The following is a 241,292-nucleotide window of genomic DNA, read 5'->3' on the forward strand; positions in this document are numbered from 1 at the left end:
TTTTGTTAGGCGACTCTGAAATCAGTTCAGCTGGTAGACAGTTTGATCTGATTTGACTCGGAGAGCTGGGTGGAACATAACATTACTGATTAATGACTTGTATAATAGTCATATCATGATAATAAAATGCTGCACCTGATATCATATGAGTATTACCCATTTGTGATTTAAAAAAAGAAAATGCAAATATACAGGTCGAATATCAACAGATCTAATGACTGTCAAATATACTTTGTATCCCCTGGATTTGCACTCCCCAGTCAATTATATATAGAATAACCACTCCCCAGTGTAATATATAGGGCCTACTCCCCCAGTCTATATTGCATATATAATATGCACTACCTCTGAATAATATGCGCTCCACTAGGGTATATTTTATACGTAGGCTATAATAATGTTTTACGCACTCATGTTATTGTATTTTTGGAGTGTTTTTGATGTTTGTATGACCAGTGCACTTTCTAAAAGTTGGTACATATACATCTCGGTGACGAATCTAGACGAGTGTATATCAATCAAGGGCGGGCCCAAGCGGTGCTAAACTTGCCTGGGCCCACCATTGTAAATTTGAAGAATAAAAATAATAACTCTTCATGTGTGGTGATTGGAATCTCTCCACCCACCCCTCGCTTCCTTTACTTCCGATTAATATAACAGGAAATAAAAAGATAATAATACGTAATAAAACGAGTTGTTTTAAACTGTATCTAACGAGGGAAAGTGAGTTTGATACGTTTCTAAACAACTAGTTGTGAGATAAATTGAATGTATTATTCTATTTCTTACATATCCTCAAAAAAAACTGGTTTTAAGCAAATGTTAACATCTTTATCGACTAAAATATATTTACAACCCTTTGCACTTGTAGCTGACTTACGCGTCACAGACACATGATTGTCAGGTTAACTATAGGCCTACGTCACAGTGTAATTGATTTCCACTGAGCTGGAGGGGGGGGGGGGGGGGGGTATTTTTGTTTTTTGTTGGACGTATGGCATTGGTGACCTGTTCATCATCTAGGAGCAGCCAGTCGTATGTCTTGAAATTGTTAACACACGTGCGTGTGTAAACAACTATGTGTTATAAAAAATATCGCATGGCGTTCTTACCAACGGGTGTGTAAAAATACAAATGTATACTAGTATTTACATATCCAACAGGTTTTAGGTTCAAGCCTAATGGGTGGATAACGGATGTATGTTTTCTGCATATTTCTTTTTCAGACAACAAACTGGCCTGATAGATAGCACTTGAATTATTATTAGGCCTAATCCAAAGGTCTTTTTGAAAACAATATTTTCAATATTCAACTATAGTAGTGGGGAGTGCATATTATATGTATAATAATAATTGGGGGAGTACAATTAATTCAAGGTGAGTGTGTATTTATATATATACTAGTAACTGGGGAGTGCAAATTATACGTATAATAACGACTAGGGAGTGTACTTTATAATTTTTCTCACTGTGATTACACTTGTTAGTCAAATGCAACCTGCCGGTAGCCTGTCAGATTATGTTTTGATTTATTTTCACTAGAATGTCTCTGATAGTACCAATTACTTAAAGATGAAGGGGTTTTGTTGTTGTTGCTGTTGTTTTGTTGGGGGTGTTAGGTGTTGTGTTGGGTTGGGTTGTGGGGGGTGTTATTGTTGTTGTTTTAAGTGCTGTTCATTGAATGTGATAAAGCTACCATTGAAGTTTGCTTTACAGAAAAAGGATGGGCAGCAAAACGTTTATTGAAGGAATTTTCTATAAAACAATGGAAAATTAGTTCTGTAAACTATCTTATAACGAGTATTGTCCGTATTTTCTTTTTTCATTTGATTGTTTCGCCTTTACGAAATCAAATATACATAGATTACATTTTACCCAATGTAGGCCTACAAAAGAAAAATCTATCAGGAAATATGATAAAGTTAGAGCTTCTAACAGCACAGGACGACCAGAAATACATATATTTACAGACATTGATGTTCTAAATAAAATAGTACATCATTTGTGGGATTGGGAGTCCAACATCTCTAATTATCCAAGCAAATTTTATTTTTTAATGTGTTTCCAGGGGATCATAACCCGACCCCCTAAATACTTATTTCGTCATAGTCTAGACACGTACCCACCCCCACCCGCAAATTTTCCTGTACATTTTATTAAACACGTGCCTGTGAATTATTATTAATATGTAATTATTATCATTAAACAAGTTGTTAGTGGTTAGTGAGAGAGAAGAGGATGTATATTAAACGCAACTGTCTTGTTTTTGCTCTAACGCTATTGTCGAGGTGTGTGCCAAGCTTAAGGTGAGGGGTGGGGCACGCTCTGCTGGTCACACATCTACGTATACAGTATGTACTTGTCGGTTAATTCATGCGTTATCAAGCCGTTACTACTGCTATGTGACGTGTGTAGTTTAAAACGAGTTTACATTAAGTAACTTAATTCATAATGAGATATATATTAGTAAGCGGTGTAGTAGTTATATCCATTATATATGGCTTTGTAACACTGCTAATACGTTAGGTGTATAGAGTTATACTAGAAATGATCCAATGGTGGTATGAAGGGTAGGCATGAATGAATGGATTTTTAACGACACCCCAGTACACAAAAACCCCACATCGGCTATTGGGTGTCAAACTACGTTATATGATAATCAACTTCAATGTAAAATTCTAAAATGATTAATAAAAACAGTTTAGACGTCAATGACAGCGTCACATGTGTCTAAGATACAATAAAACACACTAACATTAAATTAAAAACAACAACCAAGATCTTCAAAACGACAAAAATACACAGTGTATGGAAATGTGGTAAACAAACCAATATTGAACCGAATTATCAAGACAAAAAAAAAACAGAAGAAGAAAAAAAGCCAAACAAACAGATTTGAAAGTAAACAGCTGTTAAACATCAACGCAATTATATAGCAAAATTAAAATCTTCTAAAAGACAAAAACTAACCTTATGGTCAGACTATGGTAACAGTTTATGGAGCTGTGGTAAACAAACCAATATTGCATAAAACGAAAATCATAATTAATATATTCAGGGCCGTAGCTAGGATTTTAGTTTTTTGGGGGTGGGGGAGCAGAAGAATTCATTCAACGAACGAGCACGGTATAGGTGCAAGACACTAAGGGGTCTGTGCAGGCACGACGGAAGCAAGTAGATAATGGGGGTATGTACTTACAAAAAATTTGACTGACCCTTTTGCCTCCAACCCCTCGCTAGCTACGGTCCTGATATTTAAATACCGATGCTTATAGAACTTGTTTTACAAATTTCTAAAAAGGAACCGAATAGTTGCCGTGTTCGCCATTCTTAATGAAGTGTGTGTGTGTGTGTGTGTGTGTGTGTGTGTGTGTGTGTGTGTGTGTGTGTGTGTGTGTGATAATATCAAATCACTATTCTTATTTTATTTTATGATATATGGGTATACATGTATCAGATAATTAGCACACACCCCTCCTCCCCTGCTCAATGGAGTAAATAAACACACATTTTATTTTTGCCATTTTGTAGGCATACATACATATTTATATATATAATAATATAATGTGCTCACTGCGGGGAATGGTATGTAGCATCGGGTTACAATCGATAAAATTCTATAGTAAATGGGTAATGCATGCATAGCAAAAATATACAATATTATAACATATGTCATGTATCAATGTTGTCTGTTCTATGCGTGGTAGCAGTTTTCAAATACTTACACAATTTAATTAGCTGTTTTGAATTGTCGCTGGATAGTAGTTGCGTTAATTTAAATGTTGATGGTTTACTGTAATAAAAAGGTTTAATATATTTATCTCTTATGTTACTGAAGAAAGGACACACTAGAACAAAGTGATATTCGTCTTCTGCTACATTCATATTGCACAGACGACAAATTCTATTATTCCTGTCAATATTGTGGTATCTGCCCGTTTCTATAAAGAGATTATGGGAAGATAATCTATATTTACTCAAAATATGTTTGTATTTCAAGGCAATAGGTTTCAGAAAATAAGGTTGTAAGCAATAATTATTAACAACGAATTTGTACAACAGAGTATTGTTGAATACAGCATACATAGATTGGATAAATTGATCAGTCATTCTCTATTTGAATAGTGATATAAATGTATTGCGATTTTCTACATTTTGATTATACCATATGTGACCAAAACCATTAGTGAGAAACAGGTCTCTTATTTGACTAACCCAGTTAACAGAGCGTGGTTTTCTTATGCACTCGTCATATAGGGTATTATAATACTCTTTCAAAATACAGTTATCTGTATTCAACAAATTTATCCAATTTTTAACCATACGGATGTTCCTACTTATGTACAAAGGTGATCTACCTAATTCAAAATAGACCATCATATTAGTAGTGCTCCTTTTCACGCCTAAAATACGTTAACAGAATTGTAAATGTAGGATCTCGTGACTACCCCAAACTTCACAGCCATAATTTAAAATACTGGTAACATAATATGTATCAAACAGTGATAGTAATGTTTCTACATTTAAGAAATAGTTACTAGTTTTACCAAATAGAGCAGCCATAGCTTTTCTACCTTGGTTGCATATTACCTTTTGACCGGTATTAAATTTTCCATTATAATGAAGACAGACCCCAAGATAGTTAAAACTGTCAACAATTTCTAAATCGGTTTCGTGGTATGTCCACCTTTCTTCAAGTTTCACATTTCCACGTTTTCTGAATACTGAAATTTTACTTTTATTCATATTTACTTTTAAATTCCATTTGTTTGAGTATATATACAAAGTGTCTAACATACTCTGCAATTCAGGCGCACTTTCGGAAAACAATACTGTATCATCGGCATACATCAGTAGACAGAGATGAAGCATATTTAACTGGTATAGTTGGTCGGTGGAATTTAACAGTTTCATTTCTAGATCGTTAACAAATAAAGAAAACAAGAATGGTGAAAGAGCTTCTCCTTGAATTAGACCGGATTTGTACCAGAAGGATTCAGATAGTTTTTCCCTGATATTTCACACATGATTTTATCTGTTGATTTTACAACATTTACAAGCTTACTATTTAATCCTAATTTATAAATTTTTAGCCACAATGCCTTATGCTCAACTGTATCAAATGCTTTACTAAAGTCAATGAAAGCACAATATAGTCTTTTCTTACTGCCAAGCGTAATAGTTATAAGACTCTGCAGAGCAAAAATAGCGTCAACTGTGCTAAAACCGGGCTTAAACCCAAACTGTGCATCAGATATAATATTGTGTGCTTATTTCCGAAGTAGACAGGATTCACAAACATATATAAGCTGTTCGTGTATTTGCTGATTTGTTGTTTGTTGTATTTGAAAAAAATATATATATTCTGCGTTTGTTTTATTTAATCTTTAGGTATTTTCTTTTTTATTTTGGCCAACTTGGTGTGTGGCTGAATCCAATCCATCGTAGCGCCCTGCCAGTCGTTGTCTATTTCACTAACACTTACTGCGAATGTGACCTATTATAACAGTGTTATGTAAAAAAAAAAAAAAAAAAAAAAAAAAAAAAAAGATATGCAGGAAATTGAATAAAGCGCATCACGGAAAGGAAATACATGGTCAAATTTTAAACATATCCAATAGACTGCAGCATTCATAACTGAGGCTCCGCAAGGCTCAATGGGTAGGTGTAAACCACTTGCACCGACCAGTGATCCATAACTGGTTCAACAAAGGCCATGGTTTGTGCTATCCTGCCTGTGGGAAGCGCAAATAAAAGATCCCTTGCTGCCAATCGGAAGAGTAGCCCATGTAGTGGCGACAGCGGGTTTCCTCTCAAAATCTGTGTGGTCCTTAACCATATGTCTGACGCCATATAACTGTAAATAAAATGTGTTGAGTGCGTCGTTAAATAAAACACTTCTTTCTTTCTTTCATAACAGGTTATTTTCTTCAATATTTTGGCTAACATAGCTTGTGGTTGACCCCCCCCCCCCCACACACACACACACACACCACCACCACCACCACACCCATATTGCAGCACACCACATCCTTTTTATTACACTCACACGCGCTATAGAATCTTAAATAGCTCCTTCATCTTCCTTTTCTTCTGTGTTTGTTTGTTTATACTTATTTTCGTGCTTATATCCACTTAAGGTTCAAGCACACTGTCCTGAGCACACTCCTCAGCTATTTGGGCTGTCTAGGACGGTGGGTTACCCGGGGTCAAACCGCTGGCCTTGCCAAGGGTAGGACCCATGGGAGACATGCCTGGACATTAGTGGATATAGGCATGTAAAACAAGTTTCTGAATTCTGAAAGTCGGGTTTCTGGTTACTTTGTTAGTGATTAGTTAGAGAGAAGTCTGTGTAGTGGTCTTACATCTATCCACTGAGTCGTTAAACTCGCTCTGGGATGGAGCCGGTGTAACGAGTCAAAATACCAGAAAGAAATGTTTTATTTAACGACGCACTCAACACATTTTATTTCAAAATACCACGTTACACCGATATCCTGATGCGAACCCAGTATTTACCAGCCTGAAGTCCGGTCACTTAACCACTACACCATCGAGACCGGTTTTTCTTCTTTTTCTTCCTTCTCTTTTTCAACTCCTCTTCCTTTCATACTTTTTTTCTTTCTTCTTCTTTTGTCCTTTTCTTCTCTTCTTCGTTCTGCAGCTGCTATTCCTAATCTCTTCTACCTTTTTTCTTCTCTTTCTTTTTTTCTTTCTTTCTTCTTCTTACAGCCAGTGCACCACGACTGGTATATCAAAAGCCGTGGTATGTAGCTGCTATCCTGTCTGTGGGATGGTGCATATAAAATATCCTTATCTACAAATGGAAACAAATGTAGCGGGTTTCCTCTGTAAGACTATAAGTCAAAATTACCAAATGTTTGACATCCAATAGCCGATGATTAATAAACCAATGTGCTCTTCTTCTTCTTCTCTTATTTGTATTACTATATAATTATTTTTCAATCCACCATTCTCAGCATCTAACTCACTCCTGACTTTAACCCCGAAACCACAGTGGTCCATTAAGGCAGGCATATCACAGCTTGACAGACAATGGTATCAATTGTACTATCGTGTCTGTGGGCTATTGTTTAACGTGGGTATTAACGCTCTAGCAAGTTGTCATTTTATTACTGCTCATACCCGTGCACCTGCATGTCACAGTACATGAAAAGAACACCGATTGCAATCACAGAATACAGGTAAATAATACACCTCTTCACATTCTGCCCACCATACATATGATACTGTATTCTTTGTAACTAACATTACGTGGGACAGTGGGTAACGGTAAAGGTAATTTCGTACTAACGCAGATTAGTGTACATTCTGTCTTGTTCTGGAAGCGATACAGTGAAATATGGATTAACGCCAATGTCCCCTGTTGAACCGAATCCGGATTAAGATGTGTTGTATTGTATGCTGCTAATTGAATTGTGCAGTCGTCATCGATTCACGCTCAGCAGGGTCCACAAATCTAGACAATCCATCTGCAAGGGTGCTGCTATTGGTTACCAAAACTTCTACAGTGCCACTGGAAAGTCCACGATGTCCAGTTATGTGCTGCGCTAGCGTCTGTTGAGACTAAATTAAATTGTTTAATTTTACAAATAAATGTCAGCAAGATATTAGAATTTCATTAACATTTCTGGATCATTAAAACGAATTAAAACAAAGGTGGAAGATGGCCGAAGTGGACGTGAACGTGCCAGGAAACTGGATGGCACGACAGCTACGTCTCATCAACGACGACAGCAGAGAGCTGTTCCCCAAGACGGCGGGGTCGGTGAGGTCTCGCAGCAAGTTCAACTCCCTCTACATGGTCGACTACCCAGATCCGCCCTACGGTGCCATTTACCAAAGAATCGAGGATAAGAAACAGGTGAAAAAATAAATATATATATATATATATATATATATATGTTTGTCCAAGAACTGTAGAATGACTAGTTTCACTGACATAGCCAGAGGGGTCAATGGGGCAATGCCCAACCACATATCCCTCCTCCACCACCACAACATTATATATTTTCCTGTCGCCACATAACATGTCCCATAGATAATGTGGTTGCGCCCCCCCCCCCCCCCCCCCATCCCCAATGGCTAGTTTAAATACATTTTGTAAGCAAAACAACACGTCATTCTATTATTTCATGCTACAATTATACCTGAAGGATACCAGTGATATTGTTAATTAAAGGTGCAGGCTAAAATTAGTAATGTTTCGAAAGTAATACTTTATAAATACATAAAAATTATCTTCAAAGTTGTTTGTTTTACAACAGTTTAGTTTTATTGATGGATGGATAGATGGAACAATAAAACAATCTGTAAACATATGAATATGTACAGATGAAAATAATTTACATGTGACATAACCACATCATATGTCTTGGAACAGTATTTTAAGTGTAACTCTCTTAACGCACGCGTGTAATATATGTAACATTTTATTTTCTAGCACCACGTACAGTTGATCATATTGAATGGGTTTTTTTTAAACAAGAATATACTAGTAGAAAATATTTGTGTTTAACTCTTTCAGTACGTGGTCACCAACATTAACATTTTAGTCTTGCACATTACATATTATAGAAAGAGTTCTTCAGTTTCAGTAAAATCTTACGGTTGACCTTTTCCCATAGAAATATACGTCTAGGAAGCAGCCTTGTCTGACTCCTTGTGTGCATAATATGTACACAAGCATCAACATTTTAGTCCATAACTACCAACACCAGAAGACGTTTTTTTAAAAGAAATAAAAACACTAGTATACGATTACCCGTTAAAAAAAATATTCAGCAAATATATTACTGAAACAATATATATACACGTATATAAGAATATTTTTTCCTACTCACCTTTTATAGCCTACTTACAAATTTATGGAACATTTCACTTTTGTTTTTGAAAAAGGTAATAACTAAAATTGTTTATAACTGTATAAGACTTTAGGTTTTCAAATAAACGCTGTAAATTCTGTGGAGAAATCTGAATTGCCGTGTAACTTTTTATTTCATTATCATTACTTAAAAACGATGAATATGCGCTATAATTTTTAAACCGTTTTTTGGCGATTTGTTTTGTCCTCAATTATCCTAAATGTTACATCATCTCAATCTATTTGTTTTTCGACTAATTACTTGTAACTAACCAACCGACCACCTAACGAACGAACTAACTAAATTAATGTATTAGTAAAGTTTTCGTTTAACGATACAACTAGAGCGCATGATTTATTGCAATGTAAAACATTTGGTAATTTGACATATAGTCTTAGAGGAAATATGCTAATTTTTTTCCATTAACAATGGATATTTTATATGCACCATCCCACAGACAGGATAACACATACCACGGCATTTGATAAACCAGTTGTGATGCACTGGCTGAAACGAAAATTAACTCAAATAGATTCACCGACGGAGATTGATCCCAGACCGACCGCGCATCAGGCGAGCACTATACCACTGAGCTATGTCCCGCCCTCTGTATTAATAAATAAACTAATTAAAGAGAGAGAGAGAGAGAGAGAGAGAGAGAGAGAGAGAGAGAGAGAGAGAGAGAGAGAGAGAGAGAGAGAGAGAGAGAGAGAGACTCATACACACACAACAACAACAATCAAAAATACACAGAAACGCAATAAAGAAACATACAAACTCGGTGAATAAAAATAAATGTTATTATGGCTGACATGACAAAACGTTAAGTGTGAGAAGATTCCAACTGATTAACGGAGTAACTCCACTACCAATTATTTGCCTTGTACGAATCAACAATCACGCCACTGAGTTGAAACTTTATACAGGATTGTTCCAAACATTAATATAATAATTGAACAAGCAGGCGATTTGTAAGATAAACGGCGGCCGTAGAATAAAAGTAATCAAACCACAAATAATATTTTAATGTAAAGTTTATTAGACACCATTAATTAAAAAATATATATACACCATCAATCTCGCACCCACCTCACCCCAAATAAAACATACAGGGAAAGAATACGTGCCATATGTCAACCCACCACCCCATGTGATCAGATTTTGGAATACCCCATTGTTATTGGGGATATAACATATTTTGTCGTGTACAAAGATCAAAGAGATACAATATCATTGTTGATCTGATCTCGTATTAAGCCCTGTATACCTGTCTACAGGCAGGCTTTCTGCCAGAAACCAATTTGAGGGTACGTGATAAAAACAAAACAGGCCATACGTGCCCTGTAGATGGTTGTCTTTGAATGTTTTGAAATTGGACACTGCTTTGACAAATTTTAAACAGCGGTTCTCTTACTATCATCTATCTAGAAATTATAAAAATATATCCGTAAATTTCCCAGATTTTAGGGTACGTTACCCTTCTTTGGCAAAAACCCTGCTAATAGGGGTTCGGGACGTAGCCAGTGGTAAAGCGCATGTCTGATGCGTGGTTATTCTGGGGTCGATCCCCGTCGGTGGGCTCACTGGGGTATTCCTCAAAGACCATGGTATATGCTGTCATGTCCGTGGGATGGTGTATATAAATGATCTCTTGCTTCTAATGGACAACTGTTGCGAGTTTCCTCTCTAAGACTATATGTCAAAATTACTAAATGTTTGACATCCAATAGCTAATGATTAATAAAGCAACGTGCTCTAGTGATGTCGTTAAAACAAAACAGACTTTAACATAATATTATACATGTATATACAAAACGTACATGTGTTGATAAAAGACAACTGTTTGTATGATTTTTTAACGATACCACTAGAGTACATTAATTTATTAATCATCGTCTATTGGATGTCAAACATATAGTCTTAGAGATCTTTCATATGCATCATCCCATATACAGGTCTATGATATGCCAGTTGTGGTGTACTGGCTGGAACGAGATATAGCCCAAAGGGTCCACCAGTGTGGATCGATCCTGAACAGACTGCGCATCAGGCGAGCACTTTACCACCGTGCTATGTCTCGCCCCTGTGTGTATGAAGACAAAAATAACAATTATAATGAAACCCGTTAATTAAATCACTTGTAGCATATCAAATATTCATTTTCAAGAAAGATAATAAAAATAGAAGTTTTATTTAAAAAATAAGTGTTATTTTAATAATAACTTACAGCGCTATTAGGAAAGAAATACTTGTATTTGTTTACTGACATAAACCGCTTTTTCAAAATACTAGTGCTTGGCCTAGATAGCGAGATTGGAAACTTTCTGTTGCAGCGAAGTTACATTTGTGTGCACTTACAGACCAAACAGTTCATACCACGCTTCTTGGTATACCATATTTACAGGTTACTGATTGTATTAAGAAGAGTGAACGACCACCACGTACCCATCACACCTCAGGTTCCACCCCGCCTATTAAACGGTGGTGTCGTGGTTAAGCCATTGGACATAAGGCTGGTAGGTACAGGTTTCGCAGTCCGGTACCGGCTCCCACCCAGAGCGAGTTTTAACGACTCAATGGGCAGTTGTAACACCACAACACCCTCTTTTCTCTTACTAACATCTAACAACTAACAAGTAACCCACTGTCTTATACAGACCGCTCAGATAGCTGAGTTGTGTGTCCAGGACAGCGTGCTTGAACCTTAATTGGATATAAGCACGAAAATAAGTTGAAATGAAATGAATATTATAGCAATGACGTATGACTACAATCTGACTGAAATCATCTCCACTGGTCCATAACTATTACCTGTGGTAGAGCCGGTTTCAGTCGGTGGTGTCGTGTTTAGCCATTGGACATACGGCTGGTAGGTACAGGGTTCGCAGCCCGGTATCGGCTCCCACCCAGAGCGAGTTTTAACGACTCAATGTGTAGGTGTAAGACCACTACACCCTCTTCTCTCTCTCATTAACAACTAACCCACTGTCCTAGACATATAGCCCAGATATCCGAGGTGTGTGTGTGTGAGCTCAGGACAGCGTGCTAGAACCTTAATTGGATATAAGCACGAAAATAAGTTTTAATGAAATGTTCTAATTTTGATTTAGTAAATGGCAGTCGTCTGTGGATATGCAAGTATAAATCATCCAGTTAATGATCTCCTCGGGAGTGGCTGTCCTCCTATAGACGATGCACTAGATAGAGATACACGGAATCAACCATTAGTTTGCCAAATGCCATAATACCCATTTAACTCTGCATTGTGCAGAGATACGGCCCTGGTCACGTATTACGGTTTTATCGTTCAGATTCAATCGGATTCAAAACGATGGTGCAAAAGGGAATATATGGCACGATCGCTAAGCACTTGCGTACCCGTGGGGAGGGGGAGGGTTATTGTTTTTTTCCAGCTACCTTTTATATATGCGTATCGCCCCATAACACGACTCATAGTGTGCGTCCCTCCTCCCTTAATATGGTAGAGTGTAAGCATCTAAAAGAAACTAGAAAACAAATATATTTGGACGAAGAAATGTGATGCAATCATTTCGACTTCACCCAGAACTTGTATTGCAATTTCTTTGTGATACTGAATTTTATTCTAAAGTCTACAGGCTGGTAGGTACTGGGTTCGGATCCCAGTCGAGGCATGGGGATTTTTGATCCAGATACCGACTCCAAACCCTGAATGAGTGCTCCGCTAGGCTCAGTGGGTAGGTGTAAACCACTTGCACCGACCAGTGATCCATTACTGGTTCAACAAAGGCCATGGTTTGTGCTATCCTGCCTGTGGGAAGCGCAAATAAAAGATCCCTTGCTGCCTGTCGTAAAAAGAGTAGCCTATGTGGCGACAGCGGGTTTCCCCTTAAAATAGTGTCAGAATGACCATATGTTTGATGTCCAATAGCCGATGATAAGATAAAAAAATCAATGTGCTCTAGTGACGTCGTTAAATAAAACAAACTTTACTTTTTTTTCTAAATTTGTCTGTGATATTTGTATTTTTTGCACAGTTCTTTACACTGTTTTTTAATTTAACTGTTGAATTTTTATATTGATGTTGATCATCGCTTTATTTTTGCATATACCTGGGGCGTAGCCAGAAAGGGAAAAACGCCGATAAAAACCCAGACCTGTAAAATAAATATCAGTGTCATGGGGAAAATAAAATAAATCTGGGGAAATTTGAGACGAGGCAAGCGTCTCGTCTGCCTCGTGCTGGCTACGCCATTGTGTACCATAGTTTGACACCCAATAGCCGATGTATTTTTCGTGCTGGGGTGTTGTTAAACATTCATTCATTCATACATTCATTCATTCAATCATTCCTCCTCCAATAGGAAATCCTGACTACGCCGGTGCATCTAGGTAGAGAGCGGCATAAGACATACGGTGTGAATTAGCATTATCTCCAAATCTTTCTTATTATTTTATTTTGCTTACACGAAACTTAATGTTACCATATAAATTATTTGTCAATACCAAGTTGTTATTAGGAAAAGTAAACTGTTAGTCCAACCCCCCATCCCCATCAGCGATCAATGTGAGTATCCCCTCTTCCCTCACCTCCTCGTAAGTTTCTTTTTCTGAATAGAAATTGTGTTGGAGATACATTTACAGAATTAAGACGGTGGAAGATAATAGTAATAATTAAAGTCTTCTATTTCAATGCAAATGTTTACAATTATTATGTTTGACATCCAATAGCTGATAATATGCTCTAGTGGTGTCGTTAAAGAAAACAAACTGATTTTTTTACGTTATAAAAAGATATACAATATTATGTTCAGTGGTGGTCATATCCAACCAAGATTCAAGCACGCTTTCCTGCTATGTAGTTCGATAGTGAATTGGTGTGAGAAAGTGGCCTCGCCAACTACATTTTCGTACTCAGTGGTATTGCAGAAATGTGGATACATACAACCGCCCTCGATGGCGTCGTGGTTAAGTCATCGGATATAAGGCTGGTAGGTACAGGGCTCGCAGCCCGGTACCGGCTCCCACCCAGAGCGAGTTTTAACGACTCAGTGGGTAGGTCTAAGGCCACTACACCCTCTTTTCTCTCACTAACCAGTAACAGTTAACAACTAACCCACTGTCCTGGACAGACAGCCCAGATAGCTGAGGTGTGTGCCCATGACAGCGTGCTTGAAAAATACATGGAATGAATGAATGGATACAAAATAGCACACCCGTTCTGGCAGGATAGTGGTATAGACGGTACAAACGGGGCGGGACGTGGCCTAGTGGTAAAGCGCTCGTCTGATGCGTGGTTGGTCTAGAATCGATCCCCATCGCTATTTTTCGTTCCAGCCAGTGCACCAAGACTGGTATATCAAAGGCTCTGGTATGTGATATCTTGTCTGTGGGATGACGCATACTAACGGGAAAATGTAACGAAATTCCTCTGTAAGACTATATGTCAGAATTACCGAATGTTTCACATCCAATAGCCGATTAATAAATCAATGTGCTCTTGTGGTATTGTATGGTATTATATATATGTATGTATGTATATATGTATGTATGTATGTATATATATATATATATATATATATATATATATATATACATACACACACATATATATATATATATACATATATATATATATATATACATATATATATATAATATATAAGAAATAAATGGATTAAACAAAGAAAAAAACAAACCCAAGAAATAAATGGATTCACTCTGAGGAATCGATCCCATGACCTGTTACACTTTTGACTGAGGTCTTGCTCTTTTTGCTCCAGAACAGACTGATTTCTTCTTAATAATCCCATGCATTCAAGTACCAACGCGAACACTAAATCAAAACTGAATACCCACTCCTTTGAGGTCAACAATCGATTTATTCGCCAGTGTTATTTCTCCACTGACTCGGGTGGATACCCTCGAATACTTGCTTGATGAACTGTTAAAGTTGTTGTTGTTGTGTGTTTGTGTGTTTGTTATTCTTTATTGTTAATCACAAAGTGCCGAAATTACGGTATTAATACTGTCTTTTTAAAAATATAATTTCAGCTAGATTTCATTCAGAAGAACAGGGAGACCATAGCGGACGTGCTGTTTGGAGGCACTACCAGGGAATTTGGCCAGGTAATGTAATTAATGGATTACAAAAACCAACACACACATATCTACTGTTTTCTTGCATTGTATTGTCTCAATGTCAACTAGTTTAAAAGTATCTACAGGCAGACCATAGCGGACGTGTTGTTTGGAGGCTGTAACGGAGAATTTGGCCAGGTAATGCAAGTAATGGATTAAAAACAACATATATATGTAGTGTTTTCTTGCATTGTTATTCTCAGTGTCAAATATTGTTTAAAACTATCTGCAGACGTGTTGTTTGGAGGCTGTAACGGAGAATTTGGTCAGGTAATGCAAGTAATGGATTAAAAACAACATATATATGTAGTGTTTTCTTGCACTGTTATTCTCAGTGTCAAATATTGTTTAAAACTATCTGCAGACGTGTTGTTTGGAGGTTGTAACAGAGAATTTGGCCAGGTAATGCAATTATTGGATTAAAAACAACATATATATATGTGGGGGTTTTTTTTGCATTGTTATTCTCAATGTCAAGTAGTGTTTAAAAGTATCTTGCTTAACGTTGATTTAATAATAATAATATATATACTGACACACAATGAAAACGCAAAAACAACTTTTCATTGCAAATAACGACAAACTATTAATGAATTGATGGATAATGTAATATGACATTAATGACTGGTATTCATGAGACATGGCCAGTTATCATCAGTAATCGAGTTGCATTCGTAATCGAAAAGGTCAACCATCAAGGTCAGTATCTGGTATGTCCACCATTGGCCCGTGAGCATGCGAGAAGACGACGGGGAAAGGATTGGCACAAACATCTCAAATAAGCCACAGAAATGTTCCTCCACTCCTACTGCAACGCCTGTGCAAGCTCAGCGACGTTACGCGGTGGTGGCTAGCGGTGACGTACACGACGTCCTAACTCATCCCACGTGTTCAATTGGGTTTAAATCCGGTGAAACGGCGGGCCAGTTCATAAAGGTGATACCGGCTTGTTGCAGGAATGCCTGGGTAATTCTTGCAGTATGTGAACGGGCATTGTCTTGTTGAAACAGAAGGGGACCTCCTGGTCTTCGGTGACGGCACAAAAGTGGCTGGAGAACTGGTCTTAGAATAACGTCAACATAACGCTGGACTGTAAGAGCATCGTGGACAATGATGAGATCACTCTTGAAATCACAGTTGATTGCCCCCCCCCCCCCCCCCCATACCATCAGACAACCGCCGCCAAACCGATCGCGTTCCCTCACACATCCGTCAGCTTACCGTTCATGGAGTCTCCTGTACACACGTGCTCTTCCATCGGCAAAGGAGACAGACAAACGGGACTCATCTGAGAAAACAATGCTCCGGTAAAAGGCTGGTGGATGATTACCATTCTGGAGAGCAAACTGTAGTCTCGCAGCATGATGTCGCGGTGTCATGATGTTACCGTTGTACGGGCGTCTGCATCCGAGTCCAGCCGTTCTGAGTCGACGGATGACCGTCATCGGATGGATAGGCCTTCCATGACGTCCTGTCGTGTTGCTTGCTGTCATCGTCGCAGTTCTGAACCGGTCACGGAGGTGGTGTCGTCGAATCTGCCGATCTTGGCGTGGGGTCCTAACGGGACGTTGACCAGGTCGAGGACGATCACGGACACTCCCGGTCTGTTGATGATTTTCAACAAGTCGTCCAATAGTTGATGGATGGACTCTAGAGGTCCTAGCAACTTGGCTTTGCGAAGTCCCCACTTGAATCATGCCCAACGCTCGCTCCCTTTGTTCTTCTCTGAGTCGTGGCATTTTTAATGTGACGAGGAATATGACACCGTTACGTGACTTTATGTGTCCACATACTGGCATTTCACGTGCATTGCATGCAGCATGATTGAGCATGTAGTGAACGCATTTCACACCATTTTGTGCGTTTCTGCTATTGTATGTGTAACGAGAACAAAACCAGGATTAAAACCCAGACAAAAGTACCAATCAATGGCTTCCTCTCATAAATTGTTATTTTAAGTCCAATAAATATATTTTTCATTACTCACAACAAAAGTTTGAAAAATATCTGTTTTGCGTTTTCATTGTGTGTCAGTATATATATATATCACTTCTAGCGATGGTTTCTTTTGAGGTGATACAGTCGTAACTAAAGGAGGCAGGAGGAAGGGGTAGTTGCCCCCCCCCCTCCCCCCCCCCCCTTCGAAATATACAAAAAGTGCCCTTTTAGTTGGAAATGCCCTTGTTTAATTTAATAATCCCTTATATTACTGTGTGCTGGTTGTATTAACTGTTCTGGTATTTTGCAGTCTACGTGCGACTCTACTTGGTGGTATACCAATTTTATGTTAGTCTTCATCATCAGATCGCAGATCTAGTTAAGCGCATGTACCAGAGAAAGATACCGATTTTTCTTCTTAGGAGGGGATGCAAGGTTTAAAAAGGGTATCTATAATCATTTACATGTATATTGTAATACTCCATAGAAATATCGAGATACCCAAGATATAAATGCTTGTCAGGGCACTTCGAATTTGTTTTTTAATGGGGTTGGGCAAAGGTGCGCATTTCCAGCACACACACACACACACACACACACACACGCACAGAAACACACACGCACACACAGACACACACACACACAGACACACACATACAGACACACACATACAGACACACACACAGAGACACACACACGCACAGACACACACACACACAGACACATACACACACAGAGACACACACACGTACACACAGACACACACACACACACATACACACACGCACATACACAGACACACACACACACACACGCACACACACGCGCGCACGCACACACACACATAGGAACACACACAGAGACACACAAACACACACACACACACACACACGCACGCACGCACACAGACACATACACGCACGCACGCACGCACGCACACACATATACACACCCTTGGACCCGCACCTCCTGTACACTATTTATACTGTTAAAGAACTGTAGAATAAAAAACAACAAAAACAAAAACCAAACAAAAAAACCAACAGTATACAAGTGAAGAAGGCTAAAAAAAACACAAAAAAAAACCTTGATCATACGATATACTATATAGTACTTTATTTTGGTGTTGATGTCTCCGGTGCAATCATGCTTGTCTAAGAGGGCAGTTTAGCAGAAAGTAATTGCTTTGTGTGAGGGAATCTGTGTGTCGCTATTGGTGCTATTGTTACGAATTAGCAGCAATGGGGGCGACCAAGCTTTTAATAATAATTTTTCATATCAGACTGGTAATGGCTATATAATAGCACCCTGTATTTACAGGTGGTTACACATCTAATTCAGGTACTAACCCTTTCCATATCTGCTTAACCATTGAACCTACGTTAGCTCCAGTCACCTCCAACCCTACCCCTTATTGATACTGATATGTGGGGTAAGACTACAGGAAAATCTATGTAATGTTTTGGCAATTGTCGACAACCAAATGGTTGCAACCTACTGTGTGTAAAATACACATTTGTTCCTAAATCCGATGCCACAGAGCTTTAGTTTGATTATTCTCGAGTCCAGTCATGACATTAAACTTACATGGTGTTAACCAGTACCAACGCTACATGAAAAAACCCGACGCCCCTATGCAAAACGAACCAGCGCTGTATTTTCTTGACAGTATCAATAATGTGTAGAGGGAAATGTTTTATTTAACGACGCACTCAACACATTTTATTTACGGTTATATGGCGTCGGACATATGGTTAAGGACCACACAGATATTGAGGGAGGAAACCCGCTGCCGCCACTTCATTGGGCTACTCTTTTCGATTAGCAGCAAGGGATCTTTTATATGCACCATCCTATAGACAGGATAGCACATACCACAGCGTTTGACATACCAGTCGTGGTGTACTGGCTGGAGCGAGAAATAGCCCAATGGGTCCACCGACGGGGAGTATCAATAATGGGTAGGGCTGGAGGTGTGTCGAGCTACTCCCACGGATTATTACCGACATGAAAGGCATGGCCTTCGGTAGGCTCTGGAAACGTTGCTAAAATAGTTAATAGTTTTATATACGCGGAACTTTGTGTCATACCTTTAAAAAACAATCTTTATTGCATCATACTAACGCGTTTTACAAAGTTCGTTTCAGACATATTAAATAAAGATATCCATAGCCAATGTTTACTCATAGATTTTTATATTTAGTCAGAATGCAAGCGATTAACAAGTGCGCGTCTTTCTGATACGAATCGACATTGTTTTATTTTCTTCCCTTGTTCTTTTGACTAAAATCAACAATGAAATCTCCTCTTTTTGCTCAATTTTGTTAGCATACTTAATGTGTCCACTTTTCAAGAATATAGCTTCTACGATCTTAAAATTAATAAAATGCATTGCCAATATTGTTATTATGTTATACACAATTACGCTTTAGAAAAAAAACCCTCTCCTTACAAATCTGTTTAGCTAACTATTATATATAGATAATGACTCTGAGGGCGGATCTAGGGGCGGTCCAGGGGGTCCGGACCCACCCTCCAATTTGAGAAGTGCCCTTTTCTCGATTTATTTGAATTTATCACCAGATCAGTCAACATTAGAGCTCAGCTGTAGCAATCTGTGATATTGCGAAACACGTCTAATGTCATTTTAGTCGACCTTTGGAAAGACAGAGCTTGAACCTTAATTGGATATAAGCCGGACAATAAGTTGAAATGGAAAGACAATAGAGGTTGTTAAAATGGTGCCCTTTTTAAAATTCCAGACATTGTTTTTCATTCTGGACCACAAACCCCCTCACCCTCACCCCCTCCAAAAAGGCTAGAACCGCCCCAGTGACTCTTCTATTGCATAACACACTTTTCTGGGTATTGATTTTGGGACTGTTTACATTTTTGGCAGTTAATAAAATAAAATAAAAAATAATGTTTTGCATGGCGTCTCGTTATGCCCACGTCACGCAATATCCTATCAATTGACGAACGTGTTTTTTTTTAACAACAGACTGGCTTACAGAAGCGCATATCGATATGGTACAATAATAGCCTGTGTTTGTCTGCCTGTAATAAAGCTCTATTGAAGCCCACGATTTAAAAGACTTCGTCAGATATATTGCTTATCGTTCCGACCAACGTAACACGGGTCAGGGGCTTGCGCATAAAACCCTTAGTAACTAGTCATGGCCGCCGCTAGATATTAATCATTTTTTCTAGATAGTTTTGTGCTTTGTTTTTGTTGATGACGTACAAGTTGGATTTAATTGATAGTAGTATCTTACAAAAAAAGATATCCAACAGATAAGGTATAGTATGATTTAGCAGTTAATGATTCTAAGTTTTAATAATCGTTTATGGCAAAAAGGTAATATTATTACATAAGAAAACGCTCGGTTACTCGGTAGACATAATGGTTTGTTTTCTGTTATATCCAGTGATCCGTGATTCGTATATCAAAGAAAGCTATATGTGAGGTACTGACCCCTTCTCTCTAACCCCAACCCACCGCCCCCTAGTTGCTAATCAAAACGTGTTGTGCTAGAAGTAGGTTTATTCACCATCACACACACACCCCACACACACACCCGCCCCAACCAACTGTTTGAAATGTAATATGCTAGACATTTCCTTATGGTAATGAGAGGCTGTTTGTTAGCTTATTGCCTGTAAAATATATGTGCTGAACTTATTAAATGAAACACAACGACGTTTTACAACAAACAAATATTTAAAAAACTAGAAAGAAATGTTTTATTTAACAATTCACTCAACACATTTTATTTACGGTTATATGGCGTCAGACATATGGTTAAGGACCACACAGATATTGAGAGAGGAAACCCGCTGTCGCCACTTCATGGGCTACTCTTTTCTATTAGCAGCAAGGGATATTTTATATGCACCATCCCACAGACAGGGTAGTACATACCACGGCCTTTGATATACTAGTCGTGGTGCACTGGCTGGAACGAGAAATAGCCCAATGGGCCCACCGACGGGGATCGATCCCAGACCGACCGCGCATCAAGCGAGCGCTTTACCACTGGGCTTCGTCCAGCCCACGTTTTACCAAGGTCAAATTAAAATATCCAGAAGTCTCTAACGAGCATTAACCATGGTTATTACTGTTAGTCTATGTGAGAGTAAAATAGGTTACCTATAACGGCTTTTCTTATCGTTATATTACACGTTGCTGACAATATATTTGCTAAACTATCAGTTTTGTTAAATTTAATGTGTTTGAAATAGATGCAAATGTACGTACCTCGGAAACAACGGTCAGCGATGTTAAATGACCAAACCATTAACTAACTAATCATAGTGGGTCTGCTATGCTTGTTTTGGACAGAATGGATGTGGGGGAACGTGTTTCATACCTAATAAACCTAAACAGGTCATCTACAGTGTGAACAGCACTCGTCTAGGTAAATTGTTTGCATTGTAATCGAATAATACTGTTTACCTAAGGATTTTCATGTCCTATTCTGCTAAGATAACAGAACTCAATAAAACATTATCTGTTGCTTGACTGGTCATGGTATATCGGTGTGCTATTTTGTTTGTTGGGATATGTTATTAAAGGGACAGACCCTAGTTTCAACCCGTGAAAATTAACACTAAGTTTAGTTAATCTACAAACCTGTAACACATTTGGATAAAGTTATAATTGAGTGAAACACGAGTCTGTGACTTTGAAATGGAGAAATACCCTCTAAAATAAACTAAAATTCGACTCCATAACTGTTACTTCTCAGGCGCATGAGCGTTTTTAAAAATATGAGAAATGCATTTTGTGATATTAAAAACACCAGGATGACCAAAAACACTTCGAATATACAGAAATTGATATGATTTAAGTTATTAAAAACAGTTACAATAGTAAACACAAATATGTGTTAGTGTTTAAAAACTAGGGTATGTCCCTTTAAAAGAGCCCTTGCGGTTTATTGGAAAGAGTAGCCTAACTTGTGTAGTTTCAGCTAACTTCTTGTATCAAAATAGTCCAGCTGTAACAATGACTAAATTAGAGTTTAACATCTAAAATCCGCTGTAAAGCCGTGTATACAGTCTAAACATAAAGATCCGGGCCACATTAATATAGGTTCTTCTCTAGATAGACAAAACAGGCACGTGTAATAAACTGAAAAGGACACTTTTGGCGTCGCATCTCCGCTACGCACGGTTCTGCGTTGTGTGGACAATGTGTTGAGATATTTTTGGCAATATAATATGATTAAGAAACTAAAAGTGTTTAATATGTAATCTGTCATATATAGAAAGGAAGAAAGAAATCGTTTAGTTAAAGGGACAGACCCTAGTTTCAACCTGTGAAAATTAACACTAAGTTTAGTTAATCTACAAACCTGTAACAGATTTGGATAAAGTTACAATTGAGTGAAACATGAGTCTGTGACTTTGAAATGGTGAAATACCCTCTAAAATTAGACTAAAACTCGACTCCATAACCGTTACTTCTCAAACGCACGTGCGTTTTTAAAAATATGAGAAATGCATTTTGTGATATTAAAAACGCCAGGATGACCAAAAACACTTCGAATGTACGGAAATTGATAATCTAAACAATAAAATCTAAATAAGGTATGATTTAAGTTATCAAAAACAGTTATAATATTTTAAAAAAAATATGCGTTAGTGTTTAAAAACTAGGATACGTCCCTGTTTACAGCTGTTATGAGATGTTCCCAACTAACAGTCTTTTTAGCGATTTCAATCTGAACGACAAAAGCGTTATCCATGATCAAAACCGTATCTCTGCACAATGCAGAGTCGAATGGGTATTTGACAAAATAGTGGTTGATACCATGGATCTCTATCTAATGCCTCGTCAAATTTGAGCAGGTTGGAGTGTGTAGACTGTGGTGAGCGACGTTTATGGGAGTGTTGGGGTTCGAGATATGCACATGGGGAACATATACTGACAAAACGAGAGAAAAATATATTGAGTAGGGGGGGGGGGGGGGGGAGCCCAGAAAACCCCTTCCCCTGAACACGCGACACTCTGTCACAGATGGTCGTGACAAACAGGATTTCCTGACATAATTCATTAGTAGTGTGTGCATTCGACCAAACACAGTATCACGTATTGATATAGGTACTTTCTGAAATTTCACAACACGTCTGTCAGAAACCTATAGCAGGACAGTGGGTCTATATTGACTATGATGCTGTAGGCTACGCAAAGACGACAGACAATCAAGCGTAACGCACACGACTGGTACTAACTGAACATCCGGAATCTCTACCCATGACCCGAACGCCCGTGCCTGGGAAGATCGATGTCATTTCTAACCAATCAAATGTGCTATAGATTCTGTGAAGGCATGACATATTGTTATTACACGCACGTGTTAACTCAGTTATGTTGAACCATGTGAATAATAGGTAGCTTAATGTCGTTTCAGATGTTTGAAAAGTGGAGAGTTCCAGAAGAGTTCTTAGACACCGACGTTGCTGCGCCGGCGTCTCCACGGTCTAAAACTCCAAGAGTCCTCGGGAAGACAGCTTGTAAGTGTTAAACTTTGTTTCGTTCAACGACAGTTGTACCGGCCTCGGTGGTGTCGTGGTTAAGCCATCGGACATAAGACTGGTAGGTACTGGGTTCGCAGCCAGAGCGAGTTTTAGCGACTCAGTGAGTAGGTGTAAGACCACTGCACCCTCTTTCTCACTAACCACTAACCCACTGTATTGGACAGACAGCTCAGATAGTTGAGGTGTGTGCCCAGAACAGTGTGTTTGAACCTTAAATGGACATAAGAACAAAAATAAGTTGAAATAAATAAATAAATAAACTACATTTGTCCTTTGTTGTTATAATTATCTTAAAAGTTATATCAGCCCAGTCTATTTATTTTTCGACTAATTAACAAATACATCAACCAACTAACGGACGGACTAATTAAATTAATGTATTAATAAAGTTAAAGTTTGTTTTGTTTAACGCCACCACTAGAGCACATTGATTTATTAATCATCGGCTACTGGTTGTAGAACATTTGGTAATTTTGACATATAGGGTGCTTCTGTTGAGGAAGGGGCTGCTGCAGCAATCATGATACTGGAATCGGAATAAGACGACAATGATGATGATAGTCCATCACTGACTATGTTGACTATGCTACAATGTTTGAAATAATAAATGTTATATATTTTGTATAAACCGCAATTAGCCAACATTTGCTATTCGGCGCCGCACCGGTCACGGGTTTAGTACGAAAGGGAAGGAAAGGAAATGATTTATTTAACGACGCACTCAACACATTTAATTATGGTTATATGGGTTCGGACATATGGTTAAGGACCACACATACTGAGATAGAAAACCCGCTGTCGCCACTTCATGGGTTACTCTTTCCGATTAGCAGCAAGGGAACTTTTATATGCGCCATCCCACAGACAGGATAGCACATACCACGGCCTTTGATATACCAGTCGTGGTGCACTGGCTGGAAAGAGAAATAGCCCAATGGGCCCACCTAAGGGGATCGATCCCAAACCGACAGCGCATCCAGTGAGCACTTTACCACTGGGCTACGCCCCTCCCCGGTTTAGTACGAGTGCCAAAACCTATTGTTATTAGCAATTAGGAAGGAAGGAAATTATTTAACGACACACAACACAGTTTATTTACGGTTGAGCAGCAAGGGATCTATTATATGCACCACCACATAGACAGGATAGCACATACCACGGTCTTTGATGTACCAGTCGTGGTTCACTGGTTACCGGCCTCGGTGGCGTCGTGGTTAGGCCATCGGACTACAGGCTGGTAGGTACTGGGTTCGGATCCCAGTCGAGGCATGGGATTTTTAAACCACCAGGTGTAAACCACTTGCACCGACCAGTGATCCATAACTGGTTCAACAAAGGCCATGGTTTGTGCTATCCTGCCTGTGGGAAGCGTAAATAAATGATCCCGTGCTGCCTGTCGTAAAAGAGTAACCTATGTGGCGACAGCGGGTTTCCTCTAAAAAGCAGTGTCAGAATGACCATATGTTTGACGTCCAACAGCCGATGATAAGATAAAAAATCAATGTGCTCTAGTGGCCTCGTTAAATAAAACAAACTTTGGTGCACTAGCTGGACCAATGAGTCGCCCCTGATAATTTAACACTAATATTTTTGATTCAGACATTCCCATCCCCTCTCCATTCACTGTCTCCTGAGTAGTAGTAGTAGTAGTAGTAGTAGTAGTAGTAGTAGTAGTAGTAGTAGTAGTAGTAGTAGTAGTAGTAGTAGTAGTAGTAGTAGTAGTAGTAGTAGCAGCAGCAGCAGCAGCAGCAGCAGTAGTAGTTGTTGTTGTTTAGTCGCACCATTTGGATTTTCTATAAGCAAACTACAAGAATTTGTTTAAGTTCACAGCACAGAAGTGCAGTCGTGATATCGTTACTTTGTTAACCATACATGTTTTACTATGTAATGTACATATATGTAATTGTTATTGTTTTTGTACCTGCTCCTTGTGAGTGTTTATGTACAATAAATTGAACTGAATTGAAAAAATAAACTTAGGTCCCTGCGTTTCTTCGTTCAATGAGCGGAGGTAGACCAACTGTAATCATGTATGCACATTTGATGGCATTAATTACAGGGCCGTACCCCCCGGGGGGGAGGGACAGGAGGGCAATTTCACTTTTTTTTCTGTCTTTTTAATCCAGAAAATAGCATACTAATCTCAGGGTTTAATTTGTAGGCCTATAGGGTTTCATTTGTTTATAAAAAAAAGTAGTGCCCCCCCCCCCCCCCCCCCCCACCCCCCCAATGATTTTGATCAAGGTGCGCTCCTGAATTATGCATTGTTGGTCCAAGTAGCAATGGAAACGTTTGTTCAACTAATAATTATATAATTATATATATAATACATTTGCAAAGCAATTTTTAAATATAGGCCTACTAATGAAATTACAAAGTAACGCGAATCTTCAGCACCCCCCCCCCCACCCCCCGCCACCACAAATGCAAGGGGTTTTGTGTTGTCCCTCTATTTAAATAAAGGTAACAATATAGCTTGTAAACTAACATGCACACACACACACACACACACACACACACACACACAAAAGTTGTATCCCCTTTCCAGATATCGTTACTGTGCAAAACGATTGGTTTAAAAGTTTGTAACGTTTTGTATTGAGATACTTACTTGTCTGAACTTTATTGTCAATAAAAATGTTCACAAATTGTGAAGAAAAACCTCACAATTGAACATGCAGACAACAAATCGGATGTTTATTGCGCGAAGTGCACGAGAAAACAAACCGAACAGAGTTGGAAGCAGTTAGATTCGTTGACGATATTGTTATTTCCAAAACACTTTTACTTTTCTTCTTACTTCAAACCAAACTGAAATTATTTACAAAAACAATTTTGTAGGAGGATGGGACCTCACAACGCAGACAACAACAAATTTGAACCATGCACGACACAAAATATCTAAATTTGAAGCACAACAGGTTTTACGGCGAAACGTCACTGTGTCGTCACGCATTCGTTTCAAGTATTCAACATAAAATAAACGCTTTAAATTGCAGACTGCAGTCAATCAGAACAACGATGTCGGCTGTTGGACTGGTGGTTATATTGTTTAACTAGTCCTTGTGAATTTGTTACTCGCATTTGGCTAGCTAATTAGTAATTTATGCTTCCCTGAAAAACAAAACTTGAATTGTCCGCCATCGTATCTTCTCGCTGCACCAAGTCCTCGACTGGCAAAGGTGGAGTAAGTCCTGGACAGTGTTCCCGTTCACTCCATTGCTGTGCGGAGTAACCTGGCTCTCCGGGAGAGTGAATGGAGCGCACCCATAGGAAACCCGCTGCATTTTTTTTTTCATTAGTAGCAAGGGATTTTTTTTTATGTATCATCCCAGAAACAGAATAACACATACCACGGCCTTTGTCGTGTCTTGTAAGTGCTGTTCTCCTGTAGGCTGACGTTTGTACAAGCCGTGGCTATAAAATCAATTAGATGACCGGCCATAACAAACTTTGGGGGCATATTTTGTTAATGCTAATGAGGTCTATATAGCTAGATTACGGTTTATGATTAAAGTAGGTACCACGCAATATTAACCTTTAAAGGTAATTTTGACGTCATTTATGAAAAAATATGCTACTTAAGGTTCACCGTCCATAAATGTGACTATAATGGATTATTATATCATAACGGGCTTCGCTCTAATTGCATGGTGCCAATTAGCCCGGGAAGTAGATAAACTGTATAAGTGGTCCTAAAATAAATTTTACGCCGCGGGACTTGTTGATTTTTACTAATTAGGATCTATCTACGTCCCGGTACTCGTTAATTGCCATTTTACCTGGTTGACGGTGTGTGACGTCAAAAGGTAACAACGAACTAATTCTGTACCACATATACAATAATATCGGCTCCAACCTAAATTTTAACGGCTCTGGTGTAAATCTGTCTGTCCGTTCGTCGTCTGTCTGTGTGTCTGTCTCTCTGTATATATGTCTGTCTGTCTGTTAATTTTTATATGTTAATACAGCAAACTATCCAATTTAAAAGTAGCATAACATTTTTATTCAAACTTCAGTACCACATTAATTGCCCCGGGTCGACACCGATAGCATGAGGTACCTTTCGCCCCGTCATTAAAAATAGTAGGAACCGTGTCCGAGCCAGAAACGTTCACTTCAGGGTCTGGGAACGGTTATTAAGGTTCGCCTGTAAGCTTCCAACTAGTATAGCTATCCCATAAAATTAATAACGCCAGAAAAATACAACAAACCAGCTGAATTAATCAGAACAACTCTATGTGGGAAAACAGATTGTTCAGATTACTGACCCAGTAGCAATGTCACTTTCAGAACCGAAATGTTTCTTTGACAAAACGAAATGTCACTTTTACAATCTTCAGCACCAATCTAATTAAAATTAGCTCCACTATTACCTGTGGATCTAACAGCAGCCCGTTGGAGCTCATGTCCAGTTGACCTTTCATTCGACAAATCAAAACCTTACTTGCAAAATCAGCCCCCCTGGGGTTTTTTTCAATTTTGAAATAGACCAACAAATTCGCCCATTGCATAAATAGTCTCGCCCGATCTTTTTAGAATTTGTTTGCTCCCGAATAACGCTATAAAAGGCGAAGTGTAATTGGTCGATATTTAAATTGTTATTTATAGATGAAATGTCACCTGGACATGGGTGTCCACGCAATGCTGTTAGATATACTGGTAGACCCCAGTAGAGCTAATTTTAATCAGATTGTTTCAACACCACTGTCCTGGTACTCTCTGCATTTCCACATGCACTCCAGATACCGACTCCAAACCCTGAGTGAGTGCTCCGCAAGGCTCAATGGGTAGGTGTAAACCACCTGCACCGACCAGTGATCCATAACTGGTTCAACAAAGGCCATGGTTTGTGCTATCCTGCCTGTAGGAAGCGCAAATAAAAGATCCCTTGCCGCTAATCGGAAGAGTAGCCCATGTAGTGGCGACAGCGGGTTTCCTCTCAAAAATCTGTGTGGTCCTTAACCATATGTCTGACGCCATATAACCGTAAATAAAATGTGTTGGGTGCGTCGTTAAATAAAACATTTCTTTCTTTTCTCTCTTTCCGCATGCACGTAAACTCTGTACACTGGATTATGCAGCAAAAACACATGAAACTCGAACTGGAAAAACTATACTGGTAACGTGTACACAACAAAACTGAAACTTGGGTCTTGAAGAAACACTGGTCGCGTGTGTACTAGTATTAAACTGTGCAGTTGGGTCAAGGTTGTGAAGCTACGTTTTCATATGGGAAAGACGTCCGAATATTCCAGCATGCATGCTAATACTATCACTAACCCGAACCCTAAACCTAAGCCTGACTGAACTGAATGCTGGAACATTCGGAATTCTTGCCTTCATATGTACGTTTTCCGTGTTCGTACTACGTGAAAACGCGAATCCGAGTCCGTGTTAATCGTTTCCTTATCCGTGCGCGTACACCTATCCGTGAAGGAAGGACATGGTTTATTTAACGACGTATTCAACACATTTTATTTACGGTTATATGGCGTCAGACCCATCCGTGAAGACAGAATGACAGAAATTAATTTCGAAAGGTGACTATAAAAAAATCGGTCAATTTAGACTTGTTGCCCATGTTGATGATGGCGTTTTTCTTCCGTATGACGTCATTTCCTGAAGGATTCTGCCCCTTCCGCGATTCGTGCATAATAATTTGAAACATCGTTCGAAAAGCGATTCTAAGTTCACGTACACGTATCACGGACGGTTCGCGGGTAGCATGGCAACACACGACATGGCAGACATATTATTTCAATAATTCACGGAACACGTACCTATGGAAACGCAGCTTTATTCTGTAGGTAGGATACAGAAATACTGTCGGTCCAAGCGAGGTTCAGCAGAGCTGAAGCGATAGTTTGGCAAGGCCTTGTAGGCGCCCAGTGGTGAAGTCCTTGTCTTTTGGGTCTCATAAAGTGAGTATCTAGTTCAGTGCCGGATTTATAAGGGGCAAACGGGGCAATTGCCCCGGGCCCGCCTGCCAGAAGGCCCCCCCCCAGACTAAGGACGTCTTTTATAAATAAAAAACTAATAATTATAAAATTAGTTTATTTTTTTATTTGTCATGTAATTTAATTTCTATGTTGAGGGCCCCCCGAACCTGAAATACCCCGGGCCCCCAAGGTCTTAATCCGGCCCTGATCTAGTTGGTCCCTTGCGGTGGTACCGCACCTCAAGACCTCACATATCATGAGAATAGTATAATGAAGACGGCCTTCTGATCTGGGAGTGCAAGAGGAATGAAATCTTCACTAGAGGGAGTGGCTGTCCTATAGATGACGCTCTAGATAGAGATTCATGGAATCACCCACTGTTGTGCCAAATGCCCATTCGACTCTGCATTGAACAGAGATACGGCCCAGATCACGTATTACGGTTTTTTCTTTTCAAATCAACTAGGCTATACCTTAGGTGGTCGACAGCGACTTCCCGAAGAACCGCAAGAGATTGTTCAGCCCCTTCTGATAATTTTGGCACTGGCAATGAAAATACTTTGACAAGCTGGGCCCCATCTTATTCTAGCTATTGATCACTCATGTGATAAAGATTTAAAAAATGTTTCACACAAAAATTTGAATCCAAAATCTGCTCATAGTGTCTGCTTGTAATAGGAAGAAGGAAATGTTTTATTTAACGATGCACTCGACACTTTTTATTTACTGTTATATGGCGTCGGATTTATGGTTAAGGATCACACATATATTTAGAGAGGAAACCCGCTGTTGCCACTTTATGGGCTACTCTTTTCGATTAGCAGCAAGGTATCTTTTATATGCACCATACCACAGACAGGATAGTACATACCACGGTTTTTGTTACACCAGTTGTGGAATACTGGCTGGAACGATAAATAGCCCAATGGGCCCACTGGTCACGGGGATCGATCCCAGACCGACCGCGCATCAAGCGAGCGCTTTACCACTGGGCTACGTCCCGCCCCTGCTTGTAATAAGACATTCAACTCGCCAGGTAGCAGCATCCACAAACTTCCTCTGTTTGCAATAGCTATGTTGTTGTCACACTCAATTTCCCTGTACAAGGAATAACCCCGTTAATAACCAAGATATAGAGAGAGCAGGCATCAAACGTTTCTCAGCAAACCGATTTGGAGGGATCGCTGAACTTGCCAAACAATTGGTTTAAATATGAGAACGTCTATCTTCAAATTGTTTTGATGCAGTAGAAGACACAAATTCAAACTAGTGTCAACATACATTCAGAAACGAAACTGGAACGGAGTTCGTAAAAACGGAAAAAGAAGATTACTTGCGGCCATAATCGGTGACGTATTAGAATCTCCAAGAAGACAGTTATCAGAGATGAGCTTTTTCAACGAGACTTTTGGATATTCAGCTGCTAGTGATGTTCTACCAAGCAGAGTATGCTCATTTCACTAGTCTGTCAAGTTGAGTTCACAAAATTGGACAATCCACTGAAAGTCACTGGTGGATCTACATCTTTCGATTCTTTATCTATAAAAAAACCCAATGAACATAGTAGCTACCAATAGCTATTTATCGGATTCATCATTCAAACCGACCAAGTATACTGAAGAATTTTGTTTAAAGAGGAATCAGAAATTTACCAGAGCTTAAATTAAGAAGTTGAAAAAAGAAGGTTATACTATAATAAAGACAAAAGCTTTAAGTTAGGATAGAAAACATAATAATTGTTGATCGATGATAACTTTAGTCACATGTAGCTACTGTTCGTTCGTGGAACGGGATCATATTTTTTTTTTTTTTTTTTTTTTTTAATTATTATTATTATTATTATTATATTGCAGTGCCTCGGATTCAGCCGAACGACTGTGCGAGACCGAGTGGTTCGGTCAGCGCTCGCCTGCCTAAGAAATCCTCTTTTTCCAAGAGCAGGACACCACGACTTCCGGTGAGCTCGGCGCCTCAAGTAAGTGCAAGCAGGGTACGGCCGCGGTCAGACTTATCCGATCGTTTTCATCCGCATCCCCCCCCTGCGCGTGCTGTAACCTCACCGTGGTGCAGGGGTGTAACATTCTCTTTGAGAATGGCCAATACAGCACAAATTGAAGTTTAGAGTAAAATTCGGTGTCCGTAAAATTCTGTGATATTTGTATTTGTATTTTTGGCACAGTTCTTTACACTGTTTTTGTTTAAACCTTGAATTTTTATATTGATGTTGATCATCACTTTATTTATTTGCATTACCATAGTTTGACACCCAATAGCCGATGTATTTTTCGTGCTGGGGTGTCGTTAAACATTCATTCATTCATTCATTCATTCATCCGCATCCGCATCCGCATCCGCATAAGTTATCAGTTGTTCGCCAAATTCGATTGCATTGCGGAAGGATGTAACTGTGTGGAAGCGGGGACGTACAGATACATTCACCCGGCTACTGATTTCAATACAGTCGAATTTGATGAACAGACAACGTGTGCAGAAGCGGGTGCGAATGCAAAACAAAAGAAAACAAACACGGATAAATCTGATCGCGACCTTAGCGTTTCTGTTATACAATACTACGTCATAGACATACATACCAAATAATTGATGTGTATATGAATGTGTACATTTTCGCAAGCCAAGGTACCATTATGTATGGTAGGCCTATGTGGCGTTTCATACGAAATACAGTATGCTATACAGAATGGTACATTGGCATGTGAAGATGGCATGTGGATGGATAGCGGGAGTGATTCTTAATTGGATAAAAGCATAAAGATAAGTAACGAAATACATTAGGCGTATATATAACTTTACTAAAGTAACTCAGAATATAGCATGTTAAATTATATAACTAGGAGTTGGTGACAACACAGTGACAGTCTCCTTTCTGGCAAATTAGAAAAGGCTTTTTTTAACTAAACTAAAATAAATTATTTAATTATTTTTATTTTCGAGTGCGGTCAGAGCAACTGACCCCTGCTCTTTTACTAGATACTAGTATATGGTCCTGATATTTGATCAGTATTGTGTATCATAATAATAATAATAATAATAATAGTGTGAATAACAATAATATTAATAATATAGAGAATAATACATGAGTGGACGTTAGATACCATTTATCTCACAACGAGTTGTTTTAAAATGTTTTTATAAAAGAAGAGTTGTGAGATAAATGGTATCTTACGGATACGAATGTATTATTCTATTTCTTACATATCCTAAAACAAAACAGGTTTAAACCAAATTTTAACGTCTTTTCCGACTAAAAGTTATTTACAGCCTTTGCACTTGTAGCTAACTTAAGCGTCACAGACCCATGATTATCTGGTTAACTATACGTCACAATGTAATCGATTTCCATCGTGTAGTTTTTCATTGGATGTATGGTAGTGGTGACCTGGTCATCACCTAGAAGTAGCCAGTCGTATGTCTTGAAATTGTTAAAGGGACATTCCTGAGTTTGCTGCAATGTTTAAGATTGCACTAGTCGATTGCACTCGACTAAGAGATACTTTTTAACAATTGCAATTACATATCAAATATACTTTTCTGCATAAAATATTAGTGGCTGTATATTAAATGTATTTCTGGTCGTTCTAATATTTGTAATAGGTTAAATTTCATTTTATTTCCTAAAAAAATATTGAGAAGACCAGAAACACATTGAATATATAGACACTGATATTCTAAACAAGAAAATATATTTAATATGTAAGTTTAATCGTAGAAATATTTTATTAGTCGGAAATATCTTACAATGCAGCAAACTCGGGAATGTCCCTTTAACACACGTACATGTTATTGTTAACACACGCAGCCAGTCGTATGTCTTGAAATTGTTAATACACGTACATGTTATTGTTAACACACGCAGCCAGTCGTATTTCTTAAAATTGTTAACACACGTACATATAAAAAATACCATATGGTGTTCTTACCAACGGGTGTGTAAGAAAATAATATAATAATAATAATAATTATTATTATTATAATTATAATAATTATAATAATAATAATAATAATAACAACAACAATTATTATTATTAATATGTTGTTTTTGTTGTTGTTGTTGTTGTTGTTGCTGTTGCTGCGGGGTTTTTTTTAATGTATGACTATTATTATAATAAAATACTGATATGAATAGGATCGACAAGTATTCAACGATACACAGCCGGCAGGAAACTGGTTTCAGAAATCGCCACACGTTGACCGCGCAGTTATAGAAGAGATCATGCGACTACAACAGAGGAAAAACCTGACCGAGCACACTTGGAAAAGGTCGTTTAAACCGGATGCTAAACTTTCTGTCGAGAAGTGGCTACAAACAGCAAGTGAACAAGGTTAGATATTTTCATGTGTTGTCTGTCCACCGTGACCACCGATTCGAAAATATTCTTACTTCTACAAATATCAGTAATGATATGATACACCTGTCCTGTGCTAGTTTTAAGTTAGTAAATTAAGACTTGGAGTGGCAGTCCTCTATGTGGCGGTGCAAGAACGACGTCTTGTCCAGTAAAGGATCTCCTCGGGAGTGGCTGTCCTCCTATGGACGAGGCACTAGATAGAGATTCATGGAATCAACCACCCAAATACCCATTCGACTCAACATTGTGCAGATATACGGTCCTGATCACGGTCTTGACTAGATGTGAAAACAATAATTTACAATTTCAAATAATAAATTACATAACAAGTTGTCTGAGGCACAGGCGTTTGGGTCCTGGTTGGAGTTTGTCAGGTACTTTTTTGAACATGCTCATATACCACTAAGGCTTCCAGCATGTCTGTCTCGGGGCGATCTCTGGATAGCCAGAAATCTGTCCCGGGACAGAATTGGAGTTTGTGGGTGTTTAGTTCATGCTTTAGTTTGTACCACTCCGATGGAACAAGTCATTAGCGTACGGTACCCAGTATATTGTTGTATAATATATTAATTATACGACTCTATACAGAGGACCAAGTATATGGATGGATGTTTTGTTTCAGAACGGAAAGTTGCCCTGAATTTCTTCACATCTCTGGCTGCCAGTTCGCAGTTGGGGCCCACTATAGACGCACCAGGATCTCGACTCCAGCAAGCCATAAATACACTCAGAAGGTACGTCACTGAAGTGTGGGTAATCGGCCGTTTCCTTTTGAGCTTCCTTCTTTCATTCTTTCTTTCTTCCTTCCGTCATTGTTTCTTTCTTGTATTTTTTCCCCATTTCGTTTCATTCTTTGTTTTCATTATTTCTTTTCATTTAATTTCATTATTTTTATCACTTCCTTTATGCATTTACCTTAGTTTGACACGCAATCGCTGATGTATTTTTCGTGCTGGGGTGTTGATAAACATTCATTCATTCATTCTTTCATTCATTCATTCTTTCTTTCTTTCTTTCTTTTCATTTCATTCTTTTCATTCCATTCTTTAAAATTAATATAAATGTTAATTTAAATTTCACAGGTGTACATGCGCACTAAATAGTTTTAACTTTTGTTAGAACCGAATCCTCATTGTTAGAACCGAATCCTCATTGCTAGAGGCGGTGTCTTTTTAGTAGTAGAAAACAGCGAGGGAAGGGGGACTACCCCTCCTCTATCCCATGAACTTGGATAGCAGGTGCGTGTGCAGTGATTTTAGCAGGGGGTGGGGAGCCTAGACCGTGGCGAGCTAAGTTTATACGGGGTCGAGTCATGCTCCCCCGGAAAATATATTGATTTTTTTGTTGCTGAAAATTTGTTCCACAGTATTATGTTTTACATTAGCTATTTTACTTTCATTTCATTTCAACTTATTTTCGTGCTTATATCCAATTAAGGTTCAAGCACGTTGTCCTGGGCACACACCTCAGCTATCTGGGCTGTTTGTCCAGAACAGTGGGTTAGTGTTAGTGAGAGAGAAGAGGGTGTAGTGGCCATACACCTACCCATTGAGCCCTTAATAGAACTCGCTCTGGATCGGAGCCGGTACCGGGCTGCGAACCCTGTACCTACCAGCCTGTAGTCCGATGGCTTAATCATGACGCCACCGAGACCGGTTATTTTACTTTGGTCGTTTGCTTTTTTTTTTTTAGATCCAAGACTTCCCTCTCGCCTACTGGCCCTCAAGACCGAGATGACATCTCGCCGTCTCGCCTGCAGTACATTCACCTTCTGGAACCCCAGGAGCGCGCCAACCGCTGGCAGTACACCACGTGGCACCACCAGCCCGAGTACAGACAGCTTGATCGCGTCAACAATTGGAGCTCCCACTACACACGTCCTCACGCCCCGCCCCCTCGCCACTTCGTCATTCACCCGGACTGGGGTTGAACCTTTTGGCGCGTTCAGAATCTTCAAGATAACATCTAGATATCATCTGATAGATTCTAAAGCTGGAAACCTAATAAATAACATTTATTTACATATTTGATTATGAATATAATTATGTATTTTTAACTGGACAAAATCAGTATTAGACATTTGTAAATATAATTTATATTTGTAAGTTTTATTTATTGGGTTTTATTTGTTTTGTTCCTTTACACGTGTAGATGCTTAATTACTCTATACTGACGTACTTTGAATTTTCTATATATTTTTTCGACACACTGTATAAAAAGAGGAAACCCGTTTAAGTGAAATAAACCACCATTTTAAAAACTAATACAATGTATTGTAGGTTCCTGGACGCTTTTTGTGTTTGTTATAGGTTTGTATTCACTGCACGTCTAAAATTAATTTATGTTGGTGAAGATGGTTTACTGTCAGAGCAGAGCTATTTATTGTAGAAAACAAACCAGTAAGTAAAGAAGAATGCGTTTTACTTCCAATGGTGTAGGCCTTGTATAAATAATCGTGAATTGTGAAACTCAAAATTGATCATCCTCAATAGCTGTGCTCACATTTATACAAGTTAAACTGGTTTAACAATACTTAACTGGTTTATAGCTCAAACACTTTTGGTTGCAAATGACGAGCGTTCACACGTGCAATAGATATACCAGTATAGGGCGAAAGGTTAGTTATCCGCACTTGCACCAGACATCAAAACGACAATGGATTGTCACTTCCGCCTTATACTAGTTTAACTAAAGCAGTTTGCGTTCACACTTCCATTTTAAAATACTGAAGTGTTTTATCTATACTGGTATAGTGAAAAGTTCGCGTTCACACTTACATTTTAAACTGGTTTAGTTAAACTAGTTTAAAGTACATACATAAACACAGTCTTAGACGAAACCCCCTGAAAACAAATTCCATTAGTTGCAAGGCATCTTTTATATGCACTCTCCCACAGATAGGACAACACACAGAGAGAAACAGAGACAGAGAAGACAGACAGTATTACACACGGGGAAACTTCTCCCCAACACTGACATTTCTCGGATGCGTTTCACGCAGTTTACTTCATAGATTTAGTCCCTCTCATATGCCAGTATATGCATAAAGTGCTTTTATTGTTCACTGTTTATGTACAAAGTTTTAAACTTGAAGGCAAACATGACACCAACATTTTGGAAATGTTTCATTGCATGGAGTTAACATGGGCATAATAATTAATGAACTTGATATCTGCTTTAAGAATCGCATGACGAAAACTTTAAAGAGCTTTCATCTGTTCGACAAATTCAAATAAGTCATCAACTCATTCACTCTAGGCATCCAGATTCCTAATTCCTCCAATGAACAAAACGTTTATTTTATTTAACGACACCACTAGAGCACATTGATTTATTAACATCGGCTACTGGATGTCAAACATTTGGTAATTTTTACATATAGTATTAGAGGGGAAAAAAGTAAAGTTTGTTTTATTTAACGACGCCACTAGAGCACATTGATTTTTTATCTTATTATCAGCTATTGGACGTCAAACATATGGTCATTCTGACAGTTTTTTAGAGGAAACCCGCTGTCGCCATATAGGCTACTCTTTTACAACAGGCAGCAAGGGATTTTTTAGTTGCACTTCCCACAGGCAGGATAGCACAAACCATGACCTTTGTTGAACCAGATGTAATTCACTGGTCGGTGCAAGTGGTTTACACCTACCCACTAAGCCTTGCGAAGCACTCAGGGTTTAGAGTCTGTATCTGGATTTAAAAATCCCATGCCTCGACTGGGATCCGAACCCAGTACCTACCAGCCTGTAGACCGATGGCCTAACCACGACGCCACCGAGGCTGGTATATTAGAGAGGAAACCACCTACATTTTTTCGTTAGTAGCAAGAGATCTTTTATATGCAGCATCCCACAGACAAGATAGCACATACCACGGCCTTTGATGACATATCAGTCGAAGTGTACTTGCTGGGACGAAAAAATAGCCCAACCGGCCCACCGACGGGGATCGATCCTAGACCGATCACGCTCAGTCTAGTACGTTATCACTGGGCTACGTCCTAAACCCCCCACCACCACCCCACCCCCCACCCCCCCAATACACACACACACACCTCAGCGAGTCATGTCTTCTATAAATACTTTTTACAAAACCTAAATAATTTTCTTATTAATTTTTAGTTTAAGACTGAAAACACGGCAGATACATTGCGTGCAGTTTTCGGCGTCAAATATGACTACATTTAAATAATGCATGTTTATTAATGAACACAAAATAAAACATGATTATCCAACAACGTGTTATTGACTCGGGTGGATACACAATTTACATTATTTATAACCACAGAAAACCACTTCACAGTAGATAACTAGCATAGCAACGCACTTCAAATAGAGTAGACAGTCTACACATCAGTCCTCTTCATGTAGACAATTTGCACAGCAAATCATTTCAAATAAGAGTAGACTGTTTGCACTGAATGTGATTTTAAAACTAGTCGTCACATTGCATAATGAAACTGTATATTTATATACTATATACAAAACTCGTAAAGTGTTCACTAAACTGCCGAGTTTTATACCAAATCCTTGACTGTGTACGTTATAAGCCTGTAAATGAATAGTCTAAATCAGTTACTTTGCAGTTCATGAAACTGAAATTACACATTTAACCATTTTACACAGCACACGCAGTTCATGAAACTGTAAAATTACACATTTAATCATTTTACACAGCACACGCAGTTCATGAAACTGTAAAATTACATATTTAATCGCTTTACATAGTATATGCAGTTCATGAAACTGTAAATGTACACCCTGAATCTTTCTCTTGTACCTCGTGACTTTGTAACACATCGGACCTCCTTAAGCACGTTTTAACTGTAAATGCGTGGACTGGATCCGTAATACTGAGTAATTCCTGAATTTATATAACATGAGCCTCAGTCTGAGTCTGCGTCTTCCGCCAGCTCGGCCCACGTCATAATTCTCTCCGTGTCGATTCGACTTCTGAGCGGATCTAGCTCAGCGTTCTGATCATTTCCGTCCATGAACGACCGCCACAGGAGGAACCTTCTGTAGTGGAAATACTGCTTCAGCGCCACCTTGCCTTTGGAAAAATAAAATAAACTTCTTTAATGGTAAATTAAATTCAAGTTTTGGAAACGCATTCTGATTAAAATCAGGTCCACTGGCCTGTACTGGTAGTTAATAAAGACCCAGCGGAGATGGTTTTAATCAGATTACAGTAAAATACTCTTTCAACGAACCGCAAGGGACCATGATAGGTAGTTCGTTATAGCAGTATTTCGTTGTACACATTTGTTTGCATAAGTTGGTTATTAATGTACAAGGAGATAAAACGGGACTTTACAATCAGTTCTTTCTATGCAGTAGTTCGTTCTAAGCATGTTCGTTATAAGTGTACTTTACTGTATTTTAAAATGAACAGATATATTTATAGCGGTGTGGTAACAAGAACTTTGTTTTGTTTAACGACACCACTAGAGCACATTGATTATTAATCATCGGCTATTAGATGTCAAACATTTGGTAATTTTGACATAGTCTTAGAGAGGAAATCCGCTACATTTTCCATTAGTAGCAAGGAATCTTTTGTATGCACTATCCCAGACAGGATGGTACATACTACGTCTTTGATATACCAGTCGTAGTGCACTGGTTGGAGCGAGAAATAGCCCAATAGGCCCACCGACAGGGCTCCGACCGACCGTGCATCAAGCGAGCGCTTTACCACTCGGCTACGTCCCGCACTTCGGTGTGCTAACAATGCGTTAGTCTAAGAAATTATTTTATAAAGTGTCAACACGGGGTTAAACTTTACATCAGGGACATCTGATACTATTCCGTTTTGCTCGAAATGCTCCAAATGCTGGAATGTGTGGATTTTTGGACAAATATTGTATTATTTGAAGGTGGGTAATAAATAAAATATTACACTCGTTTTTGTTAGATATTTATACGAAACACGTGAACTTTCGTTATCTCATTTCAGCTCGTCTTTTTTTGTTGGTGAGAGGCAATAAAAAGCAGAAAAATAACCTATACTTATACAGCGTTCAGCTGTTTAAAGATCATTTTAGTTTTTATGTTTATACGGGCATTACAAAAAAGGGAAACAACAATTGTAATGGATATTATTTTCATATTTTATATATATATATAAATTGTAGGGTGGAAATTGGGTGGGAATTTTATGTATTTGTTTTCAGGATTTATCAACGTTTAACATTGGGTTTGTCTTCTAGCATATCAACTATGTAAACGCCCGTAAAACTAGTATACATGTATACCACATTAGTTTAATATATTTTAATATTACATACATGTTCAGTTATTAAGACTTAATCATTTGTAATGTGAAACAAACCTTGTTCCGTGCCTTCTTGAGGTGACTCTATTTGTACCCTGAGAGGATAGATCAGTTTTCGTAGAGCATTCAGCAACTTGGTAAATAAGAAACAGAGAAACAGTTAGTTTAGTTTCTTCTCAAACTATAATACATTTTACTAAAGGCAAATATTCAATTCCTACAAGTATTAAAAAAAAATAGTATGAGCGTTTTTAAACTGACTGTAATATGTATACTCATTGTGTGTGAATATGCTGCTGTTTTGAAATTATATGCTTTTTTACTCACGAATTCACAAAAATTGGGATGGATTTACAGAGAGGATTTTTTCTTCTTACACGTGTGTAACTACATAGATTTAAAATGCCTTTAAGAAAAACAAACTTCGCAAAATCGACTCATTGTGAACACAATAATTATACAATATTTATCTAGCTATGTGGGAATATTCCTTAAACACAATCTTCAATTCAAAAACGGGTTTTGTTTTTAATATGCAATAAAATACTCTTATAACGAACCGGAAGGGACCATGATAGTTCGTTATAACAGTAGTTCGTTGTACACATTTGCATAAGTTAGTTATTAAAGGGACATTCCTGAGTTTTCTTCAGTGTAAGATGTTTCCGACTAATAAAATATTTCTACGATTAAACTTACATATTAAATATATTAACTTGTTTACAATATCAGTGTCTGTATATTCAATGTGTTTCTGGTCGTCTTAATATTTGTAAGCAGCCCAAACTGGAGTTTGTCTTCAAATAATTTCCTACGTACGAAAAAAACCCCATATTTTAGGAAATAAAATGAAATTTAACCTAGTACAAATATTAGAACGATAAGAAACACGTTTAATATGCAGCCACTAATATGTTATGCAAAAAAATATATATGATATGTAATTACAATCGTTAAAAAGTCTGTTAAAAATCTTAAAAATTGCAGAAAACTCGGATATGTCCCTTTAATGTATATGGAGATAAAACGGGACTTTACGATCAGTTCGTTCTATACAGTAGTTCGTTCTAAGTATGTTCGTTGTAAGTGTATTTTACTGTAACTATAAATATCAAAAATACCGGTATGTAAGAATATATTTTAAATATTCACATTCAATATCAGAAGTAATTAAAGATGCAGTATTATGTATAGCAATGCTTGCCTTGTTGTGTCACTATAACACAGTGTTAAAGATTCGCTATCAAACAAACTGCCAATAAATGTAGATTGTACAAAATGTTAACGAGTTAACATTTCACAGAATGTTAAGGAGTTAGCATTTTAGAAATGGTGGAGTCAACATTCAAGAGGTTGTTACTATGGAAATATTAAACATATTGTTGAGGAATATGTTCTTATACAGTAAAATACACTCACATCTCTCCCTTGTTTGTCGACGTCCGAAACACAACCGACAATATAAATAAGCGCCTCCTCAGGTTTTATTTTGCTTATTAGTGCGCCAAGGTCAAACCAAAATCTGAAATGAAATTTACAAAAGTAAAGTATAGCCATAATAAATAAATATATGTGGATATATTATTAGATATAATGCAGTTCTTCAAAGCAAGTTAACGTATTACTTTTTTTTTAAAAGCACTATTCCTCTAAAAAAAATTCCATCGATATTCCTTTAAAAAAAAAATTCTATGATATATTAGGTCGTTAAAATTAAAAGTTTAAAACAGGAAATTGTGTGGTTTGTTTTGCCAACTATTATATTAAAATAACTGTTAATATGTTTGTTTAAAAATAATTTAAAGAACAAGCAAACTAAGAACAAACTCCACCAATGTTTGTTTGTACTCACTCTCGCAAAGGTTTGTAGTCCACACGTTTCACTTTTTGTGGAGTTAAAACGAAATTTTTCAATAAATACGCGTAACCATTTCCTCCCTGAAAAAAAAAATAAATATATACTCATGAATAGTATGTAACATTAATTAACGTGTGCTTCGTCTCCTTGAAATGAAAATACCATTAATTATCTTTAAACACCGATACACCCAATATAATTAGATCGTTTTCATGAATGAATAAATGTTTAACCAGGCCTGTAGGAACAATAACTGGAGTGGGGAGCACAATCTCTAGCGGACAGTATTTAGTTGGGAACCAAGCCAGTTTTTTCAAATCTTTATTTATACAGAGTAGGACCCAAAAAACCATACATTTTCGCCCTCAACGGGGGGTGGGGTGGGGGGTGGCGGTGGGGGGTGGGGGTGGAACAGACCCCCCGCTCCCCCACCCGGTTCCTACGGGTTTGCTAACGATACCCCAGCACAAGGAACTCATCGACTACTAGATGTCAAACAAAGATAAACTCACAGGAAAAACGTGAAAATAAAATTTAAAATAAAATTGAAAGTTGTATTAAAAGATAGTGTTAGAGCCGTGCAAACATATAAAATATATCACGTTAGTAAAATAAAATTTGGAGTAAATAATTAGATGAATAATAAAGACATAAAACAAGAACTATTTTGCCACGGAAGAACCATTTGACCTTGGCCTCACATTTCAAGAAAACCTAAGTTTTAGACACTTCTTTCTTTTGCATCTGTTAAATTTTGAAATATGGTGTTACTAAGACCAATGGCTTTAAAAACTGACAATTACCTAGGTCTCATTATCATATGAGACGGCCTTGCAAAATACTGATCCACAGAAATAGGCCTAATTTAAGATTTTGTTTACCTACGTAAAACCAGGCAGCACGTACCTGACACAACAGCAGCACAGAATGAGCCTTGCATCCTCTATGGTATGAGTTTAATCTGTCGCTCACAGCATCTGGTAAATACATAAAAGTGTGTCATTTAGAAATAACTGGTTAATCCTTACTACCTTCTAAATACGCTACCAGTGTTTTCGTCCAAGGTGTTTCTTTGTAAGGGGTGTAATTGAAAACGAGTGCTAAAAAAACACTGCTTGTTTGGCCGTCAGTTTTCGGTAAAATGTATTTCAACAATTTTTATAAATTCACTATACTCTAAGGGTCACCCTCACCCTTAACCCACAGAAGCAGCTGTTATACACGTGTTTTGACAATAGTTTTATTAATTTAAAACTTAACGTAGAAAGAAATAATTATTATTTTAAATCAGTCAACTCTATATACTTTAAAATCGTTTACTCACATTTTGTAACGTTCAGTCCTGATAAACAGGACAGAATGAATGAATGAATGAATGAATGAATGGATGTTTAACGACACCCCAACACGACAAATACGTGGGCTATTGGGTGTTAAACTGAATGGCCACCAAAGACTATTTAAAGTAATCTGGTGACTTTTATTTCAGCATTAAATAGCTTAAAGTCATCTAATATGAATCTAAGAAATACTTCAAAATGTCCATCTTATTTAGATAGATCTGTTAACCAGAATGTCGGTCATATTGTGAATGTTAAAATATGTATACATTTTTTTTTTTTTTTTTTGGCTAACATGAATTCAATGAATGAATTAATTAATGAATTAATAAATAATTAATTAATTAATTAATGCATGAATGAATGTTTAACGATACCCCAGCACAAAAATACATCAATTATTACGTGTCAAACAATGGTAAAATATTAATGAATTGATGACCAACATCAATATAAAATAAAACACAGTGTACAGAGCTGTGCAAAGTATAAAGATCACAAGTATATTAAAATTCGAGAATATGAATATCACAGGTAAATATATTAAAATTTGGAATAAAAGTCAATATGTAAACTTTTATTAATATGATTAATTTGAGGGTTGAATCGAAATTAATCCACGACATTTTCTCTTCCAAATAATCTTTCGTTATCTATGACACTTAACCAACATATGGTGAACCGTCAGTGTACACCAACAGTGGTCAGAATGAAGTGGTGGATCCTTCTTCAGAATAAATGAATGTGTCAAGTAGTGTATATCACCGATGCGAGCACGACACAAAACTTTCTGCACCCCCAATAGGAGGACCGCCACTCTCCCAGGACTGACATGAAAGAATAAAGTTCGTTCGCGACCGCACCGTTCCAATCATCTTTCTTTTAATTTCAAGAGTAAACACCACCTTGTACATCAATGAGAGCCCAAACAAGTAAATGCTAAATTAGGTATCATTAAATAGATATTTACAAAACATTTACTTGTCAGTTTAGTATGAAAGAAATAATCGACGAAAATCAGTTTTATTCTATTTCCGACACTACTTTTTTGTTTTTTGTTTTTAGTAACAGTTTGATTTCGTAATAAAAGGAAATTTTAAGTTTGAGGTTTTTTCCTTAATGAACTTATTAAACAGAAATCATAAATGTTGATACAAAACACTCACCTAGAATGTCATTGAAAGACCACTTGTCGAAATCCTGAAAAAAAATACATAACTTGATTGAGTGATTGATTCATTGATTAATTAATTGATTGATATATGCATTACTTCACCTACATTATGGTAGTTATTTACAAATCATCTCTTAAAAACGTTTTTTTCTCATATTTATTTGTTATATAATCGTTACTTATCACAGTTCCATTTCACCCGCCTGCTACCGATTTGATCGGGCTGCTGGTGCTCCCTTGCACCTGCCAGTGCAGGCGGTCCCTCCTCTCCCCTCCCCCCACCTTTCCTGTCATGGACGGAGGAGCCGGCCAAGGCCAGCTCTTGTGCCCACGACAGGCGTGCGCTACAACAGCTTGTTCTGAATGTGCACGTAAAACCCTATGACATGACATAAGTTCCATTTTTATTAATAAAGAGAAACAGAACAAAATAGCATTGTTTTAACTGTACTATACTGGTTTTGTTTTTAAATACTTTTAGCGTATTGTGTCTCATTTACTCAGAATAGAGTGACTCATAACAGTTTTATTATTTATATCGAGTGTATCCATATGCTGTATTTTATCCTATTGTAATGAGGTGAGACTTTAATAAACTGTCTGTCTGTCTGTCTATCTATTTGTCTGTCTGTGTGTATGTTTGTCTACTTACATAAACTATAAACTGGACGTTGTTCTCTTTTCTTATTGCTCTTTTCATGGAGTTACATCTTGGCACTTTGGAAGAAACCAACTAAAACGAATATAACGGATAAATTATTATAACAAATTGGTCTAATAGTGTTATTGTAATCGAAGTTACAATGCATATCAACATTTTTTAAACACTTGAACGATAAATTCTTTTAATAATCAAATCCAAGGAACATTTCAATCGAACACTGATATTATTGTGTAATTTATTTTATTAATTATTCGTAAAAGGAACAGCATATTATTGCCCCCAGTAACACCAGTGTTAAACACAGCCTATACATGTAGGTATTAAGTATGTTGATTAAAGAGATGGCAGAGACTTTCCTCTAAAAACAACAACATCCAAACTCCACTATGGTGCAAGAAGGATGAAATCTCTAGTAAAGACATCCTTGTGAGTGGAGGTTCTCCAATACACGAGGCACTAGATATATATTCAAGGAATCAAGGACTATTTTGCCAAATGCCCACTCGATTTTACATTGTGCACAGATACGGCTTTGAACACGTAAATACGGTTTTGTCGTTCAGATGTACAAATAACTACAACAACATAATTTTAGACGATATCATCAAACATTATAAGCAATGATATGGCACAATGTAAATGTTACGCACCACAATTCTGGGCAGAACGGAACCTCGATGGTCGTTTTTGATAACGTCACCCATTATAAGCAATGATATGACACAATGTAAATGTTACGCACCACGATTCTAGGCAGAACGAAACCTTGATGGTCGTTTTTGATAACGTCACCCATTATAAGCAATGATATGACACAATGTAAATGTTACGCACCACAATTCTAGGCTGAACGAAACCTTGATGGTCGTTTTTGATAACATCACACATTATAAGCAATGGTATGACACAATGTAAATGTTACGTACCACGATTCTAGGCTGAATGAAACCTTTATGGTCGTAGGTGGCCAGCCTCTCTTGATATTGCTCTGACCGGAAGTTCATTTCCTCAATGTTTGTTGCCACCTTGCTGATATCTTCACGGGCTTGGGCCGCTGCAAGAAATTAAAAAACCAAAATGTTTTTATTACTTTATAATTTGATTAGTCACCAATTACGAAACGTTTTTGTAAGGAAGTTTTCCCCAAAGCAACTTAACATATAGCGCTGAAAGCAGTCAATGATATACACCATTATTGTAAATGCAACAGTTGTCGCTATCGTACGTACATGTGTGACAATCCATTGCTAAACATATATGAAACATATTTGTTTGATATATACCTTGGTGTAAAGAGCTGTACCTCTTTGAATCGCTATGCAAAGATGATGCATTTTTCATTGTTTAATTTCTTAATGTGTCAGTGGAAGGTGGTCTGTAACCATCACCTTTGTATTTGCCTGTCGCCTCATAACACAACTGATAGACAGTGTAGGTGCCACCTCGGCCCCCATGTGATTTGCCCCTCCCATAAAACGCACATGTCTGTTATTCTGATTTTAATTGATAATACAAACTCATTGATAGAATGGGAAATAAAATTTTAAATATTGGATCATATTCCTCTATTTTACAAACTCACCAAGACCAGAAGTCATTGCGGCATCAGCGTGTGCCTGCAAACTGGGTAACCGGAAGCGCTGAGATTTGACCTTCGCCCATTGTCGAGATTGTGCTGGGTGTTCCTCGGTCTTTGGCTCGTGTGTTGTGGCGTGCTCTTCTACATCTGAGGAGGTCTGCTTAGCTTTGATTGATGGAAACGTTGTCCGGGGTGTAGGTTTAACGTGAGGCTGAGGCTTTGGGTGTCTCCTGTAATGTATAGCACAGTCATTAAGAACTAGTTTTCAAAACCTCATTAGGCTACTCCACCATAACGTAAACTTTCTGTAAGAATATTAGTCCAGTTATAAAACGAACACACACACGCACGCACGCACACACGCAATAAGTATGCTCTTTTTTATTAATGACTAAATTATCGTATCTTAAACAATTTATAAATTTCTTTTGATAATTGAATTATTCCTCGGTGTTTAAAACAATTCGCAAACCCGTTTCAAAATTAGTATATAATTATATAACGGAGAATGCCTACTAATGTTTGTTTTTTTAATTAACATAAACAAAATACATTTTAAATAATTAACTCTTAACCTTTCAATTTCTCCAAGCGTGACTTCTCTACTGATATATTTAGCTCGTTTATGCAGCTTCTCTCTGTCTCTTAAAACTGAATCCAAAGACACTTTCGCTAAACCTTCTTTTGCCAAAACCTGGCGAACCTGTTCGGGTAACATGTAATCTAGGTCTTCAAACGCACCGTCTTCCGTTTGAAAATCACCACTGTACGACGCCGTCCTCACTGCACTTTGTGTAACTCCCTTCTGGCTGAAGTCGTCAGTGTGTGAAGTGGCCACTATGGCTTGCCACGGGTGGGCAGACACCTGGGTGGGGTTCAGGTACGATATCTGCTCGGCTACAGTCCTTGGTTTTCTTCCTGCTTTCTTTCTAGCCATCATGTCTCTGCCTAAATTGTTAAGATTCCACCAAAACTCGAAATTCCTAGTTTAGGTCAAGAATTATGAGTATAGCTGGTGAATACATTTCTGACGCTGATTTTGTAGAATTCAGTTCGTGTTGCAGTGCCAATAACTTGATAGTAATTATTCCAGTATATCGGTGTTTGATTTTTCAGGGTAGATAAGTTTAAAATATAACTTTCAAAACAAAATGTCCTATCTCTTCAGCCTGCCTCTCTAACCCTTGTATTTCGCCCACTTCATTTCTCTATATCGTTACTGTAATTTTCACATTTAAAAAAAATATATATTTACATACGTATTTATAATATGGCCTACTTCTAGAATTTATTTAAGAAACCTTGTAATTTGTGTATGAAATGTATCCATCTGAATAAGACTTCTTGAGATAAAATTATCTTCTGTCCGAGTTATTCAGGAATCCCAATAATCAAAACCCTTCTTTAGTTGGCAATGTAGCAAATACAAATCGTATTTATTACCGACATCACATATTAATACGGCATATGCTGTCCGCATTTAACAGTAAGAGAAAATCACAAAGAAAAACAAAAATACCGCAGAAACAATTCACGAAAAACAGTCCATTATTCCAAAAGAACACGTAATTCTTTCCATGTTAAATATAATTTTCTTAATATCGAGATAATCACTTTTAGTCCATTGAAAGCGTAACTTAGTCTATTGAAAGCGTAACAAAACAGGGTCTCAATTATTGTTTATGAATGATTTGAACCCATTACGATATACAAACAAATGCCACTGTCGTTAAGACAACTCTCCCATCCAGGCATTAACAATTGATTATCTAATTGTTTATGTTTCCGGATTGGCTGGAAGTGGGAAGATCTCCAGGTATCGACCCGGTGTAGTTATTATCAGAATGCCAGATATATCGCACGGGATGGCAGCCCCACGAAACACAGCAGGTAGAAATGTAATCAAAACTATCGTCATTAATTAGTAATTATATACATTCTTAGTCATTCTCTCAATATCCTATGCACTTCTGTGGAATTATATTCGTACAGGTTACACAGTTACCAAGACACCAGACACGCAAACGAAAGAGTTTGTAAAGAAATGCACGGGCTGGGTTATAACAACATTTGTTCATATTTTGCATTACAACCAAACAGCTATCTAAGGTTCCAAACGAACCACTACATATTTACGAATTACAAATAATATTGAGTAAAATGATGGAAATACATGGTGAAATGTTTTCAGGCCCGCTTATTCTACTCGAACACTTTGCAATGCTTTGGTTTGGTTTCCTTTTCTTTTTTTTTTGCTTTGCTTTGGTTTTGTTTAGTTTTGTTTTTGTCTTTGCTTTTTTGCTTTTTTGCTTTTTGTTTGTTTGGAGGTGGGTTTTTGTTGTTGTTGTTGTTTTGTTTGTTTTTGGGGGGGGGGGGGGGTTGCGTGTGTTGTTCTTTTGTTTTTTTTGTTGTCAGGTTAAATAAAACATTTCCGTCCTCCATTCTTAATACATTATTGGATACCTTTTATTACATTGTTATCAATTGAAATTAATATATTGGATCCCTTTTATTACATCATTGTCAGGTGACGTTAATACATTGTTGGATCCCTTTAATTACATCATTGTCAGGTGACGTTAATACACTGTGGGATCCCTTTTATTACATCATTGTTAGGTGACGTTAATACACTGTTGGATCCCTTTTATTACATCATTGTCAGGTGACGTTAATACATTGTTGGATCCCTTTTATTACATCATTGTCAGCTGACGTTAATACATTGTTGGATCCCTTTAATTACATCATTGTCAGGTGACGTTAATACACTGTGGGATCCCTTTTATTACATCATTGTTAGGTGACGTTAATACACTGTTGGATCCCTTTTATTACATCATTGTCAGGTGACGTTAATACATTGTTGGATCCCTTTTATTACATCATTGTCAGGTGACGTTAATACATTGTTGGATCCCTTTAATTACATCATTGTCAGGTGACGTTAATACACTGTGGGATCCCTTTTATTACATCATTGTTAGGTGACGTTAATACACTGTTGGATCCCTTTTATTACATCATTGTCAGGTGACGTTAATACATTGTTGGATCCCTTTTATTACATCGTTGTCAGGTGACGATAACACACTGTTGGATCCCTTTTATTACACCATTGTCAGGTGACGTTAACACATTGTTGGATCCCTTTTATTACATTATTGTCAGGTGACGTTAATACACTGTTGGATCCCTTTTATTACACCATTGTCAGGTGACGTTAACACACCGTTGGATCCCTTTTATTACATCATTTTCAGGTGACGTTAACACACCGTTGGATCTCTTTTATTACATTATTGTTAGGTGACGTTAATACACTGTTGGATCCCTTTTATTACATGATTGTCAGGTGACGTTAATACATTGTTGGATTCCTTTTATTACATTATGGAGTGGAGTTAATAAAAGATACCTTGCTGCCAGTAGCTTATGCCTTGACTGAGGGTTTATTAATTCAAAGTGTTACAAATACAATAATTATGTCTGAATATGGACACTAAAGTTTGTTTTGTTTTACGATCATATCAATTTATTAATTATCAGACTGATAGTGTCAAACCACTGATAATTCTGACAAATAATCTTAAAGGAAACCCGCTACATTTCTTTCATTAGCAACAAAGGATCTTTTATATGCAATTTCCCACAGATAACACAGCACATACCACGGTCGGACAGGGGAAACAAATCCCAGAATGGGTCCACCTAGGGGATTCGATGCACCGATCCTTCCACCTCTGGCGCTCTACCAACTAAGCTAGATCTCAAACCCATATGGACTCTAAATAGGAACATTTCTGTGATATGGTTAAACAAACATTCCCTTCGTTTTGGCTTTTTGTGGGTTCGTTTGTTTGCTTCTTTTTTTTTTTTTTTTTTTTTAAATTTAACGTACGTTTTTTCTTTAACGTACGTTTTTCTTTCGAAATAGAAGAAATAAAGTTAGGGTCCGGGTTTGTCCTAGAAGTGAGAAACAGTTTTATTTAATGATGTGTGTGTGTGTGTGCATGCGCGTGCGCGTTAGTCGCGCGTATGTGCGTGTGAACTTAAGTTATTGCATTGACAGCCACCCTGGGGCGCGACATAGCTCAGTGGTATGCCGTTAGCCTGATGCGCGGTCGGTCTAGGATCGATCCCCGTTGGTGGGCCCATTGGGCTATTTCTCTTTCTAGCCAATGCACCACGACTGGTATATCCTATCTGTGGGATTATGCCTATAAAAGATCCCTTGCTACTAACGGAAAAATATAGCGGGTTTCCTTCCTAAGACTGTATGTTAAAATTACCAAACGTTTGACATGCAGTAGCCGATGATTAATAAATCAATGTGGTCTAGTGATGTCGTTAAATAAATAAAAAAAATTAACAATCAACCCGGGTCTCGGAGAAATTGATCTGGTTATCTCGCCCTTTTCAGCACTACACTAGATATATAAAATATTTAAACTGGAAAAAGAAATCTATGACTGTGTGAGGTTTGTAGATTACTCTCTGCTTTTATCGATTGATTTAATCTTCGGATTCCTGGATTTATTTACCCGTGACGGGTAGTTGCAGGAGATCGCGTCATGTTGCGCCTTAATGGAAACATCAAACTTTAATGTGTTCATCTCACACGAAGTTTGTAGCTAAATCTCCTTGGAGACACTCTCTGGATTTCCGTGAGAACTTAAGCGTCAACACAGGCCAACAATAATGTTTGGGTGATGTCACAATTGCGCCGTCAATGCGAACTGTTCTAATACGTTAAACCGGCCTTACAGTAGTCTGAGTTTAGTCTTCTAATCGTTGTTTTAGGGGATAACAAAGAATATATTTTTAAAATTATATAAATAAATTAATTAATTAAATTAATATATAAAAAATAAACAATAAATAAATAAATAATAATATCAATAATAAATAAATAAATAAATAAAGGTATACTTTTTAGCAATGCGGTTAACTTTTTTTTAATGCATTTCGGTAACCAAAACCTCCCAAGGCTATCGTTACGGTAAGTCTTAAACGTGAAGTACAGTCAGGAGCTTAAGAAATAGCTGTGTTTTTCATTTACAGTCGATTAATCTGTACGATTCATTCATTCATTCATTTCAGCTCATTTTTGTGCTTACATCCAATTGAGGTTCAAACACGCTGTCCTGAGCACACACGTCAGCTATCTGGGCTGTCTGTCCAGGAAAGTGGGTTAGTGGTTAGTTGGTTAGTAAGAAAGAAGTCGGTGTAGTGGTTTTACACCCACTGAGTGGTTAAAACTCGCCGTGTGGTTGAGAGCCGGTACCGGGTTGCGAACCCAGCACCTACCAGCCTTATGTCCGATGGCTTAACCCCTACAACACCGAGGCTGTTATCAGTAAGATCAGGGTGTTTTTTGTTTGTTTCTTTCTTTCTTTCTTTCTTTCGTTTTGTTTTGATTTATTTTTATTTGTTTTTGTTATTTGTTGTTGTTTGTTTGTTTGTTTTTGTTTAAATTGTTTGTTTTTGTTTGTTTTGTTTTGAAAACTGAATTATTATGGCTGTATTTTACTACATTAACACCAGAGATAAAACCAGATATAATATTTCACAGCCCAGATTTTAGCTTTATTCAGTTTGCACTGGATCTTTTATTGCTTACACCCTTGCACGTGCTGTAACCTCACCGTGGTGCAGGGGTGTAACATTCTCATTGAGAATGGCTAATACAGCACAAATTGAAGTTTAGAGTAAAAGTCAGTATCTTATCTGTGATATTTGTATTTGTATTTTTGCACAGTTCTTTACACTGTTTTTATTTATATCTTGAATTTTTCTGTTGATGTTGAATATCACCTTGTTTGTTTCCATTACCATAGTTTGACACCCAATAGCCGATGTATTTTTCGTGCTGGGGTGTCGTTAAACATTCATTCATTCATTCATTTTTTTATTGCTTACAATATTCTTAAATACAGGCGAACCATGAACGTTTTGTAATAACAATTTGTTTGATAAAGGGCAAGATAAAGATAAACATTTCTATACACAAATATACCTATATATTTATAAGTGCATGCTTTTGGGTAAATTTGGATCATCTTTAGAACAGTTTTAACAGTATGTCATCAATAAAATTAATAAACGGAAGCGGTTTAAGAATTGAGTCCTGACGCAGTCCAGTGGTTACAGATGAAGTTTATTAATTCAAAGCCGCGAAGTGGGCGGGGTTAGGGTGGGGTGGGGGTGTATTAAGACAAGTTGCAGAATTAAAAAGAAAAAATTCTTACTTGCGTATGTGAACGATGTGGCTTTTTACAGGTGGGACTGCACTTGGCTTGGGCTTTGAAATCTTCACTTCCGGTTTGCTGAAAACATATTCACCATTATGACAATAACCATTGCGTAATAAGGCAGGCATTACAATAAGAGTGTCACAGTTTGCACGCATGTATGTATGCTACAAGACAAGAAGGTTGTCAGAGAATTTATAACATTCTTTCAAAAAACAACTGCATACCATTATCACAAAAGTAAAGGATTAATGAACTTTTTCTTACAAATTCGTTTAATTGGAAAAAAACACATATAGTTTTTACTATAAAATAACTCAGGACACGAATTTGAAGTTGTTACAGTATAGACTAGAACACCGAATACTATCTACAAACACATTACTCTGTAAAATAAAATTCAACAAGGTGACAAATGTTCATTCTGTAAATCTGTTCCAGAAACTCGTATTCATTTATTTTGGTTCTATCCATTAATACAAACATTTTGGCAAAACCTTAGGGATTTCTAAAAAAAAGAAGAATGTACTCATATTAGACATCTTCATTTTACAGTTACAGATATAATATTTTAAATACAAGATAATCATAGGGCAGATGATATATTAAATTTCATTATGTTACTTGCAAAGCAGTATATATACAGGATGAAGTATACTGAGGTAGTACCAAATGTACAATCGGTTAAAAACAATAATTACAATACTGAAAAGTTTCTTGCATTTCGCAATTGTGACTGGATCAAATTTGATCAACGGTGGTGGATCTACAAACATTTCATTAAATAGTTGATGTTTTGGGTTAAGAAGACGAGACTGGGTTTATGTTTTTTAATATATCAAACAAGAATCAACTTGCATTAATACAGAGAAAAGGCTTTCATTATTTATTTTATCTTTCTCTTACACACACACACTTTTGCTATAATATTGCTTTCAAATTGTGTTTTCAACATGCCTTTCTTAGTTAAATATATTAGTATAGCTTTTAATCTCTTATTTTCTAAGGTGATGAATTATGAGCCCCCAATTCTAACATTACCAATGCATTTTGGGGCAATAAAAATTTAACCCCCAAAAAAAATTGATTGTGTCCACCAAACTCCCCCCCCCCCCCCCCCCACCCCCTACCCCCATGGAGGCTGTAACCCCACTAGAGCTTTTGCTCACCACTCCAGATATCGTTCCTATGGACCTGTTCTATGTTTCAACTACAATGTTTATCATTTTACCTTTGGAATATCATGTGTTGTAAGGTACACCATCTACTAGGGGCGGGACGTAGCCCAGTGGTAAAGCACTCGCTTGATGCGCGGTCGGTCTGGGATCGATTCCCGTCGGTGGGCCCATTGGGCTATTTCTCGTTCCAGCCAGTGCACCACGACTGGTATATCAAAGGTCGTGGTATGTACTACCCTGTGGGATAGTGCATATAAAAGATCCCCTGCTGCTAATCGAAAAGAGTAGCCCATGAAGTGGCGACAGCGGGTTACCTCTCTCAATATCTGTGTGGTCCTTAACCATATGTCTGACGCCATATAACCGTAAATAAAATGTGTTGAATGCGTCGTTAAATAAAACATTTCTTTCTTTCTTTCTACAATATTTAATGATTTGGAAAAGAAAAAAACTTAACAACATATAGTATTGTGTTTTGTGATACCATTTTTGTGGACACCAGATAACAGCGTCACGTACCAAACCGACACGTGTATCATATCGCTGAAGGTCACGTGGATGTCGTCGTCGTCCTCCAGTAACGAGCACGGCAGACTGGCACTAGACGTGTTATCTCGGGTGAGTGATGCCTCTGTATATGGCACGTAGTTGGCAGCCAGTGCACTGGAGTCCATGTAATCCTCGTCGTTATCTGCGTTGTGTTCCATCTGAGGCGGGCTACTCCTCTCCCCCAGAACACCACCAGGCGTCGTATCTCTCGCTGGCGCACAGTCAGTTTCCCTTTCCGTTGTCGTCTGGTCTCGCATCTCAGCATCTATAGATTCCAAAGTTGTGGCATCATTTTCAACGGAGTCTTCTTCTTTGTTCAAAGAAGTAGATGGTGATGCGTTATTCAAACCATATTCAGCAACAGTGTTTTGGATGATTTGTATTGTTTCTGATGACAAGTGGTTTGTGCTGTTCAGAGATAACTGTAACTCGTTTAAATCTAAGTTGGCAGTTGTAGCCGAATTCAGCTGTGTATCATTAAAATGATTTTCCAAACGATGGTGGTCTTTTACTTTTTTATTTGATGCTGATTTTAACTCTGTGGCATTGGAATGATTTTGCTTATGAATGTTGTCTGTTTTCTGTTCTGTGTTTGTCGTTAATATTATCTCGGCGTCATTGATATCCATTAGAGTGCCATTGACGTCTGACTCATGACTTTGATTAAAGCTTTTGTCTGTTTTGTATGTAGCAGACGAACTTACTGCCACTTTAGAACGTCTGTTACCTATTGCTACATTAGTACTGTGGTTATTGTTAATGGCAGTATAGCTGTTGTTACCAGTGTTTAATGATGAATCTGTTTCCATGTCTTCATGATCTGAACACCTGATATCTACATCAGCATTATAATCATGCTGTTGCAGACTGTCGGTCGTGTTGGTTGGTGTCTGAGCCTTATTTGCCTCTTCAGACATACGATTCGTTCTCGTGCGTGATACCACTTTCGTATTATCATGTTCACAAACACGACCTGCAGTGCTGTGTGATGATGAACCCTGTGCACTGTTGCAGAAATCCACTGAACTACAATTTTCTTCTACATCCAAAATCTCTTTCGATTTCAAATCATCAGTCATTCTAGTTTGTGTCTGGTCAGTTTGTGAAGCAAACCCAGGAAGACATTCTGTCAGTGGTTTCTCGTCTGCAATGCCAGACAGAACGTCTCTGAGAGTAACCATGTCTTCGTCAGACGTGTCAGCAACAAGCAACGAGTCTGCAGTCGGTTCTGAACACGACTCAGGGCTGTTCAATCCTCTGTTCACAAATGTGTCTTTGTGATTAATGTTAGAAAGTTCAAACAAAAGGCTTTCTTCTTGTTTTGGAATTCCCTGAAAGTCGTCTTCGTCCGGTTGTTTGTTACCGTATTGCACGACTAAAGTATTTTCCGAAAACGACCCATTTGGACTGATGTATTCAGGAAAACACCGTTTAGCCTTTCTAGATTTGCTTGTTGCATTCTTACTAATGTTTCCGGATTCAATCAGATAAAACGAATGTTGTCTTCTATTTTTCATTTTAGACGAGAGTGTCTTTCTGTGTTGTTTTTTCATTTGAAACGATTTGTCCTTTTCTGTGTTACTGATTCTTCTTTCAGTCGAATGACTCGGTTTTATTTCTGTAGATGTTATAATTAGTGATTCTATATGTTTTGTTTCAGACGCATTTGTTTGTCTTGATTGGGAAGCACTTAGTGAAGGTAGTTTTGTGGATTGAAAACTTTTCTCGCGACTTGTCAAGATGGCGTTTTGACGTTTTCGAGGAGTATCGTTGAGATCAAGGATTTCGGTGTACCAGTCTTTAATATAACTATTTTGCTTAGGTGGCGCTTTCTTTGAAGCAGTCTCGTCGTTGCCAATGGTTGGAAACACGTAGTCTGTTCTCTTTGTCGGAACTGCAGAAACCCTAGTGTAGCTCATAGGTCGCTTATTCGCAGAATCATTGCTACCCGTTTCTCGTGGACTGTCATGTTCGGTCTCCTTGTCTTTCCCTCTGCTACTCCTGTCTTTTAGGACCAGGTATGTTTTCTGTTTTGATATAATAAAAGTGGAATCCGATCTTAAGGTTGGTTGTGTTTCGTTAACTGATTTTATTATATTTCTGTCGTGGCTTCGTTTAATTTTACTTTCGTTTGGTGTTAGTGGTGGTAAGAGTTCCACAGAATGACTTCCCTCTATGGAAGGAAGACGGAGCTCAGTACTTACCTTTCTCTCTGGACCAGATGAAAAGCTTTCATAAGATAATTCTTTAATGTTATCCTTTGAAACTGCTCTACGGAAAGGTGGCAAAGCATTAAATAACAGTAACCTGGCTCTTGATTTTGCTCTGATGGCTTCAAACTGTTTATGCAATTTCGGTTTGACTGCATTTGTTGTACGACTGATATCAGCAGATTGCTGTCTGTCGAACTGTCCATCTTTGTTTTCGTCAGTATCCACATCCATTTTGCTTTTGCTGTCTTGCTGTTCTTTATTCTCAAATGGAAGTAGTTCTATAACAGACACTGCTATACCGTCTTGACTTGATACATCCGTCTGTCCAGCTTCTTCCGTAAACAAAGTATCATTGTGTTTCAGGCTTTTGTTATTGGATCTCTTTTTAGTTTGTACATTGGAATTAAAATCACCCTTTTCTGTACCCCCTTTTGTTTTTCGTGGCATTTCGAGTGGTAAATAAATATGTCTGCTTTTGGAACTGGAAGGATGTCTTGTCTGATTGTTCTGTAGCCTATTTAAACCTACCTTTAGCTCAGTAGCAGCACGTTCTTCTGCAATTTTGGGCAGTGGCATGAAATGAAATTTAATATCCACATTAGTTGGTGATGTCGATTTCTTTTGTTGAATGAGTGGGATCTCCAAGAGATGTCTTTCATTAACAACTCTGCCAGAATAAGACACATCCGCGGGCGATCTTTCGGAAAGTTTAACAATATTTTGAAGTTGTTTGTTAGCTCGCGGAGACTTTATTCGAAGTGGAATACTAGGGACATCAATGTTTTTAGACTCTTTGGAGTGATCATCCAAATTTATCGTAGACATATTCGCCTCAGAATCAGTTAAGTCCATAGCCTCTGTGCTTGGTGGAAAAGTTGTTAGGTAGCTCGATCCTGTGTTTAAGACAGGTAAAACAGATGGCAAGTCCTCTCCAAGACCACGAGTCACTCTTCTTTGTCGTTTCAGCTGATTACGTTTGTTGGATGTTGTGGATTCATCAACAGAAGGTCGTGTTTCTGGTGGCCTTTGTGTTGTCCCAGAAGACAAGACAGGTGATGGTGCCACGGGAAGCTTCTGAAAACCTGTTAGATCCTTCCATCCAGACGGCCAGTATGTAATGTTGTTCTCCATGTTGCGGTTCAGTATAACAGTATTCAGTTTCAAACAGTGTATTAAATAAATGTCACCTTGGGATGATTATTATTCTGATCTAGTATTTGGCATTTTAAAATGTGTTTTAATGTTAGTATAGTCAAATTGTCGATAGAATAATTATTTCACCGTTGTTGAATTGCCCATGACTGTTATAGTTGATCGCGTATGATATTCTTCGAAGTTGAATCATTAATCAACTGTTGACTTATTAATGTTTATATACTCATATTTTCTCAAGGTGTTAACTTCAACTCTTGGTGCATTGTTAATCATCGATATAAATTCAACATTACAATTTCACAAAAGTATATTTCTTTTTGGTAATCACAATACTACACCTATTTTATTGAACGCACAACATGCACGCCACTTTTTATTGTTCTCCTGAACTAGAACCTTTTAACTACCGTAATCAGACGGCGATTTGAATTTTAGATGGAATACTGTACCTGGAACAGTTAAATGATCAGACTGGAACATTTAGATGCAAATACTCCAGACGGAATATTTAGATAAACTGACTAACTGCGACATGCTAGATGAAGTGACAGCAAATTTAGCATTTAAATGCACCAACTGCAAACGGAACATTTTGATGAACTGGTTGCAAAAGGCATATTTAGGTGAAGCGACTGGCTGGAATATTTACATGAACACGAATGGTAAAAGGTTCATTTAACTCAAATGCATCAAACTAAACTTTGTGGTTACATCCCATCCTTGTGCACGAAGGAAAGTTCTTGTCCCATTTCAAGACTGTTATGACGTCCATTACGTTTTAAAGAACAGACGAATGTACGTTTCAAGTAAAGGAACACTCATAACAAATGTAATAAAACACGCTTTTGTTGTCACTGCATCGAATAACCACCGATAAGAAAGTACAAGATGCCAAGAGTCAGATCACCCTTTCAAAGATTTGGTTGACATCCACACCATAACAGCATCGCTATACAGTTTACACATCTATATCCAGTAACTAAAACAAATTAACGTTTCCATTGGCTTCTTGTTACAGGCGCACCGACTTGGACCACACGAACGGGTTCGTCGACGCCTCTGTGCATGCTACCGTCTAATTAAACAGCCGGAATGATCCAGACTTACCATATCGTACCATTTCCCTTGGGGAATCATACCTCATACGGTTTGGCGTTTTAATGGCCGATTAAATAGTTAAAACAGCTGGATATTTTGCTTTAAATGTGTTGTACGAATGATCGAGTTGAGCTAAATTTGTAGTCTTTTGCTTATGCTACTGACATAAAATATATGTATTTTGTAATAAGCATAAATAAATTAATTTAATTGGTTACACTTCCCAGCTCTCTCTCTCTCTCTCTCTCTCTCTCTCTCTCGCTCTCGCTCTCGCTCACGCTCACGCTCACGCTCACTCACTGGGCATATTTCCGAAGTGGTCAACACCAGGCCTAAAAATTCAAAATTAGCAGCTCAAACTGGATTTTGCCTTCAATAAGTTTGTACATGTAAAAACAAATCCTGTTTAAGCTACTATAAACATTAAGCATTCCAGAATCACATGATGTACAAACATTAATATTCTAAGAAAGAAAATGTAATTAATATCCAGTTTTATTCATTAAAAGCCGTGTTAGTAGGGGGTATGTTTAAAGGGACATTCCTGAGTTTCTGCAATTTTTAAGATGTGATCGACTAACAGTAAAAAAGTAAAGTTTGTTTTATTTAACGACGCCACTAGATCACATTGATTTTTTTTATCTTATCATCGGCTATTGGACGTCAAACATATGGTCATTCTGACACTGTTTTAGAGGAAACTCCCTGTCGCCATATAGGCTACTCTTTTACGACAGGCAGCAAGGGATCTTTTATTTGTGCTTCCCACAGACAGGATAGCACAAACCATGGCCTTTGTTGAACCAGTTATGGATCACTGGTCGGTGCATGTGGTTTACACCTACCCATTGAGCCTTGCGGAGCACTCACTCAGGGTTTGGAGTCGGTATCTGGATTGGAAATCCCATGCCTCGACTGGGATCCGAACCCAGTACCTATAAGCCTGTAGACCAATGGCCTAACCACGATGCCACCGAGGCCGATCTTCGTCTAACAGAGACTTTTTATCGACTGTAATTACATATCAAATATATTTTTCTGTATAACATATTAGTGGCTGTATATTGAACGTGTTTCTGATCGTTCTAATATTTGTACTAGGTTAAATTTCATTTTATTTCCTAAAATATATTTTTAGGAAAGACAAAATCAGTTTGGGCTTCTTACAAATATTAAGACGACCAGAAACACACTGAATATACAGACACTGATATTCTAAACAAGAAAATATATTTATCATGTAAGTTTAATCGTAGAAATATTTTATTAGTCGGAAACATCTTACAATGCAGTAAACTCAGGGATGTGCCTTTAAATGTCTGTAAAGTCGGGAATGACCCATTTTTAATGAAGTATAATGATGAAGAAAGCACTTTAAAATATATATCTCGATTTGGTATAACGTGTTCATTAACAATTATACTGATGAAAAGTATGAAATTTTATTTCCATCCGATACCAAAATATAATTTCCTTTCCGAAACCAAAACTAAAGTGCCTATAAAAACAAAGGGTTAACCAGAGAAGTAAGTTTGTTAATCTATTTTTCAAACATGTTTCTTGGTTATGTAAAAAAAAAACATTAGTTAATCAAAGTTCCCTCATATACTTTTGAGTTGCATAGTTGCATTGATTCTGTTACGTTGGCGTCTTTGATTTCTATCAATGTCCGACACCAAAACTATCTAAACTTCATTAAATTTTGTTGGGTTAATTAAGGAATGTGTTATGCATGGTATTAATGCGGCTCCTCCTGCCTCCTACAAAACTCTTAATACTTTACCTCCTAATGTGGACGACTTAAAAGGAATATAAGGGCAACGATTCAAATTCCATCCAAAAACGGGGCGGGACGTAGCTCAGTGGTACAGCGCTCGCCTAATGCGCGATCGATTCTAGGATCGATTCCCGTCGGTGGGCCCATTGATCTATTTCTCGTTCCAGCCAGTGCTCTACAACTGGTGTAACAAAGGCCGTGGTATGTACTATCCTGTCTGTGGGATAGTGCATATAAAAGATCCCTTGCTGCTAATCGAAAAGAGCAGCCCATGGAGTGGCGACAGCGGGTTTCTTCCCTCAAATTTTCTGTGGTTCTTAACCATATGTCTGACGCCATATAACCATAAATAAAATGTGTTGAGTGCGTCGTTAACTAAAATAGTTCCTTCCTTCCATCCGAAAACCAAACCTAGAACTATGCCCGCTCTTTTACCCCTTACGTAGCTTTATATCCAAAACGTGTGTTAACTGGTTGGATGTGGTCCATATGTAGCCGGATGAATATTAAAGTTCTTTTCGGGACAACTCAGTTTATATTTTTACGGTTATTTTGTAGGCCAGCTGATCGTGCAGGGCATTCACGTACCGAATGGTTGAATCCAACCACAACTGAATTTACATTTAAAATCTACGTAAATACCAATTTATTTATTGACACTATATGGTACTGGCTAGGTTGAGAATCGATCGCATCGACTTTAGGATAAAGCGCCATTTTTGGCATGCTGTACTCGACCACTAGCAAAAAAAAAAAAAATCCAAAAAAAAAGAAAAAAAAAAAAGAAGATAATAATACCCCCCCCCCCCCCCCCCCCCCCCGAAGAAACCAATAAGAAATACAGCTGAATCCCTTTGGGTCTAACCTCCACCGTGTAGCATCGTACACAGGATATTGCGAGCTCTGAAGCGAGAGAAACGTAAACATCAACTCACCAAGGTAAGGTATTTCACGTTTTCTTTGACTTAGTGACAATTTATGTTGCACAAAATCATACTATTACTTGCTGGATAATCTGCGAATATATTTCCTTCGTCGGAAGCCATTTGAAACGACATACCTTTTATTGATGCATAAATAACACGTGAGCTCATCGTCAATTCGACGATATCCTGTCAAAAGTGTCCTTTTAATAAATAATCACAGGGGTTTGGATAAAAAAACAAGACATGTAAATTATCCTTTGACTGTCTCAAACATGTCGTGCAAGCTACAATATCTACAAATACGTATTCTTTGTTATAATCGTCTAAAACTAAAAACTACGGTGTACTGCAAATTGAGAATGAGTGTACTGCTTATTGCAATGTATCAAATGTTATGTGTACTGCAAATTGTTGTTTTTTCGTTATCACCCTGTATAGTCTATTTTCATTAATAGTTAAAAGTGAACATTAAAAAAGTTAGGTTTTCAAAAATACGTTACTTCTTGGAAACCATAGATAATTGTAAAATGTCTATTCATTTCATTTTAGGGAACGTGCAATACTTTATAAGTGCGAGTCACATTATCAGTCGTTTGCAGAAACAATACACCATTCGACCACCAAGCACAGTCAGCATATTTTAAAGATATTTAAATTATCAAAACAAAATGGACCCAGTTTAAAAATTATCACTTTCAATGTTATGCCCGATACTTGTGAACAAGGACGCATCATTTCAGTCAAAGATAATGACAAAATACACATATCTCGATGGTTTTCCGGAAAGAAATGTAAAACAAACAAGCATAAATTGATGCTGCACGTGAGAACAGCACAAGATTTAAAGTTTCACACGTTGAGGACCTTGTCGATAAGCAAAGCGATTCGATTGCGCGAGAAACATTTTCAATGGATGTTGAACTGGCTATGCAGAGATTAGGCTACAAAAATGAGGCGTATTTCTATAAAATTATCCATTAATTTTATGAAGCAGAGGAAGAATCAGGAATTGATGCAGTAGAGCGATGTCGGCGACGATTGTCATTGCAAAAATGGCTTCTGACCGGCGTTAACTTTTGTACATTTCCCCCATACGTTAAAGGCATAGCACATATACTGTTTCAAGGCTTTCTTACTAGTATCGAAAGAAGACTGAAAATATTTCCATACACAAAGTCTGGAGCGTCAGATCACTTGGCAGTTTAAAAATAGAAAATCTGTTTGGACAATTACAAGATCTTGATCCCAAAGGTAGTGAGGTCATTAAAGCTGTAATTCCTGTTAAAGACAATGTTGATGTTAGATAGCAAGTTTCATGTCACTGTCAAGAATCAACGACTACCCCATTAATGATTTGATGGAAGATGATTGTGAGCCATCAGAAGAACCATACTTCGACTATTCACTGTATACTACTACTATTTGTGTCCAGTAAGTAAAATATCAAACATTAATGTAATCTCAAATACTTAAAAACCACACCTTATAATATTTGGGCGGGACATAGTCCAGTGGTAAAGCGTTCACCTGATGCGCGATCGGTCTGGAATCGATCTCCGTCGGTGGGCCCATTAGACTAGTTTTCGTTCCAGCCATTGCACCATTGCAGGTCATGACGTGCTATCCTGTCTGTGGGATGTTGCATATAAAATACCCTTGCAACTAATGGAAAACGTGTAGTAGGTTTCCTTTCAAAGACAATGTCAGAATTACCAAATGTTTGACACCCAATAGCCAATGATTAATAAATCAATGTGTTCTAGTGTTGTCGTTAAATAAAACAAACTTTAACTGATAATATTGAGAATGTCTATGCATGGATTTGGATATTTGAGCTTTTAAATATCAGAGACTAATTTTTTTATCATTAAAACTGTTTTCTTCTCAATATCACATAATTTGCTGCTATTTAATACATCAATTTATCTATCAATAGGCCATCCTTGTCTCAGAGTTAAACGAAATACCAATATATTTAAAATCAGATTTGGTATTTAGAATAAATGTTGCAACCACCGACTTAGATTATTTTGACATTAATGTTAAAGGAGAGTGTGTGTGTGTGTGTGCGTGCGTGCGTGTGTGTGCGTGTGTGTGTGCGTGCGTGCATGCGTGTGTGTGTGTGTGTTTGTGTACATACCTACAATCAAAATAAGTAATTAGTATTTAATTTCAATCGCGGGAAAAAGCCTTTTAACACAAAACAATATTAACAGTGAACAATAATCTTTTCATCACAGGAATCATGTTTTTGATGCACCATCGAGAGCCAAAAGTAGATCAAAACGTAAAGTTGTGGAAATAGCGCCAGCAGATCTTGCAGCTAGGGGAGTTGCGCCAGTCAGACAGTACCACAAATGTGATGAAAGTAAAATATTGCCTCATAAAAAAGAAGGAATCGATCTGGACTGAAGGACGTCAGTGCTTTATTAAATTAAATAATGTTATCATGAGACATTCTTGTACAGGTGAAAAGCAATGCGAATACCTAAAATATCATTGGAAATAAAGACAGTGTAAATCATAACTTCGTAAACATACATTTTCTCATGGAAGATAAGAATCAAATAGCATTTGTGGAAATGAAAATATAAGAGTATCCACTGATATGGCGTTTATTACTTTGTAGTAATAAAAATGTTAGGATGTCACTAGAAATAACAATATACGTTAAACGTTCATCAATAACGAAAAGATGTAATAAACTGTCCAGTGATATAGTATACACCTGTCTTTGTACTAATGGAAACACATGACGAATAAATTACAAACGTTTATTAGTACTCTTAAATCAAAGGCAGTCCAAATAAAAATCTTTATGAATGTGCACTTCTTTTGTGAACCTTAAGGCTCGATCTCCCATTTAAATAGCTTGCCGCATTCATTACACTTGTAGCTTGGGGGTTGATGCGTGCCTTTTTTTGTAGTAATACAGGTTTTGCCTACTTTTCATCAACTTGCCACACAGTTCACAAACGAACTGGCCTTCTGGAACTCCATCTGGTTGTTGTTCACATATTTGATTGATGCCTTTTTAGAGATCCAGGTGCTGTAAATTCTTTCTTGTAAAATAAACATTTTTCTAATGACATGCTGACAATTTTCGCAGAGGAACCTGTATTGCACCCGTTGATTAAACCCCTCGCCACACAAATTACAGGTGTGCTTATAAGTAAAGGTGTGGTTGTTCTTTGCATGTAATGTCAGTCCAAACTTTGATCTACACGATTTTCCACACTGGTCGCACATTTTAGATACCAATGTTAATTCTTTGACAGGAGTACTTGTATCTTTTGCTAAGTGAGTTTTAAAATGTCTCTGTAGGTTAGGCATTTGATTTGTTGAGTACATGCAACTGTCACACTTGTGTTCCATATTCTGTCTAGTTTTCACCTCTTCAAGTCCATCTGTAAGACAACTTTACGTCAGTCAATTAGTAAACATTGCATAGCATCAACTTGGAGTATAATGCAATTTATAGAATAAATAAATATATATAGACTAAATCATTGGTAAATAAATGCATTATTCGAGATTTAACTTCACGGGGAAAACCCAAACAAACATAGGTACCCATTCTAGAAAAGCAAGACGCAGTACAGTGTTATCAATTAACAGTACACTACAACACCCTGTAGCCTCAATTTGCAGTGCACCGTAGTTTTTAGTTTTATACGATTATAAGAAAGAATACGTATTTGTGGATATTGCAACTTGCACATGTTTGAGACAGTCAAAGGATAATTTACATGTCTTGTTTTGTATCAAAGTCCCTGTGATTATTTATTAAATGGACACCTTTGACAGATTCTCAAATTGACGATGAGCTCACGTGTTATTTATGCAACAATAGAATGTGTCGTTTCAAATGGCGTTTCAACGACGGAAATATATTCGCAGATTATCCAGCAACATAAATCGCCACCAAGTCATAGCACGCGTGATATAACTTACCTTGGTGAGTTGATGTTTACGTTCCCCTCGCTTCAAAGCTTGCAATATCATGTGTACGATGCTACAGGTTGCATAGTACCAAAGAAGAGAGTACCGTGTCAAGGTTCGACGTGCACTGGAGTAAAAGCAGCTGTGGGTGTGATTGGTAGTAATATGTGACATTGATTATTTGTGCAAATACTGTTATCCATTGACAATAAATAAATACACTTTTATTTGTTATACAGTTGTTATGCAGTATATACCAGAGGTTGAAACTAATGCGGGGTACCCCCAAATATGGAACTGCAATTTCCAGCAAAAATGACGGTTGCTATTAAAAACATAAATTAAATCTCTTAAATGATACGTGACCCCCCATTTTCTTGCAGCTAGATTAGATGTGAGGTGCCACACTTTCTATTGCTGTACTTCCTGGGTGTGTTAAAACGCTGATTATATCAGTTTTATTAGTAAACGTTAACATTATCGGCAATAGGAATTGATTTGGTCTAATGAAACCTATACGGTGACCTTGTCGGTGCTCGAGATAGTGTTCGACCCATATATACATTTTAAAATATATATATATACTCTTCAAAAAAAGTATGGAAATTCTAATAAGAATTTACAATTGCCAAAAGTGTACGGTATATTAATGGTTATATGATAATAGTGAATTAATTGGGCAAGCATTACAACCGGTAGTTCAGTATTACAGTAGGTTTTATGACCACCAAAGATCTTGAAGGACGATTGGGGTCAAAAGTAAAATTTGAAACTTGACGGTGGTTTTTATCAATAAATCGCAAATTCAAACAATAAAAATGACTAAAAACAACACAATAACAGCTGTATGATCAACAGAATGAAAAAGATTGACAGAAATAGTGTTCCACAGTGATTAAGGGACCTTCCTGGCAATCGTCAAAATCGAGAATGACACCCCACGCACGTGTACGGGGCAACTGCGTGATGCACGTGCAAACTATGGAATGTGTTTCGGTGTGTTGATAAACAGACCTGAACGTTCTTTACTAGGATGTCTGTGGTCAAAACGTATGTTCTGTCTAATAGTTGATATTATCATTAATATTTCAGGTTCCCCTACTTTTTTTTGAAGAGTAAAGATTACTTAAAATGGCACGCTGTTAACATCTATGATTGTGACCGTCACAGCAGACTTGTAATCCCTAACTTTTTCCAAAAGGAGGGTCACGGGACACATGTGTTTCCCACCCGCCCCGTTTCTAATTTGCTGTCAATGTTAAAGTTGTGAATTCCAGTGTAATGAACAGAATAACAAGTTTTGTTCCGGACAATATTTGGTCGCATTCATTACAGTCGTAACGATGTCCGACTGCACACTGATTTTCAAAACAAAATTACATTGCTCGAGGGCACAAAGCAAAGTTTGTACGGGGATCGAAGGTATGCTCCCCCGTAAAAATTTGAAAACCAGATGTCCTGAAATGCAATTCCCTACATTCCGTAAGTAAAATTCATCTCTGCCTTAAGATTTACTGCCAATCAGAATTATTGGGTGGGGGTGGGGGCTGCATAAGAGATAAAGATTACAATTATGCTGTTACAGGGTCTGTGAAATGTATTTGAAAGTGCGTTTTGAGGGTGGAAGGGCAGATGTGATGTCCCAGGAAACCGATAAAGTTTTTAGTTTCTTGTTTTCAAATATAATTGCTTTTCCAGCCTTCTGACCACAATAACAGATACATGTATGTAAGATATGTTTATTTTATTTTGTTATTAGATTTAAAAAAAATAAACTCATAATTTAATTTACAAATTTGAAGAAAGAACACAATATAGCTTCAGAAATATTTTTATTTGTTGCTTGTCACACAAGGATGACATTAAAAAAAAAAATCTTTAGCATGTGACCATGTTTGGTTGACACATAACAAAATATTCAACAATCAGCATACAAGAAGATAGCAATTAGACACTACACCTTTAGCAATTGTTCAACAAAATAAATATACAACAAAAGTATCTACATAATTCTTTAATAAAAGACAACACCTGTTCAAATTGCTCTTTTCATAACTGTATTCACTGGTACTTTCTCAAAAATCAAAACAACATGACAACCAGTTGTAATCAAGATCATATCTTTGTTAGAAGATATACGCAAAAGTTTGGGGTTTTTTGTTTTGGGGTTTTAAATTGATAACTTGAGTACCTCATCAGTTTCATACCATATATTGTGTTTGCAAATATTCAAAGAAATGTCTGTCTTTGGTATATTTTAAATTTGCAAAAGACCATAAAATGTGTTACTGTGTAATCTCCTAACACTGTATATATATATGTCATTACATTATTCAAATACACGTACTGATCAATGTTTGGGCAATATGTCTTTTCAATTTTATCTTCAAAAATGATATGATTTTTTAAATACCAAACATGTAATTAAAGTTTTATTGTTAGATTGGCCTCAGGTGTTGTTTTTATTTTGTTACGGTTCGTTGTTCTTGTTGCTTTTTCTTGTAGATGGTTTATTTATTTTATTATTTATTCATATTTTGGTTTTGTTTCATCTGGCTCTATCTTTTAGCTAAACAGAAGTTAATTGTAAAATTTGTGGAGAAACTGTACTTCAAATTCATAGATGAATAGTACATAGTGCGTCAAACATAACCAATATGTTTTCTAAATGTATACGGTTTGAAAGATTTAAAACTAATTATCAAATTACACTGGGTTTTTTTAAAAATGGTATCAAATTCCATCATCGAGAAGAGAAGTAATGAATATTTTAAACCTTAAGGCCCTGACATATGGTCTAAGACAGTTTCATTATTCATCGGACATTCTCAACAATTACATAGTATAACAATTATCACAATTATCAGCATGAAACTACATCATACAAGTATTTACAACATGATCAACAATTGTGTTAAGTACAAACTCAGTGGCAATACTAAATTAAAACCAGCTGCATCATAGAAACTAGTTTTGGTGGGCTAATAGCATCACAGTGTATCAGTGAAAACTAAAATAGTTAATAACTGATATTTAAAAACAAAATGCATCAAGCAGGATTACCAATGTTATAACATGGTTCAAGTAACAAAATTGCATACCATAAGTTCAAATATTATTAAAGAGGAAAAACACCGGTGATATAAGCTCTTAGACTAAACAAGAATCAAGTATAAAATGTTAACATGTTTTTGAATAAAGATCAAGATTTAATACTAAGACTATTTAAAAAAAAAAAAAAATTTTTTTTATAAAGAGTATTTATTGTAAGAGAGAAGAAATAAACAATGATTTTAAAAATGCCTCAACCAAAATATTCACGACTGAGTGTTTGTGAAAAGGTAACATCTGCCTCAACAACTTTAATATTATTAGCATAATAACACTAGAACGTGATTTAGGGTTTATTCATTTCGATCATATATTCTTCATGAAATCAACACAGATATGTGCCATCTTTATTTTGATATGCTCAATGACAATATATCACCAAACCATTATAATAGTGCAAAAAGATAGTAACATTTTAAAAATAATTCACAAAGTTAATATAATACAAGAAAGAAAAAAACAAATAGAGAATACCTAGTTAATGTGTAGGATATCGGCTTTATCATGTGAAGGAGGTAAGAATGGGAAATTCAGATTTCTCATTCGGCCTGAACAGGATAAAGCCGATTTTCTAGTTACAACTAGTTATTATCTTTATCCTAGACCATAAAAATTAAGGGAAAAAGCTATTATGTATGTTATTTCAGCTACAATGTATGATGACCTAGAGGTCAAATGTGCGATTTTGTACTGTTCATGAGTGGCGTCATAATCTGCCAGTATACGTTTATGACTTTCTTTAATCGGTCATCATACTCGGCGGATAGAAACAGTGGTTGCAGGATAAATTAATCTTAATTCGGCTTCAACTTCACATTGTAGAGTGATCATGTTCATATCTCACAATTAACATTATATCAACACAACTGTGTATTATCATTTTATCATCAGTAATAAGAGAAAAGTCATGACACACATTTGAATTTTTTGGTGATAAGTCTACCAAGTAGCTGGACCAATTTCTTGGTACCTAAATGATCTCCCTGGTTTCTTGTAACGTCAGTACATTAATGATAAACAATTAATCTCAGTTACAAACATGTTACAAATTTATCACGAACACACTTAAGTACCCTGTATGCTATTACGGGTCATCTGAAAAGCTGAAATTTAAATTTGAAGACAAAATCCTGCACCAAAATACTCTGTACATATTGCACATCAATCTCTATTAAGAGTGTCTGAAAATAAATTAATATCCATTCTAAATAAATAAATAAATATGTCTCAGGTTAATATACATGTAAGTGGTCATTTCACAAGAAAGATATATAGTACCGGTAATTATTATATATATAAACAAACTTTATTGGAATAATGTTTAAGAGTATCTGACCCCGTTAATCCACAGGAGTGTGAGCAGTACTTCTATTTCTTTCTGTTAAAAAACAAATAATTAAAAAATAAAAAATAAAAAATAAAAATAAAACCAGTTTTCGTGGGATAATTGGGGGACAATATTTCAAAATCTTAGGTGACCAGAAGTCAATTCACCTAATATATTCCTAGGTAACTAACTGTTCAGTTGTGTTATATTTACATAACCAGTACAGTGAGTTACAAGTTGTTTACAAACAAATGTGTAAAAATCAGTCTTGAAAAAACATATAGAATGCCTGCATTTTTGGAATACATGAATAAAGCCTGTAGTTAATAACTTTTAATATTTGAATGTAATTGATTCACAACATAATTGAATGGCGATTCGTGTAAAAAATTGTGCCCTGGATAATTCAGCAGCCATATGGTTATAACTTTTAATTTTTGAACATAAATGATTCATCAAATACCTGAATCGCGATTTATGTGAAAAACTGTTCCCTGAATAATTCAGCAGCTTCAAAACAAAACAACTAGATCTTAGTTTGAAATCCAGAGGTCAATGATGGTGAAATACTATAAATCCAGATATAATCTCTCTTTTTTGAATATTAATTACAATAGTCATAATCTGTGTTGGGTACTGCTTTAAAAAGAACATTTCTACTCACTGTCACAAAAGTGTTATACGTCAAAGGTCAGATGCCATGGTCTCAACAATAATTCAGTTAGAGCTGATACATCAAAGGTCAGATGCCATGGTCTCGACAATAATTCATAGTTAGAGCTGATACATCAAAGGTCAGATGCCATGGTCTCGACAATAATTCATAGTTAGAGCTGATACATCAAAGATCAGATGCCATGGTCTCGACAATAATTCATAGTTAGAGCTGATACATCAAAGGTCAGATGCCATGGTCTCGACAATAATTCATAGTTAGAGCTGACAACCACAAATGGTTATGTCCACTGGTCATGGAAATGTTTTTTATGCTTTGTGGATTGGCTCATTTATCGTCTTGATTAGAAGTGACATTTTCAGTGCAGAGAGAAAGAAAGTCATTTAACTTCCACCCCTATGATATCTGTATCACTACTTACAGAAATAGATTGTAGTACAGAGTTTAGAAACCCTGGAAAAAGAAGCCAGGCTACCGATTTTCAAAGGTATCTTAGCACAACAATATCATAAAACTGTCATAAGCTGTGATGTTACTATGTCAAATTCTATACCATACAACAGTTTTACAATATCATAACGTTAAGTTTAGCTTGGAAAATATGGGTCCCATTTTTATGTTAGTTTTTCAATGTAATGTCATAAGGCTTAAAATAGATGGGATGTCTTTACAATAATGAAATAATAATCAAAATAATATTCTTTAAGATTCAGAATATATTATAATTACATTCAAGCCTTCAGTGAATACATTTTTAACATTTTAACTGAGAACAAAAGAATTTAACAAATTAACACTGGCATGACTTAAACAGTACAAAGTGACAACAAATATTAAAACATTGTTATACATTATCTATAACAATTAAAATACTGGTTTAACCTGATTGGAATTTTTTTTAAAGGATACAAGATTGCATCTTTTTTTCTGACAGGTGGTAACTGCATGACACATATGTATTAATTAATATGTTTGTGTCAATGTAACAACTTCTTCAAAACATAATTACAAAATATAAAAACTATTAATACCCGGTAGTTTTCAATAAAATGATACATTTTTAAGGTGCATCTTAAAAATGTTAACTGGAATTAATTACATGATCACAATTTGAAGATAGGCAGACTTTCTCAAACAGCAATGTCTGTAAGCAGTTCGTGTGACAAAATCACCGTATTATACTCGTAAATGAAGTAATGAGTGTTCTAAAATAAGCACCCTCTCAAAAGGCCACATTTTGATAGCTACATACAGATGACCTAACAATCATTTTAACAACTGACTACATACTTGTAGAACAGGTTCCACTATACTGAGTCTACTGTAATATTTTATACTGAAACGACAGTACCATTTTAACTCACCAGTAAACTCATACTAAGAATAGAAGGATCTATTAAAGATAGCTTACAATGTGGACCTCACTGGACCATGATGATGACCTATATTGTCAGAGCTCTAATAATCGAGAAACCTTGTATCATGCAATCTGGGTTTATGTGCAACAATTGAAATAATATACAATAATATTACTCTGGGGGGAATGGGTTTGTTGTTTTTAATTTGTTTTCATTGTTTTGGCTCTTTTTTTTTTATAATTTGGTTTCATCAATATTGTTAAGTGAAAAAATTAGGGAAGGATAATCATTTTGGAAATAACAAAATTAATATATTGTACAATTTTTTTCAGTGATTTCAAAAAACCCAACAAACTATTATATCAACAATTAATTTTGTTTTAAATGTTTTAAATACTTCTTTGAAATATCATTGTTTGTGAACCTATTCATACAGACACTAAAATCTCCGTAACAAGCTGAAGTTTCAGAAATTTATTTAAATCCAGATATGTACAGCTATTACAGTAACCAGTCTGATGTTTGGTTTTACACCAAACATTTCATTTCTTAAATATAAACAGTACTAGAGTATGAAAAAAATATTTAAATAGTTCAATTACTTTTAATGACATGAACCACTTAACAATAATATAATAACCAGAAAAACATTCCTCGTTTTGGTTAACTCCATATATTTCTTACAAGCATTTACAAAACTATGAGTAAAAACAAACAACAATAATAATGTGCATACCCAATAATCTGATACAATCGTGTGAACTTGTGAGTATTACCAACAAAATATAATAATTAATAATATGTACTAGTATGTTTTCTCACAAACAACAACTTTGGCACTTATTTTGCGTGTTTCACAGGAGAGCTTCGTTAATGACAATGGAACATGCAGTAAGCACCCTCTCCCTCACCCCTGTCCCTGCCCACCCACACCGTAGAAGCCGACCTCTTGGTGCTGTCCATGCAGTCAAATATAAGATAGTACAAGACCACGAAGCATGCATTTCAACCATCTGAAAGTAGAAAGACAAACATTAACTAACACAGAAGCTATAAACTACAGCAGCATGCATGCACTACAAAAGTTAGAAATAAACTCAATTGAAGATTAATTTTTTCAGCTGCTTCTATTTTTTTTTCAGAAGTGAAGATTGTTGTATTTAGTTATTTTTCATTTAAACTTATTTTCGTGCTTATATCCATTTAAGGTTCGAGCACACTGTCCGGGGCACACACCTCAGCTATCTGGATTGTCTGTTCAGGACAGTGGGATAGTTGTCAGTGAGAGAAAAAGAGGGTATAGTGGTCTTACACCTACCCATTGAGTTGTTAAAACTTGCTATGGGTGGGAGCTGGTACCGGGCTGCAAACCCTGTACCTATCAGCCTTGTGTCCGATGGCTTAACCACAACACTGCCGAGGCTGGTATTTAGTCGTGAGGCGTTTCCCACTACCAGTCCCAAAGGGCAGACAAATCAGAACTTCTCACAGCCAGTTAGTCATTGGGGTTTCTTTTATTATTACCCACTGTTTTATTATTAACTGATTCTTAAAATAATAATTACATTACATTATGATATATTGATATCTCATGAAGCATTGTGACCAGTATACATGTAACAGTCACAGTACTCATAGCAGGGTAGTCCAAAAATATACTTAGTACCAAATGTTGCAACATAATTATACTGATAATCTTCTTTTTCTCATTAAAATTATGGTGGTGGTGGTGGTGTGGGGGGGGGGGGGGGGGGAAGTAGCCCAGTAGTTAAGTATTCGCCTGGTATGCAGTAGGTCTAGGTTAAAAGAAATGTTTTATTTAACGACGCACTCAATACATTGTATTTACAGTTAAATGGCATCAGACATATGGTTAAGGACCACAGATATTGAGAGAGGAAACCCGCTGTCGCCACTTCACTTACTAATGGAAAAATATAGAGGGTTTCCACTCTAAGGCTGTATGTCAAAATTACAAATATTTTTTACATCCAATAGCCAATGATTAATAAATCAATGTGCTCTAGTGGTGTCAGGAAACAAAACAAACTTTATGCCTCACAATTGTCCCTTTAAATCTAACATCACAAAACATGATATAATCCACCTGACGTTTTGTCAATAGAACTGGAGGGGTTTTTTTCATGAAATTTTGTAATAGGTTTATGAACTTGAGGTAAGTGTACAATAAGAAAATAAAATATATTTTTCATTACCTTTAAAAGAGTGTATCAGCTACTGAATGAACATATTAAAATGGATGAATGGCTACTAAAAGGGTTTTCAAATGCAACCACAGTGAGAAATGATACATGAAGACGAGCAACAACAATCAAAATAACATCCAAAGATGTACAGGAGAGAGCTCGGAGGACATTTAGAAGCATGAATATGACAGATTACATATTGACAAACACAGAGGCCAATAACAGAAAGACATTGACACAAATGAGATCAAAAAGTCCAGTTATCAATGAAATACAATTGACTATAGTGTAGAATAATGACTTGCTGGGACTATACTCAACAACAAAAGTTTAGCAAATATCTTTTATGACGTCTAAATTTGCCATGGTTGAATAAACTTAAAAGAAAACCAGGTCCTCCTGTTGTATTAAGGCAAAGGTTGATGAGTGTTTATGTTGTTTGTAAATAGTAAAGATTTCAGATGTGAATACTAATTAATAAAAATAGGTTAATTTATAAATGTTATGCCATTTCTTTTAACATTAGCTAAACTTTCATTGTTGAGTATATTTTCAATCCAGTACAACTAAAGACACAGCTTATATTAGTTATTTCTCAATATGAATTCAGTCCAATGCAAACTAATGCATCTAATATTACGGTAGTTATTGTAACTTAATTGCATTCTGTTGTTTTTAATTTGTCAAAGATTCAACTAAAACTAGTTATTTATTTTATTTTTTATTTTTTTACAGTCAGTACAATAAAAGCACAGATTGAACTAGTGTTAGTTATTTCTAGATTTAACTACTGTTTGTTATTTAACTCATCACATTCATGCATGGTCTCAGTTATGAATCCATGCAAATTAAATTTTGTAGAAAACACTTTAATTCAAGTTTGAGTGAACAATAGCCTATAGTAACCCTTTTTGGTGGGTGCAATCCATTTCCATATCAAATTTCGTAACTATGTGCACGACTGAAAACTAAAATCAAAACAAGATTTTAAATGTACAAAAACACCAAAAAGATATATCATGAATTAAAATATACAATGGTTCCAGTTACATTCTATAATATTTGTGTACCAAGGGAAAATATTTACACACAACAATACTTTGATATTAGACAGTAACAAACACATGGAAATTATAGTTGGAAAAAATTCTTAATAAACTATTGCTTCCTACAGTAATTATGCTTACCTATTGTCAGAACTGTTTTAAAATGCTTTTTTTTTTGGTCCTAAAGTCAACCTTCTGAACAAACATATTAGCAATGGCAACCGTACTAAATACTTCTAAAATATATTTTACACCATCTCTTATTTATAAGAATTGAAGATGCCAATGAAAAAATATATTTCACACCCTCTCTTATTTATAAGACAATTAAAGATGCCAATGACAATTTTAAAAAGAAAAAAAATAGGTTTTTCTTCTTTAACTATGATCACTTGCACAAATGACTATGGTCACCTGCACAACTGACTATGATCACCTGTACAACTGACTATGATCACCTGCACAATGATGGATATCAATATTTATAATGATTATATATGAAACGATGAATCCCTTTGATGATTTAAAGCCTATTAACCCTTCCTCCTAGACTGTGCTCTCTTTTAACCAAATAACATCACCTGGTAGATCGTTATCCACCGGGACATCCTCGGATGACTTCTCCACCAACGGTTTCCTGGGATGTTCTTCAGAATGCTCCGTGGAATGTTCCTCAGCACAATCTCCCGACCCATCCGTGGAGCGCCCTGCTGGAATGGAATCGTGTGAAGGAACGTCAGCATCACACACGTGGACCTCATCGCCGCCCACATCTCCATTAGGGAGCAGCGAGTCCTCCCCGTTCTCGAACACAGAGCAGAGCGTCGGGCCCGAGTTTCGCTCGACAATCTCCGACAAAGTCTTGTTGAGTTCGGACGAGTCTTCGAGGGCCTCGCTCACCTCATCGTCGGAATCTTCGTGGCCAGCGTACTCTCCCGTGAGATCCTCGCCTGTCTTAGGAGATACGTTTAATTTGAGCTGTAAAACCTGAAAGATAAAACAATAATCTGTCATCTGGAGTGGACATGTTTAATTTGAGCTGTAAAACCTGAAAGATAAAACAATAATCTGTCATCTGGAGTGGATATGTTTAATTTGAGCTGTAAAACCTGAAAAATAAACAATAATCTGTCACCTAGAGTGGACACGTTTAATTTGAGCTGTAAAACCTGAAAGATAAAACAACAATCTGTCATCTGGAGTGGATTCGAGAAAACCAAAAAACTCAAAATTGCAAGTGAAACCCCTCAAAACCGAACCCTTTGTAAACCAGAAATCCCTCAAAACTGGACCTTTGTAAAATGGAATTCTCTCAAAAACAGACTTTTGTAAACCGGAATTCCCTCAAAACCAAACTGGATACCCCTAAAAAAAAAACATTTTACTAGAGTTAAAACCCCTCAAAACCAGACCCTCTGTCAACCAGAAATCTCTCAAAACTGGACCTTTGTAAACCGGAATTCTCTCAAAACCAAACTGGATACCCGTAAAAACCAGACTTTGTACTTGATCCCATAGGTGTCTGGTTTAGAGGGGTTACACTCTATTTACAAAGCTCTACAAATACATGTGGAATTAAATGTTTGACCTACCTCAAACTTACATGTGTAAACATATGTTTGCTTTTGATTTTAAATTCAGAATGTAAAAAAATTTATTTCGAAAAGATATGAATTTAAAAAAAACCTAGTAATATAGTAAATTATTACAATTTCATCTTTCATTGAGATGAATATCCACGGGTGCAGCTATGAGCTACAAATATAATTTGGGACAAATGGAACTAAACACAAATGTTGATGCTATAACTTCAAACAATGAAGCTACCATCAAGAGAAAAGTAACACCTAATATCTTGTCTTCAGACTTCAGTCGAGGTGAGCCAATAAAGGGTCATCAACGTCAGTGAAAACCCCAAGACTGTGATCACAGTTCAGTGGATTGAACAAATTTGTAGATTTATTGGACAAATGGTGCTTTTCCAATTACATTTAGATGATTTTAATACAAATTTAGGATTTTAGGAGACAAAACTTGAAATGTTAACCTTTTGTAACAAAGAAAAATAGGACAATATTTATGCATTCAGTGAGGAATAAAGACTTAACAAAATATGTCGATCAGGTGAATTCAATCAAAACAAAACTGATCAGTGATCGGTCTTTGTTACAGAGAATTAACAAAAATGTATTCACTAGAATACACTGAAATAGTACCAGTAAAATATATGAAAACTGAAATAGTAGAATAATTATATATTTATTTTGTATCATTATTAAAGGGACTGTTCTGAGGTTGCAACCATTATAAGATGTTTCCAAATGACAAGATTATTTTTTAAAGATTAAAATTACATATTAAATAAAATGTTCTTAATTAGAATACCAGTGTCTGTATATTCATTGTGTCTTGTGCTAATGTTTGCAGAAGTCATTTTTCATTTTACATCATAATATATATTTTTTCATACAAATGAAGACTGATATTCTAAATAGGAAAATAGGACTTAATGTGTAACTTTAGTCAGCAAAAAAGTTCTGTGTTAGTCTAAAACATCTTACAATGAAAGCACACAAGGTCAAGGTCAAGGTGTTCAATGTCCACATTCAGTGTTTGTAGCGCACACCTGGCATGGGCCCAAATGCTGACTTTTACCAGTTCTTCTGTCCAGGACAGGAAACGGTTGGGGTAGGGAGAAAGCGGGATCATCCACACTGGAAAGTGCATGGGAGCACACACAACCCAACCGAGGTCGGAAGTGAACGAGGTAGGTGTTTGGTGGTATGTAATTTACAATGTGTACCCATGAGTTTTACGGTCAAAATTAAAGGTTGCAAATGAATTTTGTTAAGATGACTGGACACATCATTTTGAACGGTCTGGCCTAAGTGAATATTCGAACTCAGTTTTGATGTATCCAAGTGGGAGTAGCCCGATGGTTAGGAACCTTGCTGATTTAGCCCCCAGAGGGCTGCAGTGAATGACACTGATAAACAACATATTTTGAAATTGCTTCAGGATAGTCCCTTTAATAAATCTGAAACAAAAACTCAGACATGGAATAAAGACTATGGAAGACAAGTGTCCAAGTCACAGTGATGGCACCACACTTAGGCGTGCAATTGTGTGGAAAACTAAATTATCTGGTATCTATCAAAACTGTACATTAAGTATTTCCCAACAAATATTACCCACAGCCATAAGATTATATATCATTTGTATTATGCAGTCATTAATACTATATATTGAAATAAATAATAGAAGCCTAATATTGTACAATGTATATCTGCCACCTGAGAAAAATACTATATATTACTGAAACTGTATACATGTGTACATGCAAGTATGTAAACTACAACAGTTGTGATGGAAATGACGTTACTTTTAGTTACAACTATACGTATGTAAATATCCACAACAATCACATCAAACAAAGTTCTATAACTCTAGGAAATACAAAAGTTAAAGTTTGTTTTGTTTAACAACACCATCTAGGAAATGCAAGTGGAAGAATAAAGAAATTATTTTAAAAAGTTAACAATTCACTCTTAAATGAATGACAATGAAAGCAAGCACAGAAAAGCAATTATTGTTAAAAACAATATGTGTAAGTTTCTATCAGCCTACATTTTATACTATTCTGTGTAAAATAAGGACACTTAAGAAATGATTGTAAAGAGGGAGATCTGTTGTGTTGTTGAGTAATGGTTGTTAAGAACATTTCTACCAAGTTTTATTTATCATTTTATTCTTATTTTATAAAGGTAATGAGAAAAGAAAAAGAAAAAAAGTTTTACTTGTTCATTTTATTCTCATTTTATAAAGGCAAAATTATCCTTAACATATGTCAAGATTTTAGGGTGAATATTTTATTCCTTGTAGAAAAATTCCATCATTCCATATTGTCTTTACACATGGTCATTTTAACTTTAAATAACATGGTCATTTTACACAGATGTGCACTAATTTGAACTTGTTTTTGTACAAATTTGAAAATTTCCTTTTCACGTCATATAATGTAGACACAACCAAAGACCATAAAATAATCTATTATTGGTGCAACTAACATGTAGAACAATGAATATGAACTGCAGAGTATGTAAATAGACCCGACTGTAAAACATATTGTAAACGGATACTTTCAGAATGAGAACATAGCTGTGCACTTTGTAAACAATTAATTGTTCGCATGCCAACTGGTTAATTACTTAACGTGTGAAATTTTGTGTCCGGCTGATGAATGAATTACAAAATCTGGAATCATTGCTAAAATTATTTCATCACTAAGAAACTATATAGAGGGAGACTACCTATTCACTGCTACATGTATACATGTGATTCAGCTCTCATAGCTGCTACAAAGCAAAAACCAAACAATGTGCCAGCACACTTACATGCATATCATGCTGAAAGGAACAAAAGAAGTAACAACAAAACATAGTGTGATCTACTCATAATGAGTTATCAAATAGATCCATTTCATAAATATTTAATGGCAAATTTAGCAGATTAGCTTTTCATTATACTGAGAATTTGGACACAATTTTACTTTTTTAACTGTACACAATGATTGGGCCATAAGGCAAGCAACTATTGCAGGTAATTTTTAAATGTCTTTGCTTAAGCAAAAGACAAATCATCAATAAGTGAAACAGAAACTGCAATTTGGATATAATTAATGTTTAATTCAATTTAATGCAGTCCACAATCATTTAACAGGGATCTTAGTTACCCCAACAGGGGTATTATGTCTACAAGGATTTTCACCACCACTCCATCTTACCTTTTATACGAGTGAGAGAGAAATGCAGATATTGTTTAATTTTGCTAATTCCTCTATGGAAGATTCTATAGTGTCAGATGATCAATACCATTAACTGTTTTTGGTCCCAGTCAAACATAACACTAACAGGAGGGATACACCAAAAACATGATAAAACTAAAATGTCTGACTATGCTCACCTCATCTTTCAGGTCGTAGATCTGGTTTTCGAGATCCTGTGTTCCCGTTTTCCCATGCAGCTGGCCAGCAGCTAGCAGTTCCTCTTTCTACAAACACAAGCCTTTCAATAAAATCTCCATCACAAGCCTTTGAATAAAATCTCTATCACAAGCCTTTCAATAAAATCTCTATCACAAGCCTTTCAATAAAATCTCTAACACAAGCTTTGAATAAAATCTCTATCACAAGCCTTTCAATAAAATCTCTATCACAAGCCTTTCAATAAAATCTCTATCACAAGCTCTGAATAAAATCTCTATCACAAGCCTTTGAATAAAATCTCTAACACAAGCCTTTGAATAAAATCTCTAACACAAGCCTTTGAATAAAATCTCTATCACAAGCTTTGAATAAAATCTCTATCACAAGCCCTATAATGACACCTCTAACAAGTCTTTGAATAAAACCTCTATCAGAAGCTTTTACAATATCTCTAACACGAGACTTAGAATAAAAGCTCTATCACAAGCCTTATACAATGATACCTCTATCAGAAACCTTACAAGGATACCTCTATCACAAGCCTTATACAATGATACCTCTATCAGAAACCTTACAAGGATACCTCTATCACAAGACTTATAATGATACCTCTATCAGAAACCTTACAAGGATACCTCTATCACAAGACTTATAATGATACCTCTATCAGAAACCTTACAAGGATACCTCTATCACAAGACTTATAATGATACCTCTACAGAAACCTTACAAGGATACCTCTATCACAAGACTTATACAATGATACCTCTATCAGAAACCTTACAAGGATACCTCTATCACAAGACTTATAATGATACCTCTATCAGAAACCTTACAAGGATACCTCTATCACAAGACTTATACAATGATACCTCTATCAGAAACCTTACAAGGATACCTCTATCACAAGACTTATAATGATACCTCTATCAGAAACCTTACAAGGATACCTCTATCACAAGACTTATACAATGATACCTCTATCAGAAACCTTACAAGGATACCTCTATCACAAGACTTATAATGATACCTCTATCAGAAACCTTACAAGGATACCTCTATCACAAGACTTATACAATGATACCTCTATCAGAAACCTTACAAGGATACCTCTATCACAAGACTTATACAATGATCTCTATCAGAAACCTTACAAGGATACCTCTATCACAAGACTTATACAATGATACCTCTATCAGAAACCTTACAAGGATACCTCTATCACAAGACTTATACAATGATACCTCTATCAGAAACCTTACAAGGATACCTCTATCACAAGACTTATAATGATACTTCCAACATAACAATTCAAATAAAATCTCTATCACAAGACTTTCAATAAAATATAATAATCTTGCACACTATGCACTCAACCAATAAAAGACATGGGAAAACAACTTGTACGTGGTTCTGTATATACACTGAAATCTTTAACACAAGCCTCACAATGTAATATCTAGCACTCGTTTTAATGGAAATATTTAACACAACCTCAAAATAAAATATCTAGCACTCGTTTTAATGGAAACATTTAACACAAGCCTCACAATGAAATATCTAGCACTTGTTTTAATGGCAATATTTAACACAAGCCTCACAATGAATATCTAGCACTTGTTTTAATGGCAATATTTAACACAAGCCTTACAATGAATCTCCTACACAAAACGTATGGTAAAATCTGTACCACAAGTCTTACCGTAATATACGCCGTACAATGAAATCTTTAGCAAGCCTTACATTGATATTTCTAATCCAAGCATTTTTAACCATGGAACCCTTAATTATTAATACAAGTTTTGCAGACAGAAAACAAGCTTTCAGATGTAGGATTATGGCCGTCTTCTTTTACTGCACAGCCTTCCATTTTCAAAGATAACACACCCTACCTGAATTTCAAGATTTGCAATCTTTTGTTTATATTCAGCGATTATTTGAGCATGCTCGGCTTCCATTATTCGAGTCAACATGGTTTCCTCCTTTTTCTGAAATAATAATCCGTTAGAATTAGTTTTAAACTTAAAATCTCTATCACAAATCTTACAATGAAACTTCGAACACAAGACTTTGAATAAAATCTTTATCAGGAACATGTTACTAAAAGATTATTGATTACAGCTTGATTAACAAAAACTGTTAAGACAATAACTCATATTTGACCCTTGTATTGAAGGAATTCACCAGACAATCTGCTACGAGATAAAGGGATCTTGTTTAAGTAGACTGGATCCACTATGGCTGAAGTCAAATCATTCTAGCTTAGAGTATGCGAAAGAGCGTCTCCTGGGATTCACCATTACAAAGAATTCTTTTCCTTTCATTTTTAACATATCTTTGTGCTTATATCCAATTAAAGTTCAATAACTCTGTCCTGGGCACACATTTCAGCTACCTGGGCTGTCTGTCCATGACGGTTGTTAATTGTTAGTGAGAGGGTAGTCCGGTGTACTGTGTAGTGGCCTTACACCTATCCACTGAGTTGTTAATACTTGCTCTGGGTGGGAGCTGATCCCGGGGTGTGAACCTAGTAGCCACCAGTCTAAAGTCCAGTGGCTAATGGCTTAACACCACCACCACAGAAGCTGGAGTATTCTTTTCCTGACTAAAGCTATGAAATTTTGAGTGGCACAACTCACTTGAAATTATTAAAACTACTTAGAATATTAATACCTTTCAAATGATTAAAAGAATATTACCAACATTATTTTATTGTCTTAAAATCTTTTTCTCACCTTTGTCTCCATGTCATCAATCTTTCTCCTAAGTTCCTTGATATGGTTTTTAAGTTCCTTTTCTGTATCTAAGGATTCTTCTATTCGTGACTTCAGACTCTTGTTACTTTCATCCATACGGCGTATTTGGTTTGAACAGATGTGATTCTAAAGAAAATAGGTTTATTAAAGTAAATAATGTGCTTGTGACTTAAATAAACCAATCATTCTGAGATTACTGCTAAAGCAATACATGTCCCCCGCCAGGCTCCCAAGTTCAAGGGATACAACTCATTAAACATGGATAAATTCCATGTTTGACAGTTGGAGGACATTGAATAAATTCCCATGAAAGTCAAACTTGATCTGTAACTCTACATGATAAACCTATACACAAAATTCAATCTCAATATCAGTGTTTCTGCCAGAACATTTTTGGGGGATATGATGCTATGGAAATGAATGCAACCACAGTCAACAGAGGGTATGGGGGGCCTACCCCAGAAAGAAAATGGGTTACGTTTACGGTTACGGTTAAGAAAATCATTCAGTAATGATAAGAGTAATTAATTTTGTCTAAAGGTTAAATTAAAAAATAAAATCAGCAAACAAATTTGAGTATGGCGTCATACCCATTTTACCCTCTGGCAGAAACCCTGAATATCTTGAGGCATTGCAAAAAAACATCTGGAAAACTATATGTGGGATAACCAGACAGGCAGACAGGCAGACAGACAGACAGAAGGACAAAGACAAAACCTATAGGCCCCTTCGGCTAGGACTAATAACGCTTGAACTGAGCCAAAAAGCTATTATTACAGTCAGAGAAGGGGATGCCTAAAAACATTATTAGGCGTAGAAATTTTACAATGGCAATTGGTGGTATTGCATAATTGAGAATTTATACCGTTATTATCTGTATTATTTTTTTGGCCATCACATGATGATCTGAATTTCAAGGGCTGTTTTGTTATTTGTAATCAAGCAAAACCATATTTTATGGTGTTCAGTTGTCAATACCAAAATGCAATTGTATGCAATAAATATATAGTTGTCAACCTTTGAAAAAAGGAAAAACAAATTCAATTAAATAACAATTATTATAAGTTATTCATTAACACATAATGGACCACATAATTATCAGGGACGATACTATGTAGTGTACTCATTCATAGAATTTTGTGTTTGATAAATCTGTCAAATAAATCAAGCAAACATTTCAAAAGTTTAAAGGGACTGTACTGAGTTTGCAACCATTGTAAGATGTTTCTAACAAAGCCTTTTTGACGACTAAAATTACATATTAAATACATTTTCTTGTTTAGAATACCAGTGTCTGTATATCCAATGTGTTTACAGTCGTGTGCTAATGTTTGTTAGCAGTCACTATTAATTTTTATTTGTAATATGTTTTTTTTTATAAAAACTAAATAATTGGAAGGTAAAATCTGCTTTGGGCGACTACAAACATTGGATGACAACAAACAGCTTGTTTATATATATATATATATATATATATACCAAAATCGTAGAAAGGAAAATATGTTTAATATGTAATTTTAGTCATAAAAAAGGATCTGTTAGACATAAACATGTTTGGTAGCAAACTCAGGATAGTCTCTTTAAAAATGACAATATATCTTCTCCCCACACAGGAAGTGGCCTCTCACCTGGGTCTCCAGCTCCATGACCTTCTGTTTAGTGTCCTTGACCTCAACAAGTGCCTTCGTCTCTTTGATCTTCACCGTCATCAACTCTTCCTGCAGGTGTTTGATTTCTTGTTTGCTGTTCTTTTCCTTGGGCGATGTCACACTGTATTGCCTCTCCATGTGTTTCTGGAGATAAATAGTATCACATTGATATAGCACACCATCTATAAGTATATCTTTTAAGTATCCGATCCTGACAAAAATATGTTTGTTTTTTTGTCGTGTGAACCCCCCCCCCCACTATTGCTGTGCATCTTTCTGAGTGTGTTTGTGTGTATAAGTGTATGAGAGAGAGAGAGAGAGAGAGAGAGAGAGAGAGAGAGAGAGAGAGAGAGAGAGAGAGAGAGAGAGTAAAAGAGAGAGGAAGAGAGGGAGGAGTGCTTTAAATACGTTTAACAAATTTGCTAGAGCCAGAGTTGGGGCTCTAATATTCAATGTGTGTGTGTGTGTCCATGCATGTGTGTGCATGTGTGTGTGTGTGCATGCATGTGTGTGTGTGTGTGCATGCATGTGTGTGCATGTGTGTTTGCACTCACTTAATAATGATCATGCATACAAGAAAACAGTTTTCGATATTTAGTTTTGTTTTAGCATATATTTAACACCATTAATATATATATATTTTTTAATTCTGTATTTTCGTACTGTAAATATAATGTTTGATGTTAATAGTTAACCAATTTACAGAGCTGCTAAGTGTACTTAAAAAATAGGCTTTGGCTGTATTGAATAATTAGTATTTATGATAAAATAATTAACAAAGACCAAACTTGGTTTATTAATAATAGATATATACCATAGGTGAAATTATAAGATTAATATACAATTTCATGTTTTGCACTGAAATGAATAACTTCCCAAGTCTACTATTAATTGATTTTGAAAAAGCTTTTGATTCAATATCCTGGTCTTTTATTAAAAAAAAAACCTAAAAAACAAAACAAAAACTCTGCCCCACAAAAAAACAAAAACAAACAACAACAACAAACCAACAAACACACTCCCCTCCCCCCCAAACAAAACAAAACAAAAACAAACAACAACAAACCAACAAACACACTCCCCTCCCCCCCCCCCCAAACAAAACAAAACAAAACAAAAACAAACAACAACAAACCAACAAACACACTCCCCTCCCCCCCAAACAAAACAAAACAAAAACAAACAACAACAAACCAACAAACACACTCCCCTCCCCCCCAAACAAAACAAAACAAAAAAAACAACAACAACAACAAACCAACAAACACACTCCCCTCCCCCCCAAACAAACAAAACAAACAAAAAAACAAACAACAACAAACCAACAAACACACTCCCTCCCCCCCCCCAAACAAAACAAAACAAAAACAAACAACAACAACAAACCAACAAACACACTCCCCCCCCCCCCCCCCCAAACAAAACAAAACAAAAACACACAGGATATTTTTAACTTGTAGACATCTATTAGAACATTATATATTAATTCCTGATCGACTGTATGTGAGAATTACCAAATGTTTAACATCCAATAGACGATGATTAATAAATTAATGTGCTCTAGTGGTGTCATTTTTTTTTTTTTATTTTTTTGTGTATGTTATAATTATCATGGTCATTAGGCCTATTTTGACAAGTCTATTTACCAAATTAATAAGTATTATGAAAATATAATTATGTATTAAAATATCTGCGTTTCACCTTATCTCGTCTTCTACCTCTTTCTCCTCTTTCTTATCCTCTCTCTTCTCTTTATAATATCCCAGATTAAACCAATTACATGTATATATATTTATTACTCTTGTACCCACTTACATTGATGCCTTTTTGCATATATGTATGTATATGTATGTGTATGTATGTGTATGTATGTGTGAATCTATGTATGTACATACATGTATGTGTATGTATCGGAGGACATCCGGGTATGTGTGTACATATTTGTTTGTGTATGGATATATGTGTTGTATATTTATTATATGTACAGCAGTGATTTGGGGCTCCCATCCCTGACACTGCTATGTTTGTGATCTGGGACAATAACAAAAAATAATAATAATAAAAATAAAAAAATAAAAAAATCTGCATTTCTTTTATTGTTCATATGATCTGAGCATGCTGTTCAACAGTAAATAGCTTCAGAGTCTGCACAACTGTGATGCAAATTCTAAAATACCACAGATTACTAAATATGATGTTACAACTTCACGAAGCCCAGACGGTGGACTGGAACGTACCTCCCAATACTGTTCAATGTCCTTTACTTTCTGCTGGACTTCTTTCAAGGAAAGGTTCGCCTCGGCTTCGCGCAGTTTGACAGCTATCAGCTCTTCCTGCAGGTGCTGTATATCATTGCTTGGAGCTCGCTGCAGATCGAGGTTTGTCTGGCAAAAACACATAACACCATTATTTGATACTAATAATACAGTATTCAGAATACAAAGCATTCAAGGAAACCTATGTTTTTAAACACAGGACTCGCATTTGGTCAAGACCGATTGAGATTAGGAGGCATTATGGACAGAAGGCAAACTTCAACAAGTGTCATAATATATAGAGGATTCGTCACTCGTATTTTTTAATATGGGAAATATCAACCGAGGCTTCGTTAATCTGTATTTGTCGAGGCTCTGCCAAGACAAATACAGATTAACAGGCTGAGGTTGATATTTCCCATATTAAAAAATACGAGTGACGAATTCTATTTATCATATCACTGTCAATTTTGTTTATTTTCCACTTAAATGATTAATAAACAAAACTCCAACGCTCGGACATAACAATCTGTTATGACATATGAATACATGTACATGTCAATAACTCAGCTGATAATCGGTTTGTCAATACACCTTGAAGGTTATCTATGCTTTCTGAAACTAGGTTAAAAGCGGAAACAAAGATTGTAGATATTTAAACAATTTAATACTAATTTAACAGTTTTATATATAAACAATGAAATTATAATAAAATAATTGACAATAGCCAAATTTTTCAAAACAACTTTTCGGCGGCATTTTTCTGAGTACTATGTCATTGTCAGACATAGCCTACCTATGTCACTGACCTATTTAAGGGCTTCATCAAGTTCAGTCTGAGTCTGAATCACTGTCGAAAATGATTCTTCGTCATTTTAGGGGGACAACAGGACTTTTAGGCTGAGCCACATTTATTACGACGTTGCCCCCACTGACATTGCCTCCAAACATGGTGTTCACACCGCCGTAAATATTGAGGATCTTTGATTGTTTAGAATTTAAGTGTTGTCTGATTTCCTTCGAAGATGAACACGCAGGAACCAAACTTGAGTATTCACCAGATGTAGATGGCGCTGACAGAATGTGCGACAGTTCTTTGTGTTGGTCGTGATTTATATGGCAGTATGCATTAACTGAATGGATATTTTTGTGTCCTGTTATCTGCATGATTTGATGAGCAGGAACGTGATTGTCATTCAGTTTTTGGACCTGGTTCGTCAGGCGTTTAGTGGTACAAATATTACCACTCGAACACATGTTTTTCATCAGTCCAGCAAGTTTATTTCTACCAATGCATTGCCTGAGGAACCAATGTTCTCCTGCTTTCGGCATACCGAGTGTGTGTGTGTAGCAATGTAGAATGGGTTGTCAGCTTCACAGAAGTTTCGCGGTCGTTTTGAAGAATAAAACTTGAAAACTTCAATGGGACATCGAAGGGGATTTTGTGTGTTTGCCCACACTTTTGGAATAACGTCTCTGCAATCGCGGGGATTTTCGCCAGGGCGGTTTTTTTCCTGCCTCATGGACAGCTGTAAATATTCGTGACCATCATCGTCATGCAAAATTGAAACGTCACCCCAACGCATGTTATAGTGATCGTTCACTCCCCGGAGGCCAAAATGGATGGCATTGAAAAGCCAGAGACAGTTTATTACACTCATAGGCTTGTTAATACCAATGACACCATTTTCCCACAACTGTTCAATCTCGTTGTCATTAAGTGGGTCGGCACGCAGAGACAGACTGCCCAGTCCGGATTTCTTCAATTCAATTTTTCAGGATTTTAGGACCTCTCTGGACTGTGAAAATTCAATAGATGATGTTATTGAAAATCCATATCGCCTACGTTTCAGTGTTCTTTCGATACTGCTTTGGAAAGAGGTAAGACTGTTCGGTTCGTAATGTCCCCCGGTTTCTTTTCGTACACTGATGTAAAACTTGCACAGAATTACATCGAATTCTTTGGGGGGCATTTCATGTATTGGTCTGGACTCATTGATTGATTGTAGATAGTTTTCGAAAATGCGCATGTCGTATAGAGTTTTTTTGGCAGTATTCTTATTTTCATTTTCTGTAATGACATTACCAATCATCGTATCATCTACTTCTACAAATCTACGAGTTTTGTTTTTGGGCCTGCCAGATTGTGGCGTCTGCTTCGATGTCCGTGGATCTACCCTATCCCCTGTTTGCACTAACTGTAAACGTTCTGGTGACAATTCAGCTTGATAAGTGGACCCGTCAATCATAACTATATAATTACCGGAAGGTAGAGTTGCTTTGATTGTAGCACTTCCTTTTTTATTGATAGTAACGCTATCTCCGACTTCAAAAGACGCCATGTTTGTTTGTCAACAATTTGACAGGTGAAAATAGTTCTATGTTTTCGGTATATAATTTGCATAATAATGTAATTTGCATACTTATGTTCTAAATATTTGCATACTTATGTCTCAAAATATGTGATTTATGTAATGGGTGTGCCCAATGCTATTCCTTAGTAGTGATATGATAAAACACAATAATACCCATTTGAAATCAATAAATGTGGACAGCTTTTGTAATAAAACAACGTTCAAGTAGGATGATCAATTACTAACATCTATAATAAGGACTCGGTTTAATTGTCAGGGCATTGGAACATATGACTAGGACATTGTAGCAATTTGCCACTATTACATTTAAACTGTGAGAACACGTATAAAGGATTGCCTGAACAGAAATGTCCGCTACCTGTAATTTATATACATGTACTACCATATCTTGATCAGATGTATAACATTCACCAATTACTACATGTATGTAAGTATTGTTTTTTAATATTTTTGTCACTGGTTGGTAGGCATTTTTTTTTTTTAAAGAAATAGAAAAATATTATTAAATAAATAAATCAAGTAAGCCAGAAAAACAGACAATATTTTTCAAAGTTTTAACAAAAATAACAAGCATTCTTACAGTAGTGCTAAAACACAACATGTCCCCTACCAGATCCAACAAATGTTCACATCTCCTAAGTTCAAGGACCATAACTCTGTCAAAAAATAGGTATATTGTCATGAATGTTAAACTTGATCTGTAACAGTAAGAGATGCAGCTACAAGTATATACAAAACATCATGTCATTATCTTCAGGCACTGCGAACAAAAGTGCACAAAACTTTACATGGGACAGACGAATAAAGCTATACACAAAATGTCTGCTCATTATCTTGAGGCAATGCGGAAACAAAGTAAAAAAAAAACTGTACATGGGACAGTCGGATGGGCTTATGAATGGACAGACGGACAGACAGACAGACAGACAGACAGATGAACAGAAGGTCAGTGACGGAACCTATAGTCTCCTCCAGTTGAACAGGTAAGGGACTAATAATAAAAGTCAAAATAAAAAGAATTACATCTTCAAGATCCTTGATTTTTGACCGGAGCTCTTTGACGAGAATGGCGGTTTCACTCTCTTTGAGACGGAGACCAATCATCTCGGCCTGCAGACTGCGGATCATGTTACGCGTCTCCTCCTCGTCCAGACAGTCTGCATCATCCATACATTTTGTCTGAAATCACAAACAGTCGCACACATTTAAATACACAGTAGGGCCAAACCACATTTCATCATCGTTAACACACAAGCATGGGTTTTTTAAATTCTAAAAATAAATAATTTATTCTGCAGTAACTGCTTGTTTTAATGGAGCACCTTATATTATTGTCTCAAACAAATTTTCAAGGATGGATGTGAATGGCATGAACAAAGGTATATTTCACTGAAAACTATTGATTCAGAAATATCTATCGTTACAGTAATATGCAGCTCATTGAGAAAATTTAATGGCCATGTTTGTTTCTTCATATTTTTATCATTGTAATTAAAAGTGTTAATTTTTCCTCTAGTTTATTACAGTGTGTACTATAATGATACAATGAGTTATTTTGTTTTTTTAATTCACTTTTTTTTTAAATGTGACTTTTTTTTTCAATCTTTTGTTTTTTAAACAGTACATGTATCTTATGGATATCTTGCAACAGAATTATTTATGTATTGTTCAAACATTTGGACTGTCTAGATGCATGACAAAAAAAGAAAGTAAAACGTTTTAAGATGTGCTGCTACAAATTAGTCAAAATAAAAGTATTTTAAAATGAAAATGTGATCAACAAATAAAAGCAAGTGAAACAGCCACTAAGAATTAAAAAATGTGAGGAAATTTAATGTCTGTTATGGTCAAATATACATTGCACTGTATATTTGTCAAATGTGTGGGGTTTTTATAGATCCAATTTGTTTACTAGGTTGATATTAATGAATGTCAGGCTGAATAATAATTTTGTTATGAATACTAGTTACTAATAAACAAGGTTCCTTTACTTAATGGTATAAACAGGGAGTCACCTACTGAACACAGTACAGCGTTTCTGTTAAATATGTGTATTAACATTTGTGGATCTTTAAAGAATGATACCAACTGTTCCTTCTTAGAATATAAATACTGGAACATTTCATGTGTTTTGTCAGTATAATAATTGTAGTACATGTATAAGTTCAAACAGATTTTAAGTTGTTTTTTGTAGTAGTTTTGTACGTTTTGTTTTTTGCTTTGTTTTGTTTTGTTTTTTTGTTATTTTTGTTTTAAAATGTGTGTTTGACTATACCAACATGCTATGTTATAACTATCAGTATGTTACCTACACGTTTCATATCAGGGTAGTGTCAGATGTTTCATACTAAATATATAATTCTTAGATGTCTATGTAACTTATACACTTACAGAACCTTAAGAAATCACATTTTTAATCTGAGTATTATTTAATATTAAACATTTATTTTAAAATAGATAAACTTCAGTGAAGCAAGTTCTACAATAAATTACATAAAAAGCAGAATCAGGCATAGCAACAACAAAAATTAGTGCTTCAAACAAAACACTTAAGTAATATTGTTCTTTATTATTAGCTTTATTCATTATTGTTCAATTGTCTAATTTATCAATATGATAGCAACAGCTTGAAGTTGAAACACCCAATCACCTGCTCCTACATGCATTGCATATATCCCAAGACCAGTCATATTAATGACAAACAATAATTTGTGCTATAAGCTACCTGACAGTATATATATATATTGATTCTACAGAATAGGAACATGACACTAATACAGTGAAACTCCTTTAAATCGGACACCCTTGGGACCAAGTAAAAAGTCTGGTTTTAAGAGGTATCCGGTTTAGAGAGGTTCTCTTCTGTACAGATATTTAAAAAGGGACCATGAAAAAACGTCCAGTTTTGAGGGAATTCCGGTTTACAAAGGGTCCGGTTTTGAGAGGTTTCACTGTAGATAGATGAGAAGCCCAGGTACATTATTTAAATTACTTTACTTCAAATTTGTTTTGATCAAAGTTCAATAAAAACAGTATTCAAAAAGGTTAAGTGATTAAAAAATAATAATAATAAATAAATATATTATTTATAAAATGTTTTATATTCAGAATAGGCTCTCTGTCTCCTTGTGAAAACATTTTTTTCTGCTGTAGTTTTTAATTCCATTTTGAAAACTGTTCACTTTTGTCCTACTACTTGAATGACTTAATGTATGCTGTGATGAAGTATATATACCACCAAAAGAATGTTTTCTGTAGATGCTAATTAACTAATACATTTCAAATGGAAACCTTTACACATCTTTATAATTTGTATAAAATGGCCGATGAAAATAAATATGACTTGAAGAAAAAGATGAATATATTCTGTTATGCCAGACACCCATAATAATTATAAAATGAAAAAAGAAGAAGAAATGAACAAAACATGTTAGTATGTTTTAACAAGTATTTTAAAATGTGTGTCTATAACAATTTAAATTATAAAATTATAAACTGCATGGGCACCTAAAATAAAATTTAAAAACCTATACTATGATCAAATGAAAAGATCATAGTCAGTGTCAAATAAAATGGCATGTGTCTCGTGTTTCAAAGGTATGAAAAGCTTTGTCATTAAATTAGAATGTTGATGCATTATAATAACAAATATATTTACTGCCTATTGTAAGCTAAAAACCCTGATATCAGCCCCAAGTTCAGTCAGCAAACGTTTCACTAACAGTTTAACATTCGCAAACTATTTGATTGGTTCCCTACGTAGCCATTTGGTTTAACATGAGGTGCCTAAACCAGTCTAGTGGACGGTTTTCTGCTCAGTCTGGTTGAACGCAGCCCAGTGATGTGTGTGTTGCTATGACTAATACATTAACAACAGTTTCTTTTAACCGTTGAACACTCCCAGGTGGTCAGACTAAACCCACAGCTAAAGCTGATGGGGAAAATGCAGGTGTGTGGCATGGGTGGCCACAAGAGACAAGTTAGTACCTGTCATGTTTAGAGAGACAAGGACCAGGGTGTGGAGATAGACAGCAAAAGAAGTTGAAAGACAGGAGGAGCTGCCAGATCAGCAAGAAATAAGATGGAATCAAAGGAGAGAAAAGAAAGGGAGCACTGGGATAAATAATAATAATAATAATAATAATAATAATAATAATAATAAAACTTTAAAAAAATAATTAACCCCCAACCCCTCCCCAAAAAAGAAAAAAGAAAGAAAAGAAAACATAACATAACATAACAAAAAAAAAAAAAAAAAAAAAAAAAAAAAAAAAAACCTTTCTTTAATATGGACATCAGACTTGCAGTGGCTAGCACCTGCAAATCATAGGTTCCCAAACTTGTGTGAATATATATGCATCATTTATGCATTACTGAGAACCATTAAAACCCAGTTAAATAATGCAGTGCAAATGAGTATTATAGCCATATATGTACACAGAACTGCTTATTCCATTACTAAACCCCAGATCACCAACTTCTTTCAGACGTGTATTTTTCAACATTACCTTCATCTGATTGTATAATACTAAATGTAACATACAATAATGTCCACATGGATGTATGGATTAATAAAATATTATCCGACTCATTTGTGCAAAAGTTATCTTCACATGATTAATGATTAAAGATTCCAAGAAAAAAAATGTATGTACATAATTAATATATCCCAAAATGTACAGAGTACATGATGTACATCCCAAGACTGTGGTTACAAATCTTGGACAGAATTAAACATGGAATGACAGGTGTTTACTTCCACACTCAGATACAATACGTCTTCCAAACGATGGTTGCTCATCCACCACAGCTACATGGATAAAAACATTATTATACATGGAAATATTGGTTAAAAAACAAAAAACAATTACCACCATGCACTTTCATGTAACCATGCATGCAAGTCCATTAACAACCACGTTACAGTGCATGCATGCTTGTGTGGTCAAACAAAGGTTTTAATGATATTTATATTTTAACTTTACAAAGTTAGTGTCAAAATCAAGAACAATTTTGAAAAAAGAATAGTTTTCAACTTTTGTAGAGAATATTCTTTTCTGTGAAAAACATGACAGTTATGGCTGTTCCAAAATATTGATAGCAGGGTTAAAGCGAATCTTGTTTTAATATAGGTATCTACCACCCACAAAATAAAATTCCATTTAGACAATGTACCCAACTAGATATAAAACAATTCTGCAAAACGTAATGCCTCGCCTACCATAAAATGTTTTCAATGCAATGTGATGAACATTCTTAAGTTCAAACATAAACCAAGTTTCATTGCCCTAGGACTTATAGTTTGTGAAAAAAATGATCTCAATGCGAAACTTAACTTTAACCTTTAAAACAAAAGTTGACGACATTGTCACTGCGACCACTGGAAAAGTACAGTTATATCTATATTCTGACTTTTTACTTTATAAGGGCAAGACGATAATTATTATGCCTCCAGGGCCCCGTTCCACGAAGCGATCTTAGCCCTAAGATCAACTTAAGTGCATAGGGTAAACAACAGCAAAAGAAAACACCAATTATAACTTTGAACACAAAGATACATTATTCATTCTGCTAGCATCACATTAGTTCTCTTGTATTTCAAGTTACAGCAGTTCTCTGTACCTTTGTGATGACTTTCTTCTTTTATCAGAGTGATCTCCACTATCATCGGCTTTACTTTTCAACATAGTATTATTTTTAACGGTAGGGTATACAGCAAAGTTGAAAGAAACTGCAATATAAACTTTCGAGACAGATCTTGTTACAAATGAGTCCTTTTTTTTTCAAATGCAAATGCTCATTGGTCAATAATGAAGACTACATCATAGTAACCGCAAAAGAGTGGGTCATGCTATTTTTAGCATAGATAACACTTGTCGTCGGTTAAAGGATACGGACATACACAAAATGTAACGAATATTGTCAAATAAGTCGGGCGATTTGAACAGGATTATGAATGACCAGACATTTTTTTTAAAACAGCAACGAAATGCAATAAACCCAGAATTAACTGTTAAATTGTGCGATGATGTGATCAATACTAAATTTGAATGCTTATATTCTTATTTCAAGTTAAAATTAAAATTACTATATTCTTAACTGGCATACGTTCACATGCAATTTTCTATATTCACGGCATGCAAGCGTAACCTAACTAAAGAACAGTTCTTTGAAGGTTTTATAGTACGTGACACTGGGGTCGGCCTACAGTAAAACTACATGTCTGTTATTGAATACATCTTACTATAACTGTTTTACAATGGTTCTTAATCCGCAAATTATACTTTTATATGAAAAAGCCACTGAAATGAGGAATTTGGTTTTTAGTTACTGTATTCTAAGATTACGTCCAATTTTTAGTATAATTGCCAGAAATCGCCCGCTTTTCAACTGTACTCTGTAGACCTATAATTTGTGATAAAGATGAAACATATACGCTTGGCAAATAAAACATAATTCGTTAGTAGAAACGTTGGCCAATTACACTAATCATCCAGTTATGTTTATATGTTGCAAAAGTTATTACTGGTTTTCATTAGCGTATCATACTGGATTTTTTTCAACTGAGCATAGCAAATTGGGCATGAGCGTAGCAAACGTCGACTAAGCATAGCAAACTACACCCAAAGCATAGCAGTTGGCAGCTCTGTAAATACAATCTATTGCAGTAGCCACACACACACACACTCACAAAACCAACCTAGTAAAGAAAGGTAACCCAATACACTTTAAACATTTGGTTAGTAAAACAGGTGCAAGGTTAGTATTGTTAAAACTACAAAATGTCTAAAAGATTCCCAAAGAAAACCCTGAAACAGGTGGGATCCGTATTACCAGGCTATCAATAAGGCCTGTCCCAGAAAAGGGCTGAAAAGGGATTATACAGAACTAACTGAAGCAGTAATACAAACTTGTGCCAAAAATATGTTAAAGCTTGAAAGTAAATAACTGTCTTAAGTGTCCTCAAGACATACCCAGTGTCCACAACTGACGTCTTTGAAACCATTTGTACCCACACCCTACAACAGGGCAGAAATAAATCTCATGGTTATTCTTACATACATAAACATAGCATCCATTTGCAAAGATTACAATAGGTATTACATTAGCTGTCACTACACATACATATTATTTAAATATTAGCTGTCAAATATATATTATTTATCATGCCATAATTGTGAGTTGTAAGTGTTAAAATGCAAGTTTCAGTAGTCAAACATTGGAATGTGCTAGGCATTTTTATCAAGTACATACGACATGCTAGACTTGTATGATTTTAATTAGCAAGTATTGAAATGAGTGTTTCAGTCTCCAACCCTACATAACAAGCCACACTAACATGCTGGTCTTGTGTATTGTGTTTGGTAAAGGTTTCTACATTCTGGAAATGTTTCACCCAAAACCATTTTTGTCATTAAATGTGTTATGTACATTAACTAACCAGCAGGAATCAATCTTCATTTAATAATGATTCAGCAAAAATAGTTCAATCATCGATCTTATGGAAATGTTTTATATTTTAATGACGTACTCAACACATTTTATTTACGGCTATATGGCACTGGACATAGGGTTAAGGACCACACATATATTGAGACGAAACCTGCTGTTCCAACTTCATGGGCTACTCTTTTCAATTAGCAGCAAGGGATCTTTTATATCCCAAAGACAGGATAGTACATACCACGGCCTGTTACACCAGTTGTGAAGCACTGGCTGGAACAAGAAATAGCCCAATGGGCCCACTGACGGGGATTGATCCCAAACCGATTGCACATGAGGCAAATGCTTTACCACTGGGCTATGTCTCGTCCCCAATCTTATGGAGACGAAGAGTACATGTATCTTGTTCAGGCATTGGTTAAATACTTGTATGTGGATAATCGTAAGGCCAATCATACTAGCGTGGTGTATACTATTTAATGAACATTACTGGTTTGTGACTAATGCAAGTTATCACACTGAACTGGTCTAGCAGATATCGTAAATGTATTGTTTCACTTAAAACACAGATCAATCTAGCTCAGAAAAGTTAGCAATATTAAAAATGGAAATTGTAAGATTTCCATTATCATAGTTGAAGACTGAAATCTCACTTTTAGCTGGAGGTTTTAATTTTATTAAACATATATTACAGACATTACATAAAATATGATACAATTTTAATGGTGTAGTATTTACTCTTTGAGGATAAGGCAACAAAAGATATAACAATTCATGCAAGCAAGAGAAGATATCATTGCAGTGTGTCACATATCATTATTCAACATAAAACAAATCATAAAATAATAATGCAAGCAAATAAAATTGCAACTACTGTGAAACTGAAAATCCAGACTATAAACAACAATAAAGTGCCAAGAAATGTCATAGTATCAATGTAAAAAGAAATGTAATGAATTTTGAAATATTACAGCACATTTATGAATTATACAAATATATTTAGTATTTAAATAATTTATAGTATATTAACAAAGAACTCATTTATACTAAGTAAACCGATACTGAGTATCCAAACAGTACAATATTCATGTATTTGTGAATTATCATAAAATGTTGAGTATTCTAATGGTATTGCTGAATTATGTGATACAATGTCACATGTGACATAATATTCCTGTGGTGTTGGTAGGCAGCTGGCAACAGCTGGAAATATTCTATTGGGACATTCAGTTAAATGGATAGAAGACATTTGTAAACTCACACATATACCTATACACGAGACAAAAACTCCAAATACATGTGGCTATCTATTGTTACACACATGACACTGAGACATTGCAACAATCTATATATATATATATATATATATATCAGGCCTCCACAAATTGCATGAACAATTGTTTCTTTCATGCATCGATTATACAATTTTACTTGGTATATAACCAAGTTACAGTCTGTGTAAAAATTTACTGAATGATCAGATCTAGCTGCATGGTTTTTTTCTTCTGCATTACAAACAAGGGTTACACAAATAAAAGTAGGTTATGTAATTCTTTCTGGCATAACCTCTTTTCAGGTCAAAAATATAAAATTTGAATTTGTTGAGGCCTGGAGCCAATTTGACAAAACATTGTAAGTTTACGTCTGCGACTAGCAGTTATACCGGTCATACATTACATGTGTTTGACATCTATTTTACTTAGAAAAATTACATCATTACGGAAGAACAAGCATTTTAAGGACAAAATGAAATGACTCTGTACTTTAAATTATTTCTGTTGTACTGTTAATAGTATAAAGTATTGTGATTTAGTCGTAGATTTATGTTTATATGCAAAACTAGGCTTACGATGATTTGTGAAATTGGGCCCTATATATATATCTACATATATATATATACATAAGTTGACTAAAGTTTGTTTTGTTTTGTTTAACACCACCACACTGATTTATTAATCATCGGCTATTGGGTGTCAAACATTTGGTAATTTTTTACATATAGTCTTAGAAAGGAAACCCACTATATTTTTCCATGAGCAGCAAGGGATCTTTTATATGCACCATCCCACTGACAGGACTGCAATTTTACTTGGTTTATAATTCAAGCTGGGTTGGGGGTTTTCAGTATTACAAAATAGGTTAATATATGGTTATGCAACTTCTTAATTTGTTGAGACCTGTATATTTATGTTTTGAAACTAACACAAGGCACAAACAAACATGATGCATATTGTCAAGTATCAATCCAAACATGTTTGTTGTACTGTTAATAGTACAATGAATTGTGCTTTAGTCATAGATTTACATGTACATGTATGTGCATACCTAGTTTACAATGTTTTCTGAAATTGGTCCCTGTATATTGAAACTAATTAACACAAGGAACAAAACAAACATGATGCATATTATCAAGTATCAATCCAAACATGTTTGTTGTACTGTTAATAGTATAAAGAACTGTCATAAATTTATGTTTACGTGCAAAACTAGGCTTACAATGTTTTCTGAAATTGGTCCCTGTATAGTAAAGATTTGACACTAACACAAGGCACAAACAAGCATGATGCATCATATATTATCCAGTATTAATCTCCATGTAACAAGTCTTAATGATACATTATTCAGTATTAATCTCCCCATAACAAGTCTCACCCGTCGTTTAATCTCTGCGATGAGCACGTCGGCCTCCTCAAGTTTCCTCTGAGCGTCATGGTGCTGCTGGCGGAGCACGGACAGCTCATTCTTCAGCGCATAACTCTCCTCCGCCTCCTGCGCCCGGATCACCTGGTCCTGGATCAGACGGTCAGCCAACGCAGCAGACTCCTACACAACAAAATATCACACTCAGTTACAAATATATTATATATATAATTATAATAACAACGCAGAAGACTCCTACAGAACAAAATATCACAAACAGTTACAAAAATATATATATAATTATAATAACAACACAGGGTCAGCAGACTCCTAAACAAAAAATATCACACCCAGTTACAAAAAATATATATATATAATTATAACGCAGAAGACTCCTACACAACAAAATATCACACTGAGTTACAAATATATATATATATATATATATATAATAAAATGGTCTGCTAACGCAGTGGAATCTTAAACAAAACATATCACACTGATTTAAAAATATGTATATATAATTATAATAAAATTATCTACTAACGCAGTGGATTCTTAAAAAAAATATATCACACCGATTTAAAAAAATAAATATATATAGGCCCTATATAATTATAGTAAAATGGTCTACTAACACAGTGGAATCTTAAACAAAAAATATCACACTGATTTAAAAATATGTATATATAACTATAATAAAATTATCTGCTGACACAGTGGATTCTTAAAAAAAAAATATCACACTGAGTTACAAAAAAATATATATAACTGTAATAAAATGGTTCGCCAACGCAACAGATTCCTATACAAAAACATAACAGTGATTTACAAAATAATAATAAATACAATTATGATATTTTATGTTTATGTCCATTTCCAAAAACAGTGATTAAAAATTTAATAATAAAAATTAAATAAAATTATGAAAGTTTTATGTCGGTCAAGACTATTTCCAAAAACAATGTGACAGTCGGATACATGTACATCGCTACTGTTTTCAGAAGAAAAAAAATGTTTTAATTTTATTTAGTATCAAATCTAATTGGGAAGAATAACTGTCTAGAGCCCCGTATACTGCCATGCCAGCCATTTGTGACAGAACTTAATGTTATTAAGAGTTATTTTGTTTAACCAGTACATTCATGTCAATAGATTTAAACTAGAAACATGCAAGGTACATGCTAGTCAAAGTGCTTCATGATAAATCTGAAATAAACAACATTTATCTCCCATTTAAAAAAAATATTAAACATTAATTTTAATGTTGTTGAGGTGTTGCAGTGTTCAAATTTGGCAGCTTGATATTAAACATTATTATATACTATTACCACTCATATTATAACACTAATTATTTATGAGAAGGACCGGAAAAGACTACCAAGGCCCCATTCCACAAAGCGATCTTAGCGCTAAGATCAACTTAAGTGCACAGGGTAGCTATATGCTAAAGGTATGTTAGGGCTAAGATCGTTTCATGGAACGGGGCCCAGGACCACACAGTATGCAAGTCATCTTAATTATTCAGGACTTTACTTTCAAAATATAAATACATGGACACGTACATTTGTACTGTGATGAAGAAACTGTACATACCATAGGTCATTAAAGGTTAGAGTGGTATAATATTCTTTGTATGTACAGAATAGAATTATGTTAAAAAGAATGGAAATCTGCATTGGCATGCCAAAGAATAAAGCACCAGTTACCAATATGTTGATTCATTACACTGTCATCTAGTGGTTTGAGGTTAATGAATACTTAAAGATTCTGTGCGTGTCCACAATTTGAATACATTTAAAGATGAAACAACATACGGGCAACATGGTAGAATGAAACGCATGCCAATTAGAATACAGGCACGTGCCAAATTACATAAATTATCATGTCATTAGGGAGGTGAAGCATAATAAAGTGGGACTACAACATTAAACTAAAAAACTAAATACTGGTATATAAAAAAATTAAAATCTATTTCAGCAATTGTAATTCTGTGAATTATAACACGACTATGTTTAAAAGACACTTGTATTAAGATTATCTTTAGTGGAAGTTATAGAATGCAGAAATTGCAAGTACATTAATTTACTAAAAAATTAAAGGATACATAATTAGTGGCTTTGTGCAAAGCATTGCTCTACCAAAGGAAAAATGCAGAAGCATTGTGCTGATAGGAAAGGTAATGGAAAGAAAGAAAGAATTTTTTTATTTAACGACACACTCAACACATTTTATTTACGGTTATATGGCATCAGACATATGGTTAAGGACCACACAGATTTTGAGAGGAAACCCACTGTCGCCACTTCATGGGCTACTCTTTCCGATTAGCAGCAAGGGATCTTTTATTTGCACTTCCCACTTGCAGGATAGCACAAACCATGGCCTTTGTTGAACCAGTTATGGATCACTGGTCGGTGCAAGTGGTTTACACCTACCCATTGAGCCTTGTGGAGCACTCACTCAGGGTTTCGGTATCTGGATTAAAAACCCCATGGCTCAACTGGGATCCGAACACAGTACCTGCCAGCCCGTAGACCGATGGCCTAACCACGACGCCACCGAGGCCGGTAGGAAAGGTAATGAAATCCATTGGTTTCACAAATTTCTTGTTAAACAGAATGATAGCCTATAGTCCGTCCCATCCTTTTACAAAAAATGTTTTTTGTAAATAATTAACTGAAGTCAATGAAAACTGCGCAAAGTGGACAGTACACGGCCAAAGACCGTGAGGGGTGAGGTCTAAAGCGTGAAGTAACCCAACACAGCACGAAAGCAGATTAGAAATATTGAGAAAAATGTATTTAGACCATCTGAGTGACAAAATAAAGGTACCTACATGTACACCCCCAAAAAAAACTCCACGGAAGATTGTCATGCCTGTGTGCTTCTAGACATAGCTACTGTAAACCACTATAAATTCACACAACTGGGTTAATGGGAAACATAAATGTTGCTCTACAAACGGTCACGATGCAAATGTTCTGTGTCAAAACATTCTACTGAAAATTACTGATTCACATTCAAGTATCTAGCTATTGGGTGGTGGTACTATATACAGAGCGACTCTGAATAAAAAAAAAAAGCTTTGTGGAAATCACTACGGGATTCACAAGGCAGACAACTAGCTCCACTAGTGACCATCAATAGATGTACAAACAGAGTGCTTCACCTAGCACCATCACTCACCAAATTCACCTAGTGCAAATATTGAAAACAGAATTTACCGAGAAAACAGTGTGAGTGATGAAATGATTCTTTGCAAACATTCTTATTAATAACAACTTTTAAAAATTGGGGAAAAAAATTAATTACTAGATATTTATGTTTGAAAGGCTTTTATTTTTAATGAACACTGTGTAATATATATATTACTAATACAAAACAAAAACAAACAATCACAATTAGGGCTGTAACTAGCAGGTGAGAGGCAGGTACCCTTCTTACGGTAGTTTAAAGATTAACTTAATAATAAGACTGTCAACTAGATGTATGACCTATAGAGTTTAAATCTATTTTACTGTATTCTTTGTATAAATTTTCAATAATGAGTAAAAGTGTTTTTCCTACTTTTGCTTTTATATAAGCACCACAAAGTGTCGTACAAAATACAAATGCCAAATGTTCCCTACATGTACTTTATTCAAAATCAAAGATGCCATTGTTATTCATACATTCTTGATCACTACACTGCTGCAGTCTGGGGAAATTAAACAAATAGGGCCAAATTTACGAAGCCTGTTTTTCTTAAATGCAGGTGTTTAAGCATTGCAAATGTACGTAGTTACACACGTGTAAGTCTAAAAGAGGCTTTGTAAATTCGACTCATAATGTTACTGTTCAAGGGAGTTAACTCAATGATACTTTTCCCTCTTAGCCAAAATGCAATTTCATTCAGGATTTTAAATATTTTAAATAATAAATTTGAAATAGCCTTTATTGAAAATGAAAACATAGATTTGACTACATTTTGGCCCAAAAATGTTTTTATCTTGTTTAAACATAACTTTATCATAAAATAAACCTTTAAATGTGCCTTTTTGGTCTACACAGTACTTAGATACAAACCCTGTTTTACTGCACCTGACTTTTTTCTTTACTACTTAACCCCATTACGTACGGCTAGATACGCCCATGACAATAATGGACCAGTATTTATAGAGTAAAGAATATCATACAGACAGATATTAGTGCATGTAAGTGAGCAATATAATGTTTTGTGGTCAAGAAATTCAAAAGTTACAACAAAAGCGTTTGTTTAACAACACCACTAGAGCACATTGATTTGTTAATCATTGTCTATTGTATACAACATTTTTTGTAATTTTTACATTAGTAGCAAGAGATCTTTTATATGCACCATCCCTAAGACAGGATAGCACATACTGCAGCCTTTGATATAGCAGTTGTGGTGCACTGACTGATATGAGAAACAGCCCACCGACGGGGATCGATTCTAGATTCCAGACCGACCGCACATCAGGTATGTCCCGCCCACAAATAAAAACAAATACATATAACACCAATGATACCTTTTCTAAATTGTCTATTCGTTGTCTCAGTAATCGGTTTTCAGTTCTCAGCCTCTGAAAAATAAAGTTAATCATTTAATGATAATAATACTCTAAAAATAGACAGATGATCAAGCTGTACTAGCTGGCTGCAGGCTGATATCATACTTTGTAAGTAGAACTTGTCTGTGTGACATTACATGTATATTCAGATGTGTAAACTGTTAAAGATTATTTACTAATTAGTTAAGCATAAAAACTATACTACATGTATATCAACTAAAAGGTTCTAATCAAACACTTCATTTAAACGTTTTGTAAAATTGATCACTTGTGAAGTTATATCACCACATAAATGCATATGATAAGATCACATATGAATATGCACCTTTAAATTTCCCATACATGTGTAACATTAGACAGCGTACATGTGTAAAATATGGTAAATACAAACAGATGCATTTGCTTATATATAATATGTTCACAACATTTTGGTAGAATATTCCTTTGGCTCTGTATACTTTTTTCTGGGTTCTATATAAGGAATTATTATTATTTCATAACTATACAATCAGTACAAACTAAACAAGGCATAACAAATACTGCAATATAATTTGGCAATGAAAATGACTAAGAAATGAAGTCAAGGAAAGAGTTCGACTCATACCCCTCTATGTCAAAGGCTCTAAAGATTAACCCTAACCCTATATCTAAAAAATACCCCTAACCATTGAAAGGGGGGTATAGGTCAAACTCATGCCGAAATCGATAGATGTCGTAATTTATATTTTCGGCAACAGTGACCTTGACTTTTCACACAGAGGCTAAGCGCAAACTTGTCCAAGATATTATGATCCTATTCCTGTATGTGAAGTTTCATGAAAATCGGATAAGAAATGAAATCGTCAGATGTCACAATTTTTATTTTCAGTAACAGTGACCTTGATCTTTGACACAAAAAAGTGAAATGCAAACTTGGTCAAAATATCATGATCCTATTCCTATGTGTCATAATGTGAAGTTTTATGAAAACTGGATGAGAAATAAACTTGCTAGAGTAGTGATATCATGCACCACATATTTGACATATGTACACGGTGCTACAACTCACCGTGAGGGGATAACAAGAAGTGAAAATATATGCACTAAAGTTTTACATACCCTTAATTCTATTTGTTCTTCATTTTCTTTGCTTTTTAAAGCTGTATATTCTTTTTCTAGTCTGAAACAAAAAGCTAAATTAGTATAACCAAACCTATACAAATAAATTTAATATTACGCAGCAACTACTGATTTCACAACATTAACACTGAAACACAAACATATACATATACATGTAATATGTAATAGATTATGCAGATATTTCACAGCATATGTACATAAGAATAAGAAACAAGCATTCTGAGAGTACTGCTAAAGCAATACAGCTCAATATCTCAAGTAATAGTGAAAAAACCCACTTGGAAAACTATAGAAAGAAAGGAAATGTTTTATTTAACGTTGCACACAACACATTTTATTGACAGATATAAGGCGTCAGAACTATGGTTAAGGACCACACAGATATTGAGAGAGGAAACCCACTGTCGCCACTTCATGGGCTACTCTTTTCGATTAGCAGCAAGGGATCTTTTATATGCACCATCCCACAGACAGGATAGTACATACCACAGCCTTTGTTACACCAGTTGTAGTGCACTGGCTGGAACAAGAAATAGCCCAATGGGGGCCACCGACGGGGATCAATCCTAAACTGACCGTGCGTCAAATGAGCGCTTTACCACCTCCCGCCCCCAGGAAACTATAGGGACAGACAGACAGAAAACAGACATGCAGACAGAGAGACAAACAGACAGACAGAAGAAGGTTGGACCCTTAGGGGACTATAATAAAATTCAATCAAGTTAAAAGTAGATTAGTTTCTAGGACTGTTTGTACAAGGTTCAACAAATCCATTTGCCCTCGGTCCTGGCTTGTGAATTTTTGGTGCTGGCCCGTTGAAATAAATAATCAATTGTATTACTATAATACATAGTGCAATAACCAAAAATGCTTTTGTGAGGGCTTAGCTAGTGACTTTCTCAAATACTGAACACTGGCATATTACTCCTCTAGTGGCAATAGCCGAAATACATGCACGTGTATTGAAGGAAGGACATGTTTTATTTAACGATGCACTCAACACATTTTATTTACGGTTATATGGCATGTGTACTGAATCAAATGTATCAGACTTTTAAAAACAAACACTTGAGTCACTATCACCTTTATTTATACACACCAATATAGTGTGCACATGTATGTTACCTGTAGAACAGGTGCTTTTATTAGTGACTCTTCAGTAAGTGAAATGCTGACAAAACTACAGGTAGCAGTACAGGTATTCATATTTACATTGTGAGCGTTACAAAGGCAACCCCCCTTATCAACGGTACTTACTCATCAAATTCTACAAAATCCATTTGTCATGACAGGAGTGTTACACATCTTGTATATAGTCTCCCACCCTCTGTGCAAAGGCTAGGCCAGGCGAATTTCAACTCGGCTCAGCACATGTGTAAAATCCACACAAAAATGTTTGTGACGCAGTCACTCGTAACACTATTCCCAACAGTTCAGGCTAGGAACGTCCCATGCATGATGAGGCTGTCTGTCCCCAGGTGTCCAGCTACCTGGTACTGACCAGCCATGGTAAACTGTTTATACTGTTCAGCAGATGGCCTGGGACCGACAGAAAGGTGACACTATACCGGGGCTGCTGTGGCCATGTGTCAAAGCAAATAACTACTGTAGTCTAATTATTCTGGTTGGGTATATATTGTGTCTTTTGTAACTATTCAGCAGAGTTGACAGTTTGAGAAAATTCCATTCAGCTCGTAGTCCAGCAGTGGGGGAAAAAAAGAAAGGTGACACTATACCCAGGCTACTCTGGTCTGGTGTCAGAGTAAATAACCAGTTTTGTTGTCCAGGTAGACAGTATCTTGCTTCCCAGGTAACAGTTTGTGGAAATCAACACTTAGCCGGTAGTTCAGAAAACAAAATTAAAGATGACGCTATCTAGGCTACTGTGTGCCAGGTGTCCAAGTAAATAACCAGTCTCGTTATCCAGGTATATTGCATCGTCTGTAGTCACTCAGCCAAGGTAAGAGTTTGAGGAAAACAACATTTAGCCAGTAGTCCAGAAATCAGCAGTGAAAGAAAGGTAACACTATGCAGGCTACTGTAGCCAGGTGTCCAAGAAGTAAATAACCAGTGTACCAATAGTTATTGTATCTTCAGTAACTATTTGGTCCAGGTAACGACTTTTTAAGAAAACACCATCTATCCAGTTGTCCAGGAACAGAGAAAGGTGACACTATGCAAGCCAGGTGTCCAAGAAGTAAATAACCAGTGTACAATAACTGTATCTTCAGTAACTATTTAATCCAGGTAACAAGTTTTTAAAACACATTTATCCGGCTGTCCAAGAAGAGAGAAAGGTGACACTGTACCTGGGCTACTGTGGTCGGGTGTCGGAGCAAGTAATGAATCTGGTCGGATTTCATCTGATAATAATATCCACGCCAGCTGACACCGAGTTGTGACAGGTTGGCAGGCTGTGGGTAGTTTAATCCCACTGTAAGCAAATGTTTATGAGCCTGTAGTACGTCTGACTGGGGTAAATAATTAATTAATAAAAGGGTCAAACTTTGGGTTGCATTAACTGTTGAGAGAGCCTTTAATCCTCTACTGTTACAGAAGCGTGTCGGTGCGCAACCCTTTCAGTTTGCTGTGTCAGTGGGCAGCGATTACAAAGGGACACAACACCACCAACCGTACACAGACATTCCTGTGTTCTGCCCAGGTTACAGGGTGGGATTCAAGTCATCGATACTCAAACCTATACGTCTACGTTTACATTTCTTTCTCTTGAGATCATGATGGTATCAAGTCCCTACACCTAGTTTTATACAGACGCTGATCCCGATTACAGATATCAGCTATCAGTTGATATGTCAACAAACTGGACAAAAGACAAGTTGAAATACAGTCAAAATGGCATTACAATGAAACCTCTTAAAACCAGACCCTCTGTAAAACAGAATTCCCTGAAATCCACGTTTTTCAGTCCCTTTTTAATAATAATTAGTACAGAACTTAACCTCTCTAAACTGAATACCTCTTAAAAGCAGACATTTTATTTGGTTGCGAAGGTGTCCGGTTTAGAGGGATTTCACTGTATATATACTCAACAAAATTAATTTTGGGTCAGTGAATATTTTTGGCATTTTTCTGAATATATATAACGTTAAAATGAAATATAGATTCTTTATTTCTAAGTTGCCAATATTATGACATGTTCTTAAACTTAATGATTTAAAAAATAAATTTGAGCGAACAATGACAAGTATGATTACAAATCCCAGTCAAATGCACAGTTTGGTAGTATTCATAATGAATGAATGTATGTTTAAACGACACCCCAGCACAAAAATAGACATCGGTGTGCAAGATCTTTGTCTGTCTCAGATTTTACTGAAACAATACTTAGAAGTGATCTGTGATCAAAACATGCTAAAATAATATAAAACTATCAAAGAATTACCAACAAGTCTAATGTATATGGGCAATTCCATGACGAAGTGGACAAAGACTCAAAATTTAAATATAAATTATTTTAATGAATGAATGTGTTTTGTGATAAACAATATGTTGAAGTTCATGGATAAAAAAACAAATTGTTATTAAGGTTGTTGCCAAAACGCAAGTAACCGAAATAGCTATTTTTTCCTCTCTATCATTTATTTCTTGTTTTTAATATACGACACTTGATATTTTCCTACACTAATACATACTACAGGTAATGAAACCATAATTTTTTCACAATAGTGACATGAAACATGACACGGATACATCAAAAATTGTAACGCGAGTAACCGAAAAATATGTGACACGAGTTACCAACATTTTATTTTAATAAAACAATACCAGTGTATGAATAATTATGCCAACATACTTCTCACTAATACCAAGTTAGTTTTTGCTGCCACTTACTGTCTAATAAGCCTAAATATATATGTGCAATTCCAGGGTTACTCGCTTTACATTTTTACCATACTAATTCTTTTGATTTGCTCAGCTACCGTAATAATTATATGTTCAACACTTATTTTTTTTATCACATTTTATTAGTTAAATAATAATGCATATTATAAAATAAAAAACAGAAGGAAATGTGATGATTAGTTTTCACTGTGAATGTGTAAACATCAGTTACTCGCGTTACAAAAAAAGGACATGACAAAAAATGAACACGCTTAAAGTCCAAATTATCCTCATACTGTAACAGCCATGATAAGAGTGAATATATTGGTGTATAGCTATGGTGTTTAGGTATCTTTATATGATAAGAGTTTAGAAATTGTACAATTAATAAAAAAATTGTTATCATGGACATTTCAAATTTTCTACTTTTTAGAGTGTTGTTTTAATTCAAATTTCAATTTTCTAAAAATTGACGTTAATTCCTGAAAATGGTTAATTTATTCATTGTTTAACTTGTTGTAAGTTTAATTTGTTGGTAATATTTACTCAGTTGACTTGTGTGGCTTTCTGATGTTTCTTTCAATAAAAGCTTGACATTTAAAAACTGTTATTTTTCTTTAAAATATTTTTTTTTAGCCATTACCAAATAGCGGACAAATTGTAATGCGAGTAACCGTAACACGAGTAACCAACTATTTTGATAACCAAAAATGTATTAATTGTACAATTTCAAAACTCTTATCATATAAAAGATACCTAAACACCATAGCTATATACCAATATATCCACTTTTATCATAACTGTTACAGTATGAGGAGACTTTGGATTTTAAATGTGTTAATTTTTTGTCATGTCCTTTTTTTGTAACGCGAGTAACCAATGTTTACACATTCACAGTAGGAAAACTAATCATCATATTTCCTTTTTCTTTTTTTAATAATATACATTGATTATTTAACTAATAAAATGTAAGAAAGAAAATAAGTGTTGAATGTATAATTATTAATCCTGAGCAAATCAAAAGAATTAGTATGGTAAAAATGTAACGCGAGTAACCGTGGAATTGCCCATATAGACTTTTGCATATCACAAACATATACCTACATGTAGATGAACCTGCTACAGCAACCACCTGTGTATAATGGGTACGCCATAATTTATTTTTAATCTCGAAAAAATATCTACTTGCTAATAAAATGTCACATTTTATAAGATGCTTTTACACATAGAAATGACTGTATCAAGATATCATGTAGGTCGCTAATGTTTGTTACTGGAAAAATTTAAAGGTATATATGTATAAAGTTATTCAATGATTTAATTCAACTGATTTTTAAAAACATATTTAACAGGTTCCTTTCTGTTTCACAGGTCATGATGGCATTAATATATATGTCAAAAATAAATAAAATGTAAAAAATACATGAAAGTAGATTGAACATAACATTTTTTTTTTCTTTCTTTATTGTTGCTTGTTTTAATTTGTTTCCACGTTATCTTTATGGGTATGCTGTAGACATTTCAAAAATAGATATAATCTTATTTGTAAAGTATTAAATTTAGGGTCACATGCATCCCTGACATTTAACACAATTTTGTTTTAACTTTTGAAGAAAAAAAAAGTGCTGAAGACGCATCTCTTCAAATCGACTACATAAAGTTGAGACAAGCCATAAAACTGTCTCTGTCTACACACAATTAATAAATATATACATGTGTGTGTGTGTACACAAATCCTTCATGCTCCAGTTGTTCTATTCAATCTGTACAGTTTCTTGAAGTGACAAAAGTCACAAATTATTCGGTGCTTAGAGTAACACAGGTCACTGAACACCTGACTTGTTTATCTACACACTTTGTAAAAAAAAATGAAGAATAAAAAAACTCTGGCCTCAACAGTGCAAATGTTAAGTCACTGCACTTAAGGCTGAAAAGAGCCAAGGGCCATATTTTTAAAGCTAAAAAATGTATGTATTTTAGCACTACAAAATTGTAAAACAATCACAAGCTATAGGATTAGCTCCAATTAGTGATGTTTTAATGATCGATTTAGATCATTAAAATTGAAAATTGATAGGTAGGTCTCAGCCGATGTGATGATTGTTTATAAATATCCATAATCGATTGTCACAGAAAATGTTAACTGTAATTTCCTCCTGTTTAGATGATGGCAACCCCTGCAATTGCCCGTGGCAATTGCCCGTGCCAATCAGCAATGCTGTGGAATTTTTTCATTCTCTGCAGCATTTATTTTGCCGTAATCTATATTGGATTTTCTTTTACAAGATGGATTTTTTTCTTTATTGTTAAAAATAAAATATACTTTGTGAACCGAAAACAGATTAAAAGTAAATATTAAAACAGTAACAGCACCATTATTATTAAGTATCTAAATATCGGCACATAAGCATGATCGAAAACACATGTAAATTATCAGGAACGAGTTCCAACTAGGTCATTGAACTCTGTTGACTGTTCATAACATGTGCATTGTAGGGACCACTGGATGGCATGGGGGTGACAGCTTATATATTGTTGAACCGTGGCTATGGTGCAGTATGGATGTCTTATTTTCAGTCAAATGTTAAAATATACACTCCTACTAGTCACTTGAAGTGTTATGGTTGACCTGATGATGAGATATTTGTAGAGATACATAAATAAAGAGAGATCGTTCCGACAGTTGAATCAAATTTTGTCTGATCTTTTATATTGACAAAATGTACTACCCTTTTCTGGTGCGGAGTGACCTACCCTCCCCCCTCAAAAAACCCCAAACCAATACTGATTTACTTGGGTTTGAAAGGAGGGCATTCGGTCTTGGTAACTGATTTCCCAATACAAATTATGCCATTATTAAATAAAATTATTTTAATTGTATATCACATTAAATATATTCTGACACTTTGATGTAATATAATTAAATAATAAATATTGAACTGGCACATCACTGCTGACTGACTACACTGTATATATAAAGTATCATCCACTTACAACCCCATTGTTCTTGACTGTACTCGTGTCATTCGTGTGTTAACTGTTATGTCACTTTCAGTCAATGAATAATGCCACTGGTATAAATGAATCCTACAGCATATTGGCAAATGAAACAAACAAATAACAAACTCATCATTCATATTTACTTACAATGCAGAGTTGAAAACATGTTAACAGTAAAAATGCTGTGGAAAATGCTGTAGACATTATTTTCCTCGCATTTTTTTTGCATTTTCTTAATTTTAGGAGTTGGATGGTATTGGAGTAAATATTATTGGGGTTGATGTTTGTTCTGAAGAAAATATATTAGATAGTTATTAAAGTTAAATCAGCAATTTGTAGTGTCTATTCCAGTGAACATGGCAATATGTGAATGATCCTTATAATTCAAATCCTTCTTATGTTCTTATAATTTTTACCGATTGTGTAATTAAAAGTTGATCAGTATATTGTTGCAAACCGATTATAACCAATGATCGATGTTGAAATTCCAGCCAATTCCCAACACTACCCTTTAGCTCCAACCCAAACTAAGTGCATAATATCTACATGTATAAAGGAGAGGTTACTGACTTCTCTTACTAGAGCTGATACGGCGTTCACTCAATGCGCGGTCGGTCGGAGATCGATCCCCGTCACTGAGCTATTTTTCGTTCCAGCCAGTGCACCACGACTGGTATATCAACGGCCGTGGTATGTACTACCCTGTCTGTGGGATGGTGCAGATAAAAGATCCTTTGCTGCTAATCGGAAAGAGTAGCCCATGAAGTGGCGACAGCGGGTTTCCTCTCTCAACATCTGTGTGGTCTTTAACCATATGTCCGACACCATATAACCGTAAATAAAATGTGTTGAGTGTGTCGTTAAATAAACATGTCTTTCTTTCTTTCTTACTAACCACTAACTATTAACCTCTTTCCCTGATAGAACAGGATCTAGTTCTGTCAGTAAAGCACTCATCCAAGACACTTGAATCAAATCCCTTTGGCAATCCTATTGTGTGCTCCCCCCTCCCCCTCCCCCCCCCACACACACACACATACAAAAATCATGCTGCCCTGTATGTCGGAAAGTGCATATATGCATATAAATAAAAAAAGATCCATTGCTGCTAATGGAAAAATTGTAGCAATTTTCCTCTCAAGACTACCAAATGTTTAACATCCATGAGCTGATGATTAATTATTTAATGTGCTCTAGTGGTTTCGTTAAACAAAACAAACTCTAATTCTACAGAAAAGCAAATTATTTCTAAGGCTGGCCTTAGACACCGGTAACCCTCCCTCCACTTGATTATCATTCACATGAAGTAACAGACAAATGCAGTGTTCCAGACAGGGCTGACCAGTATTTCAGGCTGTCAGAGAGCGTGACCCCAGGCCATGACTGCTCATTTGAGTTACCTGGCTTCAGGTTACACGCTGTCTCGCACTCCACTGTAAAGTGACCATGTGCAATAAACACAGGCCAGGGAGTCCTTGAGGACAGATAACGAAAGTTAATAAAACTTACTAAGAAGATTAGCAAGTGTTAAAGGGACTGACCCACGTTTGCTGCCATTGTAAGATGCCTCCAACTAGTAAGGCCTCTTTAAAGTTAAAGGGTGTTTTGTTTACCGACACCACTAGAGCACACTGATTTATTAATCATCAGCTACTGGATGCATCATTCAAAATGACACTAAAACACAGCTTATAAAAATGCAGAATATATGGCAGAACAGAGTCATGGACAAACAAATGGACATATTTATGGATGGATGGACGTACCCTGTATGAATGGATGAATAGATGTACAAACAGAATGGAAGAAAAATACATGCTTATATTTTAATAACACAAATCTGTTACAAAAATCTTCCACATTAACTTTTTACAAGTTTAGCAAGGTGCCAGTACAAAAATAATAATAAAAAATAATTTAAAAAATTAAAATGTGGCTGTATACATGTACATGTACAATGTAACATGCTGGTGTTTTAAAATTTCTCATGCTAGATACACATCTCAAAGGTCTTATAATAATATACTTGTATGATCTGCCCTGTCTGCAGGCAGTGTCATGAGTTGAAATTAGCATAATGTCCGATACCCACCAGCCACCGATTAAACAACGAGCTGGTGTGTCATTAAACATTCATTTCCTGTGTAATAAACTATCTCGTCCCTCCCACAGCTTGAGCTATAAAATAGGTCATATATCCCAGGTGTGCTGACCTCCCAGTCCACCAGGTAAACACTTGGCATTTCACATTTCTCACAAATTTAAGTAAACACATATGTCAGCAAATTAACACTACAGGTACAAATCTACAATTCAGATTGTTGTATTCTAAAAGGCAGATGAACATATGATATGTAGCATTGATTACCATTGTGCACATAATGAAAAACAGCTTTAAAAAATAGGTTTTGATAACTGAGAATTACCATTTTAATTAATATTAATCGTACAGCAAATGTTTTATCAATGTAGCCATGTGCAATGATGAAAATTAGAAAATTGCAACATGTCCACAAGCTACTTATAATGCTCTGGTATTTTATGCTCGGATGTAAATGCAGATGAATATTCAGGCCATTATTCATTTATTTTGAATAATTTAATTTACATGTATGTGTCAGAATGCACTATTCCTACAAAGTTCAAACAGAAAGACCAAGTGACCGAGAGTGATACGAACGAGAGTGATACGCAATGCCAGGCACAGAAAGCCAATTAGTGGTGAACACACAAAGCCTCAAATAACATAGCCTAACAGTGAAAAGTACCTGACTAGCAGTCAAACAAGAAGTCACCAAGCTATTTACCAAGGTACGTATATGTGGACAAGAGAAAGCACTAACAGTGACACAAACCACGCAATCATTGCCATTTCACTTTCCTGACCTACCCAACTGTTTATTCTGTTTTATGTTTTCACATTTTTACATTTTTGACCAGTTCAATATTTTTTCAATCAAACGTCTTGATTCAGCAGTCACTCATAATAAGGAAACATTTGAAATATTTTCTCAATGAAAAGAAATATTACCCCTTAGCCTAACATATATACTAGGATTTTGTTATTTGGATGATTTGGTACTTATTACCCAATAACCAATAATCTTGTGGCAAACTGAAAAATTACATCGTATCATTGTGCCTTTACTTTAAAGAGATTTTGCACTATTTCCAAAGTTAAATGTGCTGTGTTATTTTTATTTTTTATTTTTTATTTTTTTAAAGAAATTACCGAACTTTGGTTTTTAAGAATTATGTTAAACTTTTAACTTCTATAATAACATTTATATGAAAACAAGTTTTAAAAAGGGCTTGTAAAAAGAACAGCATAATAAAACTCAGTACCATTATTACCAAGTTCATGCCTTTGTTAAAATTAGTTTCATTTCTCATAACAAAGTTCATGATAGATTAAACATTACTTTAATTAGGACATAAACCTTATAACAAGCATTTTGAGCGTACTGCTAAAGCAATGTATGTACATGTATGTTCCCTAAAGAGCCCAACAAATGTCTATATCTCCTAAGTTCACAGGCCATAACTGCAATAAAATATGGGATGTTGCTTTGAAAGTCAAACTTGATCTGTAACAGTACTGATAAAGCTATACACAAAATTTCAGATCAATATCTGGATGCACTGTGGATAAAAACATCTGAAAAACTACATGTGGGACAGATACATGGACAGGCAGACAGACAGATGTACAGATGGACAGGCAGATGGACAGACAGTAGGGGACTAATAAAACGTACTGCCATCTGTGTGGACTACTCAGCAACAGGTCATGGAAAGGACATTAATTCACACAAAAAAGTACAAACAATTCTCACATATTTGTTTTTTAAAAAAGAAAAAAAAAGAAAAGAAAAACCTAAGTGGAGGCAAATTGTTAAACTGTGTTAAGTGGAACAATTACTGTCTATAAAATGTAACAAAATGCTATAACATCAGGATGCAACAAACTGGACAGAACAACTAATTGTAATAATGTGTCTGTGCATGTGGTGAAACCCCAGCCTATCAGGATGTAAAAACCAGCAGACCATATATAATTATATCTAATTAATGAATTAAACTCACAATAGTGGGATGCAACCAGACTTCGAATAGTGTGTAATTTACCAACCTTTTAATTTGTATGAGTTAAATGTCTAAACTTTATGTTGGATTTAGTTCCTTCTCTGAAAGACCAGAGTACCTTCTCTAAAAGACCAGAGTTCCTTCTCTAAAAAAATAGAGTTCCTTTCTAAAAGACCAGAGTTCCTTCTCTAAAAAAATAGAGTTCCTTCTCTAAAAAATAGAGTTCCTTCTCTAAAAGACCAGAGTTCCTTCTCTAAAAGACCAGTTCATTGAAGGAGAGTCATCTTCAACTCATCTTGATTTAGCTCATAATGAGACATATCAAAGAGTAATAACAAGAGTTAAAAGGTCAAGTTTGTTTTGTTTAACGACACCATTAGAGCAAGCATATGGTAATTATGACGTCTTGAGAAAAAACCATTGGCAGGATCTTTTATATGCACTTTCCCACGGACAGGAAAGCACATACCATGGCTTTTGATATGCCAGTCATGTGAACTGGTTGGAACAGAAATAAAACCAATGGGTCCACCAAAGAGATTCGATCTTATGACCCAAGCAGTTTAGGTTAATAACAAAGATCTAGCAAGAATATGCAGTGTACATTGTACCTCAGAAAACCAGAATTAAGACAGTTATCTAGTATCATGGTGCCACTAATTGCTCCAAATATATGTCTGGCAATTCATAATTAAGCAATTAAAGATCAGCTGGCAGCTTTGATATTTTAGTAACTATTGTACACATATGCCTTGGGAGTTATTTGGAGCTCTACTGTTGTGAATTTAGTTCAGACATGCTGAGTTAGGGTTTGCATTTGATGTTTAATTAAATTATGAATGTGGATAAAGGCCCTTCACAAATATGTTCCTTCACAAACATGTCTCATATGTTGCTTCAAAGATTGACAACAAAACAATGAATTTAATTGACTGTCTTTCTATTTTTGGAATTTTTGTTTTTGTTTAAACTTTTAATTATTTAACAAATTAAAGTGTTAGCAAAGTAATATTGGCTTTGCATGGTATATATATATATATATATATATTAACAGCCATGAAAAAAGTTTGTTTTGTTTAACGACACCACTAGAGCACATTGATTTGTTAATCATTGGCTACTGGATGTCAAACATTTGGTAATTTTGACATATAGTTTTTGAGGAAGGTAGGAAATGTTTTATTTAACGACACACTCAACATATTTTATTTGTGGTTATATGGCATCAGACATATGGTTATGGACCACACCGATACTGAGATAGGAAACCTGATGTCACCACTTCATGGGCTACTCTTTTCGATTAGCAGCAAGGGATGTTTTGTATGCACCATCCCACAGACAGTATAGCACATAACACAGCCTTTGATATACCAGTCATGGTGCACTGGCTAGAAAGAGAAATAGCCCAATGGGCCCACCAACAGGGATCGATCCTAGTCTGACCTCGCATCAAGCGAGTACTTTACCACTGGGCTACATCCCAACCTATATATAGTCTTAGAGATACCATATTTGACCGGAAATAAGCCCAGGGGGCCAAGACAACTCATTGTAAGCTTAGCATGGGGTGGGCTTATTCCCAGACAAGGGGCCAGTTTTGTTAAAAAAAAAACCCAGAAAAACCTAATTAAAATAAATAATAATTAAATGAACTAGGAAGAAAACGAAAAACGTCCAGTAGCACATCTATTAATTAGTGTTCCATTTGTTATTATTAAATAATAATTGTTTATTAATTAAATTGTTTTTTTTTACTAGTATCTAATTATCAGAAACACACCTTCTATGTTACAATTACTTACCAGTGCTGTTTATTTACATTCAAAATTTAATGCTGAGAAGACTTAAAACAACAAACTCAATAGTGTATATACACGTTTCTGACAGGCAGCCAGCTTACACTACAAAGAATTGTCAATCTAGGCCATTGTTCTTAGCCAATCAGAATAAGGTATTTGCCTAATTAGCATTAACTGCAGACCCAGTGTGGTAGTAAAAATAGACATTGGTTTTAGTTCAGACTTGGGTTTGGGTACTTCAAAGAAATACTGCAGGCATGAAATTGAAAACAATGTTATACACTGTTACTGTTAGACTACTAAATCTCACTGGTGGTAAAATATTGTGTTACATTTGTGTTTAATTATCTGCAGGAGGTATGACCTTTTAAATGAACTTTGAGCAAACTTGCAGTTTTGTGTTATTTATAAGGTGACGAAGTTGGGGGTGGGCTTATTTACGAATGAGGGCCTAATTTCTTAAATGCTATCAAAACGGAGGGGGGCTTATTCAAAGACATGGGCTAATTTCCGGTCAAATACGGTAACCCGCTATATTTTTCCATTAGTAGCAAGGGATCTGTTATATGCACCACCCCACAGACAGGATACCACATACCACAACCTTTGATATACCAGTCGTGGTGCACTGGCTGGAATGAAAAAATAGCCCAATAGGCCCACGAACGGGAATCGATCCTAGACTAACCGTGCATCAAGCAAGCGTTTAGTCAGCCATTAGAAAGTTGCATTCATATGTTAAAAACGAGATGCTCAGAGAATGAAAGAGATGAAATTGAAGTCTGATGAAGTCTTCAATTTCATATCACAATCGCCATGTAAGTCAGAAAACCCGAAAAGTCCTCTTTATTATATGCATACATGTAGTTGCATTGTATTAATCTTCCTTAAGCCTAACTTTATAATAAAGTAATGTTAAAAGCAAACCAAAAAAAGGTTTTGCCAAGTTGCACATGTAGTTAAACATTAGATGACGTTACATGTTTTCATTTCCAATAAAGACTGTTTCAATTTTATAAAAAATTATTGAAAATCCTGTATTAAAATTAATTTTTTGATCAAAAGGAGAAACGACCCAAGAATAGTGACATAATTCATGAGAATTTCCCCTGACTGCAGCTGTGTAATGATGCACTAAGAAACGATGACAAAAGATGTTACATAATCAATAATGATGTCACCCTTGTTTCTGTATAAAGGTTGGAACGTTTAGAGTTGGTATTTTCTAAAGATAAGATGCGATGCCGATGTGAAAGCAAAAGTAGGAATAACACTTTTCACTTGTTATTGGGAATACAAAGTATACAATAAAACAGATTTAAACCACATATCTTATGGTTAATAATATAATAAAGTTAACCTTTAATACAGCCCAATTCGTCCTATATGACATTTGTCACGGTCTAACCAATGACTGTGGGACGTAGCCCAGTGGTAAAGTGCTTGCCTGATACTCTGTCAGTCTAGGATCGATCCCCATTGCTGGGCCCGTTGGGCTATTTCTCGTTCCAGCCAGTGCAGTATATCAAAGGCCGTGGTATGTGCTATCCTGTCTGTGGGATGGTGCATATAAAATATCTCTTGCTACTAATGACAAAATGTAGCAGGTTCCCTTTCTAAGACTATATGTTAGAATTACCAAAGGTTTGACATCCAACAGACGATGATTTATACATCTGTGCTCTAGTGGTGTCGTTAAACAAAACAAACTTTAACTTAACCCACAACTGTAAGATACCCCAGATGTAAGAGCCACTTACTTTTTCATCTTCTTGGAGCTGTACCGAACTTGGTAGGCGGTTTGCAACAGACCATCAACATCACTTTCATACTTAGAACGTAAATCTTTTTGAAAGAACTGAAAACAAGATTTTATTCTCAAGTATTTCAAAGAATTAAATTGCCAATTATAACAAAAGAAATTACCACTGGTTAATATCTGGTTTGCACCCAACAAAAACAAACAACATTTAAAGCAAATAAAACTAAAAGACGAATTCTGTTTTATTCCCAGTGAAAAAACTTTATTTAAAGTACATTTCATAGCATTTACTAATCAACTAATGTAATAACTAAGGTCGACGACCGACTTTTAGCATATATTTAACTACCAACATTGAAATGAAGGGGAAATAACTGCTAATAACATCTGCTGAAATCCATAAAAGCTAGTTACCAAAATATTCTTCTTCACTTGACATAAATGATTTTAATCTTTACACAAATTCCATTTCATTCATGTTAATTTAATTTTGTATAATTAAGGTTCAAGTATGCTGTCCTGCATTTACGTCTTAACTATTTGGGTTGTCTGTTCTGAACAAAGGTAATTTATATAACTAGTTATTAGCGGTAAGGAAATCAGTGTACCATCTTACATCTTCTTAATGACCTGTGTTTTCTATATTAGGCGGTACTAGGATGTAACCCAAGCACCTACAAGCCTCAACTGTGGTTAGAGCAATTAAAAGGATATCTAATAAGGTTTGGCTGCTCTAGTAACAATTATACAGGTCATAAAACATAAAATGTCCGTTTCTTACATAGGTTTCAGTGTTCATCTTTACAGATATTGGTTAATTAGTATTAATTTTTGTTGACATCTTTGTGACTAATTAAAAATGACTAGATTAAGACCATATACTGTCCAGTGCCATGTTACAAAATGTTCAAATGATACCATTCTTGCGGTCATACCAGACAAAAATTTAATACAATCCAAGGGAGGTAATAAAACAATCTGAGGGAAAGGAACAATTACCTTCAGCATTCCTTCCATATCTTGAGATAAAAGATATTCTTGACTAGACTGTAAAATTGCTATTCCAACTCGAAATATCATCTCCATTCCCTGCAAAATATACAAATATTTTTTAATAAAAATTGAACATCATTACACACCCAAGACTGGCACAGAACTGTAAAACATTATGACTTTGTCTAAATCAGAAAAGGAGTTCTGGCTGGAAAGAAATGGAAAAAGATTTTTGTTTAACACCATCTCCACACACTATGGCTATCGAGTGTTTAAAATCCTATCTATTACCATATAGGCTAGGGGGCAGGACATAGTCCAGTGGTAAAGTGGTCTAGGATCGATCTCCGTTGGTGAGCCCATTGGGTTATTTCTCGTTCCAGCCAGTGCACCATGACTGGTATATAAAAGGCATGGTGGCATGGTGCATATAAAAGACCCCTTGCTACTAATGCAAAAAATACAGTGGGTTTCTTCTCACAGACTACATGCCAAAATTACTAAATAATTGACATCCAATAACCGATGTTTATAAAATCAATGTGCTCCAGGGTGTAGTTAAACAAAACAAAGTTTAACTTTCCATATAGACTATCCCAGTGAATAGGAGAAATGGTTTTATACACAAGGCAGCAAATACAACAGCCAATGATATATTTGTTATGAGGTACTGGCTGAGACTGGGCTAAACCCAACAGGTCCACTAAGGGGATCAAGGATCAGTTGTACGACCACCCATCACACCTCAGAATTACTAGAATAACTAAGATTCTGCAGATATATCTCAAAAACAAATTATTCATCATTTAAAAAAAAAAAAAGTTCCAGCAATATATAACTTAGATTCTGCAGATATATCTCAAAAACAAATTATTCATCATTTTCAATACATGGTTCCAGTAATATAATTAAATGGACATGTGTTGTAGATCTCCAGTATTTTAAGCACCCATTAACATATTATTATGAATATGTAACCATGCCTGGTGATTATAAAAATTGTAGAGTCTAGACTCGAGACTCAAATAGAGTCTGAGACACTAATGTCATGACAATGCCATACAAACTGCATACATGTGACATCCTTTGAGATTGAGTCTGGACTCTAAAATTTTATAAGCATGGGCCCTGACCTCTAACTAATTGGCATTCCCCCCTCCCTATTCAAATAAACTGGTTCAAACATAAAAATATAAAAAAAAAAAAAAAAATGGACCAGTGTATTGGAATAGGGGGAAAATGTTATTTGTTAGATGTCAGGTTAAGCTAAAAAGAAATTTCTACCTTTAACAAACTCACCTCTGATATAAATAAATCCATGATTCTGCATGCGAGAGACAGGTTAAATGAAGTCACGTAGAGGGTGAGGAACCACGAAGATGCGTACATCGAGGTGTGGAAGTACTGGGTCTGGAAATGTTGATGAAGATCTGGCAGTAGTTCCTAAAACAATACTTCACCGTGTTAACATCACATATTAATGTACAGAATGGTAATCAGTTTTGATATGCTAATAGATCTTTAGATCTGAAAATATGGCAGTTAATTTGGTAACATTACTGGATCACTGGATTTGAAATACCAGAAATAACAGGACAGGAAAAGTTTAAAGGGACTGTATCTTCTGTTTACAGCCATTGTGAGATATTTCCTACTAACACAGCCTGTTTGATGACTAAAATTACATATTAAATTAAGGATTGACCGCAATTATTTTTTGGTTCATGCAAGTATGAACCGAAAAAACGATGTGCACACTGTATGACTCCTGTAGTATTGTTTGTGTAAACTTCATTGATACTTATGTCGCGTAAGAATGCAAATGTTCATTCACTATTATTTGAATCAGGTGATTTTTGTAAATGACGTAATTTTGATAAGCGATGCCATTTCATCTAGCTTCTGTGCATTTTTACGGACCATTTCGTTATATTGGAAGGAATTGTCCTATTTGTGTTTAGTTTATATTTTATGAAAGTGAATGAAGGGAACATGTATGACATTTATGCTGTCTGTGGAACCGTTTAATTTTTGCCAACAGCTGTAAAACATCGCTTACATGTAAGTTACAGGCGTGAAGTTTCCTACATGATTTCTTTGGCCACCGAAAGTCTCATTTCATGATTAGCGAAGGGTTTTTTGTTTTGTTTTAAATCAATGCGTATAGATTTACATGTCTACTCTGTTATAGCATTTTCCATTAATTTATCGTTTACATTTTTTTATTGATTTTGTAGCTTTCACGTGTGTTTTTTTCAAAATATCTAAATATGCTTGCCTGAATAATCCAGCTTTGTTGCACAAAAGTAGTGCGAGTCGGGGGTAGTAGGCGTGGCTTAAATGTTTTCAGTTCATCGAGATATGAACGAAAAAAATGTAAGCGCCTCTGGACCAATCAGATTGCCATAGAGTGTATAGACACAAAGAAAATTTAATTATTACATTTTACATTTGTACACCAGTGTCTGTATATCCAGTGTGTTGTGTGGTCGTGTGGTAATGTTTGTGGCAGTCATTGTTCATTTTCTTTGTAGTATATAATTTTTGGTATGTACAATATTACTGGAAGGTAGAATCAAGTTAGGATCATTACAAACATTAGGAAGAAGAAGAAAATGTTTTACTTAACAACGCACTCAACACATTTTATTTACGATTATATGGCGTCAGACATATAGTTAACAACCACACAGATATTGCGAGAGGAAACCCGCTGTCGCCACTTCATGAACTACTCTTTTCGATTAGCAGCAAGGGATCTTTTATATGCATCATCACACAGACAGGATAGTACATACCACGGCCTTTGTTAAACCAGTCGTGGAGCACTGGCTGGAACGAGATGTAGCCCAATAGGGCCACTGATGGGGATCAATCCTAAACTGACCACGCATCAAGCAAGCGCTCTACCACTGGACTACATCCCGCCCCCTACAAACATTAGGAAGACCACAGATACCTTGTTTATATTAATACAGACACTGATATTCCAAACATTAGGAAGACCACAGATACCTTGTTTATATTAATACAGACACTGATATTCCAAACATTAGGAAGACCACAGATACCTTGTTTATATTAATACAGACACTGATATTCCAAACATTAGGAAGACCACAGATACCTTGTTTATATTAATACAGACACTGATATTCCAAACATTAGGAAGACCACAGATACCTTGTTTATATTAATACAGACACTGATATTCCAAACATTAGGAAGACCACAGATACCTTGTTTATATTAATACAGACACTGATATTCCAAACATTAGGAAGACCACAGATACCTTGTTTATATTAATACAGACACTGATATTCCAAACATTAGGAAGACCACAGATACCTTGTTTATATTAATACAGACACTGATATTCCAAACATTAGGAAGACCACAGATACCTTGTTTATATTAATACAGACACTGATATTCCAAACATTAGGAAGACCACAGATACCTTGTTTATATTAATACAGACACTGATATTCCAAACATTAGGAAGACCACAGATACCTTGTTTATATTAATACAGACACTGATATTCCAAACATTAGGAAGACCACAGATACCTTGTTTATATTAATACAGACACTGATATTCCAAACATTAGGAAGACCACAGATACCTTGTTTATATTAATACAGACACTGATATTCCAAACATTAGGAAGACCACAGATACCTTGTTTATATTAATACAGACACTGATATTCCAAACATTAGGAAGACCACAGATACCTTGTTTATATTAATACAGACACTGATATTCCAAACATTAGGAAGACCACAGATACCTTGTTTATATTAATACAGACACTGATATTCCAAACATTAGGAAGACCACAGATACCTTGTTTATATTAATACAGACACTGATATTCCAAACATTAGGAAGACCACAGATACCTTGTTTATATTAATACAGACACTGATATTCCAAACATTAGGAAGACCACAGATACCTTGTTTATATTAATACAGACACTGATATTCCAAACATTAGGAAGACCACAGATACCTTGTTTATATTAATACAGACACTGATATTCCAAACATTAGGAAGACCACAGATACCTTGTTTATATTAATACAGACACTGATATTCCAAACATTAGGAAGACCACAGATACCTTGTTTATATTAATACAGACACTGATATTCCAAACATTAGGAAGACCACAGATACCTTGTTTATATTAATACAGACACTGATATTCCAAACATTAGGAAGACCACAGATACCTTGTTTATATTAATACAGACACTGATATTCCAAACATTAGGAAGACCACAGATACCTTGTTTATATTAATACAGACACTGATATTCCAAACATTAGGAAGACCACAGATACCTTGTTTATATTAATACAGACACTGATATTCCAAACATTAGGAAGACCACAGATACCTTGTTTATATTAATACAGACACTGATATTCCAAACATTAGGAAGACCACAGATACCTTGTTTATATTAATACAGACACTGATATTCCAAACATTAGGAAGACCACAGATACCTTGTTTATATTAATACAGACACTGATATTCCAAACATTAGGAAGACCACAGATACCTTGTTTATATTAATACAGACACTGATATTCCAAACATTAGGAAGACCACAGATACCTTGTTTATATTAATACAGACACTGATATTCCAAACAAGAACATATCTTTAATATGTAAATTTAGTCATAAAATAGGATCGTTTAGTCGGAAACATGTTACAATGGCAGTGTTTTTAATCTGAAGCAAGTCCAGTTTTAAAACTTGTGGATTGGCATGACCAAGTAAAAATTACAGTATCAGTATTAGCAAATATGATAAACTCAGATCTACTACACTTTTATCAAAATATAGATGATAATTTTTAAAAAATTATGTGAGATTGATAAACCTATCAATCTCACATATTTTTAAAAAGTGACCAAGTATCAGATGTTTGGCACATTTGTGAGATATTTGATTTAATAATTGGACTTCAAAACAGTATTAAATACTGACCTGTATCAAGCATTCAAGTTTGTACATGCAAAGCCCCAGCTCTGCCATGCTTGGTTTGAACAGTTCTCGTAAACGATAGTCCTGCATGAGGCGAACCAACACTGCAAACGCTTCCTCTTCTGGCATCTGAAAAACAAATTCATATTAAAATATATAAACTACGTTTCCACCCCTCTTACAGATAATTCCATAAAAAAGCAAAATGGCAGCCGGGAAAAACGTGTGTGAGTTTTGTCCTAGGAGATCTCAATGAATTTAATATAGGCAACATGATTACAACCTATAGTCTGTCCCATCATTCTATAAAAATGCTTTTTTAAATAATTTCAGTTTGGTTTGATGTAAGAAGAAAAGTAAAAGTGTTTTGGAAATAACATATAAATACTATTTGTGTGTGCAATTTAAAAATCAATTGGCTTAGAAATAAATAACTTGTAGTAAATTCCATAGTATGAAAAAAGGCATTCCCCGTGGGACGGACTATAGTATGTGAAATCTGTGTTATTGTACTGGGATTTTTTATGATTTGTGTCTGGACAAAATGGTAATTAAAGGCAAAAGAGTAATTTATCATAGTTGTTATATATGTGGTTCAGACTTTTTTTTATCAACCATGAGTATAAACCTTTTAATTCTATCTTCTAACAGTATAACTACCAAATCCATGCTAAATGTCTTCCATCGTTCAGGTTTAAACATATTTTAATTCAGTCCTACCTGCACACAGTCAGATTAAGAGCCGTTGTTATTATGCGATTAGTCGTATGCGATTGAATCATACTGTGAAAATACCTAAATTGGAATGACTTTAGTCTTATATGTTCCAATTTTTTTTAGGGCCAACAAATTTCATGTGACAAGTCAGTGCGACTAAACGCATAATGAGAATGCCACTTTAGCCAGGTAGAAGTATGTTACCTCCATGAGAAGCAGACCGACGATGAATCCACTTCCCTGACAGTAGCCGACCTCGCGGTCGTGAAGAGAATACGCCTGCAATAAAACAATCAGCATCACAATCAGGAGAAAACAATCACAAGACAGCACAGCGTAGCTATACCAGACCTCCATGAAAAAATATGAGGGGAGTGATTAATTGTTGCTCTAACTTACATTATGGGAAGCCATTTAAAATAAATTCATAAGCTAAGTGGAGCTAAAAATGACTCTCCTTGAATAAATGAATGGCTGTTTAACAACACCCTTTTTAGATGAGGTATTTGCCCAACACAGTCTGTTTCAGTCTTAATTAGATATAGAACAAAAATTAAGTCAAAATAAATAAATAAATAAATACAGTGAACCCTGTCTAAACCGGATCATGTCGAGGACCTAATATTTATCCGATTTAGACAGGATCCGGTGTTTAGAGGGTCGCTTTTTAGAATTTTGAAAATTTGAGATCATGAAACATGGCCGGTTTTCACAGGATTCCGGTTCGTTCAGGGTCCGGTTTCACTGTAAATAAATAAATAAATAAAAGCTCTAAAACATCAAGACATACCTTCATTACATTGAAGAGACTCTCCTGACCAAGTCCATCCTTCTTCTTGAAGAAATCGTGGTCAGGAAACGTCCTTGCAATGTCGCGCCTTATCAGTTTTTCCGATGGTGAGTTTTTCTTGAGGTAATCGGCATACAATTGTTTATAGTGAGACTCGTGTACTCCCAGCAACAGCTGCCATGCCAAACCCCTAAAGTGATGTGGAATGCCTTTCCGTATTAGATCCTGCAAACAACGTCCATTCAGTTACTGCTACTTAGTAGTTTTGCTAGACTTCGATAATCAGTATTAATTACTAAGGCACAAATAGCATCACATATGCATCCTAATTACATAATTATGAAGTGAAAACCTTTTTTTCTAATTTCCACTAAAAAAGAAATTAAGTGAAATAAAAATGTTCAGTATTATATATATGTGATCTATGTAATGAGACTGAACGGCCCATCAGTTTGATGAAAATCAAGTCAAATTTAAAACATAAAAGTATTAACAAAGGTGCAATCAGAAAATGAATAATATTACAATGTATGTATGTATGTGTGTGTGTGTGTGTGTGTGTGTGTGTGTGTGTTTGTGGTGAGAAATTAATTCATTTAAATTTGAGATTATTTTCACTGAAAATACTACACAGAACTTAATTCAACCTACCCTCAAATAAGATGACTTTTTCTTATAAGATTCCCAATCATTGACCAAGCGGCCCCAAGTTTCCCATGATGTTTCTGACTTTTCGGCAGCTAAAATAAATATTAAAAAAAGCATTCACAATATTATAAATGTAACTTGTGCACTTTTGATAAAAATATTAAAAACCCAAAGAGAAATAATATATATGTATGTTTTACGTGTGTGCATTGGTTTAAATTGTATGGCATATGGTTATCGATGAATGTTAATAAAGTTAAGATGCAATCTGATGACTCGCTGACACATCCATACTTGCATGTAGTGTTAACAGGTGCTCTTGGTTTGAAACACATACATGTATAACATGGAGCAGCAACATGCATGATTCTTATAAAGATTAATAATGAAACATGATAAAGCTAAGTAATTAAATACAGAATTGCATGTATTTTGTGTCAGACAAACAGGCAACAGTGTTCGCGATTAAAAATTTTGGCCAGTATCCCAGTTGGATACTAACATTTCAAAATCTGGTATCCCACCTGAGAATTTAGTATTATACGATATCCCAGTGGGATACTGAGTTCTTGAAGTCTGGTATCCGAATTTTAAATTCTGGTATCCCCGGGATATCGGGATACCGTTAATCTCAAACACTGGGCAAGACTAGACCAGTATGTCTGATGACATTCCAGAGGTATAAGGGAAGTGTTTGGGACTAACAATTAATATTCAGGGCTCAAAATTATGACTTGCTGTTATTTTTTTTAAATAGCAGCCCAAAAGAAATATGTCTGAAAAAATATGGCCTGTTGGAAATACATGTAAGACAGCATAGGGTGACCGTGAGAGAAGGTTTTAGGATAGTGTGTGGGAATATGAGGACCTCTGAGATTTATTTAAGAGCATTATGGAATTAAAATGTAACAGACTCACAAGCTAAATAACAGATGAGATAATCACACATATATCGGTCTCTTGGAAAATGACATACACATTTTAAAAAAAATTTTTTTAGCAGGGCTTCACCTACTAGGTCTAAAAAAATGGACTGTTTTTCGCTTTTCATGGGCCACTATTCTGAGCTCTAATATGAAGTCTTCTAGCCAGTGCACCATGACTGGTATATCAAAGGTGGTGCATACAGAAGATCCCTTGCTGTTAATAGAAAAGAGTAGCCCATGAAATGGCTACAATGGGTTCCTCTCTCAATATCTGTGCGGTCCTTAACCATAATATTATGTCCGACACCATATAACCGTAAATAAAATGTGTTGAGTGTGTTGTTAAATAAAACATTTCCATCCTTCCTTCCTTCCTTCCTTCTAATAGTCTACTTCAATTTCAATACACTTTTCAAGCAAGAATGTAAACATACAGTGTACACCGATGCTGGTTATTGTGGGTACAAGTGGTAATAAAGAAACGAAACCTATGTCTTCGTCGTAGGAAACCTGGCAGCTGAAGTGGCTGTTTGAGGAAGTACTGGACACCACGCTAGATCCTGATCCTTTCCGCGAGTGACTCGGGGTGGGCGACACCCCGGCCAGAGACTTGCACAGCTTATCATCGGCCTCCAGTTGTCTAGAAACAAAACAGCATGGTTAGGACAGAAACAATATCTGTGTAATGACTCCCCAGCCAGAGACTTGCACAGCTTTTCAAAAGAAGAAAAAAAGTATCTCTGTGTGTGTGTTTGTTTTTTGTGTGCATGTGTGTACCAGTGTGTGTGTGTGCATGTGTGTGCGTGTGTGTGTGTGTGTGTGCATGCGTGTGTGTGTGTGTGTGTGTGCATGTGTGTACCAGTGTGTGTGTGTGTGTGTGTGCATGTGTGTGCGTGTGTGTGTGTGTGTGTGTGTGTGTGTGTGTGTGCATGTGCATGTGCATGTGCATGTGCATGTGTATGTATGTATGTGTGTTTGTGTGAATATGTGCATGTGTGTTTGTGTGAATAGAAATGTATATATGTGTGTGTGTGCGTGTATGTGTGTAGGTGTGTGTGTGTGCATACATGTGTGTGTGTGTGTGTGTGTGTGTGTGTGTATGTATGTGTGTGTGCATGGAAACCTGCTACCTTTTTTCCACTAGTAGCAAGGGATCTTTTATATGCACCATCTCACAGACAGGATAGCACATACCACATCCTTTGGTGCACTGGCTGGAACAAGAAACAACCCAATGGGTCCACCAACAGGGATTGATCCCAGACTGACCGCACATCGGGGGAACACTTTACCACTGGGTTACATCCCACCCCTCTAATCATGGTAAGGCATCGAGCTGCTGGCAGATTTGTGACAGATGTGTTTTGATTGGTTGACTTTGGTCACACCAACATGTACTAACAGTGCTGACAATAAAATCCACTCTGAATACGATCTGGGAACAACTGATTAATATTAATAATCTATTTAAGGAGTTGTCAGCAATGCATAACTTAACAGTGAAAAAGCAGTAGACCATGAAAGTGGTTTCACTCTCTAATACCTCCATCTCATCATCCTACAAAAATGTTTTTTGTAAATAATTCATGTTTTATTTGATGTAAGAAGAATTTCTTACAAAAGTAAAAGTGTTTTGGAAATAACAAAACAAAATACTATTTTTGTGTCCAATTTAGAAAACAATTGGCACAGAAATAAACAACTTGTAGTAAATTTTATATCATGGAAAAAAGCATTCCCCGTGGGATGGATTATAGAGTCAAAGTGTTTTTAAATTTATTTTTGGTTACCTGTTAGCCTCCTCCAGTTTGGCTAACAACTCGAGTTCCGGGTCATCTATGGGCGTGTCTGGCAGGGAGCACGCGGATGTGGAGACGACTGGCACGATCTGTTCCGGTGCTGAAACGGTGCTGTCGCTACATGACTGTACGCATGTGTCCGGGGTCCCAGCTTCAGGTAATGCGGTGGAGCTGTCATTATTTGTATCCATGGAAACCACTAGATAGTCTTCTCAACTGGCCTGTCTCGGCCATCGACTACATGTATGGTGTGCAATTCTGAAATTAAAATTTAAAAAATAAGAGTAATTTGAAGTGAATTTGTTACCAGTTAAAAAATAAGCTGTCTTCAATAATAGAAAGAGGTATTAGTTTAGATTTAAAAATAAAAGAGAACAAATCAATAGTTTGAAAAACAAAATGGTTACTAGTGCGGTTAAACCTCTAAAAACCAGACCCTCTGTAAACTGGAATTCCCCTAAAACTAGACATTTTACTTGGTCCTGTGGGTATCTGGTTAAAAGGGTTTCACTGTAGTTTGTAACCACCATTTTTTAAATATTTACTGTATATTACATGTAAGTACCAGTTATAAAATAATCTGTCACTAATTGTGTGAAAATACCAATCATTAGTTTAGTTTCAATAAATAAAAAGAAATCTGATTCAACAGTTTGACGACAAAATAAATGTAAACTGTCCACTACCAAAATATAATAATGCAACCCACAAAAGATAAAAGGTTGTAAAAACACATAATATATACATCGATAATATATTATTAAGTACTTGTCTGACGGCAAGCGTTTTTTCGGTCATCTAGATTTACTTTCAGTGTATATTACTAAATGTTTCACATATTTTAAACTAGTATCAAAGGTTGGAATTCCAATTATTAGGCATCAATATTGTGTTGCATAGTGATGGAATTAGTCTTTTAGAATTCTGGGAGACGTGTATGTGTGTGTCTTTGTGTGTGTGCGTGTGTCTGTTGATAAAAATACTGATCAACTAAATGAGGTTGATATGTTACATAACAAACAAGCTAAAGCAATACATGTCCCCTACCGGGCCCAATATATTTTTTTTCCTTATTATATGGTTACACACAAAATGTCAGCTTAATATCTTGACGCACTGAGAAAAAAAAAATCCACAAAACAATATATGGGACAGACAGATGGACAGACAGACAGACAGATTGACACGAAACCAATCTAGTCCCTTTCGGTTAGACATTAGGGGACTAAAAACACGAGTATCAAATTCTATTTATTATATAAAACTTCTAAAATTGCAATTTAATTTGATATAACTTCTAAAATTACAATTTAATTTGATATAACTTCTATAATTACAATTTAATTTGATATAACTTCTAAAATTACAATTTAATTTGATAAAACTTCCAAAATTACAATTTAATTTGATATTTAGTCAATCTCGGTTCTAAAGTTGCCTTCACCAGTAATATGTCAACATCATCATGATTATCTCACACTTGATGTTTGATGTCACACACTTTTAACTAAATCTTATCAAAACATTGTGCTCAGGTATACAGGTCTTGCTGGCTTATAAACAAATGACCCATTGACAGCAAAAAAGATATGAACTGGGTTAATAATGGTAAATATTAAATGGGTTTATAACATGGATATTATGGGTAAGTTATGGATAAAAATAAATGGTATGAATAAATCTTTATAGACCTGATCATGATCAAAAGGTTCTAACAATTTTGTGAAGAAGCTATAAAGTTTAAGGACCCCACACTCTACAACAATTTGTCAGAAAGCAGGGTTTTATCACCTATGTTTTTATAGACTCCGATGATCGGCACCATTCCCCTAAGGCTGTCGGGTTTTTTTATTTCCAATTTGGGACTGATAAATTCCCAATCTGCATGTAGACAATTCCTTTTCTATTATTATCCTATATAAAGATATATTTTAAAAACGATATGTACATGTAACACTTGACAAACACAAAGTACATTGTATATATATAATATTACTTCTTTTAAATTCTACTTAACTTAATAAGATACTTTTTTAATGAAACTAAAAATTCCCCTTATTTATACTTGTAACATTAAAATTCCCAAAGTCAAAGCCATGGATTTCATGTCAAATTTTATTTTAAAAAAAAAAGCCTGGAATGAGAAAACTATAACTGAACAAGAATTGATGGAATGCATTGGGCTCATCGCCTCACCACCATCACCCGCCACCTGTTGGTGATATTGTTTTTTTAACGGGTTTATTAAGTAGGCTGCATGATGGGGATGGAGCGATATAGGTTTCCTAGATCATTAAAGTTTGATGTCTTTACAAACTATATAGAAAATGTCCTTTGAAGCAGCAGAAATCTGACCCCTGTCAAAGTCACCAAGTGCTGCATCTTGTGTAAATTTCATCGACAAGGTCAATTCTGTTGTTTGGAGTCAATGGGATAAGAACTGTAGAATTAGTCTTTTGAAGCCACTGTTGACACACCGACTGGCACAGTCATGTACCGACACGCTGACATACATACTGTCACACTTTAAGGGTTAACCAACCTTCAGCCTAGTAAGTTGGCAAACCTGTGTCCAATCCTTTTGTTGTTAATTAAATAAACTATGTTTTCAATCAATCAACCTTTTTAATAACTTGACTTTCTTGCATATAAACTACATATAATTTCTGTTCATATCTTCTTCTTTTTTAGTATAGTAAACAAACATAGGCATCAGAAGATACTGACATCCGGATGGGGGGGGGGGGGGGGGGGGGGGGGGGGGGGGGGGGGAGACACAAACTGGAGGGGCCTGTTATTAAATGTGAAGTCATATACAGTGAAACCTCTCAAAACCAGACCCTCTGTAAACCGGAATTCTCCCCAAACTGGACATTTTCACGGTCCTTTTTTAAAAATCAGTACAAAACTTAACCTCTCTAAACTGGATACCTCTTAACACCAGACATTTTACTTTGTCCCGAGGGTGTTTCACTGTATATATAACTTCTTTTTTTTTTTCTTTTTTTTTAAATATATTTTATTGTTATAAAACAATTTCTAAAGAATGTTTATAATCAACTCGTCATAAAAAAACCCATTCTACAAACATGGGTGAATTATTAGCTATGTTCTTGTGAACTGTCAGAGTAACAAAAGCAATATTAATTCAAATCCATATTTAAATCACTTTCAACTGGGGTGTGGTGGTGGAGGGGGGGGGGGGGTCGGGTTACATCAACCCATGTTATTTTTAATGATCATCCACACATACCATTAACCCAACAGAAGCAAAAAGCTAACGACACTTTGGACCGACTTGAAAATGTACAAAGATCATTACAAAGAAAAACAGGACAAGACAAGTATCAAAAGGGAGCCGACACTGCCATTATTCACCACCACAATAATAATATTATGTGTTAGAGAAGCGCCACAGTGACTGATGAACAAGTAAAGACTTTTGACGAGTCAATTAATCGATTGACTTTCTTTTAAAAGCTCTAGTGCTGCTGTAATGACATCTTGGAGGGCATTAGACTTGTGTCTTAAAAAAGAAAGAAAAATAAAGTTTGTTTTGTATAAACCATCACTAGAGCACATAGATTTATTAATCATCGCCTATTGGATGTCAAAAATTTGGTAATTTTGACGTATAGTCTCAGAAAGGAAACCCGCTACATTTTTCCATTAGTAGCAAAGGATCTTTCAACTGTACCACCCCAGTCTGAGTCAGGACAGCACATACGACAGCTTTTGATATATCAGTTGTGGAGCACTGGCCCCACTGACAGGAATCGATCCTACACTGCTCGCGCATCAAGCGAGCACTTTACCACTGGGCTACGTGCCCCAACTTGTGTCTTAAAATGTCCTAAAGAAAAACCCAGATAAGACTTAGTATATACATATGTGTTTAACTACAAATCAGAAGATTGGTTAATCCCTAGTTATGGTATTGTAATGGAAACTTTCACCTACATCTCAGTCGATGTCAGTGCTACTGTGCAAAATTAAATGGAATATCATTTCGATTCTACCCTCAAATTATTTTTAAAAAATTACAAATTGTTGACTTTTATTTTAAAATTTTATATGCCTACCTGTCGTATTCATATACTCGCAATTTTAATATGCTTGTAATATTCACACTTTGCTCAGCTCTTTACACTGTGTCTTAATTTTATAATGATGTTGATCATCAGTTCATTCAAATGTTTACCATTGTTTGACACCAAGTAGCCAATGTATTTTGGTGCTGGGGTGTTGTTGAACATTCATACATTCATTCATTGATTCAATCACTCACTCACTCACTCATTCATTCATTCATTCATTATGTGCATGTAGGTGGAAAACATCTGATATTGTATAGTTATTACATACATTAAGTTAAAGTTTGTTTTGTTTAACGACACCACTGGAGCACATCGGCTATTGGGATGTCACATTTGGTCATTCTGACATGTAGTCAACAGAGGAAACCTGCTAATGCAGCAAGGGATCTTTTATATGCACTTTCTCACAGACAGGAAAGCACATACCACAGTCTTTGACCAGTTGTGGTATCGAAAGGACCCTACACTGCCATTATTCACTACCATAATAATAATAGTATGTGTTAAAGAAGTGCCACAGTGACTGATGAACAAGTAAAGACTTTTGACGAAAAATCAGTTGAATGGATCCACCGAGGTGATTCGATCATGCGATACAAGCACCTCAACCGAGCACTCGACCGACTGAGCTAAACCGACATACATACATGTAAAAAAAAAAAGAAGTTTGTTTTGTTTAATCACACCACTGGAGCACGTAGATTAATTAATCATCAGCTATTGGATGTCAAACATTTTGTAATTCTGACACTACATACATGTAAGATGCATACATGAAGTCAACCTACCACTTGATAGACAATGTGAATGTACCGTATAGCTAACAGCAAGGGGTATTTTGCCACAGGCAGCTAGAACAGCATACTGATAAACTACATGTATGTGGAACACACACATGTACACGTATCTGAATAAAGCGAATCAACAGGTCATAAAGAGATGGATCCATCATGCGACAAAACCACAACACTGCAGGAAACAACTATCAAACTGAGACAAACTCAGTCAGTTTACAGGTGAAGAGGAAGATGACATATGGGTTTTAAAAATGGATTTTAAATAACCACAACAGAACTTTTTTCTAAAATTATTGTATGTTAAAATTTTTAAAAAGAATAAAATACTTTTTGTCAAAGAATTGTGAAATGTCATAATATAACATGACACACTGTATGTGATAGTATACTACAATCTATGTGCCTCTGTAACATGATCCATATATTTACATGTACTGAACATGAATGTATGTATATACATGTAGGTGTACGTATACAAAATGGGCAGGATTTTGCTCAGTCAATTGAGTGCTCGCTCGAGGTGCTTGCATCGCAGATCAAACCACCTCGGTGGATCCATTCAGCTGATTGGTTTTTTTCTCGTTCCAACCAGTGCACCACAACTGGACAAAGGCTGTGGTATGTGTTTTCCTGTCTGTGGGAAAGTGCATACAAAAGATCCCTTGCTGCATAGAAAAAATGTAGCGGGTTTCCTCTGATAACTACAAGTCAGAATTACCAAAAGTTTGACATCCAATAGCTGATGATTAATTAATCGATGTGCTCCAGTGGTGTCGTAAAACAAAACAAAACAAAAGAAAAAGTACACAAACTAGTAGGGGATGGGATGTAGCCCAGTGGTAAAGAGCCTGTGTGATGCGAGGTCAGTCTGGGATCGATCCCAATCGGTGGGCCCATTGGACAATTTCTTGTTCCAGCCAGTGTACCACAACTGGTATATAAAAGGCTGTGGCATATGTGCTATCCTGTCTATGGGATGGTGCATATAAAAATCTCTTGCTACTAAAGGAAACATACAGCAGGGTTTTTCTCTAAGACTACATAGTGTCACAATAATCATATTATTAGACATCACATAGCTATCCTAAAACATGCTTCTTAAGCACATGTTCCTTTCCTTTAAACAAGGTGGACCTAGCTCAGTCGGTAGAGTGCTCGCTTGACGTGCCTACAATACATTGTATGATCATATCACCTCAGTGGACCCACCCCAACCAGTGTACTATGACTAAGGTCAATAGCAGTCACTTTTCGCACCCTTGTTTTGGCTTCGTACACAATAAATATAACATATCTCACCATAATTTCACATCATATCCAAATTTCGTAAATGGTACAATTTTTTTATTACAAGATTTTCTTCAAACACATCCAGGTGCATTAATAATGTTCAAACCAAACACATTCAATAACAATTTTGCATTGGAATTTTTCAAGTGTTCTGAAAACAGAAACGTCATACACCAAGTTTAGTGTTATTGTAAGGAGATGTAAAGTGACATAATTGGAATACTGATGTCATTTAAATTCAAAATTAGCTATATTATTACAATGCTCCACCACATTAAAATAAAAACTGGTTTACTAACCTTGACCCCTGTCAAAATTCTATAATCAGCAGACGACGCTGTTTACAAGTCGGTATGTTTTTATTTTTCATAATTCTGGACAAAATATTAAGTTTAAATTTTAAAACATGAACAAAATAAAAAGTACCTTTCGTTAAATATATCATATAAAAAAATTACTGTGAGATATGTTTTATTTATTGAATACAAAGCTAAAAACAAGTGTGCAAAAAGTGATTGTCGTCGACCGCAGTATATCAAAGGCCATGATATGTGCTGTCCTATCTGTGAGAAAGTGCATATAAAAGATCCCTTGCTGTTAATAGTAAAATATTGTGGGTTTCCTTTAAGACTATGAGTAAAAAATTACTTAATGTTTGACATCCAACAGCCCATGATTAATAAATCAAGGTGCTCTAGTGGTTTCGTTAACGAAAACAAACTTTAACTTTCCTGTAAATAGGTTTGGGTTTTTCTCTCCACTGGCTGAACACTCTAGACAGATATAGGTTTGTGTGTACCTGTATACATGTAAACATATACATTGTATACAGTACTCTACAGTTCTGTGACTGGGAACACACACAGTATATTACATACCTACAGCATTGTGAATCGCCCTTTGAACCTAGTGTGAAAACACTCAAAATAAACATCGTGCAACAGGACAAAAGAAAGAATGAATTTTAGCAGGAACCGGGATTTAACTGTCACAAAAAGAACTGTAAGGGTCTATTTTTAGATACAGCTTATTATGAAGTGTATAGAAGACATCACGTACTGGCACATGTTGATCTTGTCAAATCACAGACAGACAAAAACATACGTAGCTATAGAACAGTGACCATTTGTAAACTTTTCCAGTTTTTTATACCTGGTATATTATTACAAGGGAATATTTTATTTAAAGGGACATTCCTGAGTTTGCTGCAATGTTTGAGATGTTATCAACTAACAGACTTTTTAACGATTGTAATTACATATTAAATATATTTTTCTGCATAAAATATTAGTGGCTGTATATTAAACATGTTTCTGATCGTTCTAATATTTGTACAAGGTTAAATTTCATTTTATTTCCCCAATTTTTTTTGGGCTTCTTACACATATTTAGACGACCAGAAACAAATTGAATATACAGACACTGGTATTCTAAACAAGAAAATATATTTAATATGTAAGTTTAATCGTAGAAATATTTTATTAGTCGGAAACATCTTATAATGCAGCAAACTCGGGAATGTCCCTTTAACACCTCAGCTTGTTGTTTAAGGTTGCCTTAGACTAAATTAAACTGATATAAAGTGTATTAACTGGTCTATTATTGCAAGGGAATATTTTATTTAACAACTCAGCTTGTTTAGGTTGCCGTAAGACTAAATTAAATTGATATAAGAGGTATATTATTATAAGGGAATATTTTATTTAACAACCCAACTTGTTGTTTCAGGATCCCTCAGACTAGGTTAAACTGATATAAGAAGTGTATTAACTGGTCTATTATTACAAGGGAATATTTTATTGAACACCCCAGCTTGTTGTTTCAGGTTCCCTTAGACTACATGTAAATTCAACTTCTTTCTTTAACTTTATTAAAGTGCCTATATCCAAAAATGGTTCAGGCTCTAATTAAACTGATTTACCCATAAAGAATGTCTTAACACACACACACACACACACACACACACACACACACATATACACACACACAGGCAATACACATAAAACAATAAATGTGGCACCTTTAATTCAATGTACCTGTAACAAAGTGGAGAACCATATGGCATTTTAGAAATTATTTATTATTGCAACCCTAATTTTTGCAGAAAACTAAAGTTGCAATATTTACTGTACCCAATCTTGATTTTATTAAGCATGATTTATGTGCTTAATGTATTAACTGCACTGGCGTAGGAAGCGGGGGCAAGAGGGGAACGTACCCCCCCCCCCAACTTTGTAGCAGCAGCAATGGTTTTTATATTTTTATTCACATATTTATAATACATATATGTGTCTGTGCCCCCTCACCCCCCCCCCCCCCCCCCCCCCCCACACACACACACATACTTTTTAGCACCTTCCTACACCCGTAATACTGTGATTTCAATTTAGTAATTGACAATCTTTGTTGTATTCTCTGAGAATACATGATTACCATTAATTATTTATAAGGACTAAATTACATCCTCATTCCATGATGCAGATGTGGGGCCCTGTGAGCTACAGTGCTATATTTGTTTACCATGTACCAGTACATCAGTCAGTTGTTGGCTTGAATATCTGACCTGAATACACAAAACAAAAAGTTCAAAATGCATTGTTCACACAGGTCTATAAGATTCTTTAAACAAGAGTACCGGTGAGGTACATGACACGCCCATCAGGAGTTTGATGGAAAACCATATCTATATTAATGAATATGTTACAGGTATGATTCAATTCTAATTACATGTATGTAAATTTTTTGCAATGGGATGGATGAACAGTTTGTTTTGCACCAACCACCACCCCAAGTTGTTCCTACATGTGGTTTGATGGTCCTGTATGCATCTGTATGCAAGATATGATCTGGATATGGATTTACTGTTATGTGCAGTAGACCGTAAAAAGTAGGTCACAGTGACCTAGTAATAGTATGGAACATACCGCCATCCCAAGTTGTTCCTACATGTAAAGTTTGATGCATCTGTATGCAAGATATGGTTTGGACAAAGATTTACTGTTACATGCAGTAGACCGTGAAAAGTAGGTCACAGTGACCAATTAATAGTATGCGATACACCACCATTCAAGTTGTTCATACATGTGAGGTTTGATGGTCCTGTATGCATCTGTATGCAAGATATGGGTTTACTGTTATGTGCAGTAGACCATGAAAAGTAGGTCACAATGACCTAGTAATAGAATGCGACACACCGCCATCTCAAGTTGTTCCTACATGTGAGGTTTGATGGTCCTGTATGCATCTGTATGCATGATATGGTCCGGATGTACGGACGGATGGACGGACAACAACATACCACAATACAATCCATCATAGATGGGTGTATAAAAATAGTCTACAGCTAGAACAACAGTGTGACATCACAGGAATGAATTAAACAGACATAACAGTCCAATATTGTTTACTTTTGGTATTGGTACATATGAATTAGTGTTAATTCAATAAGAACTGGTGTTAATTCAATAATGATAAACTTCAGTCAGAACTGGTGTTTAATACTGCTAGAGCGAGGACGTAGCCCAGTGGTAAAGTGCTTGTCTAATGCACGGTGGGTCCAGGATCAATCCCGGTTGGTCGAATCATATTAGGCTATATATATCTTGTTCCAGTGTACCAAGACTGTGCTATGTGCTATCCTGTTTGTGGGATGGTGCATAGAGTGCTAAACTTTGGCATCAGTTTGGAAGTAGTGTACTGCAAAACACATCGGCATCAATTTGAACTGGTGTTTTAATAAGTTGCTAAACTCTGACAAGCACCTGTCACAGATAGCGAGACAAGAACAGGGACGTGGAGGTTGACAGCGAAAAAAGTTGAAAGATAGGAGCTAGTTGCCAGATTGGGAAGAAATATGATGAAATTCTAAGGAGAGAAAGGAAAGGGGGCATTGAGATAAAATAAAAAAAAACCCACCTTGGCATCAATTTGAACTGGTGTTTTAATAAGTTGCTAAATAATGCTGAACTTCTATTATCAGTGATAATTGGTGCTTTAATATTGCTGAACTTCCACTGAACACTGATGTTTCAAAGTGATATAGACACAACTCGGTCCAATATTGTTTAAGTTTGGTGTGAGAAGTGTCAAACTGGGGCCTCATTCACAAAGCTCTCTTAAGGTAATACTAAACCGAATAACTTCTTGCTGGGTAAATGTTCGAGGTGCACCCAACTTTTGATAGAGCATTTAATACCACAAGTCCTGTGATTGGTGATAAATCTGAGTGTTGGTTGCAAAAAAAAATTAGTTTCATCTGGGCAAACACATGTATGCAATTTTATTTTATCTAGTACTACTGTGTAAAGTACCCTTGTGTTTGAAACATGTATGGAGTACCTGTAAAAAAAAAGTACTCCAATTTTGTATGAAACTAGGGTAGTCATAGAGGCTAGCCATTATCTCTGAAATGAGCAGCTCAACCCCAAATATTTTCAGATTCACTTTAAGTGTGAGGTGTGGTAGTATTTATATCTGTGGAGTGTATGTCAATTGATGCTGCAGGTAATTTTAACCACATATGTTACTAATGTCATCTATGGGATTTATTTTGGTGGTATACACCCTTAAGCAATATTGAATCATCCTTGCAAGGTGGTTTTTTGGGGGGGGTTTTAGTATTTGCACTGCACGATTACAAACTGGCAATAGTTTAGTGAATTGGGCCCCTGGTTTTTCAATATTGCTCAACTTCAGATACATGAACATAATTCCTGCAATTGCCCACGGCAATCAGCAATGCCAAATAGTTTTTAATTCTCCACAGTACTTTTTTTTTTACTATAGACTATTTGATTTCTTTTTTTCCTCGGCATATTTTTTGCCGTGGACACTTTCTTCACTTTCTTAATTGTAGGGGTATGTACCTGTGTACATGTATCTGAAACTCTCCATTAGTCTATTTCTCCATAATAATATGTTGTCAACCATTTTATACATGATGACATTGTAATCTATCAAGTGCGGTGACAACTGGTCTGTACAGTGCTCTGTCTTCGAGACAGGTCACATTACTATAATTAATGTACAGCCAACCAACATGTACATGAAAAAAAGGTCAGAGTAGTTTTGTAATATTTACTTGGCTATAGTCATGAACAAATAATGTAAGTGAAACAGCATGACCTCAAACTGTAGATATATGTGTACATAGCTGTGGATAACCAGAAAACATGTACATGTACATGTATAGTTTCATACTATACGTGAAATTAAAGTCTTAAATTATTCACCTTTCACAGAGCTTCTTGATTATGGTAGCCCCACTCCCATGGCTAGTGATATTCAATGTTGGGCTAATAAATAACTACTATTACCATGCCCAATGGCAAGTAAAAAAAAGAGAAAGAAAACAGAGTCAAATGTTGCAGTTACGTCCATTTTGTAAATATGAATATCCTGACCACACCCCAACATTACCAGTAGTGATTTTAATCTCCATCTCCATCTTTAGGTAATATACGGTATCTGATTATAAATATTATTTAGTAAAATTATATTAACTTCATGTAAAGTAGGGTTAGTTAATTTTTTATCCTGGCTGATAAATTTTAAAAATCACTGATCCCATGGCTCGTGATTTAACAAAAATCCTAGAAGCCCTGCCTTTCAGAGTTTTGGCTCAACCCATAAAATATGAGCAATTTGGTGAATTTGCTAAGAAAATCTGTCACTGAATTCAAGTTTTATTGTGCCAAACATCATAAATGGAGGTACATCTATGAATTAGCTTTTTTGGCCAATTATTAATACACTATATTAGTCAAATTCAACTTCAATTCACATACAAATGGCGATTTGGCAAGTGACAGCTTAAACCCTGCCTTTAATCACATGGTAAAATCTACCACTTAGCATGACATCAGAAACGGAGTGAACACAGTCAAAGGTTGGTATTGTTTACTTTGATGTTGAAAAAGTGACCTCATTGATGCTATATTTTTTACAAGATATAATTAAGATACATACAGAGACAGAGTGCTAATACTTGAGATTTTATTTTTAAAGATTAACACCGGTTATTTGCACACAAAAAATATGTACATACATGTATAAATGGCTTAGATATATTTTTTATACCTGGACATGTACAATGTACTGTGTGCAGTGTGCGATTTTAAGGAGAGTACAGGAGACCGAGGCTTGCAAAAATCATATAGGAGTCTCTAACTTGGCTAGCATACGAGCCTGCATGGCTCGTAAAAGTTATTTGTACACATTACATTGATTCTTCGAAATGACACAGTAAAATATACTGGTATATCAAAATCCGGGAAAACCATAGTCTTGAACGATCTTTTCCATGGTTTCATGCAAAACATTTAGAGTGTCTTCTGTTCTACTGGAAAATCATGGTGTGTGTGTGTGTGTGTGTGTGTGTGTGTGTGTGTGTGTGTGTGTGTGTGTGTGTGTGTGTGTGTGTGTGTGTGTGTGTGTGTGTGTGTGTGTGCATGTGCATGTGCATGTCATTGTGTGTGCATGTGTGTACATCTGTCCATGCATGCATATAAGCATGTGTGAGTGGTGTATACTCGCTGACAATGACACACATACTGAATACAACTATAAACACAAATATGTAGCATGCATTTAAGTACATGTACATGGACGTTTAGCTTGATAAACAAACACTTCATTCATTTAAACTTATTTTCGTGCTTATATCCATTAAAGGTTTAAGCACGTTGTCCTGGGCATGCGTCATCTATTTGGGTTGTCTATCCAGGACAGTGGATTAGTTGTTAGTGAGAGATAAGAGGGTGTAGTGATCTTTCACCTACCCACTGAGTCATTAAAACTCACTTTGGATGGGAGACGGCATCGGGCTGCGAACCCTGTACCTACCAGCCTTATGTCCAATCTTATGTAACAAACACACCGGCCTCGGTGGCATCGTGGCAGGCCATCGGTCTACAGGCTGGTAGGTACTGGGTTCGGATCCCAGTCGAGGTATGGGATTTTTAATCCAGATACCGACTCCAAACCCTGAGTGAGTGCTCCGCAAGGCTCAATGGGTAGGTGTAATCCACTTGCACCGACCAGTGATCCATAACTGGTTCAACAAAGGCCATGGTTTGTGCTATCCTGCCTGTGGGAAGCGCAAATAAAAGATCCCTTGCTGCCTGTCGTAAAAAGAGTAGCCTATGTGGCGACAGCGGGTTTCCTCTAAAAACAGTGTCAGAATGACCATATGTTTGACGTCCAATAGCCGATGATAAGATAAAAAATCAATGTGCTCTAGTGGCGTCGTTAAATAAAACACACTTTACTTTGTATTAAACACTTCTCACACAATATGCTTTTATTTCTGAATAATCCTGGTCAAACCTGTTTGTACTGCATGCCTTGTGATTTCATTCATATCAGTTGTCCATTAACACCATAAAATGTAAGCATCACACTGATTTACACAGACTAATCAATGAGAGTGGGTTTTTATACTGTGGTCATCCATCCCTGTCCATCAAGGTATTTATTTCATTGTCAGTGGTTGGTGACGCTGAATCCTTTTATTGTTTTCCATGCCTGCTGCAGGATATTAAAATATTTATGGTTTTAAAACAGATTTTTCAAAAGGTATACATTCAAAATACTCTGCATCTGGTAGTTGTGTACGAAACTAGGCAAAATTAACATCCTAAATAGCATCTTTTGAGTTTAGACTCAAATCTCTGATGACATCACATGGCGTTAAAATTTTAGACTCTTTAAAGTCTTGAGTCTAGAAACTATTTTTTTTTTTTAAGCATGGGGCCGTAACTAAGTTTTCAAAATTTAAATCATTAACCTATTTTTTAGAAAAAGTTTGTTTTATTTAACGACACCAATGGAGAACATTGATTAATTAATCATCAGCTAATGGATGTCACACATTTGGTAATTCTGACTCGTAGTCATCAATGGAAACCCGCTACATTTGTTTTTCTAATGCAGAAAGGGATCATTTATAAACACTTTCCCACAGACAGGAAAGCACATACCACAGCCTTTGTTCAGTTGTGGTGCACTGGTTGGAACAAGAAAAAACACAATCAGCTGAATGGATCCACCAAGGTGGTTCGATCCTGTGACACAAGCATCTCAAGCGAGCACTCGACCGACTGAGCTAAATCCTGATCCCTTGTTTTTGAGGACTGAAATCTGTCCAGTAAATATGATGGTAATATTACTTTTGTCCCTGCACCTCCTGTAATATTCCCAATGTAAACTGCATGTAAGCATCCATCCATAAACAGTCTTTAAAGGTCACTTACACTTTAAATATCTGAAAATGGGCAAAAACCTAATTTGTTCCAGTATAAGCCCTGAACATGTATGTGTGTAGACAGGCAATTTTCATATTTCGAAATTACTTGTACATTAACTACTGTATTGACTTTTTATGAAGGTGACTTAACATTGTTCAACCTGATGACCACATCACATGAAATGTCTTCCAATCTCTACACTGCTTCATTTCACAACGATTATTAATATGATGACTGTCATGACTGGATGTTTCACCACTGGCGTGAACCTGTGTGTGATATATCTTAATTCCAAGTTGCTGGTAGCCAAACTACTTATATATGCAGATTAAGTAGATACTGATCAAGGATGTCTGGGGGACTTGCATTTATATATATACTAGTGTACCGGTATCATTCAGTGTATATGTTGTGTTTGACATCCCAGTTAAGTATATTGCACTGGTGAGATACATAAGTTTGATGGAGAAGCACACAAATTATTGAATGTGTTACGAATTAACAAGGAAGATATGAACTGGACTGATAATTTTAGATAAAATTTTGAATATATAATATTACTGACAAAGGTGTTTGTTTTAGTTGTTACTTTGGTGTTGTTGGGTTGGGGTGGGTGTTTTTTTTGGGGGGGAGGGTTTTTTTGTTTTGTTAAGCCTATCAATTTCAATTCCTGTTTCCTTCAAAAGTAAACAAATTAAGCACACCACTATTTCTAATTATTTGTTTCTTTACTGAGTAATCAACAGCTGGCCTGCCATGTATACAGACTATTTTGGGGGTGGGGTTATGTGTTTTTCAATAAATATACACATACTCCGTTGCACTAGAAACTAAATTTGATGAAGATAGGGTTCTGACCATGATTTAATTTTTTTTTAATTTACACATCAGATTATTAAATATTGCTAAAATAAAACAAAACAATTACATACATGTACACGTAGTTACAAAATATACTTTGAAAAGTAAACACAGACATATTGAACATGCACGATGTGTACAACTAACGTTAAAAACAAAAGGAGGGGATTGATTAAATCCTCCACAGAACTTAGATTATGGGCATCATTTAAAGGGACATTCCTGAGTTTTCTGCATTGTAAGATGTTTCTGACTAATAAAATATTTCTATGATTAAACTTACATATTAAATATATTTTCTGGTTTAGAATTCCAGTGTCTGTATATTTAATGTGTTTCTGGTCGTCTTGATATTTGTAAGAAGCCCAAACTAGTTTTTGTCTTCAAATAATTTTGTAGGTACAAAAACTTTTTTTTAGGAAATATAATTAAATTTAACCTAGTACAAATATTAGAGCAATCAGAAACATGTTTAATATACAGCCACTAATATTTTATGCAAAAAATATATTTGATATGTAAATACAGGTACAATAGTTAAAAAGTCTGTTAGGCGATAACATCTTAAAATTGCAGCAAACTCAGGAATGTCCCTTTAAGATATTACCATATTGATACCATATATATTTACATGCTAAGGGATGTTAAAATTTACATGAACTACATGTTGTCGCAGAAAAGTGATGGGGAGCGAGAGTAATAGCCTCGGTGGTGTCGTGGTTAAGTCATCAGACATAAGGCTGGTAGGTACTGGGTTCGCAGCCCGGTACCGGCTCCCACCCAGAGCAAGATTTAACGATTTAACGACTCAATGGGTAGGTGTAAGACCACTATACACTCTTTTCTCTCACTAACCACTAACAACTAACCCACTGTCTGGATAGACAATACAGATAGCTGAGGTGTGTGTGCCCATGACAGCATGCTTGAACCGTAATCGGATATAAGCAAAAACATAAGTTGAAACAGCTCCCCTTAAATGATGAGGTCTGGTACAATGAACAGATGGATCAATTATCTAAAATACTATTCTATCAAGATGATAATCATACACACGTTTATAATGTGTGTGAATACACATAGCTCAGTATTGTTTGAATAGGTACCAGAAATATTCAAAGTATTTGAGTTTGGGAAGGAAGTGAACAAATAATGAGACCATTTAAAATATCACTGAACATCAGGTTCGCAATAAACATTAATTGGGTCATTTAAACAGGGTGTATCAAAGAGAATGTTTCCGTGATGGCATTATTATACCACTATCATAAGGAAGGAATTAAAACAATATATACCGGTATGCTGTTTAATTATTTATAAGATCTCATTTATTGACGGCAATCTGGGAGTAACAATTCCCATAACATCCTTGGAATAGAAAATCATGTAAAGCCAATTAAGATTCATGTAACATCAACCTTTTAAAAAACAATAACAAAAAGCCTGGATCTAGTTAGACATCCAATGTTCAAGAAACATCTATTAAAAAATATCATTTTCATTTTCAGAAAATTATTACATTACATGTATTCATTAGCATCAAATTCAAAATTAATTAGTCACATGATCCATTTTAAAAGATATAGAAACAGTTGAATTCACAAAGATTCCCTTGAATTCGTACAGACTCCCCTGATGCCATATAACAGTAAATAAAATGTGTTGAATGCGTCGTTAAATAAAACATTTCGTACAGACTCCCATAACAAAATATTGCAGGAATCTAAATTATGGATTCCGATAGAATTTTGACCAAACATTAGACTTGCATATATATGTATACATACAGACTCAGTAATAAGTACATTCACTAGTATAAAGATGTATAACATCAATCATTTTAGTTTTCATTCAATCCTTCTTGTACACTGACCTGAAGTATACAAAAGGACAACATATTTAAATGTTTTTAAATAGCACAATAAAACTTGTCGTAGATAATAAAGACAATATTATTACTGAATTTGTAACCTGTGAACTTTTTTAAACTGTCCTTCACTAGCGTTTTTTAAAAGGTACATGTATTTTACTCTGATCATAAACATGATGACAAATGACATAAGCTTGACCATACAGCAGTAGCCAAGGGTGTTTTGACTACCAAAATCTTGACTTCAGTTTTAAAACCAGATTCATAAAGTCCTCTAGGCAATCAGATTGTTTCACTCTGACAAGTGGCTTCACTACACATTGGGACATAAAATGTTGTATATGTCTGTGTCTGAAGTGCATCCTCTGATAGGTCAACCATCATGACATGAGCTGGGTTAATTGTTCACTGACCTTGCGACTGCATGGTGTTAAGATTTTTACCCACAACAGCTAGGAAAGCAAAATAACTGTAGTTTTAAACTTTGATATACCAGTAGTAAGTAAAGCCCTGATGTTAGAATGCAAAAACAAACTATGTGTATGGGCTTTTCCACTGATGGGCATTCAGGGGTAAAACTGCGATATTCTAAAATCTAGGAAATTAATGGATATATTCCACTTAGTGGAACTGGATCCAGGTGTTTACATAAGTAGAAGGAGAAAACGTAGGTACCTGGAGTACTTAGGGTCCCCGTAACTTAACATAATTCATGATTTACTACATTTATCTCATTAAGTGTGAATGGCTCCATTTACATTAACCAATGATTTTTTGTTTTGTTCATGTTTACTTAACAAAAGTAGTAAATAAAGATTAACATATTTGTTTTGGTGGTACTATATTAACAATTTTCTCGGAGCTCATGCAATCGAAAGCTTAAAGTCACGCTCGACTGATCATGATATACAGACTAAATTTCCTTATGTGTACAAGTGCTGTCATAATATAAAAAGCAATTAATTAGAGGAGTTGTTCACACAGAGTGATATATTAGTCATCAGGTAAAGTACATAAAATCATTATTTTCATAAAAAGGGACAGGACGTACGTAGCCCAGTGGTAAAGTGCTCGCTTGATGCAGTCGGTGTGGAATCAATCCCCATCAGTGGGCCCATTGGGCTATTTCTCATTCCAGCCAGTGCACCACGACTGGTATATCAAAGGCCGTGGTATGTGCTATCCTGTCTTGAGAAAGTGAATATAAAAGATCCCTTGCTGCATTAGGAAAGATGTAGCAGGTTTCCTCTGATAACTACGAGTCAGAATTACCAAATGTTTGACATCCAATAGCCAATGACTGATTAATCAATGTGCTCTAGTGGTGTTGTTAAACAAAAAACAAACTTTATTTACCTAAAAGAAAGAACTTGATGCATTTTACATGTAGCTACACAATTTTTTGTTTCAGGCACACACAACTAGGGAAATAAAAATCATAATTTCTCATTAAGAAGTCATAACATGCAATTTTATTGGACAATTTTTCACCTTTTATACAAACCAACGACCTTGTCAATACTAAATATGATGTCATCACAATTTGGCAACCACAAAAAATTATGTCACATTGTTTAAAGAGTTTGCATTTATGCCTCTCTGTTTGCATTGATAAATGTAATAAAAGATTATTGTAATTTTTTGGAATAAAAATAATTTTTAGAACTTTGAAAATAATCTGTCAATGTGAATAATACTCAGAACAGTGTGTGAATAATACTCAGAACAGTGTGTAAAGTGTTTTACATCATTTCTGTTTATATGTACATGTACACATGCATGTATAAATATTGGAAACAAAAGGCTTTTTTTGAGGGGGGGGGGGGGGGGGGGGGGGGTAGCTGAAGTAATAAATAGTATAACAAACTCTGTACCAATTATTAAATGTATGTCACTCAGGAAAACAATATTCATTTGTTATTCACTAAAGCCTGTTACAAGTAAAAACATCTCACAACAGATGTAAATTTCATAATAACATATAACTTATTTATTCTTTTAATACGGCTTTATTTTATTGACATACTGGATTTTTTGTTAATTAATAATTTTCACTGAAAACTGATCTCCAACAATGATATATATTTAAAACAGTCTTCAGGCGTTTAGCATACAGTCAATATCAACACTTTAATCCACATAAAATTACAGTAAAACATTAACTATTAATATTAAATAATTATGACATTGTGATACAATTGATATGATGCATGTACACGCATGTTTTATGGAGCAAAAAAAAATCACACAAAACCCCTATTAATACTGACTCGGGTAATTTATGTACATTTGTATATACAATTCTCATTCTAGCCAGTGCACCACAACTGGTATATCAAAGGTCATGGTATGTGCTATCCTGTATGTGGGATGATGCATATAAAAGATCCCTTGCTACTAATGAAAAATGTTACCACTTTAAGACTATATGTCAGAATTACCCGATGTCTGACATCCAACAGCTGATGATTAATAATTCAATGTGCTCTAGTGGTGTTGATACACAAAACAAAAATTGTGTATATACAGTGAAACCTCTCTAAACCGGACACAGGTGACCAAGTAAAATGTCTGGTTTTAAGAGGTGTCCAGTTTTGAGAGGTTCTGTTCTGTACTGATATGTAAAAAGGGAAATGAAAAATGTCCATTTTTGAGGGCATTTATGCATTAAATTTCTGTTTACTGAGAGCCCTGTTTTGAAGGGTTTCCCTGTATGTTAATGTACACTTCACATTGTAAGCTATCAATTAACACATCAAGGCTTGCTAACAAATCAATCACTAGAAAACAGTTCTGAAATGAGCCACAATTCAGGTAACAGGTGAAACTGCCTGTCGGATTAGAACTAACACCACAGGGAAATGGTGTTAACAGGTTAATGAAAGTCGGCAAGATAGACAAATTTCATTTCAGAATTTCCACTTAAAAGCTTCTCTGATGAAAGATCAGCCTGGGCAGTGATCAATAGTTACATACACCATGTATACAGGAGAACGGAATTAATGTGCACCAGGAAAGTAGTATCTGTTTAATGACATTTCAGTGCAATTTCAACTGTGTGGCACTTGGTAGAGGTGTATGTACAGAGGCAGAGGCAGAGGCAGAGGCAGAGGCAGAGGCAGAGACAGAGACAGACAGAGACAGAGACACAGAGAGAGACAGAGAGAGAGAGAGAGAGAGAGAGAGAGAGAGAGAGAGAGAGAGAGAGAGAGAGAGAGAGAGAGAGAGAGAGAGAGAGAGGGGGGCGAGAGGGAGAGTTAAAGAGAGAGAGAGGGAGGAAAGGAAAGTGAGAGAGGAAGGAAGAGAGAGAATGAGAGGGAGGGAGGGGAGAGAGAGAGTGACAGACAGAGACAGAGACAGGGAGGAAGAGGGAGTAGATAGACAGAGGGAGAGAGAGTGGCAGACTATTCCTATTGAAAAAGCAACAATGGTTATATGCACTTACCTATAGACAAGACAGTACTGGCATTACAACCTTTGAAATAAATTCAGGTAACCCATTTCCTTTTCACATAATGCATTATGTCCATGTAAATGATGTCCTAAATTAAAGCATGGATGATAAATAGAGTACACAAAATTAGTTATAAGCATGTCTCACAATGTGTGATTGAAACAATTGTTCACACAGTTTTAAGAGGCCTGGTGGGGCACTGGTTGGATCAGGAGAAAACCTGAGTCTCTGAGACCACAAAGGGCAATCGATCGTGCTCTCTGAGACCACAAAGGGCAAACGATCCATCTTACAACTCATCGTGCTCTCTGAGACCACAAAGGGCAATCGATCCATCTTACAACTCATCGTGCTCTCTGAGACCACAAAGGGCAATCGACCGATCTTACAACTCATCATGCTCTCTGAGACCACAAAGGGCAATCGACCGATCTTACAACTCATCATGCTCTCTGAGACCACAAAGGGCAATCGATCGATCTTACAACTCATCATTCTCTCTGAGACCACAAAGGGCAATCGATCGATCTTACAACTCATCATGCTCTCTGAGACCACAAAGGGCAATCGACCGATCTTACAACTCATCATGCTCTCTGAGACCACAAAGGGCAATCGATCGATCTTACAACTCATCATGCCTCAGAAAAGCACCCTACCACTGAGATATATCCCTGCCCTTAATGTTCAGAAGGAAAGAAAGAAAGGTTTTATTTAACGACGCACTCAACACATTTTATTTACAGTTATGTGGCGTCAGACATGGTTAAGGATCACAGATTTTGAGAGGAAACCCGCTGTCACCACTTTATGGGCTACTCTTTCCGATTAGCAGCAAGGGATCTTTTATTTGCGCTTCCCACAGGCAGGATAGCACAAACCATGGCCTTTGTTGAACCAGTTATGGATCACTGGTCGGTGCAAGTGGTTTACATCTACCCATTGAGCCTTGCGGAACACTCACTCAGGGTTTGGAGTCAGTATCTGGATTAAAAATCCCATGCCTCGACTGGGATTCGAACCCAGTACCTACCAGTCTGCTGACCGATGGCCTAACCACGACGCCACCGAGGCTGGTCTTAATGTTCAGAAGGATTATATTGTTTGTCTAAAATTTTATTAATATCTGAGAAGTATTAAAGTATTATAAGATGGAATTAAAAAACTGTACCACCTGTCATAAATAAAATGTACATTACATGCATTAATAAAAAATATTTAGATATGTTATATTTATTGTGTATAAAATGTACACTACATGCACATTACATGCATATTTTTTATTTATTTAGACATGTTATATTTATTGTGTACATAAAATGTACATTATATGCATAAACAAAATTACATTTAGATATGTTATATTTGTTGTCTATAAAATCAAAACAGTGGTGTTATACATATCCTGTCGTTGACATTTAGTCTGTTTTTGACATCAACTGATATCAGCAACTACCATGACATATATATATACAAGTCATTGGCACTGTACAACCGTACAACTCATAAACAGCTAAGGCAGTACTGTATGTGACACAGATTTGGGGATGCAAGATAACACACACTAAAGAACAGCACATAACAAGAATAAATTGAATGCTCAAATCATAAACACATACCAAGAATGTAGCATTAACACGATTACAGTTTTTATTGAGTACTTCATGAAAAAGCATTCCTTATGGTTAATGAGTTAGAACAAGCAGTAATATATAATATATATATGATGAGTAAGCCATCAACCAGACATTTTTTAGTGGATAGGTCTGAAAAAAACACGTCGACAATAGACCTATTCCAGCATCTATCAAGCAGTCATGTCTTAAAAGACCATGTACCTAAGAATGAGATATAAATTTGCTTAATGACACCTCAGCACATTAATTTTTTTAAACTAATGCATCCCTATTTGATGACTAACTTATTTTGATACTTGGTCAGGAGATAGGAAACCTGCTGCTGCCACAAAGGCTACACCATCCACAAAGCAATTTAAGCTATCTTTTATTATGCACTTCGCCATGTACTATGGTATATGATGTATATATGCAATATACCAGTCATGAGTCATTGGTTGGGCTGGGAAAAACATCATACCTCAGGCTAGCATTAGGGATGGGACGATTATTCAATGTTACTGAAAATCACGGTTTTAGGCCATTTCCCAATTTGCGAACCACGGTTTTTTTTTTTTTTTTTTTTTTTTTTTTTTTTTTTAAATGCACTTTCTCATTAAAAGACCAGGTATAGGCTTACACCACAACCTTTGTCTGACATACCACTAGCTGGAATGGGGAACAACCAATGGATCCTAAGACTCATTATACTCAAACATTGTTAATTAATTAATGAAATTTGCTGTAATTTCACAGATTTTGTATTAAATGTAAAACTATCTTCATAAAAATCATACATGTCTATTTCTAGCAGAAATATTCTGACTTGGTGCAGTTTGAAACACACAGTCTGTATCAAGTTCTGCTTTTAATTTCTGTGCAGGGAGCCGTTAAACATCCATTCACACACCCAAAACCACCCACCCACCCAAAACACACTCATCCATCCATCTTCTATTAAAAAGAGTAATGCTGAGCATATATTTCAGCTTACGATTTGTTAGCCTACACTGAAATGTCAACATACATAGTTAAATAAATAATTATACACATGTAGATTCTGTACCATCACTGGACTCAAATCATAACTATAGATATACATAATACAGTACATGTAAACAAATTTTCTAGGTCACAGTAAATATGAAGTCAGGTTGACTTAGCCATTCACTTCTCCCTGCTGACAGTGATACTTGTAATGTGTCATTTAATCAGTTCTGAACTCTACTCTGAGTTGACAAACACCCATACATGTTCATGTGTACAAATATATAGTTCGTCGCATGAGAGCCAGAAGGACGTAAGTGAATCAAAATTCATTTTTAAAAAGCCGAGATAATGAATGAAAACTGCTTTTCTTGATCTGTAGTAAAGATGTCGAATTTCTTTTAATGACAATGAAAGCTGAACATATTTACGATTTCTTTGTGTATTTGCGGTATTTATAGCATATTAGGTGTTTTAGTTGTTTGCTTAAATAGTTGTAGTTACGACAATTATTCATGATTGAATTAAATGCGTCACTTAAGACCAACAGTATATCAAGTAAATTTAAATATTTATTCTGAAAGAACCATCACTTCTAAAACATTTCAGTTTTGCAAATCACATATATATTTTTAAAAAGGAGAAAGCTTGTAAATAGAACATATTTAGAAGCAAACATTCAAAAAGGAATACAAGTAGAAGTACGTATTAATAAAATCACCGCTTAAACAAAATATTACGTGAAAAAAGTTATTTTACTTTTGTTAATAATAATACGATAAATAAAATCAAACTACTCTGACTCGTGAAATCCTTGTTTTCTTTGACCCACCCATGGGTAAAAAGGTATGGTGCCATACCCAAATATTTTTGCAGAATGTTTTTTTAAGTTAACTTTTTGACAAAATAAATTACTCTTATCATTACTGTATGATTTTCTTAATCCTAACCCTAAACGTAACCCATTTTCTTTCTGAGGGAGGACCTCCCATACCCCTGTTGACTGTGGTTGCATTCAATTTCATAGAGCCATACCCAAAAATTTCTTTCTGGCAGAAACACTGTGGTGGTAGTGCTCCATGTTCGTTGTTTGATGATGATGCATCAGAATCAGATGACTTGTCCATACAAAACCTCTTTTTCTAGGCAAGTATTCGTCCCTTATGAGTCATCAGAAAAGCTGATGTCATGTTGTGTGCAGTGTTCTTTCTGTGTTCTTTGAGCCATGGGAGTCCTTTTGCAGATAGTTCCTGGTTCTGCTGCCTCAGGGTGTACTTCACTAGTTTCAAGAATACCTGGTTTATCAGCTAGTGCAACAGACAAACCAGAATAGTTAAGCAAACTGAAGCTGGTATCCTTAATGAAGAAACTATGTTTAGCAGCCTATTGGTTTGGGATACACCGGGTTCAAGTGAAGCTCATTCAAAGGATATAGGATTTACATTTCCAATGAGGGTATGTACTGAATATCAAATCCAGAAGTAGTGAACACTATACCATGTCCACCTGTTGAGTATGCAGGATTCTTTCCAGGTTATATTGAGTGAACAGTAACCCCTACAGCTTCTGCTGTGTGTTGGGTGTACTCTCCGGGTTCTGTTGTGTGTTCAGTGCACACTCCTGGTTTTGTTGTGTATTTGCCGCAAGGCTCAGTGGGTAGGTGTAAACCACTTGCACCGACCAGTGATCCATAACTGGTTCAACAAAGGCCATGGTTTGTGCTATCCTGTCTGTGGGAAGCGCAAATAAAAGATCCCTTGCTGCCTGTCATAAAAGAGTAGCATATGTGGCGACAGCAGGTTTCCTCTAAAAAACAGTGTCAGAATGGCCATATGTTTGACATCCAATAGCCGATGATAAGATAAAAAATCAATGTGCTCTAGTGGCGTCGTTAAATAAAACAAACTTTACTTTTTGTTGTGTATTTGGTGATATCTCCGGGTTCTGTTGTGTGTCCAGTGATCTCTCCAGGTTATATTGCGTGTTCAGTGATCTCTCCAGGTTATATTGCGTGTTCAGTGATCTCTCCAGGTTCTGTTGTGTGTCCAGTGATCTCTCCAGGTTCTATTGTGTGTTCAGTGACTTTTCCAGGTTCTGTTGTGTGTCCAGTGATCTTTCCAAGTTATGTTGTGTGTTGGGTATACTCTCCGGGTTCTGTTGTGTTCAGTGCACACTCCTGGTTCTGTTGTGTGTGTGTCCAATGATCTTTCCAGGTTCTGTTGTGTGTCCAGTGATCTCTCCAGGTTATATTGCGTGTTCAGTGATCTCTCCAGGTTATATTATGTTTTCAGTGATCTCTCCAGGTTTTGTTGTGTGTCCAGTCATCTCTCCAGGTTATATTGTGTGTTCAGTGATCTCTCCAGGTTATGATGTGTGTTCAGTGATCTCTCCAGGTTCTGTTGTGTGTTCAGTGATCCCTCCAGGTTCTACTGTGTGTTCAGTGATCTCTCCAGGTTCTATCGTGTTCGGTGATCTCTTCAGGTTCTACTGTGTTAGAGATCTCTCCAGGTCATGTATGATGTGTGTTCAGTGATATCTCCAGACTATGTTATGTGCAGTGTTCTCTCCGTGTTTTATTGAGTGTTAAGTGATCAATCCTCTGGTTTTTGTTGTGTGTGCTAAATTATTTTCTGGGTCTGTTGTGAGTGATATGTCATGTTCAAGTTCTCTTGTGTGTGCTATGTCATGATCATGGTATGTTGTATGTGTGTTCTGTCATGTTCTTCTTTAGGTTCTGTTGTGTGTACTATGTCACATTCAGGTTCTGTTGTGTGTGCCACGTCATCTTCAAGTTTTGTTGTGAGTTCTCTATTATGTTCAGGTTCTGTCGCAAGTTACTGGATAAGGGCTGTGGTATGTGCCGTCCTGTCTGTGGGGAAGTCTATATAAAAGATACCTTTCTGCATTAGGAAAAATGTAGCGGGTTTCCTCTGATGACTACAAGTCATAATTACCAAATGTTTGACATCCAATAGCCAAGGATTCATTAATCAATGTGCTCTAGTGGTGTCGTTAAACAAAACAAACAAATAAACCGTCGCAAGTGCTATATCACGTTCATTTTCTACGGTGATTATTTTTTCATGTTCTGCTTTTTGCTATGTTATGTTCAGTTCTTGTTGTCATTGATGTGCCCCGTCCTGTTGTGTGAGCTATGTTATATTCATGTTCTGTTGTGTGAGCTATGTCATGTTCAGCTTATGTTGCGTGTGCTATGTCATGTTCAGCTTCTGTTGTGCATGCTGTGTTGTGTTAATGTTTTGGTGTGTGTGTGTGTTGTGTCATGTTCACATTCAACATTCTGTTACAAATATTCGTTAACTGTATAAAGTTAATCAAAATTCACAGATTTTGCTATCATTTAGACCACATTCACTTTATTCGCCTTTTAACCTTACGTCTGATTACATTGTCTTCTGTTACTGGACTTTGTCCTGGATAATTTACAATTGCGTTTGTATGTGCAATATTGTTAATCCATAATGCCTACATGTAGTGCAATCCTATAGATCTTCAAAGGCAGCTAAAAGACGGAACTTGATCACTGTAACATACAATTAAATACATCCAAAATCAGTGTAATTATGTTTGCACTTTGGTCATATATGCCACATACAACACTATTATGAATTAAAATTGTGTCTACAGACACAAATTACATGTTGGAAACTTTGCTTCGATTAAAAAACTTCAAAATAGATATTTATTTTTCAAGAAAATTCACCAAAACATGTTTATTATTATAATTATGGTGCACATAAAATAGCAAACCATACAAACATTAATGTTACTGCAATTCCTATTTATATATACATACACAATTCTTGTCTGTTGCCAAATGGTTCATTGCATGCTGTATCAAATTTGTTTTCCATATTAGACCGGGCTCTCACAACAAAAGTCATATTATTTTTAAGATTCAAGCACATAAAAATATTGACATAATGTACATGTATGCTCTATTGTACTTCGCATTTGTAATTTCTATCACAAAACGATAAAGAATGCATATGGGTCGTATTTGGCACATACGACCTACATGTGTGTATGTCAGACATAATTATATAACGAACTGTATTTAAAAAGGGTGTATATACCACATACGACCAGTCATGTTCACATAATGGACAGCAAGCAAATCGGAGGAGGAAAGTCGTATGTGTCAGTTACGTCTATTTTCGTGCAAATTGGTATCTGTGATTCACTTACGACCATTTAAATCCTTCTGTATAAGCGATGCTATTAGGGACACAGCTACGATTTTTTGTGACAATATGTAATCGGGGATGGCGATTCCAAATATGCAAAAAAGATGTTTTAGGTCGTATCTGCCACTTATGACCTTTTAGCTCTCACGCGACAACATATATTTATGTAACATATACATACTGTGTTATTGGCATACATTTTATTTTTGGTCAAGATCTAGCACAGTACAACAGTCAATAATGTGTTTGGGTCGAATTATTAAATTCCCTCAGTGCACCCATTCTGTGTAAGGGTGTTTTTCCCATCCCAACAAGTGCCCCACAATGTGTATATCAACGGCCTTGGTATGTGCTGTTTGTCTGAGGGAAAGTGTATATAGATGTAAAAGATCCATTGCTGCTAATTGAAAAATGAAGCACGGTTTCTTTGAAGACTACAGGTACATATAAGAAATACTAAACGTCTGACATCCAATAGCTGGCAATTAATAAATCAATGTGCTCTAGTGGTGTCATTAAATAAAATAAATGTTAACATTAGAGTTTATTTAAAATAACATAAATATAATGAAAGACAAAATTACCCACCTATCAATGGACACACCAACACTTCATTAAAATGGTTACTGCAAACCAAACATTTTTAAAGACGGTAGGCAACATTTTACATAAATTTAGATTACCAAACAAAAAAACTAGTGCTTTTCAGCCTGTGAAAACAACCTCTATCGCACCCCCACCCATCCCCACCCCACCCCCACCACCATAAAAAAAAAAAAAAAAAAAAAATATTTGTAGTGGTGTTGTATAACAGTATTGTATATATTTATGCAATATATCCACCCACCCTCTTAGGGCAGTATCTATTTCTTTTAATAAAATATCTATATAGTACTTATCATCATACATATATACATGTACTGTACATGTATGTATACATTTAGTACAATTAATCCACATTCATACTGTACAGTCAATCCTGTGTTGAGAAGGACTTCTGGGCCCAGAGCTTCTAGATTATGGTAGCCCCACTCCCATGGCTAGTGATATTCAATGTGGGGCTAGTAAATAACTACTACTGCCATGCCAGACAGGGCTTCTAGATTATGGTAGCCCCACTCCCATGGCTAGTGATATTCAATGTGGGGCTAGTAAATAACTACTACTGCCATGCCAGACAGGGCTTCTAGATTATGGTAGCCCCACTCCCATGGCTAGTGATATTCAATGTGGGGCTAGTAAATAACTACTACTGCCATGCCAGACAGGGCTTCTAGATTATGGTAGCCCCACTCCCATGGCTAGTGATATTCAATGTGGGGCTAGTAAATAACTACTACTGCCATGCCAGACAGGGCTTCTAGATTATGGTAGCCCCACTCCCATGGCTAGTGATATTCAATGTGGGACTAGTAAATAACTACTACTGCCATGCCAGACAGGGCTTCTAGATTATGGTAGCCCCACTCCCATGGCTAGTGATATTCAATGTGGGGCTAGTAAATAACTACTACTGCCATGCCAGACAGGGCTTCTAGATTATGGTAGCCCCACTCCCATGGCTAGTGATATTCAATGTGGGGCTAGTAAATAACTACTACTGCCATGCCAGACAGGGCTTCTAGATTATGGTATCCCCACTCCCATGGCTAGTGATATTCAATGTGGGGCTAGTAAATAAAATCACTGATCCAATTTTATAAAAATTCTAGCTCTGTCTTGCCCCATGTATATACATGTTGACTGGATATATGGTCCTTATCCACATTTAACTTCTATCTGGTGGATAAAACTGAAAAGCTGGGATAGGATTTATCCAGGTTTACATTTATTCAGTCATCGAGTATATGGACTAAATCAATATGTACATTAAGTACTGTACTAAGTTATTTGGGAGAAAAGAAAAATGGTATCCAAATAAAACAGTGGCAGTTTGACTCCAACTTCAAATAATTTTCACACGCCCACATCCTTTCAATGTTCATACATGCCCCCCCCCCCCCCCCCCCCCCCCCCCCCCCCCCCCCCCCCCCCCCCCCCCCCCCCCCCCCCCCCCCCCCCCCTGCATCCAGTATGACCAGTGGCTTGGTCCAAGGCGGATTTGAGCCAATATCACTGTACCCATACATGTAAGTTCTTCCCATTTATTAAGTGTCTAGACCATTGAGACCTATATATGTATGGTCTAAAATATCCTTTTGTGTCAAAGAGTACAGTGTAATAATTGAGATTTCAATATGTACACTGTTCTACAAACATTTTGCATACACAAGGTGCAGGACTGAACCAATACTGCATACGAACACAAATTAGCTTACCTGTTGCAGGTGTGTTACTTAACTTGTAATGCCGTAAAGTACACCCAGTCTATACACTCAGCAGTCTGAGCATAACATTAGGGAGAATATTGCCTGAGAAGACTGCCCGGTCCAAGTTGAGATGCACTTAGAGATAATGAGAGTCAACACAGTACTGCCCACTCCTGACAAGTCAGGTTACAACCTGTGGAGAGATTTAATTGCATGATCCCCAAATCACGCTCAGTAGTAACAATGTAATTAACTGTTTACATTAGCAGGGTGTCGAATGTAGCACAAGTCAATAGGTCTCTGGAGACCAATGGATTTCATGTTGGACCTAAACCTTTCACTATACTAGAGTTGCTATATAAAAAAAAAAAAAAAAAAAAAACCCAGAGAAGTGGGGAATTTGCGGGGAAGAATATGTGTAGCTCAACCAGGGATTCTGCCAGAGGGTAAAACGAGTATGACGCTATACTCAAATATTTTTTTTATCATTACTGTATCATGTATGATTATCTTAACCCTAACTCTAACCCATTTTCCTTCTGGGTGAGGCACCCCCCCCCCCCCCCCCCCCCCACACACACACACCCCATACCTCCTATCAACTGTGATTGCATTCAGCACATACATTGTAAACAGTCAATTTCATAGCACCATACCCAAAAATTTCTTTCTGGCAGAAACACTGTCAACATATTGTTTTAATTAGGGCATTTTTTGTATATCTTGTTTGTCAGGTGGTAAAGCTGTAAAGAGACATCTCAGACAGCTGAGTCTACTACACCTGTGGTTGCCAGGACATTGTTGTGATTGCATGTACACATGTAATTGGATATCAGGACACAAATACAGCATGATGATCAGATTATTATCACCACAGATCATGACAGAGCCAGAGAAGGAAGAGGAAGCTACCGGAGTGGCAGAGTTGTATGTCAGGACTCCATGGCCATTATCCCTCAACATCTACTCGTGCTGGAGGACAAGTGTCAACTTTATTGGTACAAAGAGTCAGTTTCGTAATATTTAAAATGATTTTTAGTTCACTTGTTCAGTGTTGTAAAAACTAAAGTCCCACTAACCAACTAAGAACTAACCCACTGTCTTGGACAGACAGCCCAGATAATTGAGGTGTGTGCCCAGGACAGTGTGCTTGAACCTTAATTGGACATGAGCACGAAAATAAGTTGAAATGAAATAAAAATGTAAAAACAAAAGATATGTCCGGCCTACACCCAAAATAACACGTCCTAGGCAAGCAGTAAAGTTTTAATGCACAGCTCAGCATGTACATGTTCATATATGTAATTTCATACTTGTAATAAAATAGTGCTTGAACTTGTAATATGAAACTTACAAAAAATTAGAAAACGTTTTTGCCATAGCAGGCATTTTGCCAAAACTAAATTTGATGGTATGTAACAAAAACAGTAGTTCATAACTGCTCCTACTATAGTACGTTCCATTCTCCTACAAAAATGGGGTGTTTTTTTGTAAATAATTTCAGTTTGGTTTGATGTAACATAAAAAGTAAAAAGTGTTTTGAAAATAACCAAATAATACTATTTTTGTGGGCAATTTAGAAAATAATTGGTTCAGAAATAAATAACTTGTTGTAAATTCCATAGTATTAAAAAAGGCGATGCCTGTAGGTGGTTATGGGTTTGAAATATTTTGAACTTCGACACTGCATTTCATGTTTTGATAACTTTCTAAAATCAGTTCATCATCTTTCTAAAATATATTAAAATATAAGATTTTACCCTCCATACCCTATGGTAATTTTGTGCCTGCCAATATATTAAACCATTAATTTTTGCAACAAAATTACACCAATACTTTCTAATCCAGTAGTAAAAAGCTGCCATTGGTGAAGGCCCTGATCAACATATGTATTATAATTCATATCGCAGCTATGGCAATTTCTGTCAGTGCGCCACCACTGTTAACTTTGAGCTCTGTTAAAACTCTACTACATGTACTAATAACACTGTACTACTTTCGGCATACTAAGTTCAATTTCTGTCGGTGCGCCACCACTGTTAACTTTGAGCTCTGTTAAAACTCTACTACATGTACTAATAACACTGTACTACTTTCGGCATACTAAGTTCAATTTCTGTCGGTGCGCCACCACTGTTAACTTTGAGCTCTGTTAAAACTCTACTACATGTACTAATAACACTGTACTACTTTCGGCATACTAAGTTCAATTTCTGTCGGTGCGCCACCACTGTTAACTTTGAGCTCTGTTAAAACTCTACTACATGTACTAATAACACTGTACTACTTTCGGCATACTAAGTTCAATTTCTGTCGGTGTGCCACCACTGTTAACTTTGAGCTCTGTTAAAACTCTACTACATGTACTAATAACACTGTACTACTTTCGGCATACTAAGTTCAATTTCTGTCAGTGCGCCACCACTGTTAACTTTGAGCTCTGTAAAAACTCTACTACATGTACTAATAACACTGTACTACTTTCGGCATACTAAGTTCAATTTCTGTCAGTGCGCCACCACTGTTAACTTTGAGCTCTGTACAAACTCTACTACATGTACTAATAACACTGTACTACTTTCGGCATACTAAGTTCAATTTCTGTCAGTGCGCCACCACTGTTAACTTTGAGCTCTGTTAAAACTCTACTACATGTACTAATAACACTACTACTTTCGGCATACTAAGTTCAATTTCTGTCGGTGCGCCACCACTGTTAACTTTGAGCTCTGTTAAAACTCTACTACATGTACTAATAACACTGTACTACTTTCGGCATACTAAGTTCAATTTCTGTCAGTGCGCCACCACTGTTAACTTTGAGCTCTGTAAAAACTCTACTACATGTACTAATAACACTGTACTACTTTCAGCATACTAAGTTCAATTTCTGTCAGTGCGCCACCACTGTTAACTTTGAGCTCTGTTAAAACTCTACTACATGTACTAATAACACTGTACTACTTTCGGCATACTAAGTTCAATTTCTGTCAGTGCGCCACCACTGTTAACTTTGAGCTCTGTTAAAACTCTACTACATGTACTAATAACACTGTACTACTTTCGGCATACTAAGTTCAAATTTTACGTAGCTTCCCTTTATTTTTCGGTGGACCGTTAAAAAAAGCGCCCAAATTCCTTCATTAAAACTGTGCAACCTTTCTTTTTGGGCTTAATCCTACAGGACTTTAAAAATTCCATAGCACCAAAACTACCCCCTGCCCACTACCAACCCCAGTTGGGCTGCTGATGCTCTCTTACACCTGCCAATGTGAATGGTCCCCTCTCCCACCCACTCTAACCCCATTCCTGTGCTGGACAGAGGAGCCGATCAAGGTCGGCATCTGTGCCCATGACAGGTGTGCACTACAACAGCTTGCTCTGAATGTGCACATAAAACCCTCTGATCTGACCTGACTAATAACATTCCAATACATGTAAATAAATGAATGAAAGATCCACGAGCATGGAATATATATTGTCTATGGGTGTCACACAAAGGTACTTGGATCATTGTAAGCCTATATATGGACGATTCATACATAAATACTTCAGTGACAATGTTCAGTCAGATTTCCATCACATTATACAGTAACTTTAATAAATTCAAGTACTGTCATGTAGCTTTTATGAAAAAAGCAATAACTTTTCCCTATAGAATTAATGAAGAAGTTTATTGCATTTAAAACATTAGAAACTTTTACCATTTTTATCACCTTTACTTGTTTTATGTTAAACAACCCAATAAACGGACACCACAGGTATAGCTGGATATTTTGTCACCACTGACTTTCAATATATAGAACTTCAAGTATTTTTACTTAAGGTGTGTCCATTATTTCTTTTAAATTCATTGGGATAAGAACAAAAAAAGCATGTACAAACTGTGAACTGACACAGTCGTTCATACAACTGTTTGCCACATTCCCATGCACCATATTTCAGGAGAACCGTTGTTCTGTTCACGTGTTGGTTAAGCAACTTTAAAATTATGAGCACCGCCAGTTGGTTACGTGGTGAACAATTACATTTTAAAATTAAAAGTACCGTATATCAGCAAAGAAAGTAAGAATCAGTTTGTTTTTAAATACATATGAACCACCAATGTAGCATAGAACTGTTGTGGTTCAAGTGTTTTAGGATTACGTAGGTCTAACTCATCGGTTACGAGAACTACTAGTATATTCATGTAACTGAACAATCAGTTACCTACATCAGTACATGTACCTAAGTAAAACTCACATGAACTATATTCTGGTTACCATAGATTTTGAGATATTGTCCCTTTGTTCCCACACCCCCGCCCCCTTCATTCCCCGATGAACCTAAAAGAAATAACTGTACTTATAATTACAGGCCATAGGATTTCAAATTTCATGGGAAACACTTTTTCAGTTCCATGCCTTGTGATCATCTCGCTCCAGCCAGTGCACCACGACTGCAATATCAAAGGCTGTGGTATGTATTATCCTGTCTGTGGGACGGTGCATATAAAATATCCCTTGCTGCTAATCGAAAAGTGTAACCCATTAAGTGGCGACAGCGTGTTTCCACTATCAATATCTGTGTGGTCATTATAACCATATGTCCGACGCCATTTAATCGTAAATAAAATATGTTGAGTTTGTCATTATATAAAACATTTCTTTCCTTCCTTGCGATCATGGGAACCCATAGGAAACATAGTTGTACTCATGAATATAATAATCATGGGAAATTTTTTTTCAGTTCCGTGATTTTACCAACAAAATACCGGAAACGATAATTTCCATGAAATCTGAAGGCCTGAATTAAATTTGAAACATTCATATAAACACAAACAAGAATTACAATGTCCACAGTCAATAGGGGCCATGGGGGCCTCCCCAAGACAGGAAATGGATTAGGGTTTGGGTTAAGAAAATCCTATAATAATGATAAAAGTCATTAATTCTGTCAAAAGGTCAATCTGCAAAAACATTTGGATATTGCGTCATACCCATTTTACCCTCTGGCAAAAATTGATAATATATATGCAACATATGTAACACATGTTTGAGATGAGTTTAATTGTCTAGTAATTAGTAGCTCTAAATTAAATTAACCTATTTAAAGCAAAGTTTCTGGCTTCCTAATTATCAGATAGTGTGTATGCAAACCAGTGGCGGATCCAGAAAATCTATTTGGGGGGTGGGGGGGGGAGGCCAATGACATGAGGTGAAATGCCAAGGGAACTTTGGGAGAGGTTTGGAGGGGGATAAAAAAAACTTTTTAATATATATCACAGCGCAAATTTAGGGGGGTGGCCCCTGCCCCCACTAGATCCGTCTCTGCAAACTCTATTCACTAATCACTCAAGCATTTCCAATAATATACCTGTATAGATTATATGTACAAAATCAAACCCCAAGAAAATGACAATCAATATCTGATGTTGTGTCAAAAGCATGTATGTATGTGGAATACGGACATTTGCCCCCCAGTCCAAAAATGGATAGGTGGACATTTGCTATATTGATAAAATGAAACAAAAACACTAAATATTGTGAACAACTTTATTTTCATTTTGAGCACTGGGTTAGGGTTAGGGTTAGTAATTTAAGTTGTTAATTAAACCAATTTTTATACTGGGGGGGCAAATGTCCTAGCCAACATTTCTACTGGGGGCAAATGTCCTAGCCAACATTTCTACTGGGGCGCAAATGTCCTAGCCATCATTTCGACTGGGGGGGGGGGGGGGGGGGGAGAGGGGGCAAATGTCCACCTATCCATTTTTGGACTGGGGGGCAAATGTCCTGGGGGGCAAATGTCCTGGATTCATGTATGTACTTCTACACATGTATGTACATATATATGTACGTCCTCACTTTATCAAGAGCTAAAAGAATTGTGTCATTATAAGGACTGATAAAATTTCCAGACCATGCTATCATTAAAAAAGTATATATTATATTCAGTGGCAGATCTAAATTTTACAAGTTATTAGTTTGTTTTGGGGTGTGTGGGTTTTTTTTTGGGGGGGGGGGGGGGTAATGTTGGAGAATCTGAGGAATCCCTTTGGGAACGTATGTGGCCTTTGACCACATGTCACTGGGGTTTTTTTACCTGCTACTTATTTTGTTCAGTTTGATAAGTTAATATAAAAACAAATTAAGTAATGTTCATGGCAGAACTGAATTATTTTTTATCAAACTAAAGGTCCAAGACATGAGATTTTGTATTTTAAAAATCATACTAAAACGTTGGCAGCAGTTTGGGTTTTGAAGTTTTAACAATTTTCAGGGTTTCTCGAATTTTTATAAAAATCCACTACCCATGGAATCAGTGGTTAAATTTTTTTACTAGCCATGATTAAAATTCCACTAGCCCTACTTTAAGTAAATACAATTTTACTAATAGGAATAAATAGATAAGTCACCTAAAGAAAGAGATGGATCTTAAAAACCCTTAGATTTGGAGGATGGGTGTGCAGGATGTTCATATTTACAAAATTATGAAAATATACTTAAATGCAGCATTTGACAACTTTTTTTTCACTAGCCATCGGGCATGTTCATAGTATTTATTTAATAGCCCAAAATTTAATGTCACTAGCCATGGGAGTGGGACTACCATAATCTAGAATCCCTGCAATTTTCAACATTTAAGTATGCTTGGGGCCCTATCGGGACTATTAAGCTAATTAAAGACTTCATTCTATTTTGATGTTTCTTACTTTGGGGATTTAAAAAAAAAATTATTGATTTTACTCTGTAGTCTACTAGACTATAGTAGTCAATAAATACAAAAATTAGAAACATAGTAGTACTTACTTGTACATAGTATCCGGATTTCCTATTAAAAGAAAAAAGAAAGAATTTTTTTTAAAAGTGACAGTAAACAGCAGGCTATCTGACAGCAAATTATTTTTTTTTGGTCAAACCAGTGACATATTATTATTAAAACAACCTTTAAAGTAGACACAAATACAATCAACCAAGAGCTAACATACCTGAATGTGGAACTATTGTATTGTGGGCGATGGTTGACTCAGTGTTGTTATAACCCAGGATAATAAAATACGAGAGAAAGTTTAGACACAAATGATCAATCCGCCCTCTATATTTTCACCATTGATGTTTCACACTGGACTGGTTCAATTTGTCTGAAGATTTACACAGACGCGGAATAAATGATTAAAAACCAGTTTTGTTGAGTTCGCATATTTCCGATGCTTCCCGACTCGCAGCTAATGTTGACGTAGATTACCGAGAAAAAAAAAACGACAAGGAAAGGAATGTTTACATTATTAATCAATGGCTAGTAGATTTGGGTCTAAAATTAATGATAACTGCTATATTCAACATAGTGAGACAAATAAAACGTTGTCACTTGTATAATCCTGGATTTGCTGCCATTTTAACATGGTTCATACTTATATAGTAGTAACAGAGCTTTTTAACAACTACAGGGGCGGGATTTAGCTCAGTCGGTTGAGTGCTTGCTTGAGGTGCTTGCGTCGCATGATCGAACCACCTCGGTGGATCCATTCAGCTAATTGGGCTTTTTCTTGTTCCAAGCAGTGTAGGCCTACGACAACGGCCGTGGTTTGTGCTTTCATGTCTATAGGGCCTATAAAAAAATCCCTTGCTGCATTAGAAAAAAATGTATAGCGGGTTTCCTCTAATGACTAAGAAAGAAAGAAATGTTTTATTTAACGACGCACTCAACACATTTTATTTACGGTTACATGGCGTCAAACATATGGTTAAGGACCACACAGATAAAGAGAGAGGAAACCCGCTGTCGCCACTTCATGGGCTACTATTTTCGATTAGCAGCAAGGGATCTTTTATAAGCACCACTCCACAGACAGAGTAGTACATACTACGGCCTTTGATATACCAGTCGTGGTACATTGGCTGGAACGAGAAATAACCCAATGGACCCACCGACGGGGGTCGATCCCAGACAGACCGCCCAGCGAGCGAGCGCTGTACCACTGGGCTATGTCCCGCCCCACCCCACCCCCTCTAATGACTACGAGTCAGAATCACCAAATGTTTGATAGCCGATGATTAATTAATCAATGTGCTCCAATGTGTGTTTAGAATACGTGTCTATATTTTATGGGTTTTGTGGTTTTTTGTTGTTTTGTTTTTGTTTTTGTTTTGGGTTTTGGGGTGGGGGGGGGTTGTGTGTGGTTTTTTGTCTTTGTCTTCCTAATGTTTCTAGTGGTCTGCAATAACTTTGTATGTACGAACAAATATATATATAAATAAACAGAAGTTTGAGCTACTACATATATATTAGAAACACATTGGGTACGCTACATACAGACACTGAAATTTAAAACCAATTTTTTTAAATTTTAGTGGTGAAACTTTAGGGCTTTGTAAAATGGGAATCTCTTAACAAAAGCAGCAAAAGCAGAACAGTCTTTTCAAGATAAACCTCGACGTTTTACGTCGTGGTGAATTGTTTCTTGAAATAATTATACCTACACATAAATTGTCCTAGCTGATTTGTTTGGGGGAGGGGGGGGGTGTTTATTAATCAGGTTTTAAAATATATATATATTTCAAGTGCGTAAGTAACGGTGGGAGGGGGGTGGGGCGAGGGGTGTCAGGTTCAAGAACACTGCTCAAAGTGAATTTTCTGTTTTTTAATGTTTTCCAGAGGAGCTTGATTCGAACACACACACACACACACACAGAGAGAGAGAGACACACACACACACACACACACACACACACACACACACACACACCTTGGAAACTTAATTCGCGTGCCAAACTGGTGACCCCACCCTCATTATGCCGTTTATTCGTTTATATTTATACTATAAATACGTAGGCTACATTACTAGTAATATGTTGTATTTTAGTAATTTTTGCAATTTTTTTCTTTCTGTTTGTTCAGCCATATGGTACGCCCAGCGGGAGAGGGGCCGGGTCAGACATTATGAGTGGAGGGGTTCGCCGACACCGTGTAGGCCTATGTTATAAAATAAAGCCAGTTATGTAGGCCTACTCTATAGGAGATAGTAAACACGAAACAAATATCAGGTTTTGGATGAATTTATTAAAAAAAATTATATAAATTTAACTTTTGTTATTTCTTTGATGTCTAAACATGATTGACAGGCCGTGTGTGTGGGGGGGGGGGGGGAGCACTGACGGACCGGGTACAAACTTTATATCAGATTTTGGTTACAGTGGCAAACATTAATGTGATATCCCCCCCCCCCCCCCCCCCAGTTCCCACAGGCCTGATTGGTGTAAAATATATGCAATATATGCAATACAAGCTCCTATTTGTATCCAATGTACACCCGTACATGGGAGATCGATGTACACCCGTACATGGGAGATCGATGTACACCCGTACATGGGAGATCGATGTACACCCGTACATCGGAGATCGATGTACGCCCGTACATGGGGATGGGGAGAGACGGACGTAAAGATCAAATGTACATGGAGGAGATGGGTGTGTGTGTGTGTGGGGGGGGGGGGGGGGGGGTAACAAATCCCAAATTTTGTTTTGTTGCGCGCACGCAGGCTACTATATGGATACCCTTGTTTGACGTTTTTGGTTGCCACAGATGTTAAAAATTGAAAAAGTCATTAATTATATTTATTTGGAAAACGATTCGCGATGTTTCATAAAATCGATGCTTCTCTATAGACCCAATGGGCCATTTCCAGTTCAGACAAGATTTTATAATTAATATATTCAGGGCCCCTGCTTTTTTTTTTTGCTTTTTCTTTTTTATATCTAACTGAATAACAATGCGTCGGATTTTTTTTTAACTGCCCCAAGTTTAGGCTAGGTAGTCCTACGGCCTAGATCGAATACTTCTATCTTCAGTAGGTACGGCCTTGATATCAAAGGCTATGGCATGTTTAATACTTTGAAAAAATACGTGTACGTGGACAGATTCCTGCATGTCTTTCCGATAATTAGAAAGATAATCCAATATGTTTCGTTTATAAGATCTTAAGCGAAATAACCGCCGGTGAAACAGCTAGTGTCCAGATACATGAGGTGAATTGCTTGAACAATCAGCTAGTTACGTGGACAGTTTTGATAGTCTTCCCGATTCGCATTAAAATAAATCATTTTCAGCTAACTGCAATGATTTATTGAATAACTTGCACAAACCTTCTCTTTTGCTCCATCTCATAAATAATGTAGTAACCAGTAATATCGTCATCAAAGACAAACCCATTAGGCAGTAGTACCCCACACCACCCGTGGGTATGGGGGAGGGGTGTAGCGCAGTTTTGTTTCATCAGTATACGTACACTTTAGTTTATAATAGTTTCTTCAGACAAAAAGGCCACTCACCCCACCCGCATATTAAAAAAAACCCGAACAAAAACAATTGGAGTTTTAAAAATAGGCATTCTAGGAAACAAACTGTTTTAAAGTTAATTAAGCATTTTTAATATACCAGTGGTTTAACTGAACAATGAATAGAGTTAAAGTTTGTTTTGTTTAACTACAAATGAATATAGTTAATAATCAGATCTTTTGTTCATCTGGATAAAAGACGTAAGTCACACACGGACAAGTTTAATGTTTTAGTTGACATTAAAGAAACTGAAGCAACAGCAGTATGTAGCCGCTGTCGTAATTTACACTCTATACGAGTACAATTTACTTTTTACACACAACCATCAATTCCATACCCAAGGAGTTAATTCTCCAAAAATTGGATGCTGTTTGAATAAATTTAAGTAGGTGCATGGTCGTGTCTACAGTGATATGCACAATTGTTAAGAATGGAAAGCAGGTGGCAGCGGTGGCAGCACTAATCATGAACAATGAAAACTCATGAAAATTAATGAACACTGCACACCAAATTGTGAGAATGATCATTTCATTTGCTTGTTACTCATGAATAATAGGATATGCAAATGCATTAAGGATTAAGCTGTATCCTAACCGAATGCGAGCGATTATTTTAGAAATCATTGATTTCAATTGCTTCTTCCTAACTGCATGCGTGTGACGCGACAGATTTATCTGTCGCTCCGTACGCGTGCGGTTAGGATACGGCGATTGAAATCAATGATTTCTAAAATAATCGCTCGCATCCAGCAGGATACAGCTTTACTTCAACTTGTTTTCGTGTAGGCCGTAAATGGTTTATATACATTTTTATTTCTGAGGCAGAGCCGGTTTATCCTAGTAGCACACGTAACACGTGCTACGCACCCCGCGCTTCAGGGGTCCTGGCAGTGATGCGCACATTTATTTTCCCCAGGTAATTTTTCCCCTCCCGGATGGGTTGCAAAATAATATCTTGGGAAGGGATCCCGCTGTTATTTGTGCTACAGGCCCCGCAGATCCTTAAACCGGGTCTGCACACCGACAACATGAGAGAATGGGACTGGGATTGGAATCATCCTCTAATGAACATATTTGCACGCTTATATTAAAGAAAGAAAGAAAGAAATGTTTTATTTAACGACACACTCAACACATTTTATTTACTGTTATATGGCGTCAGTCATATGGTTAAGGACCACGCAGATTTTGATAGGAAACTCGCTGTCGCCACTACATGGGCTACTCTTCCGATTAGCAGCAAGGGATCTTTTATTTGCGCTTCCCACAGGCAGGATAGCACAAACCATGGCCTTTGTTGAACCAGTTATGGATCACTGGTCGGTGCAAGTGGTTTACACCTACCCATTGAACCTTGCGGAGCACTCACTCAGGGTTTGGAGTCGGTATCTGGATTAAAAATCCCATGCCTCGACTGGGATCCGAACCCAGTACCTACCAGCCTGTAGACCGATGGCCTGCCACGACGCCACAGAGGCCGGTGCTTATATTAAAGTCACAGATCCTGGTTTCAACCTGTAAAAATGAACACCAAGGATGGTTAATCTACAAACATGTAACACATCTGGATGTAGTTACAATAGAGTGGGAAATGTCCTCTTAAAAATATAGTAGAGCACATGACCATAACCGTTACTTCTCAGAGGTACATGCAGGTTTTTAAAAAAAAATATTAAGAAAAATACATATTTGTGGTATTATAAATAAGGATTAACAGAAACACTGGTTGTTCGGAACTGGATAATCTAATCAATAAAATGCAAGTAATGTCCAATTTCAGTTACCAAAAAAATGGCTCTTGGGACATACTCTAGTTTTTAAACACTAAGGCATATTTTTGACTATTATAGCCGTTTTTGGTAACTGAAATCATACTTTACTTAGATTTTATGGTTTAGATTATCAATGTCTATACATTCAAAGTGTATTTGGTCATTCTGGTGTTTTTTAATACCACAAAAGATATTTCTCATATTTTAGAGGGTATTTCACCATTTCAAAGTCACAGACTCCTCTTTCACTCTGTTGCAACTTTATCCAAATGTGTTACAGGTTTGTAGATTAACTAAACGTAGTGTTAATTTTCACGGGTTGAAAATAGGGTCTGTCCCTTTAATAGTGAAAAATATGTCATAGTGATGAAAAAACCAGGGTTTGTCCGTTTAATGTTCATATACTTTCCTGGACAGGTTAGTAGTTCAAGGATGTGATACCCATTCAAAAATAAAAGCTGAAATCATTGACAAATGATCTTAAAACCTCTTATACCATACATAAATAAAAGTAATTCTAGATCAAATAGTCTACTTAAATGTGAAAATCTTTTTGCACCATAAAGTTGAACTTGGATAAAAATTAAAAACCCTGAAAAATCACATCCCTGGTAGTTATTAAGTTAGTGGTTGGTGATAGAGAAGTCAGTGAGATGGTGTTACACCTACCCAATGCATCATTCACTCACTTTGGGCGAGATCTGGTACCAAGATGAGAATTCAGTACCCACCAGCCTCAAATCTGATGGCTTAACCACTACACCAAGGATTGTTCATAGAATGCTGTCAAATATAGGATATGTTTAGTGCTTTTGTGTCATAAACCCGTTTTTAGGCAAAATACTGCATAAGCCATGTGAAACTAGTTCTTTTGAAGGAGACAAAAAACAATGAAAACAATCTATAGTAAGTCACCATGTTTATTTATACAAATTGCTTTCAAGGAAACAGACAGAAAGAATTCAACACAAAATAACAACTTGGAAAGAGTTCAACATAAATTAACTTGCATTGTGTTTTGATCAGGGTTACCAAACACATTTTTAAAAAATGCATCTTTAACTTGATGAAGTACCATTAATTACCGATGTTAGTCTCTTTAATGTTAAACTGTATATACAGCGCTGTTTTTCAAACTAACAAAATAACAGCTTTTCATTGATTCATCACATAATTTGTTTATATTTTAAAATATATTTTAATTAACATTGACTAGCTTTTTGTCATTTCTTCTAACAAGTGATGTTTCCATAATCGATTATAAAAAAAACCCAATCAACCGAGTGAGAAAATATTTAACTGTAATTGTTCCTCCAGTTTAGATGATGGAATTGACATAAATATGTTGTGGCTGTTGTTTGTATTTATATATACATAAAGACAAAAAAAGATCCCCCTTAAAGTTATATAATTCTAACCGATTTTAGAATTGATAGTTGATCACTTGGTGCCAACAAATTATAACCAACGTTCCATGATGAGATCCCAACCGATTCCCAAACACTACTTCTAACTAAAAGTCTCTGCTCACTATAAAAATAGAAGCCAAGAGAATAGATTTCATTTGAGGAACAAAACGTGGTGCAGATGAACAAAAAGTTGTGACTTGTTGATGTTTTTAAGACACTGACAATGTAAACTACACCAGAGAGAGATGAAGACTAACTACTTGATAACAAAACAAAAAGCTGTGACTTGTTGATGTTTTTAGACATTGACAATGTAAACTACACCAGAGAGAGAGATGAAGATACAGCCGTGGATGTACTAACTACTTGATAACAAAACAAAATTTCAACAGATTTTTCCAATTTCACCAGTTACACCAAAGTCAGTTTTAATATAGAATGCCCAGCCACCATTACCAAGGACAAACTAATTTGTATCTTTCAGGTACAAAATAACTAATTAGTATCTTTAAGGTACAAAATAACTAATTTGTATCTTTCAGGTACAAAATAACTCATTTGTATCTTTCAGGTATAAAATACCCCGGCAATAATGAAATACATAAAATATAAAATGCAATGTCTGAGATTCTAAGTTCTAATGTATTAATGAAGCAAAGCAAACATCTGAAAAATACATCTCCATTTATAATGTTTATTTTTAATTAACTTTCAAATTGACTTAACAGCTCAAAGTTCAATTCATTATTCTATTTAGTCAGTAAAAATATAATTAAAAAAAAGAAGAGAAAAAGCTTCATGTCATCAAAAACAGATAATTTATTATAAATATTTATTGAAATCAATTCATAGGGTCATAACGAGAAAGAAATACAAACGGACTGTTTGTTTTCTGAAACAATTCAAAGATGTATTTCATGGAATTAAATGTCTTGCCTACTATAAACTGACTTGGTATTGCTCATAGTTCTACCCACAGATGCTGTCTGACTACACATTTAAAAAAAAAACCCCAACCCCACATTTTTAAATGAAATTTATAATTTAAATTTCATGATTAATCTATTTCAATTTAAACACAACTCAAAACAAAACTTAGTAAAAAATGTTTTAAACAAATGAATGCATGTTTAATGAATGATTACCCCAGCACGGAAAAGCCATAGGCTACTGGGTGTTAAACAATGGTAAATAAATTCATGAATCGATGATCAACATCAAAATAAAAATTCCAGTTAAATTAAAACAGTGCAACTATAAAGCAATATCTAGAACTTATAATAGAAGTACTGATCTATACATTGTCAATTAACTAACTACATTTAACACTTATTAAATATATATATATATATATATTTTTTTTTTTAAAACATGTTCATCTGTAGATGCAACTATAAACCAAGTTTTATTTTGTATAGGATTTATAGTTTGTGAGAAACAGAGCAAAACACAAAAAATCAACATTTGGCTAAACTCTTTGAATTGCTTTCTGGCTTATAAAATAAAAAAACTAAACGTTTTAGGTCTCCACAGCCTTTAACCGTTTCCACAACTGCTAGTAAGAAAATCTTTTGAAGTTTTTATTCTCACATATTACTTAAAAAATGCTTTTCTACAAATATTAAGTCCTCATTTAAACAGTATGTTGATGATAGTACTTTTTCGGAAAATGCAAAATCTGGATTTGCCTTTATGTAACTTTATGACTATATACACTACAATTTCCGTATATTTCATCATATTAGATGAAGTGACAGACTTACCAGCTGTGGTGGCAGTGTACTCTTAACAGGTGCCACCAGTAGGGCAGGATATGCTCATCCTTCATGAACACCTGATATCATCACTGTTTTGACAGTGATTCATGGGTGCATGTCACTACAGCTGTACTTATTCTAATGAGCTCTGTCCTGTACTAGTCTTAATTTAGTAAACTAGTCTGGGAGTGACATTCCTCTTTTTGGTGGTGCAAGGATGAAATCTCCAGTAAAAGATCTCCTCAGGAATGGCTGTCCCCCTATAGAATAGATGAGGCACCAGATAGAGATTCATGGAATCAACTACTAGTTTGCCAAATGCCTATTCTACTGCATTGTGCAGTGATACTGCCTTGATCATATATTACGGTCTTGTTGTTCACATTTGAGGATTTCATGCAGCTTAAGAAAAACAAATCACGATTTAGATAAGAAGTACTTATAGCAGTAGTACTATCATGTCTATTTATTAGAACTACATATGCAACAAGTTTAATCTGAAATTAAACATGAAATAAATTAATTACAGGCCTGCAGGTTTCGTTCGTGCATCGGTTATGCCATTTTATTTGGCATAACCGATTTACCGTTCATGTACAATTTACTGAATGATTAAATCCCGGCAACGTACCAACATATTTTTATCGCTAGTACAAACATTAGACTTGTTCCCGACCCAGTGCTTTTTCATAGCGCGTAACGTAACCAGTCAAGTTTGTATAAATGTCTTGCACAGTAGGTGCATTCCCACTGGTTGTTAGAAGGCATTATAGCCGAATTTACCAATCAAAAATGGCACTATATAATTGTGATGGTCATTACAATCTCGAACTGGATCAGCAACCAGGGTAAACCATTGTCACAGTGACCCTATTATTAACTGTAATTCTGAATTAGATAGTGACAGTGACGGCGACGACAGTGTCAGTAATAATGACAGTGACAGTATCAGTATCCACTGTTCCTCAGATGAGGAGAATGGCACACAGTCTCCCACTCACAACTGAATGTCATGACATTATATACATTTAAAAAGACTAATATTATAAAATTAATGGTAAGAGATTGCCTTGCAGTGAATTCTTATTTCTTCACACGTAGTTATGCACACATGATGATGTGTTTTATATAGTAGTTCAAGCCTGACATTCACTATGTTTTGGTAATTTATTACAATAGTTCTAATCATTATTATTATTTTTAAATCTCTTAAACATTTGTATACATATACTTTTTACTTACAATTGCCACTCTTATTTCTTAAAATATTTTAATTATAAAGAAAAAACAGATTATGCAAACCAAAATAGGTTATGCAACATCTTTTGGCATAACCCCTTTTCAGTTTATGCAAATTTTTAATTTGTGCAGGCCTGAATTAAAAAGAAGTTTAGCAATTGTTAAATATTTCATATTTAATACCTGAAAACAATTATGTTTAAATATGTGATACAAAAACTGGGGGTCCTTGGCCCTTCTATTACAAGTATTTTTTATTAAATGACAGGTGAAATTCATAATATTAATGTGAATGTGAAACCAAGTGGATTTCATCAGGCACAAAATGATTTTTTAAATGTTTTGACTCCCCAAATCATAATAGTTGTGAAAGATGAAATGACTGCATGTGTGTATTTAGAATATTGTGTGTGGAATTATAAAACATAAATTTAACAAGACGGACAAAGCCAACACAGAAGGAACTTTACACAAAAAGAAGCTTCCATAAACACATAAAACCTCACAGAAATACTGTCGTCATTTACACATTACAGAGAAAGCAGCACAAAACACTGTGCACACACATTCATACACTCAAGTTTTTCAACACTCATTAAAGTTAAGTTCATTTGTACACTTTATACATGGAAGATTCTTTGGTGATTGTCATGACTTCTTCGGTTCGGGGTCGGGCTTCAGGATTGTGAAATTGATCAGGTATTCGGGATATGCCTGAAAAATACAGCAATAATTAATCTCAAAACAAAACAAATGATAATAAGTCTGAAGGAAAAAAAATCCCAAAACTGAAGAATTTTTCTTATTTTTTAAAAATCTTCTATACACTAAAAATAGTCAGGTAGAATTTCTAAACATAGTTACAACAAGCATTCCGAGAGTACTGCTAAAGCAATACAAGTTCCAAACTAGGCTCAACAAATTTTCTTATCTCCTAAGTTCAAGGACCACAACTCTGTTAAAAATTGGTAAATCACAATGAAAGTTAAATTCGATTTGTAACAGTACATGATAAAGCTATACATAAAACTGGAGGCATTATGAAAAAAACATCCGAAAACCTATATGTGACACAGATGAAAGGACAGACCGAGACAAAACCAATAGCCCCCTCCAGTTGGACCGGTAGCAGATAAATATTCCAATAAGTTTTAAATTACAGACAATAAGGACTGTTTTAATGGAGGTCATTTTGTTTTTAAATTTTTGATTAGTGATAATTTTCTATCCGTAAATGGCTTGATGTTCTTCTTCAATATTGTGCCTTGCAGCAGAAAGTTCAACACAAAATATTCCATTCGATCCCATAAGATGTCATTTATATTAGAATTTATTTATCAGTAGTAACATCAACGGTATGTCATAGGAACTTGTTCAATATTCTTCATGTATAATGATAAAAACAAACCTGTTCCCCTCTGTACACCACATATTCAGCGAACGCCAAACCACCTGTACTGGGTCGACCGATCACCGAGTGATGCCCTGGAGGAGAGTGAGCCATTTTCATGGCACTGAACTGAAGAAATGACTTCCCAAGTGTGACTCGACCCAGCAACAATTGTCTGCGAAATAAACAAACATCCTTCCTTTAATGTGTGCAACTTCACTACCCTAGATGTGTTTTTCTAAATTGTAAATGGAGTCTGATAAAGTTATATTTGATATACTGACATGCTTAGATTTAACATTCTGTGGCCAGTTTAACAAAACTTAAGTTTACATCTGCGACTAGCAGTTTACATTTGTTTTGACATCTATTTTATGCAGAAAACTACAACATGATGGAAGATGGAACATTTTAAGGATGAAAGAAAATGAAATATGTCTACTTTTAATTATATTTTGTACCATAATAATAATAATTGTGGTTTAGTCGTAAATTTATGTTTACGTGCAAAACTAGGCTTACAATGTTTTGTGAAATAGCGCCCTGATCACTGCCGACTAGTTATTTCATCTGATGTCCCACAAGCCAACATACTACACTGCATGCATTACATTCACTAATTCATATTTCCCCACCATCCTGACTCAAGACTTTAGCAATGTCTTCAGAATAAAACTCCATGCTATTTGTACAGGTGTGACTGTACTAAAGATAGGAGTCTAGACGTTTCCACAAACAATATAGCTGGATTATTAAATGCAACTTTTTATCTAATTCTCCTCATCAAGTATCACATACCTTATGTCAAGAATATTGAGAGCCATTTATTAATTAATTCATGTTCATGATCGTCATAAAACTTATTGATAACATTGCTTAGAATCAAAGGTATTGTTGTAACTTGTATCTACAAGTATGAGGTAGAGATATGCAATTATTACCCGTATGGGCAGTGAGATGCGGGTGAATATATTTTCTATCTTTCTCATGATGTTAGTTTGGTGACGCCATCGGTTTCCTCAACTCTCAAGTCTCTCATTGATGTTGACTTGAAAGAGTCAATTATTATCTTTCACAAAACATTTAGCTTCACCAGTGTTGTTTTTGTTGAAATCGTTTAAGCAATTAGTTCTTGTTAACAATTAAACATGCTCTAAACTAATTTCTTTGTAGTTCATTCACTTCCCACTATGAATGTGACCTCTCTTGCTTTGATTTGTGTACCTAAAGATAGCTTTTGACATCATCGCTAAAGCTCGTAACTGACATTAATTTCACTGGGGACAGATAATCCGTAATTCCTCGTAAGTTATTGTCTATTTCTTTACCTTTGACATATATAGCAGGACCGATCCTTGTGGGTGGGGCACCCAGTGCCTCCTCCGATACCATACACATACTGGTTACTCTTAGAGGAATTCTCAGCAAAATAAATACCTGCAATCAAAACCACTTGTTATTAATAGCTTTATTTTCAACATATGTCTGCTCGTCCATCTAGCTGCATAACTGTTTCGGTAAAACCTTTCTTTATTAAAAAGATGAATGTGATTTTGGCAAGAAAAAACAAAAGCCACAAATTTTAATATTGGTAATTGGGTATGGCCCTCATTCAGAATGTAAACAAAGTATCAGCCGAAACTATATCATATGAATATGAAATTTTTTGGACAGTGCAAAAAAATCTGGAAACTGTATGGATGATTAAAAATCCAGAATTCCGGACAAATCTGGAAAACTTTCATTGCTGAACATTTTAAATTTAACCTAATTTGCTGATTCCCCCAAAATGCTCATAAATTCAACATAACTTGTATTTAAAGGTGCAGACCCTAGTTTCAACCTGTAAAAATTAACACTAAGTTTAGTTAATCTACAAACCTTTAACACATTTGGATAAAATGACAACAGAGTGAAACAAGAGTGTGACGTTGAAAGGGTGAAATTCCCCACTACAAAACAGACTAAAACTTGACCCCATAATCGTTGCTTCTCAGACGCACATGCGTTTTTAAAAATACGAAAAAAGCATTTTTTAAATATATATATAAAAAACACCAGGATGACCAAAAAAACTTTGAACGTATTGAAATGTATAATATAAACAATAAAATCTAAGTAAAGTATTATTTCAGTTATAAAAAACGGCTCTAATAGCAAAAAATATACCTTAGTGTTTAAAACCTAGGGTCTGTCACTCTAATGGAAAGAAAGAAAGAAGTGTTTTATTTAACGACGCACTCAACACATTTTATTTACGGTTATATGGCGTCAGACATATGGTTCAGGACCACACAGATTTTGAGAGGAAACCCGCTGTCCCCACTACATGGGCTACTCTTCCGATTGGCAGCAAGGGATCTTTTATTTGCGCTTCCCACAGGCAGGATAGCACAAACCATGGCCTTTGTTGAACCAGTTATGGATCACTGGTCGGTGCAAGTGGTTTACACCTACCCATTGAGCCTTGCGGAGCACTCACTCAGGGTTTGGAGTCGGTATCTGGATTAAAAATCCCATGCCTCGACTGGGATCCGAACCCAGTACCTACCAGCCTGTAGACCGATGGCCTGCCACGACACCACTGAGGCTGGTCATCACTCTAATGGATTTTCTAAATATTTAATGTCTCACCTGCGCCGAACATACCCCCAATGTACGCATGACGCTCATCAAAGCCTTTATGAACAATGGCGTTCAGAAATGGAGACCCGTGGAACAGAAGTCGTTCGTTTGGATGTCCGTGGTTCTCTTCACCAACTTCCTTCCGTCGGTGACAGTACTTCTCCCACAAACGCTTGTTTCGGATTTTCTGAATCTAAAAAATATTCCGAAACAATATTTTCAGAATCTAATAATAATTTATAAAAGTTTACCATCTAGAGTGGTATGAACAATTTCAAAGCTCTTCACTTAGTAGAGCTTTGAAAAACACTAGCATTATCCATTTTATACTAAATGTTTTAAGTACCGACATGTAACAAATAAATTAATAAACAAAACAGAGAGCTAATTTAAAACTGTACATAAGTTAGAAAGTGTTACAGCCTAATCGGCAAAACTTGAAAAGGAAGGAAGGAAATGTTTTATTTAACGATGCACTCAACACATTTTATTTATGGTTATATGGCGTCGGACATATGGTTAAGGATCACACACATATTGAAAGAGGAAACCGACTGTCACCACTTCATGGGATACTCTATTCGATTAGCAGCAAGGGATCTTTTATTTGCACCATCCCACACAGGATAGTACATACCACAGCCTTTGATATACCAGTCATGGTGCACTGGCTGGAAGGAGAAATAGCCCAATGGGCCCATCGACGGGCACTGATCTTAGACCGACGGCGTATCAAGCAAACGTTTTACCACTGGGCTACGTCCCGCCCGCAAAACTTGAAAAGGTACATATTCTAGTGCTCATAAAAACCCCACCTGTTTATCTGTTTCATTGTCTATTACAAAGTAAATGGTACTTACTTTACTAATTGCATATCTGCTATAAATACCGCCTACACTATCCTTGTGGTCTCGTACAGTGCTCTGCATCTGAAGAAGTAATATTTATTGCAAAAATTATTACATACTGTGAAAATAAAACATGCTCTTTTTTTCATAATAAGGAAATGAAAGTGGATATTAATTGAACCAATATTCACTAGGTTATCTTTACAATCAAACATGAAGAAAATAATTAGAAACAAGGATTCGGAGATTACTGCTAAAGCAATACGTCCCCTCCAGGGCCCCAACAAATTATTGTATCTCCTACATTCAAGGGCCATAAGAAGTCTGTAAACATGGGTAAATCTCCATGAAAGTCAAACAGCACATGATAAAAGCTATACAATTTTTTTTAGCTCTGTATCTCAAGGCATTGTGAAAAAAACATCTGGAAAACAATCTGTGGGACACGGACGAACAGACAGAAGAACGAAGATGAAACCTGCAGTCCTCTCCGTTTGGACCAGCAGAGGCCTAATAAAATAAATCATAGATGCAAACAAGATTTAGCACATTAGCTGCACAATTTGAACAAACTGGTTAGTATGTTATTTCCACTATGACAAACTGACCTGTTCTTCAACAGAGATGTACTCGGGGTCATCTGGAGTGAGGTTTATGAGAACTGTCCCTGAATTAGTATGTGAACTACACAATTTGAACAAACTGGTTAGTATGTTACTTCCACTATGACAAACTGACCAGTTCTTCAACAGAGATGTCCTTGGGGTCATCTGGAGCGAGGTCTATGAGAACTGTCCCTAAATTAGTATGTTAACTACACAATTTGAACAAACTGGTTAGTATGTTATTTCCACTAACAAACTGACCTGTTCTTCAACAGAGATGTACTCGGGGTCATCTGGAGCGAGGTCTATGAGAACTGTTCCTGAATTAGTATGTTAACTACACATTTTGAACAAACTGGTTAGTATGTTACTTCCACTATGACAAACTGACCTGTTCTTCAACAGAGATGTACTCGGGATCATCTGGAGCGAGGTCTATGAGAACTGTTCCTGAATTGGAGACACCAGACACCAACTGAGGACCTGCAAACACAGTTTAGTACTTAAGTCAGCATGCGCTTCTCTAAATAATAACAATGTAAATGCTGTAAAAATTAAAACACATTTTCAAATATTACTAAAATGATATACATATGTACTACGAAGGAAATAACTAAATATTTTTTTTGTTATTTTCTTTATAGGAATATTAGTTCTGTCAAGAATCATCTAGTGTAGTACCAGTGCATTTAAAAGTACTAAGTGTAGAATTTTAACAGCAGTGACTGACCAATGTTTTATTTAAGAAGAAAAGGCAAGCATAATATCTAGCCGGATATAAATTGTTAATTTTTTGTGAAATGATCGGATTACAGCAAACAATCACCAACCTTTTGAAGAGACCAGTTTTTCTACTCCTTTGAGAATCTTATGTCTGTGTCCGTACGCATTAATGCCAATGTCTTTGAGTTCCTCGTGTCCCATCTCAACTAAGATGTCCATAGAGATCTGTTCTCTCTCAAATATATCTCTGAGCTGATCGAGTCCCACACTGCTGAGGAAGGATATCACACTGACTGAGTCGAGACTCCTCTCGCCTTCTCCCAGCGATCGCTCCATGGACGATCCATCACCGATCTGAGACATACTCGTTGCTCCCAGTGCACTGAGGAACCCGTCACCACTGCTGTTTAGTAGACTACTGCAGATACACAAAGGAAGGGAATGTTTGTTTAAAAACGCATCAGCACACTGCCAAGTCATTAGACTTTAGAATGTCAAACAATGGTGACACTTAGCATAGTGATACATACAAAATACTACTCATTTTCACTAGATATTATTTTTATGTAACAAGTCGAACTTGCCATGTTAGTATTTGATTGAACAAAAGTGAGGTCAGATATCATGAGAAGTTCATGAGTTTCGTAAAAATTATATCTAGCGAAAACAAGTGTGATATTTTATTTATTACCCACCTTCAATAATGTAAAATCTGACACTTACTTCCATCATAATGAGACATGCGAATGCAGTGAGCTAAGACAAGGAAAGATGACGTCACACCCAGACGTTCACCAGGTGGGTAAAAAAGAAGTAATTGTCCCCCATTTAATAAAAAAAAAAACCAAGAAAAAAGTATACTAACTTGCTGGAAGATGAACTTGTGCTTCCCAGACTGGATGGCTGCTTAGAAACACTCGGCGGCATGTGAGTCGGTGGCATGGCATCCTGCAGCAGGGCTCGTACATCATCAGCCTAACAAAAATTAATAAAAATCCTCAAAGGTTAACAAAAAGATATACAGAACAATAAAATGTTCAACCAATTACTATTACGTGTCTTAACACTAGAAATGCAACACAAGGTCTAATGAATGAAGGAAAATAAGAAAACACACACTTGGGGCTTATTTGCATATATATTAATTTATCAAAGGCAGGATAGCACATACCACAGTCTATGATGTATTTATCGTGGAGATTGATGGTTGAATGTCTTACATTGCTCTGTCTATAGGTTCCACAGATACACACAAATTTCTCTAGACAATATAATTTTCAAACTATGCATTTTAGTGTACTAGTATTCTAACACAATAATGTCATGATGCAATAAGACTTCAGTTGCTATAACCTAACATACCAGATGGAAGAAAAAGGACTGATTAACAATACCATAGCACATTTTTAGGTGTCTAACATGCGGTAATTGTTACTCTTGTCTATGGTGGGAGAAGATATAAGAAACTGAACAATTATTGTACAAATTTTAAATATTTATTTTCATAAACCTACTTTTTACATTATTTGTGCTGGGGTATTGTTACGCACTCATTCATTTACTAAAAATATATATTTATAATTTCCCATGTAACTAATTACCGTGGTGAGATCGAGAGCGGACTGTCCCTCCTGGTTCTTCATGGTGGGGTCTGCTCCATGTGCTAACTGAAACAACAAATCAAAAACAGAAATAAGACTTTTAGAGTGGTTGTGGCTAACAGTTCGTTGCTTCAGGGTAATGACAAAATGTTTTGTGAACATTCGCAGTCAGCAACATAAGGCAGATGATGTTAAGTAGTGCCACTGAAAGAAAGCAATGGACAAGAAGGAAATGTTTTATTTAACGATGCACTCAACACATTTATTTACAGTTATATGGTGTTAAACATATGGTTATGGACCACAAAGACAGAGAGAGAGGAAACTCACTGTCGCCACTTCAAGGACTACTCTTTTCGATTAGCAGCAAGAGTTCTTTTATATGCACCATCCCACAGACAGGGTAGTACATACCACGACCTTTGATATACCAGTCGTGGTGCACCGGCTGGAACGAGAAATAGCCCAATGTGCCCACCAATGGGGATCGATCCCAGACCAACCGTGCAACAAGCTAACACTTTACCACTGGCAATGGACAATGCTTTTATAAAAAAATTATCAAGAAGGTCGACCTCGGTCAACGCCATTAAAAAAAGAAAAAAGAGGGGAGTGATTAACTACTCTCCAAGTTATATTATGGGAAGCCATTTCAGATATTACCATACTGATACGATATAAACTCACACGTTAAGGGGAGCTAATAACTACTCTCTAAGAACTAGTCTCAGGGGAGTGATAGCGAACACGACTCATGTGTTTGAACAGTCTGAAGGAAGAAGTTCACGGTCATAGAGCCATAGGGGAAAATGGCATTATATTCATACCCAGTCTTCTAAGGTGATAAGTAAGACAAAGTTCGGATTTTTTGTTCAGTATAACCATCGTGATAAAAACCCACTCACCAAGAGTGAGCACAGGTGAGTTCTTCCTTTCTGTGCCGCTTCGTGTAGTGGAGTAAATCCCCATCTGTCTTGAGCATTCACACACGTGTTGAACTTTATCAGCAGTCCAGCGATGTCCACGTGCTGAATTAATTAAAATATACAATATAATACAAATAATAAGCCCGATCCACATTACTGACATCTATTAACTACTGTATTCTTGAACCTTGAATATATTGAACTTTGTTGATTGTGATGTTTAAACCAATTTAACTTTCTTAATTTATAAAAATAATACATTTTATTAACATTTTGGCTTGTTTTGGGTTTTCTTTCAAGAATACGGATCTCCCCTTTAAGGCCTCCTTTACTTCCCTTCCCATAGCAGCTGACATCTAAAACCAGCATATTATTGACTAGGAGTCATATATCTATAAAAATATGTATGACATTCTGACATTTATTCGGGGGCAAAAAACGACCCTTATCATACCTGCTACTTTAAATCTAGTTACTGCAGAATGGACAGACACACTTACCCCGTATGACGAAGCGTTGTGTAGCGGTATCAGTCCACCCTTGTCTTGTGCGTTTACGTCCGCTCCATTCTCAAGAAGAAACTCGGCCACTTCAACATTATTGTAGCCAGCTGAGAAAAAAAAAGCCAAAACTATGCTAACTATTTCCAGGCATGACAAAACATTAAAATAATGTAACAAAATTTTAATGAAAGCTTACATACACCCACTGTCAATTTGTAGTACAAAAGCATCATACAGACTTATCCAACTGACAAGTAGCATCAATTTTAATATTACTGCTGTGATTAGTAGTAAATACAAAAAAACCCCGCATTTCTGTGAAAAATTGATAAATTGCCACGAAAATCATACTTGATCTATTACAGTGCATGATAAAGCTATACACAAAATTTCAGCTCGAAAAAAAAGTCAGGAAAACTAATGTGGGTCAGGCAGACACACACAGACAGACAGACAGACAGACAAACAAGACAGACAAGACAGACAGACACACAGGCAGACACAGACTGACAGACAGACAGAAGTGTTGGACTGGTAGGGAACTAATAACTCAACTAATAATGTATCGATGAGGTACCTGATACGTCCGTCAAGAGTTTGATGGAAAACCAAAGATATTAATGAATATGTTACAGGTATGATTCAATTCTAAATAATTAAATTTCAATTACATTCATTACAACGTAACATCATCCCATTGGTCCAGACATAGCAACGGGAGTTTGTTCATTTTTTTATGAACATAAATATTACGTCGTCAGGAAACATTATATGGGCAAGATGTCTTATTGAGCATTATTGTTTATGGATGAAAAATAATTCAAAATAAAGTATGATGTTTTAGTGTTATTAATAGCCTGTTTGATTCAAATTTAATTATAAGTATTGTCTGTTATTTATTTTACATTCATCATTACATGAACAAAAAAAATCATCCGCAAACTTATGTGAGAACGGCTTCGCCAATTCACAGTTTGCAGATGATTTTTTTTTGTTCATACCTTAATGAATGTAAAAGAAATAACAGACAGTCCTTAATTATGTGAAATTTTTGCAATGGAATGAACAGTTTGTTTAGGACCAACTACTGATGATACTGTATCCATTGGAAAAGGTGATTTTCCTACGATGTTCACAAATTATTTGATTCTTTGTATCACAATGTCCTAGTAATTGTATGTGACACACCATTATCCCAAGCTGTTCCTACATGTGAGGTTTGATGGTCCTGTATGCAAGATATGATCCTGGCAAGGATTTACTGTTATGTGCAGTAGACCGTGAAAATTAGGTCACAGTGACCTAGTAATAGTATGCAACATACCACCTCTCAAATTGTTCCTACAGGTGAGGTTTCATGGTCCTGTATGGATCTGTGTGCATGATATGGTCCGAACAAGGATTTACTGTTATATGGAGTAAACCATAAAAAGTAAGTCACAGTGACCTAGTAATAGTACGCGACACACGTTTTTACACGTGAGGTTTGATTGTCCTCTATGCAAGATCACAGTGACCTAGTAATAGTACACGACACACCAACATCCCAAGTTGTTCCAACATATGAGGTTTGATGGTCCTGTATGCATCTGTCAGGGTTCGTACACCTTGGGCTGTTAAAATTTCCATAACTTTTCCAAAACTTTCCATAGCCCACAAATCCAAATTTCCAAAACCATTTCCAAGCAAACTCAATCACAACAAAGTGTTTTTTGCAGTTTTTAGACATGTTTGTCAGAGTTAAAACTTTTTCCTTGACTAAGCTGCGTGGTATACATGTAGGATTACTAGTAATAAAAAAATTAATGTAATTTATTTTGGCGTTTTAAAATGCAGTTTTATTCTTGGAGTGGACATGACACTTTCCAGGCATTTAAATCATAGATACATCAAACTCGCGGAAAACTCGTGATGATCTGCGCAAGCGCAAGCACAGATAGCCTGAGTTAATCTTTCGGGATCAGGCTAAAACGGAACCACTACCAAAATGGAACCATTTTCGTTGTCTAGGCTATAACGGCACTTCACTCGGGACGATCTACGCAAGCGCAAGCGCAAATAACTTGAGTTAATCTTTCGGGATCAGGCTAAAACGTAGCCCGAGTAATCTGACTGTAAGAGAGCTAGACGGACATTTGGACATCAATACGCTCTCATTACAGTCAGAGACCAAGCTATGTATTTTTTTGGCAATTCCCGACAACCAAAAAGTTGGCAAAGATTTCCGCTATAATACCACAACAATCCTGTTTGACGTCAAATACCTTTACATCGAGTATTTTCGAGTTAACTGATCCACATATTAATCACTAATACACATACTACAGAAATAAATCCGACAACACCCACATTCAGCTACGCTTCGTGACACTCCGTCGCAAGAATTACAAAGCTCGTTGACCTATTTCGTGACGTAGATCACATGATCGCCCACTGGGCGATTCCGCCTTGTGCAACAGTTACAGGGGCCGTCTCATACCAAGCGACGTTACAACATGGAAAAGTTGGCTAATGGTTTCCTCTCTAACACAGTGATAAAATTACCAAATATTTGACATCCAATAGCCGATGATTAATGAATCAATGTGCTCTAGTGGTGTCATTACACAAAACAAACTTTTTTTGGTGATTGTCGGGTACTTGTCGTTTTGAGACGGCCCCTGGAATGGCTGAGTGGGCAATCATATGACGCATCGTCACGATATAGGTCGGCGAACTTAGAATTCTGCTGTCCGGAGTTTGCCGAAGCTTAGCTGAATGTGAGTGCTGTTGGGTTTCTTTCTGTAGTGTGTGTATTAGTGATTAATATCTGAATTTCTTTTAATCAATCAACTCGAAAATGATCGATGTAAAGGTATTTGACATCAAACATAGGATTGTTGTGGTATTAGAGCGGAAATCTTTGCCAACTTTTTGGTTGTCGGGAATTGCCAAAAAAATACATAGCTTGGTCTCTGACTGTAATGAGAGCATATTTATGTCCAAATGTCCGTCTACCTCTCTTACAGTCAGAGTACTCGGGCTAGCTAAAACTGAACCACTACCAAAACGGAACCATTTTCGTTGGCTAGGCTATAATGGCACCTCATTATATTGGCTAAAATGGGGCGTTGGGTCGGGACTAAATATTGGTGAAACAAACCAGTCTTTCAGACAATTTTATTTGCGGCAAGGACATAATTTTCCATAACTTTTCCATAGCCAAGATAACAAAACCTGATTTTCCAAAACTTTTAAGGTCCTGGAAAACACTGTGACGAATTTCCAAGACTTTCCAAAACGCGTACGAACCCTGATCTGTATGCAAGATATGGTCTGGACAAGAAAAGTTAATAGACAGATGTACGGACGGACAACGCCATACCGTAATACGACACATCATAGACGGCCGTATATATTATATATATATATATATATATATATATATATATATATATATATATATATATATATATATATATATATATAAAAATCAATATGAATAGATGTCATAAAAATATTGTCTTTAAAGACAACCAACTCAAAATCAACAAACTCTTGAAAATATTACCAGCTAAATGTAGAGGTGTTGAGTTTCTCCCTTGGGTGTCTCGACAGTTGATATTTTCTGTGGTCGATAATTTCTGGACTCGGGCGAGGTTGCCTTTCTTGGCTGCTTCTAGCAATGCAGAATCTCCTAGTAAGATGGAACACAAAAACAGGATATGTTAACCCAGAGAACAAAACAACCAGATCCTTTTAACTAACTATCGAAGTTTTAACAAGGAAGGAAATGGTTTATTTAACGACGCACTCAACACATTTTATTTATGATTAAAACTTTAACACGGTCCAGATATGTTTAGTGGTGAAAAAGGTAAATATTGATGATTAGGCTGTTAATTGATGCAAGTAATGTCAGGGTGTATACTGCAAAAAGGTAGAAATGTGATATAAATGGTGAACATTATGGAAATTAGTCCAATTCAGATGGGTTCACCAAATACAGCAATATGAGAAATAATAATGTAAAGATCTGAAATAAATTATTAAAATTGTTCACATAAATTATAAGATTTTAGTCTCTCCAAAATATTCGAAAAGTTAAGTTTGTTTTGTTACATGACACCACTAGAGCACATTGATTAATCAATCATCGACTTCTGGTACTTGTGACATAGCCTTTTCCATCAACAACTGATCTTTAACATATATAGACAGGACAACACATACCATGGCCTTTGATTTACGAAGATAAAGTTCAAGGGCCATTTCAGTGAAAAATGGATAAATTGCCATGAAAGTCAAACTTGATCTATTACAGTGCATGATAAAGCTAAATGTGGGTCAGGCACACACACACACACACACACACACAAAAACAGACAGACAGACAGAAGGGTTGGAATGGTAGGGGATTAATAACTCAATAACGTAATTTGTGTTTTTACAATTATACCCAGTCATGAAACAACTACAATAAAATAACATCCTCATCAATATATTGTTACTGTATGGGCAGAATATAAGGTTACCTCTTAACAGATCGGCCACATCTTGGTCTCCTTCTTTCACCAGATCAATGGGGGTGTGGCCATCTCGGTTCTTCTTGTTTGGATCTGCACCATGCTGAAACCAACAATTTTGAAAAACTCAGAAGTTTCAAAGTTTTTTTTTTTTTAAACTGTTTAATCAAACTAGTGCTCATCTTCAGTTACAGTTGTAGCATGTTATGTTCATGCATTAAATTAAATTTATTTTTTCTTTAGTAATATCTTTCAAAGTAATTATTAATTAAAATACATGTTAATCCATATAAATAAATTAATGTATCAATTAAAATTTCAAATTCACCTAACATTCTTAAAAACTAAAATGAAGTACTAACTCACCTTAATAAGTAATTTACATATTTCAAATTTGCCTTTCGAAGCAGCTTCGTGAAGTGGAGTGAATTTCCACAAGTCAGCCACGTTGACACAAGCTCCATGCTAAAATAGCAAATACAATATACATTACCAAGATAGTTTGTTTTGTTTAACAACACCACTAGAGCACATTGATTAATTAGTCATCTGCTATCGAATGTCAAACATTCAGCAATTCTGATTCGTAGTCATCAGAAGAAACGAAGGAAGGAAGGAAATGTTTTATTTAACGACACACTCAACACATTTTATTTACGGTTATATGGCATCAGACATATGGTTAAGGACCACACATATATTGAGAGAGGAAACCTGCTGTCGCCACTTCATGGGCTACTCAAGGGATCTTTTATATGCACCATCCCACAGACAGGATAGTACATACCAAGGCCTTTGTTACACCAGTTGTGGAGCACTGGCTGGACTGAGAAACAGCCCAATGGGTCCACCGACGTGGATCTATCGTAGACTGACCGTGCATCAAGCAAATGCTTTACCACTGGGCCACGTCCCGTCCATCAGAAGAAACCTATTAGCATCAAGGGATCTTTTATAATTACATGCACTTTCCCAGACAGGAAAGCACATACCACTGCCTTTAACCAGTTGTACTGCACTGGTTGGAATGAGAAAAATAGCACGATAGATAGCTTTAAGGAATATATTGTAAATCAAAAGCAAAGTTAATGAGTTTTTCAACTTTAAGAGAAATATTCTAAAACTAGGAAAAAAACAAACAAAAAAAAACAACAATAAATATATTCTATATATTGCTAAGATTTAGTTTTAAAAGTTTGTTTTCTTTAACAACACCACTACAGCATATTGATTTTTTAAAATCATCGGCTACTGGATGTCAAACATTTGGTAAATTTTACACATAAACGTAGAGAGGAAACCTGCTACATTTTTCTATTAGTAGAAAGGGTTCTTTTATATGCACCATCCCACAGACAGGATAGCACAAACCATGAACTTTGATATACCAGTAATGGTGCACTGGCTGGAATGAGAAATAGCCCAATAGGCCTACCAACGAGGATCAATTATAGTTTTTATCAAAATACAAAACCACAAATAAATTCTGTTATATATTGGGTATTATTCTTAATTATAATTTTAATTAAAACAGATGTAAATGGGTAAATATATAATTTCAGAGTAGTCACAAACTATAACAACCAACCTTAATAAGCAGTTCTGTGACCTCGAAGTGTCCGTACGAGCAGGCATTGTGTAGTGGAACAAGACCTCTGTAAAAACCGTGAATGTTAGTGTCACTGAATATAAACCAGCACAACAATCAATTTGTAATGAGAAGACATCCAGTCATTCACTAACAGACATGTTTTATCTCTAACATATTAAATTATTGTTAAAATATCAATTAATTAGTGATTATGTTTATGACTAATGAATTCAATAATGATGGTAATAAATGATATTATTTTAATTTATAAAGATTCTTACATCACAGGATTGTTGTTGGTAGATACTGAGGTAAATATAAAAGTTATAGCTTGTTTTGTTTAACGACACCACTAGAGCACATGATTGATTAATTAATCATCGGCTATTAGATGTCAATGATTTAGTAATTTTGACTCGTAGTATTGAGAGGAAATCTACTATATTTTTCCATTAGTAGCAAGGGATCTTTTATAATATGCATTTTCGTATAGATGGGACAGCACATACCAGTGTGTGGGACAGGCTGGGACTGGAAAAACCCAAAGCATCTCAGGCAAGTGCTCTACTGATGAGCTAAAGTATTTTAAACATAATTTTAAGAAGAAAAAACAGTAAAGAAGAAAAAAAAAGCACTTAGTCTAGCAATATTTGGTTTGTTTTAAAAAACCCATATACTTAAATGTTTTTATTTATTAGTCTACAAGTTACTGCAATATCAAAACAATTTAAGAAAACTACAAGACTGATTCTTACCCTTTGTCTTTGGCGTGGACGTCAGCACCTTGCTGCAGTAAATATTCAACAACAGCCACTCTGTTGTAGCCTGCGGCAAAGTGCAGAGGTGTGGAATGGCGGCCATCAACGTCTCGGCAGTTTACAGCATGCGGATTCGATGAAGTCAGTTTCTGTGAACAAAAAAAAAAAAAGGTCTCAGTAATATTCCGTCAATATATGTGTGTCTAATAACATAAATTATTCCATGCTATTCTTGTTATATATTAATCAGGGCTCAAAATTAATGCTAAACATTTTTTAAACTTCTGAATTACAGAAATTTCAAAGGAAATATATTGCATCTAGCAGTCATTCAACTTGTATGAAAATGAATGAAAACTGCCCACTGAAAACCATACCATGGCCATCTCCGTGACATTTATTGCTTTTAAAACAAAGATAGTGATATTCTTACAACTCATAGTGACATACTGACAACCTAACAAAGTTCTGATATAGTGACAATCTAACAACTAATAGTGACATACTGATCATTTAACAACCGATAGTGACATACTGACCATCTAACAACCGGTAGTGACATACTGACCATCTAACAACCGATAGTGACATACTGACCATCTAACAACCGATAGTGACATACTGACCATCTAACAACCGATAGTGACATACTGACCATCTAACAACCGATAGTGACATACTGACCATCTAACAACCGATAGTGACATACTGACCATCTAACAACCGATAGTGACATACTGACCATCTAACAACTAATGGTGACATACTGACCATCTAACAACTAATGGTGACATACTGACCATCTAACAACTGATAGGGACATACTGACCATCTAACAACTGATAGGGACATACTGACCTTCAAACAACTGACAGTGACATACAAACCATCTAACAACCGATAGTGACATACTGACCATCTAACAACTAATGGTGACATACTGACCATCTAACAACTAATGGTGACATACTGACCATCTAACAACTGATAGGGACATACTGACCATCAAACAACTGACAGTGACATACTAACCATCTAACAACCGATAGTGACATACTGACCATCAAACAACTAATGGTGACATACTGACCATCTAACAACTGATAGGGACATACTGACCATCTAACAACTGATAGGGACATACTGACCATCAAACAACTGACAGTGACATACTAACCATCTAACAACCGATAGTGACATACTGACCATCAAACTGACAGTGACATACTGACCATCTAACAACCGATAGTGACATACTGATCATCAAACAACTGATAGTGACATGCTGACCATCTAACAACTCATAGTGACATACTGACCATCTAACCACTGATAGTGACATAGTGACCATCTAACAACCGATAGTGACATACTGACCATCTAACAACCGATAGTGACATGCTGACCATCTAACAACCGATAGTGACATACTGTCCATCTAACAACCGATAGTGACATACTGTCCATCTAACAACCGATAGTGACATACTGTCCATCTAACAACCGATAGTGACATACTGTCCATCTAACAACCAATAGTGACATACTGTCCATCTAACAACCGATAGTGACATACTGACCATCTAACAACCGATAGTGACATACTGACCATCTAACAACCGATAGTGACATACTGTCCATCTAACAACCGATAGTGACATACTGTCCATCTAACAACCGATAGTGACATACTAACTACTGTAGAATACTTTATTTTCGCATTTTTCGCGTGTGAATGAAATTCATGAAAATATATTCCACGCGAAAATAAAGGCAGACAATAATAAAAAAATTATGTAGTCTCGTTCAACTATACCACATTAGTTTCCGATGTACGAGGCTAGTAATAGCAAAGCGGTGCTCCCTCCTGTCACGGAACAAACCACAAAACACAAAAGCTGTTTAAAATTTTAAATCAAGAACACGATGATAAGTACATACATGATAATAAAACAATACTAACACTAAAAAGCTGTATGCTGTTTTCCTTCGCATGTGCTAGCGATCAGTTCATCGGACGGAGTCTACACGTGTTAAACGACGGAAGTAAACATGCATTATTACAGTATATTAAAAATGTGGAAGTGAAAAAATCCGGACTGGGCTATGTTCAGATGTTTCACAATTTTATTTTTATTTTTCGCAAAGGCCTGCGAGTCTGAAACCTGTTCGTATTAAATCTGTTTTTCCTTTCATAGCATCATGTGCGCGAATAAGCCACTGGGCATGAATGGGTTTAATCGTACTCAGACGTAAATCAACTTGCACTTTGTTCACAGAGGATTCTGAACCGTTATCCTCCTGCTCTTCCATCTGGGACACTATTTCAGCAGAAAACCACTCCTGGAAACACCTTTTTAGTTCCATCTTATAGTTTTTATTGAACGTTAAGTCCAGCGGCTGTAGCTGATCGGTGCACACAGCAGGAACGAAGACCACCTGAATGTGAGCTTTTTTCAGTTTGTCTAGCAATGTTTTACACTGGTGTGCCTTGTACATGTCAAAGATAGCAATACATCGTTGATCATCTGCCATCTTGAGATTTGTTCTCATTTTATCCATTAAGGAACTACAATTTCCTCAGAGAATTCTAACATTGAATTTTCATTACTCCAGTGTGACCCTGTGTGTGTAACATTCCATTCTTCCGGGAATTCCACAAGCGGGTGACACTTGTCAGTTTTACCACCGTATATCACCTGTGGTGGGAGAAGTTCTCCAGCCATCGAGACAGCCAACAGGACTGTAATCTGGCGCTTGTCATCTTTGCCGCTGATGGTCACTTGTTTGGCACCTTTTCCTTAAAATGTCCAATTGCCCCCAGGTACAAGGTTGACACTGGTCTGATCCCAGTTGATGATGAGTTCATCAGGGATGGTATTTTCACTCTTAGCCTTTTTCACACGTTCGATAAATTGTGATTTTAACGTTTCAAAATCACCGGGCACTTTTTTTTACTCCTTTCGTCCCTTTCCATTTGACATAGCCCATCCTGGATAAAAATGATTTCGACGAAGTGTTTGTGATTTGTAGTGGCCCACCAAACTCGCGCAACTTTGATTGTTCAAGTTTCTTCACAATGCTGATCGCGGCACCGGTCACGGTGGCAGTGGTGATAACACCCCCATGAATCCTCATGCTTTTGACCCATTCTTTCACCAAGTCATAGTACTTGCAAAGCATAAGGGGCTGTCCACGTTGACCTTTCGGCAATGACTTTAATGAACTGCCATCACTGGTGAACCTATGATGCCTTTAAACTTCTAACAGTGTTTTCATTAAGTTTTTTACCCAGATCAACAGTAAATTTGTGAGCCTCTCTTGTTGCTCCATGATTGATTGCATAACGGGCAATCTTAGCACGAGTGTCTTCGTCATATAGACCATAATCACCGCGCTTATGTTTTCTTGGGTTCACTTTACTAGTCTCTGTCTGTTTGGTGGCGTTGTTGGCAGCTTTAAAAGACATCACTTGTTCTGCAGACAAACATTCTTTAGGATTTGGTAAACCCAATAATTTTGGTTTCTGAACTGTGTTAAGCCACTTTAACAACGACATTTTAGAACTTTATCAATACAGATACAATTTCGAAATGAATGTACAGACCTTGTACCATACTCATAGTACACGTCGCTATTTTACTCTAAAGGTTTTGCCTGTTAGCCAATCACAAACCGTTTTGAACTAGTATTTTGATGGCAATAAATAGTTTCAATCAAACTTAAGTTACTGAGTACTAGTAGCTTGTGCCTTCAAATTTCGTTCCGTTTGTTTTCGGTTTTTGTTTTTATAACAATTATAAGGATTAAGAAAAACTGCACGCGGTAAGCACCTTCTGTAAGCTTATTAACTTGTAAACAATAAAGTCTTGATTGGTTAAAGTAGGAAAACTATTGTTTTATGGTTTCAGTTTAATTACAGCAGATCGCTACTGTGTATAGCACTCGTGTGTACATGTAGGATTAGTTCTACAGATTAGTGTAACAACCGGCAAAACTAAGTTCCGTTTTTAAAACAAAATTATTGACATCTATACTTCGTTGTTTTTTTTATTGATGGCGGTTGGGGGATTCGCGAAAATAAATGTTCGCGAATTGACCCATTTTCATTAAATCGCGAAAATTTGATCCCGCGAAAATAAAGTATTCTACAGTATCTAACAACTCATAGTGACATACATGTACACAATTATAATATACAATCTCACCATGACCAGCTCCATGTCCCCAGCTTTAGCTGCCTCTAACAACTGATAGTGATATACATGTAGTCGTGTATGGTATACAATCTCACCATGACCAGCTCCATGTCCCCAGCTTTAGCTGCCTCTAACAACTGATAGTGATATACATGTAGTCGTGTATGGTATACAATCTCACCTTGACCAGCTCCATGTCCCCAGCTTTAGCTGCCTCTAACAACTGATAGTGATATACATGTAGTCGTGTATGGTATACAATCTCACCTTGACCAGCTCCATGTCCCCAGCTTTAGCTTCCTCTAACAACTGATAGTGATATACATGTAGTCGTGTATGGTATACAATCTCACCTTGACCAGCTCCATGTCCCCAGCTTTAGCTTCCTCTAACAACTGATAGTGATATACATGTAGTCGTGTATGGTATACAATCTCACCATGACCAGCTCCATGTCCCCAGCTTTAGCTTCCTCTAACAACTGATAGTGATATACATGTAGTCGTGTATGGTATACAATCTCACCATGACCAGCTCCATGTCCCCAACTTTAGCTTCCTCTAACAACTGATAGTGATATACATGTAGTCGTGTATGGTATACAATCTCACCATGACCAGCTCCATGTCCCTAACTTTAGCTGCCTCTAACAACTGATAGTGATATACATGTAGTCGTGTATGGTATACAATCTCACCATGACCAGCTCCATGTCCCCAACTTTAGCTTCCTCTAACAACTGATAGTGATATACATGTAGTCGTGTATGGTATACAATCTCACCTTGACCAGCTCCATGTCCCCAGCTTTAGCTTCCTCTAACAACTGATAGTGATATACATGTAGTCGTGTATGGTATACAATCTCACCATGACCAGCTCCATGTCCCCAGCTTTAGCTTCCTCTAACAACTGATAGTGATATACATGTAGTCGTGTATGGTATACAATCTCACCATGACCAGCTCCATGTCCCCAACTTTAGCTTCCTCTAACAACTGATAGTGATATACATGTAGTCGTGTATGGTATACAATCTCACCATGACCAGCTCCATGTCCCTAACTTTAGCTGCCTCTAACAACTGATAGTGATATACATGTAGTCGTGTATGGTATACAATCTCACCATGACCAGCTCCATGTCCCCAACTTTAGCTGCCTCTAACAACTGATAGTGATATACATGTAGTCTCACCATGACCAGCTCCATGTCCCCAACTTTAGCTTCCTCTAACAACTGATAGTGATATACATGTAGTCGTGTATGGTATACAATCTCACCTTGACCAGCTCCATGTCCCCAGCTTTAGCTGCCTCTAACAACTTGTATGGTATACAATCTCACCTTGACCAGCTCCATGTCCCCAGCTTTAGCTGCCTCTAACAACTGATAGTGATATACATGTAGTCGTGTATGGTATACAATCTCACCTTGACCAGCTCCATGTCCCCAGCTTTAGCTGCCTCTAACAACTGATAGTGATATACATGTAGTCGTGTATGGTATACAATCTCACCTTGACCAGCTCCATGTCCCCAGCTTTAGCTGCCTCTAACAACTGATAGTGATATACATGTAGTCGTGTATGGTATACAATCTCACCTTGACCAGCTCCATGTCCCCAGCTTTAGCTGCCTCTAACAACTGATAGTGATATACATGTAGTCGTGTATGGTATACAATCTCACCTTGACCAGCTCCATGTCCCCAGCTTTAGCTGCCTCTAACAACTGATAGTGATATACATGTAGTCGTGTATGGTATACAATCTCACCTTGACCAGCTCCATGTCCCCAGCTTTAGCTGCCTCTAACAACTGATAGTGATATACATGTAGTCGTGTATGGTATACAATCTCACCTTGACCAGCTCCATGTCCCCAGCTTTAGCTGCCTCTAATAACTGATAGTGATATACATGTAGTCGTGTATGGTATACAATCTCACCTTGACCAGCTCCATGTCCCCAGCTTTAGCTTCCTCTAACAACTGATAGTGATATACATGTAGTCGTGTATGGTATACAATCTCACCTTGACCAGCTCCATGTCCCCAGCTTTAGCTTCCTCTAACAACTGATAGTGATATACATGTAGTCGTGTATGGTATACAATCTCACCATGACCAGCTCCATGTCCCCAGCTTTAGCTTCCTCTAACAACTGATAGTGATATACATGTAGTCGTGTATGGTATACAATCTCACCATGACCAGCTCCATGTCCCGAACTTTAGCTGCCTCTAACAACTGATAGTGATATACATGTAGTCGTGTATGGTATACAATCTCACCTTGACCAGCTCCATGTCCCCAGCTTTAGCTGCCTCTAACAACTGATAGTGATATACATGTAGTCGTGTATGGTATACAATCTCACCTTGACCAGCTCCATGTCCCCAGCTTAAGCTGCCTCTAACAACTGATAGTGATATACATGTAGTCACGTATGGTATACAATCTCACCTTGACCAGCTCCATGTCCCCTGCTTTAGCAGCCTCTAACAACTGATAGTGATATACATGTAGTCACGTATGGTATACAATCTCACCTTGACCAGCTCCATGTCCCCAGCTTTAGCAGCCTCTAACAACTGATAGTGATATACACGTAGTCACGTATGGTATACAATCTCACCTTGACCAGCTCCATGTCCCCAGCTTTAGCAGCCTCTAACAACTGATAGTGATATACATGTAGTCACGTATGGTATACAATCTCACCTTGACCAGCTCCATGTCCCCAGCTTTAGCTGCCTCTAACAACTGATAGTGATATACATGTAGTCACCTCACCTTGACCAGCTCCATGTCCCCAGCTTTAGCTGCCTCTAACAACTGATAGTGATATACATGTAGTCGTGTATGGTATACAATCTCACCATGACCAGCTCCATGTCCCCAGCTTTAGCTGCCTCTAACAACTGATAGTGATATACATGTAGTCGTGTATGGTATACAATCTCACCTTGACCAGCTCCATGTCCCCTGCTTTAGCGGCCTCCAACAACTGATAGTCAACATCTGTACCACCAACTGGAGGATCCTCTGAAAAAACAAAACAAGTCTTGAAATTATATCTAAATATCATTGTGAATACTCTGAGAATATTTTTTACATGCAGGGGAAACTGGGGGTTCTATCAAATATTTCTCTTATGGTTTAAAGAAAATTTAATTTTGTGCTTAATGGCCTAGACCGACAGATTTTGGGGGGACATTATGACCAAAAGGGCAACAAGGCAAACCGTAGCAAGTGTTTTAATATTTATAACATAATAGCACCCATTCAAAATACCTAAGGGTGAAGAGTTTCATGTTCTTGTAATAAAACAGCTTTCTATTTTCACTTTTGTTGCATGCTATAGAAAAAGTTGCTTCCCTTTAGTGTTGTCTCTTCTACTGCATTGGCAAACATTATTTACGCAACTGAACCAGTGTGCATAATGTTACGTTTCCATTACTTAGTATGTCAAATATGTCAGAGACATCCAGTCTTCATTATTTAACATAATTATTATTGTCAGCAGTTAAGTTTAATTACTGTTTAATTACTGATGATAGTTGTTTTAATTTGTTTAGTGTTAATGTGACATCATATTTTGAAACCATTACAAAGTGATAAAGTTATAGAAATCTTCTATTCAGTCAGGCTACAAAAAAGAAGAAAGTTTGTTTTGTTTAACAACACCACCTGAGCACATCGATTTATTAATCATCGGCTATTGGATGTGAAACATTTGGTCATTTTGACACAGTCATAGAGAGGAAACCCACTACATTTTCCCATTAATTAGTAGCAAGGGATCTTTTATATGCACCATCCCAAAGACAGGATAGCACATACCACGGCCGTAGATATACCAGTCGTGGTGCACTGGCTGTGACGAGAAATAGCCCAATGGGCCCACCGACGGGGATCGATTCCAGACCGACTGCACATCAAGCGAACTCTTTACTAATGGGTTACGTCCTGCCCCTCAGGCTACAAGTATACTAACGTATCTGTCATAGTTCTATCACAAGCTAATATTTAGACAATACTTTATTTTCTAACAGCTGGTAACAAGTAACAGACACCAACTTCAAGTGATTAATCTTTTGGTTTGACTGCTCTGTTCACGAGTACTGTGTGTGTTTCCAGTACACAAAGTTGAGCCAAGCTGTAGAAGCTGTGCTAACCACAAGGACTAAACATGGACATGTTGTTGAAAACAAAGCAATAAATGTTACTACAAAGTAAATATGAGACTTTCTATTGTAGTATAATGTTTGAATGATGTGTTTATTTCATTACATTGAAGAAGTCGCTGTATATTTTCTGTGACTTGCTGAGCTGCAGTGTAACCTTGCAGTGACAAAATACTGGAGTCGATTCTATATGACTTGGTAAAGTAAATATTAGTTTCTATTTCCGTACCTTGAAGTAGTCGCTGTATATTTTCTGTGGCTTGCTGAGCTGCAGTGTAACCTTGCAGTGACATAATACTGGAGTCGATTCTATATGACTTGGTAAAGTAAATATTAGTTTCTATTTTCGTACCTTGAAGAAGTCGCTGTATATTTTCTGTGGCTTGTTGAGCTGCAGTGTAACCTTGCAGTGACATAATACTGGAGTCAATTCCGTATGATATGAGCAGGCGACACGCCTGTATGTTCCCCTGCTGTCCCACTCGGTGTAAAGCCGTCTGGCCACTGCCGTCCAGAGAATTCACCTGCAAGAAATTAGGATTATTTGTTTAATAAACAGTTCTACATTGTATAGAGATATCTTCCTGACTTAATATGCCATAAATCAGTGATAAAAATTACGATGGATTAAAAAAAAACCCACCCCAAAACAGGAAAATATTTCAAGATCTTAAAAAGTCTGAAAATAATATGAGCTAGAACAGTTTTTGGATGCTAGTGATCCAGGGTGGGTTTTTTTTTTCAATCTCCAAACATTTTTCTTGTTGTTCTTGTACAAATTAATGTCTAAAGAATTTATTTCTGTTTGTATAAAAATAAGTTCTCTCCATTTTTGTCAAATCAGTGTCGCCTTTTAAAAATAGTGGCCACATGCATTGTACACAATCACAGATGAATGGTGAGTAACACTTATTCATAGACAGGCTCACAGATAGGCGGTCTAGCTCAGACACCCCCCAGTGTCTGGTATTAAAAGTAAACCTACATGTGCTACTGACTGTTGAAGCATATAACTTTAATTCTATTGTCAGGTGTGTGCTGAAAATTTTACAAGGGTGATTTTGAGAAATTTCTAGAGCACACATCCATCAATTAGCAGTACAGATGGCAAAAAAGTAAAACCATTACACACTGTAAAGGTTACAGCTGTATTCATCAGCCACTTGTCTTAATGGCCTTTTGGAATACTTCTTTGTATGGTTGCTTAAGACAGGTTTGCTTGTATTGGGTTAATATAACTTCTTTTAGAGTATTTATTTTTTTAGATTAAAAATTCAAGTCTCCCTCCTGTTAAAAATTTCGCCGTCTCAAAAGTATAAGAGAAGTAACTTTGCTCTACGATTTTGACCTCGCATGAGGCATGAATTACCCTGCAGATTATCATCCAGCACAGACTAAAACAGCACCCAACACAGATAAACTATCACAGATGTAAGTAATTAGTCATCGGCATAAATAGAGGATTTGTCACGAGTTTTTTTTAATATGGAAAATATCAACAGAGTCTATGTTAATCGGTATTTGTCGAGGCTCTGCTGAGACAAATACCGATTAACTAGATGAGGTTGATATTTTACATATTAAAAAACATGAGTAGCAAATTCTATTTATCCTATAACACTTCTAAAATAATATTTTAATTCAATTTTTTAGTAAATCACAGTATTAAAGTTGCCGCCATCGGTAATATGACATCATCACGATTAACACAAATTAGTTTGATGTCACGCATTTTAACTAAAGCTTTGAAAACGTTACGCTCAGGTACACAGGTCAGTAAGCAAATGACCCATCCATAGCAACACATTACCTAGAGATCTTGCAAATTTGCATACCATTATTAACCGGGTTAATATACTAAATTATCACATGAGTTTATGACATGGATATCATGGGTAAGTTATAGAATAAATAGTAATATACAGTAATCAGAAAAACTGTTACAGGCACTGGTGAACATTTACCAAACACTTACACATTTTCAGGTGGATTTGTTAGTTACAATTTAAATGTTAATGTCTTACCTTTGCACCATGTTTCAGTAGCACGTCCATGACATCATAATGGGCCTTGTCTCCAGCTATATGTAACGGTGTTAAATAGCTGTAAAAACAACAAACTGATATAAACATTACATTAAAATAATAGAAAAATGTCTGTGACAAATTCAAACACATTTAACAACATTCACTCAGTGATGATCAGTAACTTTACTTAAAGACTTAGGACAGTCAACGAAGGCAGTTGACTTGTGTGTCCAGAACAGCATGCTTGAATTTTAATTGGATGCAAGCATGAAGATAAAACCTTCATCATTAAAATATTTTCTATATTATATTTTGGAGAATGTTCACAAAGTTTTTATTTAATGACACCACTAAAGAACATTGATTAGATGTCAAACATTTGGTAATTCTGACATATAGTCTTAGAGAAGAAACCCACTATATTGTTCCATTAGCAGCAAGGGACCTTTTAAATGCACCATACCAGGTTCGGTATAGATAACAATATTTTTTTTAGTAATTTACCTCAGTATCGGTTCTGTATTCGGTATTGACACAATACCTATACCGATATCAAACAGTATTTTCGGTATACTTGGCTTTAAATGCATGGCCGAGTTAAATTTCATCTAAATAAAATTAAATTCCATACATAAGGCTCTCATCTGATTTATACCCAACCCATTTTGCCTTCGTCAGATAATATAGAGCTTTACTAAATGGAGAGAAACATTTTTCAATACCAAAATTTCGGTATTTTGAAATTTTTTCGGTATGGTAAATTGGGATTGACATGATACTGATACCGAACGGTATAAAGGGTATATTGCCCAGCTCTAAATACACATACCACAGCCTTTGATATACCTGTCATGGTGCATGGGCTGGAACAAGAAATTGGTCAATGGGGATCAATGCAATCGACTGTGCATCAAAGCAAGTGCTTTACAACTGGGCTACTTCCTGCCTCCAGAAGAACTTTCATATGATCTCTGTAAATATCCGTATCGAAATGTGTTGCACAACCTTAGTATGTGTGAAGAATTGTTAAAGTTGGTTTTGTTTAACAACACCACTAGAGCACATTGATTTGTTAATTAATGACTATTGGATGTCAAACATTTGGTAATTTTGACAGTTTTAGAGAGAAAACCCGCTACATTTTTCCATTAGTAGCAGGGAATCTTTTATATGCACCATCCCACAGAAAGGACAGTACATACCAGAGTCTTTGATATACCAGCTGTGGTGCACTGGCTTAAACGAGGTGCCAAGAACTGTTTACATATAAATAATATAGTGGTATTAGTCTTACTCTTTGTTTTTATCGTTCAAATTGGCCCCTTTTCTGATTAGATGATCCACCACTTGTTTTCTTTTAGGAAATGGAGATGCAGCAGCACAGTGCTAAAAGAGAACATAAATTGTATATCAGTGGGTTCGAGCAGTAGAATGTGTTCAAAATTAGAGAGATCTGAAACTGTGTACACCCCAGTGAACATAAAATGAATATCTGTAGGTTCAAGCAGTAGAATGTGTTCACATCAGAGAGATCTGAAACTGTGTACACCCCAGTGAACATAAAATGAATATTGTTAGGTTCGAGCAGTAGAATGTGTTCAAATTAGAGAGATCTTAAACTGTGTACACCCCAGTGAACATCAAATGAATATTGTTAGGTTCGAGCAGTAGAATGTGATCAAATTAGAGAGATCTGAAACTGTGTACACCCCAGTGAACATCAAATGAATATTGTTAGGTTCATGCAGTATAATGTGTTCAAATTAGAGAGATCTGAAACTGTGTACACCCCAGTGAACATAAAAATTAAAAATGAGTATCTGTAGGTTCGTGCAGTAGAAAGTGATCAAATTAGAGATCTGAAACTGTGTACACCCCAGTGAACATAAAATGAATATTGTTAGGTTCGAGCAGTAGAATGTGTTCAAATTAGAGAGATCTGAAACTGTGTACACCCCAGTGAATATCAAATGTATATCTGTAGGTTTTAACATTAGAATGTGTTCAAATTAGCAACATTTGAAACTGTACACCTCGCTGAACATAAACAAAATTATATCGGTAGGTTTGAGCAGTAAAATTAGTGAGATCATAAACTGTGTACACCCCAACAACAAAGAAAATATGTTCAGTGAATATAATTAATCAGCATGTTTAGTCTTTAAAAAAAACCCTGCTGATTATAATCCAACAACAAATCTTTTATATACATTTCCCACAAAGACAGTGATCTTTTAATGTACTGTACGTGAAGCGATGGTCAACAAAGTACATCATTCTATAAACTTGAAAATAATTAATACAGGAATTATTAACCAAAACTGCAAAATCATTTAGCATAAATGTACAGCACAAATGGATGTAAAAAAAATTTAATTAAGTGATCTAAAAATATTTGGTCAAATCTCAAAATCCAATTTTTACACATTAGTATTTACCAAAGCAGAATCTCCGGTGTACGGGTGTTTGAAATTGATGATGTCCGATGTCAGATATTTCTTCACTCGTGTTAAATCAGACTGACGAGCGCCCTCTAGCAGAGAATGACCTTTGTACTCAGCTGAAAAATAAAACACAATGATCCTTGTACTCAACTGAAAAATAAAACACAATGATCATGAAGCTGTACTCAAATGAAAAATAAAACACAATGACCTTTGTACTCAACTGAAAAATAAAACACAATGACCCTTGTACTCCACTGAAAAATAAAACACAATGATCATGAAGCTGTACTCAAATGAAAAATAAAACACAATGACCTTTGTACTCAACTGAAAAATAAAACACAATCACCCTTGTACTCAACTGAAAAATAAAACACAATCACCCTTGTACTCAACTGAAAAATAAAACACAATCACCCTTGTACTCAACTGAAAAATAAAACACAATGACCCTTGTACTCAACTGAAAAATAAAACACAATCACCCTTGTACTCAACTGAAAAATAAAACACAATGATCCATGTACTCAACTGAAAAATAAAACACAATGACCCTTGTACTCAACTGAAAATATAAAACACAATGACCCTTGTACTCAACTGAAAAATAAAACACAATCACCCTTGTACTCAACTGAAAAATAAAACACAATCACCCTTGTACTCAACTGAAAAATAAAACACATTGATCATGAAGCTGTAATCAACTGAAAAATAAAACACATTGATCAAGATGTATTCAACTGAAAAATAAAACACAATGACCCATGTACTCAACTGAAAAATAAAACACAATGACCCTTGTACTCAACTGAAAAATAAAACACAATGACTCATGTATTCAACTGAAAACAGAGCTTTAAAAAAAACCCATCCTAGATCATGAAAGTAATAATTTTCAAGATATGAGCAAATCAGATATTTTCTGAAATATTACAAATAATGTAAATTCTAACAATAAGCTCCACTCCTGCAGCTTGGGAAATAATACCATAAAAATAACAAGAATAAATAATGGTAATAATACTAATATATTTAATAATAATAATAAAAGAAATATGGCAATGGCAGCTTTTTAAAAACATTTAACCAGAAACTTACCTTGTAATCTCTCCTGAAGTTCGCGGGTGGGAGCGACATCGAGAGCACTTTTCGAATGACAGTTTACGAGGGTCGGGTCGGCACCGTGCGACAGGAGCAGAGAACACACCTCAACACGAGACTTGGAGGCAGCTTCGTGTAGCGGGGTAAACTGCCACAGATCCATCGCATTCACACTCGCTCCCGCCTGAAACACATCACAGAACATACTTCAACACTAGCACAAAACAAACTTCCAGAAAATACATCACAAGTGACAAGGCTTGAAATAGGAAGTAAGTTATGACAAGCAGTTTCAAGGCTCAATTTAATGGTGGCCATATGGCAAATTGCCGTAATGCCCTAGACATATGCCTCACTGCCCTCAAAATTAAACATAGTCTCATAGCCGTATTATGATTTGTACTAACCTGTCACCACATTCAAACAAAGACTCCTGAAAGGAGTTTTATTATAAACCCCTGAAACCCCTCACACTTCTTTATTTTGAATGGGTGCTGTTATGTTACATTGAGATACTTGTTGAAGTTTGTCTTGTCCTGCTTTCTGTCTGTAATGCCCTCAAAATATCTCCACTGGTCTACACTAAATGGCCGTGCCATCTATTTTACCGAAATATGGTCTGCTGGAAATATGACAGCATAGGGGGAGCAGGTGGTTTCCGATGGTGTGAAAAATTAAGACCTCTGTGATGTAGTTTAGAGCATTATTGAATTAAAATATAACAGAATTATGAGGTAAATAGCAGATCAGATGGTCTGTCTCTTTAAGTCTAAAAGATAAACTGATTATCACTTTTTTCAGGCTGCTATTTCGAGGTCTGCAACTATATCCAGACTGAAATAAATAATACACCCATGACATTTTTAACATTTAATGGCAACAACTGTAAACAGAAAAAAGAAATCAAATATACATTGTATTCACCTTTAGAAGCATTTCAGTTACTTCAAAATGTCCATAGGAACAGGCGTTGTGAAGAGGAACGAGTCCACTAAAACAAAGAACAATTATCAAAGCATTATGCAAGACAAAGCTCAATGACAATTTATCTCACTTTATGGAATAGTATGCAGCATTAGACTAGGTATGACAATCGATTAGTCTGTGGCACATAAACATATAGGATTATCATCAAAAACATGCATTATGGGGTTGAAATTAGTCGCCAATGGTAACCACATTTTTCAATAGTCACCTTATGTCTCCTAACTGGCCTCTTGACTTGATTCATCCCAGGTAACAACTAGTCTCTGAACATATTATTTCAACTGCTGGCAAGATCAACGAATGAGATGCAGGATCAGCATCAAAACTGGTGTACAGTGCACAAAGAAACAATGAAATCAACGACTCACAGGTGGCCAGGTTTCCAGCCTGTGTGAGAGTTTACCTGTATGTATGGTGTAACCATAGCCATGTATAAAAGTATTTGACCCACTCATTGAGCATGTATGAAAGGAGTACATAACAGGTTTTTACCCCAATCTGAAAAAATTATGCATGGTTTTGAAATGTGAGATGTTCATCAAATAATATGGACAGGAACAGTTTTTGAGGGGCACTGTACCAGTAATGTTTAATTCATTAAAAACCTGGAGGTTTTATCTGTTACTCTAAGAGTTACAATGACCACATGCTGATGACTCAGATGATGATGCAGGATACATTTTGTTTTCAAAATCATGATTAGCGATCTTTCTAGTCAATTAAAAATTTATTAGCAACTAATGTTTAATGTTTTAAAATTATGTAGCTATCTCTGAAACTGATGCGATACTGAACAAAATGTTCCCTGTGATGTGTCATTGAACAGCAATTCTTTCTAGCTGTGCAACATGAATGATTCTCACCCTTTATCCTTGGCATGGACATCAGCTCCGTGTTGTAGTAACAGCTGAACTATTCTTGTTCGATTGTATCCTGCTGCTAGGTGCAATGGGGTCGACTGAAATTTTTTTTCAAATAATAGTCAAACAAACTCATCTACTTAAATAAAATACAGAATATGTTTCAATTAATTCACTGTTAAAAAATAATAATTAAAATATGAAATTTTAAAATTCAAAAGAAAAAAGAAAACTCTACACAACTACCCCACCTCACACACACACACACTTATCTTTACAGTGGAATTTTTCTGGTGACAACAGTGAGACACACATACAAAAATATTAAAAGTAAAATAGACTTGAATAAAGGACCTAATATATAATTTATGTATGGCCTATTTATTTGGCACTTTCTTGCACCATCCACACATGGTTGGTACATTTGATAATACTGTTTGATCCAATGACAGTTTTAGACTGTAAATCCAGATGACTGATTGGATATAAAAGTTTTCAAGTGTGTAAACAAGATGGCTAACCTTGCGTCCATCACTGGCGTGACAGTTTACATTCAGTGGAGTCAGTAGAGTCATCAGTTTCTCCTCGTTCCCACTCCTGGAGGCTTCTAGTAACTCATCCTTCTTGTATTCACCTGGTAATATAAATATTTATACATATATAAATATTTATACAGTCATCAGTTTCTCCTCATTCCCACTCCTGGAGGCTTCTAGTAACTCATCCTTCTTGTATTCACCTGGTAATATAAATGTTTATACATATATAAATGTTTATACAGTCAACAGTTTCTCATGGTTCCCACTCCTGGAGGCTTCTAGTAACTCATCCTTCTTGTATTCATAAATGTTTATACAGTCAACAGTTTCTCATGGTTCCCACTCCTGGAGGCTTCTAGTAACTCATCCTTCTTGTATTCACCTGGTAATAGATTACGATTATGCAGCGCTATGATAGCTTAGAAAATATCGGTCCTGGGTTATATTTAATTGCAGTGTGCTATTACTTCTACAGCCATTGGAATGACTGGTTTAAAATGGTAAACTTTGGTTATTTGCCACAGCCAGATTTTTACTTCATTCATTAAAATTTAATACTTCCATTCAAGAATCAATTAAACATACTATCTACACAGAGTTTATAGAATTTTTTTTTTCCCTTAAACATGAAAAATTATATAATTGTAAGCAGTGGGTTTGTTTACAAACTAAAGTCTAAACCAAATTTGTTAACAACTACGATAAATTACTCTCCTACCTTTAATTACTATTAGATTTCCACATTTGGTCCAGACATGCATGTTTTGTCGTAGGAGATCTTAACAAAGTCGACATAGGTGAAATGGTTTCAGTCTAATATGTGGAATCCATGTCAATGTAATGGGTTTTTTCACGATTTATATCTGGACAAAAAGTGGAGAAAATCTAACGGTAATTAAAAGTAGGAGAGTAATATATCGTGGTTGTTAACAATTTGGTTCGGACTTTAGAAAAATAATTACTTTCTAATGCAATCAATTGTATTATGAACTCAACACATTTTATTTACGGTTATATTGCGTCAGACATGGTTAAGGACCAGGGTGTGGTGCACTGGCGGGAATGAGAAATAGCCCAATGAGCCCACTGACAGCAGGGCTAGAAATGAAAAAAACCCATCTACATGCACCAGGTGCATGCTGAAAAAAAAAGTTAAATGCACCATTAAAATTCTGCATGCACCAAAAATGAGATAAATCCTGTTAACAATGAGGAAAATACTATTTTAATTACCTTGATTACAGTGTTGATTATCATTTTCTTTTTAATTTAACAGTCTGGCAGAGTTCAATTTGTCAGTGACGACAACAACTGTGTTATGCGCGTGGATACCCCAAAGTCGGTCTCGACCACCTTCCCTAATACCGTTCGTGGATATAACCGAGATATTGACGGCAATTTTCGCAAATATATTTCACGGAAATGATCGAAAGGGCGCCATTGTTGTAAGTAGGATTATGGGATACAAAATAGATGCGCCCATAAGATAAAAGTTATCGTTTTCATGTGGCGAACAGATTACGAAATGCATATGCAAAATTCAACAACTTGAGTCTGAATCTGGTAGACAACAGGATACTAGTATACGCAATACACAGTATTTGAAAAATATTAGCATGCACCGCGTGCACCCAGTTTTAAAATTACATGCACACCAGGGGTGGGGAAAAATAAAATTGTCAATCGGTCCCACTTGATGTTGTCACTACCGGGGGGGGGGGAAGGAATTAAAAAAAGAAGAACATTTAAAAATCGATATTTGCCAAATAGTTTTAAAAAAAATCAGTGATATAATTTGTATAGTTTTATCTTGAATCATGAACGTGAAACGATAAACATGAAAAAATTAAAACAATTAATCACATATGATCAGTGAAAACCCCCACAAATTTTATATATTTTACATAATAGAATAAATAATATAAAAAAGGAATAAAAGTTAAGATTTTTAATTCCCATATATGTATAAAAAGTACGAGTATTCAGTACTGTATCCTGAAAATTAATAAAAGATGGCACCGTTGAAGCGTTTGACAGCCTGAGCTAGCACATGTTTAGACAAAGAGAGTAATAACGTCATCACTGATTGGATGAAATTTGACCTCTACTGGCTCTTGAGATAACAGTACATGTAGCTGTTCTGCTTACTCCTACTTGTTAAAAAAAAGGTGAAAACCTTTTGTTAATTTTAAAATCCTTTATAATTATTGGATACACTACATTGAACAGTCAACAATAAATACATTTATAGATTATTTCATTATATTTTATGCTATTTTAAGCAGTTTGTATTGCACAAAAGCCTCTTGCTTCGGACTAGGACACTCGACCCGACAGAGCTCGACAGGTGTTGATTGTAACCAGTTGCAAATTCTGGGTCCTTTGTTTTAATTGGAGTGTAATACCGTGATGGCTCTTTAAACCAAGCATGGTGCTATCGTTAATGTCTGTGTAATCTCTTGACCGGCTCAGTAACTTTGACAAATGTCTAGCCTAGTGGCAGTCGATTGACACTACTGTAGGTCCGACTTCAGTGACTGGCGATATACTTAGGCAGACTTTAAAATCACAAACGTCTGAAACACCAGCCATATTGACCACTATTTATTTATTATTTTAAATCATGCACGAGATACCGATGTCTGGGCTGGCCAGTCCACTTGACCGATAGGAATTTGTTCCAATAATAGAAATGGACAGGTGCTTCGGGCCGACAAGAATGACAAAAGTGGGACCGGCAAACGCGCGTTTTAAAAAAATAATTTTGGTCTCAGTGATCGAGAATCGGTCCCAGACCGGGAAAAAAGGGCTTTTTCCCACCCCTGATGCACACGTAAAAATCAGCATGCACCGGTGCATGTACTAACACTGCATTTCGAGCCCTGGACAGGGATCGATCCCAGACCGAGAGTACCCCAGGAGAGCTATGGCTCACAGTGTATGTACGTCTCTTGCATTACGTCATGTAAGCTACGGTATATAATGACAACAATATGCATATGGATATATGCAACGTAATGGCTGATTGAATCGTCTTTAGACAGCAGAGATATTTATATTAAAAAACAGAAGTGATAATGAGTAATAAACAGAGGATTCGTCACAAGTATTTTTTAATATGGAAAATATCAATCAAGTCTATGTTTACCAGTAATTGTCGAGGCTCTGCCGACACAAATACCCATTAACTAGACGAGGTTGATATTTTACATATTAAAAAACATGAGTAGCGAATTCTATTTATCCTATAACACCATTGGTAATATGATGCCATCACGATTAGCATAAATTAGTTCGATGTCACACATTTTAACTAACTCTTTGAAAACGTTACACTCAGGTATAGGGATGCAGTCGATTCGTCCACTGGACAATTCGTCCACTGAGGAACTCGAGACGATTCGTCCACTACAAAAAATCAGTACCGGACGATTCGTCCACTGGGTTTTTATTTCGTCCATTATTACCCCATTTTTTTTTTTGCTGTGCCATAAATTTACAAAGGTGAAAATAAATTATATTGCATTAGATTACGCTTGGTTGATATTTTTGTAACAATGCTCTGCAGACATAATTCTTTGGCGTTTCTATTTATTCGGTTATTGTTTGTTTCTATAATGTACGCCTTTCACGCTACATGTCGTAGGATGTTTTTAGTACAATGTGCCTAGTAAAGATAATCTTTAGTCCTTCCCTTTCAACGTGGTAAGTGTACAGGTGTCCTCTATTGTGATATTGTGAAGTAATTAGCAATGCAGGCTCATTACTGCTTAAGCTTGTTTCACCAAGTTGGATCCAGTAGCGTCTAAAACAACACGCCTTATTTCAAAGCTGCACCGCTAACTACCTGTATGGAATGAATGAATGAATGAATGAATGAATGAATGAATGAATGAATGAATGAATGAATGAATGAATGAATGTTTAACGACACCCCAGCACCACATTGTGTATGAACGAGTGGACGAATCATCCGCATGATAATGAATACAAACAGTTAATAAAAACTGGATAGTAATGTTGAATTCTAACTCTATTTTACTTTTTTGGTTATAGTATACACAAAATAATGTTAAGAAACGATTACAATGTCAAAGAAATAACTATTAATATGTTTGAAAAAAATCCAGTCATCGAGTGGACGAATTGTCCGAGGTGAGTGGACGAATCGTCCAGTGGACGAATCGACTGGAAAGCCAGGTATACAGGTCTTGTTGGCCCATACACAAATGACCCATCCACAGCAACACATTACCTAGAGACCGTGCAAATTTGCATACCATTATTAACTAGGTTAATACACTAAAAGTATCACATTGGTTTATGACATGGATATCATGGACAAGTTATAGGATAAAGAGAATAACCAACTTGTTACAAATGATCTGCCCCTCTAGAACAAGTGATGTTGCAACATCAATGCACTCAAGACAGACAATTTGTAATTCCTTGAGACTAGTCATTCTCTTAATACATGTGTATGTATTTGTATAAGGAACTGTAAGGCTACATATACCAACTTTTACCGGTAAACGGAAAGAAAGAAACCAGGGAAAAAAGAAACAAAATTGGGTAGGAAAAAAGGAAAGAGGAAAATAAGTAACAGAAAGAAAGAAACAGGGTTAGGGTTAGTGGGCGAGTATATATTAATAAAAAAGTTAGTATAAATTAATATATACGGGGTGTTTCTTTCTTTTTTCCGCTTCAACCCCCCCCCCCCCCCCCCCCAGTTTCCTTTCCTGCATTCACTTTTACCAACTTTGTGGGGTTCATTATACATTATAGGTGTGTCCGCCAACGGTATGAACCCACAGGACAAATTATTACCCAACAGGCTCTCCAGGGTGTGTGTACCCCACACCTTGGTAATACTGAGATAACCTAACGGCTCTGTTACATGTAAGTACAGGAATCATTTTGTTCAATATCTCATCGTGATTCACTACTCAAGTTTCAGAGATCGCTACACAATTTAAAAAAATAAACAGTAGTTGCTAATCAGTTTTCAATTGACTAAAAAGATCAAAAGTTTGAAAAGAAAAGTAGTCCCATACCAAAATGGGTTGTAGGAAATACTGCAGCTTCACCATTCATATCACTGTTTGTGATATCCTCACTTTACATATCTGTGAGGTTTATAACTAACAGTGTAACACCCCACCACCACCACATTTTTTAAAACATCAAATAATCTAAATAACAACTAAAATACAAAACGGTTGTAATATTAACATAGATAAACTTAACTGTATCTTAGTTTTGTATACATACAAGCAGGGTTAAAAGCGGCCCATGTCAAAAAAGGCTGAAATATTTTTTCAGCTGAGAACATGCACTAATTAAAAAAAAAAATCATTCCACCGAAAGGAGGCCAACTTTCATCCCTGTACAAGAGAACAAGAAATTATTACGGTAAAATTTAGCTTTTGTAAAAAAATTCCGTTAACTATTTGTACATACATGTAATTACATACACTGTACATTGCATTACAGCTGAAGAACATTTAATTTCATATTAACTGTTGCATTCTTCTCAGTTCATTTATTTTGTAGATATACTATTATTATGTACACCTTCATCATTTACATTTTTATTATTGCAGTCAATAATATATATTTTTTAAATCACAAGTTTTTACTTTTGCTTTTCCTAAACGTCTTCTCTTTGTTTTCTATTGTGTTATCTCTTTCTGTCACTCACACATTTTATCTGTAGCTCTTAAACCAGACAGTTGAATGAAAACATTTACAATGTACATACTAATGATAAGTGTCACAGGCCCAATGCCACAAGTGTTTGTGTTTGTGTTTACAGACTGTCTGTGCTAAGCCATTAGAGAACAATAGAATTAATCACTGACCAACTGCCTGCAAATCTTGACACCACCCAGTGGGGCATTCTTAACAGCTGAAGTGGATAAAACATGACACTGCTGTTGTTGTTCTATTCTGTAATGTACATGCTATTAACTTTCTTTCGCTTTGCCTCCTGGGTGTTGGAAGAGAAGCAGACAAAACCTGCTTCACTGTGTACAGAACTATTAACACTGACTGCCAGATATGGTACACACAATTTGACATTTTTTAAAGAATTAACTATTGCAACATATAAATTATATAATAAAGTACTACTCTTCTTCTTCTTTTTTTTTTGGGGGGGGGGGGGGGGGAGGGGGTAGGCACTGTAGAATTGTGGGATAGCATTTGGCAAAAAATGTGTCTGTAAGAACAAGCATACAAGCAGTGTGTCACAATTTACAACACTTGACCTAACATATATCAGTGTTATTTGTGAATGCATGTATGTTTAACGACACCCCAGCACATGTTACCTGTAAGAACGGCCTTAGCAGTAGGATCAGAAAGGTCTAGAGCCGTTTTGCCATCGGTATTGCGAATGTTTGGGTCTGCGCCATGCTGAAGAAGAACTGAAATCAAACAGAAACAAGATGAAGATAAAAAAAAACAGCTTTAATTTCACAAAAGCATTCAAACAACTAGATGCTAATCCATCCAATACAGATTATTATTATATGGATTGTTTGGTTTGCCTCTAATAAATGGATGTGTAGTCTGCTGGTTATGAAAATTATTTTTGAGCCCCAATTTTTTTTTTTTTAAACTGGGTTAATACACCAAACCCAAGATGGTATTTAAGCAAATAACTGATATTCAAAAAGTAAACATTTGGTTGTTGCTTCTAGTGTGTGTTTTTTATATTCATACACGTATACATACATGTAAATGACACTGTCAGTGGAATTACCGTGTTATATTATATGTTGATAAATATTTGGGTAATTTTTTTGTGTGCTAGCTCTACCACAAACCTAATTTGCTATTAGCATGAGAAATATTTTGTTTTTTGAATATGTGGCTTTCTGAAGTTTTTTTTTTAATTTTGTAAATAATTGGGCTAAAGTTTTTGCAAAAATACATGTACATGTATGTAAAGTTAACCCTAGTTTAACAGACACCCCCCAGTTTCACCGAGATATGAGTAAGAAGTCTTTGACTGCAAAAACACAGAAAATAGTTCTAAAAACACTCATAGTGGTGATGTAATTATAACTCACCTATACAGACATCAAGTTTGCCCTTGATTGCTGCTTCGTGCAGCGGAGTGTAGTTCCAGTTGTCTCGGGCGTTGGGGTCAGCGCCGTTACGCAGCAACAACTGAACGACCTCAGCGTGTCCGAAAGAACAGGCGTTGTGCAGTGGAATGAGACCACCATCGTCCTTGGCGTGCACGTTGGCCCCACAGTCCAGGAGATGGTCAACAACATCCTTCCTCCCAAAACCTGCAACATAAACACACTCAACTTACTCCAGTCCATGAGATGGTCAACTACATCCTTCCTCCCAAAACCTGCAACATAAACACACTCAACTTACTCCAGTCCATGAGATGGTCAACTACATCCTTCCTCCCAAAACCTGCAACATAAACACACTCAACTTACTCCACAGTCCAGGAGATGGTCGACTACATCCTTCTTTCCAAAACCTGCAACATAAACACACTCAACTTACTCCAGTCCATGAGATGGTCAACTACATCCTTCCTCCCAAAACCTGCAACATAAACACACTCAACTTACTCCACAGTCCAGGAGATGGTCAACTACATCCTTCCTCCCAAAACCCGCAACATAAACACACTCAACTTACTCCACAGTCCAGGAGATGGTCAACTACATCCATCCTCCCAAAACTCAACTTACTCCAATCATGCTTCTTAACCTTCTGACTACTGCAGGCGAGATATCTCACCCGACGCTACCCAATTCATATTTCCTGCTGTTTTGCACACAACACTCACGAGAAAGACTTGTATAACAGGAAACAGAAGACAACTCAGCTTCCTGTATCTTTAGGTTTTTGTTTTTCAACTGAAAACAGCTTGTAGTTTTGAGTTGTGTCACATGATCGCCCACTCAGCTATTCCATCTTCCTGGGGCCATCTCATACAATAATACGACAAGTGCCCGACAATCACCAAAAAAGGTTTGTTTTGTGTAACGACACCAGTATAGCACATTCATTAATCATCAGCTATTGGATGTTAAATATTTGGTAATTTTATCATAGTGTCAGAGAGGAAACCCGCTACATTTTATCATTAGTAGCAAGTGATCTTTTATAGGCCTATGCACCATCCCACAGACAGGATAGCACATACCACGACCTTTGATATGCCAGAGTGGTACACATGCCAAGCAGGCATACGACTTGTAGATCAAATACTTTTTTCACCCTGAGAAAACGTGAATGTAATATTCTTTCTGCGTGTGTGTGTGTGCCACACTCTGTCGCTTTCTTGACTGTCCACAGCCCAGTGGTAAAGCGCTCACTTGATGCGTAGTCGGTCTGGGATCGATCCCCGTCAGTGGGTCCAGTGCACTATTTCTAGCTTCACCCAGTGAACGACTGGTATATTAAAGGCTGTGGTATGTGCTATCCTGTCTGTGGGATGGGCATATAAATGATCACTTGCTACTAATGATAAACTGTAGCAGGTTTCCTCTCTAACACAATGATAAAATTACCAAATATTTGACATCCAATAACTGAAGATTAATGAATCAATGTGCTCTAGTGGTGTCATTACACAAAACAAAGTTTTTTGGGTGAGTGTCGGGCACTTGTATTATTGTATGAGACGGCCCCTGGAATGGCTGAGTGGGCGATCATGTGATGCAACGTCACGATATAGGTCAGCGAACTTAGAATTCTGCTGTCTGGAGTTTGCCGAAGCTTAAATAAATGTGGGTGCTGTCGGGTTTCTTTCTGTACTGTGTGTATTAGTGATTAATATCCATTTTTTTTAATCAAAAAACTCGAAAATGGTCTATATAAATGTATTTGACGTCAAACATAGGATTGTTGTGGTATCTTTGACTACTTTTTGGTGGTCGGCGATTGCCAAAAAATTACATAGATTAGTCTGACTGTAATGAGAGCGTATTTATGTTGAAATGTCCGTCTAGCTCTCTTACAGTCAAGAGTACTCGGGCTAGTCCTCCACACTCTAGTCCTCCACACTCAGATAGAATTTTTTCATTCATGGACCAGACAAGCTTTCCGAGAAGACCTAGTACTTGCAATTCCATGTGAGCAGTTATTGAGAAGGTTTGTTCGTAAGACCCCACAAGACCGTCGTTTCTCAAGAAACTTTCTACACTTCTCGTAATGCTGGTTGAGCACATCACAAATTTGATATAGGACATGGAGTATACCATGGGGAATATTTTTGTTACAAAACAATTACAAAGCCACGAGGGTTGCCTTTACCATCCGTGTTGCGAATTTTGTTCATGGCCAGTACAATATTGGCAGTGATACAGTCTTTACCAAAGAGTCCCTTGGAGAGATCTGGATTGACCACCTCACATTTCTTCAACGCCGACCGAGACTTGATGATCATCGAGTCGGGAGAATGAAAATGATAGTTAAGTTCATTGAATGATTTATTCCAACTTTCATTTACCAGTCCAATAGCAGCACAATTTGCTGAACACCTGTCAGTTAATGTGTTGGAAATTATTTTCCTCTTACTCTCTTTCGTATCCATCTCATGAAATAAGAAGGAACATTTGACAAATTTTCATTTGACTCAGATGCAGGGCTAGTCCCGGGTTCCTATTTTTGTTAGCTAGCTAAAAAATTCACAATCTTTCTGATGGTCTGGAGTTCGAATCCAGACCCTATAACTACGTCGTATGTTACTGTATGTAGTGTTTAATACAATCATATCGTAACAATGTCCACTTGATATCGCTAATCCAATACCCCACAAGTTGGTTACTAAATCGGAACCTGTATGCATCTTGAAATGCTTTTGGTCTTTTGATATCTCCAGACAGAATCACTTCTCAGATGATGGATCTGAGATTGATCTTTGATGAATTAAATTCATTAATCTTACCTAGCATTTAAACGTAAATATTGGACAGAGGGGGCCGGGTTGTTCGATTCCTTGCAAACAAATGCATCCACTGATACTTATGCACTAGTAATTGACCAATGTTACGGTTCAACATCAAACAACTATTCCAGACGAAATATGTTACAGAAGCTGAGAAGGAAAAATCAAAACATTTCTTACCAGCAGCGAAATGAAGTGGTGTAGACTTCCTTCCAGCAGTATCCTTTGCGTTTACATTATGCGTATCTACTAATTTCTTTACTTTACTTAGATCTCCATTTCTGCAGGCTTCAAATAATTCTCTACCGACATCATTTAGAGAAGGGGAGGTCGGTTCGTTTGCAAGAGTTGGACGACGACCAGTCGCCATTTTCCACTCTACATCTCGTTTGTCTAACGAGATTTGAACGAGATGTTTTTGAATTGACTGCGGAACAACAAACCACGACATACTAAATTAATTATTAATAACAAAACAAGATATTAAGTGAAATTAAATGTAGGCCTACTTATAAGCTTTTAATATTTTCTGAACCTAAATATATTGTACAGAGACAAATTTCCATTACGGAACTTAAAGATACATCATCATGTTTGCAAGACTTAGTGCATTTAAAATAATTATTAAAACAAACAATTAAACGAAAACCACCAAAAAAAAGGCAACAACATTTATTTGTGAAAAATAACTATATATTACAAATACTGAAAAAAACAAATAGGCTAAGGCATCACGAAGATAATGACAGCAGATCGAGTGACTGCTATCGATCAATTTGGTGTCAGGAAGTTAATTTACCGTTAGGCCTACTCCCCTGGACCCCTACTCACACAGTGCCACATTATATTACTGCCATTCAGTCCATTACATCTTTGTATTATATAATATACATACATTGTTACTCCATAGTACAACTATAATGTAGTGAATGAAATGTCTACGATAACGATGTTTACTAATTGTTTCGTTTAGTATATTTTTAATAGCTGGTAGCTCAACTTAAACATTCGACGAACTAAGCCTATGCATAAACAACAATATTAACAGTATGCGGCGTTTTAAACAAACAGTTAAAGTTTGTTTTGTTTAACGACACCACTAGAGCACATTGATTTATTAGACTAATCATCGGCTACTGGATGCCAAACATTTGGTAATTTTTACATATATATAATAGTCTTGGAGAGGAAAACCAACTACATTTTTCCATTAGTAACAAAGGAAATCTTTTATATTCACCACCCCACAGACAGGATAGCACATACCACGGCCTTTGATATACCAGTCGTGGTGCACTGGCTGGAACGAGAAATAGCTCAATGGGCACACCGACTGGTATCGACCCTAAACCAACCGTGCATTAAGCGAGCGCTTTACCACTGGGCTACTTCCCGCACCGCATGGGAGTCATCCACAAGCATGACAGCTCAGATCACACAGCTAACCGTTTTTGTTTAGACTGGCACATTGATTTATTAATTCTCGGCTATTAATATTTAATTTTTGATCTCAAACATTTGGTAATTCTGACATCGTCTTAGACAGGAAACCCGCTATATTTTTCCATTAGTAGCGAGAGATCTTTTGTATGCACCATCCTAGATAAGCCCATCGGCGGGGATCGATCCTGGACAGACCGCGTATCAGACGACCAGACGACCCCTCTACCACAAGGCTACGTCCCGCCCCCTCAGCCACTGAATTATGGATTCAAGTGGCTTCTTCTTCATCCTCTTTGTTCACTGGTATGATCTATCTCACGTAGACTATAACCTAAACTGAAAGCAGAGCTGTGGGCAAGAATACGTTGTACCATTAATGACGTAATAGCTGCTGAAGATTTTGGGTCCCAAGAAAAACAATTTCACACCGTAAAGGCTCATATAAACTGGATGCAGCGCGTGAGTGCGGTCCAACTGTTGCGTCTGCTTATACACCATATACGATTATTTCACTGCGGTTTTTTTTATTTACTTTTTTTCTCTTTTTTTTTTTTTTTTTTTTTAGCCCAACAGTCTATATAATATGCGCCTTAATAGTGAATTCATTGTTATTTCTCATTCCAACATCAGCTGTATAAGTTATAATGACTAATATATTAAAAGCTGTAGTAGTACATACATGTAATATTATCTAGACCAAGAAAACTTGTACATAGTTTACCCAATTTCGGAGTGGGGGGATGGGTGGGTGGGCGGGGTAACGTACGTCGTCCAGTGGTAACGTTCTCGCCTGATGCGAGGTCGGTCTAGGATCGATCCTGTTGGTGGGCCCAGTTGGTTACTTCTCGTTCCTGCAAGTGCAGGGCGGGCGTGGTATGTGCTATCCTGTCTGTCAGACTATATGTAAAAAACAAAACAAATTGTATGACATCAAAAAGCCGATGATTAATAAATCAATGTGCTCTAGTGGTGTCGTTAAAAACAAAAACAAAACCCAAACAAACAACAACCAAAAACCCAAACGCTTCTACACTGTATATGGAATGTTACGGTAAAATTAAATATGATGCAATTTTGTTAAACGTCCAAATTAATGTAATGCTGGTTTCTGAAGTTTGGGAATTTACAACGCAACCGTGAATTGGCAAACGTCATCGTGGCAGTTGACAGTTTTAGCCTAGCATAACGCTCCTCCTAGACGACAGCACGGTTTGTTCACCGTACGTGAAACTAGTGCATCAAACATCTGATACTGCTATTGTAGAATTCTACTGCATGCAGATCTTAGGGCCTACTGCCTGCTCTGTTGTGGAAATCTCTGTCAACATGAACCAATATAGATTAGTGTTCAGACCTGTGATCTTTAGTTGTGAATAGTCATTCAGCATCTGTAAGCTGTTAAACGTATGTGCGCTGCTGTGTGACACTCCCACCCCCACACCATACACAATTTTTTTAGTTCAATATATTTTCCGAGGTAGCATGATTCGACCATTAAAAAATTCGCTTGTCACTGTACAAAGACATCCTGCACATGCACCTGCGTTAGCGAGTGATTGGACGAATGAAAGGGTATATGGACAAATATTATTTACATAGCAAGGCCGCCGGAACGATTGAAATTTGTAATGTAGATACTGGAAAAACTATTTTAATGGCTTCTGGACATTATAAATAATATTTGATTGTGATAAAATGTGTTGCTATTTATATAAAAAGAAATGCAAATGATCAAATTATTGGAGCGGTGGCCGCTGCCCCTGTCGCCCCAGTTCCGGCGGCCATGCATAGGCATCACAAGATAACAGCAATTCATCTTTGTAGTTGCAGCTGCTTTTATCATAAAGCACTGGATGTTCTTGGATGGCAATTATCAGTTCTTCCTTTTTATTTTCTTTGGTTTACGATGCCATTTTTTTTTAACCAACTGCTTTTTGACCGAGGACAGGAAATGACGTTGCAGGCGAATTGTCAACGCGTACGAAAAAAATAGGATTGATTCTATTTTTTAAATTCGCTCGCTCTCCATTCATACGCATTCACAGAATAGTTTGTGTTTGTTCTATATTTTTCACTCGCTCGCCTGTCTAATTCGCTCGCGAATTCGCGTATAGTGTCTAAAGGCCTTTAAGGTTTTTACACACTATACGCGAATTCGTGAGCGAATTAGACAGGCGAGCGAGTGAAAAATATAAACAAGCACAACCTATACTGTGAATGCACACTGCACGCTAGCCCGAGTACTCCGACTGTAAGAGAGCTAGACGGACATTTGGACATAAATACGCTCTCATGTCCGTCTAGCTCTCTTACAATCAGAGTACTCGGGCTAACTGCACGCGTACGAATGGAGAGCGAGTGAATACTTTAGGCGAGCGAATTTAAAAAATAGAATCAATCCTATACTCTTCAAAAGAAGAAACGCAAAACCACATTGTCGTAACATTTGGAGAATTGATTTAATTATTGAATGGTGAGTCCGATAATTACCAAATGTTGCAGGATTGTTCACAATTCACTCTAGTCCATTGTGAGTAAGTGATAGGACACACCACCAAGGTCAAGGTCATCTGGAGTCAATACCGGGTGTGGCCTCCGCGTGTGTTGACAACTGCCTGGCACCGCCTGCCCATTGAAGCAACCAGAGTACGGATGACGTCCCGGGGGATGGTGGCCCACTCGGCCTGCAAGGCTGCTGCCAGCTCGGGCAGGGTCTGGGGCTGTGGTTGTCGCTGTCGGAGGGGGGGGGGGGGGGGGGGGGGGGGGGGGGGGGGGGGGGGGGGGGGGGGGGGGGGGGGGGGGGGGGGGGGGGGGGGGGGGGGGGGGGGGTGGGGGGGGGGGGGGGGGGGGGGGGGGGGGGGGGGGGGGGGGGGGGGGGGGGGGGGGGGGGGGGGGGGGGGGGGGGGGGGGGGGGGGGGGGGGCGGTGGTCTATGGTGGGGGGGTGGGCGGTTGGCTGTGGTTTGTCGCTTTCGAGTCGTCGGTCCAACTCGTCCCATAGATGCTCAATTGGGTTCAAATCCGGTGATATCGATGGCCAAGGAAGGACATTAATGTTGTTGTTCTGTAGGAAAGCCGTTGTGAGACGTGCTGTGTGAGGCCTGGCGTTGTCATGTTGGAACACTGCGTTGGCGTTGGCCATAACTGGAACGATGTGTGGCCGGAGGATCTGGTCAATATAGCCCTGTGCATTCAGGTTGCCCTGCACATGGACCAGGTCAGTTCTGCCAGTGTGTGAGATGGCTGCCCACACCATGACACTACCCCGCCGAATCTGTCCACTTCCTGCACGCAGTTTGCCGCATAACGTTCACCACGACGCCTATACACGCGACATCTTCCATCATGACGTCGGAGCAGAAATCGGGACTCGTCACTGAACCACACCTGTCTCCATCGCAGTTGAGGCCATTGTCGATGAATCTGGCACCACTGCAGTCGGAGTCGACGGTGTTGTGGTGTTAAGATGACACCTCGAACTGGACGTCTGGCACGAATTCCTACCTCACGTAGGCGGTTCCGTACGGTCTAGTCGGATATCCTGCGCAAACCTGGTATTGCTGCGGCTGTGGAGGTGGCAGTAGTCAATCGTTCCCGAAGGTGGCGTACCCGGATGTAGCGGTCCTGCCCGGGGGTAGTGACCCGTGGTCGACCGGATCTAGGGAGGTCACGTGTTGATCCATGTTGCTGGTAACGGTCCCACAGTCTGGAGATGGTGCTTGGGGACACATGGAATGCCCTGGCAACGGCCGTTCTGGATTCGCCTGCGTCTAGTCGGCCGATGGCATTGTTTCTCTGCGGTTCACTGAGACGTGGCATGTCCTGGATTGTCAACTGTCGGCCAGATACAGAGGCCAGGCAAGCGAACACCCTGCACTTTTATACTGTCGGTGTTCATGTTGCACGTGCAGACAACGCACGTGCAGTGGTGACATGGTTTGCACGTGGCTGCGTTTTTGCGAATATTCACATTTTGGAATTTTATTGTACAGTAGCTGCGTTTTATCGAATGTAACCGTGGGAATGTGTTTGGGACATGCAATGACCTTATATTCACAAAGCATGAACCGGTAGGAAACATAAAATCGGAGTTATAACCCATTTGTACCCTTTTGCGTTTCTTTTTTTGAAGAGTATATTTTTTTGGTACGCGTTGACAATTCGCCTGCAACGTCATTTCCTGTTCCCTGTCAAGAAGCAGGTGGTTAAAAATTTTTTTTTTTAAATGGCACCGTCAACCAAATAAAATAAAAAGGAAGAACTGATAATAGCCATCTAAGAACATCTAGTGCTTTATGATAAAAGCAGCTGCAACTACAACTCCACATCTGGTGTAACACCGGCCTCGGTGGCGCAGTGGTTAAGCCATCGGACTACAGGCTGGTACCGGCTCCAACCCAGAGCGAGTTCTTAAGGGCTCAGTGGGTAGGTGTAAGGCCACTACACCCTCTTCTCTCTCACTAACGACTAACCAACTAACAACTAACCCACTGTCCTGGACAGACAGCCCAGATAGCTGAGGTGTGTGCCCAGGACAGCGTGCTTGAACCTTAATTGGATATAAGCACGAAAATAAGTTAAAAATCAAAATCTGGTGTAACAGAGGCCGTGGTATGTACTATCCTGTCTATGGGATGGTGTATATAAAAAGACCCCTTGCGTTAAATAAAACAGCTTTCTTTCTTTTACAACTTGGGGATAAAAAAATTAAGTTATTGTGTATTTTTACTATTTATTAAACTAATAAATTAAAATGCATACAATACCTCAATGTTATTGCTAATCGTTGTTCAGCACAAATTGCTTCACGAAACGGCGAGTATTGTCACTGACAACTGAAAATTCGCACGAATGTGTTTTTTTCGCGAGCAGTGTGCATGTACTTGTCGCTAGCGTCAACGCGAAATTCGCACGAACAATCGCTCGCGTAGTGTGTACAGTACTGTACCATTACGGATATTGATAGGCCACCACCGAGTAATTGGTGACGTCACGGCAAGTTGCTTCCTGCTCTTCCTGCTCTTTACGATTAAAAGGCCCGTCACATGTAATAAATTTCGTGGTCGAATTGACTGTTTTTCTTAAACGCAGATGTAGATTGTAGATGTATGTTGTTACATGCGCGTAAGACATAAACAGGCTTTGTAATTTCAACCCCTTATGATTAGTTATCGGTATCCTTAACAGTGATGGTGTGGTTGCGAAACCTCTCCAATAGTGTAATTTGCCTTTCAACGAGATGTGTGTGTGTGTGTGTGGGGGGGGGGGGGGGGGGGGGGGGGGGATGAATTATTTGTAGAGTTAAGGCGTGAGCAGTGCCAATTGCCCCTCACTTCCGACACCTATGATCGGTTTCATTTCTTTCATTAAAATTGTACATGTCCAAAAACGGCGCCATATTCACGAAGCTCGTTTTTGTTTGGTATATAAACATTGTAAATACATGTAGTTGCACCCGTGTAGGGGCCATACAAGTGAATAGAAACCGAAACCAGGTTTTGTTACTTTGAACCATGGTGTCTGTTCATGCTTGGAATCATATCAAAGGGCGGGACGTAGTCCAATGGTAAAGCGCTTGCCTGATGCACGGTCAGTCTAGAATTAACCCTGTCGTGCCATTTCTTGTTCAGCCAGTGCACGACTGGTATATCAAATGCCGTGGTATGTGCGGTCCTGTCTGTGGGAAAGTGTAAATAAAGATCCCTTGTTGCATTAAGAAAAATGTAGCAGGTTTCCTCCGACGACTACGTGCCAGAATTACCAAATGTTTGACATCCAATAGCCAATGATTAATCAATCAATGTGCTCCAGTGGTATCGTTTAACAAAAACTAACAACCATTTAATTACAATAAACTTAGTCTCAACAAAAGGCATTGTACACATACCAGGATTGCTAAAACTATTCATAATAAACATAGGCCTGCACACAGGCTCCCATTTGACCTCCCTGACCCCCGTCTCATAGGCTTATGACAATGAACGCTTCAAGTCAAGGAAGAAGAAAAAAACAAAAAGAGTAACAAAATGAAAGGAGAGCATATTTATTTAGACCACAAAAAATAAAATTGTTTTACTGTAAAATCCTCTCACAAAAGTTTGTACTAAAAATATACAATACAGAAGTGTTACAAATTATCTGGCAATGCATTTATGCACCACCAGATTTCATATATTTTATATCATGGCAGGAGTTCACACTAAACATCAAGTGCGGATCGGGGGGGCGGGGGCGGCGGCAAACCGTTGAGGGAAGCATTCCCCCTTTTTTTCGGGGGAAAATAAAATATAACACACCAGGTGCGGATCGGGGGGGGGGGGGGGAAGAGAAAAAAGGCGTGCCATCGAGGGAAGCACTCCCCCTTTTTTTGCGTATGTCAAAACATATAAAATATAACAATAAAATATTATTCAAACACCTCTTTCCACAAAAACAAAACAACACAAAACAAACCTAGATATAAGTCTGAATGTCATTTTACTATTACAAAACATTTATACAAGAACATAGTTGTTTCCATGGTTATTTATGCAGGCTTTCTGCCAGTAAATAATTTCAGGGTATGTAATAAAAACAAAGCAGATCAAAAGTACCCCTATTAGGGGGTTATTAGTTTGAAATCTTTTTTAAATTGACAAATTTTTAACAGCAGTTCGTTTAATACAATCTTTCTAAAAATTATAAAAATGTATCCATTAATTTCCAAGATAGAGTATGTAATTTTACCCTTCATACCCTATGACAGAAACCTTGTTATGTCATAGCAATATATGTAACGTTTTTATGTCAACCCACCCCAACCCTCAAAATATATAGAAGTGGATAACCCAGTGCAGAGCTTCTATAATTTTTATAAAATCCACTAGCCATTGGATCAGTGATTTAAAAAAGTTACTAGGCACGATTAAAAATTCACTGGCCCTACTTTTCTTTAAGTTAATAAAAGTTGACTTAATAATAGTAATAATCAGATATGTCACCTAAAGACGGAGATACAGCTTAAAAACACTAACATTGGGGGCAGGAGGTGGGGTTGGGGCAGGCTATTCATATTTACAAAATTAGATTTCAACTGCAACATTTGACCAAAAAAAAAATTCACTAGCCGTCGGGCATGGCAATAGTAGTTGTTTACTAGCCCAACATTGAATATCACTGGCCATGGGAGTGGGGCTACCATAATCTAGAAGCCCTGCCAGTGAACAAAAAAAACAAAACAAAAAAACAGACAAGAATATTTAGACAAACTACTCATTTGACTTTAAGTGACTCAGTTTTTGTTCTCCACATCTGCAGCCACTGGTAAATTATACGTTTTAACACTAATGGATAACCCACCACCTGCATGCATCTAATCTATGACATGAATAACAAAACAATTTACTACACATACGAAATATGTCTTTGACCCATATACATGATTAACAATTTACTACATATTATAAAATGGTATAAATTGATATGGTATGAAAAATCTCTTTGAAGTGATGTTTATAGACATAGGTACATTGACAATCAACAACTGAAATTGACTTATAGATGTTTGTAAAATCTCCTTCACCAACTTGATACAGATATGGTTGTATATTTCGATTTTGAAAAATTGTAATTATAAACTATTTAGTTTTACCTTTGTTCTATTTCATCATGATCATTAATTGAATATGATAGTAACATGAAACTTAAGTGTTAATGTAAATAAACTTTACACTAAAATAGAGCTGGGCCGTATTGAAATTTGAGGTTTGGTATATATTTTTGGGTGATATACCTTGGTATCGGTACGGTATTCGGTATTGACACAATACCAATATCAAGCCGTATTTTTGGTATACTCAGCTAGCTTTAAATGCATGCCTGAGCTAAGGCTCACCTGCTAATTTCATCTAAATAAAATTAAATTCCATAAACAAGGCTCTCGTCCGATTTATGCCCAACCCATTTTCCATTCGTCAGATATATATTGTTAGTGCTTTACTAAATGGCGGGAAACATTTTTCAAGAATTTTTTTTTGGTATTTTGAAATTTGCTCGGTACGGTAAATCGGTACTGACATGATACTGATACTGATTGGGATATACGGTATACCGCCCAGCTTTACAATGAAACCCCTCTAAACTGGACACCCACAGGGCCAAGTAACAAGTCAACTTTTAAGTGATATCTAGCTTAGAGAGATTATGTTCTGTACTAATATTTAAAAAAGTACCGAGTAAAACATCCGGTTTTGATGGAATTCCAGTTTACAGATGGTCCAGTTTTGAGGGTTTCACTGTACTTGAAATACTCAAGTCTAACAATGTACACATTTTACAGGAGCAAAAGCAGGATTTTTCTAAGATCAGATACAATATTCCTTAGTACACTAGCAAAGATTATATAAATAGTCAGGGGTGGCACAATGAAAAAGACCGTGGTACGGTTCATGGTTGTGAGACACTCTTTTCAAATTCAACTGTGAAGGACATTTTCAAAGATACAAGGAATATATTCAAAAAAAAAGAAGAAAAAAGTGGTATGGCCATGGCCGGACTGCCTGCACCACCCCTGATAGTGGTCTTCCTCAGAAATGCACATTTGACCAAGACACAATATCTCACCAACTAAGATGATTATCAGAAAAGCATATTGTGCATTTTAAGTGGCATTTGCTTTCTGTCAACATTGAGCCTTGCCTTTAATAACCAACAGCTTTGCCAGTGCCTTTTTTTGTGTGCATGAATAACACTACAAAAAGCTTCATAAAATTAGTGTTAATCTGCACCCCATCCCTGAAAATTACAACTGAGTAATGGAAATTTACAGAATACACCCAACTACAGGCCATAGGATTTCAAATTTCATGGGAAACACTTTTCTTTGCTTCCCTTCCTTGTGATCATGGGAACCCATCAGAAACTGTTTTTATTATTTTCGTTGAATAGTCGTACTCGATATAATAATCATGGAAAAGAAAATTTCGGTTCTGAGATTTTATCGACAATGTACTGGAAACTGATAGTTTCTGTGAAATCCAAAAGCCTGCAATTGAATGTTCTGCTACAGAAGTGACACGTTAATAATTCTGATTATTCATTAAAGTGGTAATGCCCTTAAAGCCCCCACTGCATTTTCAGTGCAGAATTCATCAAAGCGGTGAAGGAGTAGATACACATCGTGGAGATCCACAATTGCTGTAGTGATGCTATAAGATGATAGTTGTCAGATCAGGCAATTCGCTTGATGATGTGAACGCCGGAATCAGTTATTACTGGCCCACTCAGTTCATTGACCTCCAGAGCAAACGAAGCATCTTCAAAAGGTTTCTGCATCTGACCTCTACAAAAGGGCCCAAGGTCACCCCCACGTTTGGCCGAGCTACAGTCACTGTGCTGCTTAGCAAGATCTTCAAATGTCACAGCTCCGGATTCTATCTGATCTCTGTAGCCTTGAAAAAACAAAAACACAAAAAACAAAATTAAAACGAAAAAAACCCCAACCTCAAAACACCATCAATATTGATAAACACATGCATAACAAATCACATGTATATTAGTAATGCTTATGGTACATTTATTGGTTTATAAATATATTTGACTTTTACATGTAATTTTTTATACAGGAAACAAAAGGGAACCTAATATTTATCAAATTTATATAGGATTCCAGTGTTCGAGATTAACAGTATCCCGATATCCCGGGGATACCAAAATTTAATTTTGGATACCAGACTTCAATAACCCAGTATTCCACCGGGATACCATATAATGTTGTTGTGGTTTTTTTAATCCTGCGTTTTTATTTTTCACTGAAACAATGAAAGTCATCATTTACTGTTAAGTTAAGTAACAGTGTCATCCTAGTTTGTTAGATGTTATTTATGAATTTCATTTTTAAGTGGGATACTAAATTTTCAGGGATACCAGATTTTGAAATGTTAGTATCCAACTGGGATACTGCCCAAAATTTTCAATCTATAATGCTGGATTCAATGTTTAGAGGGTCGCATTTTAGAATTTAGAAAATTAGGGACCATGAAATTTGGCCAGTTTTAACTGCATATGCTAACTAACCTGCCAAGAGTTCCAATGCTTCTTCTTTAGATCGTGTGATCTCCTCATTCTTCCAGTTCATGGGTCGTCGGGAATCCCGATGTTTAACCAGCAGATGAAGACACTGTACTTTCTCACTCATTTCTGCAGGAGTTGTTGGTAGGTCCCACTGACTTTCCTTCGTGTAACTATTCACGTAATATGGCTTTCCTGTGGAGAAAAAAAATCATCCTCAGAACCACAACTTTTCAATTAAAAATAAATGTATATTCCACCAAATCATAAACTGTAACAGGCATACATGTTCATGTGGTTTGTCATAAACATGAGGGTTGTGCCTGGTCAGTTCTTACCGAGTGTCATTTTATATTGAGTAAATACAAACCTGTAAACTCGAAGCATATAAGCACACAGACAGTGTTCCCCATTTTCTCCCCCTTGGTGTAATGAATTTGCGTGGTGATACTGCCTGGATTATGAAATATGAACCGTATGTTGGTATTCTTGAATGAAACCTAACCCATACCTACTGTAATCCTAATATTCATAATAAAATTTAAAATGAAATAATGTTTGTATGACATACCCATTTAATCTTACTATACTATATATAACAAGCATTCTGAGAGTACTACCAGGACGACAAACTTTCCAGAGTTTCTTGTGGTTGCAATATGATAATGATGTCATGCTTGTGACATGTCACATTCAGGGGCAGATCCACGATTTTGTTTAATGCTAATGAGCGAGATTTGTATCCTGGAGTAATCAATAGTCAAGCAAAATAAAACAAATATTATTTACTTAAATAGTTGGTCCTTTCCTGTACATATAACACACTATTTGTTATTATAATATTAATATCTACTGCTGACTTCATTTGCCAAAGCAAGTTTTTAAATAGAACCCACTCTTGGCGAACTATGTAAAATGTAACTAAAGTACTAATCAAAATTATACCCATGTGATTTTCCAATCTTATATATTAGTTATGAAAATTCCTTAAATAAAAACCATAAAAATGTGTCAGTATTATCATGACCTGTTACGGTATTCAAACAACGCTACAAAAAATTACAATAAATGATAGATATTGATTACACCTGAGACCACTCCTCTGCTAAACTTAGTACTTGTGATTTCACCTGTCAAGTGTAATCAATATCAACCTGGGTGTTATAGTCTGTTTCAAATTACATATGTTTAGCAGTAAACTTGTAAATACATCTCATATTTCTATCTATAACAAGTCATTTATTGTAATTTTTTGTACCGGTTGTTTGAATACCGTAACACAGTGTTCGAGATTAATGGTATCCCGATATCCCGGGGATACTACAATTTAATTTTGGATACCAGACTTCAATAACCCAGTATCCCACTGGGATACCATATACTTTTTTTTTTAAATCCTGCATTCTCCCCCCCCCCCCCCCGTTGAAACAATGAAAGTCGTCATTTACTAGTGAAGTTAAGTAACAGTGTCGTCCACGTTTGTCAGATGTTATTTATGAATTTCATTTAAGTGGGATACTAAAGTATCAGGTGGGATACCAGATTTTGAAATGTTAGTATCCAACTGGGATACTGCCCCAAATTTTTAATCTCGAACACTGTAACAGGTCATGATAATACTGATGCATTTTTATGGTTTTTATTTCAGGGATTTTCATAACTAATATATAAGACTGGAAAATCACCTGGGTATCATTTTGATTAGTACTTTAGTCGCGAACTACATTCTATTTACATGTTTGGCAATTTCCGTCTCAGGGCCCCGTTCCACGAAGCGATCTTAGCACTACCATCACCGTAAATGCCTACTATCGCCTCCTTAACTTTGTTCTACGATCATCGTAAATTACTGTGAAAATTTACAATAGGTACGAGGCAGTTTGTAAGTCACTAACGTAGCTGTCAAATGGCAGTTAAATGATGATTAGGTCATTTTCTAAGAAGGATACTAACTTTTTGTATAAAAATGGATCCAATATATACCAAATACCTTTTATAAAACTCGCCGTTCGATGAAAAACATTCTAGGCCATACGATGGATGTCCAATACCATTTAATACATCATAGATATTCCGAAAAGTCAGTAACCAATTCATTATTTAACTAATTCGTACTTCTTCGTAAAGAATATTATAATCATTAAAGGGGCACTTAGGACTACCATAAAGTTGCTTTGTGGAATGGCTGTAAAGTTTACGGTGCCAGTTGTAAAACTCACCTTAAGTCACTACAATTAACCTTAACTACAATTCTTTCGTGGAACGGGGCCCTGGACCCTTATATTTGGTATTAGTGAAAAGTGACTTTTCACTGATGAAAAAAGAAATGATGTAAATCACTTGTCAAAATGGTTTTCATGTTAGACTTATTCTGTCAATGGACCAGGAAGTGTTGTTTTATCATTATCAAATGTGACGTCACTGGTTAGCGCGTGCTCGCTAGGTTTAGAAAAAAATATGATGCATGGGCACAACTATTGATTACTCTATGATATGAGGCTCTGGGTCATGCTCCAATGGAATAAATCCTTAAAGAAGGAACTGTTTTACTTAACGACACACGCAACACAATTTATTTATGGTTATATGGAGTCGGACATATGGTTAATAACCACACAGATATTGAGAGAGAAAACCCGCTGTCACAACTTCATGGGCTACTCTTTTCATTTAGCAGCAAGGGATCTTTTATATATGCACCATCCCAGACAGAATAGTACATACCATGGCCTTTGTGAATGCCAGACAACTCGGACCCATGGACAACTCGGCCCACGTCGAGACAGCTCGGCCCAGTTCTGAGACAACTCGGCCCGGAGTCCAGAGACGACTCGGCACATGCACAATATTGTCTATTGTTGAAAAATATTGTTGAACAAGTGTTGTTTTTTAAATTAAAGTATTCTCACAGAAATAAAAGAGTGTGTTTTTTTTGGCTAGTTTTGAATTAGTCTCACCTTAACATAAACGTCCCGAAACGAAGTGTCTTGTCGGATTGTCATGTTACGATGGCAACACCGCACCTGTAATACTGGTGAGTATATATTATGTTGCGAAATTAATACGCACACACTATTTTCCACTTTGCTTAAAGTAATGTCTAGATTTTCTAGTAAACCATAAAGGAAAACACAAACAAAATACAGTCATAATTCAATTTATTGAAAGTTGTATTAAGATGTTTTAAAATGTAACACCACTATAGGCTATGTGGACCGCAACTGGAGAAAGGAATACAAATAAAAATAAGAAAATCATTTAAAAGGTGATATTTGCCGAATAGTGCTGAAAAAAAAAAAAATGATATTGTCATTTTTATATTTTTTATATTGAATCCTAAGTGCGAAACGACTAATCGTTAATTATTTTATGTAACTTCAATCGATGGCGACTAATCGTTTATTCTTTCATCTACCAAAGGGTGTTAACAGTTAACACATGAAGCTGTGAGTTGTGATTCTAATACAGGTGAGGTGGGTAGGGCCTAATCCCCTTGATGTAGGATAACAGAATATTGATTTACAGACAGTAACTTTATAACAATTACAGTGAGCTGTCTTTATCCACTTTTTTCTGTTTATTTGTTTTATATTGCTTGCGATATGTGATATTTGTAGTACAATATTTTAGTATTTGGGTAACGTATTACCGTAAAATTTAAAAGTGACTTATTTTATGTTTAAGAAAAATAAAAATGGTAATAATAATTTGAATAATGCAGGAATCACTCAAGAGGATTACCGGCTGATGGTAAGGGACGACACAGAAATTGATTGGACCTGTGCACAGTGCACAGTGCACAGTTATCAACCAAACAAATGCAGATGATGAGTGAAATTCTTTCAATGTGACGGCCGACTTCGACATCCCTCAGCGTATAGAGGAAAGGTAAGCATAAAGTGTTGTAATAGGTCCTTAATACGTGACTAGGCGAATATGTGGATCTTTAAACTTATTATTATATTTGTGTTTGACAGGGATGTGGAAGGGGATCCGGGAAGTATATCCTGGCTTGCCAATCAAGGGGTGCTGCTTCCATTGGAACCAGGCTGTCTGGAGGAAGGTTGCAGGAGCTCGGACTTGCACAACAATACCTAAATGACGACGGCACGTGCAAATTCATAAAGAAGATATTCGCCCTCCCGTTCCTTCCTGCAGAACACGTGGAAGCAGCCTTTGACGGTCTTAGAAGAGCAACTGGTGACCCTCTTGGATTACGTTGACCGCACATGGATGAGGAGCAGCGTGTGGTCGGTGGACGCCTGGTCAGTTTTTAACCAGAGTGTGAGGACGAACAACGATGTGGAGGGCTGGCATCACAGACTGAACCATCGTGCCCTCGGAACAGCCCCTCCCTTTTACAAGCTGATCCCAATGCTGCACAACGAGGCCAGGCTGATTCCGCTGATATGCCGGTTCGTTTCGGAGAGGAAAATGTGACGGCGACAGAGGAAGGCCTTTGTAGATGTACAGGGCAAAATCTTTCAACTGTGGGGACGGTACACAGCTGGTGACGTGTCGACGTCTAGATTTTTATCAGCCTGTGGGAAACTGTACGCTCCTGATGACAACTGACTTTTATCACATCTTTCTATGTTCTTTTGGTGATTCTGTATTATAAAATATATGTAGGTGGTCGAATTAAAAATAAAAGAGAAAATGTACTTTCTCGTTCTGCTTCCCGGGTTTTTTAATACACTACTCTTGCATGTAGCACGTTGCGGCAGTCAGTTTGATGTAACAGAAATTGGTCTGCACATGTCGTAATTTTACTGCTTTGGCATATAAATACTGTATTGATTGAGAAATACTAGGATAAACTGTTCAATTCTGCTACTTGAAAATCTGATTTCGACATATAGCCGCTTTCCGCAAGTATCAATGAACCGAGGCCGAGTTGTCCATGGGTCCGAGTTGTCTGGTCCCCGCCTTTGTTACATCAGTAATTCAGTTGTGGAGCACTGGCTGAAATGAGAAATAGCCCAATGGCCCGAATGGGTCCACCGATGGGGATCGATCCTAGACCGACCGCGCATCAAGCGAAAGCTTTACCACTAGCACTGGGCTACGTCCCGCCCGAATTTCTAAAAGATATTTTCAATAATTATGAATGATTTTTTTTTTTTTTTTTTTTTTAAACTGAAAACAAAATGGCACTTGAGTTGGGCAGCGCGTTTGTGTCGTGCCCTACCGTTATTTTTTTTATTAACCGAGAACACTGAAAACCGAATGCATTTTATACTTTTAACTGGGTGGGCTCGACATTTTTTTTAGATTTAAACATTAACATTGATATTTCGCGAAAAACTAAATTTCAAAGACTGTTTTAGTCGCATACATATTTTGTTGGAATGGGCGGGGAGGCTTTCAATTTGTATTAAAAAATACTCTTCAACAATTAGCCCCAAAAACCCACAAGTTCCATACCCGAGGAGCGACTGATCTTTTCTTCCCAACCGGCGGGCAAATCTACCATGCTTTCACCGGAAACAGTACCATCAATGTTACACTCGGTGTATAGTTCGGACCAACATATGTACCGATTCACGGACCAGAACACATTGTGCCTAAAACTAAGGGTTACTAAGCATATTATTCTAAGTTAAAGTTAACTTTATTTAATGACACCACTGGAGCACATTGATTTATTAATCAGCTGCTATCTGCATTTTTTATTTTTATTATTATTATTTTTAATTTACATCACACACACACACACACACACACACACACACACACACACACACACACAGTGACACAACACACACACTGTGACACAACACACTAACGTGCACACACACACACGGTGATACACACACGGTGACACACAGTAAAACACGCATACACAGTCTGTCTGTCTGTCTGTCTGTCTCTCTCTCTGTCTCTCTCTCTCTCTGTCTCTCTCTCTCTCTCTCTCTCTCTCTCTCTCTCTCTCTCTCTCTCTCTCTCACACACACACAGTGACACACACGGTGACAGAGACATACACATACATAAATACAAATACATACACACAGTGGCACACACACACACCCACACCCACACACACACACACACACACACACAGTGACATACACATAGTGATACACATACAGTAACACCCACACCCACCAACCCACCCACACATTGACACACACACACATTGACACACACACAGTGACACACACACACACACGCACGCACACACACACACGGTGAAACACATACAGTGACACAGTGACATACATAAATACACATACATACACACAGTGACACACATACACACACAGTGCCATACAGTGATACACATACACAGTGACACACAGTAACACACACACGGTGACACGATCACACACACACACACACACACACACACACGCACATACACACAGACACACGCGCGCGTACACACACGCACACACACACACACACACACACACACACACACACACAATTATGCCATGATGCAGTCAAACAATATTTTTAACGGATAGCCACACGACGGTCGTATTTGTATGAAAAAACTCATGTACAGTCATCACACCCCAGCTAAACTTCCCCGTTAGAAGCCGGGTTACATTTAATATGATTTTCACTTGTGGGGCGACAATGAATTACCAGTGGAAGCAGGGGTGGGAACAGGGAACATTGGCCCTTCAGCTCTCAAGGCAATTGCATGTCCCCCCTACCAGATGAAAATATTGTTAATATAACTTCGAATGCACACCACCCCCTCCACCATTTGCTGTCATCTTCCAACGCATATGATGATGGACAGAACATTTGTTGTTTGTTTTAGTTAAACGTCTAACTAAGTTTATTATTAATTTGCAATATTCTAAAACTTCCTAAATTAAAAAAAAATATTGTATATATATTTGGACAGAACATTCTGAAACAAAAATGGATCACTTCTTTCAGTTCGATAATGTTTTAGGATGTATAGGTATTAGGCACGTAGGATTCGGGGATAGGAGAGGGTAGAAGCCCCCCCCCCCCCTCCCCCATATACGAGGCCTTACCTTAAAAAAATCCGACTACTGTATATGTAGGGAAATTCATAAAAATAGTTTGATAAAGAGATATATTTGTTACACAGAACATTTATATTCTGCCCAAAAAGAGTTTAAATATGGGTTTAAATTTGTGTCTCATGCAAAAAGTATTGTGTCAAACAATACCACTGACAGCTAATGCTCTAAAACAATGGTCGAGTAGGCTACGTGGCTCGTTATTTTCTTTACTCAATGTTTTTGAGATTTTGAGAAGTCGCAGACAACCCGATTGTCTATTCACTATCTGTCTTTGTCTGTTCGTCCGTCTGTCTATCTGGTTCTATCTCTCTCTCTCTCTCTCTCTCTCTCTCTCTCTCTCTCTCTCTCTCTCTCTCTCTCTCTCTCTCTCTCTCTCTCTCTCTCTCTCTCTCTCTCTCTCTCTCTCTCTGGTACCTCCGAGTAGCGACACCCCTCCAAGTCCATAAGCGTACGAGACAGGGCTGGAGCAATTTTGCAAATTCGGGCGAAAACGATAGAGATATTCGGGCAAAATGAGCTTGCCTGAAACCTTTTCCATCATTCTACCCACAATACTAGTTGTAATCCGTGTAAAAATGCGAAGTGATTTGTTTGCAACCATATATAGGCCTACTACCCGTTTGGTGGTAATGTTAATATGAAAAAAAGAAATGGTTTATTTAACGACGCACTCAAACATTTTATTTACGGTTATATGGCGTCAGACATATGATTAAGGACCACACAGATTTTGAGAGGAAACCCACTGTCGCCACTAAATGCGCTACTCTTCCGATTAGCAGCAAGGGATCTTTTATTTGCGCTTCCCACAGGCAGGATAGCACAAACCATGGTCTTTGTTGAACCAGTTATGGATCACTGGTCGGTGCAAGTGGTTTACCTTATTGAGCCTTGCGGAGCACTCACTCAGGGTTTGGAGTCATTATCTGGATTAAAAATCCCATGCCTCGACTTGGATCCGAACCCAGTACCTACCAGCCTGTAGACCGATGGCCTGCCACAACGCCACCGAAGCGGGGGATTCTTCTGTATCGTCGCCCCCAGCCCGACCTGACAGGCCTGCAAAGCGGAACGAGCCAAACACAGCGATGCGTGATGAACCGCCGAGAACCCCAGCGCTTTCTCCTGACCACGCGACTTCGCTGATGCCTCCAGTCGAGAACCCCAGCGCTTTCTCCTGACCACGCGGCATCGCTGATGCCTCCAGTACCACGGAAGGCTCCCGTAGAGTCGCAGGCCCGACCGAAGACCGCTGTGAAGAGGAAAAAAAATAGTTTGTTTTATTTAACGACGCCACTAGAGCACATTGATTTTTTATCTTATCATCGGCTATTGGACGTCAAACATATGGTCATTCTGACACTGTTTTTTAGAGGAAACCCGCGGTCGCCACATAGGCTACTCTTTTACGACAGGCAGCAAGGGATCTTTTATTTGCGCTTTCCACAGGCAGGATAGCACAAACTATGGCCTTTGTTGAACCAGTTATGGTCGGTGCAAGTGGTTTACACCTACCCATTGAGCCTTGCGGAGCACTCACTCAGGGTTTGGAGTCGGTATCTGGATTAAAAATCCCATGCCTCGACTTGGATCTGAACCCAGTACCTATTAGCCTGTAGACCGATGGCCTAACCACGACGCCACCGATGCCGGTCTGTGAAGAGGAAGGCAACCATTTAATCGAGTGGGCAACCAGACAAGTCACGGTCTCCCCCAGCACGACCGCCCAACCGGACAAGCTGAGAAGTGGACACTTGAAGGCGGCAAACTTCATCAGCGCCATGTTCAGCTTGTCAAGACCAACTTCGAAGACATTCGTCTCCTGTTCAATGCACCCAAGCACGGCGTGTTCCAACTGCTGCCAGTCAATTCATCAGAGGAGGACTTGGAACTCCACGGACGTAAATGTTTTATTTAACGACGAACTCAGCACATTTTATTTACGATTATATGATGTCAGACATATAGTTAAGGACCACACAGATATTGAGAGAGAAAACCCGCTGTCGCCACTTCTTGGGCTACTATTTTCGATTAGCAGCAAGGGATTTTTTTATGTGCAACATCCCACAGGCAGGATAGTACATACCACGGCCTTTGTTACACCAATTGTGGAGCACTGGCTGAAGCGAGAAATAGCCCAATGGGTCCACCGACGGGGACCGATCCTAGACTGACCGCGCATCAAGTGCACGCTTTACCTCTGGGCTACGTCCCGCCCCTGCATTCCACGGCGTCCGCCTTCAGGAGGGACGCCAGGAGGCCTGTGAAACCATTCACCGGTTGGGATATAACCATCAGGGACGGATGCTAGCAGAGATGGACAATCCGACCCCGTCCACAGCATTCTGAAGAACATCTCCGGGAAGGATTATCCTGTCATAACCAAGCTATTGGCAGAGTCCTCCGGCACCTGGGATCACCTTAGCGAACCCTCCTATCAATCTCCTTTGCCTTCTGTAAAGGGGCCCTCACATATCCTCACATATCAGCCGGCGTCCGCGCGATTTGTCTAATCGCAGGAGTCGGTGCGGGATTTAGAGCCCGTGGATGAATCGGGCGAATTTCATGTCTGCGACGTGTGCCCTCACATATTAGACGGGGCCCAGGCGGTGCCCCTTTAAACATTGGATCGCAGTGGAGACATTACGGCCGCTAGAGCGTCGGCCGGACGCCGCTAGATAATATGGCGGGCGCTGGCTGATCAAAGAACAGGTTGGTAGGCGTCCTGGCGGAGCCCAGCAGGGCGGCTGGCGATTGATGTCGGGCTTCTCCCCGGCGTCCGCGCCTCGAGTATATATAGATGCGTTGTATAAAGTTGTAGGCTCTTGTGCCCACGACAGGCGTTTGCTACAAAAGCTTGTTCTGAATGTGAACGTAAAACCCTATGACATGACATGACAAGTTGTGGGGGCCGTTTAGAAGCCGCCGGGCGGGCTGTCGGGAAAAGCGGGCCGCCCGGCCGATGTTGTACAAAAATCGCAGCAGAGTCCGTAGAAATCGGGCAGCGTCCGGCCGGACGCCTCGCGAAAATGCCCTTTTTGCCTGCTTTAGGAGTCGCGCAGGCGCCGCGACCGATATGTGAGGGCCGCTTAAGTATGGACTTTTTCGGACTTAAACGTTTTGGCCGTCATTCTAAAACTATGTTTATTTGTTTTATATAAATAATTCGATACACTTTATTTTTGGCAGTCCGTCTAAATTGCTCAAATTTCATTCAAACTTTTTTCAAAATCCCACCCACCTCAAATTTACCCCCCCAGTCCCGGAATTAGTCACTGGCGATTTCAGAGGTTAAGTCCGGGACGGGCGTGCCTGAACCTTCATTGGATATGGGCGCGTAAAAGAGTTCCTATCCCATCACACACACACACACACACACACACACACACACACACACACACACACACACACACACACACACACTCACACACACACACATACACTCACTCACTCACTCACTCACTCACGCACGCACGCACGCACGCACGCACACGCACACACAGACACACACACACAGACACACCC

The 241,292-nt window shown here is 36.7% G+C and overlaps 5 protein-coding genes and 2 long non-coding RNA genes across 13 annotated transcripts; 2 read left to right on the plus strand and 5 right to left on the minus strand.

Moving 5' to 3' along the window:
• The first annotated feature begins 7,313 nt into the window (after positions 1 to 7,313).
• On the plus strand, positions 7,314 to 36,059 carry LOC121383962. Of its 2 annotated transcripts, none has more exons than XM_041514076.1 (7): positions 7,314 to 7,885; positions 14,919 to 14,993; positions 23,360 to 23,462; positions 31,282 to 31,385; positions 33,573 to 33,768; positions 34,418 to 34,529; positions 35,488 to 36,059. In XM_041514076.1, the coding sequence occupies exons 1-7, from the start codon at positions 7,688 to 7,690 to the stop codon at positions 35,723 to 35,725; spliced, it is 1,026 nt and encodes a 341-aa protein (XP_041370010.1). In that variant the 5' UTR covers positions 7,314 to 7,687; the 3' UTR covers positions 35,726 to 36,059. The 2 variants fall into 2 exon arrangements, with proteins under 2 accessions (XP_041370010.1, XP_041370009.1); XM_041514075.1 differs by having other exon boundaries at positions 7,318 to 7,885; positions 31,282 to 31,403.
• Positions 36,060 to 37,593: 1,534 nt separating this feature from the next.
• Positions 37,594 to 55,325, minus strand: LOC121384681 (NMDA receptor synaptonuclear signaling and neuronal migration factor-like). 2 transcript variants are annotated; one of them, XM_041515170.1, is made up of 11 exons: positions 54,641 to 55,325; positions 52,941 to 53,018; positions 46,693 to 46,919; positions 46,037 to 46,164; positions 45,099 to 45,179; positions 44,439 to 44,472; positions 42,839 to 42,909; positions 41,927 to 42,012; positions 41,494 to 41,596; positions 40,132 to 40,207; positions 37,594 to 38,850 (listed from the first exon to the last, which is right to left on the minus strand). In XM_041515170.1, the coding sequence occupies exons 1-11, from the start codon at positions 55,297 to 55,299 to the stop codon at positions 38,684 to 38,686; spliced, it is 1,710 nt and encodes a 569-aa protein (XP_041371104.1). In that variant the 5' UTR covers positions 55,300 to 55,325; the 3' UTR covers positions 37,594 to 38,683. The 2 variants fall into 2 exon arrangements, with proteins under 2 accessions (XP_041371104.1, XP_041371105.1); XM_041515171.1 differs by lacking the exons at positions 52,941 to 53,018; positions 54,641 to 55,325 and adding an exon at positions 47,265 to 48,089.
• Positions 55,326 to 64,599: 9,274 nt separating this feature from the next.
• On the minus strand, positions 64,600 to 65,842 carry LOC121384667. Its single transcript, XR_005959420.1, has 2 exons — positions 65,794 to 65,842; positions 64,600 to 65,246 (listed from the first exon to the last, which is right to left on the minus strand). It is a non-coding gene; the product is annotated as an uncharacterized LOC121384667 (long non-coding RNA).
• Positions 65,843 to 69,444: 3,602 nt separating this feature from the next.
• Positions 69,445 to 167,984, minus strand: LOC121384109 (ecotropic viral integration site 5 ortholog-like). 3 transcript variants are annotated; one of them, XM_041514343.1, is made up of 24 exons: positions 167,386 to 167,984; positions 167,207 to 167,228; positions 130,672 to 130,938; positions 129,370 to 129,521; positions 127,959 to 128,047; positions 127,308 to 127,532; positions 126,722 to 126,796; positions 125,804 to 125,929; positions 122,087 to 122,230; positions 120,794 to 120,883; positions 119,793 to 119,890; positions 105,281 to 105,341; positions 104,141 to 104,194; positions 99,621 to 99,791; positions 96,500 to 96,544; positions 90,549 to 90,704; positions 87,133 to 87,279; positions 84,875 to 85,039; positions 83,226 to 83,372; positions 82,383 to 82,478; positions 80,469 to 80,555; positions 79,901 to 79,912; positions 76,088 to 76,493; positions 69,445 to 73,266 (listed from the first exon to the last, which is right to left on the minus strand). In XM_041514343.1, exons 3-24 carry the CDS (start codon positions 130,869 to 130,871, stop codon positions 73,259 to 73,261), a joined length of 2,754 nt encoding a protein of 917 aa, XP_041370277.1. In that variant the 5' UTR covers positions 130,872 to 130,938; positions 167,207 to 167,228; positions 167,386 to 167,984; the 3' UTR covers positions 69,445 to 73,258. The 3 variants fall into 3 exon arrangements, with proteins under 3 accessions (XP_041370277.1, XP_041370279.1, XP_041370278.1); XM_041514345.1 differs by lacking the exon at positions 96,500 to 96,544 and having other exon boundaries at positions 167,386 to 167,983; XM_041514344.1 differs by lacking the exon at positions 79,901 to 79,912 and having other exon boundaries at positions 167,386 to 167,982.
• LOC121384110 lies at positions 153,879 to 169,481 on the plus strand. 3 transcript variants are annotated; one of them, XR_005959341.1, is made up of 3 exons: positions 153,879 to 154,211; positions 161,150 to 161,422; positions 169,296 to 169,481. It is a non-coding gene; the product is annotated as an uncharacterized LOC121384110 (long non-coding RNA). The 3 variants fall into 3 exon arrangements; XR_005959340.1 differs by lacking the exon at positions 153,879 to 154,211 and adding an exon at positions 154,555 to 154,599; XR_005959339.1 differs by lacking the exon at positions 153,879 to 154,211 and adding an exon at positions 154,555 to 154,599 and having other exon boundaries at positions 161,150 to 161,413.
• A 3,925-nt stretch (positions 169,482 to 173,406) lies between these two features.
• LOC121382970 (poly [ADP-ribose] polymerase tankyrase-1-like) lies at positions 173,407 to 219,633 on the minus strand. Its single transcript, XM_041512666.1, has 28 exons — positions 219,444 to 219,633; positions 216,412 to 216,636; positions 215,668 to 215,763; positions 209,318 to 209,430; positions 208,800 to 208,894; positions 207,874 to 207,940; positions 206,947 to 207,133; positions 205,837 to 205,958; positions 204,693 to 204,784; positions 203,396 to 203,474; positions 201,724 to 201,895; positions 200,150 to 200,229; positions 192,982 to 193,133; positions 192,224 to 192,290; positions 191,002 to 191,100; positions 190,645 to 190,738; positions 189,681 to 189,806; positions 186,128 to 186,237; positions 185,607 to 185,729; positions 184,702 to 184,767; positions 183,966 to 184,075; positions 183,208 to 183,518; positions 182,769 to 182,860; positions 181,785 to 181,853; positions 180,934 to 181,117; positions 179,628 to 179,736; positions 178,318 to 178,474; positions 173,407 to 177,623 (listed from the first exon to the last, which is right to left on the minus strand). The coding sequence occupies exons 1-28, from the start codon at positions 219,631 to 219,633 to the stop codon at positions 177,558 to 177,560; spliced, it is 3,453 nt and encodes a 1,150-aa protein (XP_041368600.1). The 3' UTR covers positions 173,407 to 177,557.
• A 7,100-nt stretch (positions 219,634 to 226,733) lies between these two features.
• Positions 226,734 to 236,273, minus strand: LOC121383019 (peptidyl-prolyl cis-trans isomerase NIMA-interacting 1-like). Its single transcript, XM_041512754.1, has 3 exons — positions 236,179 to 236,273; positions 230,758 to 230,946; positions 226,734 to 230,132 (listed from the first exon to the last, which is right to left on the minus strand). The coding sequence occupies exons 1-3, from the start codon at positions 236,225 to 236,227 to the stop codon at positions 229,912 to 229,914; spliced, it is 459 nt and encodes a 152-aa protein (XP_041368688.1). The 5' UTR covers positions 236,228 to 236,273; the 3' UTR covers positions 226,734 to 229,911.
• Between the last annotated feature and the right edge of the window lie 5,019 nt (positions 236,274 to 241,292).

Source organism: Gigantopelta aegis, chromosome 10, assembly GCF_016097555.1.
Source record: "Gigantopelta aegis isolate Gae_Host chromosome 10, Gae_host_genome, whole genome shotgun sequence".
Lineage (NCBI taxonomy): Eukaryota > Metazoa > Mollusca > Gastropoda > Neomphalida > Peltospiridae > Gigantopelta > Gigantopelta aegis.

Bases quoted from the DNA above. Each gene is read 5' to 3' on its own strand.
- LOC121383962 (XM_041514075.1), top strand. From the start codon at position 7,688: ATGGCCGAAGTGGACGTGAACGTGCCAGGAAACTGGATGGCACGACAG. The intron at 31,404-33,572 runs GTAAGTGCAAGC...TGATATGAATAG, and splicing joins CGGTGAGCTCGGCGCCTCAA to GATCGACAAGTATTCAACGA. The intron at 34,530-35,487 runs GTACGTCACTGA...TTTTTTTTTTAG, and splicing joins GCCATAAATACACTCAGAAG to ATCCAAGACTTCCCTCTCGC.
- LOC121384681 (XM_041515170.1), bottom strand. From the start codon at position 55,299: ATGGATATCAATGACGCCGAGATAATATTAACGACAAACACAGAACAG. The intron at 53,019-54,640 runs GTACGTGACGCT...ATATGTTTTCAG, and splicing joins ATGATACACGTGTCGGTTTG to CAAACCGGAAGTGAAGATTT. The intron at 40,208-41,493 runs GTGAGTGTATTT...TTATTTACCAAG, and splicing joins TCGACAAACAAGGGAGAGAT to TTGCTGAATGCTCTACGAAA.
- LOC121384109 (XM_041514343.1), bottom strand. From the start codon at position 130,871: ATGGATACAAATAATGACAGCTCCACCGCATTACCTGAAGCTGGGACC. The intron at 127,533-127,958 runs GTAGGTTGAATT...CGTTGTTTGCAG, and splicing joins AAAAGTCATCTTATTTGAGG to GATCTAATACGGAAAGGCAT. The intron at 105,342-119,792 runs GTAAGTGGCTCT...TTTTTGTTTCAG, and splicing joins AGCTCCAAGAAGATGAAAAA to ACTAGAAAAAGAATATACAG.
- LOC121382970 (XM_041512666.1), bottom strand. From the start codon at position 219,633: ATGGCGACTGGTCGTCGTCCAACTCTTGCAAACGAACCGACCTCCCCT. The intron at 215,764-216,411 runs GTGAGTTATAAT...GTTTGATTTCAG, and splicing joins CAAACTTGATGTCTGTATAG to TTCTTCTTCAGCATGGCGCA. The intron at 201,896-203,395 runs GTAAGACATTAA...AATTTCTTGCAG, and splicing joins TACTGAAACATGGTGCAAAG to GTGAATTCTCTGGACGGCAG.
- LOC121383019 (XM_041512754.1), bottom strand. From the start codon at position 236,227: ATGGTAGATTTGCCCGCCGGTTGGGAAGAAAAGATCAGTCGCTCCTCG. The intron at 230,947-236,178 runs GTATGGAACTTG...TTTTCTCCACAG, and splicing joins AAAGATCAGTCGCTCCTCGG to GAAAGCCATATTACGTGAAT. The intron at 230,133-230,757 runs GTTAGTTAGCAT...TGTTTTTTCAAG, and splicing joins AGCATTGGAACTCTTGGCAG to GCTACAGAGATCAGATAGAA.